Source organism: Rhinoderma darwinii, chromosome 7 (genome assembly GCF_050947455.1).
Source record: "Rhinoderma darwinii isolate aRhiDar2 chromosome 7, aRhiDar2.hap1, whole genome shotgun sequence".
Classification (NCBI taxonomy): Eukaryota; Metazoa; Chordata; class Amphibia; order Anura; family Rhinodermatidae; genus Rhinoderma; species Rhinoderma darwinii.
This window is the reverse complement of record NC_134693.1, coordinates 63672028-63960385: the sequence shown is the minus strand read 5'-3', so window position 1 is coordinate 63960385 and position 288358 is coordinate 63672028. Positions and strand designations below refer to the sequence as shown.

General features: G+C 42.8%; 1 protein-coding gene across 3 annotated transcripts; it reads right to left on the bottom strand.

The window, feature by feature from the left end:
• Nucleotides 1-63783: 63783 nt before the first annotated feature.
• Nucleotides 63784-162349, bottom strand: FAM78B (family with sequence similarity 78 member B). Of its 3 annotated transcripts, none has more exons than XM_075833468.1 (3): nt 161837-162000; nt 120928-120967; nt 63784-66045 (listed from the first exon to the last, which is right to left on the bottom strand). In XM_075833468.1, the coding sequence occupies exons 1-3, from the start codon at nt 161910-161912 to the stop codon at nt 65523-65525; spliced, it is 639 nt and encodes a 212-aa protein (XP_075689583.1). In that variant the 5' UTR covers nt 161913-162000; the 3' UTR covers nt 63784-65522. The 3 variants fall into 3 exon arrangements, with proteins under 3 accessions (XP_075689583.1, XP_075689584.1, XP_075689582.1); XM_075833469.1 differs by lacking the exon at nt 161837-162000 and adding an exon at nt 113122-113213; XM_075833467.1 differs by lacking the exon at nt 120928-120967 and having other exon boundaries at nt 161837-162349.
• Between the last annotated feature and the right edge of the window lie 126009 nt (nt 162350-288358).

The following is a 288358-nucleotide window of genomic DNA, read 5'->3' as shown; positions in this document are numbered from 1 at the left end:
AACATAACTTTTGAAGGTAAACTATCAACCTTTCTGCTGCAGTTTTCTGGTGTAGAAAAGTCGCAAAAGGGCCCAAAAATCGTAATTGAGGTGTAAATTGTGACTTTTGGCCTTTTTGGCCCACCCTTGCATCTTATCTGGAAAGGGAGCGTGGCTTTAGAAAATGGGTCGTGACTGCAGCAGCCCGACAAATTTATTATTATTTACGCCAGAAAAATGGCGGAAATTCTAGTATAAATATTCGTCAGCTCCCAGCTGGCGTATATTTCACTTTATATGGTGTAGCAAGGTAGAGACCCACACCTTGCCAACCCCCCAAACAGACTACTCCCGCCCTAATAATTATAAAAAATACATTGTACTCACCGCTCCTCTTCTACCCTCTGGCTCCCTCATTACTCCAGCGCCGCTCATACAAGGACCTGACGCCGGGCAGCTTCAGGACGTTGTATCCAGTGCAGCACTGATGACGTTGAAGTGCTGTGCTGGAGTGATAATGGAGCCGGAGAGGGGAAAAGAAGAGCACTGAGGTGAGTATGTGTCTTTTTGGGGGGTTTTTTGGTCAAAGGGGGGGAATGTATGGCATATTTTCATTCGTTGCGCCATAATAGTGGCGCAAGACCCAGCCGAAAGATGCGACACATTTATTAGGAAAACATGCCAGTTTTCAGTCTATTAAAACTGGCATATGAAATGCCATTCTTAATAAATGCCCCCTTAAGGCCTAGTTCACACGGAGGAATTTGCAGGCAGAAAAAAATCTGCCTCAAAATTCCTTCAGGAATCCAGGTACTGTATAATGAAATGCATCACAAAACACGTTAGTGAAAAGTTTAATATCTATATTGAAAAATTGGGGTGTATCCTTCCTCTCCCTCTCCTTCAGTATCACAGAAATGTGTTCATTAGGGAATAAGCCACTGCCAAACTCGGATAGAAGTAAATTAAATTAACCCAATATTCAGTTGTGAGATGTTTGCTTATTGGTCTCTAGATGGCAGTGTTGTAATATGACATGATAATAGTGTAACATTTTTCTCTTACTGCCATAAAGAGAGTCTTGTTGTCTGCTCAATTTTAGTTTACTTCACAAAGTGATTTAGGAAAGTTTCCTTTCCCCTAAATAAACATCACAGTTGTAAAATTACCTGAAATACAGGTTAAAATAATTGTCCGCTTTGGATGCCTGCCATATGTATTGTTTTCTATCTGATAGTTTGATATAGGTAATTCATTGTCATGTATGGGGGATGTTTTTAGGTTACAGTCACATCAGGCATGATGTTTTACATAGTTCTGCATGGTAACCTGTATAAAGAAAATCAAGGGATCCAGAATACGTTTTTTAGTAAATTGAAATCAACCTTTACATGATACAAAATGTTATTTTATTTTTACCTACCCAACCCCCCATCATTCCTAGAGGAAAGTAGCAACAGAACAATATAAACAACAACAAAAATTATCCTATTTTTTTTACTATCAACTGTTCAGATAACAGAGTATATTCTCCAAGGGGCCCATGGGTCCTTCCCTGTCCATTTTTCCCCACCCAGCATAAGAAGTATTTCTATATAGAAATGGCTATGTGGAGTATGACTATTGTGTCTCTGTCATGCTCCAAAGGAAGAAGACTAGCAGAATCCTTGAGATCTCCGCAACGTTGACTTTCAAGGAAGAAATATTTTGTAGAATGAAGTTACTACTGACACTGTTTTCAGCCCAGAACAAAGGCAATAGACATTACTATTTGTTATCCTGAATTTAACTCAGGGTGGTACAGAAATATTAAATTCTTTTCACCCTTGTGTTTCCTTCTATGCACTTTGTTTAACTTGCCAGGAGTGAAGGAAAGGAACCATGCCAACTAAGGGTGTATTTACACAATGAGCTTTAGCTATGTTTTTATGGCGATTTGCAACATCGCTGCAAATCGCAGTAAGAACGCATCATGTGAATATAATAAGGCTTTATGCACATGACCATGCCCGTAATCACGGTCCGAGGTTACGGGCACGGCCGGCCGCGGACAGCCATGCGCATTTGCGGACCGTGCTCCTTTTATAAAGTATGGGTGCACGGTCCATAAAAAGCAAAAGATAGGACATGTCCTATCTTTTACGGAGGCTTTCTACGGCCCAGACACCTTCCCTTAAAAATACTATCAGACCTAGAATCCGCAGCACATTCTGTCCGAAAAAACTTACCACATGGTGATATTGTTTTTCCGGGGGAATTTCCACTGCGGAAAGCAGCCATAGAAAGTAAAAAATTAATACTTATGGCGCTCCAACGCAGTGGCGGATTAAGTAGACCATAGGCCCTGGGCTGTTCCGCAATCTTAGTCCCCCCTTCCCCTCCGCCGCTCTGCCATGCTTATAGTGAACACCACCTTTCTGTGCGAGCATTGACAAACGGGTGTTACGATACCTCATGTCAAAGGGCTGTGTCCCTACATACTGACAGTCTTCAACCATCCCTGACTGTATCATACTGTAGGAAAACATCCGATTGACAATGGGAATGGTAACACGCATTTGTCTATTAGTCCTGGGTGCACAAAGACTTTATGTGGAATACAAGGATTTCCTACAACAGACATGTCATGAGAGGGGACAGATCCTCTATAGATCCAGTGACTCACAGGTGATGTCTTCTCTGATGGGAGTCGTTCTCTTTTCTTCTCCATCGGACACAGACCGTTATTTCGACTTCTCCTGTGACATCTTTGCTCCTTGCTACTGCAGCCATTTCCAGCCTCTATAGAAACACAAAAATTCAGAGAACACATTAACTATTTAGTGACCAGCTGTAGCATCCATGGCCGCGGATTGTCGGGTTTACTCACCTCCCGGCGGCCGCAGCCATGGATCTGTGAGCGCTGGCTCGCATCTCCTTCCCAGGAGATGCCAGCGCTCACTTCCGCTCCGGTTTGCTAGGGTGCGCACGCACGCTCATGGGCATCATCATCATCAATTAGCCCATGATTTCCTGGACTATTAGAAGGGCCTTGCCCCTTTGCTCATTGCCTGAGCGTTGTTAGTATTCCCATATCATTTGCAAATGGTCCCTTAGTGTTATCCTGTTCCCGTTGTTTCCCATGCCCTGCTACCTGTATCCTGTATCCCATGCTGTGTGCTTGTTCCTGAGCCTGTTGATGTTGGAGTGTTGTCCTACTGCACCTGCTGTCATCAGCAACGTCCAGTGTCATCTACCACATCCAGTGTTATCCACCACGTCTGGCGCAACCTGCTGCATCTGCTGTTATCTGCCACGTCTGGTTTAACCTGCACCCAACTCCATCCGTGCTAAAGCCTCGGCCACTGTCTGGACTATTCAGGTACCCTAGGGACTTTGTTTTGATTGGGTGCTCTGTTGCTTGGCCAGCTGCCTCCCCACTACGGCGGTGCCGCCTAATAGGTACACATTCCCACAGACCGTGACACCAGCCTATTTTAGACCTTAATGACCAAGTTATTTTTTACGTTTTTCCATAGTCGCATTCAAAGTGCTATATCTTTTTTATTTTTGCGTCAACATAGCTATAGAAAGTCTTGTTTTTTTGCGGGACAAGTTGTATTTTTTATTAGCACCATTTTGGGGTACATATAATTTATATACATAAATAAACAGCAATTTCGCCACACTTTTTTGCATCCTAAATTTACACAGTTTACCGTGTGGTAAAAAGAACACAATAACTTTATTCAGCGGGTTGTTACTATTGCAACAATACTAAATTTATATAAATTTTGTATGTTTTACTACTTTTACACAGTAAAAACACTTTTTTTTTCAAAATTATTTGTTTTTGTGTCTCCATATTTGAAGAGCCATAACTTTTTTTGTTTTTCCGCCAATGCAGTCGTATGAGGGCTTTTTTTTTTGCCGGACTACTTGTAGTTTTTATAGCTACCATTTTAGAGTACATGCGACTTTTTGATAACTTTTTATCACATCTTTTTTAGGGCAAGATTCACAGAAAACAGCAATTCTTGCATTGTTTTTTTTTTTTAACGTTATAGTTGGATCATAGCCGGTGCCAGCTGATATAGCCGGTGCCAGTGCTGTTAATATACCAGTTGATATACTGAATTGGATGAATGTAGATATGGTCCAAGCTAAATTAAATAAAATAAATGTGCACAAGGCCCCGGGACCAGATGGGTTACACCCTAGAATTCTTAAAGAGCTTAGTTCAGTTATTTCTGTCCCCCTTTTCATAATATTCAGAGAATCTCTAGTGACTGGTATAGTGCCAAGGGACTGGCGCAGCGCAAATGTGGTGCCTATTTTCAAAAAGGGCTCTAGGTCTTCCCCGGGTAATTATAGACCATTAAGCTTAACATCCATCGTGGGGAAAATGTTTGAGGGGCTATTGAGGGACTATATACAGGATTATGTGACAATAAATAGCATTATAAGTGACAGCCAGCACGGTTTTACTAAGGACAGAAGTTGTCAAACGAACCTAATCTGTTTTTATGAAGAGGTGAGCAGAAGCCTAGACAGAGGGGCCGCTGTGGATTTAGTGTTTTTGGACTTTGCAAAGGCATTTGACACTGTCCCCCATAGACGCCTAATGGGTAAATTAAGGACTATAGGTTTAGAAAATATAGTTTGTAATTGGATTGAGAATTGGCTCAAGGACCGTATCCAGAGGGTTGTGGTCAATGATTCCTACTCTGAATGGTCCCCAGTTATAAGTGGTGTACCCCAGGGTTCAGTGCTGGGACCACTATTATTCAACTTATTTATTAATGATATAGAAGATGGGATTAATAGCACTATTTCTATTTTTGCAGATGACACCAAGCTATGTAATATAGTTCAGTCTATGGAAGATGTTTGTGAATTGCAGGCAGATTTAAACAAACTAAGTGTTTGGGCGTCCACTTGGCAGATGAAGTTTAATGTAGATAAATGTAAAGTTATGCATCTGGGTACCAACAACCTGCATGCATCATATGTCCTAGGGGGAGCTACACTGGCGGATTCACTTGTTGAGAAGGATCTGGGTGTACTTGTAAATCATAAACTAAATAACAGCATGCAGTGTCAATCAGCTGCTTCAAAGGCCAGCAGGATATTGTCGTGTATTAAAAGAGGCATGGACTCACGGGACAGGGATGTAATATTACCACTTTACAAAGCATTAGTGAGGCCTCATCTAGAATATGCAGTTCAGTTCTGGGCTCCAGTTCATAGAAAGGATGCCCTGGAGTTGGAAAAAATACAAAGAAGAGCAACGAAGCTAATTAGGGGCATGGAGAATTTAAGTTATGAGGAAAGATTGAAAGAATTAAACCTATTTAGCCTTGAAAAAAGACGACTAAGGGGGGACATGATTAACTTATATAAATATATTAATGGCACATACAAAAAATATGGTGAAATCCTGTTCCTTGTAAAACCCCCTCAAAAAACAAGGGGGCACTCCCTCCGACTGGAGAAAAAAAGGTTCAAGCTGCAGAGGCGACAAGGCTTCTTTACCGTGAGAACTGTGAATCTATGGAATAGCCTACCGCAGGAGCTGGTCACAGCAGGGACAGTAGATGGCTTTAAAAAAGGGTTAGATAATTTCCTAGAACAAAAAAATATTAGCTCCTATGTGTAGAAATTTTTCCTTCCCTTTTCCCGTCCCTTGGTTGAACTTGATGGACATGTGTCTTTTTTCAGCCGTACTAACTATGTAACTATGTAACTATGTAATTACAGATGCGGCGATACCAAATATGTCTAACTTTTTTATGTTTTTGTTTTTTTAATAATAAAGCATTTTGTAAGGGGAAAAAGTGTTTTTCCATTTTTTTTTACATTTATTTCTTATTAACTTTATTAAACGTTTTTCACTTTTTTACTAGTTCCACTAGGGGACTTCACTATGCGATCATCTGATCGCTTTTATAATACACTGCAGTACTTCTGTAAAACAGACAGGCATCTGCTAGGCCATGCCTCTGGGGGCCTTTATTAGGCCCCGACTGCCATAGAAGACACCAGCATCCTGCGATCTTATAGCAGGAAGCCGGTGGGGTGAGAGAGTGAGCCTCCTCCCTCTCAGGAAAACTACTCAGAAGCGGCGCTCGCTATTGAGCGCCGCATCTGAGTGGTTAAACGAGTGAGATCGATACTGATATCGATCTCGCCCGTTCAAGCAGGTATGCTCCCAGCCCTCAGCTACCTCTGGTAGCTGAGAGCAGGAAGATTTAACAGCTCCCTGCTCTGTTTATTTATTCTGATGCAGCGCCGTAAAAGGCTACTGCATCAGAATAAAGCCCGTAAAAGGCCGCCGTAAGAATACCTATGGGCGGTCACTAACAGGTTAAAGGGGTTATCTGGGCCTCGACAGTTTTTCATACTGATGACCTATCGATGTGCCCAGACAAACCCTTTTACTCAGTCTAATATATTAGAATACATATAGACCCCAGACCTTCTAAACTATCGCAGTCCCCAGACCAGACCCCCCCCCCCTGAAACAAATAAAGACTCCAGAACAAGCACTCTAAATAAATACAGACCCCAGAACAAGCACTCTAAATATAGACCCCAGACCTGATACCATAAACTAATAATGATCCCAGACCTGACTCCCTAAACCAATACAGAACCCAGACCCCTATATAAAGACCCCTAAACTAATGCAGACCCCAGACCAGGCCCCCTAAATACAGACCCCCTAAATATACAGACCCCAGACCAGACCCCCTAAATATACAAACCCCAGACCTCCTAAATACAGACCACAGACAAGACCCCTAAATACAGACCTCAGACCAGACCCCCTAAATATACAGACCCCAGGACAGAACCCTAAATACAGACCCCAGACCCCTAAATATACAGACTCCAGACCTCGTAAATACAGACTCCAGACCAGACCCCTAAATACAGACCCCAGACCAGAACCCCTAAATACAGACCCAGACCCCTTAAACTAATACAGAACCCCAGATCCCTAAATACAAAACCCTTAAACTAACAGACCCCAGACCAGACCCCCTAAATACAGAACCCAGACCCCTTAAACTAATACAGACCCCAGACCTCCTAAATCCAGACCCCAGACCAAACCCACTAAACTAATACAGACCCCCTATATACATACCCCCTAAACACAGACCCCCTAAATCCAGACTCCATTCCCCTGAAACTAATACAGAACCCCTAAATACAGACACCTTAAACTAATATAGACTCCAGACCAGACCCCCTAAATATGGACCCCAGACCACCTAAATACAGACCCCAGACCCCTTAAACTAGCAGACCCCAGACCACCTAAATACAGACCCCAGGACAGACCACCTAAATACAGACCCCTTAAACAAATCCATCCCCTTATGTTTACCTAGCAGCTCACCTCACGGTCTTTTCTCTTGCTGCTGTTCTCATGTGACCAGCAGATCTCTAATCAGTAACAAGAACTGCAGACATGAGGTCATGTGACCTTTACGTCTGCAGGTCCTTTACAGAGCATACACAATGCCGCTTTGTCAGGGTTTTTGCCGTGATTCGCGGCAAAGACGCGACAAAACTGCATTGTACTTTGGGCTCAAGGCGGTTTCCCAAATCGCCCTATTGGTGATCCACCATTGCCCTGACATCCTGAAGCCCAGTCACCTGGGATGATGTTTCATTCCATGTGACCCCTGTGATTGGCTGCAGCAGTCACATGGGATGAAACGTCATCCCTGGAGGCCGGGCTGGACACCGGAGCAGAAAGGTTGCAGTTCAGAGATTTTTGCGGTGAAATTGCAGCTTTTCCTGCCACAAAAATCTCAACATCTGCTATTTGTTGCAGGTTTTACCTCCCCATTGAATTCAATTGGAAAACTCGCAACAGAAAAATAGTGATTCCCCAACATAAATTTACATTCTGCGGATTTAAAAAAACGCACTGCATGTCAATTTCTGAACGATTTTTCAGCAGGTTTTTTACGCAACATGTGGATGAGATTTGTTCAAATTTCATCCACTCTGCTGCTACTGTAATATGCTGCGGATTTTCCACAATGAAATCCGTTGCAGAAAATCTCATGCAGTTTATGCCGCACTGTTCCGAGCTGCACGGCACAAACCGATACATATACAGGCAGTCTTACCACATTTCTGGCTTAAACAGTTGATTGTGTCTTTTATTATTAAATATATTAAGCCGACACACACACAGACACACAGTAGAGTCCTGTGTACAGAGGCTGTATGGAGACACACCGAAATCCCTGCGCCGCTGTGCTACAGAGCTGTAGCTATTATTCTGTGTGCTGCAGCGTTAGGATATGTTCACACGTGTTAACAAATCACGTCTGAAATTACGGAGCTGTTTTCAGGCGAAAACAGCTCCTGAATTTCAGACGTTTTTGCATGTACTCGCGTTTTTTGCGGCATCCATTACGGACAACATTGGAGCTGTTTTTCAATGGGGTCAATGAAAAACTGCTCCAAAAACGTCCAAAGAAGTGACATGCACTTCTTTGACGCGTGCGTCTTTTTACGCGCCGTCTTTTGACAGCGACGCGTAAAATTACACCTCGTCTGAACAGAACATTGTAAAACCCATTGCAAGCAATGGGCAGATGTTTGCAGGCGTAATGGAGGCGTCTTTTCAGGCGTAATTCGAGGCGTAAAACGCCCGAATTACATCTGAAAATAGGCCGTGTGAACAGAGGGCACCGCAGCATTATCTACAGGGGCATGTGTGGCACTATATATCGAGGGGTGTGGCACTATATACAGGGGGGTGTGGCACTATCTAAAGAGGGCACTGCTAAATTATCTACAGGGGGTGTGTGGCACTATATATAGGGGGGGGGTGCCACTATTAACAGTATTAACAGAGGGCACTGCGGTATTATCTACAGGGGGTGTGTGGCACTATATACAGGGCCACTGGGGCATTAGCTACAGGGTGTGTGTGGCACTATATACAGGGGTGTGTGTGACACTATCTACAGAGGGCACTGCGGTATTATCTACAGGGGGTGTGTGGCACTATGTACAGGGGCACATTTTCCGAGCCTAGACTACCATTTTGTGGACCATTGTGGTATAAACTGATGTTAAAAACGGATGGTAAAAACTGATGACAACTGATGGTTTTGTAGTAAAAATCGTGAAAAAGCCTGATGGCAACTGATACATGTTTGCATCAGTTTTTGCATCAGTTGTAATCACTTGAGAGACAAAAAACTGATGCTCATACAACAGCGTTGGCTTTCCGTTCAGGGGTTCCGTCAGAGGTTTCCATCGTGGAACCCCGCAACGGAAAGTCAAATGGAAACCACAGCTTCCGTTTGCATCAGCATTGATATCAATGGTGACGAAAACACTGCTAAAGGTTTCCGTTTGTCACCGTTCCGGCAGATTTCCGTTTTTTGACAGAATCAATAGCGCAGTCGCAGACCTCGAAAGTCTCAGTGAATAATTGTTTTGAAACAATTCTAATAGATTGACGTTTTTACGACCCCAAGACGATACGATTTTTAGTTTTTAATGAGACTGAAACTCTTATCTTAAAAAGATTTCAGGTGCAATATTAAAGAGGCTCTGTCACCAGATTTTGCAACCCCTATCTGCTATCATCCACTTCTCTTCAGAACGCCCAGCTTCTGGCAGTGCAGACAGCGTGTTCTCGAGAGATCACGCTGTGACGTCACTCACAGGTCCTGCATCGTGTCGGACGAGCGAGGACACATCGGCACCAGAGGCTACAGATGATTCTGCAGCAGCATCGGCGTTTGCAGGTAAGTCGATGTAGCTACTTACCTGCAAACGCTGATGCTGCTGCAGAATCAACTGTAGCCTCTGGTGTCGATGTGTCCTCGCTCGTCTGACACGATGCAGGACCTGGGGAAGTGACGTCACAGCGTGATCTGCCAGAAGCTGGGCGTTCTGAAGAGAAGTGGATGATACTTCTCGTCAGAACGCCCAGCTAGTAAAAGTAGTAAAAACGCCCCGATGTACGCACATAATACACGCCCAGTTGGACTTTTACTTTTCAACACGCCCAGTTGTACTTTTGCAAGCCTCATTTGCATAAATACAAAAATGGTCATAACTTGGCCAAAAATGCTCGTTTTTTAAAAATAAAAACGTTACTGTAATCTACATTGCAGCGCCTATCTGCTGCAATAGCAGATAGGGGTTGCAAAATCTGGTGACAGAGCCTCTTTAACCAAATTGAACTTGTGACCCCAATGGAGGGGGTTTAATAGCATTTCAAAAACACCTAAAAAAAAGCCTCAAAAGAAAGCTCAAATTAAAAGAGGCTTCATTTTCAGCTTCAAAAACTCCTTGAAATCAGAGGCTGTTTTCCCTTGGAAACAGCTCCGTAAATTTCAGCCATTTTTAATTGTGCATGTAAACAGGGCTGGCCTTAGGTTAGATAGCACCCTGTGCAAAATTATCTTCGGCGCCCCACCCCATCATAAAAAAAATGCCCCATATAAACAGTATAATGCCCCTTACGGTATAATGCCCTATATAGTGCCCACACAGTATAATGCCCCTTTATATATAGTGCCCACACAGTATAATGCCCCTTTAGTGCCCCCCATACAGTATAATAATAATAATATAATATATTATAACCCCTTCAAGGACACAGTATTTTGTTCTCTAATTGTTCCCACACAGTATTATGCCCCTTAAGTGCCACACACAGCATATTGCCCCCTGTAGTACACCTACACAATATAATGTCTGCTTAGTGGCCCTCACACAGTATAATGCCCCCTCCCCTGGCTGCCACACACAGCCCCCCCTTGTAGATAGTGCCTCCCTATAGATTGTGTCATACAGCCTCCCTGTAGACAGTGCCATACATCCCCCCACCTCCCCTTGTAGATCGTGCCATACAGCCCCCACCTCACCCTGTAGACAGTGCCCCCAAACAAAAAAGTTGTACTCACCTAGGCCCCGTTCCCACGACAAACTGAGCTGCTCCACAACGGGATCCTTGCGTAGCCCAGTGTGATCTTGTAGCCTAGTACAGAGTTTCCCAACCTTTTCAGACTCGAGGCACCACTGGAAAAATAAAATTTCCGCAGGGCACTCCCAACCAAAAATTGTTTCGAGAAAGACAGAAAACGGCTAAAAACAAGCACTACACTCTTAGGGTATGTTCACACAGCGTTTTTTGTAAGGCAAAAAAAATCTGCTTCAAAATTCCTTCAGGAATTGACAGCGTTGTTTGACTTTTTTGTGTTTTTTTAAGCCGTTGAAGATAATGCAAAAGACGCAGGCAAAAAAGCTCCAAACGAGCGCCGCAGGTATTTTCTGCCTCCTATTCATTTCAATTGGAGCTCAGAGGTGGAAACCACTTGAACACCATCAGCCCCCCACTCACAGTAAAATAACATCAGCCCCCCACTCACAGTAAAATGACCATCAGCACCCCTCTCACAGTAAAATAACATCAACCTCCCCACTCACAGTAAAATGACCATCAGCCCCCACTCACAGTAAAATGACCATCAGCCCCCCACTCACAGATTCCCCTTCTAGGTAGTGCCACAAAGCCCCCGGTAGATAGTGCCACACAGCCCCTTGCAGGTAATGCCACACAGCCCCCTGTAGGTAGCGCCACACAGCTCCCTGCAGGTAGTGCCACACAGCCCCCTTGTAGGTAGTGCCACACAGTCCCCTTGTAGGTAGTGCCACACAGTCCATTGTAGGTAATGCCACACAGTCCCCTTGTAGGTAGTGCCACACAGCCCCCATGTAGGTAGTGCCACACAGCCCCCTTGTAGGTAGTGCCACACAGCCCCCTAGAGATAGTGTCACACAGCCCCCTGTAGATAGTGCCACACAGCCCTCTGTAGATACTGCCACACAGCCCCATTGTAGGTAGTGCCACACAGTCCCCTGTAGATACTGCCACACAGCCCCTTGTAGGTAGTGCCACACAGCCCCCATGTAGGTAGTGCCACACAGCCCTCTTGTAGGAAGTGCCAAACAGCACCCTTTAGGCAGTGCCACTTCACACTGCCCCCTTGTAGGTAGTGCCACACAGCCCCCTGGTGGGTAGTGCCACACAGCCCCCTTGTAGGTAGTGCCAAACAGCACCCTTTAGGTAGTGCCACTTCACACTGTCCCCTTGTAGGTAGTGCCACACAGCCCCCTGGTGGGTAGTGCCACACATCCCCCTGATAGGTAGTGCCACACAGCCCACACCCCCCTTCCTGTAGATAGTGCCACTGTAGCTCCCTGAATGAGCGGAATCCTCATGTGGCCGGAGGGTCCGCTCCTGGAGCACTCGGCTTGATGTCCCTGTCCATATATGGACAGTGACATCAGGGGCAACTCCTGAAGCGGAATCCCCATCCACAGCATAGCCGACTCTGTGACCGGGGATTCCACTCCATGAGAAGCCCCTGTCGTCTATGTCCATTTATGGACATTGACGTCACTGGCTTCTGGAGTGGAATCCCCGGTCACAGAGTCGGCAACGCTGTGGACGGGTATCCCGCTTCAGGAGTTGGCAATGATGTCAAGCGCTCCGTCCAGGAGCGGAATCCCCGACCATACGGGGATTCCGCTCCTTCCGGGAGCTACAGTGATGCTGGTAGATAGCAGAGCAGGGAGAATAGTAGATGTTACCTGCAGTCCTATGTAACACCCCAGATAACACACAGTGATAACACTCTGAGTACAGATAATGTAGTAGATGTTACCTGCAGTCCTATGTAACACCACAGATAACAGTGTGATAACTCTCTATTACAGATAATGTATTAGTGTTACCTGCAGTCCTATGTAACACCACAGATAACACACAGTGATAACTCTCTGAGTACAGATAATGTAGTAGATGTTACCTGCAATCCTATGTAACACAACAGATAACAGTGTGATAAGGCCTTATTCACACGAACATGATAAACGTCCGTGTGTCGGCCGTTGAAACAACGGCCGTCACACGGACCTATATAATTCGATGTGGCCGTTCACACGGCCGTTGTTTCAACGGACTGTGTGAAGGGTCCGTGAGAAAATAGGACATGTCCTATTTTTTCACACTTCACGCATCCCTCCATAGACTCTAATCTATGGAGGATGCGTGACATCGCGTCCCGCAGCGCAGAGCACGGATGCACCTCGGACGTCAAAAACTGACATTGCACAGTGCTTGTGTGAATCTGGCCTAACTCTCTGATTACAGATAATGTATTAGTGTTACCTGCAGTCCTATGTAACACCACAGATAACACACAGTGGCACGTGCCATATTGTTGGAATGCCCATCCGCCATAAATACACGGATAGCGTTAAGAGGTTAAAGTGGTTGTCTGGGTTTAAACTTTTTATGTAGCAGCAGGAGAGGAGGGCTTCAAATAAAAAAGCAGCCCATACTTACCTCTCTCCTCCCAGACATTCCTGCGCTAGGGGCTTCTGTCATCTCTGTTCTGTGTGTACAGTGGTGGTGTACTGTCTACATAATGTCACCGCTGTATACAAACAGAGAACAGAAGTGACTGCAGTCGCCAATGCAGGTACGTCTGAGAGGAGAGAGGTAATTATAAGTTCTTTTTTTTTTATTTTAACAACTCCTTTAAAGGCTATGTAAACCTTTGAATTTTTTTTTCTATTAAAAATTATTTAACATTTTTGAGCTACAGCTGCTTTGTATTCTGTATACCGAGCAGCTGTATCATGTGCTGAGACCTGTATCCGTCATATCAGAATCACTGATGGGTTCAGTGATAGCGGGTCCTGCGTTTCTCTGTGTCTCTGACACTCAGGACCCGCTGACCTGACAGATTCAAGTCTCAGCACTAGATACAGCTGCTCTGGATACAGGATACAAAGCAGCTGTAGCTCAAAAAGTAAAAATAATTTAATAAAATTTAATTGCAAAGTTTCACCAAACTCACAGATACACATTTTTATATTTAAAAAAACCAATTTTAACCCGTTAGTGACGGGCCTTATTCCGATGCCATAGACTTTTTACGTCGCGGCATCGGAATAAGTAAACAGAGCAGGGAGCTGTCAAATCTCCCTGCTCTCAGCTGCCAGAGGCAGCTGAGGGCTGGGAGCATCCCTGCTCTGCCTGGTGAGATCGATATTAGTATCGACCTCACCCGTTTAACCCCTCAGATGCGGTGCTCAATAGCGAGCACCGCATCTGAGTGGTTTTGGAGAGAGGGAGGGAGCTCCCTCTCATCCCACCGACACCCGGCGATAAGATCGCCGAGTGTAAGTGTCTCCCATGACAGCCGGGGGCCTAATAAAGGCCCCCAGGTCTGCCTGTAATGAATGCCTGCTAGATCATGCCGCAGGCATGACCTAGCAGATGCCTGTCCGTTTTAAACGGACAGGCATAATACACTGCAATACAGAAGTATTGCAGTGTATTATAATAGCGATCGGAGAATCGCATATTAAAGTCCCCTAGTGGGACTAGTAAAAAAGTAAAAAAAAAAGTTTAATAAAGTTAATTAAAAAAAAATGTGAAAAAAAATAAAAAACCCACTTTTTCCCCTTACAAACTGCTTTAGTATTAAAAAACCAAAATAAAGTAAAAAAGTTACACATATTTAAAAAATTAAATAAAAAAAGATGGAAAAATTGCTGTTTTCTGTGAATCCTGACTTTAAATAAATGTGATTAAAAAGTGATCGAAAAGTCGCATCTACTCCAAAATGGTACGAATAAAAACTACAAGTCGTCCCGCAAGAAAAAAGCCCTCATACAACCGCATTGGCGAAAAAATAAAAAAGTTACGGCTCTTCAAATATGGAGACACAAAAACAAATAATTTGTAAAAAAATGCGTTTTTACTGTGTAAAAGTAGTAAAACATACAAAAACTATACAAATTTGGTATCGTTGCAATCGCAACAACCCGCTGAATAAAGTTATTGTGTTATAGCACGCGGTAAATGGTGTAGATTTAGGACGCAAAAAAGTGTGGCGAAAATTCAGATTTTTTTCTATTCCCCCCCAAAAAAAAGTTAATAAAAGTTAATCAATAAATAATATGTACCTCAAAATGGTGCTATTAAAAAATACAACTTGTCCCGCAAAAAACAAGACCTTATACAGCTATGTCGACGCAAAAATAAAAAAGTTATAGCTCCTGGAATGCAGCGATGGAAAAACGTAAAAAATAGCTTGGTCATTAACGTCTAAAATAGGCTGGTCATTAAGGGGTTAAAGGTGTACATAGCTTTTAACATAATCTGAACAGGGTTTAAAAGGGCAAAAAATGGTCAATGTGCACTATGAAAACACTTAATTCTGTGCCTATTTGACATTTATTAACACTTTAGTGTCGTTCACTTTCACCATGGTGCCCATTTGCCACTTATTGCCCCTTTAGCGTCCTTCTGTTTGGTGGCCCCTTGATGCTCATTTGCCATTTACTGCCCCTTTAGCACCTGATGCGACTGAAGAACAATAAAGGTGGAAGAAAATGGCAAATGGGCAACAGGGGGCACTGAACAAAAGAACACAAAATAGGCAATAAGTGGCAAATGGGCACCAAGGTGGAACTGAATCCTCTGCCACTTGCTATTATTGCCCTTTTTAGACCCCCATCAGTTCCCCCATTCATTTAAAGCCCACACTCAGTGACTGACCTGCTGGGCTTCTCACAAACACTGCCCACTGGTGCTGCTGGAGCTGGAGAAAAACGTTTCTTTGGTGTCCCCACCAGCGCAAAAAACGCGGTATCTCCTCCCTGTTTTGCGTCCTGAATGATGTCATCACGCCTGTCTCGTCATTCAGGACGCAGATCAGGAAGAGTAAGTGAGTGTTTGCATTACTGAATAGAGAATACATCATGTGATCACAACGACCAATCACTGCAGAGGAAATTACTTCACTATGCACGAATAGTCATCAGAGCGGACGGCAATTCAATCATAGAGGGGATTTTTGGCAGCGGCGCTGGGCGGCCAGCTTTGATGTCAGTGCAGTTAGTGAGTGGCACCTGACCCACTGGTGCCCAGAGTAATGCCCACGGCATGGGGCATGCACACCCGCTGGCGCCCCCCTTACAGCGTGGCGGCTGGCGCCCTGTGCGACCGCACTGTTTGCACGTACCTAAGGCCGGCCATGCATACCCTAAGAAGTTGAGATACAATGGTCTGTCCATTACTGAGCTCAATTCCCTTAATACCCGGGGATGAATGCTGTTGTTTTCTGTAGAAGAAATACCTCTGTAATACGGCATGTAATGAAGCAAGCCACATTTTTTTTTCTGACAAATTCCATAAGGGTATTTTCACACGCTTACTAAAAAACGTCTGAAAATACAGAGCTGTTTTCAAGGGAAAACAGCTCCTGATTTTCAGCCATTTTTTAAACAAACTTGCGTTTTTCAATGCGTTTTTTATGGAGCTGTTTTTCCATAGAGTCAATATGAAACGGCTCAAGAAGTGACATGCACTTCTTTTTCGCAGGCTTTTTTTTTTACGCGGCCATTTTTCAAAATGCAGTTTTTCCCATTGAAATCAATTGGCAGATGTTTGGAGGTGTTCTGCTTCTGATTTTTCGGCCGTGTGAACATACCCAAACGGCAGATTTACACGAACGTGTGCGTTTTGCTCACGCAAAAAACGCGGCGCTTTGCGTGCGCAAAAGGCACTTCACAGCTCCGTGTGTCATGATCATATGGTGCGCAGCTGCGTGCTTTTCACGCAGCCACCATCATTATGACACTCCGTTTGGATGTTTGTGGTGCTTTTCTGTTTACATTCATTCTTTTTCTGCAGTTGCGCAAACAATGTGCGTCCCACGGAAGTGCTTCCGTGTGGCGCGCGTGATTTTCACACACCCATTGACTTCAATGGGTGCGTGATGCGCGAAAAACACTGAAATATAGGACCTGCGCAAAAATCACGGACAGTCTGCACTGCCCCATAGACTTGCATAGGTCCGTGCCACACGCGTGAAAAACACGCGGGTGGCACGGACGTATTACACGTTCGTGTAAATCCGCCCTTATTCTAAGTTTATCTTGTCTGAGCTTTTGAATCCCTAATATACTGTATACAAGTTAATTGTATTTCTGTTAAGTTATTCATTTACCAATTTTGCTTCTGTACAGAGATGTGGAAGTTTTCTTCTATTTGTGGAAGGACTCAGCTATAGAAATTATACAATCAATCCTTCTTGCATAGGTGAGATCTACATAAATGTAACATAGTAAATTTGTAACATCACCTCCACTGCCCCCCTCTGGAAACCTAGCCATCTTTAGAATAGTTATATTCAAAAATTCACTCTGTCCTAATTCCTGCCTGCATTATAATATAGGACCCATTTAATTAGGTTTGTCACGAGTTAACCCTTTCTTACTTTTAGTAGCTTTATATATGTTATTTGCCTTTATATATTTTGCTGTTCTGTTAGTATTTTGACTTTTTTTTATGCCTGTCAGTTTAAACGATATCTTTTAGCACCTCTTGGGGTATGTTCACATGGACTATTTTCAGATGTTTTTCGGGCCGTAAACGGCCAAAAAGTCGGAAGCAGAATGCCTTCAAACATCTGGCCATTGATTGCAATGGGGAACATGGCGTTCTGTTCCGAGAGAAGTGCAGGTCACTTCTTGGGAAGTTTTTGGAGCTGTTTTTCATAGACTCTATTGAAAAACACAGCGAAAATCGCGAGTGGCTTAAAAAACTTCTGAAAATCAGGAGCTGTTTTCCCTTGAAAACAGCTCCATATTTTTAGACGTTTTTGAGTTTGCGTGTGAACATACCCTTATATCTCTTTATTTTTTCACTTCAGTCACACTCTACCAAACACATAATACATAATGCTTCCAGGGGACTGGCCTTCTAATAGTTTGTCCTCTAAGATGGACCTCACCCTCTGTCTGTGGTGAGCTCATGTCTAATCAGGATAGTAATTTCCAGAATTCAAGTCTATAAATGTTCTTTCTCAATATTCCAGGAAAACGCCTCAACGCCTTCATAATTTGCACACAAGTAGAATTAGGGTCTATTTACACGAGTCTTTTTCTTTAGCTGTGTGTTCACATGTTTTTGCTGTGATTTTTGGAATCAATTCGAAACTTGCAAAAAATTGCAACATAATCATCTCATGTAAATACAGCTTAAAGTGTAGCTAAACGTTCGACAAACTTCTGACATGTCATAGTGACATGTCAGAAATTTGTATTGGTGGGATTCTGAGTACGGAGACCCCTACCAATCGTTAGAACGAAGCAGCTGAAGTGCTCGTATGAGCGCTCAGCTGCTTCGTTTCTGTTCGGCTTTTTCCGGAAAGCCGATGTATCGGTGTACGGGCTCATAAACTTTCTATTGAGTCTGTACACCGATACATTTATTTCCGGAAATAGGAACAGACACGAAGCTGCTGAGCGCTCACACGAGCACTTCAGCTGCTTCGTTTTAGCGATTGGTAGGGGTCTCAGTTCTCGGACCCCCACCAACATAAACTTTTGACATGTCACTATGACATGTCAGACGTATGTCAAATGTTTAGCTACACTTTAAGGTCTCTTTCACATGGCAACATTTTGGTCAGTATTTTGCATCGATATTTATAGCCCAAAAACAGGAGTGGGTAGAAAACACGGAAGAGGCCTTTCCATAAGACGTTTTTTTCTGTTTATGTTCCACTCCTGGTTTTGGCTTACAAATACTGATGCAAAAAAGAAGTAGCATGTCACTTCTTGAGGCATTTTTGGAGCTGATTTCTATGAAAAACCAATTTGTGGTGCAGTTTTTCAGCTAAAAATGTCCGCTGCGGAAACCTGCACGTAAAGAAAAAAAATCTAAACTTACCTGTAGCCATGGGACCCGTCCCTCTGACGTCCTGCAGCCCGGCCTCCTTGGATGATGTTTCATCCCCTGTGACAGCCTTTCATTGGGATAAAACATCAACTCCTTACATTGGCATAGTTTTTTGAACGTCCTCTGATTTTCTAGTACGTTAGAAGGCTTATGACATTAGCAGCATTTTTTTCACATTTTCAAGAACATTTGCAAAACCTATTTTTTTCCAGTTTAGCAAATAAAAGTTATTCATTGTATGCTAAAAAGTTGTCGAGTTTTCAAATATACTTTTAAGATTTCAGTTTTTTTCACTGAACGGGATAATCTCTTTGTTTACTTCACACAGATGCATAGCTAATTTCATTACAGTAACAGTACAGTCATCAGCAGTGGCCGATTAAGTAGGCTGTAGACCATAAGCCCTTGGTTGTTCCTCAAACTTGAGACCCCCTTCTCCACCGCTGCTCTGCCGTGTCTATAGTCAACACCACCTTTCTGTACAAGCATTGACAAATGGGTGTTACAATTCCTTTTGTCAAAGGGCTATGTCACTACATACTGACAGTCTCCAATCATCGCTGACAGCATCACACTGCATAGGTTCACATCCTCCTGACAAGGGTAATGGTAACACCCAGTTGTCTATTAGTCCTTATGTCAGGAGAGGTGACAGCTTCTCTATAAATCCAGTGAATCTCAGGTGACATCTACTCTGATGGGAGTCGTTCTCTTTTATTTTCTTCTCCATCTGATAAGACCGTTATGGTGACTTCTCCTGATGACTGCAGGGTTTACTGCCCAGACCTCTTTGCTCCCCACTTCTGCAGCCATTTGCAGCTTCTATAGCAACACAAAAATTCAGACACCAAACCCCCTAAATTGTTCCATACCCTAGACCAGATACCTAACCAGATTCAGACCCCAGGTCCATCATTACTTCAGACCAATAAATTCAAACCGCCAGACCAGACAATATATACAGACCCCAGACCTTCTAAACTACTGTAGTGCCCAGACCAGACCCCCCTAAACAAATACAGACCCCAGAACAAGCACCCTAAATAAATACAGATCTTAGACCAGACCCCCTAAATACAGACCTTGGACCAGACCCTAAATACAGAGCCCCAGACCTGACCCCCTTAACCAATAAAGAGGGGGTGCAGCGCTGGTATTGAATGGGAGAAGAAGGCTACAATACCTGTGAAACGCCACTACATGTGTGTCGAGGATTCACAGTATGAGTGCTGTACCCCCTTCAAAACAGCTGATCGCTGGGGGTCCCGGGAGTCGGACTCCAACCGATCAGCTATTGATAGACTATCCTGAGGATAGGCCATCAATATTTATGGACTGGAAAACCCCTTTAAGTCTCTTTAAAACCCCTTTAAGGCCATCCCACACACAGTTTTGATGCAGTTGTTTTTTCCGTGTGTTTTAGCCAAAGCCAGAAGTGGATCCAGAAGGAAATAAAGGTATAAAGGAAAGACTGATGCATCTCCTTTCTTTTGTGTCCACTTCTGTGTTTGGCTCATATAACGGAGCCGAAAACTGCCACAAAAACTGCATCAAAATTGTGAATGTGATACTGGCCTTAGACTGGAATCACACATGCAGTTTTTATGGCATATTTTGGGCCAAAGCCAGAAGTGGATCCAGAATGAAGGAAAAGTATAAAAGAAAATGACCAGTCTCCTCTCTTTTTTTTTTATTGACTAGTGTGTTTGGCTGAAAAAAAAAATGCATAAAAAAATGTCTCTTTTCTTTTGTATCCACTACTGTATTTGGTTCAAAAACCTGAGCTAAAAACGGCATCAAAGCCGTGTGTGTATTTCTGGCCACTAAACCTCATTTACACGTGCGTAATATGGATTCCTTACTTCCATTTGCATGTTTATATGCGGTTTTTTATGCACCATAAATATACTATAAAAAAAACTTCATCTATAGCGTACTGTGTTTTGCAACAACCGCCACTAGGACCATAAACTTCATAAACAATCCACAAACAAAAATGCTATGTGTCTTGGGGACGTCATATTCTCCCATTAAATATGAGCAAACATTCCACTTACTGCATTCTTTATTATTAGGAAATGAACGATAGTACGTCACTAAAACTCCACTAAGGCCTGACTTAAATGCTGTGTGTAAATCCAACCTTATATATTTTTTCTATTTAGTATCCATTCCTGGTTTTGGACAGAAATTGCTTACAAAATCTGCATCGTGTGACCATTGAAGAAAGAGTCACACACATCCTTACCTAATTGTCTAGTGCAGAAAATGTGTGTGCTTTATGGCAGCTGCAATTAATCTGAGTTATTTGCCATAAAAATATCTATAGGCTAATACAGTCTTCGGGAAGATTTGTCATCTGCCCCCTAATAATAAAGAAATGATTGCTGACTCTGCCCCAGTCTACACAGCAAAGCTGACTAGTGGACTGCACAAAAAAGGAACAGTATATTGTGTGTCCTGTAGGAGAAAGAATGAAAACTGAAATATTGAATAAAGGATGGGGCAAAATTATAGCGTCGGTATTCATAACCGAGAGCACATAACACAAATTTATTAACATAAAAAGACACACTATACAAGTTTTATCTATACACTACAAATGTTCAAAGTGATTTCCATTGGTGACACGGCAGATGTCTAAGCGATAGTCCAGTTCTGTCCAGACGCGTGCCAGCATATTCTCGGGTATGGCTGAGGGGGCAGATACACTGCAGAAAGAAGCACATTTACCAAATTTATTCTGAAAGTTCCGCTGTACGGTCACAACAAACCCAGTTCTTGCAAATTCCAACACACAAAAAGCTTTTTCTTGCTTCGATGTCGCCATCTTATGTCACACTATGTAAGCACATTTCAAATTTGGCTCCTGAAAATGAAAACTGTGCTGTGATTGGCTACTATGGGCAACTAAGTCAGTTTTGCTTTGATTTTCAGTCACTGGTCATTTACCACTGATGTTACTACAACTCTAGACCTTTACTTTTGCACCATCCTTTTTGAATCACCCTGTATGTTTATAATAAAAACCTGATATAAATAATGTGTCATTTTTGATGATACATTCCATTTAGGGCCCATTTACATCAGCGTTGTCTTTCCGTTCATCTGTTCCGTTCAACCTTTCCGTCAGAGGAACAGATGAACGGAAAGCCAAACGAACACTATCGCTTCCGTTTGCATTACCATTGTTTTCAATGGTATTTTTTCTCTTTCAGTTGGTATCAGTTTGCCTTCGTTCCGCTAGGTTTCTGTTTTATTTCATGGAAACAATTGCTTCAGTACATAAACACAACACCAGAACAAAGCTCAGTACATGAATAGAGTAATAGAACCAAGCTCAGTACATATATACAGCACCAGCAAAAATACAGCTCAGTACAGAGATCATTTGAAAATTTAGTGCAACCCCTGCCGTATAGGTTTGTACGGCATAAAACTACAGCTCCTAGCATGGCCCGAACAATGGTAAGGATATGCTGGGAGTTGCTGTTTCGCAAAATAAATCATTGAGTAATGATTCACCTGTTATATACCTGGACAGTGTTACCTGAATGCCAGTGGTCACATGATGTGGGTCACATGACTACAACCATCTTTAGTGCATTCAGTTATTACATTTGTGTGCATGAGGCCTAAACGTTATCTTTTCTTAAATTATTATCAATTACTGTGTGAAAAATTGAATATGGATTCAAAGCCATTTTTGAATAATAATAATAATATTAATAATAAAGAGAGGGAGAAGCAATTAGCAAATGACTAACCAACAGCCAACACCAGCTGTGCTACAGGTAGAGGGTATGGGTTATCCCTTACTATTCTTTCCTTAAAAGGTTATATGAATGTTAACTACTATCAGCTCATTTATTATTTACTTGACATATTCCATTCTGCTCATCCTCTTTCAGATCAGCTGTTGTTTCTTCTTTGATTATATTAGTGACAAACTCCTCAGTAAAGCCTGGGGGTGTTATGATTCCATTTCTTTTTCTCAATACTGTCTGTCCTGTCCTAATGAGTAGGGCCTGGTTACTATAGTAGGGAGAAGAAAGGGGGCCCTCACTCCATCTAGTCATCAAGACAGTCCAGGGTTTGGGGCACCTATAACAGCCTTATTAGAATGATCTTCTAGCACAATGCTTCTAGCCTGGAGAAAGATAAGGAGGTACAATCTTGTGGGAGCCATGCGCAACGGCAATTTGTATGGACATTGTTTTGTGTGTGTTGCTAGTCAGTAGCACAATTCATGTGTGTCTGCTACCATGAGCTCATCTATCCAATGAACTAATCCCGTTACAATATATTTACAGCACTCCACATAAAATTACACACCCACAATACAGTGCCCAACAGTGACTTCGCTAGTAGACTGACGTAAATTACTATATCTACTACTATTTATTAACTTTTCTTTTTATTCAACATAATAAAAGAACAAATATATAATCGATAGCAGATTACATCCTTTTCTCCCACTTTCACCTTAGCCCACCCTTGCTAGTAAACGAAGAAGGAGAAGGAGAGAAAAAAAGTTACAAAGAAACCTTCATAACTACGATGCCATTATTGTTTAAATTAATGAAATCATAATCGAAACCCAGTCAATTTCATTGAGGTGGCACACCCACTATCCCCACATCCTTTCTAAGACTCTAGCTTTATCCCTATTCCTGTATATGTACCTTTTTATACCTCACATTTGTCACAGGGCCTGTGGGAAATACAACTGTCACATGGCCTGCAGAGGATGGTGTGAACCCACTGTGTCACCAAATGATTTGACATGGGGCTAAAGCGGGAAGCAGAGTCTAAGGGGACCCCGGGTATTCACCCTTTAACCCCTATACAGGGATCTGGACTTCGCTTCTGGGGAACCCTAGTTCGCTATCCCAGAGTAGTCTCCCTTGGCAATGGCCAACATAAACCGGCGTAGTACAAAATCAGTAGACAAAATGCAAGGTCGGGTATAGCAAAATTCAGGGAAGGTGGAATACGGGCACTCATGGTAGGTAGAGCAAAAGCTCATGGCAGGTTTCTGAGGTTTGTTACGGGTCACATGCAAGAGGTCAGGGCAGACGGCAGGCAAGCAGAGTTCAATCACAGGAAATCCAACAAAAATAGAGTAGGGAATGACTAGACTAGCTAGGATTAACGTAAAAATACACAGGCAATGTGTCCAGGATGGGATGGTCCCTTTATACCCAGGGAAAACTGGGTAGCAGATTTGGCACGTGCTGGCCAAGATTGCAAGGGTCAGCGCACGTATTAGGAAGTGCTGGAAAACGGTGACGATGGAGGACGCGCAGACCTGACTGGGAGAAGGACGCGGCACCAATCAAAAGCAAGAAGACGCCGTGAGAAGGTAATTATGCAGCAGTGGCAGGGAGCACAAGCGGCAGCCACAAAATTCATTACCATTAAGTTTTTGCAGTCTTTGTAAACTGGGACTGCCGGAAAGATCCATTTACTTATAGCTTTATAAACCTGTTTATATTTTTTATTCATTATATGGTTTGCCTCTTAACTTATCTCTGTTTCTCTGCATGCTCACGTTTTGTACACATTTTTTACTTTTCATTTATTTCTCACTTTCTTCACTTTTATTCACTTTCACAGCACCATCATTGTTTTTTGGTACTTTGTACCAGTTTTCTGCTGCATTCCGGCCTTTTTCTATCACTTTCAGCACCTTGGACAGCAGCCATGGCTATGAACGGCATTTTTTACTATCTTCTGCTATGTGGACAGCGACCGCTGCTCCTGCACAGTTGCTTGGCAACCTGACGCTTTAGCATCGTATACACTAGTTAATCCAGTTTTTTAGTCAGTTTCTTGCAACTTTCTAGGTCAATTGTTTGATATTAATACAATGTTCACATGTAGGTTGATATTCCTATATGTTCTATATTTTTTCCTGTCCGCTCCCGGTGTTTTCCTTCGGCCACGGAGCCACGTGGGTCGGGGGAGTGTTCATTCCCTCCCCGCCTGTCCTACGTTGTTTGGCTGGTGGGGGTGGACACTAGAGGAGGAGAGCTATACTATGGCAATGTACGATAGGGCGCTATCGTGGGCTGGCAGGGTGTGTCGGCGGCTGTCATTGGTGACTGCTGCCGAACACAATGCCGCTCTATGGGGAAAGGCAATTAATCATTACTGCTTTATGCTTCACATGAATATATTTGTATGGAGGGACTACTTAGGGCTTTATGGGTGGGCTGGACATCATCCCCTGACGAAGCATTTGCGAAACGCGCGTCGGGTTCAGCAGCAGACCCCCGGTCTTTGATCTCCCGGCTATTCCCGTACTCTGCAGGTGTATGTATATTGCTGCTTAAATGTGATTATCCTGATTGTATTCACTACTATTTATGCTTATATGCCAATCTGTGCAAAAGTTTCATACTTAGTACCTGCTCTAAAATTATTCATGCATTTTAGCATTTTGGGTTATCACTTGACCGGATTACTATTTGGTTGTCCTGCTGCGCTATTGTTCCAATTCCATCTTTTATCCTGCGAGGGTTATGCTATTTTATTATGTTTAATGTTGTCTGTTTGCATTTGTCTAATTGACACTAATAAAGGATCTTTTGTATTTCTTTCAACTATATGGTTGTGACCGTATTTTCTTCTTTGGTTTAATCTATCAGTCACTAGGACCACTGGTATATTTGGGGTTATTGCTCAGTTGGCTAAATCCCTTGGCAATGGCCAACATAAACCGGCGTAGTACAAAATCAGCAGACAAAATGCAAGGTCAGGTATAGCAAAATTCAGGGAAGGTGGAATACGGGCACTCATGGTTGGTAGAGCAAAAGCTCATGGCAGGTTTCTGAGGTTTGTTACGGGTCACATGCAAGAGGTCAGGGCAGACGGCCGGCAAGCAGAGTTCAATCACAGGAAATCCAACAAAAATAGAGTATGGAATGACTAGACTAGCTAGGATTAACGTAAAAATACACAGGCAATGTGTCCAGGATGGAATGGTCCCTTTATACCCAGGGAAAACTGGGTAGCAGATTTGGCACGCGCTGACCAAGATTGCAAGGGTCAGCGCACGTATTTGGAAGTGCTGGAAAACGGCGACGATGGAGGACGCGCAGACCTGACTGGGAGAAGGACGCGGCACCAATCAAAAGCAAGGAGACGCCGTGAGAAGGTAATTATGCAGCAGTTGCAAGGAGCACAAGCGGCAGCCACAAAATTCATTACCATTAAGTTTTTCCAGTCTTTGTAAACTGGGACTGCTGGAAAGATCCATTTACTTATAGCTTTATTAGTCCAAAAAAAGAGCTCTAACCATTGCCTTTTTTTTGTTGTCTATTAACTCCCTTTAACAGCAATAGTGTTCCCAAATATACATATCACTTGGTCCTCAGGGATCTTTATTCCATAACCTTTTTACAGATCCCACAACACTTGTCCCAGGCCTTACCAATTTAGAAAACATCCATAGGAGGTGTAAGCATTCATGCCATGCTACTTGTATTTTGGACACTTATCTGAATCTATCCTGTAAAATGACTAGGGATCTAAATAAATTATATTATATATCAACGTGCGGGATCCAATGCCTGTTACCTATGGACACCTGCTTCACATTCCAAAATGCGGATATCCATTATTGCTCAGATCCAAAGAAAGATATATGGGCAGCACGGTAGAACAAGAACCTCCAGGGTATCCGGGTGCAGGCCTCCAGGGATCCGACTTGTAAATCCCCAATGGTATACAAATATAGAGAAAGAGGCAGCACTCCTCAGGTCAAATAGAAGAATTTTATTCATCCATCAGTGAAAAAAGGTGCAACGTTTCAGCTGCTCAATGCAGCCTTTGTTAAGCATTTGACAAAGGCTGCATTGAGCAGCTGAAACGTTGCACCTTTTTTCACTGATGAGTGAATAAACTTATTCTATTTGACCTGTGGAGTGCTGCCTCTTTCTCTATATTTGTGCATTATTGCTCAGCGATTCCTCCCAGTTCCTTTACCCCAAATTGTTTATACCTTCTCCTTAAACAATGCTTTATATACCTTTAAAATGTAGCCCTTACCCACTTTAATACCTGATACACCCTCAAAATTTCTTAACTAATTTTTTTGTAAAATATTAATTCTGTCTTGTGACTGTTAAGGATCTGCCAGGCACAGCTTCTGTATCCACGCCCATAGGTAATCAGTCTGCACCTGCTTCTATGTCTGTGAGACTGACTCCATCTTCCACCATTCAGGATGGCAGGCTTAGGAGTGGGAGAGCCTATCACAGCCTGGCCAGACGGAGCTAGCTCCCGCCCTCTGTCTATTTATACCTGCCTTTCCTGTTCCTCCTTGCTTGTGATTCTTCTCGTTTGTTTTCCTGGCCCTGCTGCAGCTTCTTGATCTATTTAACCCTGCTTCATATTGACCCTGGCTTACTGACTACTCTCCTGCTCTGCGTTTGGTACCTCGTACACTCCTGGTTTGACTCTGCTTGTTCACTACTCTCCTGCTCTGCGTTTGGTACCTCGTACACTCCTGGTTTGACTCGGCATTCACCACTCTTGTTGCTCTCGGTGTTGCCGTGGGCAACTGCCCCTTTTCCCTTGCTTCTGTGTACCCTTGTCTGTTTGTCTGTCGTGCACTTATTGAGAGTAGGGACTGTCGCCCAGTTGTACCCCGTCGCCTAGGGCGGGTCGTTGCAAGTAGGCAGGGACTGAGTGGCGGGTAGATTAGGGCTCACTTGTCTGTTTCCTTACCCCCGTCATTACAGTGACCTTAGTCCACTACATATCTGCCTTTAAATAAATCCTTACCGGTAATTCCAAAATAAATTTTTAGGTTAACAAACGTCTTGACCTTCCCCTCTTTTACCACTTGAGTTATCAGTCTGATTCCCCAAGAATGCTCTTCCTTGAATTCATGCAATTTACCCAAGTGCTTATAATGCAGATTTACACATATAAGTGTAGTATTCATTGCGTCATTTTCATGAAGTCCCAGCATCTATACATCATAAACATAATTGCATTATTATTATTTTTATATAAACCTTTTCCCACTATATCATATATTGTGTTTCCCAATCGGGATGTAGAACCCATCATTTCCATATTTTGGAAAGCAAGTCCTTCTTAATCTATCTGGAGTATTCACATTTTAACCCCAGTATTTCCACTTATTATTCATTTAAGAACTTTACAAACTGTTTTTTCTAGCTAGTAAGACGGATTTTGCAGACTATATAAGAACCATTTTAAAAAACGTATTCTTGCTGCCATATTTAAAGGGAGTTTGTTTTAATTATTTATTTTTCTTCTATATTTCTTAGTTACTGGAGCCATGTATCTAGAATAGCGGCATTGTGGTTGGCATAGCAACATTGTGGCTGGCAACGGGGCTTTGTGGCTTGCATCAGGGTCATTATGGTGATAATCAGGGGCTTTGCGGTTGTCTTGGGGTTATTGTGGCTGTCATAGGCGGCAATCTGTGGCTGTCAAGAGAGCTATGTGGTGTAAAAGCAAATTGACAAAGATGCCTGGACATCAAACTCTGCAGGGGTACCTCATAGATGGAAGTATTTTTCATGATGTCTGTGCCAGATGGAATAGACTGGTAAAGTTAATGACTACAACCAAAGAAGTCAAATGTGATTAATTGTATTTAACAGTTGTTTATGCTTTTACTGTGCCTGATCAGTACTATTTTTACCTGTCCAGTATATGGTAGTAACAATTGGTTATTTTATAGAGGTATTTACAGGGCTGATTCTAGCTTTTCTGCTGCCTGAGGCGAGAATTGATATGGCGCCGCCCAGATCTTGATTGACATCCCCCTGGCTGTTCTACATCACTCGCAACCTCCTCCAACTCTTGCAGATATGCCATCGCCTTGTACTCTCCTGGCATGCACGGTGCAGTGATGAAGCCGGGTAGAATACCCCTCACTGCATGGTGCGTGCCCAAGGAGTACAAGACAATGGGTGCATCCGATAAAGTTGGAGGAGACTGGTAGCGACATATAACAGCCACTGGGATGTCAATCAAGCATGGAAAGGTGGGTTTGGAGGCAGTTCTATGTGACTCTTCCGGATAGTGGCACCGCCCAATGACCCTTTAATGAGTAATTAGTAAATATAGTGTGCGTCATTAAAAAGTTGATTTTATAGATTTTGCTGCATCTGAAAAATGTTTGGAAATATTGTCAGGTCATGTATTACTGCATGGTGGCGGTTCAAGCGGTTTAAACTACCTGACAAGTTCATATTAAATATACAATGAATTTAAAACAATTCCATCTGCCCTGCAATTTTGATATTACAAATATATCCTATATAATTACAGCACCACAAAGCTCTGTCATATATACAGTACCAGAACAAAGCTCAGTACATAAATATAGCACCGGAACCAAGCTCAATACATATATAGCACAAGAACCAAGCTCAGTACATAAGTACACCAGAACAAAATTCAGTACATAAGTACAACACCAGAACCAAGCTCCGTACATAAATGCAACACCAAAACCAAGCTCAGCACATAAATACAAACCAGAACCAAGCTCTGTACATAACTACAACACCAGAACCAAGCTCAGTACATAAATACAGCACCAGGACCAAGTTTAGTACATAAGTATGACACCAGAACCAAAAAGTTGGAAGGTATGTGATAGGAATTGCCTTGTTAAATGCATCCTGAAGCTGTCTGCACATTTGAGATAGCTGTTAGTGAAATGCTTATTCGGCCTAGGGATGCACGATGCATCAAAACTTCGATACCGGATAGTGGCACCGCCCCATGACCCTTTAATGAGTAATTAGTAAATATAGTGTGCGTCATTAAAAAGTTGATTTTATAGATTTTGCTGCATCTGAAAAATGTTTGGAAATATTGTCAGGTCATGTATTACTGCATGGTGGCGGTTCAAGCGGTTTAAACTACCTGACAAGTTCATATTAAATATACAATGAATTGAAAACAATTCCATCTGCCCTGCAATTTTGATATTACAAATATATCCTATATAATTACAGCACCACAAAGCTCTGTCATATATACAGTACCAGAACAAAGCTCAGTACATAAATATAGCACCGGAACCAAGCTCAATACATATATAGCACAAGAACCAAGCTCAGTACATAAGTACACCAGAACAAAATTCAGTACATAAGTACAACACCAGAACCAAGCTCCGTACATAAATGCAACACCAAAACCAAACTCAGCACATAAATACAAACCAGAACCAAGCTCTGTACATAACTACAACACCAGAACCAAGCTCAGTACATAAATACAGCACCAGGACCAAGTTTAGTACATAAGTATGACACCAGAACCAAAAAGTTGGAAGGTATGTGATAGGAATTGCCTTGTTAAATGCATCCTAAAGCTGTCTGCACATTTGAGATAACTGTTAGTGAAATGCTTATTCGGCCTAGGGATGCACGATGCATCAAAACTTCGATACTGTTTCGATACCGTGCATCGTCAAACGGTTCGATACCGTTATTTCATGTATTTCGATACTTAGCTGTGCGGCCGCACAGCTAAGTATAGTAATACATAAATGTATGAGAGCGGGGCTGCTGCTGTAATACAGTCATTGCCCCGCTCCTCAGTAATGACAAGTGCATGCTTGTCAAGATGATGCGATGCGGCCAGCGCTGCACAAATGATTTCCGGCAATGAAGACAGAACATGGCGGGCGCACTGAAAAACACCCCCATGTTCTGTCCTCATTGCCTGCGCCGCCGTTCATTAATGCAGCGCCGGCCGCATCACCTCATGCTGACCGCGCACGCACTTAATGTCAGGAACAGGGCAATACGTCTCATCTCCGCCGTTATTCCCCTGAATGCTGCGATCAAAGCTGACTGCAGCATTCAAGAGGAAAGTGAGAAGGTGGGGTGGCCCTTGGATCGCAACACAGGAATCCCTGTGACGCAATTGAGGGAACATACCATATATGGGCAGACAGCCCAGAAAATCGTAATAATACACGAAGTATCGGTATCGAAGTCCAAATTCTGGTATCGTGACATCCCTAGTTCGGCCAACTCCCAACCTGTGAGTCACTGGATCTATAGAGGATCTGTCCCCTCTCCTTACATGTCTGTTGTAGGAAAACCTTGTATTCCACATAAAGTCTTTGTGTACCCAGGACTAATAGACAAATGCGTGTTACCATTCCCATTGTCAGGAGGATGTATCCCTACACAGTGTTATACTGTCAGTGATGTTTGGAGACTGTCAGTATGTAAGGACACAGCCCTTTGACAAGAGGAATCATAACACCCATTTGTCAATGCTCGCACAAAATGGTGGTGTTCAATATAGACACGGCAGAGCGGCGGTGGGGAAGGGGGGCCCAAGTTTGTGGAACAGCCCAGGGACTATGGTCTACTTAATCCGCCACTGATCATGGGAGCACTGTCAACAAGGCCCATTAAATGTGGACCCACTGGGCTACTCCACGTAATGAAGTAGCTGCTGGCCAGGCAAGTATATAACAGTCACTGGTCAATGGTACATTGATGGCGGGCTTGTGCTGGATTAACGTAAACTGGCTTGTGCTGGATTATCGGAAGCTGGCATTTTGCTGGACTGCTGAACTGGTCACGGATACTGGAGTCGTCATGGGCACTGGCATCGTCATGGAGACTGGACACTGATACAGGACTTGACAAGGACACAGGATACAGGACTGGACATGTATACTGGATAGTCACAGACACAGGTTACAGGGAACTGGATACGGAACCTTCGCAGACTAACTCTGGTTTAGCACTAACATTCCTCAGGCACTGGGCTAGTGTGCAGGTGTCTTAAAATAGTCCAGTCCAGGGTGTCCAGGTAAGGCTGAAGAGCCTGTCCTTTAAGAGCAAGCAACAGCGAACGCGCGCCCTACGGATGCAGTCTGACGTAGGAGGTGGCAGAGAGCAGAGTGCGCCGGCCTCCCTAGGAAGGGAGACAACGGCAGGGTTTCACGGTCCTGCAGTCACAGCTGCTGGTAAGAGAGGAATGCCAGCGTTCAGACCGTGGGCATCACACACATTAACACGCTTGTTATTAATAACTGACACTAAACATTTCCTCTAACACAGCGCTTCCCAAACTGTGGGGGACCCTAGGGGGTTGTGTGAAGACCTCCAGGGGGTCGCGAGCCCCTCACCAATGTCCCGGTTTCAACTGTATCTGCATCCTCAGGATGCAGATATAGTTGAATCCAATGCTGGAGCAGGGAGCTGATGGCTCCTTGCTACAGCATTCACTATCACTCACTATTCACTGTCTCGGAGGAGACAGGCGCGATGTAGTGATGTTATCGCGCGTGTCTGTGCCGAGCCACACACTGCACAGGCCAGAGGAGGAGAAGGATCTTCTCCACTCATTGTGGGAACAGGGATAGGTAAGTATTTATTTTATAAATTTTTTATTAGGCACTATGTGGGCATTATACTGGGTATGGGGGTGCTATGGGGCAATATACTGAATGGGGTCAGCTATGGGGAGCTTAAACTGTGCAGGAGCAGCTATGGGGCAATATGCTGTATGGGGCAGCTATAGGGTCATTATACTGTGTGGGGTAGCTATGGGGGCATTATTCTGTGAGGAGGCAGCTATGAGGGGCATTATTCTTTGTGGCGGGTTAGCTTAAGGGGCATTATACTGTGTGAAGAGGCACTATAGGAGAATTATACTGTGTGGCGGCAGCTATAAGGGCATTATTCTGTGTGGGGGCAGCTATAGGGGTATTACCCTGTGTGGGGGCAGCTATAGGGGTATTATCCTGTGTGTGGGTAGCTATAGTGGTATTATCCTGTGTGGGAGAATCTATGGAAGCATTACACTGTGTTGGGAGCACTAAGGGGACATTATACTGTTTGTGAACAGCTATGGGGGCATTATGCTGTGTGTGGGCAGATATAGGGGCATTATACTGTGTGGGGGCACTAAGGGCTCATTATACTGTGTAGGGGCAGCTATGATGGCATTATACTATGTGGGGGGCAGCTTTAGGGGCATTATACTGTGTAAGGAGGCATTATAGTGACATACTGTGGGAGCAGCTAAAAGGGCATTATACTGTGTGGGGGCAGCTATAGAGGCATTTTACTATGTGGGGGCACTAAGGGGTCATGATACTGTTTGGGGCAGCTGTAAGTGCATAATATGGGGGCAGCTTTAAGGGCATTATACTGTGTAGGGAGGCACTATAGGGGGATTATACTGTGTGGGGGCAGCTATAGGGGCATTATCGTGTGTGGGGGCAGCTATAAGGGCATTATACTGTGTGGGGGCCACTAAGGGTTCATTATACTGTGTGGGGGGCCCACTCAAATGTGTTTCACCCACCAGTGCTAAATCTCTAGCTATGCCTCTGATGGCCACTGATGGACGGGTCGGGTCACATATCAGTAGCGATAGACAGGCCTCAGCGGCGCACTGCAGCAGGATAACTTGAGCCTGCCTCATCCCCCACCCACACAATTATCATTGTTTTCAATGTTGCAGTGACTTATTTTTCGAATGGAGCTAAGTACCGACATCTAACTACGAACAATGTTGACATGCATAAGACAAATTGGAGCTAAGTACGGTAATGGGGGGTCCCAAATAAAAGTCTCGGCCAAAAGTGGGTCTCGGGCTCGGCCTCAGAAAGTTTGGGAATCACTGCTCTAACACAATGGCACACTGAGGGTATGTTCACACGAGGGCGTCCGTAACGGCTGAAATTACGGGGATGTTTCCTGCCTGAAAACATCCCCGTAATTTCAGCCGTAACGGCATGTGCAGGCGCTTGAACGCCGCGTCCATTACGGACGTAATTGGCGCTGCTATTCATTGGAGTCAATGAATAACGGCTCCAATTACGGCCAAAGAAGTGACAGGTCACTTCTTTGACTCGGGCGTCTATTTACGTGCCGTCATTTGACAGCGGCGCGTAAATTACGCCTCGTGTGAATAGACAAACGTCTGCCCATTGCTTTCAATAGGCAGATGTTTGTCAACGCTATTGAGGCGCTATTTTCGGACAGAATTCGGGGCAAAACCGCCCGAATTACGTCCGTAATTAGTGCGTGTGAACATACCCTTAGGCAAAGTCTGTGGTGTTAACTGCTAGTAAGGCACTCAAGCTTTTCTTTGATGTGCATATAAGCACTTGTAGGGTTCAGGCACTAGATACATGGATGGAACAAGCTGAGCTATAGGACTGGGTTGCATTGGCAATCTTGAGAATATTGCATTTAATTTCAGAAACTATGGCCTACATATATCAATATGTTTTGTACATTTAATCCAAAATAATGTCATCACTGCCGTGCAACATATTTATTAGACATTCGCGCCAGAATTTTATGGAATTTGGGCCATGCATGTCAGTTTGAATTCACTGCTTTATTTAAATATCTTTGTTCGTTTTCCCCAGAGTATGTACTTATTGTATCACTGATTGCGATCTTTTAGGGATATAGTGTTTTTCAAATATCGATGTTACTGTATATTGGTTAGTAAGTAATCTCTGCGTGTATTGATAGATGATGCAGATGTGATAATATTTGTTACTAGTGCATTGTGCACTTACATTGTTGACACTATCACCTCGGTAATATAATGGTCGAGATATATGTACAGAGTCTGCCTATTATTGCTCTAGTCTCTATATAGTTGTGATATCTGGTGTGGTATTATTTTATATTGTTTTTGTTATTTGTATTTATTTATGTTTGTATTATTTTTATTTTTATTTTATATATTTTTTATGTAAGCTATTTTTAATAAATATGATATTTTATTATTTCATTATCCACATCAAATATGTTTAGGCACTTTCGTTTCCAAATGTCACCCCCTCGTTTATAAGTTTGTTTTCAAGTTCACAGTGCATAGAGGAAATGTACCCCGTGCACTGCAATTTATAACCTGAAAACTGAGCAAATGTATTCATTCAGCAACCCCAGATAGCCGCGCTGCATTTATTGCAGGTGAATTGATATTTGCTGTATAGCACGGTCGGTGGTGTGATTTCAAGGTTGTTGTGCTGAAGTACTCTCTGTCTAAAAGGAGTTTCCTACAGCACACTTGATAGTGCAGTTGCCGTAGGAGCCCTAATAATGGCTATTAGCTCGTACCAGTTACCAAGTATAAAGCCCATGCATGTCAGTTTGTACAAATGCAAAGTGACTCCTTAACCAATATTTCATTAATGAAATACAACTTTTTAAAAATAAAAAGTTGCAAATGAGAAAAAAAAGTTGCATCTTAACTCCATATAGAGCCTGGTGTAGAAAAAGCATCATAACCTTAGTCTGTGTTACAGTTAATAGTAGTGAGGTATGTTTCAACAAATTTATCAAATGATGCACATGTGGTAATAAATTTGTCCCAAAATAATTAAATTAACTAGTCTTTACCTAGTCACTAAAATTCTGACACTTTTGATAACTGTAGGCTTATAACTTTATATTAGGTGCAGTACACGTCTGTCTAAATGTAGCAACATTTCAATATTGAATGGATTTAAAGGAACAGTGTCATCACAAATAATTTTTTTATATGTTAAAGATGTTAGTGCTTTAATAAAAACGTTCATATTCATTTGTGTGTTTGTGTTTTACTGTTTCTTATTTTTACACTTTTTCTTCCCTATGGGGGCTGCCATTTTTTGTTCCATTTCTGTGTGTGTCGATTAACGACACACACAGACATGGAATACGGCAGCCACAGTCCCATAGGGACTGCGAACGGCTCCCGTCCCATTGACTGCCGTGTACGGCGTCTGTGTGGGAACTGCGCATGCGCCGCTCCCACACAGTCCTATTCGAAATTGGCGCCGTCCGGCGCCATTTTCCTGTGTACTGGAAGTCGCGGCCGGACAGTAATATTACTACTTCCGGTCGCGGCTTCCGGACTTGTGCACATGGAACAGCGGCAGCAAAGGGAGCGGACGGGCCGGAGGGAGCCGCGGCGGCAGGAGCAGGTAAGAGATTTCAATGTATGTTAGTGTTTGTGTGTGTTTACTACTGTATGTAAACCTACTACACTGTGGGTTACCTCAAAAAATGGCGACACACAGTGTAGGAGGTTAAACCTTTCAAACCCCTCGTTTATCCCGGCACTAGCCAGGATAAAGGAGGGGGGGATGCTAAGAGCTCACTAGAGCGAGGGCTTTTAACCCAATGTTGCAATGCTGCAATTTTGGGAACTAGCTCCATCTAGTGACCAAAAATGGGTAGTATTATAAATTAGAAAAAATTTATAATATTTCCTGACTCGCGAAAAAAATAAAAAAAATTTTAACAATGTTTAATCACCCACACACTAAATGTTTAATTTTTTTAAAAAAAACATGTTTTTCTGGCAACACATTCCCTTTAAAGGAGCACTCCACTTTTTCTTTTTTCTTTTCCCCTCCCTTTGTACATTGGTGTTTCAGTGGCGTGCTGTGTGCAGAAATACTTACCGATCCGTCCATCATGTCGTTTTCGGGTGCAGTGCCGCACCGGTGATCACATTCTGACCTGGTCTGGAAACACTGTGCTTCAGACTCTCGATGCATTCCTATGGAGCTCGTTCTGGCTCCAATAGGAATGAATTGAGAGCCTGAGTTCCGGTTTTCTCAAAAGCACAGTGATTCCAGACCAGGTCAAAATGTGATCACGTGGGCGGCGCTGGACCCGAAAACAACGTGATGTGCCAGAACGAGGCTCCATAGGAATGCATTGAGAGCCTGAGTTCCGGTTTTCTCAAAAGCACAGTGATTCCAGAGCAGGTCAGAATGTGAACACGTGGGTACGCGGTACCTGAAAACGTCATGATGCACGGATCGGTAATTATTTCTGCACACAGCACCTAACGAAACACCAATGTAGAAATGAAGGAGGAAATTAAAAATAAAACGAGTGCTTCTTCAAGCAATTAATGCTAGACGTTCACATTAATGTCTCCATTCGTTCACATCTGTGTCGGAGGCTCCTTTAGGGGCCTCCGTCGCAGATCCAGCAGGGATTACCGGAGACAATACCGCAGCACGCTGCGCTATTGCGTTGGGTAAAATCAAGGATACCCCGACAGAAAGCCGACAGAACCATTAGTTCCGTTATTCCCTTGTTCTGCTCCTCTGATGGAATGGCACAACGCAGGTGTGAACCCAGCCTTAGGCTCCATTTCATCAGGTTCCTGTTGCATTTGGCGTGCAGAATAGCTAAGAACCAGCAGCCACTTTGGAGTCATCATAGGAAATACTACAACTGTCAATTGCAATCACACAATGTCAATGAACTATACGGCTCAAAAGCATTAGGATACCTGACCTTTACACCTATATGACTTTGCTGCACATCCCATTCCAAAATTCATGGGAATTAATATGGAGTTGTTTCTCTTTTTGCCGCTACAGGGGTTCTATATATTTTTTATGTTAAGGGTTGTGGGCTGTAACAGTCACTTACTACTCATCTATAGAGATCTATACATATTCCTTTCATGAGTCCATAGGAAACTGTATGACATAGTTAGCACAATACTATATGTGATCTATTAGTTGAATAATTAAAAAATATAGAACTGCTGTAAAAGGTAGCTGATTTATTTCTCTTTTATTGGAAGACAAAATATAACGTTTTTGCTTCCAGTCATGTAAAGATACGCGTGACACAATTATGTTAGAAGCCATAAAATATTAATCATTCCCTCAGTACCTCAAGGACAATATATAATTTTAGCTCTAGGTTACAATACTGACATCTGCTACTTTTTCAAGTCTCTAAAAAATAAGTTGTCACTGAATGTTTCTGAAGAGTACAGTGGAGCTGATGAATGGTGACATGAAAGGAGTGTATAGAAGAAAGAATACAGCTGTAATACACCGCTAGATATAGGTTGTCTCTTCCAGTAATAGTTAATGTGTCTCTAGATGACAGATCACTTTAAGATCTGAGATTCCTTACTGCGATTAAGAGGAGAACACCCTCTGCTGGCATATTTTCCAAATATTTGAAATAATTTTTAAAACTAGAAGTAACAAAAAAATGTGTAGGAAAAACCTAAAATTCCATATGACTCCATTTAGGTGCATGTACAGATCTGGTTGTTAAAACCACAGACAGACCACAAAGCCAGTTGTCTGGCAAATCCCACCCGGGTCCCTGTAGGTACATAATCATGTTGGCTCACTTTAACACACTTTGGTGCTGGCCGAGGTCAGGCTGTAGTCTGCACAGGCCAGAAAAGCCTCATTGTGGAAATGAGGACCGGTAAGCACTGAGCACTTTGCAACTATCTCTGGGGGCACTATCTGGCCCTAATATTGGCCCTCTTAAAGATAAACATGGGAATATAATTGTAGAGGACAAAGAGAGGGCTGAGATATTAAACATGTACTTTTCGTCAATGTTCAGTGATGAGCTGCCAGTACCAGATATTCAGGGGGACAGTGATAAAGGTTCCCCACCAAATATTACCTGCTATACAGAAAGAAGTACAGCTGCATCTGAGCAAATTAAATATTGATGAATCCCCTGGCCGCCCAGACGGCATTCATCCACAGGTATTAAGGGGGAGTTGTGTGGCACTATATACAAGGGAGGGGGCTGTGTGGCACTATATACAAGAGGGGCTGTGTGGCACTATATACAAGATGGGGCTGTGTGGCACTATATATAAGGGGGCTGTGTGGCACTATATATAAGGGGGCTGTGTGGTACTATACAAGAGGGAGAGGGCTGTGTGGTGCTTTCTACAGGGGGCTGTGTGGGGCACAATCTACAGGTGGCTGTGTGTTGCATTATCTACAGGGGGTCTGTGTGTGTGCTATCTATAGGGGGCCTGTGTGGCGCCATCTACCGGGGGGTTGTGTGGTGCTATCTACAGGGGGCTGTGTCTGATGAGATCTACAGGAGGGCTGTGTGGCGCTATCTACAGGGGTTGTGTGTTTGTGGCGCTGTCTACAAGGTTGGTGTGTGTGATGCTTTACTTTACAGGGGCACAGTGTATGATACTATTATATTTAGGGGTACAGTGTGTGGCTCCATGATAATTTTATCTTCGTTTATAGGTGTGGAAATGTTGGAAAAGTGAGGACCCAAAGGCATCTGAGTGGAAAATTCTGCAGAAATGGGTCATGGCCGGGAGAAGTCGTCATAAAGACTGGACCGAATGGAGAAGAAAAGAGGTGAAAAAAATACTAGACTCTGAGAAGTCGTTACCTGTGAGTCACTGGATTTATAGAGAATCTGTCACCTCTCCTGACATGTTTATTATAGGAAAACCTTGACTTTTTGTGAAGTCCAGGACTGATAGAGAAATAGGTGTTACCATTCCCCTTGTCAGGAGGATGTGTCCCTGCACAGTGTGGTACTGTCAGCGATGGTTGGAGACTGTCAGTATGTAGGGACACAGCCCTTTGACAAGCGGAATCGTAACACCCATTTGTTAATGCTTGCATAAAAATGTAGTGTTAACAATAGTTACGGCGCAGCAGGGTGGCTGTGGATAAGGGAGGCCCAAGTTTGGGTAACAGCCCAGGACCCATGGTCTACTTAATCCGCCACTGCATGTAGTGTATGTTACAATGTTAGCTAAAAAAACAAAACACACACAACATATAATTTACAAATGCTTGAGGTCTTCTATTAGTTCAGTGCTAAAACTATTTCAGCTAGTCTGCTGTCATATGTGAACATGGGGCGAAAATGACATGACTTCCTTAATTAAATGTGATAAAGCTGGAACTGTACACACTATGCAAAACTAAAACTCTGCTAGCAACATAACAGAATAGTAGACATGGGAGCCAGAATTGGTGTGTTTTCCAGTTGTACATTGATCTGAATCTGTCAGGTTTCCTTTTTTCACATGAAAGAATGGCGCACCATGCTCAGCATTGTGAACAGAGCTTTAGTATGATTGAGAAGAGAAATACAGTATGTCCATAAAGGTAGATTCCAGATTGATTAAAAGAACCGTAGGAACCCCTAATAAAAGTTGTCAAATTTACACGCAAAAAATAAAATACTATCCCCTACTGATGATGAGCTGGGACCGGGACTTGAGGTTCAGTATTTCACAGCTTTACACTCTAGGCCACACCTAGGCAGATGTTAGCCATGTCTACGAGCTAGCTCCAAAAGTTAGGAGCCAGCCATGACAATCTGGACATTATGTGAATGTACCCTAAGAATTGTGTCCTGCACTCACCCCTCCACTTCCCTAGTTGTAATCATAGGCCCCAACTTCCACAGTAGGCACAGTAGCCCCCATGGCCGGCATCAGCACCCAGCGAACCCGGGCAAGTGCCGGGGCCCACTGCTCTTGTCTGGGCCCACTAGGCCGCCGTGTACTGTACCCTGCCCACCTGCTTAAATTAACTCTAGCTGTCCGTGGTGCGTGGCGGCAGATTGCAAAGTGGAGGCCCCACATCTCGCATCCACAATAACAATGCATTGCGGCGCAGATTACGTAATCATTTCGCTCTGCCGTGCTTAAATCATCTGTGCGACTGCGCCGTACCGCTTGTTATGGTGGCTGCGAACGGCGCGAAGTACCAGTAAGAAGACAGTGACGGGACCGTTCAGCTCGTCGTGGGAACATGTTAGGTGAGGTTTTTTTAAAAATTATTTTTATTGGAGCAAAGGGACCAAACTGCGCACACTTGTGACCTAAAACTTTCACATGGGGGCACAAATTGGGGGCCTAACTTTTATATGGGGGCAGGGCAGAAACTGGGGGCCTGACTTTTACATGGGGGCACAAACTGGGGGATTAGCTTTTATATGGGAGCACAAACAACGGATTAACTTCTATATGGGGGCACAAACTAGCGGACTAACTTCTATATGGGGGCACAAACTAGTGGACTAACTTCTATATGGGGGCACAAACTAGCAGACTAATTTCAATATGGGGCACAAACTGGGGTTCTAACTTTAATATGGGGGAACAAACTAGTGGACTAACTTCTATATGGGGGCACACACTAGCGGACTAACTTCTAAATGGGGCACAAACTGGGGGCCTAACTTCTATATGGGGACAAAAAGGGGCCTAAATTCTATACAGGGGCATAAACGGGACCTATATTCTATATGGGGGCATAAACGTGGCCTAACCAGGGGCGTCGTTAGCACTGGGCCCTCGGGCCCAAGACCCGGATCTTTGGTCCGGTGCCCCGGTTCCCCGGGCGACTGCCACATTCAGTGGTGTAGCTATAGGGGTCGCAGTGTCGATATTGCGACCAGGCCCCTGTTACTATAGTAATGACACTATACTTACCCTCCTCCTTCCCGAGCGCAGCGAAAGTCCTGACGTCTTCTGGCGTCATAATGTCACGACGCTGTGCGCCACGCATGACGTCACAACGCTGGATGGTGTCAAGACATCCGCTGCACTCGGAGCCGAAGAGGAGAGTGAGTGTAACATTACTGTCTGCTGGGCTCCTGTACCTAAACCTGGCTTGTGGTAGAGTTAGACACAGAGTCTTACAGACAGTATCACACATGGACCCTGTATCTAAGCCTCGTGACCATATAAAATGTTTTCATATTTACTGTCTAGTTTCTGCCTTTATACTGCCGCCGCTCACTTTGCACCGCAAAGGGGCCCACTAAGGCTCTGTCGTCCAAGGGCCCACATAAACCTGGAGCCCCCCATATCAAGCAAACCCCCCACACAATAGTCACTGCAATGTTTCTCCCTAGCCTCCATCCATCAGTAGTCATAGCAAGGTTTTCCTACCGCCCCTTCCAATAGTCGCAGAAAGGTTTGCATTCCAGCCCAGCCCACTCCTCCGAGTAGTCATAGAATTGTTTGACAAGCCCGCTTAACTGGGAGGGCAGTAGTAACAGCAAAGTTTCTATGCCAGACCTCCCATCCCATTAGTCACAGCAAGCTTTTCCCCACAGCTCACCCCCTCCCACACAGTAGTCACAGCAGAACCCCCCTGTGACATAGTAGTGACAGGATAACCCCCTCACACACACACAGTAGTCACAGCAGGACTACAACCAGTAGCATAGCTCGTGGGGTCCCAGCGGTTGCAATTACGACCGGGCCCCAAAGCCAGTGCAAGGCCCCCCACACCATTTTTATCTACTGTTACTGTAGTAACTGTGGCCTATGTAGTAAACTACATGGCCCCTGTTACTACAGGTAACAGTATACTTACACTTCTTGCTCCTGAGTCGGTTAAGGGCTCATCGCGGGTCCTAGTGCCTTCCCATGTCGCAATGTTTAGTGCATCCCGCGCAACATCTTGATGCTGAATGGCGTCAGGAGCCGCGCTGCATTCAGGCCAAAGAGGACACCACTCAGGAGCAAAAAGGGTAAGTATAAGAATACTGTGTGCTGGGGCCCTGCATCTAAGCCTATCATGTGTAATACTGTCTTCTGGGCCCTGTCTCTAAGCCTATGATGTGAGATACCATCTGCTGAGCCACTGTATTTTAAGCTATGGTCCTATAGATATGCTGTCTCCGATATATATACCTTTTGGGGTCGGCAAAACATATGTGCTGGGGCTATTGCCCATGATATTTTAAGACCTTAGCAACACCCCTGGCTGCTAGTGCTGCATCGATGGGCCACTCAGGAGACCCAGCAATGCGAGCTGTAGGCCATGAAGAGAAGTTGGGGGGAGCTAAGAACTTTTGCACTGGGGCCCATAAACCTTTAGCTACGCCCTGACTACTACTACTATATGACAGGCGCTGTATGCTCTCTCGGCCCAGCAAGTTTAAACTGACCAATATAGATGTAATGTCTACTGGGTATGTGGATTCATTGGACTACTCCGCCATGATAGTGTAGATGATGGCCAGACAGGTATAGGACAGTCAATGGTAGATGGTACCATGATAGCAGGCTGGTGCCAGATTACTGGAAGCAGGTTGGTGCTGGATTACTGGAAGTAGGCTTGGGCTGGATAGCTGAAAGCAGGTTTATGCCATATTACTGGAAGCAGGCTGGTGCCGAATTACTGGAAGCAGGCTGGTGCTGGATTACTGGAAGCAGGACTGGTCACGGACACTGGACTCAGGACACAGGACTGGACATGGATACAGGACTGGTCACGGACACTGGACTCGGAATACGAAACTGGACATGGATACAGGATAGCAAAGGACACATGTTACAGGGAACAGTATACGGAACCTTTGCAGAGTAACTCTGGGTTAGAAATAATGCTCAGGCACTGAGGAAGTTGGCAGTGTTCCTTAAATAGTCCAGGGTGTGCTGGGATAGGCTGGGGCAATATTCCTGGTGCGCGTACTGGCCCTTTAAGAACTGGGACGAGCGCGCGCACCCTATGGGCATAAACTGGTGGAGAAGGAGAGAGCAGAGCGTGCCGGCATCACTGGGAAGGAAGATGCCGGCGATGAGGTTAATCAGGCTGGCGACCGCTGGGGTGACTGAGACCCATGGCTGCTGGCGTTACAGTCCCGTCCCCCCCTTACACTCCTTCTTCTTAGGTCCAGAGAGTGAGAGGAATTTTTTGATGAGAGCAGGAGCATCAATGTTCACTTTAGGTTCCCAGGATCTCTCCTCAGGACCAAAACATTTCCAGTCCACAAGATAAAAGGTCTTCCCTCTTACTCTCTAGTAGTCCAGAATCTCCTTGACCTCGAAGACTTCTGAAGAACCGCTGGGAGCAGATGCAGAGTTAAAGGACTTGCTGTACCGGATGAGAACGACAGGTCTCAGGAGAGATACGTGGAAGGAGTTGGGAATTTTGAGGGTAGCAGGCAGACATATTTTGTAGGACACTGGATTTATCTGTTGTAAGACTTCAAAAGGACCAACAAATCTAGGAGAAAATTTGTAGGAAGAAACCTGTAAGCAGATATTCTTAGAGGACAACCAGATCTTCGTTCCGGGGGAAATTCAGGAGGTGGCCTTCTCTTCCTATCTGCGTATTTCTTCATCCGCGCCTCCGCCTGCAAGATTGCTCACTTTGTCGCCAGATCTGGAGAACACTTCCGTAGAAAATATTGGCTGCGGGAACTTCTGAGGTAGCAGGCACAGGGAGAGGCACACGTGGATGTTGGCAGTAAACGATAAAAAAATGCTTATAGGATTATTATATGCTAATTCGGCCCACGGAAGAAGTTGTACCCAGTTGTCATGTTGAGCTGAAACGAAATAGTGGAGATTGTTTTCAAGCACTTGATTAATTTGTTTGACTTGGCCATTGGATTGTGGGTGGTACACAGAAGAGAAGTTCAGTTTTAAGTCCAAAAGATTACACAGCGGTCTCCAGAATTTGAATGTGAACTGGACGCCATGATCAAAGACAATGTGGAGAGTCAATCCGTGTAGTCAAAAGACATGCTGAATGAAGAGATTTGCCAGGCGATGAGCAGAGGGAAGGCCAGACAGAGGAACGAAATGTGCCATCTTGGAGAAACGATCTACAACAACCCAGACAGTGGTCCATCCAGCAGAGGGTGGAAGACCTGTAATAAAATCAATGGCGATATACTGCCAGGGACTATCAGGAACCGGCAGAGGTTGGAGTAGACCCACAGGCTTGGAATGAGTATCTTTGTTTTGGGCACACTTGGTACAGGTGGAGATAAGGTCCTGAACATCCTTGGGTAGCGTGGCCTACCAATACTGGCGGGTGATGAATTCCTGGGTTTTTCAAATTCTAGAATAACCTGCCAACTTGGAGTTAAAATTAGAATACATTTTTCCTGTCTGCAGGAGGGACATAGGTTTTCCCTGGAGGATGTCTTTTATCTGCAGAGGAGTAATAGCTATTATGCGTGAGGGTCAAGGATGTGCTGTAGATCCTCTTCATGGTCGGTTGTTTCAATCAAGCGGGATAAAGTGTCTGCCTTGACATTTTTTTCTGCTGGACGAAAATGTAGTTGAAAATTAAACCTGGCAAAGAAAAGCGACCACCTGGCTTGACGTGGATTTATTTGTTGTGCCAACTGTAAGTAGGTAAGGTTCTTGTGATCTGTGTAAATTACAGCTGGGTGTGCCGAATGTCTCCACTATTCTAGGGCCAACTTGATGGCTAGAAGCTCACGATCTCCAATAGAATAGTTCCCCTCATATGCCAAGAAGAGTTTCGAGAAAAAGCCGCATGAGACAGCTTTTCCCATGGAGTTTCTTTGGAAGATGAGTGCTCCAGCACCAATGGAAGAGGTGTCAACCTCCAATGAGAACTGACGGCAGACATCTGGATGGTGTAGAACGGAGGCAGAAGTGAAGGACCTTTTAAGCTCTGAGAACCCAGATTCAGCTTCAGTGGGCAACTTCTTTGCATTTGCTCCCTTTTTGGGGAGGGCAGAGATGGGAGCGGTAAGCCAGGAAAAGTTAGGGATAAATTGTGTGTAGAAGTTCGAAAACCTAGGAACCACTGTATAGCACGAAGACCTTGAGGGCGAGGCAATCTAGAAAGGACTTTAATTTTTCTGGATCTATCTGGAGTCCATGATCAGAGATAATTTAGACCAGGAAGGGCAAATAATTATTTTCAAAGATGCATTTCTCCAATTTAGCGAAGAGGTTGTTCCCCCTTAACAGCGACAGGAATTGGCGAACATGCTTCCAGTGCGTCGAAAGATCAGGTGAGTAGATCAAGATGTCGTCCAGATAAACCACGACACAGACATACAACAGATTCCGGAATATATCGTTCACAAATTCCTGGAACACAGCTGGAGCATTACACAAACCGAAGGGCATCACAAGATATTCATAGTGGCCGTCTCGGGTGTTGAATGCGGTTTTCCACCGACCACCCTTGTGGATACGGATCAAGTTATAAGTCCCAGCTTAGTGAAAATCTTGGCTCCACTAAAAGGGTCGAAGAGCTCCGAGATAAGCGGCAAGGGGTACTCATTTTTGACAGTGATCTTATTTAGACCATAATAGTCCATGCATGACCGGAGAGATCCATATTTTTTCCCTAGAAAGAAAAATCTGGCTCCGGCTGGAGACATTGACTTCCTAATAAACCCCCCTCGAGGTTTTCCTTGACATATGCCAACATGGCTTGAGTCTCGGGCAGAGAGAGAGGATAGACCACGAGGAGGTGAAGACCCAGGAAGCAACTCTATTGTACCGTCATATGGGCGATGAGGAGGCAAGGTTTCAGCCTCCTTCTTGCTGAACACATCCGAATAGCAGGCATATTGCAGAGGTAAACAAGGAAGTGACTGAGCCATCGGAGATTGGACAAGACGAACCTGAGGCAGACAGAGGTGTAGATATCGGGATCCCCACTGAAGAATTTCTCCAGTATTCTAGTCGAGAACAGGAGCGTGTTGGCGAAGCCATGGTAGTCCCAGCAGGATTGGATTAGTAGCCTTAGGCAGCACATAGAAGGCTATTTGTTCAGAGTGTAGAACACCCACTTGTAACCTCAAATGTTCTGTGGTGAAGAGAATTGTATCTGGCAATAATTGACCATTCCTGGAAGCTACCGCTAGAGGTTTCTCCAGAGGAGTCGTGGGCAAGTGGAGATGGTCTACTAAGCCCTCATGAATGAAGTACGCAGGCGCTCTCGAGTCCAGATAAGCAGATACAGAATGTGATTCTTCACCAGAGGGTATTGTTACAGGAATAGAGAGCTTAGGAGAGAATTTTGCAGAAGGCATCAGTCCACCTAGGGTAGTCTCTCCTATCAACCCTAGGTGCTGGAGTTTCCTGGCTTCTAGGGACTTTGGTGCACAAAATGACCCTTGCAGCCACAGTACATACATAAGTTAACAGAATATCTGCGCTGCCGCTCCCTGTCAGACAGTCTGACTCTGTCCACCTGCATAGGCTCTTCAGGGATGACAGCAGAAGAAGGTAGCAGGGGGTCTCTGAAAATGAGGTGCCAATCTGTAGGGCCTTCTCTCGAAGAAGAACTTCCTGGGAGCGCTCTGGAAACCTCATGTCAATGCGTGTAGCCAGAAGAATCAGGGCATCCAGAGTAGAAGTGATATCATGACCCGCCAGTTCATCTTTGACTCTACTGGCTAATTCCTGCCAGAAGATTGCCACCAAGGCCTTGTTGTTTCTAGAGAGCTCTGCTGCCAAAGTACTGAACTGTATGGCATACTCTCCTACCGTTGATTCGCCTTGGCAAAGTGTCAGAAGCTAAGCATCTGCTGAAGACGTACCGCCTGGTTCCTTAAAGACGGTACGGAAGGTGTCCAGGAAGAGCTGCAGACCAGTGGACTCCAGTCCTTCACATTCCCAGAGGGGTTCACCCATGCCAAGGTCTTGCCAGACAACAGGGGGACGATGAAGTCTATTTTCATCTGGTCTGACAGAAACAGATAAGAATGCAATTTAAAGTGGATTTTACATTGATTGAGGAAGCCTCGACAGGTTTTGAAGTCCCCATCATAGCGAGGTGGAAGTGGCAATTGAATTCCTGCTCCCGAGCTGACTGGAACCATGGCTGGCTGAAGAATAGATGGAGCTACAGCTTGTGGAGCTTCCGGAGTAGGAACAGGAGCGATGTCCAGGCGACAGGCGATGGTATTAACCGCCTGTAGCAGCTGATTCTGGCGTAATGAGAGGTCTCATATCATCTTGCATAACTTGAACCACCGCCTTGGGTTTTCCAGCGGGATCCATGGCCTGAGCAAACTGTAACGTCCACTGGGTATGTGGACACACTAGGCTACGCCGACATAACAGAGAAGCTGTAGCAGTCAATGGTAGATGGTACATTGATAGCATGCTGTTGCCAGATTACTGGACGCAGGCTGGTGCCAGATTACTGGAAGCAGGTTTATGCCGGATTACTGGAAGCAGGCTGGTGCCGGATTACTGGAATCAGGCTGGTGCTGAATTACTGGAAGCAGGATTGGTCCATGAATACTGGACTCAGGATACTGTACTGGTCACAGACACTGGACTGGTCATGGACACTGTACTGGTCACGGACACCGTACTGGTCACAGACACTGGACTCGTCATGGACACTGGACTCGTCACTGACACTGGACTCATAACGGACACTGGACTCAGGATACAGGACAGGACACGGATACAGGAATGGTGACTCACACTGTAATTGGGATACAGGACTGGACACAGATACGTGATAGCCACAGACACAGGGAACAGAATATGGAACCTTAGCAGACTAACTCTGGGTTAGAAATAACTTTGCTAAGGCACTGAGTAAGTGGACAGAGTTCCTACGGGCATAGGCCGGGGAGGAGAAAGCAGAGTGCGTTGGCCCCCCTAGCCAGGGAGATGCCGGTTGATGAGGATAAGCAGGCTGGCGGCCGCTAGAGTGAGTGAGACACGCGGCCGCCAGCGCTACAATGGAACTATATTTTGCACCGTATTTTCTTCTAAAAGCACGGAAAACAGTTATTCTATGGGGAAAACAGTTCATAATATGGCATTCGATGATGTTGAATTAAAAATCGCTACAGTGTATGTGGGAAAACATCCATACAGCATATTGGAGGTGTTAACACCTTCATAGAATAACATTGGCCAAGCATTCTGCACCTCCACTACTCCATATAGACAAAGCCAACAGACTCAAATCTGATTGAGGCCTTGGCCGTCTATTTTAATAATTTCAATTAATAAGATGAACAGCAGTCTTGAGTGTGTGTTGTGTGCTGTTGAAAATGCAGGGCAATACTATTCAATACATACTTCAAAACTATGTATAAAGCTGCCTTATTGGCCTGACAATGGATCTGAAGGCTAAAAATACAGTTACAGTTACTCAATAATTCATGACGATACATAGATTACCGTTTCACTGCAAAGTTTCCATGTCAAAATGACATCATTGTTCTATAAAATATTTAGAGCCAAACAGTGTACAAAGGAAAAGGCTAAAAAACAACTTTATTTCCTAACATCATTGACTAAGAGCAAAAACTTTCTGTAACAATAAGCAGGGCTGCACCGTCCATGAGGCGAAATGAGCATCTCACTTCAGGAGGCACCCTGCTGTTCAGCCCCAGCAGACCTGCATTACAAGAAGACGGCACGGGAACGGGTTTAGGTGAGTATGTAAAGTTGTTGTTTTTTTTCTAAAAGTGTGAGGGGCTATTTGTGCAGCACTATCTACATGGGGGTAGGGCTGTATGTGGGTGGCTATATGTGCAGCACTATCTACAGGGGGTGGGGTAGTATGTGCGGGGCTATATGTGCAGCACAATTTACAGGGGGGTAGGGCCGTATGTGGGGGGCTATATGTGCAGAACTATCTACAGAGGGGTAGGGCTGAATGTGGGGGCTATATGTGCAGCACTATCTACAGGGAGCAAAACCTAAAGATTGGAGTCTGACACACCAAAGTAGAATTAAAACAATGTAACTTTATTAAATCAATATAAAATAACACACATTAAAAGCAGAGATGATTTCCACAGTGCGGAAAGACAACCAGATTAAATAGACATAGTAGCTATAACCATATAGGTAATAAGTGACACAATGTAATCCCAAACAAAATGATATTACAGCACATAGCAATTGTATAATATATATGTTTTAATATATGAAACGACAAGAGAACCTGCTCAGCAATAAATAAATGGGTGATGTATCAGTACCCATAAATAGAAACAGGTAAAAAACACTGATAATGTGGTGAAAAGATATATATAGCAATATGTAACCAAGTAAAAGCATTAAATGATACACCCAGGATGGTACCTGTATTAGCAACCAAAAATTCTTTATAAGTTTACCAAAGGTAGAATAAACTATACCCTGAAGGAAAATCGTATGCTGAAAAGGGACTCTTACCCATCATGACAGTCACCGTCCCTGGTGTCAAACCCCGACGCGCGTTTCGGCCCCGAAGCCTTCGTCTTATAAACTTATATATAAAGAATTTTTGGTTGCTAATACAGGTACCATCCTGGGTGTACCATTTAATGCTTTTACTTGGTTACATATTGCTATATATATATCTTTTCACCACATTATCAGTGTTTTTTACCTGTTTCTATTTATGGGTACTGATACATCACCCATTTATTTATTGCTGAGCAGGTTCTCTTGCCGTTTCATATATTAAAACATATATATTATACAATTGCTATGTGCTGTAATATCATTTTGTTTGGGATTACATTGTGTCACTTATTACCTATATGGTTATAGCTACTATGTCTATTTAATCTGGTTGTCTTTCTGCACTGTGGAAATCATCTCTGCTTTTAATGTGTATTATTTTACACTGATTTAATAAAGTTACATTGTTTTAATTCTACTTTGGTGTGTCAGACTCCAATCTTTTGGTTTTGCTATCAATCAGCGGGTTCCACCGTTATTACCATGCTCAAGTCCCTATAGATACTATGCATTAAGTCAAATATATGACTACAATAAATGAACTTGGGGAGTTTTGTCTGTGGTGTTCTTCATTTACAGTAGGTATACTATCTGCAGGGAGGTAGAGCTATATGTGGAAGGCTTTATGTGCAGCACTATCTACAGGGGGAATGGCTGTATGTGGGGCACTATCTAGAGGGGGGCTATATGTGCAGCTTGATCTACAGTTGGTGGGGGCTATATGTGGAGCACTATCTACAGGGAGTGGGGGCTATATGTGGAGCACTATCTACAAGGGGCTCTATGGGGGCAGTATCTACACGGGGCTCTATGTGGGGCACTGTCTACAGGGGGCACCGTGAGTGTGTGTGTGTGTATGGGACACAGTGTATGGTACTATTATAATTAGAGGTGCAGTGTATGGCGTTATTATATTTAGTGTGTGGCACCATAAGAATTGTCATTTATAGGTGCAGAAATGATTGAATGTGAGAAGCTGAAGACATCTGAGCGTAAAACTGCAGAAATGTTCTGTGGCTGGGAGAAGTCATCATAGAGGTCTGGACCGGATGGAGAAGAAAAGAGAAAAAGAACAACTAGAAGCTGAGACATCACCGGTGAGTCACTTAATGTAAATGTTTATTCTGCCTCTAATCAGTAATGTAGTCACTGTATGATCTGCAGCGAGATGATGGGTGGTATGATTTTTTTTTCTTCTTGTGAGGCTGCTAGTGATGTAGAACAGGCTGGAAGGGGGGCGCAATTTAAATTTTCACCTCAGGCAGCAAAAAAGCTAGAATCGGCCCTGGCAATAAGCATACATAATATCTCATTGTAATATAATCTTAAATCAAAGTTGTGGCATTTTAAGACACAAGGACATAATTGTATTTAGATGAGAGCACAGGATCAGAAAGGAAGGAAAAGTATAAAAGAAAGACAGGAATTTTTCCTTTTTTGAATGTGGTTTTGGCAAAAAATAAAACTGCATCAAAAACTGAATTTGTGATTCCAGCATGATTCCAGGTATTTTCCCCTAGAATACATTGCCTCTTGCTGGCACCATATAATATCAAGTTTGACACCAAATTTCATGTTTTGAATGAAAAAATATTGACAAGTTGAGAGAAAAAGAATGCTGGCAAAGACTTTATACAAATGGATTCTAGAGCAGTGTGAAATATATATTTTTGTCTGCAGGTACACTTTAAAATTATCGGCTGCCCATGAAGCCCCGTCCTGTCATACCTTTTTTTTCTACACTTCTTCTCTCAAGTAATGTAAGAAATGTCTTTGTCTCAGTAAGGCTTCGTTCACATCTGCGTTGGAGTTACATTTCGTGGATTCTGTCAGACCCTTCTGTCAGGGGAAATCTGTTTGTCTCCGTTCTGTAAGGTTTTCGTTTTTTTGGGCGGAATCTATAGCGTAGTCGACTGCGAAAACTATTCGCAACGAAAGCATTACCGTTAAAATCAATGGTAATGCTAACGGAAAGCTATGGTTTCCGTTTGTGGGTTCCCCTGTCGGAAAGGTTTGATGGAACCCACAAACTGGACCCCAACGCAGATGTGAACGAAGCCTTAGATTATCTTCATTTCCTATTGCACTGTAATTACAGTGGAATTGCCCCCATGTTTTTTGGAGGCCAACAAAAGGATGGATTTCAGCATGGTCTTGAATGTGTGAGAGTGAGATTGATGTTCATATGGCACACGTTACAATGGCTTTCTCCCTATTAGTACAACATCCATTTCATTATCACATCATGTATAGATGTAGCCATCTTTATCTTAAAGGGGTTATGTGGGGACCAAAAATTATTAGCAGCGTACTCACCACAGTATGCAAGTACACTCGCTCCACCGTCGTGCTGATTCTGAGATTCTCGTAGATTGTTATAGCGTTGCTGCGGTACCGGAAGTCTAGTTGCACAGTCTTCCTTCATGATGAAACGACTCTTCATCATATGACCGGTCCCGCTGTATTCTCTGTATAAGCAGTAGCAGTAGTACCTAGAGTACAGCGGGGCCAGTTACGTGATGAAGAGTCGTATCGTCAACAAAGAAAGCTGTGCAACTAGACTTCCGGTCGCCAGGCCGCGCTATAAAAATATATGATAATCTCAGAATCAGAGCGATGGGGGACTGGAATTCATATTAGCGACTGTACTCACATACTGCAGTGAGTACACTGCTAATAATATTTGGTCCCCACATAACCCCTTTAACTCTTAACGCATTAAATACACAGTGGCAAGAAACTTTAACTTGACTTTTTCAATGATTTTTCAATGCCTTTTGTTGTGTGATATCACGTTGCAGCAAGTTATCAGTCAAGATAAACTTGGCTACATCTGTATCTATCATTTCTGCATAGCTCCTTCTTTAGAACTGTACCTGTGTAAATCATCCAGAGATTAGAGTTCAGCTGCTGAGCCCCTGCACCCACTGTAGATGTGTTTTTTAAAAAAAAATAATAATAATTTGTTAAATATGACAACAGGTCTGTGGAGGCCTCTGACCAAAATATGCCCCAGGCCTCATTTTCCTGCAGTCCTTTCCGGCAGTCCTCAATCTTCACACTGTATTTCGGCTTGGTTAGTCAGCAGTCACAATAATTCATTAGAATAACTAATTGGCCATAGTACTAATGTAAGGTCTCACGCACGCGTAGCTCTAGCTGGGCCACCATATGGTGTCTCCGTATGGCACTGTATCACAGAGCTATTGTCCTTTTGGAGAGAGTATCTCTGTAATACGGAAACGAATGGAGCATGCCACAATTGAATTTTTGTCAGATTCCATGAATCCAACAGAAAAATCCTCTGTATGAAAGTGGAGGCATTTAGAAGTACAGTGTGGCCTTAAGCTAATAGGGAACTATTTGTTTAAAGATAAATTTGGGCTCGTGTTTTGGAGTGAAGCAGGGTAGGGAAAAATATATTAACCCGTTGACCTATGGCTATTGCTGGTTATGCCATGCATAAATATCTGTTCATTTTGGAGCCAGAGCCCTGTGTTTCCAGCTGCATAGCTCTGTATTTGCTGAAATATAATGAACCTTCTGACATGATTGGTCATTGCCAGGAACCACGTTTCACATCTGATTACGGCTGTTAACAGCTTAAGGCCTTATTCACACGAGCATTAAATACGTCCGTGTGACGGCTGTTGAAACTATTGTTTTTTTAATCGGGCCGTTCACACAGGCGTTGTTTCAACGGGCCGTGTGAAGGATCCATTGAAATATAGAACTTGTCCTATTTTGTTCCGTTTTCACGGATCCCTCCATAGACTCAAGTCTATATGCATAGGCACAGTTCACATATTCAGCAGCACAAAACAGATAATTTATTAATCAATATTAGTCCTCGCTGCAAAGGAGTTTTCAATCCAAATAAGGAAAATGTATAATAATAAATATGAGTCTCGTGGAATGATATTATTTTTATGGTTGTTTAATTCAGTGAATGATTTCAGGAAAGTTAGGCACTGTTTACATCTGCGTCAGTGGTTCCATTTGAAGCCTATGTGCCAGATTATGTTAGATTTAACTTGAAGAATAGCGCTGCATGCTACGCTATTCTTCACGTCAAAACAACAGACACTACAGCTGAACTTGTGGGTCCTCATTATAAATCAATAGGGTCTGTCAGGCGCTGGTGGTATCTGTCATATCACGGATCCGGCACTGCCTACTGGTTTCCAGTATAAGGGCTTGTCCACACGTAACGGAATTGATGCGTATAGTAGACGAAAAATACGCAGCAGAATACAGTAGCAGTGAAGTGGGTGTAATTTAACAAATGTCATCCACACGCTGTGGAAAAATTCAGTCCACAAATTCACCTGCGGTGTGTAATTTTAGTATGCAGCATGTCAATTACTGCTAGAATTTCTTACAGGGGTGGAAATTACATCACAGGGAGAACAAATATCACCCTCACACAGCCCTTGAAAAAAACGCACCGAAAATCGGCACTATTTTCCGCAGTAAAAAACTGATGAAATGGTGCCGATTTTCCGCATCGGATTGTCTGCTAGTTGATGCGTAAATGCTGCAGAAATTTTATGCAGCAAATCCATTACGTGTGGACAAGCCCTTAATGAGAACAAGGACATGGATGCGAACAGTGAAGTGCTTCAACCTGGAGGCACCATTTCACTCATGGTGCATGTGGATCAACTTTTCGGTCATAAAACCCAGCACTTACCAAACTTCTTGCATTGTTAAACTTTTCTCACTAACAGCGGTGCACTTTCATCAGTGACACATTTTGGCATCTCCCGGGATTTTTTTTCAAACTTTTGGATGTGAACAGAGTCTAACACACATCTAAGGCTCTGTTCACATCTGCATTGGGGTCCCCTTCTGATGTTCCGTCGGAGGTTTCCTTCAGAACGGGACCCTGAGCAGACACAAACTGACACCAACGGAAACCAAAGGTTTCCGTTTCCATCACCATTGATTTCAATGGTGACGGAGCCGGTGCCCGTGGTTTCCGTTTGTCTCTTTTGTGCACCGGATCCATCGTTTTGCCGGGAGCAATAGCATAGACGACTAATTTATAACGCATGGTGAACGCTGTATAAAAAAAAAAACCCTGCCAGAATTGCTGTTTTTTGGTCACCTTGCTAACCAAAATATAGGATAAAAAATGATCAAAGAGAAAACTACAGCTTGACTCGCGAAGAAAATCGACTACATCTATGACAAAATATAAAATAAAAAATAAAATAAGTTAAAGCTCCAATAAGTCAGGAAGAAAAAAATATGCAGTTGTGCAGGCCCGAGGGGAACATTTCTTCTGACTCAAGAGGCGATTTATCAAGGCCCTAAAATTAGGGAACCAGGAATGGGAGGGCCCAAACATATCTGCTGGAAGCAAGGGTGCCTGTATTATACCAGGACAACACTTTCCCAGCAAAATTCCCCAAACTGCAAAGGTGCAGAGTGTGGACCAATAGGGGGATAAGTAAGGATACCATTTATCAGTGCGACACTGGCCTGTGAATAAAGGATTGCTTCACAGCGTAACAAACATCTATGGATTATCTTATTGGTTTTTTTCTTACCCCATTATTATACCCTCTTATTATGCCCTGATGTACTCTGCGCAGCTTACATGTACCCCCAAATTATAAACTGAAATACCAGTAAAACTCCAAACAAAACTACTACCAAGCAAAATCCACGCTTCAAAAGCCAAATGGTGCTCCCTCCCTTCTGAGCCCTACACTGTGCCCACACAGCAGTTTACTACCATAAATACGGCATCACCATACCCGGGAGAACCCTTTAACCAATAATTTGGGTGGGTGTCTCTAGTGGCACAAGCTGGGCCTGACATATTTGCCACTGAAATGGCATATCTAGGAAAAAATGCAGTCTTTACTTTGCACCATCCGCAGCGCATTCATTTATGGAAAAGACCTGTGGGGTGAAAATGCTCACTACACCCCTTAATAAATGCCTTGAAGGGTGTATATTCCAAAATGGTGTCACTTCTAAGCGGTTTCTTTTATTATTTCAAACCAGAGCCTCTGCAATTGTGAACCAATACTTCGTAAGTCACCAAATTAGGCCTCAATTTCGCATGGAACTCTTTCACTTCTCAGCCCTGTCAAATGTCCAGGCAAAAGATTAGGGCCACATGTAGCGTGTTTCTAAAACAGGGAATCACAGCATAATAATTAGAGAGCTGTCTTGTTGTGGTGGCACAAGCTGGGCACCACAAATTGACATATCTATGGAAAAATTGACATTTTCACTCTGTAACATCGAGTGTACTCTAATTTCTGGAAAACACCTGCGGTATTAACATGCTCACTACACCCCTAGGTGAATACTTAGAGGGGTATAGTTTCCAAAATGAGGTCACTTCTCAGAGGGTTTCTACTGTTTTGGTTCTACAGGGGCTTTGCAAATGCGAATTAGCGCCCAGAAACCAATCCTGCAAAATCTGCACTTCAACAGCCAAATGGTGCCCTTTCCATTCTGAGCACTATCGTGTGCCTAAACCGCAGTTTATATGGGGTATTGCCAAACTCAGGAGATATTGCTTTACAAATGATAGGGTGCTTTTTCTCCTTTATTTATTGAGAAAATGAAAAATTTTGCGCTAAAGCTACGGCTTATTGGATAAAAACAAATTCTTATTTTCACTGCCGAATTCTAATAAAATCTATGAAACATCTGTGGGGTCAAAATGCTCACTACACCCCTAGATGAATTCCTCAAGGGGCATAGTTTTCCAAATGGGGTGTTTCCACTGTTTTGGTCCCATAGGGACTTTGCAAAAACGATATGGTGCCGAGAAACCAATCCAGCAAAATCTGTGCTCCAAAAGCCAAATGGCACGCCTTCCCTTCTGAGCCTTGCCGCGTGCCCACATATGACCACATATAGGGTAATTCCGTACTCTGGAGAGGTTGCTTTACAAATTTTGGGGTTCTTTTTCGCCTTTATTTGTTGAGAAAATGAAAAATAAATATATATTTTATTTTCACTGCCCAATTCTAATAAAAACCCTGAAGCACCTGTGGGGCCAAATGCTCAGTACACCCCTAGATGAATTCCTCAAGGGGTGTAGTTTCCTTAATGGGGTCACTTTTGGGGAGTTTCCACTGTACTGGTACGTTAGGGGATTTGCAAATGTGACAAAGTGCAGAGAAACACATCCAGCAAAATCTGTGCTCCAAAAGCCAAATGGCACTCCTTCCCAATCTCAGCCCTGCCATGTGCCCAAACAGCAGTTTATGACCACATATGGGATATTTCCGTACTCTTGAGAAGTTGCTTTGCAAATGTTTGGGGGCTCTTTCTTCTTTATTCCTTGTGGAAATTGTTTTTGTTTTTTTTAGCTAAAACGACATCTTATTGGGAAAATTTTTAATTTTTCTTTTTAACATCCAAATTCTAATAAAATCTATAAAACACCTGTGAGGTCAAAATGCTCACTAAACCCATAGATGAATTTGTTGTGTGGTGTAGTTTCCAAAATGGGGTCTTTTTGGGGTGTTTCCTTTGTTTTGAGATCACAAGACCTCTTCTAACCTGACATGGTGCCTAAAATATAATCTAATAAAAAGAAGGCCCCAAAATCCACTAAAATTGTTAGGGATCTGCCAGGTACTACGTCTAGGTATACTCCTGGGATTAATCAATCCACACCTGAGGCCAGACCTGTTCGACTGACACAATCTCCCACCAACCAGGGTGGCAGGCTCAGGAGTGGGAGAGCCTATCGCGGCCTGGTCAGTCGGAGTTAGCTCCGCCCCCTGTCCTTTATTACCTGCCGTGTTCTCCTCCTCAGTGCTTGTAATTCTTCTGGATTCCTGGCCCCACTGCTGCTTGCTCCAGCCTGCTCCTGCCGTGCTTCTGCCTTGCTGCAGTTCCGCTTAACCTGCTTTGCTTTGCCTCTGGCTTGCTTCCTCCTCCGTGCTCACTTGGGTATACTCCACTTCATCCTGGTCCCGACTACTCATTCACCGCTCCGTTTCCTCGCGGCGTTCCGTGGGCTACTGCCCCTTCCCTTGCGTGTTCCCTGTTTGTTCTCCCGTGCACTTAGACAGCGTAGGGACCGCCGCCCAGTTGTACCCCGTCACCTAGGGCGGGTCGTTGCAAGTAGGCAGGGACAGGGCGGTGGGTAGATTAGGGCTCACTTTCCCTTCACCTCCTTCCTGCCATTACAAAAATCCTTTGCTTCTAAGGCCTGTGTTTCAGTCCATTAGCACACTAGGGCCACATGTGGGATATTTCTAAAAACTGCAGAATCTGGGCATTTAATATTGCAGAAAACCTTCTGTTTTACCGGGAAAAAAAAGTATTAAAAATTAATTTCTGCCAAAAATATGACATTTGTAAATGTCACCCATACTTTGCTTTAATTCTTACAAAACGCCTAGAGGGTTAAGAAACATTCCGAATGCTGTTTTGAATACTTTGAGGAGTGCAGTATTTAAAATAGGGTGATTTATGGGAGTTTGTATTGTATGGGCCCCTCAAAGCTATGTCACAACTGAACTGGTCCCTTTTGAAATTTTCTTGAAAATGTGAGAAATTTCTGCACAAGTGCTAAGCCTTGTAACGTCTAATAAAACGAAAAGGATGTTCAAGAATCGATGCCAACATAAAGTAGACATATGGGAAATGTTAGTTAGCAAATATTTTGTGTGGTATAAGTATATGTCTTACAAGCAGATACATTTAGATTTTAAAAATGTTGGTGTTTTTCACAATTAAATACTGAATGTATTGAACAAATTTTACCAATAACATAAAGTCCAATGTGAAAACAATTTCAGAATCGCTTGGATAGGTAAAAGCATTCCAAAGCTACCACATAAAGTGAGCCCTGTCCGATTTGAAAAATGAGGCTTTGTCAGGAATGTCAAGAGCAGTGGTGTAGCTATAGGGGTCGCAGCGGTCGCAATTGCGACTGGGCCCCGAAGCCAGGGGGGCCCGCACCACATCAATAAAAAGTTACTATAGTAACTCGGGCCGCGGGCCCCTGTTACTATAGTAACTGACAGTACTTACCTTCCTGGTTCCGGAGCGCAGCCGAGATCATGACGTCACAACTCAATGCACCGCGCACAACATCGTGATCGTGGATAGAGTCAGGAGAGAACTTCCGCCGCGGCTGAAGAGAAGGGTAAGATTAATATCCCTGTCTGCTGAAGCTGATTGGCGGGGTCCGACTCCCGGGAGCCAGCCAATCAGCTGTTTTGAAGGGGCCGCAGCACTCGTACCAGTCACTTCATTCCGGTCACTTGCTCACATTGTGAATCTGTGTTGGCGATTCACAGTGTGAGCGAGTTAGGGAAATGAAGGGGAAGCAGCTCTCGTACGAGTGCTGCGGCCCCTTCAAAACAGCTGATTGGCGTGCTTCCGGGAGTCGGACCCCGACACATCAGCTATTGATGGCCTATCCTGAGGATAGGCCATCAATGTTTAGGGACTAGACAACCCCTTTAAGCCTACGATGTAGCAGGCTTAGAGGGCCCATGAGACAGGATCACAGATTATGTGATGCTGTCTGCTGGGCCCTGTATCTAAGCCAATCACATGGTAGGCTTAGATACATGGCCCATGTGTGATCCTGTCTGATTGGCCCTGTATTTAAGCCTACCACACGGTATGTTTAGATACAGGGCCCCAGCACACAGTAATCTTATATTGTATAAGCTTACTGTCTGCTGGACCCTGTATCTAAGCCTACCTTGTGGTAGGCTTAGATACAGGGTCCCACAGACAGTATCACACATGGGCCCTGTATCTAAGCCTAACACATGTGTTACTAATAGTTTTTTGTGTTTTCTTACAGGTTTGGTCATTGGACTACATCGGATTCCAGGACTACTTCGATGACGGCTTTTATTATTATCAATAAAATGTTTAATGAGGGTTGTGTGTTTTTTTTTTATTTCAATAAAATATTTTTTCTATGTCTTTGTGTTTTTTTAAACTATATAACTACCGCCTTAGTAATGGCCGCCAGCTGATTGACAGTGTCCATTGCTAAGGCGGGGCTTAGTGTTAGCCGGTGCAGAGGCTAACACTAACCCCTTTTATTACCCCGGTATCCACCGCCACCAGGGGTGCTGGGAAGAGCCAGGTACAATCCAGTACTTGACCATCTGTAGCGATGGCCGGGCAATGGGGCAGCCGCAGGCTGGTATTATCAGGCTGGGAAAGGCCAGAAACATTGGCCCTTCCCATCCTGGTAATGCTGCCTGCTGCTGCTTTATTGTATCTGGCTGGTTATGAAAAATGGGGGGGACCCCACGTCATTAAAAAATAAATAAATGCAAAGAACGATGTGGGGTCCCCCCCAATTTTCATAACCAGCGAGATACAACACCGCAGCAGCAGGCAGCATTACCAGGGTGGGAAGGGCCACTGTTTTTGGCCTTCCCCAGCCTAATTATACCAGCCTGCGGCCACCCCGGTGCCCGACTATCGCTACAGATGGTCGGGTACTGGTTCGTACCCGGCTCTTCCCAGTATCCCTGGTGGCGGTGGGTACCGGGGTAATAATGGGGGTTAGTGTTAGCCTCTGCACCTGCTAACATTAAGCCTCGCCTTAGTAATGGAGGTTGTCAATCAGCCAGCGGCCATTACTAAGGCGGCAATAATAAAATTTAATTTTATTGAAATAAAAAAACACAACCCCCATTAACCATTTTATTGAGAATAAAAAAACGCTGTCATTGAATTAGTCCTCGAATCCGAAGTAGTCCAACAACCGAACTTGCAAAAAAACACAAACACACAAAAATAATTAGTAACACGTAAAGAAGCAAAACAATTATTATTCTTACCTTTCCTGGGTCCAGCCACTGTATCTAATCCTATCATGTGTGATACTGTCTGCTGGGCCACTGTATCTAATCCTATCATGTGTGATACTGTCTGCAGATCCAATGTATCTAATCCTATCCATAGTTTATAGGGTTGTAGTGCTATAGATATGCTATGCTGTCTCCTATACACACACACACATTTTTTTTGGGCGGACACATATGTATTGGGGCTATTTCCCCTGACAACCCTGGCTGCTAGTGTTGCATTTTTGGGTCACTTAGGAGACCCAGCGATGCAGTTGAAAGCTACGGACCGTCGGCCATGAGAAGTTTGCGGGGGGGGGGGGGCCAATAAGAACTTTTGCATCGGGGCCCATGAGCCTTTAGCTACGCCTCTGGTCAAGAGTCTGCAGCGGGAAGGGGTTAAAAGCAGAAGATTTATATACACACACACACACACACACACACACACACACACACACACACACACACACACGTTGCACTAAATGCTTTGTAGCCTTTTTACCTTTAAATTGTGTTACCACAAATTATATACTCCTCCTTGACTAAAAATAACATTTTAAAAATGCTAAGGGGTATTTTTACTCTGCTGAAAAATATTTAGTGGGACCTCTGCAATGTAGGGATCAATGTAGCAATAATATAACAACTGTTATGATGTAACAAGTAGAAAGAATTAGCGCTGAGCTTGACCATTTTAAAAACATTTAACCCTTTTGGGTAAAATAAACTGTCAGAATAATTGTGGCAGTGGCAGTAGTTTGCCTTATTCACAAAATTGTATTTGTTAAACCATTGTTAGGGATTTATGGTGACATTACCTTACCTGATGACATTCGGACCCCTACTCTTTCATCTGTTTCATGCATGTGATGGGAGATTTCTCTCCTCCTCAAGATACTAGAAGATCACAATCCTTGATAAAGGAAGGAAGAACAAACTTTATTTAACGCCCCCAAAATCCCTCCCCTTGATTCCTATTGGGTATGGGTGCAGCAATTGCTTTCAACAGGATGAACCACAACTTTTTTTTTTTTTCCGAAGCCTTCTATCAACAGTTCTTTGTAAGTAGGGGGCACACTCTGCGTGAGTGAAAGTTAATGACACTCTTCTCTTTGCACCATACGAAACAGGACTAAACAGGCTGGGACCTTGTTTTGTTTGCTTTTCATATTTATTTTTGTCTAGAATTCTCATATCTCAATCAGAGACCCATAATAAATGAATGGATTTACCTGAACTTACATTCACAGACTACATAAATAACTTCATACTTGTTGGCATCCCTTACCTGTACAGCAATGCAGTCACCCAGCGTTTATCCACTCAGGATTGTAGACTATATAGACTGTAGATTAAATCTGTGGCACTCTGCGGGTTGTCTGGGTCCTGTAGGTAGAGTTCCCACTCTGTAGATACTTGCAATGAAAAACTCAAGCACTCCTTCGGTTGAAATATGCAAAATAGGTTTATTTTAAATAAGGCAATATAAGAGAAAAGGTGTAACGTTTCGGCCACAATCCGGACTTTATCAAACTCTATTGCTGCTGGTCAATAGAGAAAAACCTTATAGGAAATGATGCTTTGAAGATGGGTAGCTTTTATCATGGTACAAGCTACCCATCTTCACAGCGTAATTTCCTATAAGGTTTTTCTCTATTGATCAGCGGCAATAGAATTTGATAAAGGCCGGATTGTGGCCGAAACGTTACACCTTTTCTCTTATATTGCCTTATTTAGAATAAATCTCTTTAGCGTATTTCAACCGAAGGAGTGCTTGAGTTTTTCATTGCAAGCGACTATATAGACTGCGTCTTTTATGTATCTATCATATGATACACTGCTGGTTTCTATTCTCCGCAGTATTGCTGTTTCTTTTATTCTGCACTGAACATTAATGTGTAGTACATTGATACCAGTATTACAGATATGTTTTTTAAAAGTCAAGACACGGAGACTAAAACTTTTGTTCTTTCACTGAGCAGCACCTGGAACTGGCTTTCAATGGCGAAGGTTTTATTACGATGGCAAGAAACCTACTCAAAATAGATTGGTTTGTGCTTACAAAAGGGTTAACACCTGTTCATTGTGCTTTTATTGGTGATATTGAATATGCGAGGTACAGTAATACATCAAAGCCTGCCAACTCAAGCTGGCTATACACATAAAAGTCGGCCAAGCCTGTCGATTTTAGTGGGGTTAGCTGACGACCTAATGTGTATGGGGGCAGCCCGACAGTCCAGTCGCAAGCTTAGCCTCAGTGTCTGGGAGATGATTATTCTCTTCTCCGCATTGAAGTAAACAAGCCTATTCGAGTTATTCGAGTATACGTGTTCATGGGAAAGTCAATATAGCTGTCGGCCAAACGGGAGTACAACAGACAGCTGTGTAATGTGCGTGGTCGGTTTAATACAACAAATCAACAAGTCTATCTCTATAATGGGGACCAAAGAGACGGTTAGGGGCATACATTTGTATTTAACACACTACAGCAAGTACTGATAAAAATAAAAAATGTTGAAATGTTATAATAGCTGAAAATAGCCACCATATGCCGGACATGCTAGCCTCGACATGCATGTTGCCTGGATGAAGCACAGGATGATTAGCAGGGAAACAATAGGACTGGACAAGAAAAATCCAACTTGTCTCATCTATGCACCCCGACAGCACAGCTTGGTTGAGGGTCTGCGCCAGCCCCTAGAGACATTAGATTGTTGGTGGACGCTTCTGCAAATGGCAAAAAAAAAAAACATGTCTATGTCAAACAGTTAAAAAAAACTTATAGACATGGATTCACGGATATTTTGTCTTGATGCTCTATGCCCAATATCTAAAGAAAAAAATCGACTCCTGCTTTGGAACTCCAGAAAGCGCAGTCTGCCCTTACAGGAATCGCTGCTTGCCAGTTGCGACAAACACTCATATCACTAGGGCTTTCATTCCTTCTTATTGCATTGTCTATTGGGATCGCACAGTGGTGCTCATAATCATTCCATATAGCTCAAATATATTTGCCCTAACTTGATAACGTAACTGGGCTACTGTTCTTAAAAGAACGGTTCAGTGATATGAGTGTTGGCGTTTTGTATGTCAGTATGTTTATCGTTTAACAAGTACTATCACTATAATACCCATATTTTAAGGAATAAATGAAAAGCTATGTTTTAGACAATTATTTGTCCTCACTAGAACTTAGAAATTTGATAGGGGAGGAATTAACGGGAATCCAGCCCGTGGTTAGAAACTAGGGAGTATAACATACTTTTCATATTTCTTTTACTAAAGAACAAGACTGGAGCCCAAGTGGAGAAAAGCCTTGCATGACAAATCTGAAAATGAGGTGCAGACCAGTGAAAGTTGAATGTACTTGCGGAATATGCTTGGAGAATAGATGTATGGGTAATGACCACTGTAGTCAGGACACTTAGTTTTTGTATTTTTTTTATTTAAAGTTTAAACAAAAGATTTTTTTTTTCAGGTTGCTTAGAAATCAATGCACTCATCTGTTCCATAGGGATATTTAAAAGAGTCCTGTTTGTCCCTTGTTTGCTTAGTACGCAATATATTTACTTATTTTAGATAGGAATCCATACCTTTAAGAAAAATGATGTCAAGCAAAGCTCCTTTTTAGGGCAACTTTTCCCCATTTCAGGGGCATAGCATAAAAATAAGGAATTTCAGTCCAGGTGGGTACAGCCAGCATTAGCTTGCTATGGGTCAATATTCAGCAGGAACTTAGTAGCAAAAGGGAGGAAATTGAATATTGGGTGAGCATGGCAGTCATTCTGACTTTTTCTGTCTCTACAGTTGGCTCTGGAATAGAGCTCCGTGCAGCTATTTTTCCTTATTATACTGAACATAGTATATTATTTACAGAATAATCTTATGGAGTTTTATTATAAAGATTATGTTCACTTTTGAACATAACATACAGATATCATCTATATAAAAGTTGAGTTACTTTGTTAATACATTGCCTTACTTATCTTGGATTGGTCCTGAGTTACAGTCTGTATTAGGCTGCACAGGAGCACATTACCTTTTTGTGCATTCTCCAAGCTAAATGGAGACGTAATACAGATTTGTAGACTTTTATGGGCCATACTGTACCTCCATTTGTCTCCGATTTCATACAGTGTTTCTTCTATTTAATTCTGTATGAATCCAGTAGAAAAAAAAGAGTGCAGCATGCTCCATCATATGCCAGATTACGGGATTATTCTCCAAATCAAGCATTGCTTCTAGATTAGATATACCCCCTAATACTGCACCGCACAGAGCACCATATGGCTCTGTAGTATAGAGCAGCAAGTACTCTGTGTGCCACCTTACTGCTTCCTGCCCACGGCTACCATTGGCATGATGCTTTATGCCAAGACCAGCATTCAATTTATTGCTAAGTGTCTTTAGAAAAAATTTACACGCTTTTTCGACAGGTACACCCCTAACAGCTCAGCTAATACAAAGCTCTGTACAGTTTCTTTCTACATTACAAATCACCAGAGCCAGTTCTCTAAAGACACTAAACAAGAAAGGAAAGCAACGCATTTTGCACCATTGCTTACTTTCTTATCAAGATTTTATCTGTATGTTAACAGAAAAATTTAATTCCAAGGTGAACATATGCTTTAAATATGGATCTTTACATAATGAAAAATATCAGCAATTTAGTCCAAACTATGTTTTATGTATAATGGCATTTTCCATTCAATCGTTGATTTTTTTAAGGCTGAAACCATGTGATTTGTGCATCCAAATTGTAATTTCTCATTGTATTGGCTAGGAAACATAGATTGCTCTGTTACGCTATACTTTCCATTCTTTATAAATTCCCTGGAACCGCATTCAACCAAAGTGATTCTGTAGAAATGCAAACAGCACCGCATACATGAGTTTAACTGATAGTAAAGTCATTCACTGAGCATCTGTTTTTACTTCTGTTTGGCCACAGGCACTATGAAACAGTTACGGCAAATGCCTTTTGAGTTCATTCAAATAAATAAAGTGTATAAAATGTTTGTACACATTGAAAAATGTGCACAATAAATAATCACTGCAAATAATTGTTTCAGCTTTGATGTCTCCATGCATTGTCCTCGAAGCTAAAAAAAGTAGCTTTAAAATCCCTTGTTTTCCTTTCATTCCAGTTACTCCATCTAGTCCTACTTAGGAGGAATAACTATTACCGGTTGTCCTCTTTTCGGCCTCCACATTAGCACCTGTGCATCATTAGCATTAGGCTTTACCAGTGCATTGGGTGGGATTGGCTCCATTCGGTTTAAAATCCTTGGTTGCTCCTGCTGAGTCCTACCCACCAATCTGGCCCGTTTACCCAGTATCTGAATGGGATCCACCTCAATATCTACCCTCATTCTCCATTTTATTGTTTGCAGAATGATCTTCTCCTTAGTGTTTGCATTCATAGCAACCAACCAAGTTGTGAAGCTTTGGTCTCTTTTAATCCTGGTAAGCATGGGCACATTGCTTTCACTCACAGGCACTGCCCACGTCACACTGGGGTAGAAGTTGTCATTCATGCTGACGGAAAACCTGGATATTTTATTTGTGGGACCCATCAAGGTCACAGTTTCAGTGGTGTTTCCATACCAAGGGTAGCTTACTCCGTCTGAATCACTAATGGCTTTTACCCGTCCTTCTCTTAAGTCAGGCAGCTCCCAGCTTGACCTAGGGAGAAATAAAAAACATATGTTATCCGGTAATGAGAATATAATTGACTTCTAATCCTTCTTGATTAAATCTATTAACCATACGTAATATTCACTTTGAAGCAGAATATGGCAATTAGTACTGTATTTCTGTATGAAGGGATTTTGGTTTACAGTGTCGCAAAGTCTTTTATAGTAATATCTCTGGTATGCGCCCTGCTGCCCCATTCACTGTCGCTGTACGCGGCTATCCCCGGCAGTCCCATGGACAGTAAATGGAGTGGCATGCATGACCTCACACTTCATTCATTCGGAGAAACAGGACCCCGTTCTCGTTTGAGTTCCCAGTGGTGGGACCCCCACTGATCAGCATGTTATCACCTATCCTGTGGTTAGGGGATAACATTTAATCTTGAGACAACCCCTTTAAGTAATATTATTCTTGCTTGCTTGTTGTTGGCTTGACTTCAATGCACCGGGTTAGAAACCGTTAACATAGAGGATTTTCCATGAAGACAGTTTGAGGAACATTTCCTAGAATTTGTCTCTAAAGATGAATCCCCCTTCCAACAATCATATCAGTAACTATATGTACTAACATGCATCCCCCCCCCCCCACAACTATATGAAATGCACCAGTAACGCCAGGTCTAAGTTGGTCTTTGGTAACCTAAGTTTTAAGGGGGGACTACAAATTTAGTCAATTCCCCCTAAATTATAAGTAATGTCTGCCTGATATATGAAATAGCTGTAATTTTTTTTATTTGTGTCATGAGAAATATAGAAGTAAATTATGAAATATTAAAATTTTCATATTGGCCACTAGATGTCAGAGGAGAAAACGAAACTCCCGACTGGTAGCGAAACTCCTGACTGGTAAAGAAAGTTATCTTTAACAGCACAACTTAATATATTAACATCTTTATCACTAGTAGAAGGAGAGAAAACAGGTCTCTTTCATCTTGACGATCATGAGTGTACAAATAAAGGTTACATACGTGATATAGTCAAAAATAATTCCAAACAATTATTTCCAAATGAAGGAAATGTATTCCATCTTAAGGCCTCATGCACACGAACGTGCATTTGTGGCTGTATACTGTCCGCAATTGCGGAGCTGCAATTGTGGATAGTATAGAACACATGCTATCCTATGGGCCAATGCACACAACGTGATTTCCATGGTCTGTGCATTGCCCGGAGCCTGGACCGCCAAAAACATAGGACATGTCATTATACGGTCCGCAATTGTGGACCGGGCTCATTGAAGTCAATGCACATCTTGTGTGTGCACGGTCTGTGATTGCGGATGGCCCACGGATGACACTCTGCGGCTCGTCTGTGCCGTAATCATGTACCGTGCACACCTCTACGGTCGTGTGCATGAGGCCCAAGTATTAAAACTTAGTGATTCATGCTACATTAAAACTATGATCAGCAGATTTGTTACAGAAATTTCTGCAAATGAAAATCAGTTCCGTTCATCTGGACGGGGTTATTTCTACAGTAGGTGCATGGGTTTCTGTAAACCCTATTCAGACGAATGGAACTTATTTTTGGATTTGTCGCAAAAATTTCGGCAACATGTGGGAACTTACCCTTACAATAATAAACACACATTTAGCAGTTTAACTAGATATAGGATACAATAATATACAAAACAATACAGAGGATAATATTCAATTCTACGAGTTTATTGAAGCATGGTTGGAAGGAAAATAAGAAAGATCCAGCATTGTAGTCAAACATGAATATTTCCAGGCTCGTATGTGGTAGTCAGACTCACGTGTGTGAGGCCACCAAGATTATATATGCCCAACAACCATGTACTTTTAGGCAGCTGCCACCCAGTATGTTGTAATTGCAAATAATCGCCTACTCCACGAAATGCTGGATAACAGCGACTGAGCTAACAAAGGGGGGCCCTGTCCCTAAGCCATATCAGATATCTGTTACAGAGCATCTTTGACTCTGGAGGAACCGCCACAGATTACGTCAAAAGACAATTGCCTCCAATGGGAACTGTGCAATGATTAATTTCTCCTGTGGTGGCGCTGCAGTAAAATTGAACACTTGTACACTTCCAGACATCGCCTGGCTCCTGACCCTTCCTTCTCTTTGCCACGGCGTTTGTTTCGGCCACTTAGCAGTGATAAGTGGCACTTCCCTTCAGTGTTCGGCTTCCTAGAGCAGTGTGGCTAGGTGACCACCATGCTTGCCAGCTATAGAGAGTCTTGTGCCATCCCTCCTTACTTACACCACCAATGAGTGAATGCATGCACACATAAGAAAAAATAAAGGACACATCACAAAAAAAAAATGGGGGCAAAATTTATCCCACAAAACACAAAGGGGCAAAAATACAGAAAAGGAAAAGGGGGAATGTGCAGATCCTATTGCCCTGTGACACAATTGTGATCCAGTGTAAAGCAGCAGCAGAAGAGGAAACCCATGAGTAGCTATAAAGATCAGGCATTAAATGGCATCTAGTGATTACTGTAAGGCGGTTTAACCTTCTCACCTATAAAAGCTGTGAAATGTTAATGACTCCCCTGTCTCTAGATTAATGTCTGTGCTGTCATATCTTTTCCAGTAAACACGACCCCCTCCTTGCTGTCTAATCAAGTGTTGGATCAACTCTGTATTCTCCACCGCTATTTATACACGGCAGCATATCCACCTGCACATAATCTTACTCAATTAGCACAGCGAGGATTTCATATGGAAACACGTGGAATATTTTAACTCATTAACCCTCATTTACTGAAGACTGAAGTTTTTGTGAAGGTAGTTGGAGTCATTTGCGCCAAATTTAATAAAAGACACACCCCTCTTAATAAATGTGGCACTTTATTATCTGTGTAACAAAAATATTTGCACCATTTCCACCTATTCTAGTTAGTAAATCTGGCCTAAACTATGTCTTCTTTGGAGGCCACGGACACTTTTCTTGTCACTTTCCAAATTTGCCCAGCAACGAGAAAAGTTGCACATTTTACAGCTAAAATGTCGGACGCCATAATTAGGTACATTTTAGCAGCGAAGTTTACGATAGAAACTGGTGTAAACTGTTTCATAAATGTGGGCCATTTAGTCTTCAAGTCTAAGGCCATGTTCACACAGCATATTCTCAGGCGGATTTCGTAGCATAAAACGCATATATTACCCTCCTACATACACTTGAAATACGCCTGCAAACAGCTTCCCATGGATTTCAATAGGAAATACACTGTGTAGTATTTAAAGCATATCTCCAGGAACCAAAAATAAAAAGCCAGGACTCAACTGATCTTTCATCTCGGGCTTATTCAGACGAACGTATAATACGTCCGTGCAACGCGAATTTTCACGCGCCTTGCACGGACCTATGTTACTCTATGGGGCCGTGCAGACTGTCCGTGAGTTTCACTCAGCGTGTGTCCGCTGCGTAAAACTCACTACATGTCCTATATTTGTGTGTTGTTCGCGCAGCACACGGAAGCACTTCCGTGTGACGCGCGTGATTCGAGCAACAGCAGTAAAAACTATGAATGTAAACAGAAAAGCACCACGTGCCGATGTATCAGAGTACGGCCTCATAGACTTTCTATTGAGCCCGTAGTCCATTACATTGATTTCCGGAAAAAGCCGAACAGACACGATGCGGCTAAGCGCTCACAGGAGCGCTTCTACCGCTTCATTTGAGTGATTGGTGGGGGTCTCAGTGCTCGAACCCCCACCAATCAAAACTTCTGACATATCACTATGACATGTCAGAAGTTTGTCAAACGTTTAGTTACGCTTTAAGGAATGACAGATTGGTACAGAAGGAAAGGGGACTCTGCCCGCAAAAGTGTGCAATCTATCAGGGGAAGGAGGATGAAGAAGTTTAGGGTAGAAGATGTACATCTGGTAGTGTAGTGGTGTCAGGGTTATTGTAGATTGTAAACTTTTCTGTAGAGGTTGGTTTTCAGATTACATTTGAAAGTTTCCATGGTGGGAGACAGTCTGACGTATTGGGGTAACGTGTTCTATACTATGGTAGATGCATGGGAGAAATCTTGGAAACAATGATGTGAGGAGAAGACAAGAGGAGAGCAAAGAAGGAGGTCTTGTGAGGACCGGAGATTACATGTGGGAGATTAGCTCAGAGATGTATGAAGGGGACAAATTGCCAACCAGGCAGCACAAATTAGGGTGGATTGGAGGGGTGCAAGAGTGTTAGTTGGGAGGCCACAGAAAAATATGTTGCAGTAGTCTTGGCGGGAGATAAGGGCATTTTTGTTGACTCAAGGTTGAGGAAAGAGCGGAATGTTTTTAAGGTGGCAGGAAGTGGTTCGGGCTTGGATGTGCGGTGTAAAAGACAGGATGGAATAAAAGGTTATCCTGAGGCAGACCTTTACAGGTTCTGCTGTGTGCAGCAAAGACCCCGAGCCGCAAACCCCCGTGCAATGTATGTAGAAAAAAATCAACTCATGAAGTAAATAAGAGAATTTCAATAGGTTCCAACTAATTTCATTTTTTAATAGGACAGTCTAGAGTCTGTGTCCCATGTGTAGAACATCGACTAATGTAAATGATGATCTATCGCTGGCTTGCAGGCAGTCAGGGCACATGGAAATCAACCACCCTCCCCTGGGCATTACCGGTCTATTTGTTTTGCACCTGGTACCAGTTAGACCTATTGTGTTAATAACAATAATAATAAATGTGATACTAGTGTATATACAGTATATGCTATCCAGTTGTGGAAATATTTGTACTGTATCTCTAATAGAATTTTTGTCTATATTGGGGTTGCACGATGCATCGAAATATCAATACTATTTCGATACCGTGCACCCTCAAACGGTTCAATACGATTAATTCATGTATTTTGATACTAAGCTGTACAGCACAGCTTAGTATTGTTACACGTGAATTTACTCAGAGCGGGGATGCGGATGTGTAATACAGCCATTGACTGCTCCTGACAACAAGTGTGCGTGCGTGGTCAGCATGATCTGATGCAGCCAGCGCTGCACTTATGAGCGGCACCGTCAGCCCTGAAGACAGAGAACATGGTGGGCGTACTGCAAAACACCCCCATGTTCTCTGTCTTCAGTGCCGATGCCGCTGCTCATTAGTGCAGCGCCGGCCGCATCACATCATGCTAACCGCGTGCACACACTTGTTGTCAAAAGCGGGGCAATGGCTGTATTACACAGCCGCAGCCCCGCTCTAACGTCGGAGATCAGAGAAACCTCTGATCTCTGCCTCTATTCCCTTGAAATGAGAAAATGAGAAGGGGGAATCCCTGTGACGCGATCTAGGGACATACCATATATGGGCAGACAGCCCAAAGTCCACTGAAGGACCACAGGGCTGTCTGACCATATTTCCTTTTGTTAGGGCATACTTAGGTATGCCCTAACAACTGCCTGTGTACTATCAGTGCACATGATAATGTACTGACATATAGATATATACCAGTACATTAACCCCTTCCCCCTGCTTGCATTCTGGGCCTTAATGACCAAGCAATTTTTATAGTTTTTCCATCGTCACATTCGAAGAGCTATAACTTTTTTATTTTTGCATCGACATAGCTGTATAAGGTCTTGTTTTTTGCGGGACAAGTTGTATTTTTTAATAGCACCATATTGGGGTACATACTATTTATTGATTAGCTTTTATTAACTTTTTTTGGGGGGGAATAGAAAAAAACCTGAAATTTCGCCACACTTTTTTGCGTCCTAAATCTACGCCGTTTATCGTGTAGTATGAATAACACAATAACTTTATTCAACGGATTGTTAAGATTGCAACAATACCAAATTTGTATAGATTTTGTATGTTTTACTACTTTTACACAGTAAAAACACTTTTTTTTCAAAAGTATTTGTTTTTGTGTCTTCATATTTGAAGAGCCATAACTTTTTTATTGTTCCGCCGATACAGTTGTATGAGGGCTTTTTTTTTGCGAGACAACTTGTCGTTTTTATTGGTACCATTTTGGAATAGATGCGACTTTTTATCACATTTTTTTAAAGTCAGGATTCACAGAAAACAGCAATTTTTCCATTGTTTTTATTATTTTTTTTACGCCGTTCACCTTGCGGGTTAAATAATGTAATAGCTTTATAGTCGGGGTCATTACGGACACGGCGATACCAAATATGTGTAACGTTTTTCTTTATTTGGTGTTTTTTTTTTAATAGTAAAGCATTTTGTAAGAGGGAAAAGTTGGTTTTTCATTTTGTTTCACATTTTTTTAATTTACTTTATTAAACTTTTTTTTACTTTTTTACTAGTCCTACTAAGGGACTTTAATATGCGATCCTCCGATCGCTTTTATAATACACTGCAATACTTCTGTATTGCAGTGTATTACTGCCTGTTTAAAATGGACAGGCATCTGCTAGGCCATGCCTCTGGCATGACCTAGCAGGAATTCACTACAGGCAGACCTGGGGGCTTTTATTAGGCCCCCGGCTGCCATCGAAGACACAGACACTCGGTGATCTTATCGCCGGGTGTCAGTGGGATGAGAGGGAGCTCTCTCCAAAACCAGTCAGATGCAGCGCTCGCTATTGAGCGCTGCATCTGATGGATTAAACTGGTGAGATCGATACTAATATCGATCTCACCCGTTCGAACAGGGATGCCCCCAGCCCCCAGCTACCTCTGGTAGCTGAGAGAAGGGACATTTAACGGCTCCCTGCTCTGTTTATTTATTCTGATGCAGCGGCGAGAAAAGGCTACTGCATCAGAATATTACAACGAATTTTAGTTATACTGTTGAGATAAACCATCTACTGTAAATTTAGAAATCCCCGTCCTACAGTCTCTCTAAATGCACTTTGAAATGCTGAAGATCATCTGTTTGAATAACAAAGCACCAATTGACCCATTTTATAAGGCGTGGATTCAGGTCTCCAGCATAGTAAAGAAATGGATTCAAATTGACCCTTTACGCAATAATCAGATGTTACAGTACATAATATGGAAACAGGCAAGAATGCAAAAATCTGTTTAGTTTTAAAACTAAATCATCCATTATACAGAGCAACTATAATCTGATAATACAGGCTAAAAGGTGAACGCTGTTACTATGAAATCCAAGCAAGAAGTCTGTAATACCATACAGTTGAGTTATACAACTGTTTCAACCATATGTTAACCTTAAAGGTGTTGTATAAGGTTAGAAAAACATGGATGTCTTATTTCAGAAACAGTTCCACGCTTGTCTACGGTCATGTCTGGTATTGCAGTTCAGTCCAATTCACTTCAATGGTGCTGAGCTACAATACCAGACACAGCCCGTGGATAGGAGTGCTTTTATACAACCCCTTCACACCAGCTGTCAGTGGCTGCACCACGACGTACCAGTGTACCCACGATATCAGTGGCAAAGGGTGAAATCTGCACGGAGTCCAATGTAGCATGCCACAATTTTTATTTTGTTACATTGATCATAAAAAAAACCTCTGTGTGAAATCGGATCCATACAGTTGCAAGAAAAAGTAAATGAACCCTTTGGAATTACCTGGATTTCTGCATTGATTACTATTAAAATATGGTCTGATTGTTATCTAAATTACAATTATAGATAAAAACAATCTAACTAATAGTTGTATCATTCTGTATTTTATTGAGCATATTGAGTACACAGCCACAGTGCATGGAGGAAAAGTAAATGAACCTCTGTGTTAATGACTTCTCCAAGAGCTAATTGGCAAAAGGTGCTTCAGTTAAGGAGATGAGATTGGAAGTGTGGGTTTCTCAGGTGCTTTGCCCATTAAATAAAGGCACACAAAGCCTGGTTACTGAAAAATCTGTTCTCAAAAAAGATTGGTTAGTGTGAACCATGCCTCGAGGCAAACCACTTTTAGATGACCTCAGAACAATCCTAAAAAAGGTGAAAGACAACTCAAGGGTAACAGAAAAAAATCTACTGAAGACTCTACAAACTGAAAAAAACTCTGTTCTTGTGTCCACTATTAGAAAAACACTGAACAAGAATAGCGTTTATTGAAGGAAGCTGCTGCTGTCCAAAAAAAACATTGCGGCCCATCTCAAATTTGCCCGAGACAACTTGGATGTTCTACAAAACTTTTAGGAAATTGTTCTATGGACAGATGAAACAAAAGTGGAACTTTTTAGCAGAACTCGATGTTTGGAGGAAAAAGAACATTGAGCACCAACACCAAAACCTCATCCCAACTGTGAAGAATGGTGGAGGGAGCATCATAGTTTGGGGCTGCTTTGCTTCCTCAGGGCCTGGATGCCCTGCGATCATTGAGGGTACAGTGAATTTAAAGGTTTATCAAAACATCTTAGGCTGGAATCACACGAGCACATTACGTCCGTAATGGACGGAACGTATTTCGAGCACTAATCCCGGACCGAACACACGGCAGGGAGCCGGGCTCCTAGCATCATAGTTATGTACGATGCTAGGAGTCCCTGCCTCGCTGCAGGACAACTGTCCTGTACTGAAAACATGATTACAGTACGGGATAGTTGTCCTGAAGCGAGGCAGGGGCTCCTAGCGTCGTACATAACTATGATGCTAGGAGCCCAGCTCCCTGCAGTGTGTTCGGTCCGGGATTAGTGGCCGAAATACGTTCCGTCCATTACGGACGTAATGTGCTCGTGTGATTCCAGCCTTACAGTAGAATGTAACGGCAGCAGTCCATGACACTGGGTGATGCAACAAGACAATGACCCAAAGTATACAAGTAAATCAACTACAAAATAATTAAATTATAAGATTTGTGTTTTAGAATGGCCAAGTCAGAGTCCTGACCTTAACCCTATCAAAATGCTGTGCCATCACCTGAAGAGTAGTGTGAACGCAAGGCATCCCAGAAATATAGATGAACTGAAACACATTTGCAGAGAGGAATGGTCTAAAATGCCTCCTTAATGTTGCGCAAATCTGATTTTCAGCTACAGGAAATGTTTAATGGAGGTGATTACTGCTGAAGGGGTATCCACAGGTTATTAAATTCAAGGGTTCACTTACTTCTCCCTGAACTATAAATGTTTACTCAATGTTCTCAATAAAAGACATGAACAGTACAACTGTTTGTGTGTTATTAGATTAGTTAGGTTGTGTTTGTCTATAATTGCGACTTAGATAACAATCAGACTACATTTTATTAGAAATCAATGCAGAATCCAGGTAATTCCATAGGTTTTATTAACATTTTCTGCAACTGTAAGCAGCAATAGTAGAGTAGAGACCCCATGGACCTCTATGGAAGCCCTATTACGGCTCAGTACAAAACAGAGTATCTACGACTGCGCTATTCATTCCGTCAAATCGACAGAACCCTTGCACAACTGAGACAAACGGAAACCATTTGCACCGGATTCGTCACCATTGAAATCAATGGAGATGCAAGTCGAAACCTATGGTTTCCGTTTGTTTCAGTCAGGGCTCCTTTCTGATGGGAAGCTTCGACGGAACGCCAGAACGGAGCCCTGACGCAGATGTGAATGAAGCCTTATTAAAGAGTCTGTCACCAGTTTATAACTATCTCCTACCTAATATAATAGGCGCTTTAATGTAGATAAGAAGTTTTTTGTTTTTGTTTTTAAAAACGTTTATTTTTGACCAAGTTATGATAATTTTTCGTTTTATGCTAATTTGTTCTAAATGCCCCACTTAGCTTTTTTTTTACTTTTCACCAAGTGGGCGTTGTAAAGAAAAGTGTGTGACGCTGACCAATCAGCATCATACACTTCTCTTCATTCATGCCCAGCTTGTTTAACAGCACAACGTGATCTCGCGAGATCACACTGTGACAGGACTCCCTCCCACAGGTCCTTTACCGGAGCCATGGAAGACTGAACAGACATTGCCTCCAGCCACTGCGGATTCGGATAAATGTCCTGGCACAGCAGAAGGCGATGTTTGTTAACTCTTCCGTCGCTCCGGTGAAGGACCTGTGGGAGGAAGTCCCATCACAGCGTGATCTTGTGAAATCACGCTGTACTGTTAAACAAGCTGCTTGGTCAGCGTAATACACTTTTCTTTACGACGCCTACTTGGTGAATAGTAAAAAAAATGCCGAGTTGGGGATTTAGAACAAATTAGCATAAAATGAAAAATTATCATATGATTCAAAAAAACAAAAACTGTTGTTATCTACATTAAAGCGACTATTATATTAGGTAGGAGATAGGGCAGTTATAAACTGGTGACAGAGCCTCTTTTTGTCATTTTATACTGTTGGGATATGCCATCAATTTATGATTGGTGATGGGGCTGACTTCTAGGACCGCATTGATCCGGAGAATATAGGCCCCTTCACCATTTTCCCTGCATTGTAGCGCCCTGATCAATTGCTGTGTAGAGAAATGCTGTGTAGAGGTCAGACCCCCCACTGATCATAAAGTAATGGAAGGGAAATGCCGTGAGTTTATACAAAGGGAATTACCCTTTTAATCCGTTACTGTTACCTGTACTGCCGCCATTAGCATTACAGGCAATACACAGAAATGAGCTGTTAGTACAGTGTAATGCAAATCTGGATTTACTGTAAGTAATGCAGTGATAATCAATATTCCTAATCCATTATTAGATTGCAGCTGGTATTGTAGCATGGCATGTCATGTTCCGTTATAGTGAACTCACATTCTGAAATAAATTTTAGAAATTAAACTCTTATTACTCATATCCGTTCCCATCATTCTTCCTCCCCCATCTCTAGGTTGAACTTGACGGACATATGTCTTTTTTTTTAAACCGTACGGTATAAGATGTTCTTATCAGACAGCACTATTGTTTGTTTGAGTGGATACAAAAGAGAGGAAAAGCATCAGTCTTTACTTTATACATTTCCTTTATTTTGGATCCATATGTGTGATTCCAGCCTTAGGCTAAGTTCACACTACCGTTTATACCGAGTATACGTTTGCCAGTCTGCAAACCTTTTGTTTCCGTGAAAAAAGCCAGAGACCTAGCGAACAGAAAGCAACTGAAACAGAAGAATTACCATTGAAATCAATGGTAATTCTAACAGAACCGTTGCTTTCCGTTTAATCTTTCGATCCTTTCTTCCTCTGACGGAAGAGAGGTAAACGTATATTAACGGTATTGTGAAAGAAGCCTTAGGCTTCGTTCACATCTGCGGCAGGGTTCCGTTTTGACGTTCTGTCGGGGCTTCCCGTCAGAACGGAACCCTGACTGAAACAAACGGAAACTGTAGGTTTCCGTTTGCATCACCATTGATTTCAATGGTGACGGATTCGGTGCAAATGGTTTCCGTTTGTCTCAGTTGTGAAAGGGTTCCATCATTTTGACGGAATGAATACCGTAGTCGACTGTGCTATTCATTCAGTCAAAACGTCAAAACCCTTGTACGACTGAGACAAACGGAAACCATTTGCACCGGATCTGTCAACCTTGAAATCAATGATGATGCAAACGGAAACCTATGGTTTTTGTTTGTTTCAGTCAGGGTTCCGTTCTGACGGGAAGCCCCGACGGAACGTCAGAACGGAACCCTGACGCAGATGTGAGAGAAGCCTTAATCTAGTAACATAAAACCAAGTGATAATCTGGTATGTCGTAGGCATTGTCTCTCTAAGGTTGCACTGCTGACCCTGTAATAAATTTATATAACAAGCAGTCAGCAATCCATTTTTGATAGTAATATGAGCTGACTAGGCAGTGATGGATGAGTATATTTAATATGCGCTATATAAAGCTTGTGGTTCACTGACTATTATCCTTTTCAGTAGCAATTTCCACTTCTTTTTTCCCAGTATTTACCTTGGTGAAGCATGAAATTTCTGTTTGCAAGCTATTTTGATTACCACATTTTTGCCTGTTTATTTCCGTACTTTCAGGACCTGTAATAAAATAACTGACACAGTTATTACTACCGTTCAACACGATTATGTCACCTATCACCTCCTTTAGCCTGTCTATATAGATTCATATTCTGAACCAACAATAAAAATACAGGATTACCAAGTGCTGTGTTTTTGTCGGGAAAAGATATGCGCTTGTAATAAAATTAGATAGTTTGCATTTTACGTTATAGACGTATTGTCTTACTTTATGTTACTGGTACACAATGTATCTAAAGAGGAAAAATATACATAAGACGTGAATAAAATTTATTATCTCATTAGAATGGCACCTCTCAAGGTGTGGCATATATTAGGCAGCAAGTGAACAGTCAGTTCTTGAAGTTGATGTGTTGGAAGACGGGACAAATGGGCAAGCGCAAGGATCTGAGTGACTTTGACAAGGGCCAAATTGTAATGGCTAGATAAGGGTCAGAGAATCTCCAAGTCTGCAGGTCATGGGGAGTGCTCCCAGTATGCCGTGGTTTGTACCTACCAATAGTGGTCAGAGGAAGGACAACCAGTGAACTGGCTACAGAGTCATGGATGGCCAAGGCTCATTGATGCACGTAGGGATCAACGGCTAGTCTGCCTGGTCCAATTCCACAGAAGGGCTAGTGGAGAACAAATTGCTGAAATGGTTAATGCTGGCTATGACACAAAATTGTCCGAACACACAGTGCATCACAGCTTATTGTGTTTATGGGCTGCACTGCAGCAGACCGGTTAGAGGGCCATGTCTACCGCCAAAAGTGTCTACAAAGGGCAAGTGAGCACCAAAACTGGACTATTGAGCAACGGATGAATGAGGCCTGGTCTGATGAATCACATTTTCTTTACATCATGTGGATGGCCGGGTGCATGTGCGTCACTTACCTGGAGAAGAGATGGCCCCAGGATACACTCTTGAAAAAGGCAATACTGGCGGAAACAGTGTGATGATCTGGGCAATGTTCTGCTGGCAAACTTGGGTCACTCACATAGCATTCATGTAAATGTACATTGCCACACTGAAAAAATTGTTCAGTAATGGTTTAAGAACATGACAAAGAGTTCAAGGTGTTGACTTGGGCTCTAAATTTCTCAGATCTCGATTCGATTGAGCATTTGTGGCATGTGCTGGAAAAACAAGTTCGATCCATGGAGGCTCCACCTTGCAACTTACAGGACTTAAAGGATCTGCTGCTAATGGCTTGGTGCCAGCTACCACAGGACACCTTCGGAGGTCTTGTGGTGTCAATGCCTCGACATGTCAGAGCGGTTTTAGAGATACTAAGGGTACCTACACAATATTAGGTAGGTGGTTTTAATGTTATGGCTGAACGGTGTACATCCATTCATGAATCCCATCAAATCGAAGACTCATCATTTAGCAGAATTTTGCCGATATAAAATGGAACTGCATTTAGAATAATTCGCTTAAATAAAGGTTTAACACGAACCATTCCCAATAGCAGGAACTGTTCGAGTACCAGGGATAGTACTAGAGAAAGGCCGCTCTCTAGTGTCGTCAACAAAATAAAGGTGCTGTTAACTATGACTGTATACTGTCTATCAGAAATAATCGTGACGGCAGCCAGCACATTATGACAGACTTCAGGAAGCTGAACCCTTGCTTTACTATCAATGAGTTGAAAATAAATGCCAAAATGCTCTTTTCCGTCTGGTGGTGTTTTTAGTAGACCAAAGAAGTGCAGCGCTGTGAGTTTTTCTTTCCATTAAAGAAAAAGAAAATTACTTTTTTAGTGCTTTATTCATTCTTTTCTTTACTTTACATTTCATTTATATTTTTCATTAAAGACTTGCATGCTTTCGCTTTTGAATTATTTTTCCAATTCACTTTATAGTTAAAAAAAAATTAAATACAGGTTATTTTTGGAAGCATTATTTTTTCAACTTGAAAGGCTGAGTAAAAAAAAGAATGCAGTATGAAACTGATATTCCCACTGCCCTGAAGTCTTCTTAATGGGCTTTCTGGTTTTCATACATTCATCCAAATTTGGGCGATGCAGTTTTAGGGATTTGGGTATAAGAAAGCAAGTTGTGCAGCAGCATTCAGTGCCAGGCAGCTGCTGAAAAAGTCAATCTAATCCTTTCATGTGTTATTAAAGAGGTTTTACCACAGGATAGATGATAATAGTCTGATCGCTGTGGCCCTTACCACTGGGACACCCATCAATCGCGAGACCGAGGTCCCAAAACCACGGTTTCTCCTCACTGCAACTGCTGCAGTGAATAGGAGTTTAATGGAACGGCGGCAATTTCTATGAGACTGATGGAAACAGTCGAGCGCTGTACTCCATCATTCTGTTTCCATTATTCCCATAGAATGTGAATGGAGTGGCAGGGCACACGCGCGACCGCCGCTCCATCCAATGTACTCACTGCGGTGGAGCAGTGAGGAGGAACATGGGGTTCGGGACTACCATTCTTGAGATTGGTGGGGGTCTCAGCCATCCGACAATTATCACCTATCCTGTGAATAGCTCATAATCGTCGATTCTGGGAATACCCCACTTTAAGGTTAAAAGGACATCACTGAACTTACAGTAAAGTGTGGATTGGAAACATCCTAAATAAAATGTACTATAAAGAATCATTATATAAACCTGTTTATTACTCCCGAAAAATTATGCCTTAGGGGTAGTCATGCTCAACTGGCGGCCCTCATGTGCCTGATGGGCAGCCTTCGGGGTGCAGGGGAAAATAAATTCATATAGTGCAGATGCCTTCCCCAGGATAATGATAAGGCTTGAGTTCTTGCCTATGTGCATGCGTCTCTGATTTTGTATATGTATTGATGCATGTTTTTTTTTTTTATATGCCTGTGATGTGTGTTCCCTTCACATGTATTTTGCCAATAAAAGGAACAGATATGGTGAGATTTGTTTTGGAAAGTTTTCTTCTCTACACCAAATATATGCATACCCACCTTATGACCTACAGTAGTTGTGGCTGAATGTCATGTGAAGCAATTAAGGGCCCCCGCAATATGTTGTTTTTATCCAGGTATAAAACATTGGTGGTTACCAGCTAAAAATTTCTGTCAGAAAATCTTTGACACTAAAAAAGTTCTGACAAGAGGACAGCCATTGTTTCTAGGAAAGATATATGTCAGTCTATATACAAGATTTCTTGTATGTGGATCTTACCCAAGGGCCTTTGTTAAGTCTCACTGAGGCTTACACCCCATTATTTTTATTATCTTTTTCACTGGTGCTGTGATATTCTTCCTTTTTTTCATATGTCAGTCTATGGAATTCCTTGCAATAGTAATAGTAGAATAGAATCACTGTTAATATAAAGAGAAGGATTACATGTCAGAAGGGTCATATTTTAACACCTTCCCGCACTGCAAAATGGACGACACTGGGAGCCAGCACTTGACTGCCAGCACCATACACTAACAGCAGTTGTGCCCGCGCGACCATCCACAAGGGGTGGACAGGGCTTTGGGCATTTTGCGCTGCCTTAAAAACACTGAAAACGATAAAACACCGGGTCCGGATGGTATACACCCCCATGTTCTTCAGGAATTAAGTACTGTGATAAACAGACACTTATATAAAAATATTTAAGGGTTTTCTAAGAGATACTGTTCTCGAGTCTCTCAATGCAAATAACCTGTTAACGCAGCATCAGCATGGGTTTATGAAGGATCGGTCCTGTCAATCCAATCGGATCAGCTTCTATGAGGAGGTAAGTTCTAGACTGGACCTGGGTAAGGCTGTAGATGTGGTGTATCTAGATTTTTCAAAGGCGTGTGATACTGCCGCATGAAATGTTGAAAATGCTGGGACTGGGGGAAGATATGTATAATTGGGTTAACAACTGTCTCAGTGATAGAAAACAGTGGGTGGTTATTAATGGTACATCCTCAAGGTGGGTCACAGTTACCAGTGGGGTTCCACAGGGGTCAGTATTGGGCCCCCTTCTTTTTAATATGTTTATAAATGACCTTGTAGAGGGTTTACAGAGTATAAATTCAGTATTTGCAGATGATACTAAGCTCTGTAAAGTAATCAACACAGAGGGGGATAGTGTAATACTGCAGAGGGATTTGGGGAAGATGGAGGTTTGGGCAGAGAAATGGCAAATTAAGTTAAATGTGGATAAATGTAAGGTTAAGCACTTGGGCTGAGTAAACAAATTTTATAATTATGCATTAGATGGTAAAACACTGGCTAAAACTACTACTGAAAAAGATTTGGGGATATTGGTGGACAGTACATTTACCTTTAGCAACCAATGCCAAGCAGCTGCAGCTGAACTAGAACGGGTGCAAAGAAGGGTGACTAAATTAATTAAGGGAATGGGCCGATTGCAGTACCAAAAAAGGTTATACAACTTGGGGCTATTCAGCTTAGAAAAAAGATGGCTTAGGGGCGATCTATTTACAATGTAAACATATATAATTGGACAGTACAGAGATCTTTCTAATTATTTTTTTTACACCTAGGCCTGTAACAAGGACAAGGGGGCATCCTCTACGTCTAGAGGAGAAAAGGTTTCACCACTGTCACAGACTGGGATTCTTTACTGTCAGAGTAGTGAGACTATGGAACTCTGCCACAGGAGGTTGTGGTGGTTGATTCTTTGAACAAGTTCAAGAAGGGCCTTGATGCCTTTCTTGAAAAATATAATAAGTACTAGATTCTGGAGATGGGACGTTGATCCAGGGATTTATTCTGATTGCCATCTTTGGAGTCGGGGAAGATTTTTTCCCCTAATGAGGCAATTTGAATCAATCTCAAGGGGGTTTTGCCTTCCTCTGGTTTGACACGGTAGGATTATAGGCTGGACTTGATGGACATGTGTCTTTTTTCAACCTTATCAACTATGTAACTATGTAATTGACAGCGTCATCCCATGGTTATGGTCGGGATAGAAAAAACTCTGAGCCCTGGCGCTTAACGTTTTTGATGCCAGGATCAATAGCGATCACGTTACTATAAAAGACAGGGACTTATTTTGGCCCTGATTGTTCATCCTGACGATCGCTATACAGCTTCAAAGGACAACCCTTGGACAAAGAAAAGGCCCACAAAGCTGTACTGAGCCAATCCCTGTTAGGATAAACCTGAGGTATGCCCTAACAGCTGACTGAATTTTATTTTAGGAAAATATTTAATACGGAAGTAAATCTATCCTCATGGGACCAAAACATTTTAAATAAGGTTTAATAAAATAATTTGTTAGAAAAAAAACTGAACAAAAAACACACGCACACAAAAATATAAAGAATTAGAACGATTATTTTTAATAAAAATAATTTTTATTAAACAGAAGTAAATTTAAAAAAAATACATAAATGATATACTTATATAATAGTTACTTCCTATACAATGATATAAAACATAATTTAAGGTGTTCGGAGAACGTCAAGAAAATAAAAACACATAAAATCAAAGGCAGTATTGAATTTGTTTGCATTTAGCTTAAGAAAAAACTATTATAAATGAAATGCAAATTTGTATGTAGCAAAAAATGATATAACAATTACCCAAAATTGCAAAGAACAAAACCACAGACTGTAAAATCATTCTAAAAAATAAAAACTAGCTAACTCTCTTAATCCAGTGAAGCAAAAAAATTAAATAAAAAAGTTGCGTCCTGAAGGCAAAAGGACCCGCGTATATTACGGGAAAAAGTTTTGTGTACTTTTGGGTAACTACAATTTATACAATACAGTATGTCCCATTGTGTAGTAAACAGAACGTTTCCAATCATGAGTTTCCTACTTTAAATTTACAGATTGGGAGTTTATCATCTGGAGGATTATTTAAGTAAAAACACATTTAAAAATGATTTACGAGGCAGTAAGTGAAAGGACGGAAAGAGGTTCCACTCCCGGTGGAATGCAGAAATGTAAAAACCATGTCACAGAAGAGAACTACACAGTAATGAAGTTGGACGGGAGAAGTATGGACTCCCATCGGCTTTTAAACAGCTTTGGTGGACCCTTTAAGTGCATTCTCTATCCCTGGGAATCAACGTCTGCTCTCCGTGTAGCTATATACAAAACATAATGACAGAATCCTGACAAATCACACAGTCATTGCTTTTGTACACCTCAGCGATCCATACATATTAGGATTCCAAATGAAGAAGGTGACAGTCTTATTTATTTGGCCAGCATGTTACAAAATTTCAACTTATCAGCACTCACAGTGGGGCCATGAGGCTTAAAGAGACAGTCACCAGTTTATTAATTCCCTATCTCTTATCTAATCTGATAGGCGCTTTGCTGCTGATAACTAGTGTGACTTGTTTTCAAAAACATTTATTATTTGCAAAGTTATGATCATATTTCTAAATATACTAATGTGGCTCTAATAGCCAAATAGGAAGTTACTCTTTCTTTTCACTCTGGGCAGTGTAATGTTTTCTGTATACAGCTTCTGCCCCTTCCCTGCCCAGCAACACAGTGTGATCATATAGTATACAGCTTCTATTCCCAACTTTGTATTCAACTGGCGATATCTCCGGTTGTGTCACAGCTAGAACTGCGATCCTGGTGGCATATAAAAGATTGGACTCTCCTTTTTCATATGCCACCAGCTGTTCTAGGTGGTCCACAGATATGGCTGTTTGAAGTGATCCCCTTCCCTCCAGCTTTAGTCTGACACTGTGTGTGAAGCAGCTTCATGCTGATTGGACAGCGTCAGAGGCTGTGAGGTAGCTCCACCCCAGGAGAAGGGCTGCTGTTACCTCCCACTTGTCTAATAAAGGCTCATTTACATATTTAGAAAAATTATCATAACTTTTAAAATAATAAACATTTTTTTAAAACAAATCACACTGTAGTTATCAGCAACAAAGCACCTATTAGATTAGTTAGGAGATAGGGAATTAATAAACTGGTGACAGAGTCTCTTTAACCCCTCAAGGTCCAACCACCACGTATTTATGACGGCCGTTAAGGGCCTTATTCCTCATCCTCCCCATAAAACACCATCCTACAAAATAGCGGCTGCATGGAGAATCCTGCAGTGGCAGTAGAGAAGACAGAAATGTGTGTGTGGGGGAAGGGGGATGGGGTTATCATTATATACACAGCATTTAATGACCACTAAGTAAACTGTAGAGGAAGTGACAGTGGTGTCACGTGATCCCCAACAGTGTAACTAGAACCAGTCCAACCCTGATCGTGACAACTGTGGAAGCCCCAGTTTCCGGGGAAACATGCAGTGTAAAAATAAATAATAATAATAGATCTTTTCTGATCTGAACAAAAAAAAAATGTTACCACAAAATGACAAAAATAATAATAAACTATGCTAAAATATTGAATAACCAATCTTTAAATCATATTCATAGCCCTAGTTTTGATGCAATTCCCTTGGCTAAATTCACACTTGCGTTGTATAATCCGTTACTCTGATTCGTTTTTAGATCAGAATAAGGATAAAAACGGACCCGTTAAAAATCCCATTGAAATCAATGGGATTTTTAATTGCATTCGTTAGACATCCGTTAGGTCATCAAAACGGATGTCTAACGGATCGGTTATTTTTATCATTGGTGTCAATGTAAAACGGATGCAAACGGATTGTTATCCGTTTTCATTTGTTATTTTGATTTTAATGGGATTTTAACTGATCCGTTTTCATCCATATTCTGATCTAAAAATGGATCAGAATAACGGATTATACAACACAAGTGTGAATCTAGCCCTAAATATTAGATATCAAAACAATCGGCAGACAAAAATAAACACAAACATACATCTTATTCCTTGTTGTTCCATTGTGTGAATAAAAGATGAATTTGAATAATGTAACAATAAATGTGTCTGGTCATTAAGTTACGAGCTACGTCCAGTAGTAGGGCGAATCTACCTTCATACTAGGCTGCACTATTAGCCTAAATGGCACAATATTTTACAAAAATACAGCGGATTCATAGTTATGAGTCCGCTATATTCACGAGGGGAACACTCGGCACATTATTTGTTATGTGCCATTTGGGCTCATAGTAGAACTGAGCTTTCCCCATCCTATGGCTGGCCTTAAAGTAAATCTGTCATCATACTTTGCTGCCCTAAGGGTAAAAAATCGTCCATTCTGAGGGCTGAAACATTGTTATTTTGTAATAATTCCTTGAGCGGAATCCCCGTTGCCGACTCTGGCCCGGGATTCCGGCCAGATTATCGGCGATGGGGATTCCACTCAATCAGTAGCTACTGACGTCCCTGTCCATACATGGACGGTGGAGTCAGGGGGTCCTCCGTGAGGGAATCCCCGGCCAGTGTCGGCGATGCTCTGGACGGGGATTCCTCTGCTAAAGGGAGCTTCAGGGCTCCCTCTAGCCTGTCAAGGGCTTCCCCGAGCACAGCACTGTGCACAGGGTATTCTCGGCGAGCGGAGGAGCTCCCTCTGCTCCTCCGCTCTGAACTCATGTGGAAACAGGGACCTGATCGTTCCTGAGGATGCAAACACAGTTGACAGCGGGACATACCCCCTGCCGCACGGAGCAGCAAGACACCGCATGGAATCCGGGACTGTCCCGCTGAATCCATGACGGGTGGGAGGGTAGTCATCAGGGGCTCTGGAGCAGAATCCCCGGCAATGCTATGACCGGGGATTCCGCTCCTAGCTCGTTTCCCGCCGGGTGCTGCCGGAATGTGGATTTGGTAGCAGCCGGCGTACATCCGGCTACCATTAAAATTGATAGGATACGGCTGCAGGTAATGTTTTTGGATCCGGCTCCCAGGGAGGTCCCGCGCCACAACGGATGTCCCCTGTGCCAGAACAGATCCCATAGAAAGCTATGGCATCCGTTCTAGCATCAGTTTGCCTTCGGCAGTTCTTCAACACGCCAGAGATAAACCAAAGGGGACACCGTGCATATGTGAACGACCCCTTACACAGTACATTTTTTCGAACCCCAAACCATGCAGAAAAAAAATAAATTTTCTCCCGCATAAAACAAGGCCTCATATGGCCACGTCAATGAAAAAATTAAAACAGAATGGCTGCTGAAAGGCAGAGAGGCAAAAACTGAAAAATGTTGCCGTCCAAAATGGCCTTTTCAGGCCCGGGCATTAAAGGGGTTTTCCAGTCAATAAAAATTGATGGCCTATCCTCAGGATAGGCCATCAAGTGCTGATCAGTCGGGGTCTGACTCTTGGGACCCCCGCCAATCAGTTGTTTTGAAGGGGCAGCAGCAGTCGTACGAGATCTGCTTCCCCTTTATTTCTTCTTGCTCACTGTGAATTTTTGACACGCAATTAGCGGCGATTCACAGGTATTGCTGCCTTTTCTCCCATTTAAGTGAATGGGAGAAAAGGTGTGGTGTTGATTTTAATGGAATGGCATATCAGTCATGAATTTCATATGGAAAACTTACAGATTTCACCCATGTTTTGTGGGAAAGTTCTGGGGGACCTTTTCTGCAGACATCCTCAACTGATGTAAATCAGTCACAAGGTAACCATGATCTTGTCCGGGAGCGGACACAGACAGCTGAGGGTCCCTGTGGAAGACCAGTATATGGGCTCCTTGCGCTCCAATATCTCATCATACATCACCCACATTAATGTCTCTCTAGCAATCCATGTCTATGTCTCTCTAATTGTAAACCATAAAGTCTGTAAGCTCAGGCATTTACATGCAATCTAATAGACAGCGGAAGGGTGCTTTCATGTGACAGTGGGCCCCTTACTCACTAGGCCGATGTGCAGCTGCACTGGTTGCGCCAATGGTACGTCCGCCCCTGATCTTGACATATTACATTATTTTGTATCACTAAAGATCACAGCAAAATATCAGTCACAAGGATATAAAAGTCATTTTTAATCAGTGTTTCATTTGCTTCCAGATGCATGTGGGCTCTACGACAGTGAAGGGATCCAAAATATGACTCGGATTAGCTGTAAAATTTAGCTTCGGCTAATCCTGGCAAGAGCTTCTGAGTGAATTTCGTCAGGACTCCCCTTCACCGCAGGCAGCTTCATATCTACATTATGATGAACATGGGATTCTGCTGGACAGTCAATGTAGACTTCCCTCCTAATCTGACCCGGCTGCCCAGAGGGAACACAGCAATGACTGGGGAAGCACAATCCGTCACATGCAGCATGAGAATGACATTGAGGGCAGCTGAGGACATGATGCTTAAAGTTTGCACAAATTTTTCACAATGTATCACAATGTGCAGTTCCGCAGTCTTGTCATTTTATTGCTTCCAATTGCTTTTCTGCTTTCTCTCCTCATTCATCCTCCGTCAGAGCATGATTTATTAGCAGGGCTAAGAGGAAACTATAGCAATTTGCTAGATTATTTTTCTTCTATTTGTCAGCTAAAATTTATTCTGATGTTTTATGAAATTGATTTGTGTGCCACTAACATGTGAGCCTCCAGTGTACAGTAAGGGCACATTCAGACGTGGCGGAATTGCTGTTGAATACCGCTGCGGACAGTCCGCAGTGGAATTCTGCAGCAGCCGTTTTTTACATTGGTATCTATACATTTTTAGGAAACTTAGTTCAGACGTTGCGGAAAATAACTGTGCGGAATTTAGGCTGCGGTGCAGAATTTTCCCTCCGCAACATGCCCATTATGTTGCGGAGAAGAAGAGGAATTTCACTGCGGATTTCAGCCTTTGCATTGCAAAAACTGAAATCTGTGGCAAGTCCGCTGTGATATCTGCAGCGTCTGAACTACCTGTCAAATATTAATTTCGTAATTCCCCCGAATCTGCACCAACATTTGCAGCGGAAAACTTCCGCCACGTCTGACCATGGTCTTAAATGACGTGAACTAAGAATAGCGTCTGATTCTTGCTACGTCTCACTATGACAGAATGACCGAAAATTGGACTTGAACAAATATCTCCATTACATATGCATTGTCTATTTGACTACGAGCTCACACATACTGTATATGGTATTGGGTCTTGTTATCTGTATTAATATTTGGAGTTTGTACAGATGCTTTTGTATTGTCCCTGTAGGGCACTATTTTTTATCATTCCATCCTCCCTACTCTCCACTCCACTGGAGAACTAGTGGCCCCGGGTTGGTTGTCCATCCCTGACGTTTACAATCAGCTGCTTCTTAGCAACAGACTACAAAACGTCACTTTTGTAGTGACAATTGAGAGTTTGTCATCTGTTACTAGGAAGATTTGACAGCGAGGGACATGTTTCCTACAATCACAATGGCAGCATTGGTGCGGTAGAACAGGCAACATGCAATGCTGCCAGTGCAGTGGGACACGCTGCTTGTTTCCACATTTCGCCCTACAATACCACGGGGAATAGAAGTAAGTCTGCAGTGTTCCATAGTGTCACGGTAACATAAAATCTCACCCGTTTGCAGATGACTGTGACAGGATGCATCCCATGTTGTCATGAGTAGTTTGATATAAATAAAACACAATGTAATATACATTATGTCAAAATATTATCCTGTCCTTTCCTTTATACTGTTAAAAGGTATTGTACCTTAAAGAAGCACTCCCAAGCTTTTTTTTTTTTCTATTATTAGATAGTACAGTGCATGCATCGTTCACCCTATCTTTTATAATTATAAACTTTCTGAACTAGTGTGATGTTGCTCAGAGCGTGCTCCCCTCCTGTGCCCTGCCCCGAGAGCCCATGTAGATAGTGCCACACACAACGTCGGCAAGACTCTGGCTGGGGATTCCACTCCAAGAGGAGACCCTGACGTCACTGTCCATATATGGATAGTGACGCCAGGTGTTCCTCTGGGAGCGGAATCACTGGCCAGAAACTCGGCAACGCTCCGGGTGGGGATTTTGCTCGCATAGGGAGCTTTAATGGCGGTAACTACAGGAGGGGGGAACGCTATCTGTAGGGGGGATGTGTGTGGCAATCTACAGGGTGGGGTGTGTGTGGCGCTTTCTACAGGAGGTGTGTGATGCTATCTACAGGGGAGGGTTGGCGCTATCTACAGGGAGAGGGTGGCGCTATCTACAGGTGGGATTTGTGGCACCATCTTCAAGGGGGGTGTGCCATTAACCACATGGGAACTGTGGCACTATATAGGCACTATTTACAGGGGACACTTACTATTTTTTGGCAGGGGTTGATGGGCTTCCCTGTCATGTAGGACTTGCAGTCACAGCCCTGGAAGAACGGGAGGAGGAACTCGGCTAGACACGCCTCTAGCTGTTTCTCCTCTGTACAAGGCATTATGGGAGTTGTAGGAAGGGGAGACTTGCGGGGGGACGCAAGTTTTACGCTGCAGCAGCTATATCCGGACCAGAGGGAAGGAGAAAATAACAGATAGATAAAGAAGGAGGCGGAGAAAAAAGAACGGTAAGACGAAATTTCTATTGCTAGCGATACAAACAAAAGGCGGTAACATTACAGTACTTACGGTAAGATGACAGACATCCTTAGCAAAAAAAAAAAAAAGCTTGGAGTGCTTCTTTAATAAACTGTTGCTCAGTACCACTCAACACTATTAATATACATTTTATTTTCTATGTATCTATGTGCTATAGTAATGTAATATTTTGCCATGGTAAAGTCAACAAACTCTGTGCATAGATTCCCTGTCATGTGCCCTCCCCTCAGTAAATAAAGCCCACCATGAACATTTATTGTCAGATCCAGGCAATTTTGGTGGAATCTGGCAGCTATATAATGTTTATAGCTCAATTGTATAAGAAAACAGAATGATCGGCACTATCTCGTGGAGTACTATGTATCTCAGAAGGACTCAGGTCAATCAACAGGTGGTGCTCTGTGGTATATAGAATCAAGTTCCTGAAATGCACAAAAAAGAAGAAGAAATCCATAGGACCCACCATCCAGTTAACACTTTCTTCTTTTATTCAGCAAAGCAAGACAATATAGATGTGGAGCACAAGCCTACGGCCATCTCGAATGTACAGAAACGGCCGGAGGCTTCTGCTCCACATCTATATTGTCTTGCTTTGCTGAATAAAAGAAGAAAGTGTTAACTAGATGGTGAGTGCCGTGGATTTCTTCTTTTTTTGTATAATGTATATGGCATCTGCAGATTGTTCACATGTCAGGTCTGTTCACACTGGTATCATGGCTTCTGTTTTCAAAGAAAAACAGGTATTTGCCAGGGGTCTCAGAAGTCAGATCCACGGCGATCAGCTGATCACCGCGGTGGCACTTATATCAAGGGGTTGTCTATGATTACACAATCTCTTTACAGCAATGAAAAACGTCTTTGTGTAGTGCCAGCCTAAGTCATTTGCAATTAAGATAAAAGCAGGAGCTGCCACTGTGGAAACTGACATTGCAGTTAAGTTTCCTAGTGTATATGCTAAGCTTATAGAAAATAGCCCAGAGCTGAATCTCAGGCTCTGCTGTATATATATATATATATATATATATATATATATATATATATATATATATTCATCTCAACACAACACAGTCCCTAGCCAGAAATCTTAATCCCTTGGCGCTGTAGCCATTTTTCTGTTTTTTTCCTTTTTGTTTTTTAATGTTCCCATTTAATAAACCATATTATGTACTGGGAATCCGTGATTCCTTCATTGTTTTTTGGGATTTGTTTTTACGGCGTTCACTGTGCGATAAGAACAACATTAATGCAAATGTATATATTTTTTTTTGCAATGTACTACTTTTACAAAGAAAAAAGAATTTGTTTTAAAAAAGGTTTTTTGTTTTGCCATATTCTGAGAGCCATAGCTTTTTTATTTTTCCGTCAATGGAGCTTGCGTGAGGGCTTTTTTTTCCGGGGTGTGCTGTAGATTTTTTTGTACCATTTTGGATTACATACGACATTTTGATCACTTTGTGTTGCAATTCTTTTGGGATCTAAGGTGACCAAAAAACAGCAATTCTGGTGTCTAACGTTTTAGCTTTCACCAGTGGCGTAACTACCGTCGTAGCAGCCATAGCGGCTACGGGGCCCGCGACATGAGGGGGTCAGTGCCGCCCGCCGGCACGGCCCCCCAAATGCCCGGTGGCACCGCTAGCAGCCGCTATGGCTACAACAGCGGCAGTGACGGCACATTCAATAGTATCTGCAGCCTTGGTACACAGATAGCATTGAATACAATGGAAGAGCAGGGGGGTATCTCCCTGCTCTACCATTTACAATGCTACAGCCAACGTTTGACCTGCAGCCTATCAAGCACAGGGACAGGAGGTGGGGGGCACTGTCTACAAGGGGGAGGGACGCTATCTACAGGGGGGCTGTATAACACTATCTACAAGGGGGATGTGGGGGGCACTATCTACAAGGGGTACTATATGGCACTGTCCACAAGGGGGGCACTATCTACAGGGGCAAGGGTGGCATTATCTACAAGGGGGTTGTATAGCCTTTGTACAGGGGGGCTGTATGGCACAATCTATAGGAGGCGTATATGGCACAATCTACAGGGAGGGGGCTGTATGGCACAATCTACAGGGGGGCTCTATAGCACTGTCTACAGGGGCGCTGTATGGCTAAATCTACATGGGGGATGTATGGCACAATCTACTGGGGGGGCTGTGTGCGGCACCCAGGGGAGGGGGGCCCAGTCAAAAGTTTGCTATGGGGCCCAGTCCTTCCTAGTTACACCACTGGCTTTCACCATGCCGGATCAATAATGTTATATTGCAATACAGTAGTTCAGACTTTTACAGAAGAATTAGAAAGGGAGTTTTTTGGAACTTTTAATATTTTTTTTTTTACTTTAAAAATGTTATTAACGATTTTTTTTTCACATCCTTTTTACTCCAACTAGGGGGAATAATACACTGATACTATACAGTGTATTGTTAATTTTACCAACTTCTAATAAGCTCTGGCAGTGCTTAATGGGAGCACAAAGATGTCAGACTTGGGGGCCTTCATTCAGCCGACACCCGCTGAGCATGGAGCGGGCTCGGACTCTTCCCAGCCATGACGTACTGTTACGTCATTGGTCTTTAATGGGTTAATAAGTATGTCTTGAGTCCAAATCTCTCAATCATTCATAAAAAGGCCACATAATGCATCATGACAGCTCCTAGTCACATTATATTACACTGGGTGACTAGTCACGGGGCAGATTCTTTGTCTGTAGGTTAAATAAGATTTTGCATTGCTGTCATTAAGGGCTTGTTTAGACGAACGTGTAATGCGTCCGTGCAACGCGCGTTATTTTCACACGTGTCGTATGGACCTATGTTAGTCTATGGGGCAGTGCAGACAGTCCGTGATTTTGGTGCAGCGTGGGTCCGCTGCGAAAAACTCACGACATGTCCTATATTTGTGCATTGTTCGCGCATCACGCACCCATTGAAGTCAATGGGTGCGTGAAAGACACGCATGCCACACGGAAGCACTTCCGTGGGACGAGCGTGATTCGCGCAACAGCTGTCAAACTATGAAAGTAAACAGAAAAGCACCACGTGCTTTTCTGTTTACAAACATCCAAACGGAGTGTCATAATGATTGCGGCTGCGCGAAAATCATGACACACGGAGCTGTTAAGTGCCTTTTGAGCACGCAACACGCCGCGTTTTTTGCGTGCGCAAATCAAACACGCTCGTGTAAACCCGGCCTAAAGGTGATTAACAGATTGAGCATTTGATAATTTATCTGAACATGGCAAATATATCTGGACATAGCAGACACTGAATCAGAGGAACTGCATCTATTTAAAGCCTTTGGGATCAGCCCTCTTCATGACATCATTCCAGCTGTCCAAGGATAAAGACGACAAGCACAAGCCATCTTTGCATTATTTAAATATACCGTGAAGGGCAGTTTATTTTCTGAGTAGAGTCCTTAACATGGGGAAACTCACCTTCAAAACATTAAAGAGATTATCTACCTAAATTTATTTGAAGAAACGGCATGGTGTAACTGCTGCCAAGCTTTTCTCCTCTGCTCTCAGTGCAGTGCAGACATATCTGCACCATTCAAAGCTCAGACATTGAGGACAGACTGATTGCTAGAAAAACGCCACAGCTTCCATATAATACCGAGAATCTGTCATGACCGACACCTTTAAGTTAGATTATCTGTAAGTCATTCGTCAATGAGTCAGGTCGAGTCACCTTCAGTCAGGTTGACATACACATATAGCTTGCAGCGGAAACTGGCTGCATAGACCCGAATAGGAATTAGCGGTGCTGTTTAGCTGATGCAGTAGCGCTTTATTAGTATAAGTCAAAGGGTCTGTCATGAGATTCCGTTTAGATGGGGTTGACAGGTACTGCAACTAGTCTGTCTGAGATCACTTATATCATCAAGGAGAAATGGGTATTGAGCTAAGGTCAGAGAATGGGCAAGTATAATCAGAATATTGCCATATTAATAATATTTGTAAAAAGGGGTTGTCCTAGAGGTCACTCCCCATTTGTTTGTGAGTGCCCCCGAATATGAGCTGACAGCCGGGGTTCTGGTTTCAGCAATCCCCGGTGATCAGCAGTAATCGTGCACTGAATCCTCCAGAGCAAGAGTGGCTCCTGGCAGCTGCTCTCTGCTCTGCCTAATAAAGGAGCCTCCAGTGCGGGGTACCCCCTAGGGACAGACCCTTTGAGTCTTTTTTAGCATCAAAAAGCACATTCTTATACCTTTACTTTAAAGTGACTCCACTCTTGATTTTATTACAATCTGTAATGTTCACTGTAATGTTTGATATTTTCTTTTTCTGTCCACAGAAATTGTCCTGCAGCAAATTGAAAGACTGCCTTCCCTTGGCAGCGCTAGCAGTCCCATTATACCAATCAATATCAAGGCCATCAATGTCCCTTAACCCTTTAATGGCCAGCCTATTTTGGGCCTTAGTGACAGAGCGTTTATTTAAGGTTTTTGATCGTCGCGTTTCAAAAGTCCTAACTTTTTTATTTTTCCGTCGACATAGCCGTGTGAAGACTTTTTTTGCGGGACAAGTTGTATTTTTGAAATATGAAAAATGTTAAAAAAAGTAAAATTTTGCTATCTTTTTGCGTCTTAAATTGACGCCATTTACTATAGGGTATAAATAATATAATAGCTTTATTTTGCACATCGTTCCGATTACATAGCTTTTTTATGTTTTTACACTTTTTCTGCAAAAGTATTTTTTTTTGTGTTGCCATATTTTAAGAGCCATAACTTTTTTATTTTTCTGTCGAAGTAGCTGCATGAGAACTTATTTTTTGCTGGACGACTTTTACTTTTTATTGGTACCATTTTAGGGTGCATACCGTACTTCTTGATTGCTTTGTATTGCATTTTTTGGAAGGCAGGATGAACGCAAAACAGCATGTCTGGCATTGCTTTTTATTCAAATTTTTACAGCGTTCACCGCGAAGGTAAATAACGTAATAGTTTTATAGTTCGAGTCTTTACGGACAAGGCGATACCAATTATGTTCAGCTTTTTTTTTTCTTTTGTGTTTTCATAGTAAAGCATTTTGTAAGAGGAAAAAGTGGGTTTTTTTTTTTTTACTTGAGATTTTTCATTTATTTACTTTAAACTTTATTAAACAATTTTTTACTTTTTCGTTAGTCCCACTAGGGGACTTTACTACGTGATAATTTGATTGCTTTTATAATACACTGCAATACTTCTGTATTGCCGTATATTAAGGGGTTAACATTAAACAATGTGTGCAACTTGTCTTATTATTGATTCGTTTTCTCTCTCTTAAAAGGGTTGTTCGGTTTCAGAAAATAAGTTATTTTTTTGTATAATTAAAAGTTATATCATTTTCCAATATACTTTCTGTATTAATTCCTCACGGTTTTCAAGATCTCTGCTGCTGACTTTCTAAAGATACCAATCCATGGCCATGTGATGGACACACAGCTCTGATATACATACAGTAAGGCTGGATTCTCCACGAACATGTTCGGTCCGTAAGGGACGGAACGTATTTCGGCCGCAACACACTGCAGGGAGCCGGGTTCCTAGTGTCATAGTTATGTACGACGCTAGGAGTCCCTGCTTCGCTGCGGGACAACTGTCCCGTACTGTAATCATGTTTTCAGTACGGGACAGTAGTTAGATTCAAAGTTATTGCAGTCTTCTTCTCCCTTTGACTTCAATGGGAGAAGAAGGCTGCGATACCTGTGAATCGCCGCTACATCCGTGTCGACGATTCACAGTGAGCAAGAAGAAAAAAAGGGGAAGCAACGCTCGTACCAGCGCTGCACCCCCTTCAAAACAGCTGATCGACAGGGGTCCCGGGAGTAGGACCCCGACCCATCAGCTATTGATGGCCTATCCTGAGGATAGGCCACCAATTTTTATTGGCTATAAATTTTTAGGGACTGGACAATCCCTTTAATACAGACAGTATATTGGAAAATTGTATATCTTTTAATTATACAATAAATTAAATTAATTTGCTAAAACCAGACAACCCCTTTAAGTTGACCATACACATAAGAGAAAAGTAGTCCAAACCTGCCTGCGGGATCAGCCAACAATCTTATGAGTTTGGGGGCCTCTAGACTTTCCCCTGACGGCAGATGTCAGAGGATATAAGGTGTCTGGCAGCATCTTATTCCCATCTCTCCATTGGAGTAAGCGTGCATGTTTATGGTGGAGTTTGGAGACATAGTGGTCTGCCAAACAATTCAGCCAACAGTTATTTCATGTGTATGGCCTCCTTTAGTTATAGAGCATAATGTTAAACTTCAATAGCCAGCAGTGGATTAAGTAGACCATAGGACCTGGGCTGTTCCCCAAACTTGGGCCCCCCTTCCCCACCTCCAATCTGCCGTGTCTATAGTGAACACCACCTTTCTGTGCGTGCATTGACAAATGGGTGTTACGATTCCCCTTGTCAAAGGTCAAAGGGCTGCGTCCCTACCTACTGACAGTCTCCAAACATCGCTGACTGTATCACACTGCGTAGGGACATATCCTCTTGACAATGGGAATGGTAACAAGCATTTGTCTATTAGTCCTGGGTACACAAAGACTTTATGTGGAATACAAGGATTTCCTACAACAGACATGACAGCTCCTCTATAAATCCAGTAAGGGTATGTTCACACGAAGTGTTTTCAGACGTAATTCGGGCATTTTATGCCTCTAAATACCCCTGAAAAAATGCGCCTAATATGCCTACAAACATCTGCCCATTGCTTGCAATGGGCTTTACGGTGTTCTGTTCCCGCGAGGTGTAATTTTATGCGCTATTGGCAAAATACGGTGCATAAAAAGACGCCCGCGAAAAAGAAGTGCATGTCACTTCTTGGGACGTTTTTGGAGCAGTTTTTCATTGACTCCATTGAAAAACAGCTCCAATAATGTCCGTAAAATACGCCGTGAAAAACGCGAGTTGCTAAAAAAACATCTGAAAATCAGGAGCTGTTTTCGCCTGAAATCAGCTCCGCATTTTCAGACGTTTTTGGTCACTGCGTGTGAACATACCCTAACTCACAAGTGATGTCGTCTCTGATGGGTCACTTCCTTTCATCTCCATCTGACACAGACCGTTATGGCAACTTCTCCTGATGACTGCAGAGTTTCCTGATGAGAAATCCTTGCTCCTCGCTTCTGCAGCCATTTCCAGCCTCTATAGAGACAAAAAAATTCAGACACCCAGGCCCATACATTAAAGGGGACAACCATTTTACTCAGACTAATAAATTCGGACCCCAGACCAGATCCTAGATTAGATACAGATCCCAGACCTTTTAAACTATTTCAGACCCCAGACCAGACCCCCATAAAGCAATACAGACCCAAGAACAAGCACCCAAAATAAATACAGACCCCTAGACCAGACCCCCTAAATACAGACCTTGGATCGGACCCTTAAATACAGACCCCAGACCTGACCCCCTAAACTAATAATGACCCCAAACCTGATTCCCTAGACTAATACAGACGCCTATATACACACCCCAGACCAGAACCCCTAAACTAATAGACCCCAGATTCCCTAAATACAGACCCCTTATCTAATACAAACCCCAGATCAAGCCTCCTAAATACAGACCCCTTAAACTAATACAGATACCAGACCAGACCTCCTAAACACAGACCCCAGACCAGACTCCCTAAATACAGACCTCAAACCCCTTAAACTAATACAGACCACAGACCAAAAGCCTAAATACAGACCCCAAACCATACTCCCTAAATACAGACCCCAGACCAGACACCTAAATACAGACCCCACACCAGACTCCCTAAATACAGACCCTAGACCAGACCCCCTAAATACAAACACCAGACTACACCCCCTAAATACAGACCTCAAACCCCTTAAACTAATACAGACCCCAGACCAGACACCTAAATACAAACCCAAAACTAGACCCCCTAAATACAGACCCCAGACCAGACACCTTAAATACAGACCCCCACACCAGACACCCTAAATACAGACCTTGGACCAGACCCTTAAATACAGACCCCAGACCTGACCCACTAAACTAATAATGACGCCAGACATGATTCCCTAAACTAATACAGACCCCTAAATACAGACCCCAGACCAGAGCTCCCAAACTAATACAGATCCCAGATCCCCTAAATACAGACCCCTAAACTAATACAGACCCCAGATCAAGCCTCCTAAATACAGACCCCAGACCCCTTAAACTAATACAGACACCAGACCAGACCTCTTAAATACAGACACCAGACCAGATTTCTAAATACAGACCTCAAACCCCTTAAACTAATACAGACCCCAGACCGGACTCCCTAAATACGGACTTCAAACCCCTTAAACTAATACCGACCCTAGATCAAACCCCTAAATACAGACCCCCAAACCAGACTCCCTAAATACAGACCCCAGATCAGACATCTAAATACAGACCCCTAAACTAATACTGACACCAGACTAGACCTCCTAAATACAGACCCCAGACCAGACTCCCTAAATAAAGACCTCAAACCCCTTAAACTAATACAGACCCCAGATCAGACCCCTAAATACAGACCCCAAACCAGACTCCCTAAATACAGACCGCAGACCAGACCCCTAAATACAGACCCCACACCAGACCCCCTAAATACAGACCCCAGACTAGACCCCCTAAATACAGACCTCAAACCCCAGACCAGACCCCTAAATACAGACCCCAAACTAGACTCCCTAAATACAGACCCCAGACTAGACCACCTAAATACAGACCCCCTAAATACAGACCCCCTAAATACAGACCCCAAACCAGACTCCCTAAATACAGACCGCAGACCAGACCCCTAAATACAGACCCCACACCAGACCCCCTAAATACAGACCAGACCACCAGACTAGACCACCTAAATACAGACCCCCTAAATACAGATCCCCTAAATACAGACCCCAAACCAGACTCCCTAAATACAGACCGCAGACCAGACCCCTAAATACAGACCCCACACCAGACCCCCTAAATACAGACCCCAGACTAGACCCCCTAAATACAGACCCCAAACCCCAGACCAGACCCCTAAATACAGACCCCAAACTAGACTCCCTAAATACAGACCCCAGACTAGACCACCTAAATACAGACCCCACATCAGACCCCCTAAATACAGACACCAGACCAGACACCTTAAACTAATAGACCCCAGACCAGACCCCCTAAATATAGACCCAAGACCAAATGTCCTAAATACAGACCCCAGACTAGATGTCCTAAATACAGACACCAGACCCCCTAAATGCAGACCCCAGTCCTCTTAAACTAATACAGACACCAGACACGTCTCCCTAAATATAGAAGCCAATAACCCTTAAACTAATACAGACCCCAGACCAGACCCCCTAAATACAGACCCGAGACCAGACCCCTAAATAAAGACCCCTTAAACTATACAGACCCCAGACCCCTAAACAAAGACCCCAAAAAATGAATACAGACCCCAGACCAGACCCTCTAAATACAGACCCAAGACCAGACCCCCTAAATACAGACCTCAGACCAGACCCCTAATTACAGACCCCAGACCGGACCCCCTAAATACATACACCAGACTAGGGTTGTCACGATACCAGAATTTGGACTTTGATACCGATAGTTTGTGTAGTATTGCAATTTTCGATACCAAAACAATACTTTGCCAACAGTAATAAAAAAAAATAAGTTCTTCCATTTTCTGATGTGAGGCACGAGGTGTGATGATGAATTTTAAATGTGCCTCACATTGATAGTAATTAACTCCATCATGTTTCTCAGTCATAATGGGTTAATGTGTAAGGTACATGATGGGGTTAATTACTATTACTGTGAGGCACATGGAGGTTAAATTCATCACACCTTTATCAATGGCCTTGGAGTTTTATGAATTATTTTGGAACATTTTAGCCACATCTGCAACTTCATAGTGCTGCTAATGCACCATTAGCCACATTCTAGCAAAAGTTAATAGAAATCTCAGCTTACTATAAGGCTACAGTCACACGACAGTTAAAAAAAATGGCCTTTCAAAACTGAACAACCGTTAGTTTTTCATGGCCATTTTACATCAATGTGTCTCCAAATTTTCATCCATTTCCAGTCCGTCTGTCCATTTTTCTTGGCCGTTAAAAAAATAAAAAAAAGGATGGATTTCATTTGTCAGTGTTTTTTTGTCCCAACCCCCAGTGCCCATGTAGTTAGTGCCACAATGTCCCTGTAGATAGTGCCCACATAGTACCAGTGCCCACAAAGTGCCAGTGCCCACTGTAGATACTGCCCACATAGTGCCAGTGCACACATAGTACCACAGTGCCCACATAGTACCACAGTGCCTACTGTAGCCGGTGCCACAGTGCCCACATATAAAGGGACATAGTGCTCACATATATGCCCACATAGTGTCACAGTGCCCACTGTAGATAGTGCCACAGTGCCCACATAAAGTGATATAGTGCTATAGTGCCCACATATAAAGTGCCAGTGCCCTCATAGTGCCAGTACCCTCTGCAGACAGTGCCACAGAGCCCACATACAAAGTGCCACAGCCCACATAGATAGTGTCACAGTGCCCATGTAGATAGCTCAACACCCCCTGTAGATAGCGCTACACCCTCTTTAGATAGCACCAACCCCCTGTAGATAGAACCCCCCTTGCAGACAGCTCTAAGAGCGGAATCCCCTGCTAGAGTATCGGCAACGCTCTGGCAGGGGATTCCGCTCCAGGAGTAGCCCCTGATGTCACTGTCCATATATGGACAGAGACTTCAGGGGGCCCCTCTAAGAACGGAATCCCCTGCCAGAGCGTCGGCAGAGCTCTGGCCGGGGATTCCACTCCAGGAGTAGCCTCTGACATCACTGTCCATATATGGATAGTGATGCCAGGGGCTTCTCCAGTAACGGAATCCTCGGCCAGAGCATCGGAAACGCTCTGGCCGGGGATTCTGTTCATGCAGGGAGCTACAGCGGCGCTATCTAAAGGGTGGTTGCCATCTAGGGGGGGGATGCTATCTAGAGGGGGTGCCATCTACGGGGGGTGCCATCTATGGTGGGTGCCATCTACGGTGGTTGCTATCTACAGGGGGGTTGGTGCTATCTACATGGGGGTGTGCTATCTACATGGAGAGTTACTATCTACAGGGGGGTCAGAGGGAGCCCCTGATGTCACTGTTGATATATGGGCAGTGAGGTCAAGGGCTTTCCCAAGACAGCAGTCCACGACCAGAGATCTTGCGATGCTCTGGCCAGGGACTCCAGAGTTAAAAGCCCGACATCACTGTCCATATATGGACAGTAATGTCAAGGGCTTCCCCAGGCTTAGCGCTCAAAGTAGCGCTGTGTCCGGGGAGTCCTCGGCCAGGATCTGTTTTTACCGCTGTTACAAGGATTGATTCCTGAAAACCAGCCGTTAAAAACTCATCCATTGAGTTCTACAGGAGCGATCGGGCCATGAAAACGGCCAAAAATAGGACATGTCCTATTTTTGGACGGCCCGTATTCACGAGCCGTTGAAAAAACATAACCATTTTTCACTGTCGTGTGAATGTAGCCTAAGAATCACATTTTATTTGTTGACTTTCTTAAGTTACCAATTTTTGTGTTTAAATGTAACAGAGAAAATCAGCTGCCATAACCCTCGCCTCACTTCACATACCACCAATGTTTTCTATTTACACTTTTGACTAATCGGTAAAACATGTAGATACATGCTCTGTTGACCGAGTTGAATGCCAATTACAATTCTCTCTTTTTAAACCAGAAAGCGTTTTTCAGAACAATAGCTCTGCAGTGTTATGACAATAGAGACCTAGAGAAATCGAATGATATCCAGAGGCTTTGAAAAGCACGCAGCATTCAGCATGACACCGCAATCCTCACTGCCACCCCTCTAGTGTAAAAAGAAAACAAGAATGGTATTACAATCTGGTCAGCTAAGAGTGCAAAGGCAGGAAGTAATATGCCATTTACACAGCTGACTGTCACATAGCAGTATATTGCTATATATTTCAAGAAATAATAATACTTTAATCCTTTCATGCATATGGATATAATAGTCTCTATATCACAATAGCAGGCCAAATGTTCACTAACTGCTGCTACCGTGTTGGTACATCCCTTCCAAAACCCATAGCAACCTGGATGACCATAAGACTCGTGAACCTCAATGGCAACTTGGATTGCATATTGTATTTCTAAATAGGACACTCTCTACGTGGCAGATAAGAGTGTGGAGAAGGAGGAAAGCATTAAAGTGTTCAGGGAGGGCAGATCACACAGGCTGTCAGTATCAGTGTAAAGATAGGGAACAAAGCACACTGGGCAGTCTCCAGGGGGAAAGATCACACAGGCGGTGTAGTACCCATGGCGAACTGTGCAGGGGAGGAAGGGGGGGATCAGACACTCCTCAGCATCACTGTCTGTCAGCACAAGGGAGAAGAGATCCCTTATGGGCTGTGAAAAGGGAAGCAATACAGAGATGAAACTGTGCTAATACATAAGAGCTAGTGAAGGCAGCAGCATTCTGGATTCACAGAACTCGTACCCAGCATGTATTATCAGGGTGTCTGAAAATGAATTAAGTAATGGAGATTACAGACTAAAATTGAAAGCAACTTTTTTAACTCAAGGCAACCACTAACATATGTACAAAAAAAATGTTTTATGTCATAGGTGTCCATAACAATGTCACGAAGTCTTCATTGATCTAATCATGCTAAAGGAACCAGGTTATTGCCATGGCAGTACATGGACTATATGTCATGGGAAAATAGTCTGTAATTAATTTAATTCTTATGAGTGGTAGTCACTACAGGAGTCCAAGAAAAGCACACAAAATAAATATATATATATATATATATATATATATATATATATATATATATATATATATCAGGTTTATATTACCAATGGATTTTTTCTATTTGAAATCTATGAAGTTAGATAGTGAAAAAGTACAATACTTGTACGCAAGAAATAGGAAGGACCTAAACAAGGTATAACCATATAGGAAAATATACTATGTGTCAACCTACCTAGCTAGGAAATACAATATTGGTTAGAAGTCCATACTAGACACTTATCCACCATAGTATGTCAGGAAAATCAATGCTGGAGTTTTATAGCAACAGACAACAAATTACTGTGTTATTATTATGTGCTTTATAAGTTGAAGTTTGTTACAGGGATTGTCCACTACCGGACAACTGATGACCTATCCACCGGATAGGTCATCAGTACATGATCTCAGGGGGTGTGACAACTGGACCCCGCACCGTTAAGCCGCTCCGGCTGTCTTCGGGCACCAGACGTCCGTGCCGGAAGCAGATATCTTCGGTCATTGAATAGTGGCCGAGCTGCAGTACTGTGAATAGGAGCAAAGCTGCAGTTCGGCCGCTATGCAATGTACGGAGCCAACTGCTACCGGCTCCGTACATTGCATAATGTGCCATAACATCCGATGTCTGACCCACATCTATGATATACTGATGACCTATCCGGTGGATAGGTCATCAGTTGTACGGCAGTGGACAACCCCTTTAAGGAGCAACTGACATAATGTTACTGTCATGTGACAAATGTCTACAAAACGTATAGAGTTTTTGATCTCAGTTAAGTTGGTTTTACACAGGCAGATATTCGCCCGTGTTTTAACGAGTGCCAATTGACATACATCAAGGGGCCAACAGAGGATGGTGTGGACTCAATTTGTTGCTAACGGATTTGGCATAAAACTAAACTGGAGAGTGGAGTCTAAGGGATAACTAGGTGTACACCATTTAACCTTTATACGGAGATGTAGACTTGGCCGCTAGAATCCCCAGGTCGCGACCCCCAGATTTGTCTCTGTTGGTGAAATACAATGACAGGTCAGTGCAGGTGGTCGTCATGGTAAATAGGCAAAAGTTCAGGACAGACAGCTGACAAGGGATGGTCAAGTTTAAGTAGGGTCAGTAATAGTAAATTCAATAGTTATCAAAGAACCTAAATGCTCAGGCAAAGAGCAATAGGGGTGGGTACTTTAGGCACTCGGGAAAGCTGGATAAATTTGAACTAGTAGCCAACAGGGTGAAGGAGAGTGGAGCAGGGATATCTGAGAAAAGATGCGGCATGGCCAGGAGTCAGTAGCGGGAGCGGCAGCTACAGCCATTACACAAATGCTCATTTATTAGCGGATCGGATCTTTTATGTGGCCCTAAAAATTATCGCTGCTCAAGATGAAAATGTATGGTCACGAACGATCACCCTCTGGTGTAAAAGGATCTTTATTCATATACAAGGCAAAGTGTATCCATACTGATTGTATAGCTAAAACTGCATTAAAAAAGGGGGATCCAACCCACAAGTGTAACATGTCACAAATACATTTTACTTTAGTTCTTATTTTATACCTTCATCATTATTTCTGGATTTCTTTTTCAAACGTCACAGTTTAAGAAACTATGAAATTGAAGAAGATAGTAAAAAAATCCAATATATTTACAATATTACTAAATATGAACAGTTGCTGAGAAGATTGTCCTATCAGCTTAATTTACTCATGTAATTTGCTTGCATTTCAAAAAAGTTTGAAAATAATCAAGCAATAATGCAAAAATGTGACAGGCAGCCTAGCTAATGAGCAAAAATAACAGATTTTGTGCCTGCTGTACGCTGAGGAAGGAAAGAGTTACTAGTTATCTGTGCTTTTTCTCACTCTTTTCCCCACCCCCTCTCGGAGTCAGCTGGTGGCTCAGGCACAGGAGCTGGCCAAATGCTGAAAATGCTTGGAATTCTTGTTGCTGTCCAATATCCCCACCATAAGCGCCTTAATATCTGCTTTGGATGTCACTGATAGAGGTGGGAAGCACCGGAGGGATGGATGGCAGAGCAGGAAACTGGGTTGTGCTAGTGCGTATATCTGCTCTAGACAAGGAAAGCTGTCAAGTGCATTTGTACAATGGGATCTGTCAAAAGCATCTGTTTACTTTATCAGTTTCAGGGACATCGCCACATCCATAAGTGCTTCTGTATATAATGCTCTCCTAATAGATGATTTGATAATTCTGGAAAATGTTGTATGACCGTTTCCCTGAGTCCATCTCTAAACTTTCAATGACTAGACTCCTCTTACTGATTTTTTATTGTCCGTTTTAGATTCCGAAATGTATTTATCCTGAACTCTTCTGCGACTTGCAAGACCTAATATGAAATTAGCCTTCGTAAATATGTCTGCCATAGGGAAATTACAATGTAATCTCTAACATCAGTCCCTGTCCCCCAAAGGGGCTCACAATCTTTGTACAACACTCCAGAATATGTTGCCACTATATAAACAAGTCTTTGAAAGCTAAATGTCATTTATTTGATGGAATTCTCAAAGTTAAAATAAGTGTGACTAAAGTTCTATAGTGAATGCTACAAACTGGACCTCAGCGCTAATCTTAGGAACCGTGGATGAAGGGTAGACGGGAGAGGAATGTTGCAGAGATATATTCAAGATTAAGTAAAGCTAAGCACAAAATATTCTCTTGTTGTTTAGGGGGTCCTGGCATTGACGGCTACTTCATGTGTCCTGGGGTTTGCCTATCACATGAAGACCAAACGTCAGTCATTAGTGAATTTCATTTCCGACAAACAAAATAGTTGCTCTTTAGGGTAAGGCCAAACGTAGCAGAGTTTTTACTCGGGCGATTCCGCTGGCTGCTAAATGTTACATGTGGATTTTGCTGCAGATTTGCGGTGGACTTCCGCCAAGTGAAAATCTCAACATTTCCACAGCACAATGGCCATGTTGCGGATTTTAAAATCTGCAGAAAGACCAGAATTCTGATACGTGTGGCTGGGGTTTTCCGAAAACTGTAATGTAAATCCACACTGAAAATCTATGAAAAATCTGTGACTTCTGAACATGCTCTTAGGGCTAATAATTTATTTCTGTTAATTACAATTTCATCGAAGGGAGATTACGTGTAACGTCACTAAAATTAATATTTTGGGGTTTTGAACGGATATAGTATTCAAAGCTTCAAATAAAAAGTTTATAATGCGCCTAAAACGTTAACAGTCCCCCAAATCGATGTTCAGGTGTGCTGTTTGCTTCTGCGCTCGTTCTGAAAAGGAGGAGCGCATGCAGCCATTGCAAAAGTGACAGCAGGAAATGCGGCCATATTGGTTGTAATGTACATTTTGCCATTTATTTTGCCAGTATGAGCAAATAGCACAGTGCCAGTATTACTACAAGTAGCTGAAAGACTAAGGCCTCGTTCACATCTGCGTCGGCACTCCGTTCATGGGTTCCGTTGGACCTTTCCGTCAGGGGAACCCAAACTGTAAGGGTTCCGTTGATTTGACAGAATTAATACCGTAGTCGACTGCGCTATTGATTCCGTCAAACCTATGGTTTCCGTTTGTTTCAGTTTGGATTCCGTTCATGGGTTCCCCTGACGAAAAGGTCAGACGGAACCCATGAACAGAGTCCTGACGCAGATGTGAACAAAGCCTAATTCAAAGCTGACAACCAATATGGTTGTACTTTTTGGCTGCCACAACTGAAATAAAGAATGCCCATATCTTTGTAAGTGAATGAAACAAAATGATGAAACTTTGGCTATCGCTCTCACATTTGTTTTACTAATATATGGCAAGTTTTATGTTTTTGGCAGAAATTCTGTTTAAGCAGGCGCAAATAAAGCAGTTGATTTAGGTTTTTCTTATTAATTAAACATAAAATGCAATTTTGAATCAATGATACTAATGCCAGGGCCCCCCATAGAAATCGCTTGGAGGACACATGGTATCACAGCCCCACATAATTTTTATGATTTAAAGGTTGGTGGTTTCTGGTTTGGTTTCTTCCTCCCCACCCCTCTTTTATTATTACAGTTGGTATTTACCTGCATGGGTCAGGTTCAGGTCAGCTGTACAGGAATGTACGAGCAGGTTCTGGAATTTTCCACCTTGCGCTCGTGAAGCCCGCGCTTTTTACTGATTGGATAATGAGCAGCATCGGCGGGAAGATTTCCTGTTTAAATTCTGGTGTCCGGCAGTGTTCCGGGCCGTTTGAAGAAGATTCAAGACAAGCCCCGCCCAGCCCTCCCCTTTTTTAAAAGGGCTTCCCTGTCGCGATGTTTACTAGTGGGGTTTAGTCTCCCAGCTAATGCTGGGGGGACTTGGTTCAATAATTTGATGATGATTAATGAATTTTCAATAATTTTATGGTTATGTTGGATTGAATTATTTATTCTTGGGTAACCCTTAAACATCGCGGCCTATATTTCCAATTATAAAGTTGTGGTTGTCATTTATTTGTATGTTTATATGTTGGGGTTTGTGTTACCATGCTTTTACCGCTTTTACCGCTCACTGAACACACAGACACAACCGATTTAACAAAAAAAATGTTTTTCTGTGTAAATCACGCCATCGTTTTGCCATTCCCTAGTCTTTCTGAATAATGAAGAAGGTAGAGAACAAAACTCTTACCATAACACAGCCCTCTCCCATCCCACCGTTGCTAATGCAACCAAATATATTAAACAATTAGCTGACCGAATTAAAACTTAACACAACGTCCAATGGTTAACTAACACAGACTATTTTCCTATATCTTACATTTTTGTTGCTCTTTTCTTTTTACTACAGAGGAGCAACACTCCTTAGACTCCAAAAAAGAATGTTCGCGACCGCTTGCTCTATATGAACGTCTGGCAGTTGGGGTCCTTAAAACCCATGCCATAGTGTATTTACGGCGCCGGTTGTAACTGGCTGCCCGAGCGATCGGGCAGCTGAATGTCGGGTTTCACTGCTTCTATCTTCTCTTATCACTTCTACACAGGACTCAATGAGCGCAGTTTATAGAATAGAGGTAGCGGCACAAGATCACCGTGCTGCAGTTAGTGCTGCCCCAAGTCCAGGGGAAAACAAGGTGTAAAATAATAAAAAATAATGTCCCCCAAAGGTCTTTTCTGAACAGACCATAATAATAAAGAAATAAAAGTAAAATAAAGTGTAAAAAAAATGTATAATAAATACACAAAACATTCCCACCCAAACCCCCCCACCAATTACCCTAAAATAGACATGTAATATAGCTAAATTTATGGTAGCCAATGATGACCACAAATAAAAGGTCTATTTTAGGGTAAAACTATGTTATTACCAGAAAAAAAATTAGCTGAAAAGTGAAAGAAAATAAATAAATTAATTTAAAAAAAATCACAAAAATCACATCGTTAGCACAACAAATACTTTATTAACAGAGTCGTTTATTTAACGTGTGCTAAAAATGGCTAAACGGTGTCTGGTCCTGAAGTTTCAAAAGTGCCCGATCCTTAACCAGTTAAAGACAGGTTTCTGCAGGGCTACATTTATTGGCAGAAATACATTTATAGGGGAGAAATTCGATCCATTAAAAAGTCATATACTAAGCACCGTACAAGTTTATAGTTATGGAGCCATGTACGATAGGTACCATGCCAGCTCTGCATTTCTTCTGACAATATATACGCAGTCTGATTTTCTATTACTGTTTTTCATGTGTAAAACTTGCATTGTTGTTTAATTAAATCCATTCAATTCACACCAGACTATAGGATGGTAAATGAAAGGTAGATTATCCATACCTAGAATTTGCCATTTCAAAATCACTTCCTCTAGAACCATATTTTCAGGAATCATTTTCAACAGTTTTCAGAAGCAATGAGTTCCAGTTCAATGTTTTTACATTAGAGACGAAGTCCATTTGCATAATTTTGTACCTAATATTTTGCACAGATAGTCTTTAAAGGACACCCCCGGCCTAGTCATATCTTTATTACAGAATTCTGAACGGAGCGTACGGCCCCCTTCACATGGTGTTCATTGCCTTCTGTCTGAGGTACCGAATACCCACAATGGAGGATGACAGTAACACCAGAAGTTCATCAAAGGATGTTCTTTGTAATCCAATCTGGTAATTGGAAGGTAAGCAGAAGTCTGGAACCTAATAAAGCACTTTATATGGTACGCACACATTGATGCTTTTCCATATAAAAGCTTTATTTTGCCACCATTTTAAAGGCATGTGGTCAAACTTGGCTGTACATGACAGCGGAAAACTACATAGACAGATAAAAAGTTGCTCATAACACCTACGGTACGCTTACAGGTGCTCATTTATAAAGATTAATGCAATAATAAAATACAGGTAATGTCTATAGCAGCCAATCAGATTGCAGCTATTATAGTTTTGGTGCATGCAAGAAGCACCTGCAATTTTTTGGGCATTCGTTTTTGTAAGCGCCTATGGTGAGAACATCCTACATCACTACTGGTGGTCACAGAGAACAGGTCTGACACAACCCCTCCAGCCCTCACCCCAAGGCCTATTAGGATTTAGTATATGATGTTTACTTGTAGATTGTGCTGTATATTTTGTCATAAGGGGTGAACCTTTTATTCCCACCACCCCCCCTCACCATAAAAACCCAAACCACAATTAGTTTTACAAAACTTTATTAACACAATAAACACAATAAAAAGCAATACATCGGGGAGCCTGACACTGCAGCCCAAAAGTTCAGCCTGAACCTGGCTGGTCGTCCAGGGGCCCACATTGAGGACTGGTGGCACTGCCATGCCCTCCCCGCTGACCATTGCCCTCCTGCACAGCAGTGATCAAACTGTCTCGGGCCCCAATCCGTCACCATGACCACAGTTGAAGTGCCACGATTTCCGCCTTACACAATATTTCAATAAAAGTGTAGGTAAAGTACAATCTCTACAAAAAACTATCTTTTCTTTGGTGGGAAACCAAAAACTACTATTTTCTTCTAGTGTGTAATTTTCTTTACAAGAATTGTACATTGATGTTTGCTCAACATCCGACCCCACAGATGTTACTGATGGTCATTGCAGAATAGAGCACTAGGAGGTGGTGATACGGGACAATACTAATAATTTCAGCTGCCATCAATCTGCTAATATAAATGTGTATATATATATATATATATATATATATATACCCTGTGCAAGCACAAGTTCTACATCAATACATCGGTCACCATCGCACATGAATATAAATGGAAAAGGAATATAAATGCTGAATGATCAGGCAGTAATTGTCACACGAGCAGTAGGGAAACAGGGGTATACGGAAACTGAACCTCCCTCTTCCTAATTCGTAGCCATAATGATAGTGTACATAGGATAGAATGACAGGCAGCTGCTCAGGGGTGTACATGGAAGGCAGCTAAATGTTATCCAGTCATCGTGACGCGCTTCTAATGAGTGATCTAAAGATCAGACTTCTAACCCATTACTATTTCCTCCTTGCTATATGACTGGTTATTGTGTAAATCCAAAGATAAGAAGTGAGCTAATGTCTCCAGAATCAATAGCAGCAGAAAGCGATCTCTGTTACATCATCTGCTGGAGGCCGGGCACACATGAAATATACATGCTCTGTGCCTACATGGCAAGCTGCCAGCACACAATCTGTCTAAGGATATTCTGCAAACAGCAGTAATTCCTATGTAGAGAGCAGAGTGACAATTCCCGCTGCAGATGACGCACAAGGTATAGTCACATTCAGGGCAGACATCTTTCATATGCGTTTAGTTTAATTGCAAGAACAATCTTTGTTATGTTAAATATGATTCACACTGGATTTGGCAAATATTCTAATGTCTTTAGGTTTGAATGATCACGATATAAGGGGTAGTAAAAAAAATATGCAAATATAGTTTTCATATAATTACAAGAAAGCATTTTAAGTAGCATGTATATTACATGTAAAAGTTGATGTTTGTGCGATAAAGAAGTAACCGTGGCGGCAGATATTTTTTAATATATCCTTTTATTAATCCCATTGAAGAACAATATAGTCAGCCTCCTCAGCTGGAGGCAAAAGAAAATAACAGAAGGCGATAATCGAATTACAATGTGAATATGTAAAATAAAATAAATTTTAACTATAGGTTTTATATATATATATATATATATATATATATATATATATATATATTTATACATATATACAGAATATATACATTTACAGTATATATATATATATATATATATATATATATGTATATATATGTAAATTCTTTAATTTCCATTTTTTTAAGCTTTTCAAAAAAGTAACAAATTTGTGAACAAAACATAGAAAACCATTTCGTCAACATGACGCTACAAGAATACATAGTAAATACAATACCACAACTCAGGCATTGTGTTATGATTTATTTTTATATATATATATATATATATATATATATATATATACAATGGAAAAGCAGCAGCACTCACAATGCAATTCCAAGATGGTCTCAGGTGCAAGCAGGTAGTCCCGATCCAGGGGATATAGATCAATATTGAAGAAAGTCCCACAGCACTCCGTGTTAGTGAAAAAAATGGTGGCTTATTAAGCCAGCACAAGCTGCAACGTTTCCGTCCTGCTATAGGACCTTTATCAAGCATTGAAAAAAGTGCTAGAGCAGGATGGAAACCATTTCTTCTTATTACATCGGAGTGCTGTGGGATTTCTTCTATATTTACCCATATAACAATAAGCCATTAAGTATATTTTTCAAGCAACCCTACACCCCTTAAATGGGTTGTCTAAGATTAGAAGAAAGGGTCTGCTTCTTTTCCCGAAAAACTGCCACTCTTTTTCCATGGGCTGTTTACAGTACATGGACAAGACCCTTTTTTTCTAATCTTAAGGCCCTATTAGACAACAGATTTTGGAAGGTGCAGCGAGTGCCGATCAACGAGATATCTAGTTGATCGGCGCTCGTCTGCTCCTGTCACAAAGAGCTATGTATGGGGACGAGCGGTCGTTACGCCGATCGCTCGTACCCATACATTATTTTCATGTGGCATTTGCTCGTTCATTTGCTGATCGCTGCTCTGTTTGCACAGGGCAATTATCGGCAACGAGCGTTCTATGAACGATCATTTGCCTGATAATTGACCAGTGTAAAACCCCCTGGAGAGCCGCTAAGAAACAGCAGTTCCCCTCCAGTGGACTCGACCTGGTCGCTTATTGCATGTGGTCAGCTTGGTCAGAGTGGAAATGATCTACTTCCTAGAGATCATAGACTGACTTGATTATGGCTATTTACTTTTTGGTGGTTGTGACTACACTTCTCATGAGATTCTCCACTCAAAGAGAAAAGTACTTATGACTGTACTACATACATGTACAGGGTATCGATATACAGATAATGCTAAGTATTTATACTATTGCGACCGACACGTGAAGAGGTCATCGCTGTCAATCATTATACAATGAGAACTTAGATGTGATCGATTACATTTGGATGCTGTGTGTCAGAGAAACGCCATTGACACTGAACCAGTCAGTGCCGCTGACCTGACGGATACAGGTTTCAGCACTAGATACAGCTGCTCTGTATAAAGGGAAAAAAACAGCTGTATATAAAAAATAATTTTTTTTAAAATAAAAACTAAGTAGAATGTTATTTAAAAATCGCTTTTGAAGATTTACATAGCCTTTAAATTAAGGGCCCTCTAAATATAAATATATAGGGTATGTTCACACAGGGTTGATACACTGCGTAAAAAAACAGCAACTGACCTGTGTTTGTATTCTCTCGTTAAAGGGAATGTGTTGCCAGAAAAACATGTTTTTTTTTAAAAAATTAAACATTTAGTGTGTGGGTGATTAAACATTGTTCAAATTTTTTTTATTTTTTTCGCGAGTCAGGAAATATTATAAATTATTTCTAATTTATAATACTACCCATTTTTGGTCACTAGATGGAGCTAGTTCCCAAAATTGCAGCATTGCAACATTGGGTTAAAAGCCCTCGCTCTAGTGAGCTCTCAGCATCCCCCCCTCCTTTATCCTGGCTAGTGCCGGGATAAACGAGGGGTTTGAAAGGTTTAACCTCCTACACTGTGTGTCGCCATTTTTTGAGGTAACCCACAGTGTAGTAGGTTTACATACAGTAGTAAACACACACAAACACTAACATACATTGAAATCTCTTACCTGCTCCTGCCGCCGCGGCTCCCTCCGGCCCGTCCGCTCCGTTTGCTGCCGCTGTTCCATGTGCACTGTTTGTGCTACCAGAAATCTAATCTCTATTAATGAAAAGGTAAGCAGAGACTTGAGTAGAGGGGAAACCGGGGATATAGTATATCTGGTATTTGCTAAAGCTTCCGTCATACATAACTAATGAGATGTAAATAAGGTTTATTGGTTTAGAAGGTAACGGAATTGTAATGGATTGAAAACTGGTTTCAAGAATATCTGTGGAAAGTTGTGGTTAATGATTCATACTCTGAATATAAGTGCTGTAAAGGGACTTTTACACCGGCCGACATCGTTGATCGGCGCGCGTTTGCTCCTGTCACACGGAGCTATGGATGGGGACGAGCGGTCGTTACTCTGATCGCTCGTCCCCATACATTATCATGTCGGCAGCGCGTCTCTCTGTTTACACAGGGAGATGTGCTGCCGACAACAACATTTAACTTTTTTAAAACTATACGACCAGCAGATGTTCGAGCGCTTGCACGTTCATCTGCTGATCATTCCCGTTTACACAGGGCAATTATTGGCAACGAGCGTTATATGAATGCTTGTCTGCCCGATAATCGACCAGTGTAAAACCCCCTTTACTTAGGTTTAGTCCTGGGACCATTGTTTGTCCTATTTACATATGATATAGAACAAGGGATTAATAGCACTGTTTTTTCAGACAATACTAAAGGCCGTGTTACACAGGCCAATGATCGGGCAAACAAACATTCCTATGTGTGTAATCAGGGCAACGATCAGCCGATAAACGAGCAAATGTTCGTTCATCGGCTGATCGTATAGTTTATGCAGCAGAAAATATTATTGTGTGTAAACAGGGAGATGAGCTGATGACATGATGGGAATGCATGGGGACAAGAGATCGTAGTAACTCGTGCCTATACATAGCTCCTTGTGAAAGGAGAAAATGAGCGCTGAATGACGAGCTGTCTCATTGATTGGCGCTCAGTTTTTTCAGGCCAATATTGGCTGGTGTAAAAGGACCCTAAGTTCATTGGCACTGGGGTAGGATTTGTGACAATCAGAAGTAAATCACACTGCGATTGGCGGTGAGAGGTGAAAAGGGAGGGCAGCGAGGGACAGAAATAGTCTGTATAGAAAAAAAGATAAGCTTTGTGCAGAAAGGCACAGTTACTGAACACACAGTTGGCAACATTTGAATTTTTTTGTGGCTTCATTGATGGGTGTGCCGTATATGAGCGTGGCTTGTCTGGTGGGCATGGCTAGTGGGCGTGGCTTTCTTCCCAGCATTTCTGCATACAAATAAACGAACAAAAATGTCTGCACTAGTTTGGTTGACAACTATTATGGTGGCCAGTATCTCTCTCTGGTTATCCGGTTGTTTCAAGGCACTTTATCACTTGGGCTAGGTAATATGTGCTGACCCAAACTGGGTAGATAGTGCCACGCTCAGTGCTCTAGGTAGATGGTGCCACACACTGCTCCCTGTGCAACACACTGCTTCCTGTAGATAATGCCACAGTGCCCACTGTAGATAGTGACACATGGCCCCCCTGTAGATAGTGCCAGAGTGCCCTCTGTAGATAATGCCAGTGCCCCCAGTAGATATTGCCATAGTGCTCACTGTAGATAATGCCACACTGCCCTCTGTAGATAGTGCCACACCCTCCTGTAGATAGAGCCACACCCTCCCTGCAGATAGCACCACACCCCACCCCCTGTAGATAGCTACATTGGAGATTCCTTTAGGATTTAGAGATTGTAAGCTCTTGCGAGCAGGGTCCTCACTCCCCTGGTTTGAATTGTAAATGAACTTTGTCACTATGTAATGTCTGATATTGTCTGTTTCATGTTCCCTCTAAATTGTAAAGTGCTGCGTAATATGTTGGCGCTATATAAATAAAGATTATTATTATTAATATTATTATTAATCCCCAGGTAGAGCATTGCCGATGCTCTGGCCGGGGATTCCTCTAGTGGAGGAGCTCCTGACGTCACAGTCCATATATGGATAGTGACGTCAGGGGCTCCTCCTGGACCGGAATCCCCGGCCAGAGCGTTGCCGACGCACCTTTCACAATTCTCCCAGCTACCTTCTCACTGGACATTTTTACACTTTTTACAGAAATCTTCCTTCCCTGTGTTTACACTAAACTGTACAACGTGACTCTGTGTGGCATTCTTCTTCATCGACCATCTAAGAACAACAAGTATTAGGGTATGTTCACACGCACTATTTACGGACGTAATTCAGGCGTTTTACGCCTGGAATTACGGCCGAAAATACTGCTTGATAGCGTCAGCAGTCATCTGCTCATTCATTTGAATGGGTTTTCACGATGTACTGTGCAGACGGTCATTTTTTTTACGTGCCGCTGCCAGAAGACGGCGCGTAAAAAAGACGCCCGCGTTAAAGAAGTGCATGTCACTTCTTGGGACGTAATTGGAGCCGTTTTCCATTGACTCCATAGAAAAACAGCTCCAATTACGTCCGTAATGGACGCTGCGTAAAACGCCTGCACATGCCATTACGTCTGAAATTCAAATACCCTAACACTGACTAAAACCCCTACACTAATGTGGGAAGACTCCAAAAAAACTTGCATTGTTATGGACTCCTTTACTGGCATTGGAAACCACAGAATTTTTTTAAAATATGTAAAATATCAATTGGTGCTGAGCATCTGTACAATGTACAGTGAAGGAAATAAGTATTTGATCGCTTGCTGATTTTGTAAGTTTGCCCACTGTCAAAGACATGAACAGCCTAGAATTTTTATTTTTAGGCTAGGTTAATTTTACCAGTGAGAGATAGATTATATTTAAAAAAACAAAACTGAAAATCACATTGTCAAAATTATATATATTTATTTGCATTGTGCACAGAGAAATAAGTATTTGATCCCCTACCAACCCTTAAGAGTTCAGCCTCCTCCAGACCAGTTACACGCTCCAAATCAACTTGGTGCCTGCATTAAAGACAGCTGTCTTAAATGGTCACCTGTATAAAAGACTCCTGTCCACAGACTCAATTAATCAGTCTGACTCTAACCTCTACAACATGGGCAAGACCAAAGAGCTTTCTAAGGATGTCAGGGACAAGATCATAGACCTGCACAAGGCTGGAATGGGCTACAAAACCATAAGTAAGACGCTGGGTGAGAAGGAGACAACTGTTGGTGCAATAGTAAGAAAATGGAAGACATACAAAATGACTGTCAATCGACATCGATCTGGGGCTCCATGCAAAATCTCACCTCGTGGGGTATCCTTGATCCTGAGGAAGGTGAGAGCTCAGCCGAAAACTACACGGGGGGAACTTGTTAATGATCTCAAGGCAGCTGGGACCATAGTCACCAAGAAAACCATTGGTAACACATTACGCCGTAATGGATTAAAATCCTGCAGTGCCCGCAAGGTCCCCCTGCTCAAGAAGGCACATGTACAGGCCCGTCTGAAGTTTGCAAATGAACATCTGGATGATTCTGAGAGTGATTAGGAGAAGGTGCTGTGGTCAGATGAGACTAAAATTGAGCTCTTTGGCATTAACTCAACTCGCCGTGTTTGGAGGAAGAGAAATGCTGCCTATGACCCAAAGAACACCGTCCCCACTGTCAAGAATGGAGGTGGAAACATTATGTTTTAGGGGTGTTTCTCTGCTATGGGCACAGGACTACTTCACCGCATCAATGGGAGAATGGATGGAGCCATGTACCGTCAAATCCTGAGTGACAACCTCCTTCCCTCCACCAGGACATTAAAAATGGCTCGTGGCTGGGTCTTCCAGCACGACAATGACCCAAAACATACAGCCAAGGCAACAAAGGAGTGGCTCAAAAAGAAGCACATTAAGGTCATTGAGTGGCCTAGCCAGTCTCCAGACCTTAATCCCATCGAAAACTTATGGAGGGAGCTGAAGATCCGAGTTGCCAAGCGACAGCCTCGAAATCTTAATGATTTACAGATGATCTGCAAAGAGGAGTGGGCCAAAATTCCATCTAACATGTGTGCAAACCTCATCATCAACTACAAAAACCGTCTGACTGCTGTGCTTGCCAACAAGGGTTTTGCCACCAAGTATTAAGTCTTGTTTGCCAAAGGGATCAAATACTTATTTCTCTGTGCACAATGCAAATAAATATATATAATTTTGACTATGTGATTTTCAGTATTTTTTTTTTATATATAATCTATCTCTCACTGGTAAAATTAACCTAGCCTAAAAATTCTAGACTGTTCATGTCTTTGACAGTGGGCAAACTTACAAAATCAGCAAGGGATGAAATACTTATTTCCTTCACTGTATATTGAACATGCTGCTTTGTTTAATGTACAGGGTATCGATATACAGATAATGCTAAGTATTTATACTATTGCGACCGACACGTGAAGAGGTCATCGCTGTCAATCATTATACAATAAGAACTTAGATGTGATCGATTACATTTGGATGCTGTGTGTCAGAGAAACGCCATTGACACTGAACCAGTCAGTGCCGCTGACCTGACGGATACAGGTTTCAGCACTAGATACAGCTGCTCTGTATAAAGGGAAAAAAACAGCTGTATATCAAAAATAATTTTTTTTAAAATAAAAACTAAGTAGAATGTTATTTAAAAATCGCTTTTGAAGATTTACATAGCCTTTAAATTAAGGGCCCTCTAAATATAAATATATAGGGTATGTTCACACAGGGTTGATACACTGCGTAAAAAAACAGGGAATTCAAGCTGTAAAACCGCACCAAATTGTGGTGGAGTTTTTTGGCCGCAATGTCCGCTGCGGATAACAGCACGTAAAAATGTCTATACTTACCCATAGCCATGGCGACGCGTCCCTCTGATGTCCTGCAGTCTGGCCTCCTGGGATGACGTTTCATCACATGTGATTGCCTGCAACAGTCACATGGGAGGAAACGTCATCCCTAGAGGTCAGGCTGGATGAAGAAGCAGAAGATCTTTCCCGTGAGCGGTTTTTTTCTACTCGCGGGGAAAAAACGCCTCCGCCTCCCATTGAAATCAATGGGAGGCAATTTCGGATGTTTTTTGCCGCGATTTTCCGCGGCCAAAAACTCTGTGTGAACAGGGCCTTAGGGTATGCTCACACAGCGTTTTTTGTAAGGCAGAAAAAAATCTGCCTCAAAATTCCTTCAGGATTATTTGACTATTTGCAAAAAAGCACTCCAAACAAGCGCTGCAAGTATTTTCTGCCTCCTATTAATTTCAATTGGAGGTCAGAGGTGGAAACCACTTAAAGACTATCAGCCCCTTCTCACAGTAAAATGATCAGACCACTACTCTCACTAAAATTACCATCAGCCCACGCTCACAGATGCCCCCTGTAGATAGTGCCACAGCACCCCTGTAGTTAGTGCCACACAGACCCCTCGTAGATATTGCCACACAGCCCCCTCGTAGGTAGTGCCACACAGCCCCCTTGTAGGTAGTGCCAAACAGCACCCTTGTAGGTAGTGCCACATAGCCCACTTGTAGGTAGTGCCACATAACCCCCTTGTAGGTAGTGCCACACAGCCCCCTTGTAGATAGCACCCCCATATTCCCCATCATATACATAGCGCCACCGTAGCTCCCTGAAGCAACGGAATCCCCCTGTGGCCGTGGATTCTGCTCCTGGACGGAGCGCTTGATGTCTCAATGGGGTCAGTACTAGGTTCTGTTCTTTCAATATATTTATCAATGACTTCAATATTTGCAGAGGATACTAAGCTCTCTAGAGTATTTACTTGATGAGTATACGGTATATTGTATTGCAGAGAAATTTAGGGAAGTTTGGCAGAGAAGTGGCAAATGACGTTTCAGTAAGTTTCTGCAGTTGGGAAAACATTTGCAATTACATTAGTAAAACAATGGGCAACAGGTACACCATACCTCCCAACCGTCCCGGATTCAGCGGGACAATCCCAGATTTCGGGTGGATTTCCTCAGGACGCAAATATAGTTGAACCCAATGCTGAAGCGGGGAACCGTCAGTTCCCTGCTTCAGTATAAGTACAAAGGACTCTCCAGGCACAGCGCTACTTTAAGCGCTTAGCCTGGGGAAGCCCTTGACATCACTGTCCATATATGGACAATAATACAAGTGGCTCCTCCTGTAGCGGAATCTGCGGCCAGAGCGTTGCCGACGCTATTGTTGGGGATTCTGCTCCTAGAGGGAATCCCTGACGTCATTGTCCATATATGGACAAAGACGTCAGTGCCTCCTCCTGGAGCGGAATCCCCTGCCAGGACGTTGCCGACGCAAAGGCCGGGTATTCCGCTCCTAGAGGGAATCCCTGACATCACTGTCCATATTTGGACAGTGATATCAGTGGCTCCTCCTGGAGCGGAATATCCGGCAACGGCATTACCGACGCTCTAGCTGGGGATTCTGCCCCTAGAGGGAGTCCCAATGGCTACGTGGGGGGTATCGCTATCTACAGGGGGGGGGGGTGAAGCTATCTACAAAGGCACTGTGGCACTATCTACAGGGGACACTGGGGCGATCTACAATGGCACTGTGTGTGGCACTATACATGGGCACTGTGACACTATGTCAGAACTGACACTATATATGTGGGCACTGGCACTAGGGGCAGCTAAGGGGGCATTATACTGTATAGGGGAAGCTATGGGGCATTATACTGTATGGGGGTAGCTAGGGGGCATTATACTGTATGGGGAAGCTACAGAGGCATTATACTGTATGGGGCAGCTGTTGGGGCATTATAGTGTATGGTGGTAGCTATGGGGGCATTATAGTTTATGGTGATAGCTATGGGGGCATTATACTGTATGGGGGAATCTATAGGGTCATTATACTGTATGGGGTAGCAGTGAGGGCATCTGTGTGGGCATTATACTGTATGGGGGCATCTGTGTGGGCATTATACTGTATGGGGGCAGCTATGGGGGATTATTCTGTATGGGTGCATCTATGAGGGAATTATACTATGTGGGGGCAGATATTTTGCATTATACTGTGTGGGAAGCACTATGCGCGCCACATTGATTGTCCCCCTTTGCTATACTTGAAACTTGGGAGGTATGGTTACACTTAAAAGAATTATAGATGGTTAGCAAACTTCACTTTTGCAACCAGTGCCACACAGCTGCTGTCAATGTAAATAAATCTATGTGATGCATCAAAAATACATGCAAATAATAAGAATACAGTTCTACCTTTATATGAATCACTAGTCAGACCGCACATGGAAGATTATGTAATTTTGGCCACCTGTGTATAAGGCGTGCATGTTGTCTTTTTAAGCCTTATGTTATTTACTCAAGAAAACACTCCAGAAAATCTGTTCTTCTCTAGGCTGCAGGTAGCCATAGGAGGGGAGGGAGGGAGGCGATCACTTTGATTACAATCCAATAACACCAGAGAAAGGCCTCATGCACACAACCGTAGTGAAGTGCACGGGCGGCCGCTCGTAAATCACGGGCCATGCACATTGCATTAGTGCATTCATTTCAACGAGCCTGGACCGCAAGATGCGGCCGCAATAAGACATGTCCGATGTGCATGGGCCCATTGAAATGAATGGGGCCGCAGATTTGCGGGTGAATTGTGGCTGCAAAAATACGTTCAAGTGCATGGGGCCAAAGTGTCATTTACTGCAGTGTGGTAAATATATTGATTGTATCATTTCAATTGATCTGATATTTCCCTAGATGACTTAGTACTTGAATAATACAAAGATAAATACAAGCAACATCTGTTTTACAACTTTCTTTGTTGTTTCTGTTACAACTTCATTGAGAGAAAGTCTCTGTAACATAACTCTGGACTCACTTGTAAGTGAAACCTTTATCTTTGTTCTTGCCATTAGAATCTGAAAGTACACAAGACAAACACAGGTGATAAGGATTTGATTCAATCTATACAATCCTAGTGCATTTTGTAATGTTACATGGCGAATGTGGGAAATCCATACAGAAAATATGGCCAGAGAATACTATACGCGCTGTTTTCACAAGAGCCAACGACTTTATATTAATGTTGGCAGACTGTTGTTTTGGTAGGATATGCTGAAATACCAATAGGGTTTTACAAATCGGTTTCCAGAGGGTAAAAAGTTCAGATAGATTGGACTGCACCCTTCCAATCCCTACCACAACCACTGGGGCAAAGGTGTCCGGAAACAGGGAGACGCGCTGCCGACATAACAACATATGGGGACGAGCGATCAGAGTAATGCATAGTTCCTTGTGACAGGAGCAAACGACTGCCGATCAACGAGCTGTCTCGTTGATTGGTGCTCGCTGCACGGGCCAAAATCGGCCGGTGTAATAGGGCCTTTAGGCTACGTTCAGACGAGCGTAGCTAACCTCGGACGTGAAAAACTCCACTTTTTCACGTCCGAGGTGCACCCGTGCAGGACGCGTTGTCCCGGAACCCCTATAGACTAGAGTCTTTGGAGGGATGCGGGACACGCAGGAAAATAGGACGTGTCCTATTTTTTCATGGACCCTTTACACACTCCATTGATGGAAATACATGAGTCCGTGTGTCCGTCTGAATGAGCCCTTGGATTTAAACAGCAAGGTGCTCTATAAGGAATTCCTGTAAACCCTATATCTGACGCAGCATTACTACAGGAATGAGAAATCAATTTGAAGACTGAGTAATTGATAGGTGATTCCTGCAAACTGCACAGCTTGTCAGCCATCATTTACCGGCGACTTGTATAGGTCAGCAGATGAATTCATCTTCAAATACAAACCTACCTTTCTGTCATAGACGCAGTTTACATGGAAAAAATCCTAATCCTCCATCGCTACAGATTATTCTATTTTCCACTATGAATGTATAATTTCCATATTGCTTTGATTTAGTCAAAGATGGCTGTTGGAAGTCTATAGCAAAATATAAAAATTTCTACATTTAAAGCGTTTTGGTTTGTGCCATTTTCGGGTAAGATGTATTTTTATCAAAATGCAGCATGTTGAAGGTATGGCGTTTCTTCAGGCATGCATCTCCATGGTAACAGTCAACAAAAAAATCAATGTAGTCTGATCCTGCAATCATACTCCCTCCCTTCTGTTTCCCTCTTTTTACTAACCCACCAAATGTATGTTAGGAAGGAGTAGTAGACAGAGGAAGTATAAACTGCAGGACCACAGGGTTTGCTTGTTGTCTGTTACTACAACGTCGCTTAATTTTTCATTTTAGATTTATTGCAAAAAAATTTAAAAAAAAGATTTCAAGTGCGGCTATAGCCTTTACTTAATAAGGTTAATTTGATTCTGAGCCCCCTTGAACTGTGCTAGTCTGATCAACTGGAAACCATAATGCACACACAGGTGTGGTCTGACCAGGGTTGCCAACCATCCGTAAATTCCTGGACAGTTCGTAAAAATAAGGGTCTTTTTTCCAGTGTCTGTAAAAAAACTAAAATGTATGCATCCGTGATTTTTTGGAAGTTGAATGAGTTTGTGCCATTTATTGGGATTGTAATTACCATTGGTTTAGAGAGGGTCACAGCACATGCTGCTAATTTGTTCATATCATTATTTTAACCTATAAACATATATTACTTATAATCTTTATGATTCAATGCGGTTTTCCAAATTCTCCGTAAAACAATGTTTGCTGTCCGGAATTTTTGGATAAGTTGTACTGAAAAAAAAAAAAGGTTGGCATCTTTGGGTCTGACTAGTGACTTAGGGTCCTATAACAAGGCCTGACGTAGCGCCGATCAACAAGACAGCTCGTTGATCGGCGCTCGTTTGCTCATTTCACAAGGAGCTATGTATGGGAACGAGTACTCCTTGGGCTTTATTCAGAAGAACGGGAAAAACGTCCGTGCAACGTGCGTGATTTGCACGCGCGTTGCACGGACCTATATGTGTCTATGGGGCCGTGCAGACATGTCCGTGAGTTTTCATCAGCGTGAGTCCGCTGAAAAAAAGTCACGACATGTCCGTTCTTTCGTCGTTTTGCACGCATCACGCACCCATTGAAGTCAATGGGTGCGTGAAAACCAAGCATGCCGCACGGAAGCACTTCGTGATTCGCGCAAGAGATGTCAAAAGGATCAATGTAAACAGAAAAGCACCACGTGCTTTTCTGTTTACAAACATCCAAACGGAGTGTCCTTGAGATGAGCGAACCCGGACAACCGAACCGAACTTCACCGGGTTTGGCCGAACTCGTTTTGGCCGAACCCGGCAAAAAATATTCCGGTACGCGACGTCAGGAGATAGTCACTGTCCAGGGTGCTGAAAGAGTTAAACTGTTTCAGCACCCTGGACAGTGACTTCCGATCACAATATACATGAACGTGTAAAAAAAAAGAAGTTCTGACTTACCGATAACTCCCGGCTTCTTCCTCCAGTCTGACCTCCCGGGATGACAATTCAGTCCAAGTGACAGCTCCAGCCAATCACAGGCCAAGCACAGGCTGCAGCGGTCACATGGACTGCCGCGTCATCCAGGGAGGTGGGGCCAGATGTCAAGAGAGGTGCGTCACCAAGGACGCGTCACCAAGGCAACGGCCGGGAGGGAAGTTCTCGGTAAGTACGAACGTCTTTTTTTTTTTTTTAACAGGTTGCTCGATATTGTGATCGGAATTCACTGTCGAGGGTGCTGAAAGAGTTACTGCCGATCAGTTAACTCTTTCAGCACCCTGGACAGTGACTGACGTCGACTAGCATCATCTCTATGATAGCGGTTGCGCGAAAATCACGCAGCCGCGCATCACACACGGATGACACACGGAGCTGTCAAGTGTTTTTTGCACGCGCAAAACGCTGCGTTTTTGCGTCCGCAAAAACGCCACGTTCGTGTGAATCCAGCCTTACTACGATTGCTCGTCCCCATACATTGTCGGCAGAGTCGACTATCATGTCGGCAGCACATCTCCCTGTTTACACAGGGAGATATAATGCCGACAACAATAATATTTTATGCTGCCGAAACCATACGATCAACCGATGAACGAGTGTTTTCTCATTCATCGGCTGGTTGTTGACTTGTTTACACAGGGCAATGATTGGGAAGGAGCGTTCTGTGAACACATGTTTGCCCGACCATTGGCCCGTGTAATAGGACCTTTATTCTGAGGTGAAACTATGTTTTCATCAAGTGCATCTAGGCTTCTTTTTGTGCATCCCATAATCCTATTAGCTTTGACAGCAGCTGCTAGACTCTGGTTACAACAATTCAATTAAGAATCTAATGTGTTAATTTTTCTAATCCTTTTTCCATCCTAATTGTACCTTGATGTATCCCACTTAATATGTATGTAGCACATGTATAACATTAAAGCTGAGATTCCATAGGGCATTTTGATCTTATTTTTACTGCAGTTCTGAAGAAATTGACGTGCTTCTTAATCGCTATGAAAAACACATAGTAAAAACCACATGTGTTTTACCGCAAATCGCTGTTTTTTTGCAAAGCGGTTTTTAAAGGTGAAGCACATGGTTCCAATGTGCTTCACCTGTATTAAACACATGGTTAAAAAACGCATTGCAAAACCACGACATTCTAAGGTAAAATGCATACGGTTTTTACCTTGCATTTTTCACAGCAATTAAGAAGCGCATGAAAATCGCTACAAAACTGCAGTAAAAACGTGGTAAGAACGCGATCAAAACGGCCTGTAGAATCTCAGCCTAATAAGTATGTAATACATGTATAACCATTTATCAAGATAACGATACATTTTATCTGAAAATTTTCTCTGCCCAACTATCCAATTTTTCTAATTTCTGTAATATAATCTATTTTTTTTCTGTGAATTACATCACATCAATTATTCTAGGAACATAGATACTTCCCTCTCGTACCCATCTGGAAGCCCAATGCTGATAAATGTAATACCTGTAAACCTATCCTATGTTCTGTTTATGAGAACCCCGACTTATATCATTATTTACTGAAGTGCAGACATTTTTATTGTTCTACCATACTTCAAAATCATTAGGAAACTTTCCGTCACCATTGAGATCAATGGTGATGCAAACGGTAGCTAAGGTTTCCGTTTGCCTTCCCGTTGAGGGGTTCCCCCGACGGAAAGCTCAGACCGAACCCCTCGACGGAAAGCAATGCTGATGTGAACAGGTCCTAAGATCCAATATCCATCTTATATCCTTTGAAAACCAATCAAGTGCATTGTCTGGTGAGACTATCCTTCATCAATCCATACTATAAAGAATATATAGAGAATATTATATCTTACCCCGTACACCAGCAATTCTCATTTACTCTTGTTAATACTCGGTTCAGCTAATTGAGCTGTAGTAGATAAAATCAGTGACTTTAGATCTGGATTGCAGCTCTCCCATAATGCCCTTCCCCCTCCTACAGCTGACTGTGGGCAACATTTTATGATGGCTTGCAGTCGGCTAGTGGACTTCTGATTACAGACTTCTGTTAAATTGGCCTTGTCTATAGATTACTTTGGATAAATTGATAAGATCTCTGTTTTTCTTCAGTGTGCTATCTAAATTTTTTTCATTTTTATGGGGTCATGCACACATCAGCGGGCTTTGCTGTTCTGTTGATCCAGCCGTGTGCTGTCCACATTTTGCAGATATGTTGCTAGGAAACGCCTAGCAAATCCAATCACGCCACCTTCCTATGAGTGCGGACAGCAAAATAAGAATGACACACGGAAACAACACGGCCATAATATATGGACATACGAACGCTTGCGAAAGCTACTTGGAGGCATTACGAACCCAAATACGGACACTAGGATCCGTAGTTTGCGGCCCGATCAAAGACAACGGTCGTGTGCATGAGGCCTGACCTTGATAATATACTAATTAACAAGCACATTTCTATAAATTAGATATAATTCACTACATTTGTATACAGCAAGAATTTTTAGAATTTGTTCATTTCGAGCGATCTTAAAGAGGCTCTGTCACCACATTATAAGTGGCCTATCTTCTACATAATGTGATCGGCGCTGTAATGTAGATAACAACAGTGTTTTTTATTTAGAAAAATGATTATTTTTGGCGGACCTATTTTAGCTTTATGCTAATTACTTCCTTAATGGACAACTGGGCATGTTTTACTTTTTAACCAAGTGGGCATTGTGGACAGAAGTGTATGACGCTGACCAATCAGTGACCAATCAGCTAGTTAGATCACTATTTGCAGCCACTTACTCACACATTAACGTTACTGAAGTGTCCTGACAGTAAATAGACATCATTACCAGCCAGGACGTGATGTCTATTCAGAATCCTGACACTTCGGTAACGTTTGTGTGAGATTTACAGCACAGCAAGCGTAATGTCGCGAGATTAAACGGTAATTTAAAACGAGATTACCCTTGATGTGCTGTAAATCTCATACAAACGTTACCGAAGTGTCAGGATTCTGAATACACATCACGTCCTGGCTGGTAGTATTCAGGACACTGCAGTAGCGTTATAGTGTGTTTATGTAGCTGCACATAGTGATATAGCTATAACGCTATGTGCTGTGTAAATGATTGGAGAGAAGTGTATGACGCTGATTGGTCACTGATTGGTCACCGTCATACACTTCTCTCCACAACGCCCACTTGGTCAAAAAGTAAAACACGCCCAGTTGTTCATTAAGAAACTCATTAGCATAAAGCTAATATAGGTTATAACTCCGTCAAAAATGATCATTTTTCTGAATAAAAAACACTGCTGTGATCTACATTACAGCTCCGATCACATTATACACAAGATAGGCCACTTATAATGTGGTGACAGAGCCTCTTTAAAGATTATAGTCTAGTCTAACTGCAAAAAAAGATCAACAATAAACATTACTGCCTTTATTTATAAATCAAAATTGATCATGAATACATAAAATTATCATTATCAATAGTGGCATCAGCACAAGTCACTCATCCGGCATTTAGATCTAGAATACATACAATGCATTCGGAAAGTCTTCAGACCCTTATAAGTTTTTCACATTTTCTTATATTAAGGCCTTATGCTAAATTAAAAAATAAATATGTTTTCCCTCATCATTCTGCACTCAATACCCCATAATGACAGAGTGAAAACAGAATGTTAGTAATCTTTGCTAATTTATTGAAAAGGAAAAACTAAAATATTGCATTGGCATAAGTAATCAGACCCTTTACCCAGTACTTAGTTGAAGCGCCTTTGGCAGTAATAACAGCCTCCAGTCTTCTTGGGTATGACGCCACGGGATTTGCACACCTGGACTTGGGAATTTTCTGCCATTCTTCTCTGCAGATCCCCTCAAGCTCTGTCAGCTTAGATGGGGACCATCGGTGGACAGACATTTTCATGTCTCTCCAGAGATGTCAATTGGGTTCAAGTCAGGGCTCTGGCTGGGCCACTCAAGGACATTCACAGAGTTGTCCCTAAAGCACTCCTGTGTTGTCTTGGCTGTGTGCTTAGGGTCATTGTCTTGTTGGAAGGTGAACCTTCAGCCCAGTCTGAGGTCCAGAACACTCTGGATCAGGTTTTGCTCCATTCATCTTTCCCTCAACCCTGTCCCAGCCGCTGAAGAACTTCCCCACCATGCTTCACTGTAGGGATGGTATTGGGCAGGTGATGAGCAGTGCCTGGTTTCCTCAAGACATGACACTTAGAATTGAGGCCAAAAAGTTCAATATTGGGTTCATCAGACCGCAGAATTTTGTTTCTCATAGTCTGAGAGTCCTTTAGGTGCTTTTTTTTTTTTTTTTGCAATATTTATTGAGGTGAGGCTTCTTTCTGGCCACTCTGCCATAAAGCCCAGACTGGTGGAGTGCTGCAGTGATGGTTGACCTTCTGGAAGTTTAACCCATCTGCACACAGGATCTTTGGAGCTCAGGCCAAACTGACCATTGGGTTCTTGGTCACCTCTATTGCCCTTCTCCCCCGATTACTTAGTTTGGTGGGGCGGCCAGCTCTAGGAAGGGTCCTGGTAGTTCCAAACTTCTTCCATTTAACAATCATGGAGGCCACTGTGCTCTTGGGAACTTTCATTGAAGCAGAATTTTTTTGTACCCTTTCCCAGATCTGTACCTCCACACAATCCTTTCTCTGAGCTCTACAGGCAGTTCTTTCCTCCTAATGGATGGGTTTTCGCTCTGAGGGTATGTGCACACACACGTAATTGACGGACCTATTTCGGCCGCAAGTCCCGCACCGAACACAGTGCAAGGAGCTGGGCTCCTAGCATCATACTTATGTACGATGCTAGAAGTCCCTGCCTCGCTGCAGGACCACTGTCACGTACTGAAAACATGATTACAGTACGGGACAGTTGTCCTGCAGCGAGGCAGGGACTCCTAGCATCGTACATAAGTATGATGCTAGGAGCCCGGCTCCTTGCACTGTGTTCGGTCCGGGACTTGTGGCCGAAATACGTCCGTCAATTACGGACGTAATTAGTGTGTGTGCACATACCCTGATATGCATTGTCAGCTGTCAGACCTTATATAGACAGGGGTGTGCCTTTCCAAATCACATCCAATGAAATGAATTTACAACAGGTGAAGTCCAATCAAGGTGTAGAAACATATCAAAGATAATCTAGACAAATGGGAGGCACCCAGAGCTAAATTTTAAGTGTCATAGCAAAGGGTCTGAATACATGTCCATGCAAAATTTGAGATTTTCATTTTTAAAAATGTGCAAAAAATTCTGTTTTCACTCTGTCATTATGGGGTATTTAAAGCAGAATGATGGGGGAAAACTTGAATGTTTTTTTCTTTAGCATAAGGCCTCAACATAACAAAATGTGAAAAAAGTAAAGGGTCTGAAGAATTTTCGAATGCACTGTATGTTGCTACATTCGAACTAGCCTTTGAAAATATATGGGCCAGTACGCTTTTTAATAAAGCAAAAAAAAAAAGAATGCAAAAACATACCACCTGAACATGTGCAAAATGCTAAAAGAGAGTCTATGGATGCGTTACGGACGTAGGAATAAAACATGATGTGAACATAGTCTAAGAAAGACTGATTTTTTTTATTTTTTTAAATCATTCATTTTTCAACCTCCAACTGGGAAAGAGAGTTTCTAAAATCCCACTTACGCACAGTATATGTTAATATATAAAAATAAGACCTGGTCACTGTAATTCTTAATATACAAAACTCATAGCCAGGCGTATGCAACTGTATGCCTATACAACTGCATAATGTATGCCTGCCATTATTTATTTATTTCTGTTACTTATATAGCACCAACATATTCCGCAGCGCTGTACAGAGGTCCACACTTACTGTCCCCAATCGAAATTACCTATCGGTATGTTTTTGGGATGTGCGGGAAACCGGAGTACCCATGCAAACACGGGGAGAACATACAAACTCCATGCAGATATTGTCTTTGGTTGGATTTGAACCCAGGACTCCAGCACTGCAAGGCAACAGTGCTAACCACCGAGCCTGAAATTAAAAATCAGTGGTCATTTTTTTGTATACAGCTTTGTATATAGTCAATAGTTGACTGTGTATTTTAACACAGTTGGAACAGCGGGATGCCAAAATATGCTGGCCAAACATATGCCAAAGGACACCCTTTTGGCATATGTTTGTCCATTAAAGTTAATGGGCACATATGTCAGGAAATTTGTCCTGCATATATGCCGACTGTACACCACAAACGTAGCGTGAACCAGCCTTAAAGGGGTTGTCCACTACCGGGCAACTGATGACCTATCCACCCAAACCCTGCACCCATCAGCCCCCACAATCATGTACTGATGGCCTTTCCGGTGGATAGGTCATGAGTTGTCCGGTAGTGGACAACCCCTTTTAAAACAGTACTTTATTGTATGATGTATAGTGAAAGAATAGTAAGAGAAGGAAATATGACAGCCTCAATGGTTGTCCCTATAGAGGTCTCCTAATAAGTGCTGCATGTGAAATGGGTTACTAATACTATGGCAATAATGCTGGGGATAAAAGCAGTATGCCGCAGAGTCACTATGGGAATGCATTCTTAAGCAAAACGGCAAACATATCCTGAAACTGTAACAATTTGACAGCACCCCGCTGTGACACTCATTAAAACAGATCCTGACCTTTAACTACCAGTGGGCTCAGGGAAGCTCTCACATTCCCAGTCCTGGTTAGTATAAAATGAAGAAATAACATAAAGCAAGAGACTTGTTACTGAAGGATTAGCAATAAGCCTGCTGACTCCTCCACCATAGCAACAAGTAAACATAGTAACAAGAGAACGTAACAGCATAGCAACAAGATGCTCTAGTAACACAGTAACACCCGTATATTGTCTTCTTATTTGTATCAAGTATCTTTCACATAAACCTTGGTATTATGTGTGGTTCACACTGTATTTGTAATGGCAGGGGAGTAGGGAAACAGACAGTGAGCCCTAATCTACCCACCACTCAGTCCCTGCCTACTTGCAACGACCCGCCCTAGGCGACCCGCCCTAGGGACACAAGCAAAGGGAAATGGGGCAGTTGCCCACGGCAACACCGTGAGCAACAGGAGAAGTGAACGAGCCGAGTCAAACCAGGAGAGCACGAGGTACCAAACGCAGGGCAGGAGAGAAGTCAGTAAGCCAGGGTCAGTATGGAGCAGGATCAAATAGTTAGAAGCTGTAGCTGGGCCAGGAAACCACACGAGAAGAATCACAAGCAAAGGAGGAACAGGAAAGGCAGGTATAAATAGACAGAGGGTGGGAGCTAGCTCCGTCTGGCCAGGCTGCGATAGGCTCTCCCACTCCTAAGCCTGCCATCCTGAGTGGTGGAAGATGGAGTCAGTCTCAGAGACATAGAACCAGGTGCAGACTGATTACCCATGGGCGTATACACAGAAGTTGTGCCTGGCAGATCCTTTACAGTATTCCTATGCTTTCATTTTTATACCAAGTAGAATATATTCCAACATATCCTGGTAGAGTATGAGCAGTAACCAACTGTTATGTGTTAAAGATTTACAGCATATTTATGAAGAAAACGGGAAGACATCAAGGGCCTTATGCATGCAAAGAATTTGCAGAAAAAGTGTACGTGTTGCCCATAGCAACCAATGAGATCAAATTTTCCATTTAATCCTTCCATTACCAAGGGTGTTTTGGGCCTTCATGACCAGAGCAAATTTTATTTTTCTGCAGGACCCCGGGCTTTCTTATCATTTAAGATTGGAGCCGATATCCATTAATTTTGTAGGTCTTTATAGGGAACAATGGTCTAAAATAGGATTTTACATATACTCTGATGTACTCCACACAGATTACATGTACCCTGATGTACTCCGCACAGATTACATATGCCCCCAAATTATAAACTGAAACACCAGTACAACACTAAACAAGCAAAATCTGCTCTCCAAAAGCCAAATGGTGCTTCTTCTTAGCCTGACAGTGTGCCCAAACAGCAGTTTATGACCACATATGAGCTATTACTGTACTCTCGATAACTCGCTTAACAATTTATGTGGTGTGTGTCTAAAGTGGCACAAGCTGGGCACTACATATTGGGCACTGAATAGCATATCTTTGGAAAAATGTCAATTTTCAATCTGCAACATCTATTGTATTCTAATATCTGCAAAACCTGTGGGGTCAAAATGCTCAGTACACCTCATGATAAATTCCTTAAAGGGGTGTAGTTTCCCAAATAGGGTCGCTGTACTGGTACCTCAGCGCAATGCAACATGGCGTAAAAAAAACAATTTTGTAGAATCTCTACTCCAAAAACTAAATTGCGCTTTTTTTCCTTTAGACCCTTGCCGTGTCTCCAAATAGCAGTTTACAACCACATATGGGGTATTTCCTAACTCAGGAGAAATTGTGTAACACATTTTGGGGTGTTTTTTACTCATGTATTCCTTGTGGAAATTAAAAATTATGATCTAAATCTACATATTATTGGAAAAAAAAATGTTTTCATTTTCACGGCCCAATTTTAATAAAATCTATCAAACACCTGAGGGATCAAAATGCTCACTACACCTCTAATTTAATTATTTGAGGGGTATAGTATCCAAAATGGGATCACACCTGGGGAATTTCTACTGAACCGGTACTTCAGGGGCTCTGCAAATGCGACATAGTCCCCAGAAACCAATTCAGCAAAATCTGCACTGGAAAATCCAAATGGCGCTCCTTAAATTCTGAGTCCTGCCGTGGGTCCAAACAGCAGTTTATTACCACATATGGGTTATTGCCATAATCAGGAGAAATTGCTTTACAAACGTTGGGGTGCTTTTTCTCTTTTACACCTTATAAAATTTTGAAAATTCTATGTTTTTTCAGAAAAAAGTCGATTTTCATCTTCGTACACTAATTCCAATAAATTCAGCAAAAAACCTGTGGGGTCAAAATGCTTACTATACCACTAGTAAAATTCCTTGAGGGGTGTTGTAAAGGATCTGCCAGGCACAGCTTCGGGGTTAACTCCCTTAATTAATCAGTCAGCACCTGAATCTACATCCCTGAGACTGACTCCAGCTTCCACCACTCAGGCTGGCAGGCTTAGGAGTGGGAGAGCCTATCGCAGCCTGGCCAGACTCAGCTAGCTCCCGCCCTCTGTCTATTTATACCTGCATTTCCTGTTCCTCCTTGCTTGTTATTCTTTTTCGTGTGGTTTCCTGGCCCAGCTACAGCTCCTTCTATTTTGTTCCTGCTCCATACAGACCCTGGCTTACTGACTACTCTTCTGCTCTTCGTTTGGTACCTCGCACACTCCTGGCTTGACTCGGCTCGTTCACCACTCTGGTTGCTCACGGTGTTGCCGTGGGCAACTGCCCCTTTCCCTTGCTTGTATTCCCTTGTATGTTTGTCCTGTTTGTCGTGCACTTACTGAGTGCAGGGACCACCGCCCAGTTGAACCCCGTCGCCTAGGGCGGGTCGTTGCAAGTAGGCAGGGACAGAGTGGCGGGTAGATTAGGGCTCACTTGTCCGTTTCCCTACCCCCCGGTCATTACATAATAACAAGCCCATACCTAGTCTACCCTGGTCCCTGACACCACTATGGACCCCCGTGAGACCCTGGCTCAGCAAATGCAGGGTCTCTCCCTACAGGTCCAGGCCCTGGCTCAGAGGGTCAACCAGCCTGATGCTACCTTGGTAGTTCCCCTCACCGCACCTCTTGAACCCCACCTCAAGTTGCCCGACCGGTTCTCAGGGGACCGGAGGGCTTTTCTCTCCTTTCGGGAGAGTTGTAGGCTTTACTTTCGTTTAAAGCCTCATTCCTCAGGTTCTGAGAGCCAGCGGGTGGGTATAATTATGTCCCGGCTCCAGGAAGGGCCCCAAGAGTGGGCCTTCTCCTTGGCTCCTGACGCCCCTGAACTTTCCTCCGTTGATTGTTTATTTTCTGCTCTCTGACTTATTTATGACGAGACTGACAGGACTGCCTTTGCCGAGAGTCAGCTGGTGACCTTACGTCAGGGTAAGAGACCTGTTGAGGAGTATTGCTCTGACTTTAGGAAGTGGTGCGTAGCTTCTCGGTGGAATGACCCTGCCTTAAGGTGCCAGTTTAGGTTGGGTCTGTCGAATGCCCTGAAAGACCTGCTAGTTAGCTATCCCTCTTCTGACTCCCTAGACCAGGCTATGGCTTTAGTGGTACGACTTGACCGACGTCTCAGGGAACGACAACATGAACGTTTATGTGTTTTCTCCTCCGACTCCCCCATGATGCCTCCCGAAGTTCCGTTGCTTCGTTCCTCCAGGAAAGACTCAGAGATACCTATGCAACTCGGGGCCTCCGTGTCCCCCCAACAACGTAGAGAATTCCGCAGGAAGAATGGTCTCTGCTTCTACTGTGGGGATGACAAGCATCAAGTGAACAACTGTCCTAAGCGTAAGAATGCAGCCAGAGAACTTCCGCGCCTAAGTGATCATCGGAGAGGTCACTTGGGCGCACAGGTATTTCCAGTAAATAGGAAACGTACTAAGATCTTGCTTCCCTTTCAGGTCTCTTTTGGTGGTAGGTCTGCTACCGGCAGTGCCTTCGTGGATTCAGGGTCCTCTACTAATATTATGTCTGTGGAATTTGCTATGTCTCTTGCTATGCCTCTGATTGATTTGCCTAAACTTGTCCCGGTAGTGGGTATCGACTCCACTCCTCTTGCTAATGGTTATTTTACACAGCATACCCCTGTTTTTGAACTCCTTGTTGGCTCCATGCATTTGGAGCAATGCTCTGTACTGTTGATGCAGGGATTATCGTACGATTTGGTTCTAGGCCTTCCCTGGTTGCAGTTGCATAATCCCACGTTTGACTGGAATACTGGGGAGCTAACCAAATGGGGTAATGAATGTTGTACGTCATGTTTTTCTGTTAATTCTATTTCTCCCCCTGAGGAGGCGAATACGCTACCCGAGTTTGTTCAGGACTTCGCTGATGTTTTCTCTAGGGAGGCCTCCGAAGTGTTACCTCCTCATAGAGAATACGATTGCGCTATCGAATTGGTACCAGGAGCAAAGCTTCCTAAGGGTAGGATATTTAATCTTTCTTGTCCCGAACGTGAAGCCATGAGAGAGTATATCCAGGAATCCCTGGCCAAGGGTTACATTCGTCCCTCTTCTTCTCCGGTAGGTGCTGGCTTCTTCTTCGTGGGGAAGAAGGATGGTGGTCTTAGGCCATGCATTGACTACCGTAGCCTGAATAAGGTCACGGTAAGGAACCAGTATCCCCTTCCTTTGATTCCTGATCTCTTTAATCAGGTTCAGGTTGCCCAATGGTTCTCTAAATTGGATCTACGGGGGGCGTATAACCTTATTCGCATCAAAGAGGGGGATGAGTGGAAGACTGCGTTTAACACGCCCGAAGGCCATTTCGAATACCTCGTCATGCCCTTTGGGTTGTGTAATGCCCCTGCGGTCTTCCAGAATTTCATAAATGAGATTTTGAGAAATTACCTGGGGATATTTCTTGTAGTGTACCTTGATGACATACTGGTGTTTTCCAAGGACTGATCCTTCCACATTGAGCATGTCAGGAAGGTGCTCCAGGTCCTTCGGGAAAACAAACTGTTTGCCAAAACCGAAAAATGTGTGTTTGGGGTACAGGAGATACCATTTTTGGGTCAAATCCTCACTCCTCATGAATTCCGCATGGACCCCGCCAAGGTTCAGGCTGTGGCGGAATGGGTCCAACCTGCCTCCCTGAAGGCGTTACAGTGTTTTTTGGGGTTCGCTAATTATTACAGGAGATTTATTGCTAACTTCTCGGTCATCGCTAAGCCTCTTACGGACCTCACTCGCAAAGGTGCTGATCTCCTCCACTGGCCTCCTGAGGCTGTCCAGGCTTTTGAGGTCCTTAAGAAGTGCTTTATCTCGGCCCCGGTGCTGGTTCAGCTGAACCAAATGGAGCCATTTATCGTGGAAGTTGACGCATCTGAGGTGGGAGTGGGGGCTGTCTTGTCCCAGGGTACCAGGTCCCTCACCCATCTCCGCCCCTGTGCCTACTTCTCCAGGAAGTTTTCGCCAACTGAGAGTAACTATGATATTGGCAACCGCGAACTCTTAGCCATTAAATGGGCATTTGAAGAGTGGCGCCACTTCCTGGAGGGGGCTAGACACCAGGTAACGGTCCTTACCGACCACAAGAATCTGGTTTTCCTAGAATCTGCCCGGAGGCTAAACCCGAGACAAGCTCGATGGGCGTTATTTTTTTACCAGATTCAATTTTTTGGTTACCTATAGGGCTGGGTCTAAAAATATTAAGGCTGATGCACTGTCGCGTAGCTTCATGGCCAGCCCTCCTTCGGAGGAAGATCTTGCTTGTATTTTGCCTCCAGGTATAATCATTTCCTCGATCGATTCTGATTTAGTCTCTGAAATTGCTGCTGATCAAGGTTCAGCTCCCGGGAACCTTCCTGAGAACAAGCTGTTTGTTCCCCTGCAATTCTGGCTAAGGGTACTTAGGGAAAATCATGACTCCGCACTATCTGGTCATCCAGGCATCCTGGGTACCAAACACCTCATTACCAGAAATTATTGGTGGCCTGGGTTGCCTAAAGACGTTAAGGCCTACGTCGCCGCTTGTGAGGTTTGTGCTAGGTCCAAGACTCCCAGGTCCCGACCAGCGGGCTTACTGCGTTCGTTGCCCATTCCCCAGAGACCTTGGACACATATCTCCATGGATTTTATCACCGATTTGCCTCCATCCCAAGGCAAGTCGGTGGTGTGGGTGGTGGTAGACCGCTTCAGTAAGATGTGCCACTTTGTGCCCCTCAAGAAACTACCCAACGCCAAGACGTTGGCTACCTAGTTTGTCAAACACATCCTGCGTCTCCATGGGGTCCCTGTCAATATTGTTTCGGACAGAGGGGTACAATTTGTTTCATTGTTTTGGAGAGCCTTCTGTATGAAGTTGGGGATTGATCTGTCCTTCTCCTCTGCCTTCCATCCTGAAACCAATGGTCAAACGGAGAGGACTAATCAATCTCTAGAACAATACTTAAGGTGTTTTGTCTCTGATTGTCAATATAATTGGGTCTCATTCATTCCCCTCGCCGAATTTTCCCTTAATAACTGGGTCAGTAACTCGTCAGGGGTCTCTCCCTTTTTCTGTAATTTTGGGTTTAATCCACGGTTCTCCTCCGTTTCACCTGGTAGTTCCAACAATCCCGAGGTAGAGGTCGTTTATCGGGAACTGTGCACAGTCTGGGCCCAGGTTCAGAAGAACCTAGAGGCGTCCCAGAGCGTACAAAAAACTCAGGCTGATAGAAAACGTTCTGCTAACCCCCTGTTTATGGTCGGGGATCTGGTGTGGTTGTCGTCTAGGAACTTGCGTCTCAAGGTTCCGTCCAAGAAATTTGCTCCCCGGTTTATTGGGCCGTATAAGGTCATTGAGGTCCTCAATCCTGTCTCCTTCCGGCTGGAGTTACCCCCGTCTTTTCGTATACACGACGTGTTTCATGCCTCCCTCCTTAAACGCTGCTCCCCGTCCTTGGCTCCCTCGAGGAGACCTCCTGTTCCCGTCCTCACCCCTGAGGGGGTGGAATTCGAGGTGGCCAGGATTGTGGACAGCAAGATGGTCCAAGGCTCCCTCCAGTACCTGGTCCATTGGAGAGGTTACGGGCCCGAGGAGAGGACTTGGGTACCCGCCCGGGATGTTCACGCTGGGGTATTGGTCAGGAGGTTCCACCTGCGTTTCCCCAGTAAGCCAGGTCCACTTAGAAAGGGTCCGGTGGCCCCTCATAAAAGGGGGGGGTACTGTAAAGGATCTGCCAGGCACAGCTTCGGGGTTAACTCCCTTAATTAATCAGTCAGCACCTGAATCTACATCCCTGAGACTGACTCCAGCTTCCACCACTCATGCTGGCAGGCTTAGGAGTGGGAGAGCCTATCGCAGCCTGGCCAGACTCAGCTAGCTCCCGCCCTCTGTCTATTTATACCTGCATTTCCTGTTCCTCCTTGCTTGTTATTCTTTTTCGTGTGGTTTCCTGGCCCAGCTACAGCTCCTTCTATTTTGTTCCTGCTCCATACAGACCCTGGCTTACTGACTACTCTTCTGCTCTTCGTTTGGTACCTCGCACACTCCTGGCTTGACTCGGCTCGTTCACCACTCTGGTTGCTCACGGTGTTGCCGTGGGCAACTGCCCCTTTCCCTTGCTTGTATTCCCTTGTATGTTTGTCGTGTTTGTCGTGCACTTACTGAGTGCAGGGACCGCCGCCCAGTTGTACCCCGTCACCTAGGGCGGGTCGTTGCAAGTAGGCAGGGACAGAGTGGCGGGTAGATTAGGGCTCACTTGTCCGTTTCCCTACCCCCCGGTCATTACAGGTGTAGTTTCCAAAATGGGGTCACTTTTGGGGGGTTTCCACTGTTTTGGTCCCTCCAGTGTAAACGTGACATGGCACCGAAAACCATTCCAGCAAAATCTGTGCTCCAAAATCCAAATGGCGCTCCTTCCTTTCTGAGCCCTGCCGTGGGTCTAAACAGCAGTTTATTACCACATATGGGGTATTGCCCTAATCGGAAGAAATTGCTTTACAAATGTTGGGGTGCTTTTTCTCCTTTATTCCTTGCAAAAAAAATTGAAAATTCTATGTTTTTCCAGAAAAAAAGTCGATTTTCATTCTCACAGACTAATTCAAATAAATATAGCAAAAAATCTGTGGGGTCAAAATGCTAACTATACCCCTAGATAAATTCCCTGAGGGGTGTAGTTTTCCAAAATGGGGTCACTTTTCAGGGGTTTCCATTGTTTTGGCATCACAAGACCACTTGAAAAAAAAGAAGGCCCCAAAATCCGCTAGGTGCTGCTTTTGCTTCTGAGGCCTGTGTTTCAGTCCATTAGCACACTAGGGCCACATGTGGGATATTTTTAAAAACTGCAGAATCTGGGAAATAAATATTGAGTTGCATTACCTTCTGTGTTACAGAATAAAATGTATTACAAATTAATTTTGGCAAAGAAAAATGAAATTTGTAAATTTCACCTCTACTTTGCTTCAATTCCTGTGAAACCCCTAACAGGTTAAAACACTTTGTGAATGCTGTTTTGAATACTTTGATGGGTGCCGTTTTCAAAATGGGCTGTTTTATGTGGGTTCCTAATATATGGGCCCCTCAAAGCCGCTTCAAAACTGAACTGGTCCCTGAAAATATAGCCTTTTGAAATTTTTTTGAAAATGTCAGAAATTGCTGCTAAAGTTCTAAGCCTTGTAATGCACTAGAAAAATAAAAGGACATTCAAAAAACGAAGCCAACATAAAGTAGACCTATGGAATATGTGAAATAGTAACTATTTTGTGTGGTATTACTAACTGTTTTACAAGCAGAGACATTTAAAATGAGAAAAATCATAATTTCTGCAAATTTTCTTTAAATCTTGGTGTTTTTCAGAAATAAGCAATAAATTTATCAACCAAATTTTTCCACTAATATAAAGTACAATATGTCACGAGAAAACAGTCTTAGAATAGCTTGGATAAGTAAAAGCATTCTAGTTATTACCACATAAAGTAACACATGGCAGATTTGAAAAAAATGGGGCTTGGTCCTGAAGGGGTTAATTGTATAAAAGTAGTAAAACATAAACAAAACTATGTAACTTTGGTATCACCATAAATTTACTGCCCCGTAGAATAAAGTTAACATGCCCTTTACACCACACGATGAACGCCATAAAAAACTAAACACAAAAAAACTATTGCGAATCTGTTGTTTTCTTTCTATTTCACACCCCCAAAAAATGTAAATACATTATATGTACCCCAAAATGATGTAATTGAAAATACACATCCCGCAAAAAAAATAATCCTTCACAATGCTTCATTGTGAGCGTAATTTTTCAACGAATAATATGTACTTCAAAAATTAATCCTCTAAGGCCTCGTTCATATCTGCGTTGGAGGCTCCGTTAGGGTCCTGCGTCACAGATCCAGCCGAGTTTATCGGAGACAATAGTGCAGCATGCTGCGCTATTGATTCCGGTAAAATGATGGACACCCCGACGGAACCTATTAAAGTCACGGAGACCAAAATTTTTACAGACACATTACAAAATCACTGCCTGTGCACTGTGCTAGGAGTGACTCACCAATCAGAGCCACGCTTCTAGCTTTCCCAAGCTAACTTAGCATGGGCAAGCTGCAAGCGGGAATGTGATTGGTGAGTCCGACTTACTCACCACTCACTCACTCCACACCCCCACCCCTGCCACCACCGGCACCACTCTGCCTGATGTCACTCACATTTAGGAGCAGAAGGAGGGCGGACAGAGCCATGTTGCCGGGCCGGGAGTGGACCAGGCTCCGTTCGCCCTCCTCCTACTCTTCCCTTGTTTGCACTGCACATGTACATTTTGGCGCATGCGCAGTGCAACGTTTTGGGGGATGGAGACTAAATTACGGAATGTGTTTTTTTCTGCCGCTTTTTGCGGACTGTCCGCAAATTTACAGACGGTTAGCAACCCTGCGGAGAAGAACAACGGAATAGCCCCGACGCAGGTGTGAACATAGCCTAAGGCTAGTGCTACACGACGACATGTGGCAAAAAAAGTATGCGATTTGTATGAGATCTGATGTTGGGCAACTTATTTTGGGGACAATATTTTTTCATGACCTCGTCATCGTCGCACGTGATTTACATTACTGCCTGTGAAAAACCATGTCACTTGCGACTTGTGACCTATAGTCCAACAAGTTTGGTCGCGTCGCAGTTGAGTTAAGTCGCATGTCACAATGCAATTACATAGGCAATCATTAGCAGCAATGTCGCAAGCGATATCTCGTTGTGTAGCCCTAGCCTTATTATAACAGAAGCAGCAATTTCAAATATGTATATATTGCGTAACCTATGACGGGGCCGGGAACAAAAACCTTATTTTAGCTTTAAAAGTATGTCCTTCCTTTAGCTTTAGAGTACGTTCAGACGGGCTATTTTCAGCCGTTTTTCGTGCTATAAACGTCCCGGAAAATTGCTGCAAAATCGGAAGCAGAACGCCTACAAACATCTGCCCATTGATTTCAATGGGAAATACGACATTCTGTTCCGACGGGGCATTTTTTTATGCCTCATTTTAGAAAAACGGTGCGTAAAAAGACACCCTGTAAAAAGAAGTGCATCTCACTTCTTGAGCCATTTTTGGAGACGCTTTTCATTGAATCGATAGGAAAACAGCTCCAAAAACGGCCGTAAGAAACGAAGCGAAAAACGCTAGTTTGATTAAAAAACGGCTGAAAATCAGGAATTGTTTCTCTTGAAAACAGTTCCGTGTTTTCAGCCGTATTTTGTTAACCATGTGAACATACCCTTAGATGCAACCTCTGTACATACGGGAATATCATCCAAGTACAGTATTTTTTTAGTAAAGGTGCAAAAGCAAATAGGACCAGTGTAGAACAAATTAAAATTGGTGGCCGGGGGCAATTATTTTATATTTGGTGTAACATTTTGCCTGATAGGAAAGTATTAATGCCTGAGCACCTGACGTCCATGCAAAAGAATTCGTGGCATGGGTTATAAAGGGTTAAAAAAAGCTCTAGGAAGAGAAAAACTGGAATCTGATTGGTTGCTATGGGCACCACTGACACATTCTCTTTTTAGCTGTAATAGATTACTGGTGTTGTATGGAAGCAATATTAATCTTCAGTTATATGTGGCCTCATTACTGGCAGAATTCTGTAAATTATTATGTTTGCTTGGAAAAGGGTTTCTGTGCCACCTTTTTGCCTCCAGTCCCTTGAAAGTGACCAAAACAGTGTCCTTTGGGCCGGTCGGACTGATATATGTTGGTAAACCTTTTTTTTGCTGTTGGAAAATCTTTTTTGAGGGAATAGAGCAGCAGACTGCGCTATTCAATACAGAGGCATATAGTAAAAGGAAAAAAACGTATACTGCGAGGTATACATTTTTTTTTAACATGGGAGCCTAATGCCATTGCATGACTATACAGTGGTCTCCGTCTGAAGTATGCTTGGGGGATTCCTCCCAAATTATACCTCCGATGGACACTGCAAAACACAGTTTAAGGGGTTATCCGGGTTATTAAAATTGCTCGCCTATCCTTAGGATAGGTCATCAATATTAGATTGGTGGGAGTCCGACTGACGGTACCCCCGCCGATCAGCTGTTTGAGCCTCTTCATTGTTTACATGGTTCTCCTCTCCGATTGTATTTGCATGTGCCGTTACATTTTTAGCGTACTAGCGCCACGGCCCCTTCAAACAGCTGATCGGCAGGGATGCCGACAGTGAAACCCCCACCGATCTGATATTGATGGCCTATCCTATCTATTTTAATAACCCAGATAAAAATGGCCCAAAATCTCCCGGGCTGATTCTATGGCAAATTGCATCAAAGGATCATTTATTATAAACCTAATAACTGCACATTTTCAAAAAGCACAATGTGCATGAGATATGAGGTTCGAGATGCCCTAATAATGAAGAGTGCAATGGCGAATGACATAACTACTGCCAAGCTGCTTGCCCCTTCTCTGATGTCAGCTCCATGCCATTACTTCCTTTAGCTGAATCCTGGGTTCTGTTTGCTATACAACCTTTGAAGACAGAGAAGCAGCAAGGAGGCTTTAGGCCTCATGCACACCGCCGTGCCCGTAATCACTGTCCGCGATTAAGGGCACGGCCGGCCGCAGACAGCCACTCGCATTTTCGGCCCGTGCTCCCATACAAAGTATGGGAGCACGGTCTATAAAAAGCAAAAGTTAGGACATGTCCTATCTTTTGCGGATGCTTTCTACAGCCTGGACACCTTCCCGCAAATATACTAGAAGGTGTCCATGGACAATAGAAGTAAATTGGTCCATAATTACGGACGAATTCTACGGTCGTGTGCATTAAGCAGCAGTCAAACGGCACTTTCTCCATAACTTATTTATATAAAATATATGTAGTTGGCAAACCTGGAGCTTTCTCTAAAAGGCAGGACATATAGCAGGTCTGGTATTGAAATACTAATCCAGTCATCACTTACTTTCATTTGTACCCAAAATATGATTGATAGTTAAAAAGGACCTGGAAATGTATGAAAAATGTTACAACTTAGTATTAGGGTATGTTCACACGCACTAATTACGGACGTAATTCGGGCGTTTTTGCCCCGAATTACGTCCGAAAAATGCGCCTCGATAGCGTTGACACGAGGCGTATATTTACGCGCCGCTGTAAAATGACGGCGCGTAAATAGACGCCCCCGTCAAAGAAGTGACCTGTCACTTCTTTGGGCGTAATTGGAGCCGTTATTCATTGACTCCAATGAAAAGAAGCGCCAATTACGTCCGTAATGGACGCGGCGTTCAAGCGCCTGCACATGCCGTTACGGCTGAAATTACGGGGATGTTTCCTCCTGAAAACATCACCGTAATTTCAGCCGTTACGGATGCTGTCGTGTGAACATACCCTTACTATTCCCCTTGTCAATGCAGAATGTCCTTACACCCTCAGATGCTGTACAATCAGCTGAAAAAGTCGTAACAAACCCTATTAATAAGGGGAATGGTAATACCTAGTTGTTCATTTATTTATATATTTCCAGGAGGAATAACAGAGGAATGGCACAACAGAGTTCTAAAAAAAGATGCTTCAGCATTGGTATTACAAGTATTTGCTAAAACAGACATGTGAGGAGAGCTGACAGGTCCTCTGTGAATCTTATGTGTCACTGTTGCACAGGGATCATGTTGCAGTGAGTACAAAGTCCGCAGTGTAATTTACAATTAATCATACAATTTTGTATTTTTCTTTACTGCAGAACACCACAAATGTCATTACAGTATTGTGAGTAGTCAACAACTGCCCCTTAGCTCCAAAAATATGTGAAAATGTCCAACTTTTCTTTGTATTAGTTTGGTGGAAAAACATGAACTTTTCTATGTATACCTGTTGAGACCATTCTTTAACCCCTTCCCGACATCCGCTGTGTATATACGCTGCAGGTCGAGTGGGGGAGAATTGAGCAGGCTTCATAGGAGACTATCAGTATACTGATATACTGCAATACATTAGTATTGCAGTATATCATGCAAGCGATCCAACGATCGCTTGTGTAAGTCCGCTAGGTGAACTAGAAAAAAAAGGTAAATACAGTTGAGGTGAACCTGTCACCAGCATTTCACCTATTAAACCAGCAATACCTGGTGGAAGTGGGTAAAAAAAATCATTTTTATGTAACCTATAATTATTTTCTAAGTAGGTTCTGCACCTTAAGTATTCAGTTTTTTAGTGTTTAGTGTTAAATAGCGCCACCGGGAGGAGGGATAGCTCCCTGCTCTCAGCTACCTCCGGTAGCTTGGAGCACTGACTGAGGACCATTGTTTTCGGTCCCCAAACCGGCGATCGCCGGTATTCAATGAAAAAGTAAAAAAAATAAAAAATCTTTTTATCTCTTCTCACTGTGAATGTTTGGTGAGAGGAGATAAGAAAATCTAATTGTTAGGCCTCTGCTGCCAACGATTGCCCCCCCCCCCCCTTCCCCACATCCCAACCACCGGGGGAAAAAATGGCGCACTTATGCACTGAGAGTGCAAGGCAGAGTCTGCCTGTAAATAGAAACTGATCAGGGACCGTTATAATTGGTCTCTGATCATATGGTCACTGCGGTATACCTATCACAGTGACCGTAGTCACATATTTAGTAAATGCAGCACAGGATTTGTGCTCTTTCCCTCCCTCCTCTCACTGTAGTTGCTTTGTGAGAGGACAGTGAGATACTATACAAATCTTGTGCTGTAAGACAGTGAAAAATACCACATATTCGCCTGTGTTCGCAGATTACCCATAATCACCCCAGATTACCAATAATTACCTGCCGGATTACACGTGATCTCCGTGATTTTTTGCTGATTTCGCTGTTATAATAGATGTCATTAACTGCGGTTTACCGTACATTTTTTGCTTTTTTTGTTATTGTTATATAAAAAAAAAGAATATAAAAACAAAAAAAAGTTAATTAGTGTAGCGAAAAAAGAATCGCAGGATTTTAACTGCAGAGAAGGCACACGCCATGCTGTGCTTCAGCAGTTCAGGCAGCGATACGGACACTGCGTCAGAAGCAGAACTTAGTTCAGAAAGCGACACATGTTCTGCTTCTGCCCCTGGACCCCCCAGCCCTATGGTGGTGGACGCAGCTGTCACAAGTTGAACCGTCAGGAGCAGGACCTACTAATGCAGTCCCTACCGCAATGTGGGATCCTGCAGTTTCTTTCTCCGCCACAATTTCGCCATTTATAGCCACTCCAGACATCAACACAGATGTCGCAAATTTTACCCCCTATAATTTTTTTATTTTGTTCATTGAGACCCCTTATCTCCCTCCTATTTGAGTCATTTTTAAAGTTATACACCCCAGGCCAAAATCTATCGGTAGACGAGTTTCTTATGAGCTTCAAGGGCCAGAAGAGCCCGATATGGTGTGAACCTGTATAACGTGTGCGAGAGCGCAACGGGCTACACCTGTGGATTTTTCATTTATGAAGGCAGGGACCACCACCTTAATCCCCCACTTACCCAGAGGATATTGGCATTAGTGGGAAAATCGTCTGGGAACTCATGCTACCACTCCTACAGAAAGGGTACCATGTGTACACGGATGACTATTATACTAGTGTCCCCCTGTATAAGTCCCTCCATGCTGCTAGTACAGGAGCCTGCAGGACGGTACGTGGAAATAGAGCTGGCTTTTCTCAACAACTGGTGTCCAGGCGTTTAGAAAGGGGTCCGTCACTCTCATTTGCAAGTGAAGGCATCTGCCGAAACGCGCGTCGGGCGTTGGCGTCTCCTCTATGCGGGTTCATGAACTTTGGTATGTACCTTCACCCACACAGGCATTTGCTCTATCTTTTCTAGGGCTGTGTGCAACCTTTATTGTGTGGCCTTGTTTGTTTGCTGCCTATGTCCTGCATGTCCGATATATTGATATATACTGCAGTGGCTTTTTGTATATACAATAGCACCTTATATTACACTCAGCACTTTAATGTATATTGCCCTCCTGCTGCATGAACAATCAGCGTACTTTGATGTATCTTCATTTCATATGCCTCTATTATATACATTCAGACCTTGATTACACCTCAGTATGTCCTGCATAGATTGACACCTTTTTTCATTGTGTGACTCATCTTTTTTAACATCTTTGTATCTCAATAAAAAGATTTGCTATTACTTATCACGTTTGTGCAAGTATTTGACCATATTTCCTGTTGTTAGGGCATACTTGGGTATGTCCTAACAACTGCCTGTGTACAATCAATACACAGGCTAATGTACTGGCATATAGATCTATGCCAGTACATTAACGTTTAAAAATAAAAAATTAAAACATAAATTAATGTTAAATTAAAAAAAAAATACAAATACACATTTTTTACAATAAACATTAACTGGTTCCCGACCACTGGCTGTGTTTTTACGGCCGCTGCCTCTATTGGTCCCGGTGATCATGTGACTGGTCACATGATCGCCGGGTGCCGTTAGTGACAGACTGCTGCTGGGTCTTTCTAGACCCAGCACAGCCCTATTAGTGACAATCGTCACTATGAGAGGGCTGATTTCCCCTGTAACTGGGGCTGCTGTGCAGCTCCAGTTACAGTGGAAAAAGATGGTGTAAAAGAAAGAAAAAAAATATATAAAGTTCCCCAAAGGTCTTTTTTGAGACGTATATAGCGACATGCATCATGCATCCGTTATGAATACACGGCTTCACTTCTCTTTTGTATGTCGCACAAATTTATTAATGTGAAAAATTTCTAACAAAATAAACTTTCACCACATGTCTCCCCCATTTCATGTGGAAACGTAATAAGAATTTGAAGAAAAAATTATATACTCATATTGTCTGAAATGATACCCATTATTTCGTCTTTAAAAAATTTTTGGTCAGCATGCTCACTACACCACTAGATGAATACCTTTAGGGGGTCCAGTTTTTAAAATGGGGTTATTTCTGGTTGTTTTTTTTTTTTTTCAGGCGCTCAATGCCTCTAAATGCATGATATGGGGCCTAGAATTTATTCAATTGTGCCCTGAAAGCCAAAGGGTGCTCCCTCTCATTTTGGCCCAGCGTTTAGTAAGTAGATTCAGGCCACAATGGCGGTATTTTTGAACACAGGAGAAACAGGGTGATAGATTTTGGGGTGTGTTTCTTCATTCTAATGTTCGCTTTACAAAGAAATCGGTCTTTAATATAATACATTTATGAAAAAATAAAAATTATCTTTTTTTACACCTGCTTTGCATGAATTCTTACAAAGAAACTGTGGGGTCAAAATACTTACAATACCCCTTAATAAATACCTTAAGGGGTGTAGTTTTCAAAATGGGGTCATTTATGGGGGTTTCCATCATTCTGACACCTATGAGCCTCTGAAAACCTGGCTTGGTGCAGGAAAACAAAATGTACTTCAAAATTTATAAAATTATGACTAAATTTGCAAGTCTTCTAAATTGTTCAAAAATGTATTTTATTTTATTTTTTCAAAAGTGCTGCCAAAATAAAGTTAAGAGATGGAAATATATATGTCATAAAAAAATGTATACAGTATGCACCGTATTTTTCGGACTATAAGACGCAGTTTTTAACAAGAATAAATCTTGCTAAAAAGTCCCTGCGTCTTAGTGGTGGCTGAAGGTAGCCTGAATTCTATAATTTAACGCTATGTCTATGCAGGGGATTTGGAGCACTCTAACAACATAAACAGAGCTCTAAACTATATAAAGATATATTAATCAACACAACATATTTGGGCCTAGTAAGAATAGAAAAAACTAAATAATGTTCAAGGATGGACATTCACATTAGGCTTATACACTGTGTACAAGAGCCTGACTGGATTTATACATACCTGATCCTCTGTTCCCCCAGGAGATAAGCGGGGGGTCCGACAGCAGCTCATTCCCTTCTCCCTATTAAATACACATGCCTGTTAATGGTGAGACTGGGGGAGAACACTCATTCATCCGACAGCAACGGAACTTGTATTGCCAGCTTAATACAAATAGGCTTTACGACTTGGCCTCAGGGGCAATATTTCGCTCAGAATCATTTTTAAAAGTATTCTGTCACCATTAGGCCATGACAATTATAGGACATCTGAAGTAACGTTCACACTGGTTCACTAGGTTGGTCTTATTAGTGTCACCCATCACAATCATATTAAGGTATTAGAACCAAGGTGTCTTAGGGACCTAGAATGTTCCTTTAAGACTTTGAAGAATTGAATCTTATCTGGTAAAATGATGGTGATGGAATCGTTTTGTCATTTATCAGCTCCTGATCATTTGACTGGCGATGGAAATTGATCTGCTTTCCTTTTTCTAATGTGTTAATAACATCGATGAATATTAGGAAATAAGAATTACCGAGTGCTAAATATATTTAGAGAATATGCCTGTCATCTATACTGCTGAGAATATTATAGTCCTAAATTACCCCCTGTCAGAGCCAATGCACAAGGAAGAAATAGTGTATGTACTTGTGCCAGTTGCAATGCTGCCTATAATAACCTCTCGTGCTGACAAGAAGAATGTCCTAAATATCCCTAATTTAACCACACAACTTGCTGCCTGTCACGGAGCCCGTGCAATAAACTGCCAGCAGGGGGTGGTGTAAAACGACATTGTCACCGAGGGATTTGACTTTGGGCTACACGGGGGAGCAGAGTCTAAGGGAACCCCTGGTCGTCACACTTTAAACTCTGTACAGGGATGTGGACTTCGCTGCAGGGGAACCCCAGGTCGCAACCCCAGAGTAGTCTCTCTTGGTGACAGCTGACGTAACAGGGGTGAAGCGAGCAAAAGGTCAGGGCAAGCTGAAGAACATACCAAATAGTCAAGGCAGCAGTTCGTCACGTTTAAAGTAGAAAATTATCAGGGCGGGCATGGATGGTCAAGAAACAAGCAAAGCTCAATACACAGGAATCCAAAAACTAGATAAAATGGGTAAACTAGTGACACTGAGGAACACTAGGGAATCAAATTGCTCTGCCAATGAGTCCAGAGAGCGAAAGACTTTCATATCAGGGACAGATGAGAATTAGAATTTTAGTGCACGCTGGCCCTTTAAGAAACCGAGAATGAGAACGCTCACTAGGACGCCGGGGTCAGGTAAGTACACGGTGGCAAAGAGTGGGGGACGCTGATCCGCTATTTTAGTGTTTAGTGAAATAGCACTGATTTTCCCATTACATTAAACCTGCTTGTCACAAAGTTCATTGAGCTCTGCTAAATATACAACCTTTGTTAACTTTCGTCTGAGCTCAGGGGATCCCATCGAGACTACTAAAATCTCTGTAAGATCACAAATTGTCATTTAGATATTAAAAATACATTGTTTTCTGCCCGTCAAGGTAATTTATTGAGTAGATCTGTTCACCTGTATACAAACACACAAATTCACTGTGGAGTTCTGTTCATATAAACCTGTAAGGGTATGTGCGCACACAAACTCAAAAACATCTGAAAATACGGAACTGTTTTCAAGGGAAAACAGCTCCTGATTTTCAGACGCTTTTTAAGCCACTCGCGTTTTTCGCTGCGTTTTTTACGGCCGTTTTTGGAGCTGTTTTTGAGTTAAAGAAAAACGGCTCCAAAAAACGGCTCAAGAAAAGAAAATGCACTTGGAAAAACACTCACGTAAAAAACGCCCCGTTGGAACAGAACGACGAATTTCCCATTGAAATCAATGGGCAGATGTTTGGAGGCGTTCTACTTCCGACTTTTCTGACGTTTTTTGGGCTGTTCACGGCCCGAAAAAAGCCTGTGTGAACATACCCTGAAAAGTCACATGAGGTTTTCTCACTTCTACAGAAAGAGGAATACAATGAATGTTAAAACTTTAAAAAGTGGTTCTTTCATTCTGTATTTGCCTGGGTTAGGCGCAATCGCTCACCCCTTGCATACTTACCTGAGGACTCATCTATAAAAGAAACATCTCTTCTGCCGGATTTGGACACATCGAGTAGAGGGAATATTTCTTTATACACATGAGCTGGTGATTCATGGCAAGAAAACATACAGCACTTTTTAAATGGACCAAAGATGGGGCAAACGGGCGTTCACAATCACTGCCCTGTGTAAACAGGGCAACGATCAGCCGATGAACGAGCAAACGTTAGTTTATCAACTGAATGGATCGATTATGCAACTAATAAAATGGTCGCTGGTCAGCAGCACATCCTTCCGTCTAAACAGGGCGATGTGCTGCCCACATGATGTAAATGTATGGGGACGAACAATCGAGCCGTCTCGTCGATCGGCGCTCGTTTTCACGATAAAAGCACCTTAACCCCTTCCCGACATCAGCCGTATATGTACGGCGCACGCCGAGTGGGGGAATATGGAGCAGTCTCACGGGCTGAGACCGCTCCATAGAGCGAGTGTGTCGGCTGTGTGTCACAGCTGACACTTCCGGGTAACGAGCGCGATCCCGCTTGTTTAATCTGTTAAATGCCGCTTTCAATAGCGATCACGGCATTTAAATTACTAAAAACAGGGTTCTGACCCCCTGTAACGTCCAAACAGCCCCCCCCCCCCGGCGGCGAGATTGCGGGGAGCCGTTGGTTGACACGGCTGCCTGGGGGCCTGACTAAGTCCTCCCCAGGTCCGCCATCTTTGTACTCTCAGAGACTGTCAGAATCGCGATATACTGCAATACATTAGTATTGCAGTATATCGTGCAAGCGATCTAACGATCGCTGGTTGAAGTCCCCTAGGGGGACAAGTAAAAAAGTAAAAAACAGTCAAATAAAGTTTTTTTTAACAAATATAAAAAAGGAAAAAAATTAAAAACTCATAAACCCCCCCCTTTTCCAATTTTCCCTCAAGCACAATGTAAAAAAAAAGAAAAAGCTAACATAACTGGTATCGACACGTCCGTAAAAGTCTGAACTATTACAATATATCATTATTTAGTACGCCCGGTGAACACCGTAAAAAATAAAAAATTTAAAACATCGGAATTGCTGTTTTTTGGTCCCTTCTTCTCCCAAAAAAAATGAAATAAAAAGTGATCAAAAAGTCTCACGTACCCCAAAATGGTACCAATATAAACTGCAGCTCGCCCCGCAAAAAATAAGGCCTCAAATGGCTAAATCGACAGAAAAAGAAAAACCGTTATGGCTCTCAGAATGTGGCGACAAAACTCACATGTTATTTTTAACCCCTTAATGACCGCCGATACGTCTTTTTACGGCGGTCATTAGTGGGCTTTATTCTAGAGCGCCGCTATTCTACGTCGCTGCTGTAGAATAAAGTAAACAGAGCAGGGAGCCGTGAAATCTCCCTGCTCTCGGCTGCCAGAGGCAGCTGAGGGCTGGGGGCGTCCCTGCTCTGCCGGGTGAGATCGATATTAGTATCGATCTCACCCGTTTAACCCTTCAGATGCGGTGCACAATAGCAAGCACCGCATCTGAATGGTTTTGGAGAGAGGGAGGGAGCTCCCTCTCATCTCACTGACACCCGGCGATAAAATCGCCGAGTGTCTGTGTCTTCTATGGCAGCCGGGGGTCTAATAAAGACCCCCAGGTCTGCCTGGAGCGAATGCCTGCTAGATCATGCCGCAGGCATGACCTAGCAGATGCCTGTCCGTTTTAAACGGACAGGCAGTAATACACTGCAATACAAAAGTATTGCAGTGTATTATAATAGCGATCGGAGCATAGGGAAGTCCCCTAGTGGGACTAATAAAAGAGTAAAAAAGTTTAATAAAGTTAATAAAAAAAAAAAAGTGAAACAAAAAAAATGAAAAACCCACTTTTTCCCCTTACAAAATGCTTTACTATTAAAAAAAACTACAATAAAGCAAAAAAGTTACACATATTTGGTATCGCCGCGTCCGTAACGACCCCGACTATAAAGCTGTTACATTATTTAACCCGCACTGTGAACGCCGTAAAAAATAAAATAAAAAACAATGGAAAAATTGCTGTTTTCTGTTAATCCTGACTTTAAAAAAATGTGATAAAAAGTGATCAAAAAGTCGCATCTACTCTCAAATGGTACCAATAAAAACTGCAAGTCGTCCCGCAAAAAACAAGACCTTATACAGCTATGCCGACGCAAAAATAAAAAAGTTACAGCTCTTTGAATGTGACAATGTAAAAATGTAAAAAATGGCTTGGTCATTAGGGCCCAGAATGCAAGCAGGGGGAAGGGGTTAACAATCATTTTTTTCCTTATAAAAGTAGTAAAACATAAACAAAACGATATAAATTTGGTATCGCTGTAATCGTATTGACCCGCAGAATAAAGTTAACATGCCGTTTTTACCGTACGGTGAACGCTGCAAAAACAAAACCACCCAAAAGGTTGAAGAACCGCTGTTTCTTTCCTATTCCACCCCACATATATATTTTTTCTCGTTTCTCACTACATTATATGGTACAAAAAATGGTGCTGTGAAAATCTACAACTCGTTCCGCAAAAAACAAGCTGTCATACGGCAATATTAATGGAAAAATAAAAGAGCTATGGCTTTTGGAAGGTGGGGAGGAAAAAACAAAAGTCAAAATCCGAAAAATGGCTGTGGAGGGAAGGGGTTAATAGAGTCTTACTACAGAAGATTAAGCAGAAAAAAAAAACAATTAATAGAAATTACTTATAGTTTTAGCCCAAATAGGTAATAATGATATAGTTCAATATGTCTTAAAGGGAGTCTGTCTGTAGATTTTACGCAATTGGCTCACATCTCTAGGTAGCTTTCGGGTAATGGATTAGGGACATGCCTCTGTTCCTGCTGTTACTGCTAGAGCGCTAGAAGCCGGACTCTTTCTGGTACGACAGGCACAGTGAGTGGCAAAATTAAAATTATTTTTTCCACTAATACAAAAGTGAACATAGGTACGTCCCTAATCCATTACCTAATGGCTACCTACTGGCGTCAGTCGTTTGTTGGCATAAAATCTACTGACAGACTCCCTTTAACCATTTACCCAACCAATTCTATAACCGGTAAACAGGTATGAGCTAAAGGAGCTGGCAGCACACGTAGGGCCGCTTCCCCACCAATATAAAGAATTAGTGTCACATTAATTTAGCACTCCCAAATTAATTCCAAATTTACAAAGGAATATTTTGGGCTGAATTTCACAGCATTGAAATTACTACTCCACCAACCAAGAGGCAATTAAAAATGACTCTATTATCACAGCTACGTAAATAGCAGAGTAGAAAATAACAGGAGCGTCGTCCACTTGGCACCAGAGCCTGTATGACTGCAGCTAAAGATGGTAAGTATGCGAGATCTACATGCCAGGCGTCCGGCCTCAAAACACAGACAAACCAATAGCTCAGCAGGTTAGACATGGACTGAGATTCTCGGAATATCCCAGGAAGCTCCTTGTGGCTTTTTATAAGTAAGTTTCCAACTATACCTGACACAAACGTTATAGCGTAAGAACTGACAATATATGACTGGAATATAGAAAGGTGTCCTTTGAATTTAAGGGGGTATCATCCAATGTTGTCAGCTTTCCGACTGCCAATGTGACCCTTATGATGGGTCTAATTTTAGATTGTTTGTATTTATAGGTAATAAACCTATAAGTTAATGCTGTAAAACTAAAAGACTAAAAAGTCGAACCCTCTGCAACAACTTAATCTATAACTTAGTTTATATTGTGCTACACATTTAATTGATAAAAGTTATTAATAAAGTGGCCTGGCAGCAGAGCTGTGGACTAGGAGAGTCGGTGTAAAGGATCTGCCAGACACAACTTCTGTGTCGACGCCCATAGGTAATCAGTCTGCCCCTGCTTCTATGTCTGTGAGACTGACTCCATCTTCCACCACCCAGGATGGCAGGCTTAGGAGTGGGAGAGCCTATCACAGCCTGGCCAGACGGAGCTAGCTCCCGCCCTCTGTCTATTTATACCTGCCTTTCCTGTTCCTCCTTGCTTGTGATTCTTCTCTGTTGGTTTCCTGGCCCTGCTGCAGCTTCTTGAACTACTGATCCTCTGCTTGTGATTGACCTTGGCTTTTCTGACCACTCTTCTGCTCTGCGTTTTTGTACCTCGCTCATCTCCTGGTTTGACTCGGCTCGTTCACCTCGCTTGTTGCTCACGGTGTTCCCGTGGGCAACTTCCCCATTTCCCTGGCTTCTTTGTACCCTTGTCTGTTTGTCTGTCGTGCACCTATTGAGTGTAGGGACCGTCGCCCAGTTGTACCCCGTCGCCTAGGGCGGGTCGTTGCAAGTAGGCAGGGACTGAGTGGCGGGTAGATTAGGGCTCACTTGACTGTTTCCCTACCCCGTCATTACAGTCGGGGTCAGTTTTAGGTAGAGTCACTGGAAATCTACCGACTCCAACTCCATGATGAATATATTAAATATGATATGGTATTGTATTAATTTATTAAATACATAGCTTGTTGCATATTTACTTTCATAGGAATTTAGGAAAGTTTAGACATTTTAATCATACAAATACATTTTATGTTCTATCAATCTAGAAAAAATAACAAAAAACATAGATAACTAGAATGCGGCTGTTTTCTCCTCTAACTTAACATCTTCACAATGCGGCACCAAGGCCCTCATTTAAAATGTCTGAATCTGCGCTGCACATGCTCAGTAGTGAAGCTCCTCCTCTGAAGACCAGAATAGGAAGTTCACCACCGGGCACAGGTCGATTTTAATACTTTGGTGTGTCCAGTGCAAAAGTTTCATGAGTGCCCCCCCCTCCTGAACAGACTTGTGCTCCGAGGGTTAATATTGTCTTTATTCCCAGTAATCGGGCTGCACTGGGGGCTGTAAGTCCCCAAGCTGTCCTGTAGTGTTCCATACTTATCATGCCGCCTCCCGCTCTGCTGTGTCGCAATCCTCCCTGCTCCTATATCCTGTTTAATCCACCCTCGGAGCTCAGCCAATCCACTCAGCCGGTGTGATGCTATTGCACTGCGTCAGCACAGGTCACAGAACGAGCTGGCACTGCTCTCCTCCTTACTTTCAGCCTGGCCGCGTCGGAAACTCTGTCTCCCTCACAGCGGGAAACGCTATAAATTGCGTTCAGTAGTACTGCAGCGAGCCGCACGCCACTGAACCAAACTACAGAAGGGAGAACAGCCAGACTGGCACTCAAGGGAATAAGAAAGACAGGCAACCAATGAAGGTGAAGGACGCCGGTGGCTGACAGGGGACACATACAAAAACAATACAACCCACAACAATACCGCCCTACCCCTGCCTCTGGCGGTCCGCCGCAATTAAAAGTCTTCAACTTCGTCTGAGTCCAAAGGATTTCCAGGAAAAATACATATATATATATATATATATATATATATACATAGCTGCATAAAGTTACTCTTTTGTTCTCTCTTTTCTTACCAACCACACATACATTTGTACACAGCTTGTAGACAACCGGAGTAATTATACTACATTCATTTATGAAGGATTTTGGAGTCAGAGTCGAACAGAAATAGAGGAGTCGTAGTCAGATGTTTGGCTTACATAGCCCTGCTGGCATGTGCACTATTAATATGGGCATTATATCCCTAAAGAGTTATAGTGTCCACCATTAAATACCAATCATTTTTTTTTTCATCTAAAAAGGTTCTGTACTGATTTATTTCTTAATATATCTTTAAAGTATTTGAAGCTCCATTTTTCTGATGCAGCGCCTTAACAGAGATTTTACTCTTTCGCTTCTGTGAAAATGTTCACACTTTTGACATACACAAATAAAACCTGAGTATTCAATTAACAAAAATCATATTATACCCCCATACCCATATATCTTCTGAAAATAGACACCTAGCACATTGTGAAAATGCCCCCCAGCAGTTTACACTCTTAGGCGCCTTCATGCAATTTTGAATCAAATCATAACGTTGCTTAAAAATGAATAAATGTCAAGTTTGTGGCTAAAGTTTGGCCCAAGCAGAGCCAGAATCTCACACAGAACTCATACAGTACATGTCACGCCAGAGAGACCAAAATTCTCTGCAATCCAGATGTTCAGATGGGCAACTCTTCTTCTCACCCCTGTAGTAGTAAAAAAAAAAAAAAAAAAAAAGACCCCCTCCCCCCAAATGTAACAATCAGAGAGCACATATCCTGATTTCTATGAGAGGTGATAACATGAAGAAAAGTTCCTGTATCAGTTCCCCTGGGGTCGCTGGAGACTGGGGGGTGCAGATGACCGTAACCAGCTGTCATCTTTCTTCCTGCAGTCACATGCCGCTCCCCGCTCCTACCCCTTCCCTGCAGACACAGAACCAGGATGTAAGATTTTCAACCTGCTCCGCGACCAAACGAGAGGTGCACCCGAGTATTGCATCTTGCTTAGAGCCTGGTATCATATGAAAGCTAAGATTCTGGACTTTAATATTATACCAATAACTAGACTCTAGTCCTAAATAGTCTAGTCGCTGACCTACAAATTACATGTTGATAAAAGGTGGACATACCCCTTAAACTTGTGGTGTCTTTTTGGTTGTTATGTTATCATAGTCAGCAAAGGCTTTCCCTACAAACTAGTAGAGGGCAGTGGGGGTCTCCGTAACGGCATAGTTCAGGTAAGTGGAACTTTCGGGGCAAGAAGAGCAAAATAATTCTCGCCAAAAACAAAAATTTTGTTTTGACTGAATGAATACCGTAGTCGACTACACTATTGATTCCGTCAAAACGACGGAACCCTTGCACAACTGAGACAAACAGAAACCATTTGCACCGGATCTGTCACCATTGAAATCAATGGTGATGAAAACGGAAACCATAAGTGAGGGCTCCGTTCTGACAAGACGCTCCGACGGAACGCCAGAACGGAGCCCTGACGCAGATGTGAACGAAGCCTTAGTTACACTTGTAAGTGTATACTGTATGTTAGATATGACAGCAGACATCTTGGAGCACCTGAAGAATATGTACACCTGTAATGCTTTACATATGGGGGTTAACTTCTCCTGGTCATTCAGTGAAACGCCGACTAACATAAAGATCGTCTCAAGTTAATGCAATTACTTGGCCAAATGCTAATATTCTCACTGCTGTAAAATGAATTCAATCTTCAATTTCGACTTTGTACATGATAATTTAAAGGTCATTGTCTGGTTCCTTCTCCAATCATTTCTATAACTCCTTTTCTCTTCTAGACCAATTAATATGAATATAATTACTTCACTTGCACAAATGAATTCATTTACATATTTTACATTTATTATACTAGTTGTCGAACCTGTTGTCAAGAAATGTTTCTTTTTTATCTTTGGGTGGTTCAGATTAACTCATTTATACCTTGTCAGTGTCTATTCAATGAATGGCGCCCTCATAAATGAGCTGTAAAGGACAGAATTTCATTTGTAATGTGGGTGCACATGATGCTGTGTATTCCTGCTGCGAAGAAGTAGAAGTGAAGAATGAAGCTGTGGTCGAATAAAACACATTAAACAGTTAAATTCCATTAATCCAGCACGCAACGCTCCAGAATTCTGCTAATCCAAAATGAGACAAGATGGAGGCAATGTACAAAATATGGATGTGAATAATTCTCACTCTGGATTAGCAGGATACGTCGTAATTGCCCGATACGTGCGGGTCCCACAATGGAGAGGTGGCTGTGTTAGCGTGCCGTCACTCGGCGGGAGTTATTCACACAAACAAATTTCTCGTCTGTGTGCTGTTTGTTTTAACAACGGAGAGCAGAATGAGCCATACATTTCAATAGGGCGATTCACGCATCGTTATTTCTTTATGGAGCGTGTGTCCGTTGCGAGAAACTCCCAACAGAGGAGAAGAACGGATGACTAACGGAAACCATGGACACTCATATAGATGAAAACATTTTTTTTCAGATGTAACTCGGACACGCTTGTGTGAACAAGGCCTTATGGAAAGAGACAAGCAGGCCTGTCCTGTGGATATGCCTTAAATGTATACAATTAGAATACCCCTTTAAGTAATAGCCTAGAAAGGCCTAAATCAAGAACCACAGCAGCGGGCTGTTGCACCATTCTGCTAGCTCCTATCACTATCTATATATCTATATATCTATCTATCTATTATCTCATATCTATCTATCTATCTACCCACCCACCCATCCGTCCGTCTGTCTGTTTATCTATCTATCTATCTACCCGCCCGTCCGTCTGTCTATCTATCTATCTATCTATCTATCTATCTATCTATCTTATATCCATCTATGTATGTCTGTATGTATGTATGTATGTATCTATCTATCATCTATCTATCTATCTATGTATCTATGTATCTATCTATCTATCTATCTATCTATCTATCTATCTATCTATCTATCTATCTATCTATCTATCTATCTATCTATCTATCTCATATCTATCTATTTTATGTCTATCTATGTATGTATGTATCTTTCTATCTATGTATCTGTCTCATATCTATGTATGTATATATGTATCTATCTAATATCTATCTATCTATCTATCTATCTATCTATCTATCTATCTATCTATCTATCTATCTATCTATCTATCTATCTATCTATCTATGTATTATCTATCTATCTATTGTTTATCTATGTATCTCTCTCTCTATCTATCTATCTATCTATCTATCTATCTATCTATCTATCTATCTATCTATCTATCTATCTATCTATCTATCTATCTATCTATGTATTATCTATCTATCTATTGTTTATCTATGTATCTATCTATCTATCTATCTATCTATCTATCTATCTATCTATCTATCTATCTATCTATCTATCTATCTATCTATCTATCTATCTATCTATCTATCTATCTATCTATCTATCTATCATCTATATCTCTATATCTCTCTTTCTCTCATCTATCTATCTATCTATCTATCTATCTATCTATCTATCTATCTATCTATCTATCTATCTATCTCATAGAGAAACTAAAAAACATTTGACTGTAGAATAATGCAATTTAGGGGGCTGACATTTTCACAAGTGCATTAAATCTGTTATTCCTTATTTTTACTTAGTCAATTTTAGTAACATTGCCGCTATGTGACATGGAGGATTGAGCCCTTCAGTGTATACTGAGAATTTGATTAATATAGAAATCACCTGCTTATATATTGTACAGAAAAACATTCTAGCAGTCTGGGCACATTCCATGCCCATTCTGTGCATTCCTTCACAACCATAGGGAATGCAGCGTCTACACCTGCCACCCTGCCGCATCACACCGAGCTGGTCCAGGACTCTTACAACTGCCAGGCTGGAATACGTTCTTTCTAATTAAACTTGAATTAGAATTGAATTGGTACTGTTTAGTGATACAGAAAAATGGATTCATTATGAGTAATCCCGAGAATTAATTTTATTACTAAAGGATTTCAATACTAATAAGTGCAATAATAAATTTTTCAATTAAAATAATTATTGCCATAAAAAGTCCATCTTTTTATTTTTCCTAACTCCTCAGGAAACAGCAAGCACACTTATTATCCATGCATGATGTTAAATAGCGTCTGTATCAAGTATTCATGTATAAAGTCATTGTTGAGGTACGAAACTTAAAGTCAGTCCCTAATAATTCTCATATGAGCTGTTAAGACTATGTTCACACTTGTGTCGGGGGTTTCCATTGTTCTGCTCCATCAGAGGAGCAGAACAAGGGAAAAATGGAAGCGTCGGTTCCGTTGCACAGCTTATACCACCAGCGGCCGACAGGACCCATTGACTTTAATGGGTTCCGCTGGCTTTTCGTCGGGGTGTCCGTGGTTTTACCAGAAACAATAGCGCAGCATTCTGCACTATTGCTCCTGGTAATCTCGACTGGAACTGCGACAGAGGCCCCTAACAGAGCCTCCAACACAGATGTGAACGAGGCCTAATATTGTTCACAAATATGTATGAAAATGTGGCTGGAGGTTCTCATCCCTGGAGATATGTGAGATGAAGTAGTGACCATGGGGCAGACATTTTTCTTTTGGACTTCCTTCCAGTCATCCAACTGAAGAACACTAAAGTCAGTCCCTCCCAGCCTTAAATGGCTGCTAACAGGGAACAGCAGACTACATTTAACAGCACAGCAAATGGAGAGCAGATATGCTTTACTGACTGCTGAAAAGCCTGATACAGAGTAAGCCCACAATGCATCATGGTGGCAAGAAAAATTGAATGAACATAGAAATAGTGAGATATGTGAGGGAAGAATATATACGTGGATAATAAGGCAAATTTGCCTTTCGGGTCTAGAGAAGCTGGTTGATAATTCCAGTAAAAGAGGTACCATACTAGTTGCTACCCAGCTTTGCCACCCAAAAAAATAAAAGCCACTGAATAAACAATTTAACAATGTAGCAGGACAGTCCAATTCATCATTATTTACATTTTATTTTTTTTACTTTATCAACTACACAACAAGCACTTCAGGTTGCAGTCGCCAGGGAGAGAAACATGGCGGCCCTCCCTGCCCTAGATCATGGCATTCAAGGTGAGTATTCATGTGTTATAATGTTTCTTCACACATATATGGAATAATCTCCTCTGCCTGTTGCCACCACTAGGGGAACAATTTGTACACAGGGGTATATAACTCATATTGACCTGAATAGGATCAACATACAGATCTGCCCCCTGGTGGCAGCAATAAGGAGCTCAATGTTTGCAAGTATGTGTGTGGGGAAAAGGGGCACAGCGCTCACCATAACCTTACTGAGTACATTAGGAAAATGATCCAAATCATTTATGCTGCTGGATTCTAGGAAGATAAAGTTGTATGTAATGTGAATGTAAGCAAATAAACATTCAACTGCTTTAAAAAGCTAGTCAATGAAAAGGAAGCAGTGCTGTTTACATTCAGTTAGATGATAAATGTAGAAGTGTACAGTACAAAACTGAATAAACAGCAATTCTCTAAAATTATACGAATCATTATACCAATTTCAGAATTGCCTCCTTGAGGATTAGGCAGAGGGGGATTAGAAACAAATTTTCTCAGGAGAAACAAACGATTGTCTGCTGAACCATATGCAGAGTACAGACTACCATAAACAGCAGCCTATATTCTGCTCATCGCATGAAGACATTACGGAAAATCATAGGGTGCGGGGGTTCCCCGTTATGAGCAAGAATGAATAGCTGCTTTATAAGAGAGGCTTCCACTCTGGTGGGCCTGGCTCATCCATGCGTCACATGGAAGGCCATTCACTCCAATGGCCACCATGTAGTGCAACAACGGCCAGTGCAAGGGAAATGATTTGCCAAATGCGGTTTCCCCTGGTGATAGCAGCTGATCGCTGTGGGTTAGAGAAGGCAACCCCATAGTAATCAGCTGATCGACGTAAAGGCTTCTTAACCCTTTTACGGATTTGTAAGGCATTGGTGGGGAATTCCCACTCCCATGGCAAATCTAATAATAAAAAAAATATATATTAATAATTGATGTATTGAAAATTCTCTAATAAAGGTAGATTCTCAAAAGGGGAATAAGAGCACATGGAAATCCAATTACAAACTGCTGCCTTCCAGGTGTCATGGGCACAATATCGGAACTGTTTCTGGCAGCACTAGTCACAGACTACAGGCAGCCATAAACAGCACCTATATTCTGTCAATGCCATGTATTGTAATACCAGCACTGCTTCTGCTTGTAAACTGAGTGCTTCTGATAATGACATTACATTAGAGATCTGGTAGTGATACTGCTCCCCAATATAATGGTTAACACTAAAATGTACCGGACTCGGGTTCTCTCTGCAGAGGAGACGCTGTATATAGTTGAACCTGAATCACTCACACCATGTGATTTCAGCTGGCGCTTACTGTCATCCCACTATCATTCTGCCATGCGGGCACTGAGACATTCAGTTATTAGTAAGTTGCTGGCCTCCAATGTAATTGCTGGTTGAAGGAGTATAATCCCCCCTAATGCACCCTTGACCCCGCGGACATCAGCTGAGGACTCCAACTTGGTAGTAGAGCCAGACATGTTACCCTACTGATAAGACAGTGCCAGACCTCTAGCCCAGTCTCAGGGCATGGGTACACAATGAAAATGTTCACAGTAAAACCAGTACCTGGAAATGACAGTTGATATCTTAAAGGGGTATTCCACTGGGAAAAAAGATTGATGAGTTACAATAAAACAGACTCAAAGTTATGGAGATTTAAATCAAAGAGCTTCAAACGCATTACCCAGTCACCTGGGCACTGCCAGCTGTCAGACCCACAATCATATCTAAATAGTGTTACATGTACCTGAACCCCTTTAGAGTTTATCTGAGATTTGTATAACTTTGAATGTCTAGAGCTGTCACATTACATCATGTACAATAATATTACAACTGGCATAGAAATAGATCTGTGGGCTGCAATGTCACATAACCTTGGGGAAGAGAATTAGTGTCTCTGCCCACACTACACTGGTATATGCCATACACACAAGGGTCACTTACATGCCCAGGTCGCTGTAGATGTTGAAGAACTCCATTTGGTTGCAGGCTTGGATCCATCCCACCACCCAGATCTCATTCCTGGGCAGAGGCGGCATGACCACCCGGGCCGAAGCTTTGAAGTAGGGGGTCTTGTACCTTAAGACAATAGGCGAGTTCTCCTCAATAGAGGTCGGGCACTGGTCTATGGTGGCACACACGTCATACACTGTGATGTTCTCCCTCCTGATGCGGGACTTACAGGTGAGGCTCTGCAGACAGCCCATGATCGCCGCTTCACTCGGGGGCAGGAGGGCAGAGGCATCAATTCCACGGAGCAGGGCAATCGCCGCGGTGGAATACAATGGAGCGTGTAGGGTTTGTGCCACCCGCTGTATCCTGTGTCATGTGTGACGATCCATACATGCAGCGGCAGTGATGATGATGAGGAGTAGTCCTAGGAGGCTTGTGAGTGCAGATGGTAATATTATACAGCCGCACACTGATGGATGGATGCCCCCCTCCCCGCCCCTCCTCCTCCCTACCATGCTGTTCTCCGATGCCACCTGCCTCGCGTTCCCAACCTGTGCCCCCCGCCCCAGGCCGCTCCTAGCCTGTCCCCCTGTGTTTTCCTGGGGTCGCCAGGACTTGTCATGTCCCAGGTGGCAGGTGCCGGCGCAGTGGTGCGGGCTGCCTCTCAGCCGCTGTGTGCTGCCTGGGAGGAGACGAGGCTTTCAGCTTGATGCTCCCACCCACCGCGCTGTCAGAGCATCACAAGGACCGGACAACCGTGGAGCCATATGCCAGCTCTGTGCGATCCGCTAGCGACATGCCGCTGTATGTGTCTGCTTGGGGAGGGGAGGAGGAGGTGCGGGGAGATACTGGCTGCACCCCATCAGCAGCAGCAGCAGCAGCATCCGTACACACCCTTGTGTGTCATGTCGGGTCCTCACTCCACTAGCTGCACCGCGATTACTGGGGTCATGAGCAGATTGTCCCTCCTCGGCCGCGGTAAGATGACAAGGTGTAAATCCCCCGCTGCTGTCATATGCAGGTTGTGTGAGGGGAGGACGCACGATGTAGACCATGATACATGACACATACATGCGGCCATTGGAGGACGGTACATGACATATATATGTATATATATTTATACACATACATATACATACAGGTGCATACACAGTGGAACCTCTCCAAATGACCATCTCTTTGAGAGCATCCCCTTATTTTCGGTTCCATCATATATTAAGAATACCAGTCATCTTCTTTGAGAAAACCACCCCCCTAGAAGACCACTTTTCAATGCAAATTTTGGTAGTTTCAAAAAAAATAAAAAAATATAGACAAACAAATGGATCCTGCAGCACCGGTATAGTGTGGGTGCAAGCCCAAGGGAGCAGACCAAGATCCCAATTCTATACATTGCAAAAAATAGGCAGCATTTTTAGGTGAAAAAAAGTGGGTACTTTATTGTCCCATGTGCAACGTTTCAGCTCCTTCCCCTGGAGAAGCTGAAAAGAAGCTTGAGAAAGGCTCCAGGGGAAGGAGCTGCACATGGGACAATAAAGTACCCACTTTTTTTCACCTAAAAATAATAGTGCTGCCTATTTTATGCATTGTATATATATATATATATATATATATATTATATATATGTGTGTGTGTGTGTGTGTTTATATCTATAATCAGCTTAGTGCGGCTATTTATAGACAGCGCTGTACTGGGGCTGCACTCCGCAGTCACTGCTTCCCTACACACAGCCATGGAGTTACGTTGGGCCCGGCAGAGGAGATGATCCTGAGGGCCCCGCATGTCCACATATAATTGCATGGTAATCTTTATTGTTATTATTGCACACAGAGGACATGTCATCAATGAATCATCTCATAAGAAATAGACCCTAGTGACAAGTGATTGAGTTGTCTACTGCTGGATCATTAGGCCAATCATAGAGCCAGGGCCCACCAGGGAATCACCTGACATCTGGGCTGTCTGCAGCCACCACTAGGGGGAGCTCACTGCATACACACATATAGAGATCTGATTTAGAGGGAGCCTGTCATCAGTTTTTACCCCCCTAAAATGGTCCCACCATCTTTCTGTGTAAAAGGCCCCAGTAGCGCAGCATATCTTACAAAAAGACGTTTTAAAATGTCCCGTGCCATATGTAAATGAGGCTTAAAGTATCCACTTGGCGTGGAGTGTCGGTGTTTTTATCTCTAACCCAACCCGTCTTTCCCTGATTTACGTGGATCGCGCCTCCTGCGTCATCCTCAGTCTTCTCCACGTCGGCACTGGCTTAAGTTGAAACCTGACAGATGCATTATAAGATAGTGGGGCCTATTAGGATCCATTACAAGACCGTCATGGAACAGAAACCATGATGAAGTATACGGCTGCTGAAACTAGTGTGCGGAGAAAACAGGGAGTTTAGCAGTATGAGGCTATGTGCACCTTTGAAATATATATTTTTTTAAATAAAATTGAGATACAGTTGCTTTGTATACTGTATACAGAGCAGCTGTATCTTGCGCTGAATCCTGTATCCATCATATCAGGGAGTCCTGCGTGTCTCTGACTCATAACTTAGATGTGATTGTTTACAGGTGGATCCTTCGTGTCAGAGACATGCAGTACCCACTGTCACTGAACCCGTCAGTGCCGCTGACCTGAAGGATATAGTCCTAATGACCTGACGGATTCAGGTTTTAGCGAACGATACATCTGCTCTGTTTTTAGGATACAAAACAGCTGTATGTCAAAAAGTAAAAATAATTTGTAATAAATGTATTTAGGAAGTTGCACCAATCACACTGATGCACATTGTTATTAAAAAAAAAAAAGATTTCAAAGGTGTACATAGCCTTTTAGTTAGCATGAGGGCTGAGGGATGTAATATTTTCTATTGGAACATTTGGGGATCTCACTACCCACTGAAATACATTAGGATTAGACAACAATGAACAATCAGACCAATTCCATTATCTGTAAGATTGGTCTTAGTTGGCCCTTTAACCGATTCTCGTCTTCTTCACCTTTACTGATCATTATAAAATAAAACCTTCAAATTCCCTATTAAGGCTTATTCGCACGGTGCGGTCAAGTTGCATTTTTTTTTTTTTGTGGTCTTTCAGATGCTGTTTTGATGCTACTCTCATAGTGATAAGATTTTAAAGCAGGTCAGATCAGTTTTCTACCAGATGACAGATTTTAATCAGATCAGTAAACCATTTAGACCACATGCTCACGATGTGTATTACATGCGGATTTTCCATAGGGATTTTTCTGCGGAAAATCCGCAACATAATATAGTACCAGCAAATTAAAAAATACACAAAGTAATCTCATCTACATGTTGCAAAAATTTTCCGCACCTAAATTCACCTGAGGTGCGGATTTTAAGATCTACAGTATATCAATTTATCTTGCGTTTCCGTCTCAGAATTGTATCTGACAAGTTTATAAAAAAAAAACACACCAAATTCTGCAGCATAAAAACCACTCCTACTCCCCCTTCAAAATGTAAAAACCGCACCTAAAAACACATCAAAAAATGTATTATGAAGTGTGGATTTTACCTGCAGAATAAGGATTAGTTCACATCTGCGTCGGGACTCGGTTCATGGGTTCCGTCGGACCTTTCCGTCAGGGGAACCCATGAACGGAATCCAAGCTGAAACAAACGGAAACCATAGGTTTCCATTTGCATCACCATTGATTTCAATGGTGACGGATCCGGAGCAAATGGTTTCCGTTTGTGACTGTTGTGTAAGGGTTCCGTTGTTTTGATGGAATCGATACTGTACTGCGCTATTGATTCTGTCAAAACAACGGAACCCTTACACAACGGTGACAAATGAAAAACATTAGCACTGGATCTGTCACCATTGAAATGAACGGAGTCCCGACGCAGATGTGAACGAAGCCTAAGCTGTGTTTACCTGCAGTTTTGATGCAGATTTTCCGCATTCAATTACGCAACGTGTACATGTAGCCTAAGGCCCCCTGCACACACTGCAGATTTTGTTGCAGAAATTTCTGTGACTGAAAATCTGAGGTTGTTTCTGCTGTGTATGGATTTCTGCAACAAAATCTGAATAATGTGCAGGGAACCTTAGGGTGCAGTCACACGTGGCAGATTGTGTTGCAGAAAGACCGTTTCATTAATCTGAATGGGGTTGATTCTGCAGCGGGTGCATACATTTCCGAAAGTTTCATTCAGATAAATGGAACTGATTTTCGCATAAAATGTCTGCAACAAAATCTTCCGTGTGTGACTGCACCCTTAGATCCTACGGGTCGGATACACATATGCAGCGTATCTGAGCTAGAAACCGCAGGGAATTTCGCAAAAAAAAAAAAAATGCACCATTGATTTCTTCAAGCCCAATTCACATGAATGGATTAGTTGCAAAGATTTCTGCAACAAATCTGACATGTGTGAACTTACTCTCAATATGGCTATAGATATAAAGATTTGGCCATGATACGGCGAACATTGCATTAAAAAAAAAAAATACATTTTAAATGGGAATTCTCATGGGGAAGGATCATTTTTCTTACGGATGATCGAGCATATTTTGGTTGGATCATACTGAAGGTCACTTCTTGTAAAGTCTTAATGGACCTTAATACAATGTTGTAATTTGCATATAAATGACGTTTGATAAAATATTGCTGCCTGCTTATTGCTTTGGCAGAGTACCCGCAGCTTGTCATGATGTCACATTTACTGTACACTCAGGACATTGCTTTTATGCTGTAGACTGGTTTGTCCGCCAACTTTCCTGATTAATTTGGATATTGCGGAGATGTTCTTTTCTTCTCATACAGTGAAGAGACAGAGAAGTGAGAAAGGCTGCAAGTCATGGAGGAATCTTCCCAGCGCCTTCTGACAGATTATAAATAGGCGAGGAATGTACCCGGCTATATCTGATACCTCCAACAGGTTCTGCTCTGAGGGGTCTGGAGTGGACGTGCCTATAATTAATGTGTTTACTGGACTGCAACTTTTTTTTTTACATAGATCACAAAAATAAAAAGCATTTTACTCCTTCATGCCTTTGTTTTAGACAGGATGAGTATGAGCATAACTAGAATTCTTACTTGTGTAACATTTTAGGCTTTACTGAGCATGCTCCAAAAACAAGAACTTACACCAAATGTACATCTCTGCATCCATTTTAAAAATTTGGCGCACATCCGGCAAATATTGTGTCAATTTTAAAGACAAAAAGAAAACGGTGGTCGCAAGCAGTGTTTTTTTTTTCAATATACATTTTTATTACATTTTTCGCAAAGTAAAACAAAGAATACAAGTTGACAATCAGAGATCTGTAGCCCACAAGGATCCACGCAGGGATGCGAAAAGGCCGAAATGACATGCATGTAAGGTATTAACAAAAGATTTCAAAGAAATAGATACAAAGAACAAACTCATGCAGAACAATAAATTTGCCATCTCTGTTTGAACCGACAAAACCAATGTAATCCTATACATGTATATAAAAGAAGAAGAGAACACATCACACTAGACCGGAGAGGTGGCATCTTGAGATAGGATCTGGCAGATTCTGACATAATGAAGAAAAGAAAACCTCATGACACTTTAGGGATATTTGTATTTGAGTAAAATGATATCCATATAGACCATCTGGAATTTAAGCGGGATATAGCGTGATCGCGTAAGGCTACAACTCTTTCCATGCTATATGCAAATTGCACAGTAGACAAAGTTCCGTAATTTTTAGTGGAGAGCTAGACTTCCAGGTTTTAGCAATCATTGATCTAGCAGCAAAGATAATATGTCCTATAACTGTCTGAAGATTTAGGGGGAAATCTGATATGCCTGCAAAGCAAAGAGCTAATTTGGGCAGCAATTGAATAGTTAGGTTAGTAACATCCTTGAGTAGATCGGAAATGGCTTGCCAAAAGGAATTTACTAGTAGACATTCCCACCAGACATGCATATATGTCCCAGTAGAACCGCAGCCCCTCCAACAATGATGAGGATAAGACGGATTAAGTTTTGCTATATGAGTTGTCACGGTCACAGGGTATGTGGACCCACTAGGCCGCTCCGCCGTAGCGGAGAGGCAGCTGACCAGGTCACAGTCTATATGAAAGTCAATAGTAGATAGTAACGCTTGGGTACCTGAACTAGTCCAGATGGTGGCTGTGGCTTCAGCACGGATGGAGGCCGATGCAGCAGGTAGCGCCAGACGTGGCGGGCAGTATCCGATGTGGCAGAAGACACTGGACGTGGCAGAAGACACTGGACAAGGCAAACGACACTGGACGTGGCAAACTACAGCAGGTGCAGTGGGACATGACTCCAACACTAGTAGGCACAGGAACAAGAACAGTACGGGATACAGGAACAGGTAACAGGGCACGGATAACAACTGAAATGGGAAACACTAAGGGACCATTTGCAAGACAGACTGGGGAAAACTAACAATGCTCGGGAAAGGATCAGAAGACCTGGGGCCTTCTTATAGACCAGGAAATCATGGCAGTTGATGATGGTGACAATTTCCTATGGGACACAGCGGAATGGAGCAGAAGTGAGCGCTGGCGTCTCCTAGGAAGGAGATGGGGACCAGCGCTCACGGATCCATGGCTGTGCGCGTCGGGAGTTGAGTAAACCCGACGGCCCGTGGCCATGGAGGCTACATGAGTGAGGTACCAACGGAGGATAAGTTTGAAAGATGTTTCCCAATGATTCGGTCCCTTCGATATTTTCTTAACTTCTCTAATAGCACGATACCAATCCTCCTAGTGTATAGTTATCTGCAAGTCATGTTCCCATTTAAGAACGTAAGAAGGTTTAGAGACAGTACATGGGTGAATTAACATTTTATAAAAGAAGGAGATGCCTCGCAAGGAGGGATTAGATGAGTAAAACTGAAAAATGTTAGTAAAAAAGTAAATCATGTCGGATTTGCAAGAATTTATAAAAATCTCTCGCAGGGTGTATGTATGGGAAATAAACTCATACGTATGTAATGTAGAATCTGAAAATAGCTGCCCAATTTGATGCAACCCTGTTGATATCCAATTCCGTAAGTCGATGTCAGGAATCAACGTGTTCAGGAAGTGCAGAGGAAGTTCACCTAATCTAGTTAATTCAAATGTGGAATTTCAGAATGGAGATGCTTCCAGGCTTTAATGGAAGCTGCTATACTAAGTAGGGATGCACGATGGATCGGAATCTCGATACCATTTCGATGCTATGTTAGGGCAAACGGTTTGATACCGCCAATTTATGTATTTCGATACTGAGCTGTGCTGCCGCACAGCTTAGTATTGAAATGAATAAAGAGAACATGGCGCACGCACTGTACAGCGCCCTCGATGTTCTCTTCCTTCAGTACCCACTCCTCATTAGTGCCAGCAGCGTCACAGTAGGAGGGAGGAATGGCGTGAGGGGAATGTTGCGAGCGGTACAGGGCTCTTGATGTGTGGAATCCGGACTGCGCTGCAGTGTAGTGACAGACCGGCCCCATGCAGGTATTAGTTAGAGCAAAAGCTTGAAATAAAGGCACTAGAGTAGGGAGTTAGGGACTAGTATTTTTTGCAGCCAGCATTGAGGAACATTGAGGTAAATGTGACCCACATTAACCCCAATGTTGCTATTATGTGAGGGAAATGATGAAGTCACTTATTATTAATGTGAGGCATAGTGTGTTATGAATTATGTGCCTCACATTAATTGTAATTAACCCCTTCATGTACCTCACACATTAACCCAATGTTGCCATTATGTGAGGGAAATTATGAAGTCACTTATTATTAATGTGAGGCATAGTGTGTTATGAATTTAGTGCCTCCATGTGCCTCACTTTAATTGTAATTAACCCAATCATGTACCTCACACATTAACCCAATGTTGTCTATTATGACTGAGCAAGGTACTTGATGGGATCTGATACTATAATGGGCAACATTGGGTTAATCTGTGAGGTAGATGGTGGGGTTAATTACTATTAGGGCTTATTCACATGGCTGTGTTTGAGTCCTAGCATCATAGATAACTAATGTTATGAGCCCGGTTTCTTAAACGGTGTTCGGTCTGGGAAATGCAGGCGACGTACGATCCGTATATCACGGACCAAACACAGCCATGTGACTAAGCGTCAATAGTAATTAACCCCATCATTTCCCTCCCAGATTAACCCAATGTTGCCCATTATAATCATTATAGTAAGTGATCCCATCAAGTACGTCGCTCACAGTCATAATGGGCAACATTGGGTTAATGTGTGAGGTACATGATGGGCTTAATTACTATTAATGCAAGGCATATGGAGGTTCAAAATTGATAACACCCTGTGCCTCACATCAGAAAACGGAAGGACATTTTTGTGGGTTTTTTATTGTTGGCAAAGTACCGTTTTGGTATCGAGTTTCGCAATACTACTCTAAGTATCGGTATCGAAGTCCAAGTTCTGGTATTGTGACAACCCTAATACTAAGTAAGTTGGTGCGGCGATTACCTAAGGGAGGTTTAATTGGGTTTAATAATGTAATCAGAGGACATCCCAAGGTTGAACTTTCAATTTTTGCCCATCTCTTATCAGAAGTTAAACTCCACCAAGCTTTAATCTGATCCAGAATAGCTGCCAAATAGTATTTCTTTATGTCAGGTATCCCCATACCACCTCTGGTCCAGGGTCTAATTATGGTTGAGAATCGAATTCAGGGATTTACGTCCTGCCCATATAAAGTTAGTTAAAATTCCCTGAAGCTTAGAAAAAAAAAGCATTAGGGACAGGTATAACTACTGTACGGAACACAAAGCAAACAAGGCAGTAGCATAATTTTTACAACTGTCACCCTGCAAGCCAATGTAAGTCGAGGTTTAGCAAACTTTTGTGTTAGTTGCGTGGCTTTAGACAATAAGGGATTATAGTTTATTGCTAGAACTCAATGTAATGCCTAAATAAGTGATGTGCCTATACTGCCAGTGGTAGGGAAAACGAGCAATTAAGGTTGATTCCGTTTGTGCTGCTATACCTAAAGTTAACCTTGTAATAGGAAATACTACCAAAACTATCAATAGTGTATTGTATTTCTTGCAAGGAAGCAACTGGATTTGTTATAGAGAGAATCACATCATCAGCGTATCGGAATGCCATGTATATTACAGTTGGATCTGATATGTTCAGCAAAAGGTTCTATAACTAAGGCAAAAATAATGGGTGAGGGGACAATCCTGACGGGTATCATTGGTTAGGGCTGGGCAAGTAATAAAAAAATAATCTAAATCGAAATTCAGCGCACTCTATCGACGTCATCTTGCGAATTTCCGTTTTATCAATTATTTTCTCCCGGTTTAAACTGTATCTGCATTCTCAGGACGCAGATACAGTTTAAACCGATGGTAGAGCAGGGGACCGTAAGGTCCCTGCTCTACCATTCACTATGTATTGCTGGATGCGAGGCAGCGACGTTATCGTGCCTGTCTGCGCTGTGCCGCACAGACCAAAGGATCAGTAGGATCTCCTCCACTCATCGTTGCAACGGGGTTAGATATGTATATTATTTTTATCAGGCACTATTGGGGGCAACTGCGGGGGCATTATACAGCGTGGGGGCAGCTATGGGGAACTTTATACTGTGTGCGGTGCAGCTATGAGGCAGTATACTGTGTGAGGGCAGCTTTAGGGGCATTATACTGTGTGGAAATCAGTTATGGGCACATTATACTATGTAGAGACAGATATGGGGGCATTATAGGCATTATACTGTTGGGAGGGCAGTTATGGGGGGGCATAATACGGTGTGGAGTACAGTTATGGGGGGCATTATACTGTGTGGAGGGCTACTATAGGAGCATTATACTGTGTGGAGGCAGTTATAGGGGCATTATAATGTGTGGGGGCAGCTATGGGTCATTATACTGTGGGGGCAGTGTCAGGTATATTATATACAGCAGGCTCAGGGGATAAATATTAATTCAATGGAGTAGCATGCAAATAGCGGGCGTGGCATGCACAAAATGGGTGTGGTCTAGATAATCTTTCAATAATCAAAATGGAGGTCACATGTTTAATTAATCGTAATTTTGATTTAGGTCATAATTGCCCAGCCCTATCATTGGTAATATGAAACTTGTCAGATAAGAACCCAGTTTTTAATACCCTGGCAGAAGGACTCGAGTATAGTGCAAGTATAGCAGATTTTATCATACCATGAAAACCAAATTTGTCTAACAATGAAGATAAGTACCCCCGGTACACTCTATCGAACAGCTTCTCCGCATCCAAGGCAAGAAGAAAAGAAGGCGTTCAAGAGAGCTCCGCTGATTGAATTAAATTAATAAATCGACTTGTACCGTCAGAGGAATGTCAACCGGACACAAATCCAACTTGATCAGGGTGAATACGTTTCGGTAAAATGTTTACCAGTCGTAAGGCGAGTACTTTAGCATAAATATTAATGTCTGTGTTTTGAAGTGAAATTGGCCTGAAATTTGGAGGAGAGGTGGGATCCTTTCCAGGTTTTGGAAGGGTGACTATAGTGGCCGTTAACATTTCAGGTGGGAAATTGCCAGCTACAGCAGCTTTATTAAAACATTCCATTAAATATGGGGAAACAATGTCAGGGAAACGTTTAAAGTACATATTTGTAAAACCGTCAGGACCCAGGGATTTATAAGGCTTTAAGGAGTTAATGGCTTTCTATACTTCCTGTTTGGTTATAGGGGCAGAAATGGAATCTAGTTGAGAAGGAGGGATACTCGGAAGAATAATTTCTCCCAAAAACGGGCAATATCTGCTACTGAAGGTTTACTTATAGTAGAGTCATCTTGAAGATTGTACAATGAGTTATAGTAAACTCTAAATTGCTCAGCTATAAGACGAGGGTTGGTTATCTTATTACCCCTATTGTCCAATAAGAATGCTATGTGTGACTTATGGGCATTCCAAAGCACACATGGGTTATCAATGGAGAGTTCATTATCATAAAAATATGATTTGAGTTCAGTATGTATTTTAGGGGCATGATCTGGGTGACTGAGAATAGTGATAATTAACTTTCCCCGGGAGGGAGGTGGGGAGGAGAACTGTTCGTGTAGCGTAATAAGTATAGGGGTATGGTCAGACCATGTTATAGTACCTATATTCGACGTACTAGATTGTAGTAGGGCTAATTTGTTAAGGATCAACTAATCTATTCTTGAGTAAGAGTTACCAGGGGAGGAAAAATTGCGTAGTCCCTTTCACTACCATGTTGGCATCTCCAAGCATCATAGAAACCCTCATCTGCTATGGAGGAAGCCAAGGCACCAGTATGTCTCCTTAACCTATTCCTTCAAAACGACGTACTATTGCGTCGTGGTAGGGAGGTAATGTTCGGAGCGGGCTCATCCGCTGAGCCCGCTCTGTACGTCGTGGGTCTCAGCTGTGTTTTACAACTGACATCCGGGAATAACAGCCAGCGATCGCTCTGTTCCTGGCTGTTTAATCCCTTAGATGCTGGGATCAAGCACGATTGCAGTATCTAAGACATTACAAAAAGGGAGCACCCACCACTGACAGCTCATCGCCCCCCCCCCCCCGCAAAGTGATCAGGGGGCACCAATGATTGTCATGGCAGCCAGTGGGCCTAATGTATGCACCCAGGGCTACCTTTCTTCATCCCCTGTTAAGCCAGGACTCTGGCACGTCTTAACAGGAGCCTGTAAAAATGACAATACACTGCTAATCTAACAATCGGTGGTTCACGTCCCCTAGGGGGACTAATAAAATGTGTAAAAAAAAAGTTCAATAAAGTTTTTAGTATTGTAAAAAAAAAAAAATTAAAGTAAAAAAAAAAGCCTTTTCCTATTTTTCCTCTGAATTAATGTAAAAACAAAAAAAACTACAAAATTGGCATCGCTACGTCCTTACAAGTCTGAGCTTTTACACTACAGCATTACTTAATGCGCACGGTAAATGCCGTAAAAATAAATATGTATAAAACACCAAAATCGCCGTTTTTTTGGTCACTTCATATCCCACAAATTTTTTTATAAAAAGTGATGAAAAAGTCTCATGTAGCCCAAAATGGTACCAATAGAAACTACAGCTCGCCCCACAAAAATAAGCCCTCATACCGCTCAATCAATTGAAAAATAAAAAAGTTATGGCTTTCAGAATGTGGCGACAAAACATTTTTACTGTATGATGAAAACCGTAAAAACAAAAACCCTCAAAGTATTGAGGAATTCACAGTTTTTTTCTTATTCCACCCCACAAATATTTTTTTTCCAATTTCCCAATACATTTTTGTTTTTATCTACCTGCAATACATTATATGGTACAACAAATGGTACCGTTAAAAACTACAACTCGTCCCGCAAAAAGCAAGCCTTCATATGGCTATAATCACAGAAAAATGAAAAAGTTATAGCTTTTTTTAAAGATGGGGAGGAAAAAATGAAAACGAAAATAAAAAAAATGGCTGGGTACTGAAGGGGTTAAAGTAGAGGAGTCTAGATCCGGTTTGACTATGGCATTGAAATCTCTCCCAATAATTAGGAGGCCTTTGCTTAACATTGTAATCTTGGGTAAAATGGACGACCAGTACTTACAGTGGCGTTTATGTGGAAAGTATACATTGAAAAAAGTATACGTAATATTATTGATATCACATACTAAACCCACATATCTTCCCTGAGGATTTTCTATAACTTGGTGAAATCTAAAGGCAACTGAGTCCCGTACAGCGATTTACACTCAGCCTTGTGTTTGCAGGTGTCTGATCAAGCTCCTGGTTACACCCTGTATCACCTTGACTGTTTGGACTCTTTAAACTGGATCTCGGCTTTGTCTTTGGATTTTCCCTCTGCTCACTGATTTAGACATTCTGCTCTCGGCTGGTTTTGACCTCTGCAAGTCCTGGTACTCTTCTGTTTTGCAATTTGGACTTTTAGTATCTCCTGGTTGTAAACTCTGCTTGTTGATTACCCCCACTGGCTTGTCTGGTTATCCGTTCTGATATTGCCTGCATTGCACCTCCTGTCCAACACCGTATTCTGTAAAAGCAACCTGGGTTCTATGCAGCCAAATCCAACCTGCCTTGCGATGGGCTCTGGTGAAGATCATAGAGTAGCCTTAGACTTTGCTGACCAGAGTGGTGATGGACTTGAGGTAGCTGATTTACCTGCACGTTTCATCCAGACAGTCTCCAGCTGCCTTTGGGGAATTGCTCGTATAGCAATTCCATAAACTTGCACTCTGGGGAATTTCTCAAGTAGTGATTCCTTGATTGTAGATATGAGGAAAAACCTTATTACTAAATAGAGGGGATTTGTTTTTATGGAAATGTGTTTCCTGAATAAATAAAACATCCCATTTCAGTGCCTTAGCCTCCCTCCAAAGCACACTGCGTTTAAAGGGGCTGTTAAGCCCTCTCACAGTCAACAAAGCAATCGTTATAACCATTGTGAATTTAAATAGAGAAGCAAACAATGTTTACAATATGGACAAGACAGAGATAGCAAAAACATAGAGCATGTCAGCTGAGATTCATAGTACATGAGTAAAAACAATTCAAACATTTTAAACAGTAGAATAACTGTTAACAATAAAGTGTATAGCAACACATGGTAAATATCTTGCACCGTAGTATTCAGGGGAGGAAAAAAAGAAATATTATAATAATAAGGTCCTTTAAGAGCTCTTATAAAACATATAAGAAAAAATGCCTGCATCTAACCTGAATTACCGTTTTAAAAGTCTTCAAATAATAGGACCTGAGGAGGCCACTGTCTTCCATTCCTCTGCAATGGGCATAGGCTGTCTGGGTCTGCACTAAGGAAGGGGATCCTCAGCAGGAGAGACGTTCCATCATCTAAGAAGTTCCAAACCTTCGTCCACAGATGGGGTGATGGATGAATAACCATGACGAGAGATGAGGAGTTTGGTGGGGAAGCCCCAATTGTATTTAATGTTGTGATCTTGTAACAATCTTGTTACTGGAAGGAAGTCTCTTCAGGCCTGCAGGGTTGCCGCTGATAAATCCGGAAACAAGTAGATCAAGCCGAATGGAGATGGAACAATGCCCTTTTTACAAGCGTCAAACATTATGAGGTCCTTCACGTGGTAAAAATGAACTCTGGTTACAGTATCTCTTGGAGACTTTTCGGGAGCCGATCTAGACTTTGGTAGCCTGTGAGCCCGATCTATGGTTAGATCAAGCTCCGAGAGAGATGGAGCTATAGCCAGGAACAGGCGCTTCAGAAAGGCAGATAGATCTGACAGTGGCACATCTTCAGGGATTCTCTTCACTTTGATGTTTTGCACCTTGACCTGTCCACAGGGTCAACCGATTTGTTCTTCAACCATTTTACCTCTTCGTCAGAGCATTATGTGCATCCCACTCATTATGTGCCACAGAGAATTCTTCCATTTTACGCTCTAGACGATCAGTGCGGTCACCAATAGTATTGATGTTAGACTGGAGAAGACACACTGTTAGTTTTTCCCTTTTGAAGTAGGACCAACATCCCCTTTAAAGTATCCAATGTAACACGGGCATCCGAGGAGGGAAATTGAGAGATGTCGCATTAATTTTCCATGGAGTGAAATAATAATTCCTGTCCCTCAATCGAGCACCTTTTTGTGTGCAGGGCCTGTACTAGCCGGAGAGGCTGTGTGGTTTAACTCTGGGCTCCGTTTAGGAGGGTCCTTACAAGAATTATCAGGGTGGAGTATGTTGAGCTGAATCTGAGACGATACTGCAGAGTCATGTGGAGAACAGTGTGAAGGAGAGGTTGGTGATGAATTCGGTGGTGGGCTATTTGAGACAGATCCAGTCGTATGTGGAGGAGTCCCAGTTGCGCTAAAAAATTCAGTTAACTTCCTCGGAACCGTCTTGACACGCCGCCTGGTCATGGTGAATACAATACTGTGCACAAACGGATATAGACAGCAGATTTTCAGAGCGTATATTGAACTGCAGGATCAATAGACCACCAGTTAAGTGACAATAAGCTCAGACTTAGCGGTCGCAACTTGTGATTGTAGTATTAATAAACTTCTTCCACTGACATACACACAGCACAAAGTTTAGAAATCCGGAAGCAACAAGGCATTAGAGTAACTGTCCCCCACCTGCAGAAATACACAAGCAGTTTGCTCGCCGTGTACACTAGCTTAACCCCTTAGTGACCACCAATACGCCTTTTCATGTTGGTCACTAAGGGGCCTTAGGCTAGGCTGACGCCTTTTCACATGAGTCTAGTCTAAGTCCTGCACGGGTCTCCCGTGCAGGCTGGAGCCGGGGCTCTGCTGTCTGATGACAGCTGAGCTCCTGCTCCAACGCCCGCGATCGAAGTTTACTTAGATTGCGGCCGTTTAACCTGTTAAATTCCGCCGTCAATAGCGACCGCGGCATTTAACTTGTTTACAGAGGGAGTGAGCTCCCTCTGTCACCCATCGGCGGCCCGCAAATCCAATTGCGGGTCTCCGATTGGGTGTCATGGCAGCCGGGGGCTTGATGAAATCCCCCAGGTCTGCCCTGAACATATGCCTGTTAGGACGCGCCGGAGGCACGTCCTAATAAATTGCCTGTCAGATTTACACTGACAGGCAATAATGCTCTGGTATACAAAGTATACCAAAGCATTATAGCAGCGATCTGAAGATCGCACAGTAAAGTCCCCTAGTGGAACTAATAAAATAAGTAATAAATGTGAAATAAAGATTAATAATAAAATTACGGTAAAAAAAAAATTATTTTGTAAAAGTGTAAAAAATAAATAAAAGTACACATATATGGTATCGCCGCGACCGTAATGACTCAATTAATAAAGTTAATATGTAATTTAAACCGCAAGGTGAACACCGTAAAAAATAAACGCAAAAAACAATGGCGAAATTGCAATTTTTTTCAATCGCCCCCCAAAAAAGTCATAATAAAAATGAATCAATAAGTCCCATGTTCCCCAAAACAGTACCAATCAAAACTATGTCTCATCCCGCAAAAAACAAGCCCAAAAAATCACTACATTGATGGAAAAATAAAAAAGTTACGGCTCTTGGAAAGCAACGATGCAAAAACAAATAATTTGAGTTCAAAAGTGTTTTTATTGTGCAAAAGTCGTAAAACATAAAAAAACCTCTACATATGTGGTATCGCCGTAATCGTATCGACCCATAGAATAAAGGTAAGAGGTTATTTACGCAGCACAGTGAACGGCGTCAATTTAAAAACGCATAGAACAATGGTGGAATTTCTGTTTTTTTTTATAATCCCACACAAAAAGTTAATAAAAGTTAATAAAAAAATTATATGTACCCAAAAATGGTGCTATTAAAAAGTACAACTAATCCCGCAAAAAACAAGTCCTCATACAGCTATGTAGACAAAAATGTTATAGCTCTTTGAATGCGACTATAGAAAAACTAACAAAATAGCTTGGTCATTAGGGCTTAAAATGGGCTGGTCACTAAGGGGTTAAGAAACAGGAGGTATCATAGGGCGATGCTGCTGCTGATCTACATTGGTGTCGGATATGGCCGCTGTAGGGATATAGGCTATAAAACGTCAGAAATGCAGGACGAGCAGCCCGACGTTATTGTCAGTCTCTCCTCTGCTTACCAGGTTATGGCGCGAATGCTGCTGATGTCACTTTGGAAAGCCAAGACCCCGGACTCCAGATTGAACTCCGGCTACAGGCGCTGCCACAGGATCAAGCCAGAAAGCACCAGGTACAGCTACCACCGGAGCATAGGCGTTTGAGTGCCAAAAATGCAAGGTGAGCAGTCCAGCGACTTCACTAGGTTCTCTTGCGCTTGTCGGAAAGGGCGCGAACGACGCTGATGCTGCTATGTGGCAGTGTATACGGACCTCACTCTGAGAGGCTAGGATTCCGGTCCTAATAAGGTCGTCGGAGGCAGATGTTGCTACAGGAGCGGGATAGCAGGTTTGAGCAGGATTTGCAGGATAGATCCGCAATGAGCTGCTTTTAGAGTATGGTACTGAGAGGAACTGGGAAGGTAAGTGGCCATTTTCTCCAGCAGCCAGACTGCGCCCCGCAAGCACTGTTTTATACATGTGCCCCGGTGGGGCAGTTTTATCAATGTATAATGTAAGTTCTTAGGCATATATACAAAAATATTTATGAAGCCTACGAATGTGATGGAGATTCTGGATGGGGCTTCAGGGTCGTGTTGATTGTGACTCATTTACCACATTTTTCCCATTGTTTTAATTTTTCAGAACAGAGAGGGATTGGTATTGTACAAAGTAGTGACCAGGTTCTATTTACAGGAAAACTACTAATTATAAGAATAAGGTTAAGAGTAAGTTCATCAAATAGATAAGTATAAGGCACAGCTTGCATTATGCTTGGGCCAACAGTTATACTTAGGTACTGTCCACAAAATAAAAAAGAAGAAAACCAGATGTGTTTTTTTGTTGAGAAAGTGAAGGTTTGTTCTAATTTTCTCTTTGCCGACTGATCCATAACATGATGTGCAACTAGATGCCAAATAGATCCATCTTCTCAATAACTTCTATTGTATAAAAAAAAATAAAAGCACCATAGCATTCATTTTTGCAGTGCTGAATAGCGTAGCAGGGTACTCCGTTCAGTACCTTAAAACACAGTGTCCAGCTGTAATCCTATCAAACATATGACAAAGGACAGTCTTTTTGACAACCTATTTCTCTCTGCTACCGTGCTTCGTATATCCCCAGTTTGCAGGCTCCTGGATTCTCTGTTTGATGACAAACTTTTTTGTATGTTGTGCTGATTTAATTAAAAAAAATCAAAGATGAAGTACTTAGGCTCCATGCACACGACCGTATTATCATCTATCCCGAAATACTGTCCGTAAATACGGATCCATAGTCATGCGTAACTTATCCGTGTATACGGAACTCTATCCGTAAATACGGTCCGTATTGCATCAGTATTTGATCCATATATACGGATCCGTAAAAAAAAGAGGCTACAAATGATGTTACCAACATGTTGCATATTGTCCATATTGTTCTACCGGCTGCTGTGCATTGTAATTTAAAGCAATACATATTCACGCACAGCCATCTACTATATCTTCCCTGCAGGAGTTGGTTAGATAGCTTCTATATATGAGGAGCTGGAGACTGAGAGCTCCCAAAAGACGCTTGCTAAGCCTTTCTTTCAATGTTGAAGATACAATGCATTCGGAAAGTCTTCAGACCCTTTACATTTTTTCACATTTTGTTATGTTGAGGCCTTGTGCTAAAATAAAAAAAAAACAAGTTTTTCCCCATCATTCTGTACTCAATACCCCATAATGACAAAGTGAAAACAGAATGTTAGTAATCTTTGCTAATTTTTTGAAAAGAAAAATCAAAAATATTGCATTGACATAAGTATTTAGACCCTTTAATCACTAATACTTAGTTTATGCACCTTTGAAAGTGATAACAGCCTCCAGTCCTCTTGGGTATGATGCCCCAAGCTTTGCAAACCTGGATTTGGAGATTTTCTGACATTCTTCTCTGCAGATCCCCTCAAGCTCCGTCAGGTTGGATGGGGACCGTCGATGGACAGATATTTTCAGGTTTCTCCAGAGATGTTCGATTAGATTCAAGTCAGGGCTCTGGCTGGGCCACTCAAGGACATTGAGAGGGTTGACCCTAAGCCACTCCAGTGGCTGTGTTCTTATGGTCATTGTCTTGTTGAAAGGTGAACCTTTGGCCCAGTCTGAGGTCCAGAGACCTCTGGATCAGATTTCATTGAGAATATCTCTGTACTTTGCTCCATTCATCTTTCCCTCAACCCTGACAAGTCTCCCTTTCCCAGCTGCTGAAAAACACCCCCACAGCATGATACTGCCACCACCATGCTTCACTGTAGGGATGGTATTAGGCAGTTGATGAGCAGTGGCTGGATTCCTCCAGACATGACTCTTAGAATTGAGGCCACAAAGTTCAATCTTGGTTTCATCAGACCACAGAATTTTGTTCTCACAGTCTAAAAGTCCTTTAGGTTCTTTTTTTGCAAACTCCAGGTGGGCTTTCATGTGTCTTTTACTGAGAAGAGGCTTCTTTCTGGCCACTCTGCTAAAAAGCCCAGATTGGTGGAGTGCTGCAGTGATAGTTGACCTTCTGGAAGTTTCTCCCGTCTGCACACAGGATCTTTGGAGCTCAGGCCAGACTGACCATTAGGTTCTTGGTCACCTCTCTTGCCCTTCTCCCCCAATTACCTAGTTTGGTGGGGCGGCCAGCTCTAGGAAGAGTCCTGGTTGTTCCAAACTTCTTCCATTTAAGAATTATGGAGGCCACTGTACTCTTGTGGTGTCTGTAATGAAAAAAGTATACACAGCGCCACATGGTGCAAAATAAACCTGATAGGTGGGGTAATTTGAAGTATAGGTAAGCAATTGCACTCACCTAAAATAGTTGTACTGGCAGGTACAACTTTTGAAGTAGGCAGTAATGAATAAATTGGTTGCAGCTTTCAATATCCAGTGACCGGCATCATGGTTATGGTGCCGCAGAAAATAGCAATTTAAAAAAATATTTTACAAAAATTCAATATAAATGGAAAGTGCTACTCATGAAGAATAGATAGGGTGAATAAGAATATTGAGAGCATTTATTTGCAAAAAACTTCAACGCGTTTCAACTCAGAAACTGCGTCTTCATCAGGCCAAAAGATAATGACATATCAAAACAAACAGCTTTATACACATGTGGATTTAGGGGAGGAGATCAGAGCAAAACCGCCAAAAAAGGCAATCAACTACAAAGGGCTCCAGATGTGAATGACGTCATCAGGGAATAGACAGTAGTCAGAAATACAACTTATGCTTTAAAAACAACATAGGCTTGCTATTGAAATGATAGTTTGTTTGTTTTACGTATTGTTTATTATGTTTATATTTTATCAATTAGTGGAACACTTACTAACTAACTATCATTTCAATAGCAAGCCTTTGTTGTTTTTAAAGCATAATGTTCTATATAAATAATAGTGCCATAAAGTGGTAACATAAATTTACTATAAATGTTAATGCCTTTCAATGCGCAAATAATATAATGTCAATCAAACTGTGCCATGTGATGTTCCAAAATGAGCACCACAAAATGCACAATACTTCTATACCATGCCCCTTGCCCAGTGCAGAAGTAATAGCGCCATAAAGTATTCACACTATACTGCCATATTTTGTCATATAGTATCCAAATAATGGAGGCTGGAAAAAATAATACCATATAGTGTCTAAATAATATTGTAACCTAGTAAACTAAAACAATACTAGCATAAGTGCCATTAACCCCTTCAGGGACAAGCCTATTTTGGCTTTCAGGACAAGCCCCATTTTTAAAATCTGACGTGTCAGTTTATGTGGTAATAACTCTGGAGTGCTTTTACTTATTCAAACGATTCTGAGATTTTTTTCAGAAAACGTTGTACTTTATGTTAGCGGTAAATTATGGGCGATATGTTTACTCTTTAATTATAAAAATGAATAATGGGACCCCACAAGTTAGTAAAGAAATATGGTTTACCACGTGTCTACTTTATGAAGGCATAATTATTATTTTTATTTTTTTTAGGATATTTTAAAGGCAGATTCAACGGTGCTCAAAAAATATGACGTGTAAGTGTGTCAAATACGCTAGCGTCTTTGTAAAGCGCTTCTTAAAACAGGTGTTTTCGGCGTGTTTTTTTTTACGCATTTAGTGCGCGCGTTCTATAGTGCGGAATTAGGACTCCCATTGACTATGGAAACATTTGGTGCATTTTCGGCATGTTTTACACACCAAAGAATTGACATGACACTTTTTTTTTATGTAACGATTTTTTTAAATACGCTTGCTTTCCCATTGATTTGAATAGGAAGCTTAATCAAGTGTTTTTTGCAGTGTTTGAAAAGGTCTTGAGGTGCCAAAACATTAGATACACCCCAAAAAGACCTAATTTTGGATACTACACCCATCAGGGAATGTATCTAGGGGTGTAGATAGCATTTTGACCCTACAGGTTTATTAGAATTTGGCCATAAAAATGAAAAATATTTTTTCCAATTATATGTAGATTTAGCTCAACATTTTTCATTTCCGCAAGAAATTCAGGAGAAAAAGCACCCCAAAAATTGTTTGGGAATTTCTCCTAAGCATGGCAATACCCCATATGTGGTTGTAAACTACTGTTTGGGCACACAGCAGGGCACAGAAGAGAAGGAGCACCTTTTAGCTTTTGGAGCGCAGATCTTGCTGGAATTGTTTTCTGATGCCATGCCCCTGAGGTACCAGTACAGTGGAAATCGCCAAAAGTTACTCCATTAGGAAACTACACCCTTAAGGAATTTATCTGGGGTTTTAGTGAGTATTTTGACCCCACTGGTGTTTTAGCAAATTTATTAGAATTGGACTGTAAAAATGGAAAATATATATATTTTTTACCAATAATATGTACAGGGTGGGCCATTTATATGGATACACCTAAATAAAATGGGAATGGTTGCTGATATTAACTTCCTGTTTGTGGCACATTAGTATATGGGAGGGGGGAAAGCTGGGTGTTGACCATGGCGGCCATTTTGAAGTCGGCCATTTTGTATCCAACTTTAGTTTTTTCAATGGGAAGAGGGTCCCAGTGACACATCAAACTTATCGAGAATTTCACAAGAAAAACAATGGTGTGCTTGGTTTTAACGTAACTGTTAGGGATCTGCCAGGTACTACGTCTAGGTATACTCCTGGGATTAATCAATCCACACCTGAGGCCAGACCTGTTCGACTGACACCCTCTCCCACCAACCAGGGTGGCAGGCTCAGGAGTGGGAGAGCCTATTGCGGCCTGGTCAGTCGGAGTTAGCTCCGCCCCCTGTCCTTTATTACCTGCTGTGTTCTCCCCCTCAGTGCTTGTAATTCTTTTGGATTCCTGGCCCCACTGCTGCTTGCTCCAGCCTGCTTCTGCCTTGCTGCTGTTCTGCTTAACCTGCTTTTCTTTGCCTCCGGCTTGCTTCCTCCTCCGTGCTCACTTGGGTATACTCCACCTTATCCTGGTCCTGACTACTCATTCACCGCTCCGTTTCCTCGCGGCGTTCCGTGGGCTACTGCCCCTTCCCTTGCGTGTTCCCTGTTTGTTTTCCCGTGCACTTAGACAGCGTAGGGACTGCCGCCCAGTTGTACCCCGTCGCCTAGGGCGGGTCGTTGCAAGTAGGCAGGGACAGGGCGGTGGGTAGATTAGGGCTCACTTTCCCTTCACCTCCTTCCTGCCATTACAGTAACTTTATTCTTTCATGAGTTATTTATGTCATTATGGGTGTCAGGTCCGAGCATTCCTAGATGAACAGTTTCCTGGAAAGTGGATTGGTCATCGTGGGCCAGTGGAATGGCCCCCTAGGTCTCCTGATCTGACCCCCTTAGACTTTTTTCTTTGGGGTCATCTGAAGGCAATTGTCTATGCTGTGAAGATACGAGATGTGCAGCAACTGAAACTACGGATACTGGAAGCCTGTGCTAGCATTTCTTCTGCGGTGTTGCTATCAGTGTGTGAAGAGTGGGAGAAGAGAGTTGCATTGACAATCCAACACAATGGGCAGCACTTTGAACACATTTTATAAGTGGTCAGAAACTTGTAAATAACTCATGAAAGAATAAAGTAACGTTAAAACCAAGCACACCATTGTTTTTCTTGTGAAATTCTCGATAAGTTTGATGTGTCACATGACCCTCTTCCCATTGAAAAAACTAAAGTTGGATACAAAATGGCCGACTTCAAAATGGCTGCCATGGTCAACACTCAGCTTGAAAAGTTTCCCCCCTCCCATATACTAATGTGCCACAAACAGGAAGTTAATATCACCAACCATTCCCATTTTATGTGGTCATAAGCTGATGTTTGGGCCCACAACTGGGCTCAGACGGTGAGGAGCGCAATTGGGCTTTTGGAACACTTGCTGAATTTGTTTCTGGGGGCCATGTCACATTTGCAGAGCACCTGAATTAGTTTGAAGGCTATAGCCCTCAAGGAATTAAATTAGGGGTGTAGTGAGAATTTTGACCCCACATTTGTATAAAAGATTTTATTAGAATTGGGCTGTGAAAAAGAAAAAAATAATTGCTTTCCAATAATATGTCGTTTTAGCTCACAATTTTCACAAGGAATACAGGAGAAAAGGCACCCCAAAATTTGTTACACAATTTTACCCGACTAAGGCAATACCCCATGTGTGGTTGTAAACTGCTGTTTGGACACACGGCAGAGCTCTGAAGGGAAAGACAGCAACTTGGGTTTTGGAGTGCAGATTTTACAGAATTGGTTTTGGGACGCCATGTTGCATTGTGCTGAGGTACCGGGCAGTGGAAACCTACGAGAAGTGACCCCATTTTGAAATTTATATAGTGGTATAGACAGAATTTTGACCCCACAGATGTATTGTAGAAATTTGTACACAATGGATGATGCAGATTGAAAATTGCCATTTTTCCCACAGATATGCCATTTCACATATGTTGCACTCAGCTTGTACCACTGGGAACACACATCATAAATTCTTAAGCGGGTTGTCAGAGTACAGTAATACCCCATATGTGGTCATAAGTTGCTGATTGGGCACAGGCTCGGAAGGACCACCATTTGGCTTTTGGAGCATGGATTTTGCTTGGTAGTAATTTTGCTTGGGGTTTTACTGGTATTTCAGTTTATAATGTGGGGGCTGATATAAGCAGTGCTGAGTACATTCGGGAAAAATAAGCTGGTATAAGTATGAGGTGAATAAATTATAAAATTAATAATTCATTTATGTTGTAGTATGCTTTGAAACAATCCTTTATGCATAGGCCAGTTTTTTGGGGGCAAGTGTCCTTTCTTATCCCCCTTTTGGAACACACTGCATGTTTGGGGACATTTGGTGGGAAAGTGTTGTTTTGGTACAATAAGCAGGGCGGTATTTGCCACTAGGAACTGGGGGTACAGTGCCTAGGGCGTCCAGAAGGGGGGGGGGGGGGCGGCTGCAGGATCCTCCTTTTTTTTATATTGAGCCAGCGGTCAGGTCACTCACAGGGCAAGAGGGGTGTGTGCACTTCCTGGGCTTAAGACACACCCTCTGTTAATGGATTGGCCAGAACTGCTAACGTGACCAACTGTGGCCAATCCGCGAATAGTGGGCGTGACTTAGACTTGGATGGCAGAGCAGGACAGGGTGGCACTGCCGCAGGTCAGGTAAGTGAATGTTTAACAATGTAGAATTGAATACCGTTACTTCATCTATTTTAATACTAAGCTGTGCAGTCGCACAGCTTAATATCGAAATACATGAATGTAGTGAGCGTAATACAGCCATTGCCCCGCTCCTGACAAGTGTGCGCGTGCGGTCAGCATGAGGTGATGCAACCAGCGCTGCACTAATAAGCGATGGCACTGAAGACAGAGAATATGGTTGGTGCACTCTAAAACACCCCCATGTTCTGTCTTCAGTGCCGGCGCTCATTAGTGCAGCACCAGCCGCATCACCTTATGCTGACCACGCGCGCATACACACACACACACACACACACACTTGTTGGTCAGGAGTGGGGCAATGGCTGTATTACACAAGCGCAACCCCGCTCTAACGGTGGAGATCAGAAAAACCTCTGATCTCCGCCGTTATTCCCCCTGAATGCTGCGATCAAAGCTGACCGCAGCATTCAAGGGGAAAATGCAAAGGGAGATGCCCCTTGGATCGCGTCACAGGGATTCCCTGTGAAGCGATTGAGGGAGATACCATATATGGGCAGACAATACAGGGTTCATTGAAGGACCCCAGGGCTCTCTGACCATATTTCATGTTGTTAGGGCATACTGAGGTATGTCCTACCAACAAGCTAATGTACTGGCATATAGATATATGCCAGTACATTAAAGTTTAAAAATAAAAAAGTAAAAATAAACTAATCTTAAATAAAAAAAAAATATAAAAAAATCAAATTTTTTATAATAAACATTAAAATAAGTCTCAATACATAAAATATACACACATTCTATATCATCGCGACAGTAATAACCTGCACAATAAGTTTAAAGCGTCATTTATAATGTGAACACTAAAAAAAATATAAAAAGTTCTTTCTTTCAGTTATTAATATGAGGCACGAGGTATAATGAATTTTTAACTTCCATGTGCCTCACATTAATAGTAATTAACCCCATCATGTACCTCACACATTAAAATAATGTTTTCCATTATGACTGTGGGAAACACAATGGGGTTAATTACTATTAATGTGAGGCACATGGAGTTTCAAAATTCTTCATACCACATGCCTCACATCAGAAAATTGAAAACCTTTTTTTTTATTATTATTGTTGGCAAGTATCGTTTTGGTATTGAGAATCACAATACTACACAAAGTATCGGTATCAAATTCCAAATTCTGGCATCGTGACAACCCTAATGTAATGTACTGTCTTCAGTTGTATCCGCGTCCTTAGGAAGCGCCGGTGAAGCAAGGGAACTAGTTCCCTTCCTCATCATTCGGCACTTTCTTGTGGCGCAGGCGGAGCGATGACGTCATCGCGCCGCCTGCCGTCGTTCAGCTGGAGCAGGCCTGCATCAACGGAAACTTTATTGCTGAGCCCCGCCAATGCTAGTAAATCCTAGCACGGGGACTCCTTTATATCTGAAGGAGTCCCCGCACTAGGTTTATAGTGGCACATGCACCCGAGATGCGCCAAAATTCTGGCTCATCTCGAGTGATCCTGTGCCACTTATAAGGCTCAGTAACTAAGCACTAACAGCTCTAAGCTGTCATTGATTAGTTTACATCACGTGGTGGCCGGTTACTTAAGTACATTGGCCTAAGTAGGCCAAAGAACTGAGGTAACCTGGGACGACGTGATGTAAACTAACCAATGACAGCTTAGAGCTTAGTTTACTGTCACAGACTGTAAATGGTTTGCCTGACACAGGTTCTGTGTCGACGCCCGGGGTTAATCAGCCCTCATCAGCTCCAAGGTCTGCTAGAGTGACGCGATCTGTTACCACTCAGGCTTGCAGCTTGCAACCTATCACAGCCTGGCCTGACGTTTCTAGCTCCCGCCCTTGGTCTATTTATACCCTCACTTTCAGCTTGTTCCTTGCCTGTGATTGTCGGGTTTCCTGGCTCTGCTATTCCTGCTATTTACCTGATTGACCGCTGTAACTTTTTGACCCTGGCTTACCTGACCATTCTCCTTTTCTGTTTTGCTACTACGTATTCTCCTGGTTTGTTTTGGCTCGTTCACTACTGCCTGTTGCTCACGGTTTTCCGTGGGCAACTGCCCTTACTCCCCTTTGCTTCTGTGTGCCCTTGTCTTGTGTTGTCTGTCTTTGCACTTACTGAGCGAAGGGACCGTCGCCCAGTTGTGCGCCGTCATTTAGGACGGGCCGTGCAATTAGGCAGGGACTGAGTTGCGGGTAGATTAGGGCTCACCTGTCGTCTCCCCACCCCGTACCATTACACAGACCCAGGAAGGTAAGTATAATAATGGTTTTGCATTTTTAATTATTAGTGTTACTAATGTTTTTTCTGTGTGTTTTCTTACAGGTTCGATCATTGGATTACGTGGGATTCGAGGACTACTTCGATGACGGCGTTTATTTTTTTTCAAGAAATTGGTTAACAAGGGTTGTGTGGGAGGTTTTATTTCAATAAAATATTTTTTTTGTGTGTCTGTTGTTTTTTTAACTTTATTACTGCTCCCTTAGTAATGGTGCCTGTCTGATAGACCGCGTCCATTACTAAGGCGGGGCTTAGTGTTAGCCGGTGAAGAGGCTAACACTAACCCCTCCTTTATTAGAAGTAAATGGGGGAGGAATCCTCCAGCTCACCGATCCTGTGTCCGAGCCTGGACAGTGCAGTGCTAGGCTGCTGCTGCTTTATTGTATCTGTCTGGCTATGAAAAATGGGGGCGACCCTATTTTTCATAACCAGCCAGATACAACACAGCAGCAGGCTAGCATTACCAGGGTGGGAAGGGTCACTGTTTTGGGCCTTTCCCAGGCTAATAATACCAGCCTGCGGCCGACCCAGTACCCGACCATCACTACAGATGGTCGGGTACTGGATTGTACCCGGCTCTTCCCAGCTCCCTGGTGGCTGTGGGTACCGGGGTAATAATGGGGGGTTAGTGTTAGCTTCTTCATCGTCTAACACTAAGCCCCGCTTTAGTAATGGACAAGGTCTATCAGACTGCCACCATTACTAAGGCAGCAGTAATGAAGTAAAAAAAAAAAAACACCATAAATGAAAAAATATTTTTTTTAAATAAAAATGCCGTATTCAAAGTAGTTCTCGAACCTGTAAAAAAAAACAAAAAAAAACAACCACATTAGTAACACTAATAAGTAAAAAACCAAAACCATTGTTATACTTACCTTTCTAGGTCTGTGACAGTAAACAAAGCATTGACAGCTCTAAGCTGTCATTGGTTAGTTTACATCACATGGTCCCTGGTCACCTCAGTTCATTGGGCTACTTTTAATAGTAGGACAATGTACTGAGGAAACCGGCAGGGTGTAGTTTGCTCCAGTCAGGAAGGGGGGCCGCTGCAGGAGTGTTTTTTCTTCTGAAAAATAATAAACTATGACCTGATCAATAACAGAGGAAATGGGCCCCAGTGTTCATGTGGGGAGCAGGGGAGGGAATGTTAATGGGGTAGCACTGAGCATTTACTTTGGGGTATGACCAGACATAGCGTAAACACTGCGGATTTTCCGCAATGATTTAATTACAAAAAATCCATTGCATAATACAGTAGCATCAAAGTGCATGAGATGTGACCAAATCTCATCCTCACGCTGCATAAAAAACCCTCACCGAAAAACCATTCATAAATTGACCTGCAGTGCGTTTTTTTAATCCGCAGCATGTGAATTTATGCTGCGGGATCGCTGGTTTTCTGTTTCAGGTTTTCCATATTGGGAAGGTAAAACCCGCAATAATTAGTACATGTTGTGATTTTTGCTGCGGAAAATCTGCGTTATCTGGGGCGTCAGCCCCAAAAGTACCTAGGGCAGCGCCAACTCCAAATACGGCCCTGAAAGTAATGGTGGCCTCGCTTCCAGCGGAGATGATGATGTTTTAGGGCATATTAGGGCCTTGAAATTAAAGCAATGAAGCATCTTGCCTGCACATTAAGATAGCACGTAATCGTTATACAATACGATGTGCATGGCCAGCTTTTTGTACCACGGGCTATATGGTATATCCAGGGTATGGTACAAAACATCTGCACTCCAGTATTGTCTAATCTTTGGCTTCTTTACTAGCCCCTTATGCAGCACAATGCCCTAAAATTTCCTCATCTGAACTGCATCTATGGGGTCCACCTATGGGGTGTAGCAAATGATGACATGGGGTTTTTGGTGAAAAACTACTAGACGTATAAATTAGTCTGTGCCATCATTTAGCATCATTGGGTTTCCTAACTTTTTATTTTTCCGTTGATGAAGCGAGGGCTTTGTTTTTGCAGGACAAGCTGTAGTTTTTATTGGTACCATTTTGGGGTACATGAGATTTTTATTCCATTTTTTGGGAGGAGAGGTAACGAAAAAGAGCAATTTTGGCACTGTTTTTTCAAATTTTTTTTGCCCCGTCCACTGTGCAGTATAAACGACATGTAAACATTATGTGGGTTGATAAGATTACGGCTATACCAAATTTATATAGTTTTTTTTTATGTTTTACTACTTTTACACAACAAAAATACTAAAAACATTAAAAAAAAGATTGTGTCAAGACTGCTTGTGTTTTTGCGTGACGAACTGTAGTTTTTATTGGTACCATTAAGGGGTACTTGCGACTTTTTGATCACTTTTGGTTCCATTTTTTTGGAGGCAAGGTGACCAAAAAAGGCAATTCTGCCACTGTTTTTTATTTTAATTTTTTTACGATGTTCACCGTGTTGGATAAATAACAAGAAATTCGTCATGACATTCGGCGATACATATTATGTATAGCTTTTTTTAATTTTTTTATTATAAAGGACTTGATCAGGAAAACAGGCGATTCTTCTTTTTATTACTTAAAACTTAAATTTATTTATTTTTCTAAAACATTTTACCTCTTTTTTTATTTATTATTTTAGTCCCACTAGGGGACTGTTTGTCTGATCGCAGGTATAATACATTGCACTACTTTTGTAGTGCAATTTATTACAACTGTCATTGTTCCATTAACAGTCAGCCTATTAGATCTTGTCTTTGGCAGGGCCCAATAGGCTTCCGTACATGGCCAACGGGAAGTCCATTGTTAGGCTTTCTAGGTTTCCATAGCAACCATCGACGCCCTGTGATCACTAGCCGATGGGGTTCAGAGGGAGCCCCATCCTTCCGTCAACCACTTAGATGGCAAGGGCGCTTTTGACCGAAGCATCTAAGGGGTTAAATGGCGTAGATCGGAGTTATCTCTGTCCTTGCAGCAGGATGTTGGCTCTACATTAAAGCCAGCACCCGCTGTGGATGGCGTGGGCACACTTCATCTTCAGGTCGTAAGTGTACTTCCATTTGCATTAGGCATCGTTAAAATAAGCGTACAGTTACGCCCAAACTCAGGAAGGGGTTAACTCAACATAAAATTCTGTATGTATGCACACGCTACATACAAAGACGCATAATCATTGCATAATTACACAAAAATTCATAAACTGACTGCATGCATGCACACAAAAGCAATTGTTAGTTACATGCACACACATACACATTCACACATACAGTACAAGTGGACACTCATTATATATATGCACACATTTACACACATATGAATGTACAATACATATATTTACATGTATTAATGCACATACAGTATACAAATGCTCACCATACACATGTACACACTACATGCATGTAAACATACAGTATACTGTATATACATACATACATACTGTACATACATACATACATACATACATACATACATACAGTGTTACCATTCTCCTGTTCTTGCAGGGACACATTCCATTTTAACTGTAATATAAAATTATATATTATGATTATACATTATTTGCAGCCGTCAGACAGCTGAAAAGAAGTCCACAGCGCAGGATGCAGGGGTAGGAGATGGTTGAGCTCCTATAATCATATCACCAGTGCACCAGGAAATAGCTGGTGTCCTTCACTAGTAAGGGTGAGGACACACGTAGTGTCGCCAAAATGCGGCCAAAATCCATGGCCACGTGCATTAGGCACGGATTAAATTGTTAGTTAATGGCCGCACGATTTTGCAGGTAATACTGCAGTTTAGCTTACAAAGCCGCTCGGCCAATAACATTGATTGTTAATTGCCGTGCAGATTTGTGCGTAAGACTGCGTTATTACCTGCAAAAACATGTGGCCGTTAACTATCAACTTGTAATTCGCGCCTACTTCTCGTGGTTTTTTGCCCACTACTGGTGTGCAATGGATTTTGGACTACTAAGAAAAGAGTTGGCAGATAGTTAAAGGGGCTATCCCATGAAGGACATTTATGACATATCCACAGGATATGTCATAAATGTCAGATAGCTGTGGGTCCCACTGGGACCCGCACCTATCCCTAGAACGGGGCCACCTAAGTACCGTTCTAGCTTTTTGTGCTCTCGCTGCCTCCGGACCACTTCCTGATTACATGTTCGGAAGTTACGAAAACAGCGTAACTCGCCGAGCTACGCTTTTTCCGTAACTCCCATAGTAGTGAAAGGCAGTTACGGAAGCAACGTAGCATGCGAGCTACGCTGTTTCCGTAACTACTATTCAGTTCTATGGGAGTTACAGAAACAGCTTAGCTCATCGAGTTACGTTGCTTCCGTAACTCCCGACCATGTAATCAGGAGGTGGCCGTAAGTCAGTGTGAGCACAAAATGCCAGAACGGGGTTTAGGGGGCCCTATTCTAGAGATAGGCGCAGGTCCCAGAGGTGGGACCTGCATCTATCTAACATTTATGACATATCCTGTGGATATGTCATAATTGTCCTTCATCGGAAAATCCCTTTAAGTAGATATCCTAAGGGTGCATTCCCACGTTATGATGGCTGTATGTGGACAAATCAAGACCACTTGCGGTAGCCAATAGCCGCACGCTTTTGCTGTTAACACTGTGGTATAACCGGAAAAATTGTGCACCGATTGGCCACTACGTGTGGGCGTGGTTTTGTCCACATGCACCCTAATGGACTGAAGCCCTATCCTACAATACACAATGTCACAATCATAATTTGGTTACTGCATTTTAGGACTGGAGGGTAGTTTAAAATAGAAAATGTATTAAACTGCTCAAGGAATCTCCAAAGAAAATAGATAACAACATTTGTAATAATAAATTCTACTTCACTCAAGAAACACCTGCTAGTGCATTAGGCATTTTACCAGTTGAGAGGGCTCAATAATGTTCTAGGCTTTCCTAGGGTAACATATTAAACACATATTTTTAATGGAATCTAGCAGAATAGATTCCAAAATGCATCCTTCTAAGCCCTAATTGACACGACAGGGTTCGAGTGTTGTCCGCTTTGGGACGTTTTTCCCGGCCGTTTTGCATCCGTTCCGATTCCGTTCCAGGCCGTGCTGCCGTTTTTAACGACCAATTTTGACCCGTTTTGCATCCGTTTTGTTCCCTGTCCGTTTTAAAATCGGATGAATTTAATTTTAATTTGTTGCCACACACAGCCCTCTGTAGATAATGCCACAGCCCCCCCTGGTAGGTAATGCCACCCAGCCCCCGGCAGGTAATGCCACCCAGCCCCCTGTATGTAATGCCACCCAGCCCCCTGCATGTAATGCCACCCAGCCCCCTGTATGTAATGCCAATAAGCCCTCTGCAGGTAATGCCATCCAGCCCCCGGCAGCTAATGCCACCCAGCCCCCTGTATGTAATGCCACCCAGCCCTCTGCAGGTAATGCCACCCAGCTCTCTTCAGGTAATGCCACCCAGGCCCCGGCATGTAATTCCCGCCCAGCCCCCTGCAGGTAATGCCACCCAGCCCCCTGCAGGTAATGCCACCCAGCCCCCTGTATGTAATGCCACACAGTCCACTGCAGGTAATGCCACCCAGCCCCCTGTATGTAATGCCACCCAGCCCTCTGCAGGTAATGCTACCCAGCCCTCTTCAGGTAATGCTACCCAGCCACTGGCAGGTAATGCCACCCAGCCCCCTGTATGTAATGCCACCCAGCCCCCTGTATGTAATGCCACCCAGCCCCCTGCAGGTAATACCACCAAGCCCCCTGTAGGTAATGCCACCCAGCTCCCTGTATGTAATGCCACCAAGTCCCCTGTAGGTAATGCCACACAGCCCTCTGTAGGTTGCACCCATCCCCCCCTTCCAGGAGAAGTCACTGACTTCAATGTCCATATATGGACAGTTTGGTCACTCCCTTCTTCTGTAGCGGAATCCCCGGCCATAGGGTCGGGGATTCCACTTCAGAAGTGAGTGACGTCACTGTGTCCATATATGGACAGTGTAGTCACTCACTTCTCCTGTAGCGGAATCACCAATCCCCGGCCAGGGATTGGGGATTCCGAGTCCTACAGGGAGCAAAAAAAGACCCTCCTCCTCCTCGAATGCACTCTGCACTGTGAGGAGGAGGAGGAGTTGAGAGAGCATGAGCGACGGAAGACACGACCGTCACTCGGGACACATTCTGGTGCTGGCCGTGTATATCCCGGCCCCATAGACTTCTATGGGAGCCGGGCGGCCGAAAATAGGGCATGTCCCATTTTTGACGGCCAGGTTTCCCGGGCCGTCAAAAAATCGGTCGTGTGAATAGCCCCATTAGGGGTCTATTGTTCCTACTGCAGCCGTGCGACGGCCGTTTTATGAACAGCCGTCACCCGGCTGGGAAACCCTGTCGTGTGAATAAGGGCTAAAGCCTCATGCCCACTTAAGTTTTTTTCATCAAGGTGCTATCCAATTTTTTAACAGATAGCACCCTGACACATTAATTTCAATGGGGCTATGCACACTTCCATTGTTTTAACGTAACCGTTCGGCCAGTTTTTGACGAAACAGTCTCGGCCTTTGCATTGATTTGGTCCGTGAAACAACGGACTTCGCACGGAAACCATCCGCGTGCGGTCCGTGATTCACGGAACCGTCATTAGCGGCCGTTCAACGGCAAACGGAAGTGTGCATGAGGCCTTAAAAAGGAACATATGTCTGCATCAGCCTCCCCTAAATTGGAAATTATTATGAATTTACATTTTCGATTCAGCAGTAAATTGTAGAAATGATCTCAACCGAGGTATTTGCATACTGTAGTGGTGAGCTTGCCACCTGCATTTTCATTTTCCCGGGATTAGACCTAAAAAGGAAGAGAAGTAAAAAATTTTATACACTTTTTTAAAGGGGTATTCCCATAATTCAATTTCTGGCCTGTGACTGGCTGCAGCAGTCACATGGGTTGAAGCATCATCCCAAGATGCCGTCCTAAACAGAGAAATATAGAGAACAGGTAAATATTTAATATGTAATTTTTCTTTCTGAGTTGCGATAAAATCACAACTATTGTGATTTGTTGCAGCTTTTACCTCGCTATTGAATTCAGTGGGGAAAACCCGCAACAGAAAACCAGTGATTCCGCAGCATAAATTTACATGCTGTGGATTAAAAGAATGCACCACAGGTTAATTTACGAATACTTTGTTGGCTGATTTTTTATGCAGCGTGTTGATGAGATTTGTTCAAATAACATCCACTTTGCAGCTACTGTATTATGCTGTGAATTTACCGCAATTAAATACGTTGCGGAAAATTTGCAGTATTTATGCTACGTGTGAACATACCTTAAAGAAAGATTTATACCTATTTTCCCTGCTGTAATGTAACAAATAAGCCACAACCTCTACAAGGAAGTCATTGAAGGTAATAAGGGATGACATCTTTTAAAACTGAACTGAAAGGGAATCCGCCACCCGGTTTTGCTGCCCTATCTGAGGGCAGCATAAAGTAGTGACAGAGACCCTAAAATCAGTACTGGGTCACTTACTTGGCGATAATCTGTAGTTTTCATAAAATCACAGTTTTTCTCATGCAGTCTCTATTCATGAGCTGCAGCTAGCCCTGCCGTCCCGCTGATGATTGATAGCTTTCTCCCTATACTGTGCATATGGAGAAAGCTGCCAATCAGCAACAGGTGGGTGGGGTTAGCTGAAGCTCATAAATATCGAGGACTACTGAGTGCGCTATGTAGTCCTCGATATTCATGAGCTGCGTCTAACCCCGCCCACTCTACCAAGCATTCTTTTGGAAATCTCATACAACTCAATTTAATTTAATGTTTTCTTATATAATATATCAGTGTTGATCATGAAGACAAAAGAAAACCTACATGAAAATAACGGAATCAATATGTTTCTTATTGTCAGGTTGGGTGCGTGGACCCACTGGGCCATACCGCCTTGACGCAGCATAAATACCGCCTTGACGGTATGGCAGCTGGCCAACAGGGAGCAGGTCACAGTCTATAGTTAGTATAGTGTACCTGTGGCAGCTTGGACAGTAGCAAAGACAGGCTCGGCTGGGACTTAAGCAGCAGGCAGATGTCAGGCGTGGAATACAGCACAGCACGATTACAGCTCAGCACGGCACTTGACCAGGCATCACGGGATACAGGATACAGGTACGGGAACGAGGAACACTGGGAACTGGGAAACACTAGGAGACCATTTGCTTAGACAAACTTAGGGTACGAAAACAATGCTCAGGCATGGGAGGAAGGAGCTGGGCCCTTTTTATAGTCCAGGGTACTCATGGGCTAATTTTATATTAAACTCTGGTATGCGCGCTGGCCCTTTAAGAGCGGGCAAGAGCGTGCGCACACACCCTACGGGCCAAGGTAAGCGGAAGTGAATGGGGCCAGCACTCGCAGACCGATGGCTGCAGCCATCAGGAGGTGAGTGAGACTGACGGCCCGCGGCCATGGACATGACACTTATATTGGCTGCCTACGTAAATCAGATTGCTTTCTATAGCAACTAATCCTATTCTCACATAATTGCTGGATTTCATTAAAAGAAAACTTTTCCGACTAATTAACAAATTGGGCAACATCACCACTTTTGATAAAAAAAATTAAAGGGGTTGTCCCAAGTTGATAAATGGAGCTATTAAGCTCCCCCATGTAAAAATAAGAAGAATTCTAATTACCTGTCTGTCGTCCAGCGATGTCGTTTTCTTGCTATTCTTGATTGAAGTTGCGGTCGGTCCCTCTTTGTATCCTGCTCGTTGCCTAGGTTCCTGGCCACCGCTATTTACCTTTAGCGGTGGCCGCGCATGCGTAATGACATCCTCTGCGTCCGGAGCAGAGGATGTCATTTGCTCGTGAACGCGCATCTCGGCGCTTCTCGGCGCATGCGCAGAAGATGCAGTGGAAAGGCACCCGTCGCAAGGAGAAGTCTGCGCTCCGCTAAAGGTAAGTGTGTATATGTGTGTGTGTGTGTGTTTATGTGTGAGTGTATATATGGGTGTATTTGTGTATATGTTTGTGTATATTTTTGTGTTTGTGTGTGTATATGTTTGTGTGTGTGTGTGTGTGTGTTTTTGTATATGTGTGGGTTTGTGTATGTGTTTGTGTATATATGGGTGTGTTTGTGTACATATGTTTGTGTGTATATGTGTATATGTTTGTGTGTATATGTGTGTGTTTGTGTATATATGGGTGTGTTTCTGTATATGTTTGTATGTGTGTTTGTGTATGTGTGTTTGTGTATATATGGGTGTGTTTGTGTACATATGTTTGTGTGTATATGTGTATATGTTTGTGTGTATATGTGTGTGTTTGTGTATATATGGGTGTGTTTCTGTATATGTTTGTATGTGTGTTTGTGTATGTGTGTTTGTGTATATTTGGGTGTGTTTGTGTACATGTGTTTGTGTATATGTGTGTGTGTTTGTGTATATATGGGTGTGTTTGTGTATATATGGGTGTGTTTGTGTATATGTGTTTGTGCATATGTGTGTGTGTGTGTTTATGTGTGAGTGTATATATAGGTGTATTTGTGTGTATGTGTATATGTATATGTTTGTGTATATTTTTGTGTATGTATGTGTGTGTGTGTGTGTGTGTATGGGGGTGTTTGTGTATATGTTTGTATGTATATGTTTGTGTGTGTGTGTGTGTTTTTGTATATGTGTGTGTTTGTGTATGTGTATATATGGGTGTGTTTGTGTACATATGTTTGTGTATATGTTTGTGTGTATATGTGTGTTTGTGTATATATGGGTGTGTTTGTGTATATGTTTGTGTGTGTGTTTGCGTATATTTGGGTGTGTTTGTGTACATGTGTTTGTGTGTGTATATGTGTGTGTGTGTTTGTGTATATATGGGTGTGTTTGTGCATATGTTTGTGTGTATGTGTGTGTATTTTTGTATATGTATATTTGTGTGTTTGTTTATATGTGTGTTTGTGTATATATGGGTGTGTTTGTGTATATGTTTGTGTGTGTGTTTGCGTATATTTGGGTGTGTTTGTGTACATGTGTTTGTGTGTGTATATGTGTGTGTGTGTTTGTGTATATATGGGTGTGTTTGTGCATATGTTTGTGTGTATGTGTGTGTATTTTTGTATATGTATATTTGTGTGTTTGTTTATATGTGTGTTTGTGTATATATGGGTGTGTTTGTGTACATGTGTTTGTGTGTTTGTGTGTATATGTTTGTGTGTATGTGTTTATGTGTGTGTTTGTGTAATATATGGGTGTGTGTTTATGTGTTTGTGTATATGTTTGTGTGTGGTTGTTTGTGTAGGTGAGTATAAGTATCGGTATTGTTCACATTGATAACTTTTTTTTTATGTTGTTGCAGATTTTGATGTACCAATTGGACTACGTCTTCGATTCTTTGGACTACTGCGTAGATCTACGTTTTTTGAAAATTTTAATAAAATGGTTAACGAGGGTTTTGTTGGGGATTTCTTATTTCAATAAAAAAAAAATTGTCTTTGTCTTTTTTTTTCAAACTTTATTAGTGCCTAGATAATGGCAGTTGGCTGATTGACAGCGTCCATTATTAAGGCGGTACTTAGTGTTAGCCGGTGCAGAGGCTAGCACTAACCACCCATTATTAACCCGGTACCCACCACCACCAGGGGTGCCGGGAAGAGCTTGGTACGATCCAGTACCCGACCATCTGTTGTGATGGTCGGGTACTGGGGCGGCCGTAGGCTGGTATTATGAGGCTGGGAAGGGCCAAAAACAGTGGACCTTCCCACCCTTGTAATGCTAGGCTGCTGCTGCTGTGTTGTATCGGGCTGGTTATAAAAATGTGGGGGACCCCCACGTCGTTTTTTTTTTAAATTTAACAATAGACGTTGGGTCCCCCACATTTTTAATAACCAGCCATATACAAGGCCGCAGCAGCCTGGCATTACACGGGTGGGAGGGGCCACTGGCTTAGTACATTCCCAGGCTAATAACACTGTGTTGTATGTGGCTGGTTATGATAAATTGGGTGGAACCCCATGTCTTTTTAATAAAAATAATAAATAAATAATAAAAAAAAAATGACGTGGGGTCCCCCCCATTTTTATAACCAGCCAGATACAACACAGCAGCAGCAGCCTAGCATTACAAGGGTGGGAAGGTCCACTGTTTTTGGCCCTTCCCAGCCTCATAATACCAGCCTGCGGCCGCCCCGGAGCCCGACCATCACAATAGATGGTCGGGTACTGGATCGTACCCAGCACTTCCCGGCACCCCTGGTGGTGGTGGGTACCGGGGTAATAATGGTGGTTAGTGTTAGCCTCTGTACCGGCTAAAACTAAGCCTCCCCTTAGTAATGGACCTTGTCACTCAGACAGCGGCCCTTACTAAAGTGATAGTAATAAAACTTGAAAATAAAACACAAAGATATAGATAAAATATTTTATTGAAATAAAGCACCCCCAACACAACCCTCATTAACCATTTTATTGATGAAATAAAAAAGCGTCATCTAAGTAGTCCTTGAAACCGACGTAGTCCAAACACCAAACCTGTAAAAAATCAAAAATATAAAAAAAAAAAAATGAAATAAAACATGTCGTAGGCTTAGTTTCACTTTCATGTGTGATACTGACTGTTATACCATGTATAGAAGCCTGCGGCAAAGTTGGCTTAGATACAGGGCAGACAGTATCATACATGGCCATACAGACATTTATACAAACAAACATACATACATACATACAAGCAAACATACATACAAGCAAACATACATACAAGCAAACATACATACAAGCAAGCAAACATACAAGCAAGCAAACATACAAGCAAGCAAACATACATACATGCAAGCAAACATACATACATGCAAACATACATACATACAAGCAAACATACATACATACAAGCAAACATACATACAAGCAAACATACATGCAAACATACATACATGCAAACATACATGCACATATACACATACATGCACATATACACATACAAACATGACAACATACATACAAGAAAACATACATACAAACATACATACATACATGAAAACATACATACATGCAAACATACATGCACATACAAACATGACAACATACATACAAGAAAACATACATACAAACATACATACATGAAAACATACATACATGCAAACATACATGCACATATACACATACAAACATGACAACATACATACATGAAAACATACATACATGCAAACATACATGCACATATACACATACAAATATGACAACATACATACAAGCAAACATACATACATACATACATACATACATACAAGCATACATACATACATACATACAAGCAAGCATACATACACATACATGCACATATACACATACAAACATGACAACATACATACAAGAAAACATACATACAAATATACATACATGCAAGCAAACATACATACATGCAAGCAAACATACATACATACAAGCAAACATACATGCATACAAGCAAACATACATACATGCAAACATACATGCACATATACACATACATGCACATATACACATACAAACATGACAACATACATACAAGAAAACATACATACATGAAAACATACATACATGCAAACATACATGCACATATACACATACAAATATGAGAACATACATACAAGCAAACATACATACATACAAGCATACATACATACATACATACAAGCAAACATACATACAAGCAAACATACATACATACACATACATGCACATATACACATACAAACATAACAACATACATACAAGAAAACATACATACAAACATACATGCAAGCAAACATACATACATGCAAGCAAACATACATACATGCAAGCAAACATACATGCATACAAGCAAACATACATACAAGCAAACAAACATACATGCAAACATACATACAAGCAAACATACATACATGCAAACATACATACATGAAAACATACATACATGCAAACATACATGCACATATACACATACAAACATGACAACATACATACAAGAAAACATACATACATGCAAACATACATACATACATACATACAAACATACATGCAAACATACATACATGCAAACATACATACATGCAAACATACATACATGCAAACATACATATATACATACTTGCATTCAACCATACATACAAACATGTACATATATACATACATGCAAACATACATACATGAAAACTTACATACATGCAAACATACATGCACATATACACATACAAACATGACAACATACATACAAGAAAACATACATACATGCAAACATACATACATACATACATACATACATGCAAACATACATACATGCAAACATACATACATGCAAACATACATACATGCAAACATACATATATACATACTTGCATTCAACCATACATACAAACATGTACATATATACATACATGCAAACATACATACATGAAAACTTACATACATGCAAACATACATGCACATATACACATACAAACATGACAACATACATACATGAAAACATACATACAAACATACATGCAAACATACCTACATGAAAACATACATACATGAAAACATACACACATACAAACATGACAACATACATACATGAAAACATACATACATGGAAACATACATGCACATATACACATACAAACATGACAACATACATACATGAAAACATACATACAAGCAAACATACATACATGCACATATACACATACAAACAGGACAACATACATACAAGAAAACATACATGCACATATACATACATGCACATATACACATACATGACAACATACATACAAAAATAAACTCACCTAAGACGTTCCCACAAAGAGCTGAACGGTCCCGTCACTTTTCTTCTCCCATTCACAATAACAGAGCGGTGGGTGCAGATGACGTAATCACGTGGGCCTGATATGATTACGTCATCTGCGCCACAACGCATTGTTACTATGAATGCGAGCGGCGCCAAGAAGAGGGAAGATGGCAAGTGACGGGGCCGTTCAGAGCGCCGTTAGAACGTCTTAGGTGAGTTTATTTTTTTTATATATTTTTAGTTGTTCGCCGGGTGCTGATGCAGCACCGGTACGGCGGCTACAAACATTACATGTAGTGACAGGGTGGGGGAGAAGTTGTTAGCCGAAACGGGGTAAATGTAGTGTAGTGTAGTGTAGTGTAGGGTAGTTGACATTCACGGTAAGTTCGTCTCAATCGGGCTTACCATGCCCGCTTGAGACGAACATTCTCCCGATGCTGCTAGAACTACAGTATCTAGCAACATCGGGAGCGCGCACACTGCAGAGCGGAGCGGCTTGATTGACATCGAGCCGCTCACGCCCCTTTTTAGAAAAGATAACCAGCACTTGCTGAGTTATCAAGTGTAAAAAAAAGGCACTTAGGAAATTAATTTTAATTTTTTTTTAACAGCAAATGTTTTAAAATTCATTTCCTGCTTAGAATGTTTAAAAAAAAAAATTTTTGTCAACTTGGGACAACCCCTTTAATGGTTTGGATATTTTGGGTTTAGTTGTAAAATGATCTTCCATCCAGTCAGAGTGGATGTTCTCAGCTACAAATAAAATGAAATAAGAAAAGCTCATTAAAGGGGTTGTCCAGTTTAGAAAACCCATTTTCATACACCCTATTAGGGATTTCTCAGTTAATACTGTAGAAGGGGATCCTCTGTTCACAAATCACATCAATTGGCCATAGTGGACAGTGGTCACAGAGAGTTTCTCTTAGTCAGGAGCACCTGTCCTGAATTACACAGACCTTTTTGATTTGAATAGGCACTGTGTAATGTTTAAGGGCTTATTCCCACCTTAGACATCTATGGCATATACACGGGATATACCATAAATATATAATAGATCCCAGCTCAGGCTGTTACATCCACGTTTAGAAGAAAAGGAATGGTGGCAGCAGAAACAGCCTAGCCTGCTTGCTCGGCTGTTTCCATAACTCCCATAGGAATCAATGGGGAGAGCCATGTGACCACCTTTCATAGTTACATATACACTACCGTTCAAAAGTTTAGGGTCACTTAGAAATTTCCTTATTTTTGAAAGAAAATCACAGTTTTTTTTCAATGAAGATAACATTAAATTAATCAGAAATACACTCTATACATTGTTAATGTGCTAAATGACTATTCTAACTGCAAACATCTGGTTTTTAATGCAATATCTACATAGGTGTATAGAGGCCCATTTCCAGCAACCATCACTCCAATGTTCTAATGGTACATTGTGTTTGCTAACTGTGTTAGAAGGCTAATGGATGATTAGAAAACACTTGAAAACCCTTGTGCAATTATGTTAGCACCACTGTAAACAGTTTTGCTGTTTAGAGGAGCTATATAACTGACCTTCCCTTGAGCTAGTTGAGAATCTGGAGCATTACATTTGTGGGTTCGATTAAACTCTCCAAATGGCTAGAAAAAGAGAGCTTTCATGTGAAACTCGACAGTCTATTCTTGTTCTTAGAAATGAAGGCTATTCCATGCGAGAAATTGCCAATAAACTGAAGATTTCCTACAACGGTGTGTACTACTCCCTTCAGAGGACAGCACAAACAGGCTCTAACCAGAGTAGAAAGAGAAGTGGGAGGCCCTGCTGCACAACTGAGCAACAAGACAAGTACATTAGAGTCTCTAGTTTGAGAAATAGACGCCTCACAGGTCCTCAACTGGCAGCTTCATTAAATGGTACCCGCAAAACGCCAGTGTTAACGTCTACAGTGAAGAGGTGACTCCGGGATGCTGGCCTTCAGGGCAGAGTGGCAAAGAAAAAGCCATATCTGAGATTGGCTAATAAAAGGAAAAGATTAATTTGGGCAAAAGCACACAGACATTGGACAGAGGAAGATTGGAAAAAAGTGTTATGGACAGACGAATCGGAGTTTGAGGTGTTTGGATCACACAGAAGAACATTTGTGAGACACAGAACAACTGAAAAGATGCTGGAAGAGTCCCTGATGCCATCTGTCAAGCATGGTGGAGGAAATGTGATGGTCTGGGGTTGCTTTGGTGCTGGTAAAGTGGGAGATTTGTATAAGGTAAAAGGGATTTTGAATAAGGAAGGCTATCACTCCATTTTGCAACGCCATGCCATACCCTGTGGACAGCGCTTGATTGGAGCCAATTTCATCCTACAACAGGACAATGACCCAAAGCACACCTCCAAATTATGCAAGAACTATTTAGGGAAGAAGCAGGCAGTTGGTATTCTATCTGTAATGGAGTGGCCAGCGCAGTCACCAGATCTCAACCCCATAGAGCTGTTGTGGGAGCAGCTTGACCGTATGGTACGCAAGAAGTGCCCATCAATCTAATCCAACTTGTGGGAGGGGCTTCTGGAAGCATGGGGGGAAATTTCTCCCGATTACCACAGCAAATTAACAGCTAGAATGCCAAAGGTCTGTAATTGCTGCAAATGGAGCATTCTTTGACGAAAGCAAAGTTTGAAGGAGAAAATTATTATTTCAAATAAAACTCATTATTTCTAACCTTGTCAATGTCTTGATTATATTTTCTAGTCATTTTGCAACTCATTTGATAAATATAAGTGTGAGTTTTCATGGAAAACACAAAATTGTCTGAGTGACCCCAAACTTTTGAACGGTAGTGTAGTTACATAGTTGAAAAGGTTAAAAAAAGACGCAGGTCCATCAAGTCCAACCTGTAATCCCACCGTGTTAATCCAGAGGAATGAAAAGCCCCCATGAGGTTGATGGCAATTGCCTCATTAGGGTAAAATTTCTTCCCTGACTCCAAATATGGAAATCAGAATAAATCCCTGGATCAACATCCTATCTCCAGAATCTAGTACTGGTAACTGGTAATATTATATTTTCCAAGAAAGGCATGAAGGCCCTTTTTGAACTTATTCAAAGTATCAACCATCATAACATCCTATAATAGAGAGTTCCATAGTCTCACTGATCTCACTGTAAAGAATACCCATCTTTAATGATGGTGAAACCTTTTCTCCTTTAGACGTAGAGGATGTTCCCTTGTTCTTGTTACAGGCCTAGGTGTAAAAAGGTCATTAGAAAGATCTCTGTACTGTCCAGTTATATATTTGTACATTGTAATTAGATCGCCCCTAAGCCGTCTTTTTTCTAAACTGAATAGCTCCATGTTTGTTAACCTTTCTTTGTACTGCAGTCCGCCCATTCCCTTAATTACCTTGGTCGCTGTCACGGCGCGGTGTGTGGACCCACTGGGCCGTACCACGTAGCAAGGTAGCAGCTGGCCAACAAGGTACAAAACAATGTCTATAGTTCGGAACGGGTACCTGAGGCAATGTAGACAGTAGCGGAAGCACGACTTGACTTTCACAGCGGGTGGCACCGTGGATGCAGTGGAAGACATGACTTGACTTTATCAGCAGGTGACACCGTGGATGCAGCGGAAGACACAACTTGACTTTATCAGCAGGTGACACCATGGATGCAGCAGAAGACATGACTTGACTTTATCAGCAGGTACGATAGCACGGGATACAGGGTACAGGCCGCAGGAATGGGTAACACTGGGAACTAGGAAACACTGGGAGACCACTTGCAAGAGAAACTTAGGTAAACAACAACACTCAGGCGAAGAACAAGTGGGCAGAGACCCTTATTATAGTCCAGCAGCCATTTGGGCTAATTATTGATGGGTGACAGCTGGACGCGTACTGGCCCTTTAAGGCCGTGCACACGCGGGCGCGTGCCCTGTGGGAAACAGTCCGAGGACCCCAAAGTGGATGCCGGCATCTCCCCGGGGATAGCTGACGCCGCGAAGACAGATGTCCATGGCCGGGGCCGTCAGAGGGTAAGTCTGAACGACGGCCCCCGGCCATAGACATTACAGTCGCCCTTCTTTGCACCCGTTCTAGTTCAGCCATGTCCAGGCAAAAGATTAGTGCCCCATGTAGGGTGATTCTAAAACCCGGGAAACAGCATAATAATTAGAGAGCTGTCTTGTTATGGTGGCACAAGCGGGGGCACCACATATTGGCATATCTATGGAAAAAAAAAACATTTTCACGCTGCAACATCGAGTGCACACTAATTTCTGCAAAACACCTGTGGGGTTAACATGCTCACTGCAGCCCTACGTGAATGCCATTAGGGCTGTCGTTTCCAAAATGGGGTCACTTCTGGAGGGTTTCCACTGTTTTGGTTCCATAGGGGCTTTGCAAATGCTACATAGCGAGCAGAAACAAATCCAGCAAAATCTGCACTCTAAAAGCGAAATGATGCTCCTTCCCTGATGAGCTCCACTGTGTGCCCAAACAGAAGTTTACGAATACATATGGGGTATTTCCGTATTCGGGAGAAATTGCTTTACAAGAGTTAGGGTGTTTTTTCTCCTTTATTTTTTGAGAAAATAAAAAATGTTGAGCTAATGTTTTCACTGCTGAATTCAAATAAAATCTATGAAACACCTGTGGGGTCAAAATGCTCACTGCACCCCTAGATTAATTCCTCAAGGGATGTAGTATCCCAAATGGGGTCACTTTTGGGTAGTTTCCACTGTACTGGTACCTTAGGGGTTTTGCAAAAGCGACATGGTGTCAAGAAACCAATCCAGCAAAATCTATGCTCCAAAACCCAAATGGCGCTCCTTCTCTTCTGATCCTTGCCGTGTGCCCAAACAGCAGTTTATGACCACATATGGGGTATTTCCGTACTCCAAAGAAGTTGCTTTACAAATGTTTGGGTTCTCTTTTTCCTTTATTTGTTGAGAAAATGAAAATTGTTGCGCTAAATATACATCTTATTGAAGAAAAAGGATTGTTTTTATTTTCACTCCCCAATTCTAATAAAATCTATGAAACACCTGTGAAGTTAAAATGCTCACTACACCCCTAGATTAATTCCTCAAGGGGTGTAGTTTCCTAAATGGTGTCACTTTTTGGGCATTTTCACTGTTTTGGTCCCTCAGGGCTTTGCAAATGCGACATGGCCTCCGCAAACCATTCCTGCTAAATTTGAGCTTCAAAAGCCAAATGGCACTCTTTCCCTTCTAAGCCCTGCTGTGTGTCTAAACAGACGTTTATGACCACATGTGGGGTAATGTTTTACTCTGCTTTTTCTCCTTTAGTCCTTGTTGCTAAAAAAATTGCTAAACCTACATTTTCTTTGAAAGAATGTAGATTTTAATTTTCATGGCCTACTTCCAATAATTTCTGCAAACAACCTGTGGAGTCAAAATGCTCACTATACCCTTAGATAATTTCCTTGAGGGGTGTAGTTTCCCAAATGGGGTCACTTTTGGGGGATTTCCACTGTTTTGGCACCGAAAGAGCCCTTCAAACCTGACATGGTGCCTAAAATATATTCTAATAAAAAGTAGGCCCAAAATCCACTAGGTATTTCTTTGCTTCTGAGGCCTGTTCTTCAATCCATAAGCATACTAGGGCAACATGTGGGATATTTCCTAAAACTGCAGAACCTGGGCAATAAATATTGAGTTGCGTTTCTCTGGTAATACTTTCTGTGTTACAAAAAAATGGATTAAAAATGAATTTCTGCAAAAAAAAATTACATTTGTAAATTTCACCTCTACTTTTCTTTAATTCCTGTGAAACATCTAAAGGGTTAAGAAACTTTCTAAATGCTGTTTTGAATACTTCGAGGGGTGAAGTTTTTAAAATGGGGTGACTTATTGGGGGTTTCTATTATATAAGGCACTAAAATCCAATTCACAACTGAACTGATCCCTGAAAAAATAGCCTTTTGAAATTTTCTTGAAAATGTGAGAAATTGCTGCTAAAGTTCTAAGCCTTGTAAAGTCCTAGAAAAATAAAAGGATGTTCAAAAAATCTAAATCTAAAAAACACATATGGGGGATGTTAATTAGCAACAATTTTGTGTAGTATAACTGCCTATTTTACAAGCAGATACATTAAAATTTAGACAAATGATAATTTTGCAATCTTTCACAAAATGTTGGTGTTTTTCACAATTAAATACTAAATGTACTGAGCAAATTTTAACAGTAACATAAAGTCCAATGTGTCACGAGAAAACAATCTCAGAATCGCTTCGATAGGTAAAAACATTCCGAACTTATTACCACATAAAGTGAAACATGTCAGATTTGAAAAATGAGGCCAAAGCAGGAAGTGGTTAATGGAGAATTTACTTTATCCCTAATTATGTTGTCTGGATTTTCCATAGATTGGACTTTTCCTCATCCTCCTCCACCATCATACTCAGATTATTTTTGTGAGGGCCGACACTTTCAGTCTTGAGTTTCTTATTATTTATGTATTTCAAAAATATTTTTGGGTTATTTCTACTTTCTTTGGAAACGAGTCTCTCTGTTTCAATCTTTGCTGCCTTTATTTGTCTTTTACACAACTTTTTCTTTATAATTATTTAATGCGACATCACTTCCATCTTGCTTTTGTAGTTTGAACGCTTTCTTTTTATCATTTATTGCCACCCCTTACTCTTTTTTAAAATGTCCCATTTAGTTTGTGTATTTTTATTTTTGAGGACATTGTCCCAGTTTATGCCGTTAACCCCTTAATGACCAGCCTATTTTAAACCTTAATGACCAAGCCATTTTTTAAGTTTTTCCATCGTCGCATTCCAAGAGCTATAACCTTTTTATTTTTGCGTCGACATAGCTGTATAAGGTCTTGTTTTTTGCGGGACAAGTTGTATTTTTTAATAGCACAATTTTGGGGGGCATATTATTTATTGATTAACTTTTATTAACTTTTATTTGGGGGGAAATAGAAAAAAACCTGAAATTTTGCCACACTTTTTCGCATCTTAAATCTACGCCGTTTACCGTGTGATATAAATAACACAATAACTTTATTCAGCGGGTTGTTGCGATTGCAACGATACCAAATTTGTATAGTTTTTGTATGTTTTACTACTTTTACACAGTAAAAATGCTTTTTTTTCAAAATTATTTGTTTTTGTGTCTCCATATTTGAAGAGCCGTAAAGTTTTTATTTTTTCGCCGATGCGGTTGTATGAGGGCTTTTTTTTTGCGGGAAGACTTGTAGTTTTTATTGGTACCATTTTGGAGTAGATGCGACTTTTTGATCACTTTTTATCAAATTTTTTTAAAGTCAGTATTCACAGAAAACAGCAATTTTTCCATAGTTCTTTATTAAAATTTTTACGGCGTTCACCGTGCGGGTTAAATAATGTAATAGATTTATAGTCGGGGTCGTTACGGACGCGGCGATACCAAATATGTGTAACTTTTTAACTTTATTTAGTTTTTTTAATAGTAAAGCATTTTGTAAGGGGAAAAGCTGGGTTTTTAATTTTTTTTCAATTTTTTTTTTTATTTACTTTATTAAACTTTTTTTTCACTTTTTTACTAGTCCCACTAGGGGACTTTAATATGCGATTCTGCGATCGCATTTATAATACACTGCAATACTTTTGTATTGCAGTGTATTACTGCCTGTCCGTTTAACACGGACAGGCATCTGCTAGGTCTTGCCTGCGGCATGATCTAGCAGGCATTCACTCCAGGCAGACCTGGGGGCCTTTATTAGACCCGCGGCTGCCATTGGAGACACAGACACTCGGCGATCGTATCGCCGGGTGTCAGTGGGAGAGAGAGGGAGCTCCCTCTCTCCAAAACCACTCAGATGCGGTGTACGCTATTGTGCACCGCATCTGAGAGGTTAAACGGGTGAGATCGATACTAATATCGATCTCACCCGGCAGAGCAGGGACGCTCCCAGCCCTCAGCTGCCTCTGGCAGCTGAGAGCAGGGAGATTTGACAGCTCCCTGCTCTGTTTACTTATTCCGATGCCACGATGTAAAAAGTCTATGGCATCGGAATAAGGCCGTTAGTGACCGACGTAGAAACACGATGGGCCGGTCACTAACGGGTTAAAGGGAATGTGTCGCTAGAAATTTTTTTTTTTTCGTTAAACAGTTAGTATATACATGATTACACAATGTTCTAATTTTTTACATTTTTTCACAAGTCAGGAAATATTATAAATTAGATTCTAATTTATAACATTTCCATGTGCTGGTCACTAGAGGGAGCAATTCCCAAAATTGCAGCATTGGCATGTGGTAAAGCAACCTCATTGCTTTATGCTGCAAAATTGGAGAAGACACACTCGCTCTATTGTGCTCAATTAATCCCCCTCTTTTATCCTGGCTAGTGCCAGGAGAAAGGAGGGGGTTGAATGTTCAAACCTCCTACACTGTGTGCCGCCATTTTTTGAGCGAATGCACAGTGTAGTAGGCTTACATACAGTGGTAATCACACAGTAAAACACGAACATACACAAATATAACTTACCTGCTCCTGCCGCCGCCGCTCCCTCCGCTCCGTCCACTCCCTCCGCTCCTAGTCCTTGCTTCTGAACATATGTCCGGAAGCCGCGACCGGAAGTAGTCATCTTACTGTCCGTCAGCGGCTTCCGGTCCACATGAAAATGACGCCGGATGTCGCTCGGCCGGAGACCTTCCTTTTGGACTGTGTGGGAGCGGCTCATGCGCCGTTCCCACACAGACGGCGTACACCATAGTGAAAGGAACGGCTCCCATTCGCATTCTCTATGGGGATGTATGTGCCGTATTCCATCTCTGTATGTGTCATTAATCGACACATACAGAGATGAAAAAAAATGGCATCCTCCATAGTGAAGTAAAAGTAAGAAAAAAGTAAAACACAAAAACACAAATAAATAAAATGTATTTTAATAACACACTAAAAGCAAATTTATATAAAAAAATTTTTTTTCGCAACACCTGTCCTTTAAGGTCATTCCTTAGCCCATGAAAATTGGCCTTTCTGAAGTTTGGTGTTTCCATTTGTTCCCAGCTTGGATGCAGTGACCAGACTGGACGGGTGTTGGGTGACCCCCGTTTTGGAGATAGGTTTAGATTCCAGGGCTGGGATCTGCATCTATCAGACATTTATGGCATATCCCTTGGATATGCCATAAATGTCTAAGGTGGTAATACTCCTTTAATTTCACCTGTGGAGGCGTTTCAGATCTTAATCCCATATTCGACGTGAGCGGTAGAGTGACACCATTATGTTTTCACATGTGTCTCTCCTCCTCATTCTAGGAATGGGAAATAATTGATTTTCGCGCAGCCGCAATCATTATGACACTGTTTGGATGTTTGTAAACAGAAAAGCACGTGGTGCTTTTCTGTTTGCAAACATACTTTTGACTGCTGTTGCTCGAATCACGCGCGTCCCACGGAAGTGCTTGCGTGTGGTGCGCGTGATTTTCACGCACCTATTGACTTCAATAGGTGCGTGATGCGCGAAAAACGCAGAAATATAGGACCTGTCGTGAGTTTTACGCAGCGGACTCATGCTGCGCAAAAATCACTGACAGTCTGCACTGCCCCATAGACTAGCATAGGTCTGTGCGACGCGCGTGAAAAGCATGCGCGTTGCACGGACGTGTTACACGTTCGTGTAAATCCGCCCTTAAAGAGGCAACCCTGTTATTGCAGCCTCAATTATGACCCTTCCAAGACACAATGCTGACCATTTGTACAGAGCTTTCTGGCCAAATTCCTGTTTTTTTTGTTGTAAATCCTTGGTTTATGAGTCTCGCTGTGTTGAATGAAAGATCCAAAGGGAACATCAAAGAATAGAGCCCCAGCAGATTTAGCAGATATGAAAAACTATATGGTTGCATTATTACTCTAAGGGGCTTTTAAACCTTTACAAATGTACCAACGTATTACAATAAGTTTTGTACAGTGCAGGCATCAGGTACACAAGTTAGAATGTTTGGTTATTGATCATATCCCCTTGGGAGTCGATGTGCAGAGGAATCATTTATTATGTCATGAAACCTTCTGGGATTATAAATGTGAATAAGGGGGGATTCACACGAGCGTGTATTCGGTCTGTGCGGGCCGCGTGGTTTTCACGCGCCACGCACAGACCAATACAAGTCTATGGGGCGGTACAGACAGTCCGTGCTTTTTGCGCAGCGTTTGTCAGCTGCGCAAAAAGCGCGACAGGTTCAATATCTCCGCGTATTTTGCGCATCACGCACCCATTGAAGTCAATGGGTGCGTGAAAACCACGCAGGTCGCACGGAAGCACTTCCGTGCGAACCGACTGAAACAGCGCACCAGCTGTCAAAAGGATGAATGTAACCAGAAAAGCACCACGTGCTTTTCTGTTTCCAAACATCCAAATGGAGTGTCTTTGAGATGAGCGAACCCGGACAATCGAACCGAACTTCACCGGGTTCGGCCGAACTCGTTTTGGCCGAACCCGGCAAAAAAATTCCCGGTACGCGACGTCCGGAGATAGTCACTGTCCAGGGTGCTGAAAGAGTTAAACTGTTTCAGCACCATGGACAGTGACTACCGATCCCAATAAACATGAACCTGTAAAAAAAAACGAAGTTCTGACTTACCGATAACTCCCGGCTTCTTCCTCCAGTCTGACCTCCCGGGATGACAATTCAGTCCAAGTGACAGCTCCAGCCAATCACAGGCCAAGCACAGGCTGCAGCGGTCACATGGACTGCCGCGTCATCCAGGGAGGTGGGGCCCGATGTCAAGAAAGGCGCGTCACCAAGGACGCGTCACCAAGGACGCGTCACCAAGGCAACGGCCGGGAAGTTCTCGGTAAGTACGAACTTTTTCTTTTTTTTTAACAGGTTGCTGTATATTGTGTTCGGCATTCACTGTCGAGGGTGCTGAAAGAGTTACTGATGATCAGTTAGCTCTTTCAGCACTTTGGACAGTGACGGGCGTCGACTAGCCTCATCTCTATGATGGCGGCTGGGCGAAAATCACGCAGCCGCGCATCATACACGGATGACACACGCAGCTGTCAAATGGTTTTTGCGCGCGCAAAACGCTGCGTTGTTTGCGCGTGCAAAAACGCAACGTCCGTCTGTATCTGCCCTAAATGTTACCCAAAGGTGTAGATACAAAGAGATGGTATTAATAATACGTTCAACATTTTATTTAACTTTTGTTAATATATTTCCTCACAATTCAATTATTTTCTTATTTCAGAATTAACCTTCATGAATCAGATTTTGGGAGGGATTATTCACTAAATAATTATCGATAACTTATTTCTAATTTAAACCCTTCGCACTCTGCATTGTAACAGTACATTGCGGCTTGCTGTTAGTTTGCGGAAATCAACGTACTATTACGACACTGCTGTTGTGCCCAATCCCAGCCATTCAACTGCAGGGCGTAATAGGCTGCCTGAATTATGATAGCGATCAGAAGATCAGGCCTTCCAGTCCCCTATTGGAACTGAAAAAAAAAGTAAAAAAAGGAATGTTTTGGAAAAATAAATAATAGTTTCAAGTGTTAAAAACAAAAATTGTCCTTTTTTTCCTGGATCAAGTTCATTATACTTGACAAAAAAATGGAAAAAAATAAAAAACTTTACATAAATTGTGCTGTTGCGTTTGGAATGACCTAAACTATAAAAAATATTACCTTAATTATCCTGCACAGTAAACGCTGCAAAAAAAACAGAAAAGAAAAACGATGGCAGAATTGGTTACTTTTGGTCACCTTGCCTCCAAAAAATTTGAATAAAAAGTAATCAAAAAATCACATGAACCCTAAAATGGCACCAATAAAAACTACAGCTTGTCTTGTAAAAGAAAAGCCCTGACAAAGCTCCATCAACGGAAAAATAAAAGTTATGACTCTCGGAAAGCAATGATGCAAAATTATGGCCCAGACTAATTCATACGTCCAGCAGTTTCTCGCATAAAATCTCACGTCATCATTTGCTATACCCCACAGGTGAACCCTATAGATGCAGTGGAAATTATGATGTTTTAGGGCCTTGTTTTGCATATGGGACTAGTAACCAAATATTAGGGAATACTGGAATGCAGATATATCTACAATACACCAATTTAGCATAAAGCCATGTATCATGTTACAGAAAGCTGTCCGTGCACATCGTATAGATGGCATTGTATAACGCTTATGTACTATCCTGATATCCTGAGAGGTGGTTATCAAGGCCCTTGTATTTAGGTACCAGGAAGGGGATGGCCCAAGAACATCTGCCCCAAAACGGCATAATATCCACAGGAAGCGAGGCCATCCGAATTGTACAAGGGCAACTGTAATGACGGGGGTGGGGAGACAGACAAGTGAGCCCTAATCTACCCACCACTCAGTCCCTGCCTACTTTCAACGACCCGCCCTAGGCGACGGGGTACAACTGGGCGACGGTCCCTACGCTCAATAAGTGCACGACAGACAAACAGACAAGGGTACACAGAGCATGGGGGAGAAAGGGGCAGTTGCCCACGGCAACACCGTGAGCAACAAGAGAAGTGAACAAGCCGAGTCAAACCAGGAGAGTACGAGGTGCCAAAAGCAGAGCAGAAGAGTAGTAAACAAGCCGAGTCAAACCATGAGTGTACGAGGTACCAAACGCAGAGCAGGAGAGTAGTCAGCAAGCCGGGGTCAATATGAAGGAAGGACAATGGTACAAGAAGCTGCAGCAGGGCCAGGAAACCAAACGAGAAGAATCACAAGCAAAGGAGGAACAGGAAAGGCAGGTATAAATAGACAGAGGGCGGGAGCTAGCTCCGTCTGGCCAGGCTGTGATAGGTTCTCCCACTCCTAAGCCTGCCACCCTGAGTGGTGGAAGATGGAGTCAGTCTCACAGACATAGAAGCAGGTGCAGACTGATTATCTATGGACGTTAACCCCGAAGCTGTGCATGGCAGATCCTTTACAGTACCCCCCCCCTTTTATGAGGGGCCTCCGGACCCTTTCTAAGTGGACCTGGTTTACTGGGGAAACGAAGGTGAAACCTCCTGACCAATATCCCAGCGTGGACATCCCGTGCGGGTACCCAAGTCCTCTCCTCAGGCCTGTATCCTCTCCAATGGACCAGGTACTGGAGGGAGCCTTGGACCATCCTGCTGTCCACAATCTTGGCCACCTCAAATTCTGCCCCCTCAGGGGTGAGAACAGGGACCGGAGGTTTCCTCGAGGGAGCCAAGGACGGGGAGCAGCGTTTAAGGAGGGAGGCATGGAACACATCGTGTAGTCGAAAACATGGGGGCAACTCCAGTCGGAAGGAGACAGGATTGAGGACTTCAATGACCTTGTACGGCCCTATAAACCGGGGAGCAAACTTCTTGGATGGGACCTTAAGGCGCAAATTTTTAGACGATAGCCACACCAGATCCCCGACCATAAACAAGGGGTTAGCAGAACGTTTTCTATCTGCCTGAGTTTTTTGTATGCTTTGGGACGCCTCTAGGTTCTTCTGAACCTGAGCCCAGACTGTGCACAGTTCTCGATGAACGACCGCTACCTCGGGGTTGTTGGAACTACCAGGTGAAACGGAAGAGAACCGTGGATTAAACCCAAAATTACAGAAAAAGGGGGAGACTCCTGACGAGTTACTGACCCGGTTATTAAGGGAAAATTCGGCGAGGGGAATGAATGAGACCCAATCATATTGACAGTCAGAGATAAAACACCTTAAATATTGTTCTAGAGACTGATTAGTCCTCTCAGTTTGGCCATTATTAGTTTCAGGATGGAAAGCAGAGGAGAAGGACAGATCAATCTCCAACTTTTTACAGAAGGCTCTCCAAAACAATGAAACAAATTGTACCCCTCTATCAGAAACAATATTGACAGGGACCCCATGGAGACGCAGGATGTGTTTGACAAACAAGGTAGCTAACGTCTTAGCATTGGGTAGTTTTTTGAGGGGCACAAAGTGGCACATCTTACTGAAGCGGTCTACTACAACCCACACCACCGACTTGCCTTGAGATGGAGGCAAATCGGTGATAAAATCCATGGAGATATGGGTCCAAGGTCTCTGGGGAATGGGCAAAGAACATAGTAAGCCCGCTGGTCGGGACCTGGGAGTCTTGGACCTAGCACAAACTTCTCAAGCGGCGAAGTAGGCCTTAACGTCTTTAGGCAACCCAGGCCACCAATAGTTTCTGGCAATGAGGTGCTTGGTACCCAGGATGCCTGGATGGCTAGATAGTGCAGAGTCATGATTTTCCCTAAGTACCCTTAGCCAGAATTGCAGGGGAACAAACAGCTTGTTCTCAGGAAGGCTCCCGGAAGCTGAACCTTGATCAGCCGCAATTTCAGAGACTAAATCAGAATGAACAGCGGAAATGATTATACCTGGAGGTAAAATACAAGCAGGATCTTCCCCCGAAGGAGGGCTGGCCATGAAGCTACGTGACAGTGCATCAGCCTTAACATTTTTAGACCCAGCCCTATAGGTAACCATAAAGTTGAATCTGGTAAAAAATAACGCCCAACGAGCTTGTGTCGGGTTTAGCCTCCGGGCAGATTCTAGGAAAACCAGATTCTTGTGGTCGGTAAGGACTGTTACCAGGTGCCTAGCCCCCTCCAGGAAGTGGCGCCACTCTTCAAATGCCCATTTAAAGGCTAAGAGTTCGTGGTTGCCAATATCATAGTTACTCTCAGTGGGTGAAAACTTCCTGGAGAAGTAGGCACAGGGACGGAGATGGGTGAGGGACCTGGTACCCTGGGACAAAACAGCCCACACTCCCACCTCGGACGCGTCAACCTCCACGATAAATGGCTCCATTTGGTTGGGCTGAACCAGCACTGGGGCCGAGATAAAGCACTTCTTAAGGACCTCAAAAACCTGGACAGCCTCAGGAGGCCAGTGGAGGAGATCAGCACCTTTGCGAGTGAGATCCGTAAAAGGCTTAGCGATGACCGAGAAGTTAGCTATAAACCTCCTGTAATAATTAGCGAACCCCAGGAAGCACTGTAACGCCTTCAGGGAGGCAGGTTGGACCCATTCCGCCACAGCCTGGACCTTGGCGGGGTCCATGCGGAATTCATGAGGAGTGAGGATTTGGCCCAAAAATGGTATCTCCTGCACCCCAAAAACACATTTTTCGGTCTTCGCAAACAGTTTGTTTTCTCGAAGGGCCTGGAGCACCTTCCTGACATGCTCAATGTGGGAGGACCAGTCCTTGGAAAACACAAGTATGTCATCAAGGTACACTACAAGAAATAACCCCAGGTAGTCTCTTGAAATCTAATTTATGAAATTCTGGAAGACCGCGGGAGCATTACACAACCCAAAGGGCATGACGAGGTATTCGAAATGACCTTCGGGCGTGTTAAATGCAGTCTTCCACTCATCCCCCTCTTTGATGCGGATAAGGTTATACGCCCCCCGTAGATCAAACTTAGAGAAGCATTGGGCCCCCTGAACCTGATTAAAGAGATCAGGAATCAGAGGAAGGGGATACTGGTTCCTTACAGTGACCTTATTCAAGCTTCGGTAGTCAATGCATGGCCTAAGACCACCATCCTTCTTCCCTACGAAGAAGAAGCCAGCACCTACCGGAGAAGTAGAGGGGCGAATGTAACCCTTGGCCAGGCATTCCTGGATATACTCTCTCATGGCTTCACGTTCGGGACAAGAGAGATTAAATATCAAGCATTCATTACCCCACTTGGTAAGGTCCCCAGAATTCCAGTCAAACGTGGGATTATGCATCTGCAACCAGGGAAGGCCTAAAACCAAATCGGACGATAATCCCTGCATTAACAGTACAGAGCACTGCTCCAAATGCATGGAGCCAACAAGGAGTTCAAAAACAGGGGTATGCTGTGTAAAATAACCGTTAGCAAGAGGAGTGGAGTCGATACCCACTACCGGGACAGGTTTAGGCAAATCAATCAAAGGCATAGCTAGAGACATAGCAAATTCCACAGACATGATATTAGCAGAAGACCCTGAATCCACGAAGGCACTGCCGGTAGCAGACCTACCACCAAAAGAGACCTGAAAGGGAAGCAAGATTTTATTACGTTTCATATTTACGGGAAATACCTGTGCGCCCAAGTGACCTCCCCGATGATCACTTAGGCGCGGAAGTAGTCCGGCTGCATTCTTACGCTTAGGACAGTTGTTAACTTGATGCTTGTCATCCCCACAGTAGAAGCAGAGACCATTCTTCCTGCGGAAATCTCTACGTTGTTGGGGGGACACGGAGGCCCCGAGTTGCATAGGTACCTCCGAGTCTTCCGGGGAGGAACGAAGCAACGGAACCTCGGGAGGCATCATGGGGGAGTCAGAGGAGAAAACATCAAGACGTTCAAGTCGTGTTTCCCTGAGACGTCGGTCAAGTCGTACCGCTAAAGCCATAACCTGGTCTAGGGAGTCAGAAGAGGGATAACTAACTAGCAGATCTTTCAGGGCGTTCGACAGACCCAACCTAAACTGGCACCTTAAGACAGGGTCATTCCACCGAGAAGCTACACACCACTTCCTAAAGTCAGAGCAATACTCCTCAACAGGTCTCTTACCCTGACGTAAGGTCACCAGCTGACTCTCGGCAAAAGCAGTCTTGTCAGTCTCGTCATAGATGAGTCCGAGAGCAGAAAAGAAAAGATCAACGGAGGAAAGTTCAGGGGCGTCAGGAGCCAAAGAGAAGGCCCATTCTTGTGGCCCTTCCTGGAGCCGGGACATAATTATACCCACCCGCTGGCTCTCAGAACCTGAGGAGTGGGGCTTTAAACGAAAATAGAGCCTACAACTCTCCCGAAAGGAGAGAAAAGTCTTCCGGTCCCCTGAGAACCGGTCGGGCAACCTGAGGTGGGGTTCAAGAGGTGAGGTGAGGGGGACTACCATGGTAGCATCAGGCTGGTTGACCCTCTGAGCCAGGGCCTGGACCTGTAGGGAGAGACCCTGCATTTGCTGAGCCAGGGTCTCAAGGGGGTCCATAGTGGTGTCAGGGACCAGGGTAGACTAGGTATGGGCTTGTGATTATGTAATGACGGGGGTGGGGAGACAGACAAGTGAGCCCTAATCTACCCACCACTCTGTCCCTGCCTACTTGCAACGACCCGCCCTAGGCGACGGGGTACAACTGGGCGACCGTCCCTACGCTCAATAAGTGCACGACAGACAAACAGACAAGGGTACACAGAGCATGGGGGAGAAAGGGGCAGTTGCCCACGGCAACACCGTGAGCAACAAGAGAAGTGAACAAGCCGAGTCAAACCAGGAGAGTACGAGGTGCCAAAAGCAGAGCAGAAGAGTAGTAAACAAGCCGAGTCAAACCATGAGTGTATGAGGTACCAAACGCAGAGCAGGAGAGTAGTCAGCAAGCCGGGGTCAATATGAAGCAAGGACAATGGTACAAGAAGCTGCAGCAGGGCCAGGAAACCAAACGAGAAGAATCACAAGCAAAAGAGGAACAGGAAAGGCAGGTATAAATAGACAGAGGGCGGGAGCTAGCTCCGTCTGGCCAGGCTGTGATAGGTTCTCCCACTCCTAAGCCTGCCACCCTGAGTGGTGGAAGATGGAGTCAGTCTCACAGACATAGAAGCAGGTGCAGACTGATTATCTATGGGCGTTAACCCCGAAGCTGTGCCTGGCAGATCCTTTACAGCAACACTTTCCCAGTGAAGTTTCCTAAACTGCAAACTGCAAAGAAGGGAATGACCCAAATAGGTGCAGAGTGTGTTCCAAAAGCGGGATAAGAAAGGATACCATTTATCAGTGTGGAACCTGCCTTGAAAAACCTGCTCTCTGCATAAAGGATTGCTTCAAAGGATACCACTCATCTATGGATTATTTATTTTATCATTTATTTTCCCCGTTATTATACTACCTTATTATGCCCTGATGTACTCCATACGGTTTACATATGCCCTTACATTATAAATTAAAATACCAGAAAAAACCTATATGAAACTACTACGAAGCAAAATCTGCGCTTAAAAAGCCAAATTGGGTAATATTAGACTCAGGAGAACCCACTTAGCTATTAATGGAATGTTTGTCTCCAGTGGCACAACCTCAGCACAACATATTTGGCACTAAAATGGCATATCTGTGGAAAAATTGCAATTTTCACTCTGCAAAATCCATTGAGCTATTTTCTGAAAGCCACCAGTGGGGTCAAAATGCTTGTTACACCCCTAGATAGATGCCTTAAGGGTGTGATTTTTAAAATGGGGTTAATTCTTATGGGGTTTCTTTTATTATTTCACCTCAGTGCCTTTACAATTGTGGGTAATGCTTGTAAATTACAAAATTAGGCCTCAAATGCGCATGGTGCTCTTTCACTCCAGAGCCCTGTCGTATGTACATTCAAAAATTAGGACCACATGTAGGGTGTTTTTAAAATCAGAAAACTGTATAGTAATTAGAGGGCTGTCTTTTTATAGTGGCACAAGCTGGGCACAGCATATTTGACCCTTAATGGCATGTCTATGGAAAAATGAAAATTTTCACTCTGCAACACCCACTAATGTCTGCAAAACACCTGTGGGGTCAAATTGCTCACTACGCCCCTAGAAGACTTCCTTGTGAGGTGTAGTTTCTAAAATCGGGTCACTTTTCGAGGGTTTCCACTGTATTGGTACCTCAGGGTAATGGAACATAGTGTCCGAAAATCATTCCAGTAAAATCTCCACTCCAAAAAGCAAATTGCGCTCCTTCCCTTTTGAGAGCTGCTGTGTGTCCAAACAGCACTTTATGACCACATGTGGGGTATTATACAGCCTTTATAACATTAAGCAAAATACACCATTCCTCTATTCCAAACACAATTTATCTATTGACGGTTGCACCAACTGACAAAATGACACATGGGACATTTAACACCTTCGCGCACCCAGACCTACCATTACGTCCTGGTGCGATGGGTAATGTATGGAGTGCGCTCTATACACTGCAGGTGTCAGCTGTGTCTTACAGCTGACACCTGATGCTAATGGCCAAGAACAGCAATCGCGCGATTTAAACCCTCAAATGCTGCAGTCAATGGCGACCGCATCATCCGAGGTGTTGAAAAGAAGGGGTGGCCCCCTCCGACAGCTCATCGCTGCCCCCCCGCAACAAGATCGGGGGGGGGGGGGGGTGACAATGGTTGTCATGGCAGTCCAGGGGCTTAATGAAGGCCCCCAGGATTACCTTCACTCTGCCTGTAAAAATTACAATATACTGCAATACATTAGTCTTTAGTACTGAAATTTTAAAAAAAATTTAAATAAATTAAAAGTTAAAAAATAAAGTAATGTAAAAAATAAAAAAAGTAAACAAAATTGGTATTGCTGCGTCCATAAAACTCTGAACTTTTACAATATAGCATTATTTAACGCACACGGTGAACGCCGCAAAAAATAAAAATTGTTAAAATTCCAAAATCTCTGTTTTTTGGTCAACTTAGCGCTCAAAAATGTTTTAATAAAAAGTGATCAAAAAGTAGTATGTACCAAAAAAAGGTACTGATAAAAACTACAGCTCGTCCCGCAAAAAATAAGCCATCACACCGATTGATGAAAAAGTAAAACGGTTATGGCTCTCAGAATGTGGCGACACCAAAAACATATTTTTTAACAAAGCGTTTTTTATCTTTAAAAGTAGCAAAATATAAAAAAAAACCTATATAAATTTGATATCATCATAATCGTATTGAGCCACAGAATAAAGCTAAGTTGTTGTTTTTACTGAACGGTGAAAGCCGTAAAAACGAAATAGAAAAAAAACATTGAGGATTCTCAGTTTTATCCAATTTCAGTCCGCAAATATTTTTTTTCCGTTTCCTAGTACATTATGTGGTACTTTATGCTACCAATAGAAACTATAATTCCTCCCGCAGAATATAAGCCCTCACACCCCTCTTTTAACGAAAACATAATAAAGTTATGGCTCTTGGAAGGCGGGGAATGAAAAATAAAAAAATGGCTCAGTCCTGAAGGGGTTAAAAAAAAAAGAGTGAAGGGACGGAGCAGATACATATAAGATTGTTTCTAATCTACCATGTAGCCATGTAAGGCATACATACACATTAATAATATTCCATCAACTTTAAATAACAATACACAAGCAATTCTGATATACAACATATCAATTATATCCACAAGGGCCCAGGTGTATTTTTATGCATGTTGCACTTTATCGTATTGATATGCACTTGGGTTTTGTATATATCTATATTCCTTGTTTGTATAAACCTAATCTATAACTATGTACTTCTTTGGTTGTACCCCATTAACACATACGCTGTATAGTCAAAAGTATTGGGACACATACCTACGAGTTTTTATTTTACATCCCATTCTAAATTTATAGGCATTAATATGGAGTCGGTCCCCCCTTTGCAGATAAAACAGCTTCCACTCTTCTGGGAAGACTTTCTACAAGATTTTGGAATGTGTCTGTGGGAATTGTTACCCATTCATCCAGAAGAGCATTTGTGAGGTCAGACACTGATGTTGGATGAGGGGGCCTGGCTCACAATCTCTGTTCTACTTCATCCCAAAGGGGTTTGATGGGGTTGAGGTCAGGCCTCTATGCGGGCCAGTCAAGTTCTTCCACACCAAACTCATCCAACCATGCCTTTATGGACCTTGCTTTGTGCACTGGGGCACATTCATACGGGAAAAGAAAAGGGCCTTCCCAAAACTGTTCCCACAAAGTTGTAAGCATATAATTGTCCAAAATGTCTTTGTATGTTGAAGCATTAGGATTTCCCTTCAGTGGACCTAAGGGGCCTATGTCAGCCTCTGAAAATGTACCCCATAGCATTATCACTCCTCCACCAAACTTTACAGTTGGCACAATGCAGTCTGGCAGGTAATGTTCTCCTGGCATTCGCCAAACCCAGACTCGTCTATCAGACTGCCAGATAGAGAAGAGTGATTCATCACTGAACAGAACACGTCTCCACTGCTCCAAAGTCCAGTGGTGGCGTGCTTTACACCAATCCATCCGACGCTTGGGACTGTGCTTGGTGATGTAAGGCTTGCATGCAGCAACTCGGCCAAGGAAATCCATGCCATGAAGCTCTCGATGCAAAATTTATGCGGATGTTAATGCCATGTTATGCATATATATATATATATATATATATATATATATACATATATATATATATATATATATGTATATATATATATATATATATATATATATATACATATATATATTTATATATATTTATACATACCCCATATGGACAAAAGTATTGGGACACACCCCTTACAGAGTTTCATATGCCTACCCTGCTTCTAAGGGTATGTTCACACGGCCAAAAAACGGGCGAAAAATCTGAAGCAGAACGTCTCCAAACATCTACCCATTGATTTCAATGGGAAAAACGGCGTTCTGTTCCGACGGGCCATTTTTTTGCGCAGCCGTTTTGAAAAATCCGGCCGCGAAAAAGAAGTGCAGGTCACTTCTTGGGACCTTTTTGGAGCAGGTTTTCATAGACTCATGTCTGAAAATCACGAGCTGTTTTCCCTTGAAAACAGCTCCATATTTTCAGACGTTTTTGGTTAAGTGTGTGAATATACCCTAACTAGTAGAAGATTTCTACAATTCAGACATATTTAATGAATAAGTAGATACAGCATTTCCTACTGGTCAGAAACAAAGTGGGCAGATGACACTCTGCACAGTAGCTCCTGTGATCAGCCTCCACTGTAAATATACAGAATCTGCCATCTGTCTGTCATCTGTCCACCGTGCTTCTAACAAGTAGAAGATTTCTACCATTCAGAAATATTTCATGAATAAGTAGATTTCTCATACTGGTCAGAAGCAGGGCGGGTAGATGATGGCAGGTTCTGCATACTTACAGCAATTGCTAGTTTAGGGGCACATCAGAAAGCGATCGTGATGCTGTTAGAGAGGAGAGGCAGGGCCTCAGACGGCGGCCTGCAGACTCTCTGAAACCAGCCGCCGCCACCTCCTCTTGCACTATAATTGCATAAGCGATGAATGGCTGAGCGCCGTTCCCGGCCATTCAGTGCTTGTCAACGACGCAAGCGGCGCAATTACTTCATCGCACCACTTTCATCGTTGAAAGGCACTGATTGGCAGGGCAGAAGGACTTGCCCTGTCAATCAGCGCCTTTCAATGGCGCAAGCGGCACAATGACGTCATCGCGCCGCTTGTGTCTTTGAAAAGCACTGATTGGCAGGGCAGACTGACTTGCCCTGTGAATCAACGCCTTTCATCATTCAGCCCCAGCAAACCTGCTCATAAGAAAGAAGGTCTGCATTGCCACCGGACAGCGTGGGAACTGGATCAAGGTATGTAAAGTTTTTTTCTAATAAAAATGTGAGTGGCATTATCTACAGAAGGAGCTATATTTGGGGCACTATATACAGGGGTGGGCTATTTGAGGGATACTATATACAGGGGTGGCCTATCTGCAGGGGGCTCTATGGGGGCACTATCTACAGGGAGCACTGTGTGTTTGGGACACAGTGTATGGTGCAATTATAATCAGCAACACAGTGTATGGTGCTATTATAATCGGGGACACAGTGTATGGCGCTATTATAATTAGAGGTGCACTGTATGGCGCTATTATATTTCGTGGCTTAGTGTGAGGCACCATTATCTTGGTTTATAGGTACAGAAATGTTTGAAAAGTGAGAAGCTGAAGACATCTGAGCGGCAAACTGCAGAAATGGGCTATGGCCAGGAGAAGTCAGTGGTTGCACTAAATGAAGCTGCATTTGTGCTGGTGTTGTATATATGTTATGATCTTGGTTCTGGTGCTGTATATATATTATGATCTTTGTTCTGGTGCTGTATTTATGTACTGAGCTATGTTCTGGTGCTGTGTATGTGTACTGAGCTTTGTTCTGGTGTTGTATATATGTACTGAGCTTTGTTCTGGTTCTGTATATATGTACTGAGCTCGGTTCTCATGCTCTTTGTTCTGGTGCTGCATATATGTTATGATCTTGGTTCTAGAGCTGTCTATATGTTATGATCCTGGTTCTTGTGCTGTATATATGTTATGAGCTTTGTTCTGGAGCTTTATTTATGTACTGAGCTTGGTTCTTATGCCGTATATATGTATGAGCTTGGTCTGGTGCTGTATATATGTATGAGCTTGGTTCTGGTGCTGTATTTATGTACTGAGCTTGGTTGTGGTACTGTACATATATATGAGCTTGGTTCTGTAATTATGTAGGATATACCTGTATTTATAATAACAAAATTGCAGGGCAGATCGAGTTGTTTTCAGTTCATTGTATATTTAATGGGAATTTTTCTGGTAGTTTTAACCCCTTGAACCTCCACCATGCAATAATACATGACCTGACAATATTTCCAAACATTCTCTTGTATGCTTTTTTCAGATGCAGCAAAATCTATAAAATCAACTTTTAAAACGGAGCACACTATATTCTATCTACTCATTAATGGGTCATGGGGTGGTGCCACTATCCTAAAGGGTCACATAGTCCTGCCTCCAAACCCACCTTTCCATTCGTGATTGACATCCACTTGGCTGTTATACATCACTACCAGTCTCCTTCATCTTTCACGGATGCGCCATTGCCTTGTACTCCTTGGGCACACACCGTGCATCGAGGTGTACTCTGCCCGGTTTCATTGCTGCACCGCACATGCCACGGGTGTACAAGGCAACGGCGTATCTGAAAGTGTTGGAGGTGTCTGATAGTGGTGGCTGATAGTAATGTACAACAGTTAGAGGGATGTCAATCAAAATCTGGGGGACACCATTTCAATTTTCGCCTCAGGCAGCAGAAATGCTAGAATCGGCCCTGAGGAGAAGTAATAGTAAAACACTAGATCTCTGTTTTAGAGAAGAGTGTCATCTGTGCAGGTCCTGAACACACATGCGCACAGGGTCAGCATTAGGGGTGTGCGACCTGTGCCATTGAACAGGACGCATCACTCCAGCAGGTGGAAGGGGGTGCTGCACTGGCTCCCTTCCCCTACTTGTTTCAGAAGCGCCCGGGCCCGGTGACTCAGCAGCCGTCTTTCTGCCTGGGCGCTTCTTCAGTCAGTGGCGTCGCTACCGCTGTAGCAGTCACCGGGGATTCCACTCCAGGAGAAGCCAGTGACGTCACTGTCCATAAATGGACAGAGAAGTCAGGGGCTTCTCCTGGAGTGGAATACCCGTCGCTGTGACCAGGGATTCCACTCTAGGAGAAGCCCTTGACTTCACTGTCCATAAATGGACAGAGATGTAAGGGGCTTCTCCTGGAGTGGAATCCACAATGCTGTGACCGGGGATTCCACTCCATGAGAAGCCAGTGACGTCACTGTCCATATATGGACACAGACGACAGGGGCTTCTGCTGGAGTGGAATCCCTGGTCACAGAGTCGGCAACACTGTGGACAGGGATTCCGCTTCAAGAGTTGCCCATGATGTCACTGTCCATATACGGACAGAGACATCAAGCGGAGCGCTTCGGCCACAGGGGGATTCCGCTCCTTCAGGGAGCTACAGTGGTGCTATCTACAGGAAGGGGGTTCTATCTACAAGGGGGCTGTGGGCTGTGTGGCACTACCTACAAGGGGGCTGTGTGGCACTACCTACAAGGGGCTGTGTGGCACTACCTACCAGGGGGCTGTGTGGCAAAACCTACAAGGGGGCTGTGTGGCACTACCTACAGGGTTCTGTGTGGCACTACCTACACGGGGGCTGTGTGGCACTATCTACAGGGGGTTGTGTGGCACTACCTACAAGTGGGCTGTGTGGCACTACCTAAAGGGGTCTGTGTGGCACTACTTACAGGGGGCTGTGCGCCACTACCTACAAGGGGCTGTATGACACTATCTACAAGGTGCTGTGTGGCACTATCTACAAGGGTCCAAAAAGGTTGGGAAAGCCTGTACTGGGCTAGAGGATCACGCCAGCCTACGCAAAGATCCTGTCGTAGAGTAGCTCAGGTCGTCGTGGGAATGGGGCCTAGGTGAGTAAAAAAAAAAATTGTTTGGGGGCACTGTCTACAGGGGGGAGGTGGGGTCTGTATGGCACAATCTACAAGGAGGAGGTGGGGGATTATGGCATTGTCTACAGGGAGGCTGTATGGCACAATCTACAGGGAGGCACTATTTACAAGGGGGGGCTGTGTATGGCAGCCAGGTGAGGCTGCATTATACTGTGTGGAAGCCACTAAATGGACATTATACTGTGTAGGGGCACTACAGGGGGCAATATACTGTTTGTGGCACTTAGAGGACAAAATACTGTGTCCTTGAAGGGGTTATAATATATTATATTATTAAATATTATTATTATACTGTATGGGGGCACTGAAGGGGCATTATACAGTGTGGGGGCACTATATAGGGCATTATACTGTGGCGGGCATTATACTTTTTTATGGGGCATTTTAATATGATGGAGGTGGGGCGCCGAAAGATAATTTCGCACGAGGCGCCATCTATCCTAAGGCCGGCCCTGCATATGCATGCTCAGATGGCTGGAGGAGGAAGAGTGGAGAAGGCAGAGCAGAAGAGACCAGCACATACGCTTTATACTAATAGACGTATTGTATGACATGACCCTCCATATCCTGTTATTTAATGGACGTGAGCGGCGTGATGCCTGGGAAGAAGGCTTGTCTGGGCACGTGGCTTTTTTGGACCAAGAAAACTGCACAAAACTTCCAAAGAATATATATTGTTAAGTTGACTATATTCCCCTTTCCCTCACATTAGCAAAAAAGTCCACTTAAAGCGGCCAACTCCTTTATTACTTTCTTCTATGACTTGCTTTAAAGAGGCTCTGTCACCAGATTTTCAAACCCCTATCTCCTATTGCAGCAGATCGGCGCTGCAATGTAGATAACAGTAACGTTTTTTTTTTTCAAAAACGAGCATTTTTGGCCAAGTTATGACCATTTTTATATTTATGCAAATGAGCCTTTCTTAAGTACAACTGGGCGTGTTTAAAATTATGTCCAAGTGGGCGTGTATTGTGTGTGTACATCTGGGCGTTTTTACTTGTTTTACTAGCTGGGCGTTGTGAATGGAAGTGTATGATGCTGACGAATCAGCATCATCCACTTCTCTTCGTTACCACCCAGCTTCTGGCAGTGCACAGACACACAGCGTGTCCTCGCGAGATCACGCTGTGACATCACTCACTTCCTCCCACAGGAACTTCATCGCGTCGGATGAGCGAGGACACGCTGTGTGTCTGAACTGCCAGAAGCTGGGTGGTAACGAAGAGAAGTGGATGATGCTGATTCGTCAGCATCATACACTTCCATTCACAACGCCCAGCTAGTAAAACAAGTAAATGCCCAGATGTACACACACAATACACGCCCAGTTGGACATAACTTTAAACACGCCCAGTTGTACTTAAGAAAGGCTCATTTGCATAAATATAAAAATGGTCATAACTTGGCCAAAAATGCTTGTTTTAAAAAAAAACAAAACTTTACTGTTATCTACATTGCAGCGCCGATCTGCTGCAATAGGAGATAGGGGTTTGAAAATCTGGTGACAGAGCCTCTTTAAATAAGCTGCTGTCAGAAGTGTCTGTCAGTGCTTGTACATAGATTACAGCGGAGCTGGTCACATGACAAAGAGTCGTATCTGCATCAAAGAAGGCTGTGCAACTAGACTTCCGATCCCCCGGCAGTGCTATAAAAAGCGATGAAAATCTCAAAATCAGCGCAACGGGGGACTGGAATGTATTTTTAGTGAGTGTACTCACATACTGCAGTGAGTACACTGCTAATAATTTTTAACTCTCTTTACAATACTGAATAAATCTACACTTTTGGCAGAAAGTTGTTATGTTTGTGACATCTTAAAACAGATCTGTCACCGAAATATGGGTCCCTATTTAAGGAGAGCATATTATAGGGACAAGTTTACTGTACTATTACCCCAAACTGCACAAAATATTTTATGCCCTTTGGTTAATAGCGCCTGATACAGCAAACTTGTAGTTATGAGTAAGCTGTATTCATAAGAGGAGCGCTCAGAGTGTGACATTTCTGAGAAGATGCATTGAACAGCATTTGCCAACATCTTTTGGAGAGTGCATGTAGAGAGGAGGAAAAGGGTCAGATTCCCAGCTGTCAAACCAGGGATAATGTACTAGAAAACGATATAGTTACATTTGGTTACAATGAAGAGGAGGGGGTAATGTCTCACTTTGAAGCTTTTAATAGTAAACATTTTCCTGTGGCTGGCAACAAAAGTTTAATGTGGGCAGATAAAAATATTCTATTTCCTCCATTATGGTATATAGAAAATAGTTATGGAATGTAATTGCATCAGCTGTAAGGATAAGACCAGGGTTTTGGATGAGGAATTCCAAATTGTGAAGAAATAGTGGAATTGGAATTACCAGATTTTCATGAATACTCTACCACCAGTTCTTATTTTGCAATTTCTAGATTTCTTTTTAATGTTTGTGTATGTATAGTTATATAGTTTAACAAAAATGTTTCACATTTTTTCTCCTATAAACATACAAAATACAGTGAACAATAACTTGTCAGACAGAAAGCGCTCCTTCCATTGCCACCTAGTGGTCATATGTGTACAGCACTTTAAGAGTTGAATTGAGCAGCACAGGTTATTGTACTGCCCATTAGAATGCATGTCACATCTTTAGGACGACACTACAAACAAATGTCCAATAACTTATCATCTGCACTGTATGAGGTCACTTCTTCCCATGCTCATTACACTAGACATCAGCTATGGTTAAGATTTGTGTATTGTGTATATATATATATATCTTAGCCCTAATATGAGCTAACCACCCTAAATTGCACGGAAACATTTTATTTTATGGGGTATGTTAAAGTGTTTAATGCAGTCAGCAAACATTTAGAGCAAACAAATGAACAGGCATCTCATTCTTAGTCACACTGTTTCACTTATGATATGCCATGAGTAAGGACACATGCGTTGTCCGAAACGCGTAGGCACAACTACTATTGCAAACCACCCCTGTATACTATGGAATTTTAAAACAACTCTTTTTTTAATTAAAATTGGAACTACACTTCCTTTTAAAAATTATTGGCGCTGGATCACAGTTTTTCTCCTGTATTTTGCTATTTGCTACAGTGTGCCGTTACGAGGACCCGAGCGATCTGGATCAAAGACACTCTTTTGGTGAGCTGGAGGATTCCTCCTACCCTGTTTCTTTTCTTATTTTGAGTCCCCAGCATGGCTCCCCCCTCATTCTTGGTCCCCAGCAAGGCTTTCATTTCATTCCTAGTCCTCAGCATGGTTCCTGTAATGTATTGACTGTTATGTCGGTCTCTTAATAGGGACTCTAAACTGTTGTTAAAATTTTAGTTTTCTGACAATCTGCGCAGTTCAGCAATGTAAGCCACAATAGTTTCACCTGGAAGCTGATTCCTTTTATTATAATGGAAACACCTCACAGTTTCAGATGGGGTAGGAGAAAAATGACTGTAATGATCTCCTCAAAAGAATAGTCACTGGGTTTAGCAGGGGACACCAGAGAACAGGTAACATCAAATGTCTTGGGCCCTATGACACTCAGCAGCAGGGCTCGTTTCTGAACAGCATCAGATACTTTATTTGCTTCTAGGTAAAACATGAATTTTTCAGCATATGAATTCCAATAATATGGGTTTGAGACATCAAATTCCTCCATTTGAGCGATGGTAGCCATTTTATAGTTGTAGTCTTGTATAAATTGAGCAGTATAGTAACTGGAATTCAATATTTTCTCCAATCAAATTAACTCTGTATAATCTTACTACTCACAAAATCCCAGCCTTGTCGCCAAATTGTTGTGTTTAGTAATGAATTATGATTGAAAATGACAACGATGCGACAACAACAATATATGTTCTAATTACTGGTTAACAAAATTGAGAATGAGGGGAAAAAATACCAACAAGTCTATATATATGAGAAAGAACATACAAATAAGTGACATTAATTTTTTATAAAAGCCTCAGTGCTCGGATCCCCACCAATCAAAACTTCTGACATGTCACTATGACATGTCAGATGTTTGTTGAACGTTTAGTTACCCTTTAAGAATTCAATAAGGGGGTTTTCCCATCAGAGATATTAATGACATATACACAGGATATGTCATAAATGTCTGATAGATGCGGGTCCCACCTCTGGGACCCGCTCCTATCTCTAGAACGGGGCCCCCTAAACCCCGTTCTAGCTTTATGTGCTCACGATGCCTCCCGGCCACTTTCTGATTACATGGTCGGAACATGGTCGGGAGTTACAGAAACAACGTAACTCGCTAAGCTATGCTGTTTCCGTAACTCCCATATAACTAAATATTAGGTACAAAAACAGCGTAGCTCGCATGCTACGCTGCTTTCATAACTGCCATTCACTGCTATGGGAGTTACAAAAACAGCGTAGCTCAGCAAGTTATGCTTTTTTCATAACTCCCGACCGTGTCCCGGCATTGTAATCAGGAAGTGGCGAGGCGTCAGCGTGAGCACATGAAGCTAGAACGGGATTTAGGGGGCCCCGTTCTAGAGAAAGGAGCGGGTCCCAGAAAGGTGGGACCCGCACATTTATGACATATCCTGTGGATATGACATAAATGTCCCTCATGGGAAAACCCCTTTAACTATGTGTTTGTTTTTTTTACTATGCAAATGCGCAAGGTAAATAATGTATACAAAAAGAGACCGAGAAAACTGTCACCATTTAAGATTATATTCCAAATGTAAAGTATATAAAGTCTGCTGAAGTGACTCTTTGTAGAGATTAAAGACTTTAAAAGCCTTAATCTTGATTTAGATTTTGCGTACGGTAAGAAATAAAGCTTTGGTTAATACAAAGTCTGTTGTTAGGGCTTGATGAAGGTTCATATTTAGAACATAGGCAGAATAGCCCATTAAGATTATTACATTAAGGTTAGTTAAGGTAAAGTCAAAGCAGCTCGGACAGTTTCTTTAGTGGCAGAATGACTAAAGAGGAATTTCTAGACTTTGTAGGACATCGGAGGACTGTGATAGAAGTGCATTAAAATTTTACTTTGAGTTTTAGATAACTTGTCTAAAATGTCAGCGAATTGTATTATGTGCCATTCTCTAATATACTGTCGGTAGCCAAATCGCACCAAATGCACGCAAGGGCAATATTAACATTGATCAGGGAAGAAGGGCCATTAAATTTCACTTGACATCTCTGTAGTCTGTCAACAAGCTGCAGACTGTTCATGATCTTTAACCTGCATTCTATAAGAAGATTGAAGGCCTCTGGAAACAACCAATGTCCATGTTTGTATTGCTCCAGCATACAAAAGGAATGATTTCAGTAATGACCATATACAATTAAAGGCTCCAAATACAATTCCCTATTCTATATTACCAAGGTACTTCAAATGTGTAGGTAGATTTTAATGACCTTTCCTTCTAGCCTTATAGAAATTCTAAGGGAACCCAAACGCGTAGCAGATTTTTGTTACGAATTGTCTGCAGCAATATCTCCATGTGTTACATGCGGATTTTGGTGCAGAATTACAGCAGATTTACTCCTCTCTACATTAACACCTTCCCGCTCCTTGACGTACTATTCCGTCATGGTAAGCACATCGTTCGCGCTCCATGACGGAATTGTATATCACAAGAGGAACGGCCATTTCAGCCGTCCTCCTGACACATACAGGAGATGTGACAACTGCTGTCTCATACAGCAGTTGCCACAGCTCCTTCAGCGTGGACCGATCGCGGTGTCCCTGCTGATTAACCCCTTAGAAGCCACGTTCAATAGCGATCGCGGCTTCTAAAGGGGTTAAGCCACCATCGACAGCCCGCTACAAAAAGTCAGGACCCAATATGCTTGCTGACAGCTCTAATACACTGCACTACGCATGTAGTGCAGTGTATTTGAATTGTGATCACGGCCTCTTGCCCTCGAGTCCCCTAGTGGGACAAAATAAAAACGTTTACAAAAAGTTGTGTAAAAATAAAAAAATAAAAGTTTAAAAGTAATAAAAGTAAAAATCCCCATTTTTCCCTTATCAGTAATTTATTATTAAAATAAATAAATAAACAAATAAACTATACATCATTTTTATCACCTTGTCCGTTACGGCCTGAACTACAAAACTATTTAGTTATTTATCCCACGCGCTGAACGCCATAAAAGAAAATAATAATAAACCATACCAGAATCACAATTGTTTGGTCACTTCACCTCCCAAAATTTTTTATAAAAAAAGATCAAAAAGTTGCGTGTACTTAAAAATGAGCCAGATCGAAACTACAGTTCATCGCGCAAAGAACAAGTCCTCGCACGGCTTTCTTGATAGAAAAATAAATAAGGCAACAGAATAAGGCAACATAAAAAGTAAATGATTTTATAGAAAATATTTTATTGTGCAAACGCCATAAGACAAAAAAACTATAAACATATGGTATCGCCGTAACTGTATCGCCCCACAGAATAAACTGAATATGTCATTTATAGCGCATGGTGAACGCTGTAAAAAAAATTAGATAAAAACTGATCCAAAAGTCGCATACACCCCATGAAAACTACAATGAATTCCTCAGGGGGTCTAATTTCCAAAATATGGTCACTTTTAAGGGGTTACCCCTGTACTGGTACCTCAGAAGCTCTGCAAATGCGACATGGCGCCCAGAAACCAATCCAGCAAAATCTACATGCCAAATAGAACTCCTGCCATTCTGAGCCCTGCCGTGTGTCCAAACATCAGTTTATGACCACATATGGGGTATTGCCATAATCGGGAGAAATTGCTTAACAAATGTTGTGGTGCTTTTTCTTCTTTATTCCTTGTCAAAATGTAAAATTTGTACCTTTTATCGGAAAAATTTGATTTTCAATTGCACAGCCTAATTCCACAAAATGCAGCAAAAAACCTGTGGGGTCTAAATACTCACGATACCCCTCGATAAGTTCCTTGAGTGGTGTAGTTTGCTAAATAGGGTGACTTTTGGAGGGTTTCCACTGTTTCTGCACCACAAGACCTCTTCAAACCGGATATGCTGCTTAATAAAAAAGGAGGCCTCAAAATCCTCTAGGTGACCCTCTGTTTCTGAGGCCGGTGCGTCAGTCTATTACCGCACTAGGGCCACATATGGGATATTTAGAAAACTGCAGAATCTGGGCAATAAGTATTAAGTTGCGTTTCTCTGGTAAAACCTTTGGTTTTACAGAAAAAAATTGAATAAAAATAATTTCCTGACAAGAAATTTGTAAATTCTTTAAATTCCTGTGAAACACCTAAAGGGTTAATAAACTTTCCAAATGCTGTTTTGAATACTTTGAGTTTCTAAAATGGGGTGTTTTATGGGGTTTTCTAATACATAGGCCCCTCAAAGCCACTTCAGAACTGAACTGGTACCTAAAAAAAGAGGCTTTTGAAATGTTATTTAAAATATGAGAAATTGCTACTTATGTTATAAGCCTTGTAACGTCCTAGAAAAATAAAAGAATGTTCAAAAAATGATGCCAACATAAAGTAGACATATAGAAAATGTGACCTAATAACTATTTGTGGTTGTATAACTATCTGTCTTACAAGCAGATACATTGAAATTTAGGACAATGCAATTTTTTTCCAAATTTTCTCTAAATTTTGCTATTTTTCCCAAATAAACACTGAATATATCGACCAAATTTTACCACTAACATAAAGCCCATTGTCTCACAAGAAAACAATTTCAGAATCGCTTGGATAGATATTAGCATTCCGAAGTTATCACCACATAAAGTGAAATATGTCAGATTTGAAAAATGGGCTCTGAGCCTTAAGGCCCAAACTAGGCTGCGTCCTTAAGGGGTTAAAAAGGGTGAAATCCGCTTTAAACATTTGTAACAGAATGAGCTTGCTGTGGATTTGAAAATCCACAGCATGTTCTGATTTCTTCTGTGCGGAAAATGTTCTGCAGCATGTGGATAAGATTTGTTCAAATTTCATCCACATGGCGGGTACTGTCCTTTGCTGTTTATTTTCGGTGCGTAAATCGATTTGTTGCAGACTGTGCCATTCATCTGAATGGGGCTTCTAGAAATCCATGCACATGCTGCGGAAACAACTACATTCACATGTATGGAACTCAATTTCTGCAACAAATCTGCCACATGTGAATATAACCTAATGGTGATTGTCATTTGAAGTTACTAAATAGTGCCTGGAGACTCTAAGGTTCTGTCATAAAGTTATCAGGTCCATTGGCGACATGTTCCATTGAGAGCTGGAAGCTGGGCACTGACATCAAATGTATGTCACAAGAGCTTATTTTCATGAACAACATCTTGTCACTTGCTTGGCTGTACAAAGAAATAAGAGGCTGACTCCTTGTTCCTTAGTAACATCCACCTACTGGGTGAGAGAGAAAAACAGTTTCATGTAATATTTATATGAGTTTAATATGTAGCTGTGTGTTCTGATTCAATGTTCTAAGCAAAATCACCAGTATCCAATTCTATTCAACCATTACTGTAAACTATTCACGCAGAAATTGACTATTTATATTTGTAAAGGATCTGCCAGGCACAGCTTCGGGGTTAACTCCCTTAATTAATCAGTCAGCACCTGAATCTACATCCCTGAGACTGACTCCAGCTTCCACCACTCAGGCTGGCAGGCTTAGGAGTGGGAGAGCCTATCGCAGTCTGGCCAGACCCAGCTAGCTCCCGCCCTCTGTCTATTTATACCTGCATTTCCTGTTCCTCCTTGCTTGTTATTCTTTTTCGTGTGGTTTCCTGGCCCAGCTACAGCTCCTTCTATTTTGTTCCTGCTCCATACAGACCCTGGCTTACTGACTACTCTTCTGCTCTTCGTTTGGTACCTCGCACACTCCTGGCTTGACTCGGCTCGTTCACCACTCTGGTTGCTCACGGTGTTGCCGTGGGCAACTGCCCCTTTCCCTTGCTTGTATTCCCTTGTATGTTTGTCGTGCACTTACTGAGTGCAGGGACCGCCGCCCAGTTGTACCCCGTCGCCTAGGGCGGGTCGTTGCAAGTAGGCAGGGACAGAGTGGCGGGTAGATTAGGGCTCACTTGTCCGTTTCCCTACCCCCCGGTCATTACATAATAACAAGCCCATACCTAGTCTACCCTGGTCCCTGACACCACTATGGACCCCCGTGAGACCCTGGCTCAGCAAATGCAGGGTCTCTCCCTACAGGTCCAGGCCCTGGCTCAGAGGGTCAACCAGCCTGATGCTACCTTGGTAGTTCCCCTCACCGCACCTCTTGAACCCCACCTCAAGTTGCCCGACCGGTTCTCAGGGGACCGGAGGGCTTTTCTCTCCTTTCGGGAGAGTTGTAGGCTTTACTTTCGTTTAAAGCCTCATTCCTCAGGTTCTGAGAGCCAGCGGGTGGGTATAATTATGTCCCGGCTCCAGGAAGGGCCCCAAGAGTGGGCCTTCTCCTTGGCTCCTGACGCCCCTGAACTTTCCTCCGTTGATTGTTTCTTTTCTGCTCTCGGACTTATTTATGACGAGACTGACAGGACTGCCTTTGCCGAGAGTCAGCTGGTGACCTTACGTCAGGGTAAGAGACCTGTTGAGGAGTATTGCTCTGACTTTAGGAAGTGGTGCGTAGCTTCTCGGTGGAATGACCCTGCCTTAAGGTGCCAGTTTAGGTTGGGTCTGTCGAATGCCCTGAAAGACCTGCTAGTTAGCTATCCCTCTTCTGACTCCCTAGACCAGGCTATGGCTTTAGCGGTACGACTTGACCGACGTCTCAGGGAACGACAACATGAACGTTTATGTGTTTTCTCCTCCGACTCCCCCATGATGCCTCCCGAAGTTCCGTTGCTTCGTTCCTCCAGGAAAGACTCAGAGATACCTATGCAACTCGGGGCCTCCGTGTCCCCCCAACAACGTAGAGAATTCCGCAGGAAGAATGGTCTCTGCTTCTACTGTGGGGATGACAAGCATCAAGTGAACAACTGTCCTAAGCGTAAGAATGCAGCCAGAGAACTTCCGCGCCTAAGTGATCATCGGGGAGGTCACTTGGGCGCACAGGTATTTCCAGTAAATAGGAAACGTACTAAGATCTTGCTTCCCTTTCAGGTCTCTTTTGGTGGTAGGTCTGCTACCGGCAGTGCCTTCGTGGATTCAGGGTCCTCTACTAATATCATGTCTGTGGAATTTGCTATGTCTCTTGCTATGCCTCTGATTGATTTGCCTAAACTTGTCCCGGTAGTGGGTATCGACTCCACTCCTCTTGCTAATGGTTATTTTACACAGCATACCCCTGTTTTTGAACTCCTTGTTGGCTCCATGCATTTGGAGCAATGCTCTGTACTGTTGATGCAGGGATTATCGTACCATTTGGTTCTAGGCCTTCCCTGGTTGCAGTTGCATAATCCCACGTTTGACTGGAATACTGGGGAGCTAACCAAATGGGGTAATGAATGTTGTACGTCATGTTTTTCTGTTAATTCTATTTCTCCCCCTGAGGAGGCGAATACGCTACCCGAGTTTGTTCAGGACTTCGCTGATGTTTTCTCTAGGGAGGCCTCCGAAGTGTTACCTCCTCATAGAGAATACGATTGCGCTATCGAATTGGTACCAGGAGCTAAGCTTCCTAAGGGTAGGATATTTAATCTTTCTTGTCCCGAACGTGAAGCCATGAGAGAGTATATCCAGGAATCCCTGGCCAAGGGTTACATTCGTCCCTCTTCTTCTTCGGTAGGTGCTGGCTTCTTCTTCGTGGGGAAGAAGGATGGTGGTCTTAGGCCATGCATTGACTACCGTAGCCTGAATAAGGTCACGGTAAGGAACCAGTATCCCCTTCCTTTGATTCCTGATCTCTTTAATCAGGTTCAGGGGGCCCAATGGTTCTCTAAATTGGATCTACGGGGGGCGTATAACCTTATTCGCATCAAAGAGGGGGATGAGTGGAAGACTGCGTTTAACACGCCCTGAAGGCCATTTCGAATACCTCGTCATGCCCTTTGGGTTGTGTAATGCCCCTGCGGTCTTCCAGAATTTCATAAATGAGATTTTGAGAAATTACCTGGGGATATTTCTTGTAGTGTACCTTGATGACATACTGGTGTTTTCCAAGGACTGGTCCTCCCACATTGAGCATGTCAGGAAGGTGCTCCAGGTCCTTCGGGAAAACAAACTGTTTGCCAAAACCGAAAAATGTGTGTTTGGGGTACAGGAGATACCATTTTTGGGTCAAATCCTCACTCCTCATGAATTCCGCATGGACCCCGCCAAGGTTCAGGCTGTGGCGGAATGGGTCCAACCTGCCTCCCTGAAGGCGTTACAGTGTTTTTTGGGGTTCGCTAATTATTACAGGAGATTTATTGCTAACTTCTCGGTCATCGCTAAGCCTCTTACGGACCTCACTCGCAAAGGTGCTGATCTCCTCCCCTGGCCTCCTGAGGCTGTCCAGGCTTTTGAGGTCCTTAAGAAGTGCTTTATCTCGGCCCCGGTGCTGGTTCAGCCCAACCAAATGGAGCCATTTATCGTGGAAGTTGACGCATCTGAGGTGGGAGTGGGGGCTGTCTTGTCCCAGGGTACCAGGTCTCTCACCCATCTCCGCCCCTGTGCCTACTTCTCCAGGAAGTTTTCGCCAACTGAGAGTAACGATGATATTGGCAACCGCGAACTCTTAGCCATTAAATGGGCATTTGAAGAGTGGCGCCACTTCCTGGAGGGGGCTAGACACCAGGTAACGGTCCTTACCGACCACAAGAATCTGGTTTTCCTAGAATCTGCCCGGAGGCTAAACCCGAGACAAGCTCGATGGGCGTTATTTTTTTACCAGATTCAATTTTTTGGTTACCTATAGGGCTGGGTCTAAAAATATTAAGGCTGATGCACTGTCGCGTAGCTTCATGGCCAGCCCTCCTTCGGAGGAAGATCCTGCTTGTATTTTGCCTCCAGGTATAATCATTTCCTCGATCGATTCTGATTTAGTCTCTGAAATTGCTGCTGCTCAAGGTTCAGCTCCCGGGAACCTTCCTGAGAACAAGCTGTTTGTTCCCCTGCAATTCCAGCTAAGGGTACTTAGGGAAAATCATGACTCCGCACTATCTGGTCATCCAGGCATCCTGGGTACCAAACACCTCATTACCAGAAATTATTGGTGGCCTGGGTTGCCTAAAGACGTTAAGGCCTACGTCGCCGCTTGTGAGGTTTGTGCTAGGTCCAAGACTCCCAGGTCCCGACCAGCGGGCTTACTGCGTTCGTTGCCCATTCCCCAGAGACCTTGGACACATATCTCCATGGATTTTATGACCGATTTGCCTCCATCCCAAGGCAAGTCGGTGGTGTGGGTGGTGGTAGACCGCTTCAGTAAGATGTGCCACTTTGTGCCCCTCAAGAAACTACCCAACGCCAAGACGTTGGCTACCTTGTTTGTCAAACACATCCTGCGTCTCCATGGGGTCCCTGTCAATATTGTTTCGGACAGAGGGGTACAAATTGTTTCATTGTTTTGGAGAGCCTTCTGTATTAAGTTGGGGATTGATCTGTCCTTCTCCTCTGCCTTCCATCCTGAAACCAATGGTCAAACGGAGAGGACTAATCAATCTCTAGAACAATACTTAAGGTGTTTTGTCTCTGACTGTCAATATGATTGGGTCTCATTCATTCCCCTCGCCGAATTTTCCCTTAATAACCGGGTCAGTAACTCGTCAGGGGTCTCTCCCTTTTTCTGTAATTTTGGGTTTAATCCACGGTTCTCCTCCGTTTCACATGGTAGTTCCAACAATCCCGAGGTAGAGGTCGTTCATCGGGAACTGTGCACAGTCTGGGCCCAGGTTCAGAAGAACCTAGAGGCGTCCCAGAGCGTACAAAAAACTCAGGCTGATAGAAAACGTTCTGCTAACCCCCTGTTTATGGTCGGGGATCTGGTGTGGTTGTCGTCTAGGAACTTGCGTCTCAAGGTTCCGTCCAAGAAGTTTGCTCCCCGGTTTATTGGGCCGTATAAGGTCATTGAGGTCCTCAATCCTGTCTCCTTCCGGCTGGAGTTACCCCCGTCTTTTCGTATACACGACGTGTTTCATGCCTCCCTCCTTAAACGCTGCTCCCCGTCCTTGGCTCCCTCGCGGAGACCTCCTGTTCCCGTCCTCACCCCTGAGGGGGTGGAATTCGAGGTGGCCAGGATTGTGGACAGCAAGATGGTCCAAGGCTCCCTCCAGTACCTGGTCCATTGGAGAGGTTACGGGCCCGAGGAGAGGACTTGGGTACCCGCCCGGGATGTTCACGCTGGGGTATTGGTCAGGAGGTTCCACCTGCGTTTCCCAAGTAAGCCAGGTCCACTTAGAAAGGGTCCGGTGGCCCCTCATGAAAGGGGGGGTACTGTAAAGGATCTGCCAGGCACAGCTTCGGGGTTAACTCCCTTAATTAATCAGTCAGCACCTGAATCTACATCCCTGAGACTGACTCCAGCTTCCACCACTCAGGCTGGCAGGCTTAGGAGTGGGAGAGCCTATCGCAGCCTGGCCAGACTCAGCTCTCTCCCGCCCTCTGTCTATTTATACCTGCATTTCCTGTTCCTCCTTGCTTGTTATTCTTTTTCGTGTGGTTTCCTGGCCCAGCTACAGCTCCTTCCATTTTGTTCCTGCTCCATACAGACCGTGGCTTACTGACTACTCTTCTGCTCTTCGTTTGGTACCTCGCACACTCCTGGCTTGACTCGGCTCGTTCACCACTCTGGTTGCTCACGGTGTTGCCGTGGGCAACTGCCCCTTTCCCTTGCTTGTATTCCCTTGTATGTTTGTCGTGCACTTACTGAGTGCAGGGACCGCCGCCCAGTTGTACCCCGTCGCCTAGGGCGGGTCGTTGCAAGTAGGCAGGGACAGAGTGGCGGGTAGATTAGGGCTCACTTGTCCGTTTCCCTACCCCCCGGTCATTACAATATTACAGATAGTTCATAGCAGGGGCGTAGCTAAAGGCTCATGGGCCCCGATGCAAAAGTTCTTATTGGGCCCCAGCCCCCCGCAAACTTCTCATGGCCGACGGTCCGCAGCTTTCAGCTGCATCGCTGGGTCTCCTAAGTGACCCAACAATGCAGCACTAGCAGCCGGGGCGTCACTAAGGCTGGGTTCATACACACTATTTACGGACGTAATTCGGGCGTTTTAGCCCCGAATTACATTCAAAAATGCGGCTCAAAAGCGTCGGCAAACATCTGCCCATTCATTAGAATGGGTCTTACGATGTTCTGTGCCGACGGTCATTTTTTTTACGCGCCGCTGTCAAAAGGCGGCGTGTAAAAAATACGCCCGCGTCAAAGAAGTGCCTGTCACTTCTTCAGACGTAAATGGAGCCGTTTTTCATGGACTCCATGGAAAAACAGCTCCAATTACGTCGGTAATGGACGCAGCGAAAGACGCCTGCACATGCTATTACGGCTGAAATTACGGTAATTTCAGCCGTAACGGATGCTGCCGTGTGAACATACCCTCAGGGCTTAAAATGTCAGTGGAAATAGCCCCAATACATATGTGTCCACCCAAAAAAAATGTTTGTATAGGAGAAAGCATAGCATATCTATAGCACTATGACCCTATAAACTATAGATAGGATTAGATACATTGGCTCAGCAGACAGTATCACACATGATAGGATTAGATACAGTGGCTGAGCAGACAGTATCACACATGATAGGATTAGATACAGTGGCTGAGCAGACAGTATCACATATGATAGGATTAGATACAGTGGCTGAGCAGACAGTATCACACATGATAGGATTAGATGCAGTGGCCCAGCAGACAGTATCACACATGATAGGATTAGATACAATGACTCAGCAGACAGTATCACACATGATAGGATTAGAGATAGGGCCCAGCAGACAGTATCACACATGATAGGATTAGATACAGTGGCTCAGCAGACAGTATCACACATGATAGGATTAGATACAGTGGCTCAGAAGGCAGTATCACACATGATAGGATTAGATACAGTGGCTCAGCAGACAGTATCACACGATTGGATTAGATATAGGGCCCAGCAGACAGTATCACACATGATCGGATTAGATACAGGACTCAGCTCGCTGACATTGCGGCTCCAGCGCTGGACCCAGGAAAGGTAAGAATAATAATTGTTTTGCTTTTTTATGTGTTACTAATTATTTTTATATGTTTGTGTTTTTTTACAGGTTCGGTAGTTGGACTTTGTATTCGAGGACTACGTCAATGACGGCGTTTTTTTATTCTCAATAAAATGGTTAATGGGGGTTGTGTTTTTTTATTTCAATAAAATATTTTTTCTATGTGCTTGTATCTTTTGAAACTTTATTATCACCGCCTTAGTAATGGCCGCTGGCTGATTGACAACCTCCATTACTAAGGCGGGGCTTAATGTTAGCCAGTGCAGAGGCTAACACTAACCCCCATTATTACCCCGGTACCCACCGCCACCAGGGGTACTGGGAAGAGCCGGGTACGAACCAGTACCCGACCATCTGTAGTGACGGGCAGGCACCGGGGTGGCTGCAGGCTGGTAGTATTAGGCTGGGGAAGGCCAAAAACAGTGGCCCCTACCACCCTGGTAATACTGCCTGCTGCTGCTCTGTTGTATCTGGCTGGTTATGAAAATTGGGGGGGGGGGACCCGACATCGTTCTTTCCAATTTATTTTTTTTAAATGACGTGGGGTCCCCCCCATTTTTCATAACCGACCAGATACAATAAAGCAGCAGCAGCCTAGCATTACCAGGGTGGGAAGGGACACTGTTTTTGGCCTTTCCCCTCCTGATTATACCAGCCTGCGGCCGCCCCAGTGGCCTACCGTCACTACAGATGGTCAAGTACTGGATGGTACCCGGCTCTTCCCAGCACCCCTGGTGGTGGTGGGTACCGGGGTAATAAAGGGGGTTAGTGTTAGCCTCTGCACCGGCTAACACTAAGCCCCGCCTTAGCAATGGATGCTGTCAATCAGCCGGCGGCCATTACTAAGGCGGTAGTAATATAGTTTAAAAAAAAACACAAAGACATAGAAAAAATATTTTATTGAAATAAAAATAAAACCCACACAACCCTCATTAACCATTTTATTGATAATAAAAAAAAAAGCCGTCATCGAAGTAGTGCTGGAATCCGACGTAGTCCAACGACCGAACCTGTAAGAAAACACACAAAAAAAACGATTAGTAAAACATGTGTTAGGCTTAGATACAGGGCCCATGTGTAAGATTACTGTGTGTTGGGGCCCTGTATCTAAACCTACCGTGTGGTAGGCTTATATACAGGGCCCATCAGACAAGATCACACATGGGCCATGTATCTAAGCCTACCATGTGATTGGCTTAGATACAGGGCCCAGCAGACAGCATCACACAATCTGTGATCCTGTCTCATGAGCCCTCTAAGCCTGCTACATCGTAGGCTTAAATGTGTTGTGCAGTCCCTAAACATTGATGGCCTATCCTCGGGATAGGCCATCAATAGCTGATGTGTCGGGGTCCGTCTCCCGGGACCCGCCAATCAGCTGTTTTGAAGGGGCCGCAGCACTCGTACGAGAGCTGCTTCCCCTTCATTTCACTACTCGCTCACACTGTGAATCGCCGACACCGAGTCACAGTGTGACCGGAATGAAGGGGAAGCAGCTCTCGTACGAGTGCTGTGGCCCCTTCAAAACAGCTGATTGCCGGGTCCCGGGAGTCGGACCCCGCCAGTCAGGGCTACTAATCTTACCTTCCTCTTCAGCCGCGGTGGAAGTTCTGTCCTCTCGATGTTGTGCGCGGCGCATAGCGCTGTGACGTCATGCGCTGCGCACAGCGCTTGACGTCAGGACCTCCGCTGCGATCCGGAACCAGGAAGGTAAGTACAGTCTATTACTATAGTAACAGGGACCCGTTGCCCGAGTAACTATAGTAACTTTTTATTGATGTGGTGCGGGGGGCTGTGGGCCCCCTGGCTTCGGGGCCCGGTCGCAATTGCGACCGCTGCGACCCCTATAGCTACGCCAGTGGTTCATAGCAAATCTTCAAACCTCATCTAGAAATCGGCTAAGAAGTGTTTAGATAACAATAGACATCCATGGCAACTTTAAAGTGCACCGCCACTTGTGATCCCCCACCCGACCTGACCTCGGGCATGGGGAGATGCTCATGCATGCTGGGTGGTACATTTGTCATGGTAACTGTACGACGTCCAGAGAGAATTGTGCACAGGTCCTATTAGAATTCTCTCTGTCTTATGCCAGGGCGGGAGGAAGATCACAAGTGAAGGTACATTTTAATCTATTAATTCTGTAATTAGGATGTTTACCCATGTCCATATCTATTACGGAAAGATTCCATCTGATTAAGTTACTGCCAGCTTAAGGACCATATAGGACATGGTTACAGAAGAAGCCACAGTTGGGTTTTAAGTAGTTATATTCTACCCTGCAACAAAGGTATATTTGTGCTTTAACCCCTTCCCGCTCCTTGACGTACTATTACGTCATGGCAGCTGTATCGTTCGCGCTCCATGCCGTAATAGTACGTCTCGGGAGTAACGGCCGTTTCGGCCGTCCTCCAGACACATACAGGAGCTGTGACGCTGCTGTCTTGTTCAGCAGCTGTCACAGCTCCTACAGCGGGGACCGATCGCTGTGTCCCCGCTGATTAACCCCTTAAAAGCCGCGTTCTATAGAGATCGCGGCTTTTTAGGGGTTAAGCTGCCATCGCCGGCCTGCTACGCGATAGCGGCCGGCGATGGTGACTATGGCAACCGGACACCAAACAATGGCGTCCGGCTATGCCATAGACGGAAGCCTAGTGGGTCCTGACAACGTCAGGACCCACTATGCTTGCTGTCAGTGAGTAGCTGACAGTTCTAATACACTGCACTACGCATGTAGTGCAGTGTATTAGAATAGCGATCAGAGCCTCCTGCTCTCAAGTCCCCTAGTGGGACAAAGTAATAAAGTGAAAAAAAAGTTAAAAAAAGATGTGTAAAAATTAGAAAATAAAAGATTTAAAAGTAATAAAAGTAAAAATCCCCCCTTTTCCCTTATCAGTCCTTTATTATTAATAAAAATATATAAACAAACAAATAAACTATACATAATTGGTATCGCCGCGTCCGTAACGGCCTGAACTACAAAATTATTTCATTATTTATCCCGCACGGTGAACGCCGTAAAATAAAATAATAATAAACCGTACCACAATCACAATTCTTTGGTCACTTCACCTCCCAAAAAATGGAATAAAAAGAGATCAAAAAGTCGCATGCACCTAAAAATGGTACTGATCAAAACTACAGTTCGTTACGCAAAAAATAAGTCCTCGCACGGCTTTATTGATTGAAAAATAAAAACGTTATGGCTCTTAGAATAAGGTAACACAAAAAGTGAATGATTGTTTACAAAACGTATTTTATTGTGCAAACGCCATAAGACATAAAAAAAAACTATAAACATCTGGTATCGCCGTAATCGTATCGCCCTGCAGAATAAAGTGAATATGTCATTTATAGCGCACGGTGAACGCTGTAAAAAAAAACGAAAAAAAAACAATAGTAGAATTGCTGTTTTTTAGTCACCACGCCACCTAAAAATAGAATAAAAACTGATCAAAAAGCCGCATGCACCCCAAGAAAACTACAATGGATTCCTCAAGGGGTCTAGTTTCCAAATTGGGGTCACTTTTGGGGGGTTCCCAATGTTTTGGCACCACAAGACCTCTTCAAACCGGACATAGTGCCTAATAAAAAAGAGGCCTCAAAATCCACTGGGTGCTCCTTTGCTTCGGAGGCCGGTGCTTCAGTCCATTACCGCCCAAGGGCCACATGTGGGATATTTCTCTAAACTGCAGAATCTGGGCAATAAGTATTGAGTTGCGTTTCACTGATAAATCCTTTTGTGTTATAAAAAAAATGGTATAAAGAGGATTTTCTGACAAAAAAATAAAGTAAATTTCACCTCTACTTTGCTCTAAATTTTTGTGAAACACCTAAAGGGTTCATAAACTTTCTACATGCTGTTGTGAATACTTTGAGGGGTCTAGTTTCTAAAATGGGGTATTTGATAGGGGTTTCTAATATATGGGCCCCTCAAAGCAACTTCAGAACTGAACTGGAACCTAAAAAAATTAATAAATGAGGCAATACTTCGCTTCTTACATTATACTGATAATGAGCCGTGCCCACCCCGAGATTACCCCAGTTTTGACCGTTTGTATAAACGGAGACCCCTATTAGACCGTTCCAGTGCCCGGTTTTCCCAAGCATACACCCCCGAGAAGTGTATTTCTATTGATGAGTCCCTGGTACATTTTAAAGGGAGGGTTCAATTCCGCGAGTACCTGCCGGGTAAGAGGGCAAGGTATGGCGTGAAGATGTATAAGCTGTGAGAGTGCATCAGGGTATACCTACAGGTTTAGGATATATGAAGGAAAGGCCACCCCCAAACCAGACTGCATCCTGGACTACAATAGGTACATGGGAGGGATGGACTTGTAAGATCAAGCCCTGAAGCCCTACAGCGCCATGCGGTGTGGTATAAGAAGCTGGCCGGGCACATCATACAGATGGCTTTGTACAATGCGTACGTGCTACGTCGATGTGCAGGCCAGACGGGAACTTTCCTGGAATTTCAAGAGGTGATTATCAAGAACCTAATCTTTAGGGACCAAGAAGGGGGGGCACCCAGTACTTCTGGAAGCGAGCCCACACGCATCGTACCAGGGCAACACTTTCCAGGGGAAGTTCCCCAAACTGGCAAGAAGGGAAAAAGTCAAAAGAGGTGCAAAGTCTGCTATAAGAGGGGGATAAGGGAGGACACAATATATCAATGTGACACGTGTCCCGAATAACCAGAGCTCTGTATGAAAGTGTTTTAAAATTTATCATACATCCCTTGGTTTATAATTTACCCCAATTTTACTTACCCTGATGCACTCCGCACAGCTTATCCCCCCTCGTCTTTCCCCTCTGGGCCCTGCTGTGTGTCCAGGCAGCTGATAACAGCCACATGTAGGGTATTGCCATACCCGGGAGAACCCACATTACAGTTTATGGGGTGTAGGTCTCCGGTCAAAATGGTCACTACACCTCTAGATGAATGCCTTAAGGGTGTAGTTTTTAAAACGGGGTCACTTCTTGCGGGTTTCAACTGTACTGGTACCTCAGGGGCTTCTGCATACATGACTTCGCACTAGAAAATCCCGAGTAGGCCAAATGGTGGTCCTTTCCTTCTGAGCCCTCCCATGGGCCCAAACGGCAGTTTATCACAACAAATGGGGTATTGCGGCACTCAGAACAAATTGTGCAACAGAATGGGGTATTTTGTTTCTTGTGAAAATAAGAAATTTTCAGCCAAAACTACATATTATTTGACAAAAATAATTTTGTTTTCATTCCCAGCCCAATTCAAATAAGTTCTGTGAAGAAACTATGGGGTCTAAATGGTCACATTACCCATACATGAATTCCTTGAGTGGTGTAGTTTCCAAAATGGGGTCACTTCTGGTGGGTTTCCATTGCTTTGATACCTCTGGGGCTCTGCAAATGTGACATGGCACCCGAAAACCAATCCAACAAAATCTGTACTCCAAAGAACACACAGCGCTCCTTCCCTTCTGAGCCCTCCCATGGGCCCAAACGGCAGTTTATCACCACAAATGGGGTATTGCCGCACTCAGGACAAATTGGGCAACAAAATTGAGTATTTTATTTCTTGTGAAAATAAGAATTTTTGAGCTAAAATGACATATTATTGGAAAAAATATATTTTTTTTAAATTCCCAGCCCAATTCAAATAAGTTCTGTGAAGAAACTATGGGGTCTAAATGGTCACATTACCCATAAATGAATTCCTTGAGGGGTGTAGTTTCCAAAATGGGGTCACTTCTGGTGGGTTTCCATTGCTTTGATACCTCTGGGGCTCTGCAAATGCGACATGGCACACGAAAACCAAACCAGCAAAATCTGTACTCCAAAGAACACACAGCGCTCCTTCCCTTCTGAGGCCTCCCATGGGCCCAAACGGCAGTTTATTGCCATAAATGGGGTATTGATGCACTCAGGAGAAATTGCGCAACAAAATTGAGTATTTTGTTCCCTGTGAAAATAAGAAATTTTGGTAAAAAATTACATCTTATTGGAAAAAATGACATTTTTTTAATGTCACAGCCCAATTGAAATAGGTGCTGTGAAAAAACTGTGCGGTCAAAATGCTAACAACAACCATAAATGAATTCCTTGAGGGGTGTAGTTTCCAAAATGGGGTCACTTTTGGTGGGTTTCCATTGCTTTGATACCTCTGAGGCTCTGCAAATGCGACATGGCACCCGAAAACCAATCCAACAAAATCTGGACTCCAACAAACATATAGCGCTCCTTTCCTTCTGAGCCCTCCCATGGGCCCAAACGGCAGTTTATCACCACAAATGGGGTACTGCCACACTAAGGACAAATTGGGCAACAAAATGGGGTATTTTGTTCCCTGTGAAAATAAGAAATTTTGATCACAAATGACATTTTATTGGAAAAAATGTGCGGTCAAAATGGTAACAACAACCCTAAATGAATTCCTTGAGGGGTGTAGTTTACAAAATGGGGTCACTATTGGGGGATTCCTACTGTTTTGACACCTCAACACCTCTTCAAACCTGGCATGCTGCCTAAAATATATTCTAATAAAAAAGAGGACTCAAAATGCACTAGGTGCTTCTTTGCTTCTAGGGCTTGTCTTTTAGTCCACGAGCGCAGTAAGGCCACATGTGGGACATTTCTAAAAACGGCAGAATCTGGACAATACATATATAGTAGTGTTTCTCTGGTAAAACCTTCTTTGTTACAGAAAAAAAAATGAATAAAATTGAAATTCAGCAAGAAAAATGAAATTTGCAAATTTCACCTCCACTTTGCTTTAATTCCTGTGAAATGCCTGAAGGGTTAAAAAACTTTATAACTGCTGTTTTGAATACTTTGAGGGGTCTAGTTTTTAAAATGGGGTGTTTTATCAGGGTTTCTAATACATAGGCCCCACAAAGCCACTTCAGAACTCAAGAGGTACCTTAAAAAAAAGGCTTTTGAAATTTTCTTAAAAATATGAGAAATTGCTGTTTATGTTCTAAGCCTTGTAACGTCCAAGAAAAATAAAAGAATGTTCAAAAAACGATGCCAATCTAAAGTAGACATATGGGAAATGTGAACTAGTAACTATTTTGGGTGGTATAACCGTCTGTTTTACAAGCAGATGCATTTAAATTCTGAAAAATGCAATTTTTTCAAAATTTTCTCTAAATTTTGCTATTTTTCAACAATAAACACTGAATATATCGACCAAATTTTATCACGAACATGAAGCCCAATGTGTCACGAGAAAACAATCTCAGAATCGCTTGGGTAGGTTTAAGCATTCCGACGTTATTACCACATAAAGTGAAATATGTCAGATTTGAAAAATGGGCTCTGAGCCTTAAGGCCAAAACTAGGCTGCGTCCTTAAGGGGTTAAATTACTTCTAATATAATTAAATTAAATTAGGGGTAAAAAGGCTGACAACAAATAGAATTCAATTTAATATGCCATATTTATATGTTTCTAACAGCTCTAAATCTTAAAATAGTTGTTTCAGTTAAGACATTATAGGGATATCACTAGGATATGCCATCAATGTCTAATCAATGGGGGTCAATAAAGTAAAGTGGAAGTGGCGCTGAGAATTCATATGATAATATTGGCCTTCTTAAAGATGACCATGAGAATATAATTGTAGATGACAAAGGCAGGACTGAGATATGAAACACATACTTTTCATAGATGTTCACTGATGAGATGCCAGTGCAGGGGGATAGTTATAAAGGTTCTCCACCCAATATTACCTACTTAACACAGGAGGAATGATAATGATAAAGCCCCTGGCCCAGATGGCATTCATCCACGAGTATTAACCCCTTCCCGACAGCTAGTGCTTCCCGAATTTTGCAGTATCCATACGCCAAATGCTTGGCACTGGCTCAGAAGCTGAGTCTGTGCCATCATCGCCGGATCTCAGCGGTATCTTACAGCTGACATCCGGCTGTAATGGCAGGGACCGAAATTAGCTTCGATCCCCGCCATTAACTCCTTAAATGCAGCACTCAAACGCGATCTCTGCATTTAAGGTGTTTGCAGCTCATCGGAACCCCAGCAATGAAATTGCCAGGGTTCCGGTGGCTGCAATGGCCACCGGAAGCCTAATACTGGCCTCCCAGTCTGCCTAGCATGGAAGCCGGTCAGGACCCGCTTGGCGGCGGAGCATGATCGGCTTCCGTAGCCGCCAGCAAGATGGCGCCAGCTCAGGAGCTGATCCGGCGTCATCAGCGGTGGAAGTCAGTTGTATGTGACAGCTGACATCCACCAGTAATGTCAGGAACCGGAGATAGCTCCGATCCCTGCCATTAACCCCTTTAATGCAGCGATCGAAATCGATCGCTGCATCTTAGCGGTTGCTAGCAGATCGCCAGCCCTAACAGGCAATCAGGACTGGCGACTGCTGCTATGGAAACAGGAGACACAATGGCCTCCTGCTCTGCCATTACGGAAGTCGATTAGGCCCTGCCGGGAGGTGAAGCCTAATCGGCTTGATGCCAATGAATAACTGACAGATCTAATACATTGCACTACATAGGTAGCACAATGTATTAGAAAAAAAAACAACTGACAGTTGGACCTTCAAGTCCCCTAGTTGGTCTTGAAAAAAAGTGTAAAAAAAAGTTAAAAAAAAGTGTAAAAAATAAAAGTTTGAAAACATAAAAGTTTCAAGTAATAAAATAAAACACAATCGCCCTGTTCCCTTATCAAGTCCTTTATTATTGAGAAAAAATAATAAACCATACGTATTTCATATTGCCGCGACCGTAACGACCTGAGGTATAAAAATATTATATTATTTATTGCACGCGGTGAACAGCGTAAAAAAACCTCGTAAAAAACTATACCAGAGTTTCTGCTTTTTGGTCACTTTGCCCTACAAATATTGGAATAAAAAGTGATCAAAAAGTCGCACGTATCCAAAAATGGTACCTATAAAAACTATAGCTCGTCTTGCAAAAAACAAACCCTCAAACAGCTCCGTCGACAAAAAAGTTAAAAAGTTATGGTTCTCACAACATGGCGACAGAAAAAATACATTCTTTTTACAAAAGTAATTTTATTGCTTTGTAAAACATAAAAAAGTGCTATAAATTACGTATCGCTGGAATCGTACTGAACCGCAGAATAAAGTTAACATGTAATTTATAACGCGTGGTGAACACTGTATAAAAAAAACTAAAAAAACGATGCCAGAATTGAAGTTTTTTGGTTACATGGCCTCCCAAAAAATAGGATAAAAAGTGATAAAAAAGTCGCATGTACCCCAAAATGGTACCAATAATAACTACAACTTGTCCCGCAAAAAAAAGCCCTCATGCCACTACGTCTATGAAAAAATATAAAGTTATTTAAGGCTCCAATAAGTCAGGAAATAAAAAATATGCAGTTGTGCAGCCCTAGGGGGAACATTTCTTCTATTTCAAAAGGCGAATTATCAAGGCCCTAAAATTAGGGAACCAGGAAGGGGAGGGCCCAAACATATCTGCTAGAAGCGAGGGTGCCCGTATTATACCAGGACAACACTTCCCAGCAAAATTCCCCAAACTGCAAAGGTGCGGAGTGTGGACCAAAGGATGTGAAGAAAGGATCAGCGTAACACACATCTATGGATTATTTTATTATTTACCCCATTATTATACCACCTGACTATGCCCCAGCTTACATGTACCCACACATTCTAAACGGAAATACCAGCAATACTCAAACAAATCTACTACCAAGCAAAATCCGCTCTCCAAAAGCCAAATGGCGGTCCCTCCCCTCTGAACCCTACAGCGTGCCCAAACATCAGTTTCCTTCCACATATATGGCATCTCCATACCCGGAGAACCCTTTTAACAATTTTTGGGGTGTGTGTCTCCAGTGACATAAGCTGGGCATGACATATTTGCCACTGAAATGGCATATCTAGGGAAAAATATAAATTATTTTTTTTAGTCAAATTTTTTATTGTAAGGTTTTCAAAATTATACAAAAATAAACAGAAATAAACAGAATTTATGAATTTGTTTTTCAAAGATAAGCGATCACAAATGCAGAGAAAAAAATTAGCAAAGTCAATATACATATGTGTACATTCCAGACGCCCTGGATACAAAAGCAAACAACATTATAATACCGGTAATTAATAATGTAACCAGGGTATTGAGATCATTTTGCAGTATAAGACATAATATCCAGCATTATAATTTCACCGGATTACAAATATCCAATATTCAAAAATTCAAGGAAATAAAAGGACATACAAGGACTGTATTTTGACAAACAAAACAAAAATGTTATCCCTCCTTCATAGTTTTAAAAAAAATATACAGATGAACTCTAATACATTTCTAGAAAGTTACAGTCTATCTATAAAGGTAATTGTAGCCCATTAAAAGCAAGCCATTTAGACCATTTATAAGCAAATACCTGTGACCTATGTAATCTAGTGGAAATTAAATGTTCCATGACACAGTTATACTGGACTTTACGCAGAATTTCTTCATTAGTCGGGATAGAAGCACTTTTCCATCTCTGAGCTATATTCGTTCTAGCTACAGTCAACACATGGGTTATTATCGTATTGTTTTCAGCGCCTATATCCTCTAAGGTCAAAGAAAGCAACGCTACCTCCGGTCCCCAAGGGACAGGGAAACCGATTATACTGGTCAACAAGTGTTGTATTTCTGTCCAAAAGGGAACTATGGAATTACATCTCCACCAGATATGTAGTAAAGAACCGGTAGAGGCTTGACACCGCCAACAGTTAGAGGGTACGTTGGGGAACATTTTAGATAAGCGGTATGTAGTCATGTACATCTATAAAGCAATTTCCTAGAGGCTTCCAAATGATTTACACAGTGAGATGCCTTAAAACAAATTCGAAACGCCATCTCCCACTGCTCAACACTAAATGATCTCCCCAATTCCATTTCCCATTTTTGAATAAAATTAAGAACAGACAGAGAAAATTCATGCTGACGGATGGCCTCATATGCTTTAGATATACCTTTAGTTATTATTTTAGGGTTGTAGAAAAATTGTTCATAGTTGGTAATAGGACCGGTAGCTGTACATTTAACCGCGGAAAGGAGATGCCTCAACTGAAGGTACTTATAAAAGTCTTTCTTACTTAAATCATATTTGGAAGATATTAGCGAACAAGGTAACAACAGATTATTGTCATATAGTTCTTTCAATGTCACAATGCCCTTAGTGATCCATTCAGAAAAGTTTGAGTTAGGTATACAACGTTGAACCATAGCTAAAGAAACCATACTACGCCTAAGAGGAAGAATAGGGACCTTATTTGACACGTCTCTCCAAACCTGGATAGATGCTTTTATTGTAGGTGATAATTTACCGAATATACATTCCCCCATCCTAGAAGAACCCAAGATAGTTTTCAAATCTTAGCTATGCACCTCTACCCAACGTTGGGTACAAATATTAATTTTTAATTTGCACCATCCGCAGCACATTCATTTATGGAAAAGACCTGTGGGGTGAAAATGCTCACTACACCCCTTAATAAATGCCTTGAGGGGTGTAGTTTCCAAAATGGGGTCACTTCTTTTTATTATTTCACATCTGAGCCTCTGTAATTGTGAACCAATACTTTGTAAATCGCCAAATTAGGGCTCAATTTCGCATGGTACTCTTTCACTCCTGAGCCTGGTCGAATGTCCAGGCAAAAGATTAGGGTCACATGCAGGGTGTTTCTAAAACCGGAAACACTGCATAATAATTAGAGAGCTGTTTTGTTATTGTGGTACAACTGGGCACCACATATTGGCATATCTATGGAAAAAATCCAATTTTCACTCTGCAACATCGAGTGCACACTAATTTGTACAAAACACCGGCAGGGTTAATATGCTCACTACACCCCTAGGTGAATGCATTGAGGGGTGTATTTTCCAAAATGTGGTCACTTCTGGGGGGTTTCCACTGTTTTGGTCCCACAGGCGACCAGAAACCAATCCAGCAAAACCTGCACTCCAAATGGCGCTCCTTCCCTTCTGAGCCCTGCCATGTGCCCAAACAGCAGTTTGTGACCACATATGGGGTATTGCTGTACTCGAGAGAAATTGCTTTACAAATGTTGGGTTCTTTTTTTCCTTTATTTGTTGAGAAAATTAAAAATTTTGAGCTAAAGCTACGTCTTATTGAAGAAAAAGGATTGCTTTTATTTTCACTGACCAATACTAATAAATTCAATGAAACACCTGTTGGGTCAAAATGCTCACTACACCCCTAGATGGATTCCTCAAGGGGTATATTTTCCAAAGTGGGGTCACTTTTGGGGGGTTTCCACTGTTTTGTCCCCTCAGGGGCTTTGCAAATTTGACATGACCTCCGCAAACCATTCCTGCTAAATTTGAACTCCAAAAGCCAAATGGCGCTCCATCCCTTCTATGCCCTGCCGTGTGTCCAAACAGCCGTTTATGACCATATGTGGGCTATTGCTTTACTCTGGAGAAATTGCTTTACAAATTTTACGGTGCTTTTTCTCCTTAGGTCCCTGTGGAAATGAGAAAAAATAAGCTAAACCTACATTTTCTTTGAAAAAATGTAGATTGTTATCTTCAGGGCCTACTTCCAATAATTTCTGGAAAAAACCTGTGGGGTCAAAACGCTCACTATACCCCTAGATAATTTCCTCAATGGGTGTAGTTTCCAAAATGGGGTCACTTGTGGGGGTTTCCACTGTTTTGTCCCCTCAGGGGCTTTGTAAATTTGAACTCCAAAAGCCAAATGGCGCTCTTTCACTTCTAAGCCTTGCCGTGTGTCCAAACAGCCGGTTATGACAACATGTGGGGTATTGTTTTACTCGGGAGAAACTGTTTTACAAATTTTGCAGTGCTTTTTCTCCTTTAGTCTTTGTGGAAATGAGAAAAAACTAGCTAAACTTATATTTTCTTTGAAAAAAATGTACATTTTCATTTTCACGGCCTAATTCCAATAATTTCTTCAAAAACCTGTGGGGTCAAAACGCTCACTATACCCCTAGATAATTTCCTCAATGGGTGTAGTTTCCAGAATGGGGTCACTTGTGGGGGGTTTCCGCTGTTTTGTCCCCTCAGGGGCTTTGCACATGTGACATGACCTCCGCAAACCATTCCTGCTAAATTTGAGCTCCAAAAGCCAAATAGCGCTCTTTTCCTTCTAAGCCCTGCCGTGTGTCCAAACAGCCATTTATGACCACATGTGGGGTATTGTTTTACTCGGGAGAAATTGCTTTACAAATTTTGCGGTGCATTTCTCCTTTAGTCCTTGTGGAAATGAGAAAAAAATCGCTAAACCTACATTTTCTTTGAAAAAATTTAGATTTTAATTTTCATGGCCTACTTCCAATCATTTCTGTAAAAAACCTGTGGTCAAAATGCTCACTATACCCCTAGATAATTTCCTTGAGGTGTGTAGTTTCCCAAATGGTGTCACTTTTGGGGGATTTCCACTGTTTTGGCATCGCAAGAGCCCTTTAAACCTGACATGGTGCCTAAAATATATTCTAATAAAAATAAGGCCCCAAAATCCTCTAGGTGCACCTTTGCTTCTGAGGCCGGTGCTTCAGTCCAGAAGCATAGGCCACATGTGGGATATTTATAAAAACTGTAGACTCTGGGCAATAAATATTGAGTTGCGTTTCTCTGGTAAAACTTTTTGTGCTATAAACAAAATTGGATTAAAAATCTATTTCTGGAAATTTCACCTCTACTTTGCTTTAATTCCTGTGAAACGTCTAAAGGGTTAAGACATTTTCTAAATGCTGTTTGGAATACTTTGAGGAGTGAAGTTTTTAAAATGGGGGGTCTTTTTGGGGGTTTCTAATATATAAGGCCCTCAAAGCCACTTCACAACTGAACTGCCCCCTGTAAAAATAGCTTTTTGAAATTTTCTTGAAAATGTGAGAAATTGCTGCTAAATTTCAAAGCCTTGTAACATCCTAGAAAAATAAAAGGATATTCAAAAAACTATGCCAATCTAAACTAGACATATGGGGATGTTAATTAGTGACTATTTTGTGTGGTATTACTTATCTGTCTTGCAAGCAGATACATTTAAATTGAGAAAAATGCTAATTTTTGAAATTTTTCGCTACATTTTGGTGTTTTTCACAATTAAATACTGAACATATCGAGCAAATCCCAGAATCGATTGGATAGGTGAAAGCACTCCAACGTTATTACCACATAAAATGAAACATGTCAGATTTGAAAAATGAGGCTCTGTCAGGAAGGTCAAAAGTGGCTAAAGAGGGAAGGGGTTAAGGGAATTGACTCAGTATTGGACAGACCATTGTATCTCATCTTCTTAGACTCTCTTGTAACAGGATCAGTGCTACAGGATTGGAGGACGGCTGATGTTGTACCAATTTGTTAAGAAGGTGGAACCAAGTAACTGCTGGTCTCTATATTGATCACATTCTTAATCCTCTTGTATTGGCTCTCCCATCCTATGTCAGGGACACGATGGATGTACTTAGAAGACTTGAGGGCATTAGGCCTCCCTAGATGTTGAGGCCCTCTACAGCTCTATACCACATACCTTTGGATGTAGGGCTGTAGGGGACTTCCTGAATGAAAGGGGACTACATTATCAGGCTCACAATGAGTTTGTGGTCAGCCTACTCAGATTTGTCCTTGAACACAACTATTTCCTGTGTGATGGTAAATACTATCACCAGCTCAGGGGGGTTTGGATGGGTTGTCCCTGCGCCCCCTCATATGCTAATCTATACTTGGGCTGGTGGGAGAGGAAGGTTGTGTTCAATGAAGACATGGATAAATAGACATCATTGATTCTCCTCTGGCTAAGATTCATTGACGATGTCTTGATTCTCTGGACAGGAACCAGGAAACAGTTCAATGAATTTGTGGCCATCCTTAATGTCAATGAGATGGGGCTCTTTTTTACCTCTGAAATCCATGACAGCAAAATGACGTTCCTCGACATCAACATCTTCAAGACAGAACAAGGATGCATTCAAACTAGCATCTATAGGAAGGACACAGCGACCAATAGTCTTCTCAGATGGGAGAATTGGCACCCCGGACCATTAAAAAGGGGGATACCCAAGGGACAGTACCTGAGGGTATGTAGGTACTGTTCCACCATCACAGACTTTGGAATAGCTGCAACAGATTTACAAAACAGATTCCTTCAGAGAGGTTATCCTCGTGGAGTCTTGAGATCATCATATCAAAATGCTTTAAGCTGTAATAGGAGTGATCTACTTATTCCTAGGAAGCGGTCGACTGATGAACAGACACGTATTATAGGGACGTACGATTCATCTAACAAGGAGGTGATGAGGGTCCTACAAGCCTACTGGGGGATCCTTAAAACAGACCCTGACATTAATTGTGTAGTGTTAACCTCAATTTGTTAAGAAGGTGGAACCAAGTAACTACTGTCCAGTAAGTTTGACATCTGTGGTATGTAAAATATTTGAAGGTTTTCTAAGAGATAAACGGCAAAAGTATATAGTGATTGTAATGACCGGGGGGGGTAGGGAAACGGACAAGTGAGCCCTAATCTACCCGCCACTCTGTCCCTGCCTACTTGCAACGACCCGCCCTAGGCGACGGGGTACAACTGGGCGGCGGTCCCTGCACTCAGTAAGTGCACGACAAACACGACAAACATACAAGGGAATACAAGCAAGGGAAAGGGGCAGTTGCCCACGGCAACACCGTGAGCAACCAGAGAGGTGAACGAGCCGAGTCAAGCCAGGAGTGTGCGAGGTACCAAACGAGGAGCAGAAGAGTAGTCAGTAAGCCAGGGTCTGTATGGAGCAGGAACAAAATAGAAGGAGCTGTAGCTGGGCCAGGAAACCACACGAAAAAGAATAACAAGCAAGGAGGAACAGGAAATGCAGGTATAAATAGACAGAGGGCGGGAGCTAGCTGAGTCTGGCCAGGCTGCGATAGGCTCTCCCACTCCTAAGCCTGCCAGCCTGAGTGGTGGAAGCTGGAGTCAGTCTCAGGGATGTAGATTCAGGTGCTGACTGATTAATTAAGGGAGTTAACCCCGAAGCTGTGCCTGGCAGATCCTTTACAGTGATGAATAATCTTAAAACTGATAACCAGCATGGATTCATGAAAAACTGGTAATGCCTAACCAACTTGTTTGGTTTCTATGAGGAGGTAAGTGCAAATCTGAATGTTGGTCATGTAACTGATGTGATATATTTGGATTTTGCAAAAGCATTTGATACTGTTCAACACAACAGTCATGTTCTGAAGTTATAGACACCAGGGCTGGGGGACCATGTATGGAAGAGGGTAAAGAATTGGTTAAGGGACAGAAAACAAAGATTAATTATAAATGGTACTTACTCAAAATGGGCTAAAGTCAGCAGTGGGGTTAAACACGGATCGGTGTTAGGCCCAATTCTTTCTAATCTCTTTATTAATGACCTTGTGGATGAATACAAAACTTTGCAGGATACCTAAAAATCAGCTTGATTATAAATTATTACAGAAAGACCTAGATAAGCTGGCAGCAAAGGAAAAAAAAGGCAGATGAGTATTAGTATTGATAAATGTAAAGTAATGCACCCAGGCCGGATAATAGTGTTAATGCATATACATTAAATGGAATAATACTGTGAATAACAGAACAAGATAAGGACCTGGGTATTCTGGTTACAGATAAGCTAAGTTGCAGTACTTAATGTCAAGCAGCAGCTACAAAAGTAAATAGGATTTTAGAATGTATAAAAGGAGAGATAAAAAACGTGATTTAAATGTATTATTACCCCTCTATAAATCCCTTGTAAGACCACATCTTGAATATGGGATTCTGTTTTGCGCTCCACATTGTAAAAAGGTTAAAGGAGAGCTGAAGAGGGTTTAAAGGCGGGCGGCTAGATTATTAAATGAGATGGAAGGCTAGAAAAATTGGACTTGTTCAGCTTGGAAAAAAGACATCATAGAGGCGATCTGATCAACATGTATAAGTACATGTGTGGTCAATACAAAGAACTAGCACATAATCTGTTCTTTCCAGGGACTTTAGAAAGAGGCAGGAGACATACATTGCGTGTGGAAGAAAGGCGGTTCAGACATCAATGTAGGAAAGGGTTCTTTACAGTTAGAGTAGTTCATCTATGGAATGCTCTACCCCAAGAGGTAGTAATGGCAGATATTATATCAGAATTTAAAATAACTAATCTAGCAATGAAAGACGTGTAATTGATTGAAAAAGGTTGAACTTGATGGACGTGTTTCTCTTTCAAACCTATGTAACTAGGTGACTATGTGACTCTCGGCTCCACTCAGCTTTTTCCAGGAGGTTATATTATCAAGCTATTATAATCAATTCAAAAGCTGTGTGGAGCTGACTTGAGATGAAATGGCACAGTGCTTTCCTAGTGTTGCTGCCCCTTAGCTCTAGCAGTCAGCGGGGGTCACAGCGGTAGGACCTGTATTGATCGGACATTGATGGCATATCCTAGCTACAGTATATGGCATCATTGTCTGGGGACCCTAGCGATTTTGCAGTTATCAACTATTCTGTGGATAAGTGAAAAACGTTAAATGTGGCAAACTCCTTTAAATGCACAGGCAATAATGTAGACATATAACAGTACATAATGTTTATAGCTAACTGGATAAAAAAAAAAAAAATAATGATTATAAAAAATTAATTTTCAATATAAAACAATACAATAAACCAAAGTTTTTAAAGAAATCATAAATTATACGGCCCAATAAACCGGGGAGCAAACTTCTTGGACGGAACCTTGAGACGCAAGTTCCTAGACGACAACCACACCAGATCCCCGACCATAAACAGGGGGTTAGCAGAACGTTTTCTATCAGCCTGAGTTTTTTGTACGCTCTGGGACGCCTCTAGGTTCTTCTGAACCTGGGCCCAGACTGTGCACAGTTCCCGATGAACGACCTCTACCTCGGGATTGTTGGAACTACCATGTGAAACGGAGGAGAACCGTGGATTAAACCCAAAATTACAGAAAAAGGGAGAGACCCCTGACGAGTTACTGACCCGGTTATTAAGGGAAAATTCGGCGAGGGGAATGAATGAGACCCAATCAAATTGACAGTCAGAGATGAAACACCTTAAAAATTGTTCCAGGGATTGGTTAGTCCTTTCCGTTTGGCCATTAGTTTCGGGATGGAAGGCGGAGGAGAAGGACAGATCAATCTCCAACTTTTTACAAAAAGCTCTCCAAAATAAGGAAACAAATTGTACCCCTCTGTCCGAAACGATATTGACTGGGGCCCCATGGAGACGCAGAATGTGTTTAACAAACAAAGAAGCTAACGTCTTGGCGTTAGGTAGTTTCTTAAGGGACACAAAGTGGCACATCTTGCTGAAGCGGTCTACTACCACCCACACCACCGACTTGCCCTGAGATGGAGGCAAATCGGTGATAAAATCCATGGAGATATGGGTCCATGGTCTCTGGGGAATGGGCAAGGAACGTAGTAAGCCCGCAGGTCGGGACCTAGGGGTCTTGGACCTAGCACAAACCTCACAAGCGGCGACGTAAGCCCTAACGTCTTTAGGCAACCCAGGCCACCAATAGTTTCTGGTAATGAGGTGTTTGGTACCCAAGATGCCAGGATGACCAGATAGTGCAGAGTCATGGTTTTCCCTGAGTACCCTTAGCTGGTATTGCAGGGGGACAAACAGTTTGTCCCCAGGGAGGTTCCCGGGAGCTGAACCTTGATCAGCCGCGATGTCAGAAGCTAAATCAGAATCAGTGGCAGAAACGATTATACCAGGGGGTAAAATACAAGCAGGATCCTTCTCGGAAGGAGGATTGGCCATGAAACTACGTGACAGTGCATCAGCCTTAATATTTTTGGACCCAGCCCTATAGGTAACCAAGAAATTAAATCTGGTAAAGAATAGTGCACAACGAGCTTGACTAGGATTAAGCCTCCGGGCAAATTCTAGGAAAACCAGATTCTTGTGGTCGGTAAGGACCGTTACCTGGTGTTTAGCCCCCTCCAGGAAGTGGCGCCACTCTTCAAATGCCCATTTAATGGCTAAGAGTTTGCGGTTGCCAATATCATAGTTACCCTCAGTTGGCGAAAACTTCCTGGAGAAGTAGGCACAGGGGCGGAGATGGGTGAGGGACCTGGTACCCTGGGACAAGACAGCCCCACTCCCACCTCAGATGCGTCCACTTCCACGATAAATGGCTCCATTTGGTTGGGCTGAACCAGCACCGGGGCCGAGATAAAGCACTTCTTAAGGACCTCAAAAGCCTGGACAGCCTCAGGAGGCCAGTGGAGGAGATCAGCACCTTTGCGAGTGAGGTCCGTAAGAGGCTTAGCGATGACCGAGAAGTTAGCAATAAATCTCCTGTAATAATTAGCGAACCCCAAAAAACACTGTAACGCCTTCAGGGAGGCAGGTTGGACCCATTCCGCCACAGCCTGAACCTTGGCGGGGTCCATGCGGAATTCATGAGGAGTGAGGATTTGACCCAAAAATGGTATCTCCTGTACCCCAAACACACATTTTTCGGTTTTGGCAAACAGTTTGTTTTCCCGAAGGACCTGGAGCACCTTCCTGACATGCTCAATGTGGGAGGACCAGTCCTTGGAAAACACCAGTATGTCATCAAGGTACACTACAAGAAATATCCCCAGGTAATTTCTCAAAATCTGATTTATGAAATTCTGGAAGACCGCAGGGGCATTACACAACCCAAAGGGCATGACGAGGTATTCGAAATGGCCTTCGGGCGTGTTAAACGCAGTCTTCCACTCATCCCCCTCTTTGATGCGAATAAGGTTATACGCCCCCCGTAGATCCAATTTAGAGAACCATTGGGCCCCCTGAACCTGATTAAAGAGATCAGGAATCAAAGGAAGGGGATACTGGTTCCTTACCGTGACCTTATTCAGGCTACGGTAGTCAATGCATGGCCTAAGACCACCATCCTTCTTCCCCACGAAGAAGAAGCCAGCACCGACGCGGTGACCTACCGGAGAAGAAGAGGGACGAATGTAACCCTTGGCCAGGGATTCCTGGATATACTCTCTCATGGCTTCACGTTCGGGACAAGAAAGATTAAATATCCTACCCTTAGGAAGCTTAGCTCCTGGTACCAATTCGATAGCGCAATCGTATTCTCTATGAGGAGGTAACACTTCGGAGGCCTCCCTAGAGAAAACATCAGTGAAGTCCTGAACAAACTCGGGTAGCGTATTCGCCTCCTCAGGGGGAGAAATAGAATTAACAGAAAAACATGACGTACAACATTCATTACCCCATTTGGTTAGCTCCCCAGTATTCCAGTCAAACGTGGGATTATGCAACTGCAACCAGGGAAGGCCTAGAACCAAATGGTACGATAATCCCTGCATCAACAGTACAGAGCATTGCTCCAAATGCATGGAGCCAACAAGGAGTTCAAAAACAGGGGTATGCTGTGTAAAATAACCATTAGCAAGAGGAGTGGAGTCGATACCCACTACCGGGACAAGTTTAGGCAAATCAATCAGAGGCATAGCAAGAGACATAGCAAATTCCACAGACATAATATTAGTAGAGGACCCTGAATCCACGAAGGCACTGCCGGTAGCAGACCTACCACCAAAAGAGACCTGAAAGGGAAGCAAGATCTTAGTACGTTTCCTATTTACTGGAAATACCTGTGCGCCCAAGTGACCTCCCCGATGATCACTTAGGCGCGGAAGTTCTCTGGCTGCATTCTTACGCTTAGGACAGTTGTTCACTTGATGCTTGTCATCCCCACAGTAGAAGCAGAGACCATTCTTCCTGCGGAATTCTCTACGTTGTTGGGGGGACACGGAGGCCCCGAGTTGCATAGGTATCTCTGAGTCTTTCCTGGAGGAACGAAGCAACGGAACTTCGGGAGGCATCATGGGGGAGTCGGAGGAGAAAACACATAAACGTTCACGTTGTCGTTCCCTGAGACGTCGGTCAAGTCGTACCGCTAAAGCCATAGCCTGGTCTAGGGAGTCAGAAGAGGGATAGCTAACTAGCAGGTCTTTCAGGGCATTCGACAGACCCAACCTAAACTGGCACCTTAAGGCAGGGTCATTCCACCGAGAAGCTACGCACCACTTCCTAAAGTCAGAGCAATACTCCTCAACAGGTCTCTTACCCTGACGTAAGGTCACCAGCTGACTCTCGGCAAAGGCAGTCCTGTCAGTCTCGTCATAAATAAGTCAGAGAGCAGAAAAGAAACAATCAACGGAGGAAAGTTCAGGGGCGTCAGGAGCCAAGGAGAAGGCCCACTCTTGGGGCCCTTCCTGGAGCCGGGACATAATTATACCCACCCGCTGGCTCTCAGAACCTGAGGAATGAGGCTTTAAACGAAAGTAAAGCCTACAACTCTCCCGAAAGGAGAGAAAAGCCCTCCGTTCCCCTGAGAACCGGTCGGGCAACTTGAGGTGGGGTTCAAGAGGTGCGGTGAGGGGAACTACCAAGGTAGCATCAGGCTGGTTGACCCTCTGAGCCAGGGCCTTGACCTGTAGGGAGAGACCCTGCATTTGCTGAGCCAGGGTCTCATGGGGGTCCATAGTGGTGTCAGGGACCAGGGTAGACTAGGTATGGGCTTGTTATTATGTAATGACCGGGGGGGTAGGGAAACGGGCAAGTGAGCCCTAATCTACCCGCCACTCTGTCCCTGCCTACTTGCAACGACCCGCCCTAGGCGACGGGGTACAACTGGGCGGCGGTCCCTGCACTCAGTAAGTGCACGACAAACACGACAAACATACAAGGGAATACAAGCAAGGGAAAGGGGCAGTTGCCCACGGCAACACCGTGAGCAACCAGAGAGGTGAACGAGCCGAGTCAAGCCAGGAGTGTGCGAGGTACCAAACGAGGAGCAGAAGAGTAGTCAGTAAGCCAGGGTCTGTATGGAGCAGGAACAAAATAGAAGGAGCTGTAGCTGGGCCAGGAAACCACACGAAAAAGAATAACAAGCAAGGAGGAACAGGAAATGCAGGTATAAATAGACAGAGGGCGGGAGCTAGCTGAGTCTGGCCAGGCTGCGATAGGCTCTCCCACTCCTAAGCCTGCCAGCCTGAGTGGTGGAAGCTGGAGTCAGTCTCAGGGATGTAGATTCAGGTGCTGACTGATTAATTAAGGGAGTTAACCCCGAAGCTGTGCCTGGCAGATCCTTTACAGTGATGAATAATCTTAAAACTGATAACCAGCATGGATTCATGAAAAACTGGTAATGCCTAACCAACTTGTTTGGTTTCTATGAGGAGGTAAGTGCAAATCTGAATGTTGGTCATGTAACTGATGTGATATATTTGGATTTTGCAAAAGCATTTGATACTGTTCAACACAACAGTCATGTTCTGAAGTTATAGACACCAGGGCTGGGGGACCATGTATGGAAGAGGGTAAAGAATTGGTTAAGGGACAGAAAACAAAGATTAATTATAAATGGTACTTACTCAAAATGGGCTAAAGTCAGCAGTGGGGTTAAACACGGATCGGTGTTAGGCCCAATTCTTTCTAATCTCTTTATTAATGACCTTGTGGATGAATACAAAACTTTGCAGGATACCTAAAAATCAGCTTGATTATAAATTATTACAGAAAGACCTAGATAAGCTGGCAGCAAAGGAAAAAAAAGGCAGATGAGTATTAGTATTGATAAATGTAAAGTAATGCACCCAGGCCGGATAATAGTGTTAATGCATATACATTAAATGGAATAATACTGTGAATAACAGAACAAGATAAGGACCTGGGTATTCTGGTTACAGATAAGCTAAGTTGCAGTACTTAATGTCAAGCAGCAGCTACAAAAGTAAATAGGATTTTAGAATGTATAAAAGGAGAGATAAAAAACGTGATTTAAATGTATTATTACCCCTCTATAAATCCCTTGTAAGACCACATCTTGAATATGGGATTCTGTTTTGCGCTCCACATTGTAAAAAGGTTAAAGGAGAGCTGAAGAGGGTTTAAAGGCGGGCGGCTAGATTATTAAATGAGATGGAAGGCTAGAAAAATTGGACTTGTTCAGCTTGGAAAAAAGACATCATAGAGGCGATCTGATCAACATGTATAAGTACATGTGTGGTCAATACAAAGAACTAGCACATAATCTGTTCTTTCCAGGGACTTTAGAAAGAGGCAGGAGACATACATTGCGTGTGGAAGAAAGGCGGTTCAGACATCAATGTAGGAAAGGGTTCTTTACAGTTAGAGTAGTTCATCTATGGAATGCTCTACCCCAAGAGGTAGTAATGGCAGATATTATATCAGAATTTAAAATAACTAATCTAGCAATGAAAGACGTGTAATTGATTGAAAAAGGTTGAACTTGATGGACGTGTTTCTCTTTCAAACCTATGTAACTAGGTGACTATGTGACTCTCGGCTCCACTCAGCTTTTTCCAGGAGGTTATATTATCAAGCTATTATAATCAATTCAAAAGCTGTGTGGAGCTGACTTGAGATGAAATGGCACAGTGCTTTCCTAGTGTTGCTGCCCCTTAGCTCTAGCAGTCAGCGGGGGTCACAGCGGTAGGACCTGTATTGATCGGACATTGATGGCATATCCTAGCTACAGTATATGGCATCATTGTCTGGGGACCCTAGCGATTTTGCAGTTATCAACTATTCTGTGGATAAGTGAAAAACGTTAAATGTGGCAAACTCCTTTAAATGCACAGGCAATAATGTAGACATATAACAGTACATAATGTTTATAGCTAACTGGATAAAAAAAAAAAAAAATAATGATTATAAAAAATTAATTTTCAATATAAAACAATACAATAAACCAAAGTTTTTAAAGAAATCATTTTTATTTAATAATGGTTAACAAACAAAACAAAAACATATCAGATATCCCCATACTCATAATGACCCGTACAAACTTATGATATCTGTTAATGTGAATGATAAATACCATAAAACCAAAATAAAATAATCAATGGTAGAATTTATTTGCTTATGCATTCTACCATTATGAAAAATTCATATAGATAAAATAATACCCAAAAATAATGCCTAAAAAATGTACTACTTGCCCCAAAAAATAAAAGGCCTCAAATATCCAGCCTTAAAAATAAAAAGTTATGGCTGACGGAATGCAAAAAATAAAATAAAAATGCCCTTAGACCTCAAGGCCAAAGTTTGCTTGGTCGTTAAGGGGTTAAAGATGGCAAATCTTCTTTATGGAGGATACCGTCCACCATGAACCCAGTACAATCTGTATATATGATGAGACAAATCGTCCTGATGAGACACTGAATTGTCTGTAAATATTTTCTTCATGGTATCATGAGCCCGTTCACAGAAATGGTTTTGAAGCAAATAAGACCCACCTATAAGTAAAACGGCCACCAGGCTCTTAATTGTTGATGGCAAGTGTTACAGGAGCCGGCCAGGCTGTTAGGAGGATCACTTTTCTTACTGTCAAGTTAATAGCTGGGACCAGACTGGCTGAAGAATTAGAAGCATGTGAGCTATTTCTATATTAGTCCCTGTGCCTGTCCCACTGGCTTCTACAGTTCCACTGCAGTAATGTTTATCGATTATCTGTTGAAGCAGCACTTCATCTGCTGGAAACCTTATCAGATGTTTTACTTAACTATTTAATAGCTGGAGGAATTTTCTCTGGAATGTGGATGGGAATGTGAGATATTTATGAATGTCTACAGTATTTTTGGTGGCGTGTGCTATTTTAATGTCCCCTCATTATACAGATACATCAATGGGTTTATAAGTTGTAGCTTTAAAGTCACCACGCCATCAGCTGCTTCCATAAGCTCTCCCTAATCATCTCATGCCTTTTATTGCAGAAAGTTTTTATAATGCAAATACCATGGTGTTGGTGAAATTATATTACATGATATAGAACAAAGTCAAGTATTAAAGGGGTTGGCCACCATCAGTATAAAATATCCAAAGTGCCTCAGACAATAAACAGAGCCAAAAAGAACTGGTATTAGGCAAAATGAAGTATGTATAGATAATTGATATAACCTCTCCACCTTACCATGCTCCCATAGTACTGCTCTCTCCTGCAGGCTTGTGTGGGTGGGACATCCGAAAAGTGAAAATAAATATCCCAGCATGCATCCCTGCCTGCCTGTCAGCCCATTGTGAGTACAGCACCTCAGCCAGCGGCTCTGCTGCCATTTCAAAGCTCTATAAAGTGTGCCTCGTTGTACCCGAGAAAGTATAAAAACAATTGTAAGATTCACCCAGCCCAATCTGTAAATAAAGTTTTTTCTCCTTCCCACTCAAAACTGTGATCTGTAGGTATATATATATATTTATTTTTTTATATATTTTTTTCTTTTGTAAAAATATGTATCAATATATATATATCTACGTACATATTAGATAATTCTACATACATTTTATATATATATATATATATATATACAGATACACTATATATACACTGTATATATATATATATATATATATATATATATAGCTTCAGTTCTCCTGTCCTGGCACCCAGAGGACTTAAATACTCAGTTACTGCAATATGTAGATGATTTGCTACTATGTGTAGTGGACAGGGACACTTGTCTAAAGGAGACACATCACTATTCGTCTTTCTACACCAAGAGTAAAGTATCCAGAGACAAGTTGCAGGTTGCAAAACCAAAAGTCACCTTTCTAGGTCAATGCATCTCTTCCCAGACGAAGCATATAATACCTGAAAGAATGGAGGCACATGGATTCCTTCAGCTTTGTCCCTGATGCAGCCTCTTTATGACCTAATAGCAACCTGTAACAAGGGAGGACCTTTCAAAATGACTGATAAAACTGAAAGCTGTTTCAAACAGGTAAGAAAGCAGTGCTTGCAGCACCAGCGCTAGGAATTCTCAATTACAACTTGCCCTTCACACATTTCTGGTATGAACACCAGCAACACGCTGAAGGGGTGTTGACCCAGCAGCATGGCAGAAAACAGAGACCAAATGGCTACTAATCCTCATAACTAGACTCAGTTATCAGAGGAGCACCCTCTTGTATAAGAGCAGTAGCAGCCTGTGCGGTGCTCAAAGACAAAGTTAGTGACATGGTACTAGAACATACACTGGTGATACAAGTACTTTACTCAGTACAGGAATTGTTGTCACAAGTTAAGACTAAACATCTGTCAATGGCCAGACTAACTAAGTATGAGGTGGTCTTACTCATGCCACCTAATGTGAACATCAAAATATGTGTCACTTTGAATCCAGCTACTTTGCGCTCAGTGACACTAGAGAAGATAACTTTGAACATGACTGCTCTGAATTGATAAAAATAGAGACCATGGGGTTAGATAATGTACATGAATCTCATCCATTGTGGATGCGTCCAGATATTATCAAGACGGGAAACCATACACCGGGTATGCCATAGTTACCCTCCATGAGGTAATTAAGCAGGAGGCACTTCCTCCTAGTATGCCAGCTCAAGAGGTAGAGCTGAAAGCACTCTCTGAGGGTTGTATAATGGCCAAGGATCAGACAGCGAACATTTTCACTGATTCTAGGTATGAATTTGACATTGTACATGACTATAGTCCCATTTGGCGCAGCAGGGACTTTGTTGCATCCTCATGAAAACCCATTAAGAATGCGAATATGGTAGCCCAACTCTTCAGAGCACTTGTGCTGCCTACAAAGATGGCAAAAGTTAAGGTGCAAGCTCATACTAAGGAGCCGACATGTGAAGCCGAAGGAAATCGAAGAGCAGACGCCGCTGCTAAGGCAGACGCGTTTCTCTCCCTGCCCCGGGATGATGAATGTTGTGGAAGCCTTGCCAAAGGCAGGGGAGGTGGATTTAGATCAACTAGGTACATTTCAGAACCAAGTCTCCAACAAGGAGAAAGAATGGACAAATAAGTGTGCACACTTACATGACAATGGGCTATGGGCTGTAAGTACTAAACTGTGCCTGCCACGGTTATTGTACCCTATGATGTGTGCCCTCTCACACGACCCTACTCACCATTCAAAGAAAGCAATGGTAAGTAAGGACTGGCTAGCCCCGAGATTTAACAATACTGCTGCCATATTGTCCAGGGGTGTGTTGTCTGTGCTTGCCATAATGCAGGGGGAACTGTGAAGGTGCCATAAAGATGCACCCCCCCAGTCCATTATACCCGTTCCAGAGACTGCAGATTGATTTTATACAATTGCCAAAGGTGAGTACCTATGAATATGTGTTGGTATGCATTGCAAAGCCACAGCAAGAACCATAGCAAAATACTAATATCAGAAGTGGTGTTGTCATGTCCGTGGCTGCAAGCTATCAGCTCCATTCCTCCCCTGATAGCCGCAGCCACGAGTCCGCAAGCGCTGGCCCCAGCCTCCTCCACAGGAGAAGCCAGCACTCACGTCTACTCACCAATGCCGGATCCCTCGTTCCTGACCTTTGAGTACTCTGGACTATAAGAGGGGTCCAGCCCCCTAGTTCTATACCTGAGCTTTGTTGTTGTATCCCTAGTCTGTCTTGCAAATGGCCCCCTACTGTTTCCTGCTCCCAGTGGTTTCCTGTTCCTGTTTCCTGAATCTAGTGTCATGCTTGCTGTAGCCGTGCTGTGCTGTATTCCACGCCTGACCTGCCTCTCCACACCTGACGTCCACCTGCTGCCAAGTTCCTGCCTAGCCTGCCTTGCTACTGTCTGAGCTGCCACAGGTACCCTATACGAACTATAGACTTTGACCTGCGTCCTGTTGGCCAGCTGCCATACCGCCAAGACGGTACGGCCCAGTGGGTCCACGAACCCTTCACGACAGGTGTTCAGATATGGTGTACCTGAGGTTAAAGAAAGTGACACAGGTACACACTTCACTGGTGAAGCCCTTCAAGAAATAATAACAGCCTTAGCGATCACACAAGCATTCCATACACCATACCAACCACAAAGCAGGGACAAGGTTGAAAGATTAGATGGAACATTAAAGCTGAAAATTCAGAAAGCAACGACAGAGACAGGAAAATCATTGACAGAGTGTCTCCCACTTCCACTGCACTAAGTTAGAACTACGCCCAACAGAAAGACTACACATAGCCCTTATGAAGTGTTGTTTGGTGGACCCCCAAAGACAGGATTATACTTTCCACAGCAGTTGCAAAATTTACATTCAGATTTTACTACATATGTGGGTGCATTACAAAATTTTTTACAACATTAGCCTAACCATGTTTTCAGTTCTATTCCAGATCCAGAGTGCATGACAGGTACCTATTTTCTCGAGCCTAGAGATTGGGTGATGATTAAGAAGCACGTAAGGAAAGCACTGGAGCCCAGATTTGACGGTCCTTACTAAGTCCAGTTTATCACACCTACGTCTGTAAGGTGGAAGGAAAGCCTACCAGAATCCATGCATTTCACTGTAAAAGATTTCTGAAAAAGCCCCTAATTGAACAAACATAGTGAAGTTGAGTATATGGTTCCCTACCATTGTTTTTTGCTTTTTACACACACACAGTCATATGCACCAGGACATACTTTAATAAAAGTGACATATACTGGTAGAGGAACATGGAGTTGGATAAACTTCACACATGACCGAACTCAAGACAATTTTACATGTTCAGCCAATTCCTGTTGCACTGTAGTTAATGTTACTGTAACCTTATGGAAGTCAGGAGAAAAAGGATTCCCGATTCAAGGGAGGATGTTAATAGAACCCAAAGGAACTTGATTCAAGTGACACTACACAATAAAACTAGGATAAAATGTTGCACTTTTGACAACTCCCAGTTATCAGCACGAGGGATAGATGACAAAATAGTAGTAATGATTATAATAACACAATCGCTGTTCCCATGTGTATAACATTATGGTGTCGGAATTATTCCACAATTCCACACCGTGGGGCCTGGGAAGAATACATCACAGTCCTAAATACAAAACCAAAGGTAAATATTGATAATATAGTTAAAGTGCCTTCTACCTGTATAGCTACAGAAAACCAGTTACAAAAGAATATAATTACCTTCGACATTACATTACCTGAAACTAGAAAATGTAGAATAAAAAATAAACTGTTATAAGATTTTGTTGGGAGGAGCAGGAATAGGATTGTGCCTTTTGAATAGTATAGATATAGAATCATTAAATGGAAAGTTTTGAGGATTTGACCAAGATGTATCCACAGCTATGCATATATAGGCAGGTTAGCTACCTACCACCTTTATCCCCCAGAGCCAGTCATTAAATTGGGATAAGGAATTTTTATATTTGTTCAATGAATTGACAGCATTAAAAGTTTCTACAAATGTCACAAAATGCATAAATTGGACTACCTGTAGTGTAAAGGCACTATATGAGATTATGCAGAAGAATAATGCACAAGTTAGTCTTATGACTAACAATGAACAGGAATGGAGGAAAATGTTTGGTACATACCTGTTAAAATCTGGGTCTTGCTAAATCCTGACTCAATACAATGTACAGATACTTGGTGTACAGGATAGGCCGTACATTTTAATGTAACTAAGAAAATAATCATGTGCAAATTTGTTGTGTTACTACATGAACCCGAGTATTGGTTGCCTAAGTTTCATGGCACCCACGTAAGTGCAAACAACAAGACCTATGATCTTTCCTTATGTTCAAAACCATCAGATAGGTTGATCTGCCATCAACATGCTCCAGTGTATAAGCAGGGCCGCGCCGTCCATGAAGCGAGATGAGCTTCTCGCCTCAGGAGGCGGCCTGCTGCCTTTCTGAGGGTGCGGCAGAGCCACTGAAACCAGCCTCCTGCACTATAATTCTACCGGCGTCTATAGGACGCAGATACAATCACATGCACAAGCGCTGAATGGCCGGACACCTTCTGTGCCTGGCCATTCAGTGCTTTTCGATGACGCAAGTGGCGCGTCGTTGAAAGACGCTGATTAGCAGAGCATAAAGACTTGCCCTGCCAATCAGCACCTTTCAACGACACAAGTGGCGCGATGCCATCATCGCGCCGCTTGCGTCGTTGAAAGGCGCTGATTGGCAGGACAGAATGACTTGCCCGGTCAATCAGCGCCTTTCAACGACGCAAGTGATGTGATGACGGCATTGCGCCGTCTGTGTCGCTCAACCCAAGTAGACCTGCTCAGAAGATTGCAGTATCTACTTGGGGGGGGCTATATGTAGTGCACTATCTACAGGTGGGCTATATGTAGTGCACTATATACAGGGGGCTATATGTAGTGCACTATATACAGGAGGAGCTATATGTGAGGCACTATCTACAAGGGGAGCTATATGTAGTGCATTATCTGCAGAGGGGCTATATGTAGTGCACTATCTACAGGGGGACTATGTGTAGTGCACTATCAACAGGGGGGCTATATGTAGGGCACTATCTACAGGGGGCTATATGTAGTGCACTATATACAGGGGGCTATATGTAGTGCACTGTCTACAGGGGGAGCTATATGTGAGGCATTATCTACAGGGGTAGCTATATGTGAGGCACTATATACAGGGGGGGCTATATGTAGTGCAATATATACAGGGGGCTATATGTAGTGCACTATCAACAGGGGGGCTATATGTAGTGCACTATATACAGGGGGCTATATGTAGTGCACTATATACAGGGGGAGCTGTATGTGAGGCACTATCTACAGGGGGAGCTATATGTGAGGCACTATATACGGGGGGCTATATGTAATGCAATATATACAGGGGGGCTATATGTAGTGCACTGTCTTCAGGGGGAGCTATATGTGAGGCACTATATACAGGAGTGTTCTATATGTGAGGCACTATCTACAGGCGGATCTATATGTGAGGCACTATCTACAGGGGGAGCTATATGTGAGGCACTATCTACAGGGGCCTCTATGGGGGTCACTATCTACAGGGGGATCTATGTAGGGCACTATCTACAGGGGTGGGCTATATGTGAGGCACTATCTACAGGGGAGCTATATGTGAGGCACTATATACAGGAGGAGCTATATGTGTGGCACTATCTACAGGGGGAGCTATATGTGAGGCACTATCTGCAGGGGCTTTATGGGGTTCACTATCTACAGGGGATCTATGTAGGGCACGATCTACAGGGGGCTCTATGAGGGGCACTATTTACATTGGGCGCTGTGTGTGTGGGACACAGTGTATGGTGCTATTATAATTAGAGGTGCAGTATATGGAACTATTATATTTAGATTGTAGTGTGTGGCACCATGAGAATTTTATCTTCGTTTATAGGTGCAGAAATATGAGAGAAGTGAGAAGCTGATGACATCTGCAGAAATGGGCTATGGCCGGGAGATGTCATCACCGAGGTCTGGACCGGATGGAGGAGAAAAATAACTAGAATCTGACAAGTCACCAGTGAGTCACTTAATGTAAATTATTATTCTGCCTCTAATCAGTTCTGTAGTCACTGTATGATCTGCAGCAAGATGATGGGTGGTATGATTTTGTTTTTTTTGTGAAACAGCAACTCCCAGCATATCCTTACCATTGTTCGGGCCATGCTATGGGCTGTAGTTTTACGCCGTACAAACCTATACGGCAGGGGTTGCACTAAATTGAGCTGTTTTTGTGCTGGTGCCGTATTTATGTACTGAGTTCGATTCTGGGATTGTATATATGTATGAGCTTGGTTGTGGTGTTCTATTTATTTATGAGCTTGGTTCAGAAGCTGTAATTATATAGGATATATTTATAATAACAAAATTGCAGGGCAGATGGAATTGTCTTCAATTCATTGTATATTTAATGGGAACCTGTCTGGTAGTTTTAACCCCTTGAACCGCCACCATGCGGTAATACATGACCTGACAATATTTCCATACATTCCCCTATATGTTTTTTCAGATGCAGCAAAATCTATAAAATTAACTTTTAAAGCGGTGCACACTATATGCTAATTACTCATTAAAGGGTCGAGTGGCGGTGCCGCTATCCTAAAGAGTCACATAGTCCTGCCTCCAAACCCACCTTTCCATGCTTGATTGACATCCCCCTGGCTGTTATACATCACTAGCAGTCTCCTCCAACTTTCGGATGTGCCATTGCCTTGTACTACTTGGGCACGCACCGTGCAGCAAAGTGTACTCTGCCCGGCTTCATCGCTGCACCGCACATGCCAGGGGAGGACAAGGCAAAGTTGGAGGAGACTGCTAGTGATATAGAACAGCCAGGGGGATGTCAATCAAAATCTGGGGGGCACCATTTAAATTTTCGCCTCAGGCAGCAGAAAAGCTAGAATCAGCCCTGTGTATAAGCCATGTTTATTGCAACACACTTATAGCAAGTGCAAATGGACTATATTACCCATGGATTTTGCTAGAACTATATCCACAGTATGTTTGTATTGTTCAGAAAATAGAACTACTAGTATGTTTAATTTAATTTAATTAGAGGAAAATGTCAGAGTGTAAGGGTTAATTTCCATGTTATTGAACTTACTGTCATGCTGTCATGCTGCACCCGTCTTCTAGAATGCGCTACCACAATCAGATTAATGCCCAATATGCAAAGTTTTAAACGTGCCCTGAAAACACATCTTTTTAAACAGGCCTATAACATTCCCTAATCTGACTCCTTTCCTTGGCCCAATTAGTCATCAGAATAAGATTCCCTCACACTCCTTCTCTTCATGTCCATCATACATGGATACTGGCTGGTGAGCGGCTCATGCAGCTTTATGTTACCACCGCATGTGTATAAAAATGGCCGGACCATTGTACAGAACAAACACTTTTACACTTTGTGTCTCCCTTATTTCCTCATAGATTGTAAGCTCTTGCGAGAAGGGTCCTCAATCCTCCTGCCTGAATTGTAAATCAGCTTAGTCACTATGTAATGTCTGATATTGCCTGTTTATGTTCCCTCTAAATTGTAAAGTGCTGCGTAATATGTTGGCGCTATATAAATAAAGATTATTGGTATTATTATATTATTATTATTATTATTATTATTATTATTATTATTATTATTATTACTGAGACTAACTTTCTGGGATTGCAGCCACCTTTGACTATGTAGCTTCCTTACCATTTTTGTTGCCATTTTGTTAAAATTTAACTTTTGCTCTAGAGGGAAACTATAGTTGCCGATTGAAAAAGCTGAAGGACGGATGTCTCATACTTGTATATTGAATATGATAACATGATTACGCTTATGCAACAACTCTTTGTGTATAAATAAAATCCGTAGACTGGGGCTTTTCAGAATCTGAATGATGCACCTAACACTGCATTATTCAGTGGCCGTACTTAATTGATCTACCTGTGAGAGCAACTCTAAAAGTATAAAAGTAGTAAAACTTTCAAAACTATATACATTTGGTATAGCCGTAATCATATGGACCAACAGAATAGAGTTAATATGTCGTTTATATGGTACGGTGAGCGCCGTTAAAATAAAAAACAATAACAGAATTGCAGTTTTTTGGGTGTTTCTGCCTCACAAAAAGGGAAATAAAAAGTGATTTCAAAATCGCATGTACCCTAAAATGATACCAATAAAAGCTACAGTTTATTCCTCAAAAACAGGCCATCAGAAAACTCCATCGAAGCAAAAAAAATAAAGAAGTTATGGCTCTCAGAATATGGCAGCACAAAAATATGATTTCCGCAAATGGGCGTACAGTAACGCCCTGAGGATGAAGTGAGCACGGGAGCTGTGCTCACTTCATCTTCAGCGGGTGTCAGCTGAAATATACAGCCGACATCCCACTGCTGCGGCGGCGATCACAGTTCTCTCTGATTTCCGCCGTTTAACCCTTTAAATGCCGCTGTTAATAGCGGCAGCGGCATTTAAGTGATTGACACAGAGGGAGGGGGCTCCCTCTGTACCCCATTGGCCCCCCGGGAAAAATTGCAAAGGCTTCCTGGTCGGCCAGGTACTGAAGCCTACTAGGTCCTGCCAAAGGCAGGACCTAATAGACTGACTGTCTGTTGTAAAATGACAGTTGCAATACACTGCACTACATAAGTAGTGCAGTCTACTGTACAGGGGACCAGAAGATCAGATCTTCAAGTCCCCAGGGAGAGGGTAAAAAAAGAGTAAAAAAATAAAGTTTTAGAAAAATAAAGAAATAAATGTTTTTTGTAATAACAACAATAATTGCCCTGTTTCCCTGATCAAGTCCTTTATAATTAGAAAAAAATGAAAAAATGTAAAAAAAAACTATACATAATAGGAATCACCACGTTCGTAATGGCTTGTACTATAAAAATAATCATATTATTTATCCCGCACGTTGAACACCGTAAAAAAATTAAATTAAAAACAATGGCAGAATTTCCTTTTTTGGTCATGTTGTTTCCAAAAAAAGGGAATAAAAAGTGATCAAAAAGTCGCAAGTATCCCAAAAGGGTACCAATAAAAACTACAGTTAGTCACGCAAAAAACAAGCCCTCACTTCGCTCCATCGACAAAAAATTAAAAAGTGATAGCTCTCAGGATATGGTGACACTAAAACATTATTTTATTTAGAAAAAAAAGTGTTTTTATTGTGTAAAGGTAGAAAAACAGTTAAAAACCATATAAATTTGGTATTGTCGTTATCATATCGAACCGCAGAATAAAGTAAACATGTTGTTTATACTTCACAGAGAACGCCGTTAAAAATTTATAAAAAAAAAGGTGAGAGAATTTCTGTTTTTTGGTCATCTCACCTCCCAAAAGAATGGAATAAAAAGTGATAAAAAAATCGCATGTACCTCAAAATGATACTAAAAAAAAACAGCTCATACCATGAAAATCAAGCACTCACACAGCTCGTCAACGTAAAAATAAAAAGTTATGGCTCTTGGAACGCAATAATGCAAAACGACGACCCAGGCTAATTTATATGTGCAGCAGTTCTTCACCTAAAACCCCACGTCATCATTTGCAGCCCCCACTGGTAGACCCTGTAAATGCAGCGAAAACTATGACATTTTGAGGTCTTGTGCTACATATGGGGCTAGTGAAGAAGTCAAAGATTAGGCAATGCTGGAGTGCGGATATTTTGTACAATACCACAGACACCCTTTAGAAGTGTGACTCCTACACCCAAAATCCGGCCTGTGCATAAAGGATTGGTTCAAAGTGTACGTCACTATCCATGTATAATTAATTTTATTACTCATTTATCCCATTATTACATCATCATCCTATTACGACACCCTGCACTTCGCCCAGCTTACATATACCCTGATGTACTCCGCACAGCTTATAAATACCCTGATGTACTCCGCACAGTTTACATATACCCTGATGTACTCCACCCAGCTTACATATACCCTGATGTACTCCACACGGCTTACCTATACCCTGATGTACTCCGCACAGTTTACATATACTCTGATGTACTCCACACAGATTACATGTACCCTGATGTACTACGCACAGATTACATATGCCCCCAAATTATAAACTGAAACACCAGTACAACACTAAAGAAGCAAAATCTGCTCTCCAAAAGCCAAATGGTGCTGCTTCTTAGCCTGACATTGTGCCCAAACAGCAGTTTATGACCACATATGAGCTATTACTGTACTCTCGATAACTCGCTTAACAATTTATGTGGTGTGTGTCTAAAGTGGCACAAGCTGGGCACTACATATTGGTCACTGAATAGCATATCTTTGGAAAAATGTAAATTTTCAATCTGCAACATCTATTGTATTCTAATATCTGCAAAACCTGTGGGGTCAAAATGCTCAATACACCTCATGATAAATTCCTTAAAGGGGTGTAGTTTCCAAAATAGGGTCACTGTACTGGTACCTCAGCGCAATGCAACATGGCGTAAAAAAAAACAATTTTGTAGAATCTCCACTCCAAAAACGAAATTGCGCTTTTTTCCTTTAGACCCTTGCCGTGTCTCCAATTAGCAGTTTACAACCACATATGGGGTATTTCCTAACTCAGGAGAAATTGTGTAACAAATTTTGGGGTGTTTTTTCTCCTGTATTCCTTGTGGAAATGAAAAATTATGATCTGAATCTACATATTATTGGAAAAAAATAATGTTTTCATTTTCACGGCCCAATTCTAATAAAATCTATCAAACACCTGAGGGATCAAAATGCTCACTACACCTCTAATTTAATTATTTGAGGGGTATAGTCTCCAAAATGGGATCACACCTGGGGAATTTCTACTGTACTGGAACTTCAGGGGTTCTGCAAATGCGACATAGTCCCCAGAAACCAATTCAGCAAAATCTGCACTGGAAAATCCAAATGGCACTAACAGCAGTTTATTACCACATATGGGGTCTTGCCCTAATCGGTAGAAATTGCTTTACAAATGTTGGGGTGCTTTTTCTCCTTTGAAAATTGAAAATTCTATGTTTTTCCAGAAAAAAAGTCGATTTTCATTCTCACAGACTAATTCAAATAAATATAGGAAAAAACCTGTGGGGTCAAAATGCTAACTATACCCCTAGATAAATTCCCTGAGGGTTGTAATTTTCCAAAATGGGGTCACTTTTCGGGGGTTTCCATTGTTTTGGCATCACAAGACCACTTGAAAAAAAAGAAGGCCCCAAAATCAGTTAGGTGCTGCTTTTGCTTCTGAGGCCTGTGTTTCAGTCCACTAGCACACTAGGGCCACCTGTGGGATATTTCTAAAAACTGCAGAATCTGGGAAATAAATATTGAGTTGCATTACCTTCTGTGTTACAGAAAAAAATGTATTACAAATTAATTTTGGCAAAGAAAAATGAAATTGGTAAATTTCACCTCTACTTTGCTTCAATTCCTGTGAAAGCCCTAAAAGGTTAAACACTTTGTGAATGCTGTTTTGAATACTTTGATGGGTGCCATTTTCAAAATGGGATGTTTTATGTGGGTTCCTAATATATGGGCCCCTCAAAGCCGCTTCAAAACTGAACTGGTCCCTGAAAATATAGCCTTTTTAAATTTTCTTGAAAATGTGAGAAATTGCTGCTAAAGTTCTAAGCCTTGTAATATACTAGAAAAATAAAAGGACATTCAAAATACGAAGCCAACATAAAGTAGATATATGGAATATGTGAAATAGTAACTATTTTGTGTGGTATTACTAACTGTTTTACAAGCAGAGACATTTAAAATTAGAAAAATCATAATTTCTGCACATTTTCTTTAAATTTAAAGTGTTTTTCACAAATAAGCAATAAATTTATCAACCAAATTTTTACACTAAAATAAAGTACAATATGTCACGAGAAAACAGTCTTAGAATAGCTTGGATAGGTAAAAGCATTCTAGAGTTATTACCACATGGCAGATTTGAAAAAATGGGGCTTGGTCCTGAAGGGGTTAATTGTATAAAAGTAGTAAAGCATAAACAAAACGATGTAACTTTGGTATCACCATAAATTTACTGCCCCGTAGAATAAAGTTAACATGCCCTTTACACCACACGATGAACGCCATAAAAACTAAACACAAAAAAGACCTATTGCGAATCTGTTGTTTTCTTTCTATTCAAACCCCCCAAAAATGTAAATACATTATATGTACCCCAAAATGATGTAATTGAAAATACACATCCCGCAAAAAAAATAATCCTTCATTGCTAAAGCTGTCCCGGGGTACTCACACTTTTGATTCAGGGGATGTCAGGAGCCAGGAGACGTGTTACACATATGGTGGAATTGCCCTAAAGTACGAAGGCTTTGGGTGTGAGCGTACTTTTTTGATTTCGACCCTTACTTGGCATAACTTGGTAAAAAATCCTCGGGAAGCCCTTCTTGAACGCTAATTACTTTTGTCTTTCTGGCTGTTAAAAAAACAATAGCAATGGCCTGGGAAAAGCTTACTCTTGGTTTTAATGAGGTTAGGAGACGACTGTCCTGGTACATAATCCATTAATTATTAACAGCTATACTTCTATATAAAGTAGACAGATGTCAAGCCGTTTGGTCCTCTTGGGCTGAATATGTCCACAACACCCCATTTAGTCAATCAGCTCAATCCTCTGTCATCTAATGCAACAGCTTTCTTCACTTATTAATGATAGTTTAGGCCCGTAGCGGGCGTGTTCTCGGTCCTTTCCCTTCTTCTCCTCTCTCTTCTTTTCTTTCTTTACCCTCTCTGGTGCTCTTCTCAGCATATGATCAATGACATACTGTGCCTTATTTGTCCGGTAAGGGACTCAGGTTTTTCTACGGTTAACTAAATGTGTTGTTCATGCCTTCCAGATCTTCGAGTTGGCTTACTTACAAAAATATATCATATGATTGGACAACTGTTTCCATTCTCCACATCTCTAACTTTCTGTAATTTTGTACTCTTGAAAATATTTATAAATAAACAAGTTTAAAAAAAATCCCTCATACGGCTATGCCGACGGGAATATTAAAACGTTATGATGGAAACGCAATGATGCAAAATGATAGCCCAAACTAATTTCTATGTCGAGCGGTTTTACACCCAAAACCTCATAATTTGTTAGACTTCACAGGTGCACCCCATAGATGCAGCAGAGATTATGATGTTTTGGGGTCTTGTGCTGCATATATGGCTAGTGAAGAAGTCAAAGATTAGGCAATACTGGAGTGCAGATATTTTGTACAATACCCCGATTTACCACATAGCCATGTCCCATAGCAGAAAAAGCTGGGCTTGCGCATTGTACAGATGTCAATGTATAATGTGCTTATGTGCTATCCCGATGTGCAGGCCAGACGGGAACATTCTTTCAGTTTTAAGAGGTGGCCATAAAGGCACTAATATTTGAGAACCAGGAAAGGGAGGGCCCAAGCACATCTGTCTCAAAAAGGCATAATCTTTGCTGCAAGTAAGGCCGCTGTATTGTACCAGGGCAACACTTTCCCACCCAAATTCCCCAAACTGCAAAAAGGTGCAGTGTGTTCCAAAAGGGGGATAAGAATTGACACCATTTATCAGTGTGACTCATTCCCCGAAAAACCTGGCCTGTGCATAAAGGATTGCTTTAAGGCATACCAAACATCTATTGATTATTAATTTTATTATTTATTTGCCCCATTATTATACCAAGCAAAATCCGCATTCCAAAAGCCAAATGGTGGTCTTTCCAAGCCTGGCAGTGTGCCCAAACAGCAGTTTATGACCACATAGGTATAGGGTATAACCGTACTCGGGATAACTTGCTTAATTATTTATGGTGTTTGTGCCTCCAGTGGCATAAGCTGGGCACAACAAATTTGGCACTAAGGAGAGCAATGGAACGGGGCGAAGCCGTAGTGGAATGCGGCTTGACTGGGGTAGAATCAGGGAGGCTTAGAAGTCACTGAAAGTGTTAAGATTTAAAATGTAATTTTATTGTAAACCAGCAGGTGGCGGGTGTGGGCCTTGCAGGGGCCAGGTTATATAAGGGTCTGAGCATAGGAAGGGATTAAGTTTGGCACGCAGAGGAGAGAAATTATAGCAGGATAGGACAGGTTTCTCCAATCTGCAGTTTGCTGAACGATATGGTGTTCTCCATGAAGGATTTTTTTGGCCACAGTTCGTGATGCGGTCACTCAACGTGGACAGAAGTGGGTGCAGTCCACTTTAATGGCTGCAGTGTCCACTAGCATGGAAGTGGCGGCAGAACCGGGGGCCTGGGTCCAGGCCCGCCGTTCTAGGCCGCCAGAACACCTCAGCCCTGAGGCTACCCCCAGGGTCCGGAGCTGTTTGAGGAGCCCCCAAAGGAACCCTCCCACCACAGCTGGTCAGAGATGCTCTGCTCCGGCAGGTCTGCGAGTGGGAGGATACCGTTGTAACGGCAAGACTCAGTGGGAGGCGGCTCTTCCTCCCACCTTCCTTCAGACAACTTGCGCCGGGGAGCAGTGCAGCTGATTGCCCAGGTAGATTCCGGCTGGGGGAAGCAGTTATACAGGGGAACATCCTGTCACCGGGAGTGGCACGCTCCCAGCGGCGCGCAGGCTCCCAGGCCTCTGATGTGCCAGCGGCATCTGCTGCTGGAGCGGCGGGGAGTAACCCCTCTATGGAGCTGGTGCCTCACCGCTGCGGCCTGCGCAGGAGTGTAGGCCGGTAGCCTGCACGTCATAACCAAGGGGGGATCCTAGCTCCCCTGGCCCCGCGCTCTGGAGTGATGCGGTTGCTGGAGTTTCTCGGGAGGAAGAAGAACTGCATGAGGAGGCCACGGAGAATGATGAGAGGTTCCCTGATGTCCCCCTATTTTCGTGGAGCGGCTTCCACAGTGACGACCGAGGGCTTTGTACGTCGGCCTGAGAGAGTCCGGGACGCTATCACGGCGGCTACTGTGGGTCCTGCCCAGGAACGGTCAGGTGAGGTGCAGGCTGGTTTTTGGAAGGTTGGGTGGACTGTATTACGGTTGGTTGTGGGGGGGGGGGGGTGTTAGGTCCCGATAGGTCCATGTAGGAATTGCTGTCTGGGGTGCTCACATGGTTGTCTCCATTTGGGGGGGGGGGGGTGCGCAAGAGGTGAGTGGTTCTCCTGCGGTTGTGTGGTCTGTACTGGGGCAGTCAGGTGTGTTGCCTGTCATGGATGTGCTGGGCATGAGAGAGGCGGGTCCTTTGGGATCTGTTGTGGTAATGAATGTGGTTGCGCCTGTGGTGAATGCTCCTGGGGTGGCGGATAGCGGGAGTGCGGTGGATGGTCAAGGTGAGAAGGCACCTGGGAGAGGCGCACTAGCGGGTGACGGGGTGCGTCTAGTAAGGCTAAACCGGTGGAGGATGTGAGGCTGGTAGATGCGGCTAAAGGCGAGGTTTATGTGTGATTTGAGGGACCTTCCGGGGGCACACCTGTAGTCGGAGGTCTTCTCCTTGTTACCTCTTGAAAAACTTAATTTAGATCATGTGAAGCCGGATGAGAGTAAAAAGGACGAGGAGAAGCGGCAGCATCACTTGATTCCTTGTACTTTTGCTAATTTGCTTCAGGTATTTGCGATACTGGCCAGCGTGGTGGGGAGAAGGCACCAGAAAATTGTTCCACTCTATTTTATACATGGATGGGGTAGGCGAGGCTTACCGTGTGTATGGTGGCGTCGCTTGGCTGCACTACGATGAGCATTTCAGGCAGCGTAGATCAGTACGGCCCACGCTGCAGTGGGACCATAAAGACATTAGTCTCTGGATGTGGCTCATGGCCTCGCCAAAGCAGGCAGTACTTTCTTGGGACAGGCGTAGGTGCCTCAGGTTCGGGGTCCTCGGGTGGAACAAGAGAGGGCTGTTGTTGGCAGTTCAATGAAAGACATTGTAAGTTCCTGTCGGAATGCCGTAACTAGCATGAGTGCTCCGGCTGCGGTGGCCCACATAGCTGGTCCAGATGTTTTAAATGAGGAAAAGTAAAGGGGGAGGATGCTGGGCAGAAGAGGGGTAACGCTGGTGAAGGTAATAAAGATGCTGCCTTACCTAAGGGGTATCCAAATAGGTTGGTGGCGGAGTTCTTGCGGGCTGGGTTCGCGGACAGTTTTCGTATTCCGTGTCAGCAGGGTGGGACGTTAACCGTTCATAGGAACTTGACCTCGACTCTGGCTATGCCAGAGGTGGTGGCAGATAAAATCACGAAGGAGGTGGACCTCGGGAGAATTGCAGGCCCATTTTGTGATCCCCATCCGAGGACATGCGGGTTTCTCCTTTGGGACTCATCCTGAAGAAGGAACCCAATAAATTTTGCCTCATTCACCACTTGTCATACCCAGCGGGTGGGTCGGTGAATGATGGCATTGATCCCTACTTATGTTCATTGTCGTATATGTCTTTTGACTCCGCGGTTTCTTGGGTTAGAAAATTTGGTACAGGGGCCCTGCTGGCCAAAAACTGACATAGAAGCCGCATTTCGGTTGTTGCCAGTTCATCCAGATAGCTTTCCGTTGTTGGGGTTTTGTTGGGAGGGGGCGTTTTACGTAGAATGTTGTCTTCCTACGTCGTGCACCTATTTCGAGATCTTCAGCGCCTACTCCACTACTTGGATCATTTCTTGTTTGTAGGTCCTTCGGGATCTAATATTTGCTCCATATTGTTATATACGATGGAGTGTGTAGCAAGTTTGTTTGAAGTACCGTTAGTGCCTGAAAAGATGGAGGGTCCGACGACGACGGTGACGTTTTTTGGGTATTGTTATTGATACGATACGGTCTGCATGGAGTGTAGATTGCCGGATGACATGCTCCTCAAACTTAGGGAGATGGTGGCTCAGATGCGGGGAGCTGGTGAGGAACAGCTGTGGCAGATTCAGTCCTAAAGTCGAATTTCGCCTGTAGGGTTATGCCTATGGGACGAGTGTTCTGCCACCATCTGGCCTTAGTTATGGTGGGGTGGCACCACAAAACCTTCACGCTGCTACGACAAGAAAGCGAATGTCTATTAATAAATAAAATTAGGAGGCATCCTTGGAGGCAGAATATTTTCATATTTACAAGTTGTTGTATAATAAATGCGGCTGCTATGGCCTTTCACCACAACAGTAGTTCGAGTCTTATTTATTGAGGTATGGTGGAGGGTCAGAAGTAAGCCTACTGATGGTATTCTATCCTTTAAAGTCAATTGGCATATCTGTAGAAAGATTGCATTTTGCACTTTGCAACATCTATTTAACACTAATTTGTTACTACACCCCTAGATGAATACATTGCGGGATGTAGATTTTAAAATGGGGTCACTTATTTGAGGTTTCTTTTATTATTTCACCTCAAAGCATATGCAATTTTAGGCCGTGCTGTGTAAATCACCAAATTAGGCCTCAAATGCGCATGGTGGTCTTTCAATCATGAACCCTGTCGTATGTCCAGGCGAAATACTTGGGCCACATGTAGGGTGTTTCTAAAATTTTGAAAACACAGCATAATAATAAGAGAGCTGTCTTATAACAGTGCCACTAGATGGGCAAAACATATTGGGCACTAAAATGGCATCTATATGGAAACATTAAAATTTTTGGTCTGTGACATCGATTGTGCACTAATTTCTGCAAAACACCTTTAGGATCAAAATGCTCAGTACACCTCTAGATTAATTCCTTGAGGGACATAGTTTCCAAAATGTTGGCGGGTTTCCACTGTGCTAGTAGCTGAGGGGCTCTGCAAGTGCGCAATGGTGTCCAGAAACCATTCCAATAAAATTTGCACTAAAAAAAATAATTGTGCGCCCTGCTATGTGCCCAAACAGCAGTTTATGGGGTATTACCGTACTGGGGAGAAATAGAACTACAAATTGTGGGGTACCTTTTTCTCCTCTATTCCTTGTGAAAATGAAAAATGTTGAACTAAAACTTCTTACTATTGTAAAAAATAAATTATTAAATGTTTACAGTCCAATTCTAATAACTAATAATTTTTAAATTTCACATCCACTTTGCTTTAATTCCTGTAAATGACCTGAAGGGCAAACAAACCTAAATGCTGTTTGAGGGTTCAGTTTTTAAAATCGGTTGATTTACAGGAGATTTCTGTTAAATAGGCCAATCAAAGCCACTTCAGAACTGAATTGGTCCCTAAATAAGATTTATTATGTCCAAAAAAAAAAAAAAAGACAACATTTTAAAAAAGGACAATTTAAAAAAGGTGCCAACATAAAAAGACCTACATTAAACGTTAATTGTTAATTAATTGTTAATTCATCTTCTGTACATTTTGCATTTTTTTTATAAGAATACACAAATCATATCGGCCAAAATTTACCACCAAAATAAAGTAAAGTACAACGTGTCATGAATTTTGTAATGCTTTTATCCAAGTGATTCTTGGATTGTGTTTTTCTAACACAAAGTGACACAGGTCAGACATGGGGCTGCGTCACATATTGACAGAAACGTCAGGGACTCCCTCTAGGAGCAGAATCCCCGGCCAGAGAGTTATTTGCAAATTTAGTCTAACCCACTGCCACATACGTTTGTACAGTGTAAAACTACATGTAACGTCCGTGGTCGCTGACCACGAACTCCTTCCATCCAGTCGACTCCCTTCTCCAGAGATGTCTGCACATGCGGCCGTCCTGTTCCACAGTGACCACCAGGGTGCGCTCGCGAGCTCAGTCCAGACTTAAGGAGCCAAAGCGCACACAAGTGGGAGATTGAGCTGATTGCTCCCAGAGCACCCTGGGCTATAAGAAGGGCTGTGCCCCTCCCTGCAATGCCTGAGTGTTGTTGTCGTACCCTAGTCTGTCAAGCAAATGGTCTCCTAGTGTTTCCCAGTTCCCAGTGTTAACCGCTCCTGCTACCTGTATCCCGTGCTATCCTGGTCAAGTACCGTGTTGAGCTGAAGTCGTGCTGTGCTGTATACTACGCCTGTTTTGCTACACCACGCCTGTCTTGCTACTGTCTGAGCTACCACAGGTACACTATACGAACTATAGACTGTGACCTGTGTCCTGTTGGCCAGCTGCCATACCGTCAAGGCAGTACGGCCCAGTGGGTCCACGTACCCAACGTGACACTACAGCTCCCAGTATGACCTAAAAATGGTAAGGATATTCTGGGAGTTGCTGTTTCTCAAAAAAGAATGATACCCCCATCATTTCACTTCAGGTCATACTGATCAGTCAAAGGTAGAATAAACCTTTCCATTCAGGGACTTCCAGGTGACATTTTCTCTTATCCTAGTCTTTCTTTTTCATTTTTCTTATCCATCTGTTCCAGACCTCCATGACAACTTCTAAACATGACCCATATCTGCAGAATTTGCCACTCAGATGTCTGTGGATTCTCACTTTTCCAACATTTCTGCACCTATAAACAAAGACAAAATCCTCAAAGTGCCACACACTGCGCCTCCGAATATAATAGTGCCACACACAATGCCCCCTGTTGATAGAGTCACACACTGCCCCCTGTAGACAGTGTCACTCACACTGCCCCTGTAGACAGTACCTCACACAGAGTCCCTTGCAGAGAGTGCCACATACACTGCCTTCTGTAGATAGTGCCACTCCCAATGCCCCCTGCAGATAGTGCCCCTCACACTGCCCACTAAAAAAAATAAACATTATATACTCCCATGTCCCTATTTCCACGGTGTCCTCCAGCAATGCAGGCCTGGTCTGTTATTGCCAGGCCTGCTCCAGCGGAACGACGCAGGTGGAGAGATGACCTCATCGTGCTGTCTGCATCACAGATAAACTGCCGAATGGCGGGGCAAGGCCCCTTGCCTCGCCAGCGCTACGTAGACTGCTTAATTGTATCCGTGTCCTAAGGACGTGGATACAATTAAGTACAGGAGGACTGTGACTGGATTCTCCCTGACTCCTGGCTGTAATTTTAACAACTGGTTTGGGATAATTGGCCAAATTTCCTCCCCTGGCTGCATCACATCTGTGTCTTTCTCCTAAAGCTCCCTACTTCTCCTGCTCCTCCATAAACTTGTAGTGTATTCGCAGCTGTATCCCGATTCTCAGTGGAGCTAAGCGGACAGTTAAGAAAACAGGCGGGAGGATAAAGGGAGCCTGATAAGTGGAGAAAGAGGCATTCTTTTCTAATGAGATATATATTACAAAAGTTTACTTGTACTTTTGATTTATGGAAAGTTGTTTTATAATTGGAGGTACACTTTAATTTTCAACCCTGCTCTGAGAAAAATAAAGCTAGAAACCTATTGATACTGTGTATGCTGAAAAAGAGAAGAGAGAAATTGTATTAAAAAACAAAGCTTGTCCTTTCTTTATTGTGCCCGACTGTTAGGGACCCAACTTGATTCAGGTTGATTGTAGGAGGAGGCTTTAAAGGGAACGTGTCATAAATTATTATTATTTTTTTTATCATATTTCTTTTAGTATGATAAAAAAATAAAATTTATTTATTTGTGTTCTCATGTTCTACTTTTTACTTTTTTTTTAATTTTTACTTCTCTATGGGGGCTGCCATTTTTTTTTCCATCTCTGTATGTGTCGATTAACGACACATACAGAGATGGAATACGGCACATACATCCCCATAGTGAATGTGAACGGGAGCCGTTCCATTCACTGCAGCATACGCCGACAGACCAAAACGAAGCTCGTTAGCAGAGCGAAATCTGGCGCCACTTTCATATTGGACCGGAAGCCGCTGCCGGACAGTAAGATGACGACTTCCGGCCGCGGCTTCTGGCCATATGCAAAGGCGCAAGGAATAGGAGCAGAGGCGGCAGCGGCGGCAGGAGCAGGTAATTTATGTTTGTGTATGTGATGTGTGTATTATGTTTGTGTGTGTTTGTGTTATACTGTCTGCTTAGCACTGTATCTAATCCTCCTACACTGTGCAGTCGCTCAGAAAATGGCGGCACACAGTGTAGGAGGTTGAAGATTCAACCCCCTCCTTCTCCTGGCACTAGCCAGAATAAGGGAGGGGGGATTGTGTGAGGACAAATTTGCAGCATAAAGCAATGAGGTTGCTTTACCACATTAACCATGCTGCAATTTTGGGAACTGCTCCCTCTAGTGCCCAGCACATGGAAATGTTATTAATTAGAATCTAATTTATAATATTTCCTGACTTGTGAAAAAATTTAAAAATTAAAACAATGTGTAATCACTCGAATAATAATTGTTTAGCTAAAAAAAAAAAAAAGTTCTAGCGACAGATTCCCTTTAAACCCGGGCTGTACATTTACAGTGGCCCGGGTTTTAATACCATACATTTATGCTGCATAGAT

What these genes read in the sequence shown, in the direction of transcription:
- FAM78B (XM_075833467.1), bottom strand. Translation starts at nt 162,099, where the DNA reads ATGGGCTGTCTGCAGAGCCTCACCTGTAAGTCCCGCATCAGGAGGGAG. An exon ending in ATCTACAGCGACCTGGGCAT is followed by an intron (nt 66,046 to 161,836) that starts GTAAGTGACCCT and finishes ATTTCTCCCTAG; the next exon opens with GTCAAGCTGGGAGCTGCCTG.